The sequence below is a fragment of the Phodopus roborovskii genome, unplaced genomic scaffold (assembly GCF_943737965.1).
Source record: "Phodopus roborovskii unplaced genomic scaffold, PHOROB, whole genome shotgun sequence".
In the NCBI taxonomy this organism is placed as follows: Eukaryota; Metazoa; Chordata; class Mammalia; order Rodentia; family Cricetidae; genus Phodopus; species Phodopus roborovskii.
In genome coordinates, this window is record NW_026126482.1 from 25,671,512 (window position 1) to 25,959,869 (window position 288,358).

The 288,358-nt window shown below is 42.8% G+C and overlaps 1 protein-coding gene across 2 annotated transcripts; it reads right to left on the reverse strand.

The window, feature by feature from the left end:
• Nucleotides 1–30,829: 30,829 nt before the first annotated feature.
• On the reverse strand, nt 30,830–215,022 carry Cdyl (chromodomain Y like). Of its 2 annotated transcripts, XM_051194444.1 has the most exons (8): nt 214,953–215,022; nt 202,886–202,975; nt 83,898–84,564; nt 47,492–47,748; nt 46,117–46,289; nt 40,831–41,041; nt 32,136–32,279; nt 30,830–31,137 (listed from the first exon to the last, which is right to left on the reverse strand). In XM_051194444.1, the coding sequence occupies exons 1-8, from the start codon at nt 214,953–214,955 to the stop codon at nt 30,979–30,981; spliced, it is 1,704 nt and encodes a 567-aa protein (XP_051050401.1). In that variant the 5' UTR covers nt 214,956–215,022; the 3' UTR covers nt 30,830–30,978. The 2 variants fall into 2 exon arrangements, with proteins under 2 accessions (XP_051050401.1, XP_051050402.1); XM_051194445.1 differs by lacking the exons at nt 202,886–202,975; nt 214,953–215,022 and adding an exon at nt 153,958–154,461.
• Nucleotides 215,023–288,358: the final 73,336 nt, after the last annotated feature.

The window sequence follows — 288,358 nt, forward strand, 5'->3', positions numbered from 1 at the left end:
GTTTACCATGGGCTTCATGGATGAGAGTATATGTCTGAGAAACATCCTTCCTTTCCTCTTAGATTCACCAGTTGCGCTTTCAAATTGAGCTTAGGAATCTTTGCCTAATATTTTCCTTTCCCCTCCAGACAGTCTCATGTCTCCTACCCAGGCTGACCTTGAGTTTCCTATGTAGCTGAGTATGACCTTGAGCTTCTGATCCTCTTGCCTCCACCTCCTGAGGGCTGGGACTATATGTTCCACCATGCTGGTTTTATGCAGTGCTGGTGATTGAAGCCAGAACTTCCTGCATGATAGATGAACATTTGATCAACATCTCCAGGTCCTGCATATATAATATTTGAAAGTTTGGTGACATTCAGAATGCTGAACTGATCAGTAAGTGGCTTGCTCGTTTGTAAAATTAATATTCTCTACTTTCAGTTTAATAAGAAAGATGGATAGCTGTCCTGGTTAATCTCAACAGCCTAGAGTCATCTGGAGGAGTCTCAATTGAGAAATTGCCTAGATCAGATTGATGTATGGCCATGTCTGCGAGGGATTGTCGTGACTGATTTCTGATGTCAGAGGGCCCAGCTCACTGTTTACAGCATCATCCCTAGGCAGATGGGCTTAGACTGTGTGGTCGTTTAAATAGGTAAAGTCTCATAGACTCATGTGCTTTAATGTTTGGCCCATAGGGAGTGGCACTATTAGAAAGTATGGCCTTGTTGGAGAAAGTGAGTCCCTGTGCAACTTGGCTTTGAGGTCTCATATATGCTCAAGCTATGCCCAGTGTGGTACTCGGTTCACTTGCTGTTGCCTGCAGATCAAGATGTAGAACTCCCAGGTCCTTCTCCAGCACCATGTCTGCCTGCACACTGCCATGCTTCTCACCATGATGATAATGGACTAAACCTGTGAAACTGTAAGCCAGCCCCAATTAAATGCTTTCCTTTATAAGAGTTGATGTGGTCATGGTGTCTTCACAGCAACAGAGCACTAAGATGTTGTCTTAAGTTGCTTTATGTCAGAGTGTTTTATCACAGCAGCAGAATGAAACTAGAATAGTGACTATCCACTGAAGTTAGCCAGCTGGAGAGAAGGACAATCAGAATGTCAGCATGCCCTTGAGATTTCCATCCCATCATCAGGCTAAAAGGTCTGTCTCTCTGTGGCCTCTTCTTCATGCCCTGTCATGTCATTGACTCCAAACAAAGAAGCAACTTAAAGGTCTCTCTCAGACATTTGCTGTCCTTCCTGGTGACAAATATCCTGCTCTCCTTCCACAGCCTGCAGGCAGCACATACACTTGACCTTGGCCATTCTTTGGGCATCATCACTAGGGACTCTTCTCAGGGGCCCTCGATAAGGTAGGTGCCTCCATGGTGGGGTCTGTGCTCCACACATCCTCAGGTCTCCATGTTGCACATCTCCCACACTGCATGAAATGGTCAGTTCTAAGTCTGCATCCTCCCCACTCTGGAGTAAGACTTCCCCACAGACTGGAGCCACAGTTTGACAATCTTTTTTCCTCTATTTTTTCTTGTTTAATTGTGGTAAACTTATAAAATGGGACACAATAACTTTATTGATCATAGAACCCAGTGGTATTATTCACATTTACAGTTGTACAACCATTGCCACTTATCCACTTCTAGAAGTTTTCAAATCCCAGTCAGAAAGTCCATTCCTAGTACATAGTATCTCTGTGTTTTGCCTTGTCCCCAGGTTCCCAGGTTCTGGATACCTCTATTCTATTTCCTGTATCTATGAGTCTGCTTGTTCTATAAGTGAGATGATGTCCTCAAAGTTTATGTTTATGTTTATTTTTCAGCCTATATCAGAATCTCCTTCATTTTAAAGAAATATATACTAATACATTCCACCTTACAGACTTTCTTCTTGCCAATCTTTGTATTCCCAGGCCCTGGAAAGTGCTCAGTCACTGTTTGATGTATGTCGTGGTTCAAATGTGAAATGTCCCCCATAGGCACCTTCATTTGAACACTTGGTCCTTAGCTGGTGATGCTATTTTGGGAAGGTGTGGAACTTTAGGACACAGAGCCTCTTACAACCTGTCCCCATTTCCTGTTCACTCTGGGTGTCTTCAATGCAGATACAGTGTGACCAGCCAGACTCCTCCCACACCAGTGCCTTCCCTGTCATGGTAGAATGTGTCTCCTAGAACCATAAGCCAGAAGAACCCCTCCTGCCCTTAAACTATTTCTTGTCACATATTTTGTCACAGCAATGAGAAAAGTTAATAAGATGGATAGATGAAGGAATGAGTGGGCGATGTACAGAAGCTGTGAGGGCTTGAACTAGGTGAGGTCAACTATTATTTATGATTTATTGAAGCCACTGGAGATCAGAATAGCAAAGCAGCCACGCTAGTTAGCTACAGAAGCTAGGCAGTGGTCATACACACCTTTAAGCCCACCACTTGGGAGGTAGAGGTAGATGGATCTCTGTTAGTTCCAGGACAACTGACTACTACAATCCTAAAAGGACAGCTAAAAGAAGCAGCTCACACAGAGGTAATCTCAGCACCTGGGATCACATGCCTTTAATCTCAGCATTAGGGAGGTATATAAGACAGGAGCAGGGTCTCAGATCTGGCATTCAGTCTGAGAGTTGGTCTCTAACCACACTGAGGAGAGCATAGCAGTCTGAGTGAATCTGAGGAACAGTGAAGTCGGAACAGTTTGAGGATCGCCCCTTTGGTCAGAGCTGAGGTAGAGGTAAGAGGTGTGTTGCTTTTCTGATCTTCAGCTTGAAGCTTGAACCCCAACCCCTGCTGTCTCTGGGCCTATTATTTATCATGCTACAGTCGATCCAGTTGCCTGAATTACCAACATAAATGCTCAGGGACCCATGTTCAGTTTTCATTTTTCACAAGTGAGAATAATCAACATTTCTCCTCCAATGTTATCAGAAGCATAAACAAATTCCCCATAGTGGAATATGATATCCAAACCTAAACAAAATGTCTGAGTTTCCCCAATGGCTTTGCTTCAGTCCACTTCAGAGAAGCTGGGTAAAAGATGCACCTAGTAACTCATTGCATGTTTTCCTCAGTGGGCTTAATTTGCATTCCTCAGATGGTTGGGGATCTTGAACTTTTTTTCCCCACATACTTGTTGGCCTTTTGCATGTTTTTTTGTTGTTGTTGTTGTTTGTTTTTGTTTTTTTTATTTTTTTTTTTTTTACAAATGTCTCTGCAGGTTCTTTGCCAGAGTTGTAAACAGTTTATTATAGAGACAGAAATGCCAAAAATAAAAGGCTCAAAGTAAGAATCAAAACCAGTGTTAAACAAGCTGTGTCCTGCTCTAAGCTACTCCGCTGTGTGTGAAATAATGGTGTTTTTCAGGCTGTGCTTTGCCTTGAGAGACTATTTTACAAGGAGCCTTTTTACTCCGTTGAGGAAAAGGAATGGGAATAAGCCCTGGGTAGAGCCACGCATTGCGCCATCAGCCACAAATTTTACTAGTGTAGCACAGACTGATAATTCCGTTCTTGGAAGCAGAAAAGGAATTGCCTTATACATTTATTAGGGTGAATGGAGATTGTAGGGGCACATGGATGTCAAAATCCTATCAGAGAAACCAAGCCCAAGAACTTAACAGACACAGGAAGGGTGACAGACACCTGATTGTGGTAGGGATGCTCCCGTCAATCTATCACGTGACACAGGATGGAGCATAGGACTGTCCCTGGAGTTTCCGTTTATCTTCTTTCTCCTATTGTTGGTGCAGTTTGGGACTACCTGCCTGCCTGTCTAACTTTTCACCTGTCTCAACTTGGGTCTGACTAACCTTGCCATTTCTTGCTCTTGGAGCCCAGTTCAACTTTTCGAAAACCTTGAAGCTTCATTGCACAGCGGTGCTCTCAAACTCTGACTGCAGCAAGTTCAGTGGCAGCTGTTCCCTGAACTAGTCTCCTTGTTATCTCACCAGGGCAGATCTCTTAGCCCCCTTCTGAAACCTCTTCACCTCTGCAACAGTCTCTCTAATTTGCATTTGTCCTGTTAAGCACATATATGCACAGAGATACACCTACTCTGTGCTGTGAGAGTTAATAATTGAGACTGGAATGAAAGAACCTGAGTTTACCTCAGCCAGACAACCAGGGTAGGTGTGATTATCTGCTGCATTTCTGCCAGTGCCACTGAGGGCCACTAAATGCTGGCACTGTGAAAACACACACATGTGTCTATATTTCTGCATACAGCCTTACCACACTCTCTAACAATCAGACCCTTCGCTGTGTGGAGCCTGACACAGTGACTTGTGCTGTCCTATAGAGATCATTAAAGCCTAACTTTATGGGCCCTGGTGTCTCCATTGGCCATTCTTAGGAGAGGTACGGGGTGCCTAAAATCTACCTTCTGACCCAACACAAAACTCAGGAAGCAAGGCCAAGGAGCTTCTATTTTGTTTTTTCTTTTTAGTTTTGGATTTTGTTTGTTGTTTGTTTTGTTTTTCAAGACTGGGTTTCTCTGAAGCTTTGGAGACTGTCCTGAAACTCACTCTGTAGACCAGGCTAGCCTCAAACTCAAAGATCCACCTGCCTCTGCCTCCCGAGTGCTGGGATTACAGGCGTGTGCCACCTCTGCCCACCCAGGAACGTCTCTTAACTGCTATAAAAGATTCCCTTTCTCAATTAGAGATACTACAAGTCTTTGTGTGAGAATTCACTTGCTGTGTTTCTGTCCTTTATAAAAACCCCAATCCTAGTTTGGGGTGAACACTTCTGTTTCTTGGATTCATCATTCCTAGTGTAACAGGTGTTGCTATTCTTTCTTCTGTTTAGGTTTGAGTTTCTCGGTACTTTATACTAACCACACATCAGCTGGGATGTTCACAAATAGCCTCTCTGGATTTGTAGGGTGTCTCTTCTTTGCTGCACAGAAGTTTTTGAGTTTGGTGTCTTAGCTTCTGCCTGTGCTTTGAGATCATAAACAAGAAATCATTCTCAAGACCCCTGTCACTGAATGTGTCCCTGTGTTTTTTCTATACTTTTATAACCTGGACCTCACATCAATGCCTTCAATCCACTTGAACTGATTTTTCTATATGGTATGATGTTTGGATTTCATCCTTTTACATGTGGATATCCAGTTTTCCCAGAACACTTGGCTGGGGGATACCTTTCCCTGTTGTGTGTCTCAACATCATTGTGAAGAGTCAATGGATTAAAATTGCTTTGGTTTATTCTTGACCCTGTTCCATGTCATTAATCTGCAAACTGTCTTATGTTAGTAATGTGACATTCTCATTACTGGAGGCTTATGACAGATTTGGAAATCAAAGAGTGTGATCCACTGGATGGTGGTGCACATTTTTAATCCCAGCCCTTGGGAGGAGGAGGCAGGTGGACCTCTGAGTTCAAAGCCAGCCTGGTCTACAGAGTGTGTTCCAGGACAGCCAGGGCTACACTGAGAAACCTTGTCTCAAGCAACAAGAACAAAATCAAAACAAAAGTGTGATCCTTCTGGCTTCATTCTTTGACTGTTTGGGTTTTTGGTGTGTGTGCGTGTGCGTGTGCATGTATGTGGTTTCTTTAAAATGAGAGGATTATTTTCTCTTTTCTTGTGGGATTGGATTTGTGTTTGGATTGAGATTATATCAATTTGTAGATAGTTTTGGATTCTAAGAACATTTTATCAATATAGATTCTTCCAGTCTATGTACATAGGGTATTTTTCCATTTGTTTGTGTCTCCTTCAATTCTCCCTCTACCCTTAAAAAAGAAACAAAACAGGTTGATTGTGCTTACTTCAAAGGGCAGTGTGCACTACTGTGCATGTTCCTCTTCGCTTCCTTTTGTCAATACCTTCTTTTCCTCGAGTGGTTCTTTCACCTCCTTAGTTAATTTATTACTAAATATTTTAATTTTGTAGTTATTGTGAAAAACTAAAAAATAGTCTTCACTTTCGGGGGGATAGTTTACTGCTCATATATAGAAATGCAATGCTATATTTCCATGCTAATTTTATATCCTGCAGCTTTCCTGAATTTTCTTATTAGTTGCAACAGTTCTAATGTGTTTCAGGTGTTCCATATGTCAGGCCATGTTTGCAGACAGAGGCTCTTGGCATCTTCCCTTGTGGTTTGTACACTTGTGCTTCTTTTTCTTGCCTGGTTACTCTGCTTAGGGCTTCCATTGCCTCACTGGGCAGAAAGTGGGGGAGAGGAGCACCCTGATTATAGAGAAAAGTTCAATCTTTCACCATCAGGTATGATTTTGGTAATGGATTTGTACCATTATTAGGGTTAAGCCAGGAGCTGCTGGGGTCCCACTCACCTCTCTCTCTCTCTCTCTCTCTCCATCTCCCCCCACCCCCATAGCTGCTGTGAGGGAATGGCTGACACAACACTGTGACGTGAGTCTGTAGTCTTCACTTCGACAGAGGGAGTCTGTCAGATACAGACTAGAGGCCATCAGTGGCATATTCTGTGTGATGGTCACATGCTAACTAAAGGACTGACACTTTCCCTCTCCTCTGCCCCCTGGGAATCAAATACAACCTGGCTGGAAGCTACTCATCAACTACATGACATGAAACACCCACCTCTGGAACCACGGAGGGCCCTCCTAACCTGTGTGCTTGAGCTGTCCACAGGAACCCACATACTATCTTATTCCCCACAGCTGTCTCCTTTGATATCACGAATCCTGGAGCTGATGTCACTACTAGACTCCTGGGTGCACTGGGAAATTTGACATTTTGCTTAGTGAACAACTGTTAGTCGTTTCTCTACTGTGAGATTTCGAAGAGATTATTTTTCACACACCACATTTGCTTTCAGTCTAAAGGTTGTGGATTTCTTATAGGGGCTGATTGGGGACACTGCTGTCCCCTGGGCCAGAGAGAAACATGCAACAGTGGCAGGCAGCCCTGATTCTAGTTCTGCACAGAGCCCTCAGACTTTTAAACTCCTCAATCTGGAATCCCCCTCTCAAGCTGGGCAGGGTAGCATGCCTTTAATCCCAGCACTCAGGAGGTGGAGGCAGGTGGATCTCTGAATTTGAGGCAGCCCGGTCTACAGAGAGAATTCCAAGGCTACACAAAGGAAGGCTGTCTTCAAAATTTCTAAAATCAAAACAAGACACAATTCTGTTAGATTAAGGGTAAATACTTTTAACCCCGTGTCCTGGGCTCGTCATTTCTTGTGTATGTAACAGATGCTCCATGTCACTGACTGATGGAGAGGTGGGAAGATGGGAAGAGAAAGGCACTTACAGGAGAGCGCACATCTGGATGAAAGCATGCTGAGGGCAAGCTGAGCTTTTACATACACCCACTGTGGGGCAGTAGCAGAACCACATGGCCTGGCGGACAGAAAGAAGCAAGGACTTTTTTCCTGGATCACATCCTGGTGGAAAAACTGTCCCACCAGCTTTGCCAAGGGACACGGGAAGGTGTCAGCTCCAGAGCTTCCTGGAATCCCACCAGAGTGGGTTGCTGCATCCCTGCACTTCTACAAAGGCTGTTCCAGAAGTTACTAAATGTTCCCTTAGCAACAGGCAGCCAGGGGTTCAGGCTCCAGGGCAGTATGTGAGAAAAGAGCTTCCCATTTCTCCAGGCTTTCTGTAGGAGTGCAGGGAGGAAGCAGGACACATTGGTGCAGATGGGAGGCAGAAGCAGGATGATCAGGAGTTCAAAGTCATTCTCAGATACACAGCAAGTTCCAGGACCATCTAAGTTACATGAGACCTTGTATCAAAATAAATTAAATAAAACAAAATGGATGGAGGAATAGGCGCCTTGTAAAATATCTATGTGTGTCTCAATTTAATTTATGGGTTTTAAAAACCCTTTCACAAAACTCTGCTTCTCAAAAGGAAGCAAGATTACTTGCTCCACAGTGAACATCTCAGAGGGCTTCTTCTTTTTCCCATTTAGCCCAGGAGCCAAAAAAGAAGTGAGTGAATTTGCCTGGTTTCTTCTTTTTGAAGGATAGCAGATACAAGTTGCTGCTTGGCATAAACCCCAAACCTAGTGATAAAATAACAAAATTATGTGCAGCTGACAGATAAATGAATCGGTTTCCTCACAATCACTCTTCAGCCAGAAAGGTGAGCTGGGATGACCTGTTCCCTCTCTAGAGCCTGGCAATAACCTGTGAACTCTTGGGCACAGCCACTTGGTCCGAGGTATCATCAAGAAGGAGATCACACTTTAAAAGAAGTCCAGAGCTCATATGAAAAGAAACGGGAGGCTATGCTGAACGGGGGCCCTGCCAGAGAAAGAAAGCAATTCATTCAAATATCTGATTTGTATCCAAATTCATTCCATCAAAGACTCGACTCCCGCAAGAGTTTGCCAACCCGCTGAAGCAACAGTATAGACATTTCTGGTGTGCCTGTCAAGTGGCCTCAACTTCCCGTGCCTCCGGAGCCAAAAGCCCTGGCTCTGAGGCTTGGGTGTCAGGTTACCGGTCCCAGGCTAACACGTGGTCCAGTTCCGCTGAAACTGGAGCTGCCCTAAGGCTGCTTTCTGCTGGCTCTGAGCCTGCACTTCCTTAGTCACAGCCAGATGGGGCCCGAGGCTGTGAACTGGACTGCAGCTGGGGATGCTGGAAGAACTGGGATCCAGTTGCCTGGCTCATCAACACTTCCATCCTCCCTGTCCCTCTCCTGGCTGCTCTTTTTGTATCCTTCAGTGGCAGATTTTCTAGTGTTCCTGCCAGAACCCAAGACAGCCACCGAACAATAAGCTGCCATGAACAAATCCATTCTGGCTTGCAAGTGTTGCTTTCATTCAGAATTTCCTAGAATTTTAACTCCCTTTCAATCTCCACGTTAAGTGGTCTTTGCTAGGTTTTTGGGACTCTGAGGCAAACATGTGGGAATAATCTTAGGCCACTTCCCCACATGGAAACACAAAATAGGGGGAGCTGAACGAGGAAGATGGAGTGTTGGTGACTTCTTCAGGGAAAGGACACACCCAGGATTATATACTGCCCTACCCTTAGCTATGTGTCTGTGGCACAAGATATCATCTGTGAAAAGGCAAAAGTAGGAACATATGCAAAATAGTGACACAAACAAATCCTAGCTGCATGCCTGGCACACCATGGGTCATGCATCAGTTGAATAGAATTGCAGGTTGAAACTATTGCCTCACTGATGTGTAAACTCCTTCACTTTGTTCTGCTTTGAAAAGGTCAAGTTTCTTGTATTGCAGAGCCTGCTCTGGGCAGGACTCCTCTTTAATGGGTTAAACACACATACACACAAACACACACACACACCATACACAATTTTGTTGATCAAGAACATTAGAAACATTTTGTCTCCAGGATTAAAAAAAAAAAAAACCCACATCAAACAGGGTAAACATTCTATGAAAGCTTTTCTTCTTTCTATTTGTTTATATATCTAGTTTGAGATATGATCTCTCTATTACATAGCTTTGCTGTCCTGGAACTCACTGTGTAGATCAGGGTGGCCCTGAACTCAACAGAGATCCACCTGCCTTTGCCTTTGATTAAAGGTGTGCAATAACCTTAAAAAAAAAACTATTTGCTTATGTTTCAAGGTAAAACACACAGCATGAAATTTATAATCTTACCAGCTTTAAGCATGTAGTTTGCAGGATTAGATATAGCCACAGAGCTGGAGATGGAGTTCAGGGGTAGAGCACTTGTCTGGTATGTTCAAGGCCCTAGGTTCATCCTTAGAACCACAGAGCTGCACAGAGAAGTCTGTGAAATACAAAAAAACCCAAACAAGTATATATTTGTATGTATGTATGTATGTATGTATGTATGTATGTATGTATGTGTGTGCACATGTTTCCAAGGTTGTACAGACATTGTCACCACCTCTAGAACTTTCTAATCTTCCCAACCTAACCACTGAATCTATTAACATTGGCACCAGGTCCCCAAACCCTCATATGCAAATCCTGGCAATGACGGAACAGTCCTAGTCTCTTGAACATGACTCTTTCAGGCCTCAAATAGTGGAAGGAAAAAAAAATTATTTAGAAAATATTTTATGACTAAAGAAGTATTTTTTTGGTTTACAGAATTGACACTTTGGTTAATGGAATCATGCACACAACAGCCCTGGTGCCTCCCCATTACCACGTTCAGCTTTTTGGGGGAGGAGTTCTGATCAAGTTACCATCCCTGGAAGAAAGGTGGAAGATTCCAGCCAACAGAGGCTCCCCATTGGCTTGGGGCAGACAGGGGCTCTGGCCCTGACTTCCTCACCTTCCTCCCCTCTGGCCTTGCTTTTCTCACCTGTTAGAAACATTTTGTGTTTGTGTTTGTTTTTGTTTTTTGTTTGTTTCTATCAGAGGTAGCTGGTCTGGTGAGGACTCGTATTTTCTGATTCTTCCCTTCGCACCAGTTAGCCAACAGCATCAGATTGTGAGTCTGAGTTCCCACCAGTGGGATGAGGTGTACTCATTACCTGTGTCCTGGGTGAAAAAGCAAAGCAATCTTGGCCAAGTGTGCTTCCTGGCCAGGCTTGGGTCTTGGTACGGCTTTTTCCCCCCAACATATTGCCATGCCAAGCTACTTTCACTTTGTTCTCGTGTTCCATTGTGTGACACTGAGACTTTTTCTTTGTTTCTTTGTTCTTTGTTTTGACTTGTTCAACTCTCGAAGTTGTCTGGAGGTATCTTCCCCACCCAGCTCTTGCCCATCACCCAGCCCTCCTCCCTCCTTCTTCCCTCCCTTTACCTCTCTGTAATAACATCTACAGGCCAGTTACTGATTAAGACTAGCACACTCTTCAATTAGGATTCATAAAGCTCATTGCATTTTTTAAAATTTATTTATTTTATATAACCAAGTCCATTTAAATGAAAACAAACATTTATAGACAATATTTGGGAATTTGGGTGTTGTTCTTTCCAAACTACTTCCTGCTAGTAAGGGGTGCTGTCATGGGGGATTCAAAGAAGATTCTGAAATCCTGGCTGTAGTCTGTAAGGCTGCTTTGTCCAGCTGGTTTGAATGTAGGATCACCTGGTACTCTGTTTCAGGTGGTCTGGCTTGATCAAACCACATTAGTCTGGAAGGAATCCACATCATTTCATTTTCTGTGGAAACAAAAATAGAAATCCTTTTCCCCAGTAACTTGTCCTTGAACTTAAATTTTGGAGTCAAAGCATTGTTTTTCAATTTAATTTATTATTTTACATGTTGATCCCAGTTCCCCCTCCCTTCCTCCCTTCTTTCCTCCCTCCCTCCTTCCCTCCCTTTTACCCTCTCTGCCCTCTCACATGCATTCTAACCACCCTCCCCTCCCATCCCCCCACCCCAATTCCATATGTAGGGGAATGCCATCCAGTAGGGGTCATGTATGTCTGACAGGTCATGTGAAGTAGGGACTAGGGCTTCTCTCCTGTCTCTAGATTAAAGCAGTTATCCCTCCATGGGGGATGTGTTCGCAAAGTCCTTTTGTGCACCAGGGATAAATCCTGGCTCCACTGTCTGAGGTCCTTTAGACTGCTCAGTCCTTCTGCTGAGACCCATATTCAGGGGGGCCTGAGTCAGTCCCATGCTGGCTTCCCAGCTATCAGTCTGGTGGCCTGTTAGCTCCTCCTTGTTCAGGTAAGCTGTCTCTATGTGTTTCTGCCGCCTGGTCTTGTCCTCTCCCTCTGCATCTGAGTTCTACTTCGACTCAGTGTTTATGTATGGGTGTTTGATCCTGTTTTCAACAGGCATTAGATGAGGGCTCCATGGATAAGTTAGTTGTTGATCTCACTCTCCGGGAAGGGAATTTATGATAGCCTTTCCATGGAAGCTCAAATTGTTAGTTGGCAGCAGTCTTGCAGTTCTCTAGACCTTCCTTTGTGTTCAATTTTATCTTCAAACCAATATTGGCTCCCTCTTTTATGTTTTCTCTCTCTCTCTCTCGTATCTCTCTCTCTTTCCTGTCTTCTATTCCTAACCAGTCTCAATCTTCCTGGTCGCACATGTTTTCCTTTCCTTCCCCTCGTTTTCTCCTACTTCTCTCTCCACTTCCCCTGAGCTCTGGGGGACTTGTCCCTTACCAGTTCTGTGAGGGACTTTATATGAATCTCTTAGAATACACCTTGTATCCTAGTCCCTCTGGTGGTGTGAATCATAGGCTGGTGACCATTTGATCTAGGTCTAAAATCCATATATGAGTGAGTACATACTGTGTTCCTTTTTGTGACTGGGTTACCTCATTCAGGATGGTTTCTTCAAGTGCCATCCACTTGCCTGCGAATTTCAAGATACCATTATTTTTTTCTGCAGAGTAGTATTCCATTGTGTAGATGTACCACATCTTCGTTACCCATTCTTCAGTTGAGGGGCATCTAGGTTGCTTCCAGGTTCTTGCTATTACATAGTACTATTATGAACATAGTCGAACAGATGTCTTTGTTGCATGGATGTGAATCCTTTGGGTATATGCCTAAGAGGGGGATTGCCGGGTCCTGTGGTAAACTAATTCCCATTTTCCTGAGGAACCTCCATACTGATCTCCAAAATAGCTGTATGAGTTTGCACTCCCACCAGCAGTGGAGGAGTGTTCCCCTTTCTCCACATCTTTTCCAACATGAGTCATTGGTGTTTCTAATTTTAGCCATTCTGGCAGGAGTTTTGATTTGCATTTCCCTGATAGCTAAGGATGTGGAGCATTTTCTTAAGTGTCTTTCAGCCTTTTTGATTTCCTCTATTTCTTCAGTTCTGTACCCCATTTTTTAGTAGGGTTGTTTGGTGTTTTGTTGGCTAGTTTCTTGAGTTCTTTGTATATTTTGGAGATCAGCCCTTTGTCGGATATAGGATTGGTGAAAAATCTTTTCCCAGTCTGTGGGCTGCTGTTTGGTCTTGTCTACTGTGTCCTTTGCCTTACAGAAGCTTCTAAGTTTGAAGAGGTCCCATTTATTAATTGTTTCTCTCAGTGTCTGTGCCCCTGGAGTTATGTTCAGGAAGCGGTCTCCTATACCAATTTGTTCAAGGGTACTTCCTACTTTCTCTTCTAAGAGGTTCAATGTGGCAGGATTGATGTTGAGGTCTTTGATCCATTTGGACTTGAGTTTTGTGCATGGCAACAGACATGGGTCTATCTGCAGTCTTCTACACACCCTTATCCAATTGTGCCAGCACCATTTGTTGAAGATGCTGTTCTTGCCCCATTGTATAATTTTAGTTGTTTTGTCGAAAATCAGGTGTTCATAGGTGTGTGGGTTAATAGCAGGATTTTCAATTCGATTCCATTGGTCTACCTGTCTATTTTTATGCCAATACCAGGCTGTTTTCAGAACTATAGCTCTGTAGTAGAGCTTAAAGTCAGGAATGGTGATGCCTCCTGAAGTTCTTTTATTGTATAGGGTTGTTTTGGATATCCTGGGTCTTTTGATTTTTCCATATAAAGTTGATTATTATCCTTTCAAGGTCGGTGAAGAATTGTGGTGGGATTTTAATGGGAATTGCATTGAATTTGTAGATTGCTTTTGGCAAGATTGCCATTTTTACTATGTTTATCTTACCTATCCAAGAGCATGGGAGATCTTTCCATTTTCTGGTATCTTTTTTAATTTCTTTCTTTAGAGCCACAAAGTTTTTTATTATATAGGTCTTTTACTCGTTTGGTAAGCGTTACATCAAGATACTTTATGTTGCTTGTGGCTATTGTAAAGGGTGATGTTTCTCTTATTTCTTTCTCTGTCTCTTTATCGTCTGAAAAAAGTAGGGCTACTGATTTTTTTGAGTTTATCTTGTATCCTGCTAGTTTGCTGAAGGTGTTTATCAGCTGTAGGAGTTCCCTGGTAGAGTTTATTGGGTCGCTTATGTAAACTATCATATCATCTGCAAATAGAGACAGTTTGACTTCTTCCTTTCCAATTTGGATCCCCTTGATCTCCTTTTGTTGTCTTATAGCATTAGCTAGAAATTCTAGTACGATATTGAAGAGATATGGGGAGAGAGGGCAGCCTTGTCTTGTTCCTGATTTTAGAGGAATTGGCTTAAGTTTATCTCCATTCAGTTTGATGTTGGCAGTTGGTTTGCTGTATAGTGCTCTTGTTATGTTTAGGTATGTTCCTGTTATCCCTGACCTCTCCAAGACCTTTATCATGAAAGGGCGTTGAATTTTGTCGAAGGTTTTTTCTGCATCTAGGGAGATAATCATATGGTTTTTCTTTTTCTGTTTGTTTATATGGTGGATCATGTTGATAGATTTTCGTATGTTAAACCATCCCTGCATTCCAGGGGTGAAGCCTACTTGGTCATGGTGGATGATTTCTCTGATGTATTCATGAATTCGGTTTGCCAGTATTTTATTGAGTATTTTTGCATCGATGTTCATCAGAGATATTTGTCTGTAGTTTTCTTTCTTAGTTGTGTCTTTGTGAGGCTTGGGTACCAAGGTTATTGTGGCCTCATAAAAAGAGTTTGGCAATGAACCTTCTGTTTCTATCTTGTGGAACAGTTTGAGGAGTAGTGGTATTAGTTCTTCCTTGAATGTCTGGTAGAATTCTGCATTGAATCCATCTGGCCCTGGACTTTTTTTGGTTGGAAGGCTTTCGATGACTGCTTCTATTTCATTGCGGGTTATAGATCTATTTAAGTTGTTTGTCTGTTCTTGATTTAATTTTGGTAAGTGATAGTTATCCAGAAATTTGTCCATTTCCTTTGAATTTTCAATTTTTATGGAATACAGATTTTCAAAGTATAACCTGAAAATTGTCTGGATTTTCTCTGTGTCTGTTGTTATGTTCCCCTTTTTGTTTCTGATCTTGTTAATTTGCATGTTCTCTCTCTGCTTTTTCGTTAATTTGGATAAAGGTTTGTCTATCTTGTTGATTTTCTCAAAAAACCAACACTTCGTTGCACTGATTTTTTTTGTATTGTTTTCCTGGTTTCTATTTTGTTGATTTCAGACCTCAAGTTGATTATTTCCTGGTGTCTACTCCTACGGGGTGAATTCGCTTCTCTCTGTTCTAAGGCTTTCAGTTGTGCTGTTAATTCTCTTATGTGACTATCCTCTATTTTCTTCATATGGGCACTTAATGCAATGAACTTCCCTCATAGCACTGCTTTCAAGGTGTCCCATAAGTTTGGGAATGTTGTATCCTCATTCTTGTTGAATATTAGAAAGTTCTTAATTTCTTTCTTTATTTCTTCTTTGACCCAGGAGTGGTGCAATTGCACATTGTTCAGTTTCCATGAGTTTGCAGGTTTTCTGCTATTTGTATTGTTGTTGAATTCCAATTTTAAAGCATGGTGGTGCGATAAGATACAGGGGAGTATTCCTATTCTCTTGTATCTGTTGAGGTTTGTTATGCCACCTAGTATGTGGTCGATTTTAGAGAAGCTTCCATGTGGAGCTGTGTTTTTGGATGGAATGTTCTATAGATGTCTATAAACCCCAGTTGAGACATAACTTCTGTTAGTTCTTTTGTTTCTTTGTTGAGTTTCTGATTTGTGGTCCTGTCTAGTGTTGAGAGTGGTGTATTGAAGTCTCCCACTATAAGTGTGTGAGGTTTTATATGAGCTTTGAGTTTTAGTAGTGTTTCTTTTACGAATGTGGGTGACTTTGTATTGGGGGCATAGATGTTCAGAACTGAGACTTTGGTTGATGGATTTCTCCTGCGATGGATTTGAAATGACCGTCTTCATCTCTTTTGATTAATTTTGGTTTGAAGTCTAACTTGTTAGATATTAGGATACCTACGCCTGCTTGCTTCTTATTTCCATTTGATTGGAAAATCTTTTCCCAACCCTTTACCCTGAGGTAATGTCTATCTTTGAAGCTTAGATGTGTTTCTTGTATGCAGCAGAAGGATGGATTCTGTCTTCGTATCCATTCTGTTAGCCTGTGTCTTTTTATAGGTGAGTTAAGGCCATTAATGTTGAGGGTGAGTAAGGACAATTAATTGTTGATGCTTGTTTGATTTAGGTTTGTTGTTGGCAGTGGTATTGTGAATATATTAGTTCTGCTTTACCCTTGGTTTCTGGTGTAGTTGGATTATCTGTTGCCTACATTTTTGTGGGCATAGTTACCTTCCTTGGGTTGGAGTTTTCCTTCCAATTCTTTCTGTAGGGCTGGATTTGTAGATACGTATTGGGAAAATCTGGTTTTGTCATTAAATATCTTGTTTTCTCCATCTATAGTGATTGAAAGTTTTGCTGGATATAGTAGCCTAGGCTGGCATCCGTGTTCTCTTAATACTTTTAGAACATCTATCCAGGACCTTCAGGCCTTGAGGGTTTTCTTGGAGAAGTCGGGTGTAATTTTGATAGGTCTGCCTTTATATGTTACCTGTCCTTTTTCCTTTGCTGCTCTTAATATTCTTTCTTTATTCTGTATGCTAGGTGTTTTGATTATTATATGTCGAGGGGTCTTTTTTCTTTGGTGCAGCCTATTTGGGGTTTGGTATGCTTCTTGTACTTTCATGGGCATGTCCTTCTTCAGATTTGGAAAGTTTTCCACAATGATTTTGTTGAATATGTTTTCAGCACCTTTGAGCTGGGCTTCCTCACCTTCCTCTATGCCTATTATTCTTAGGTTTGGCCTTTTCATGGTGTCCCACATTTCCTGGATGTTTTGTGTTAAGGATTTGTTGGATTTATGATTTTCTTTGGTCGATGAATCTTATCTCTTCTAGTTTATCTTCTGTGCCTGAGATTCTCTCTTCCATCTCTTGAATTCTGTTGCTTATGCTTGTGTCTGTAGTTCCCGATTTTTTGCCCAGTTTTAATATTTCCAGCATTCCTTCGGTTTGCGTTGCCTTTATTTTCTCTATTTCAGTTTTCAAGTCTTGAACTGTTTCCTTCACCTGCTTAATTGTTTTTTTCTTGGCTTTCTGTACTTTCCTTAAGGAATTTGTTCATTTCTTCCACTTTTTTGTTTGTTTTTTTCCCTCCATTTCTTTAATCGATTTTCTTACATCTTCTTTGAGGATCTCTATCATTTTTATGATGGTAATTTTTAAGTCGTTCCCTTCTGCTTCCTCTGCTTTGTTGTTGTGTTCCGTTCTATTTGGTGTAGATTCCCTAGATTCTGGTGGTGTCATGCTTGTCTTTCTGTTGTTTGGTGTATTCTTGTATTGCCTTCTTCTCATAGCTTCTTCTAGTAAGTGTTGGTGGAGTCTCCCCCTCTCTCTATGGTACTTCCCTGGTGGGCTTATGTAGGTCAGAGATTCAGTATCTGTAGCTCTGTGTGGTCCAAGCTCTCTAGGAGGTCTCTCCACAGACAGGGACCCAGGGATGGGGTTAAGGATGAGGATCCAGTAGAAGATGCCAGCAGGAACTCACAGTGGACCCGCAGAGATAGGCGGATCTCTGGGAGGGGCCTGGGACTCCAGCAGAGGACTGGAGGTGGGGTCAGAGACCAAGCAGGTGGAAATTATGGGTAGTCCCGCGTGGATAGGCATGTGTCCTTTGTTCAGAGTTGCTACGAGAAGTCTCTGAAGTAGGGTGGACTGTTGGCTCCACCCTCTGTCCCAGTGCTCAAGCAGAGCAGCAGGACTGGTAGGGTACGGCACAGGGTAGGGGGGCAGGCTTGTGGTGGGGATGGGTAGGGTGTATCAGAGCTCCAAGGGTGCTCTCAATGGGGACAGGAGACAGGAGCAGCAGGATCAGGGGCCAACCCAGGGAGTTCGGGGGAGGGGGAGAGGTTGTAGAGGACAGGCAGCCCCGATTTGGCCCAGACTCACCTCTCGCTCATTGCGTTTTTATGGTCATAACACAAGTGCCACTAAGAAACATGCAGGAGTTTATTCATTGCATGGGAACCAGTCTGCTGGGAGCTTTGAACTCTAATTCAGGAAAACTCTCATCTTCCTCCCTCCCCTCTTTTCTCTCTCCTATTGTGAGATTCTCATCAGAGATGGGGTACCAAGGCTTTTCAGGAAAACAAATACCATCCCACTGCCCTGCTCCTTAGGTTTTTTGAGACAGGGTTTCTCTGTGAAGCCCTGGGCATCCTGGAACTCACTCTCTATACCAGGTTGGCCTTGAATTCAGAGATCTGCTGGTGGCACAGCAAGGGACACTGAGGTTGATAGAAAGGGAGTTGTTATAAATAAAACACTGACATTGCTTGGCTTAGGCTGGGGTTATATCCAACTAACCAGTCACAAGCCATCAATGTATTTAAGACACCTGACTTTCCAACTCTCTAAGTTAGCAGCACAGCCTGTGGACACTGGTGTTTCCTTTTGGTTTTCCTAGTCCAAGGGACAGAACTAATACAAGTAAGGTTTCTACTGGATGCGCATTCCCTTCCCAACATAGTAAACTTCACACCACCACAAATCAGAGCACCAACTGCTTAGCTTCTTACTAAGTAGGAGGGTTCTAAAACTTGCTGTACAGATAACAAATAAGGGGAGAGAGTCAGCTCTGTGGTTAAGAGCACTTACGCTCTTGCAGTGACTCCTGATTTGGTAGCCAGCACCCATGTGGTGGCTCACAATCACCTTTTTTTTCCAGTTCCTGGAGATTTGACTCCCTCTTCTGGCCTGTGTGGGCTCGCTCCTGCATGCCTGTGGTGCCGACACACACAAAGAAACATACAGACACAGAAACTAGATAAATAAGTTCACCTAAGAAACTGACTTGAGCCGGGAATGGTGGCACAGGACTTTCATCTCAGCACTTGGAGGCACTGTGAAAGTTTCCAGGCCAGCTTGATTTATATAACAAATCCCAGGTTAGTCAGGGATACACAGTGAGACCCTGTCCCAAAAACAGAATAATAATATACACATGTCACGGTGTGCTTGCATGTTTTCCTGCCAATGGGTGCATAGAGTTCTTACGCAGTGCCACAATAGGCCTGATGGACACAGGAGTGGGAGCTGCCAGTCTCCTTGGAAGGCTGAGCTAGGCCATGTCATCACCAGCAGCTAGACACTCAGAGCCTGGGGCCCACTCCTCTCCAGCAGCCACTGCTGGCAGGGCCTTTGCTTTTGGTCACCTTGTCATGAAGGCCTTCTCACCAGCTTGGCTTTTTTACCAAAGTCTGATGAAACCGAGGAACTTTTAAGTTTGGATGCCACCATGCCCCCCAATCTCTTTCCTTCTTCTCTTCCTCCCTTTTCCCATCTCCTGCCTTCATACCCCCTTCCTCTCATCTTCCTCCCTCCCCTCTTTTCTCTCTCCTATTGTGAGATTCTCATTAGAGACGGGGTCCCAAGGCTTTTTCAGGAAAACAAATACCATCCCATTGCCCTGCTCCTTTGTTTTTTTGAGACAGGGTTTCTCTGTGAAGCCCTGGGCATCCTGGAACTCACTCTCTATACCAGGTTGGCTTTGAACTCAGAGATCTGCTGGCCTCTTCCTCCTGAGTGCTGGGATTAAAGGTATGCATCACCACCTCCCGGAGTGGCAACTCTAATTTTATTGCATACTGTGAAACCCTAAGATGGAATTATAAAGATGATCCAGGTGTGGAGGAAGGGAGGGCCACTTGGAGGACCACTCAGAGAACACTGGGAAGATGTATCCAGGGAAGCAGTTTGGAAGCATTAAATGGTGGTCTTTTTGTCCTTTCAAGGACATCAGTTGACCTGCAAGTATGGCTATTTTTTCTTTTTTCTGGCTCTTGGGAGGGGAGTGTGGCACTGCATATTTGTTTCCTCCTTTACTCCCCCCTTCCTTCCTCCCTGTCTCCCTCCCTCTCTCTCCTTCCTCCCTTCCCCTTTTCCTTTTCTCTCTCTCCTTCCTTCTCCCTCCTCCCTTCTTTTGCATTCCCTTGTTTTCTTTTCTCTCCTCCTTCTCCTTTCTCTGCTTTTGTAAAGAACTTATTCTTTTTTGTGCCTTAATTTCTTTTACTATGTATCATGATAAAATATGTATCACAAGTCTATCACTTGGACTGCATTCATGCTCACAGTCAGTGGCATGGGTGATCTTGTGTTGTTTTGTAGCTCACATCCATACTGGCTTCAGTCCATAGATTTCTTTGGCCCATCTGCTGGTTTTTTATTTTCGTTTGTCGTTTGTTTGGTTTTTTTTTTTTTTTTCTTAGTAACTTATAACAATTCTTCATTCATTACAGATTGGAATCTTTGCCTAGTACATAAATTATAAACACACTTTCCCATTTGAGACAACCATTTTTGGCTAATGTCCCCCAAAGGCTCATATGTTAAAGGCTTGGTGCTATTGTGAGCTAAGGTAAGGGGGGGCATGAGGTCTTTAGGTTGTAGCGGGCATCCCTTGGAGGAGATTGTGGGCCTTGACTCCTCTCCCTCTTCCTCTCCCTGGCTGTGGAGTCAGCTGTTCTGCTCTGCTATCTTATGTTGCCTCACCATAGGCCCACAGCAACAGGCCAGTCAGCATGGACAGGGTCTTGTGAACTCAAACTAACCTTTCCCTCTTTACAAGATGATTTACCTGAGGTGTTGCTCCCAATGATGATGGGGATTTCATAGTTTCACTATCATCTAATTTATAAAACTTTTCTTTGGTGTCTTCCAAGTTTGCATCTTCCTCCTGTGGAGTTTTTATTTATTTATTTAAAAAATTTATACTGGGGATTGAATTTAGGGCCTTACATTGCTAGGCAGGTTCATTAGAGCAATACTTGTACCTTTACATTTTACAACTTTTTTGTTTTGCTTTTACTTTTATTAGCATATAGCAATTTACAGAGTAATTAGTTACCTTGCAGCATTTACATACATATGGAATAAGGTCCTTTGATCGGATTTACATTCTCTGTACATTTTATTTTGAGATACAATCTTTCTAAATTGTACAGTTTGAACTCAGTGGATAGCACAGCTAGGACTTGAACTTGTGATCCTCATGAGTCAGCATGATGTAATAATCACATGTCAGCCTATGAGTATCTGGGACAACAGCTCCGCCCTCCCAGGGGGCCAAGGAGCCAATTTGCATGTTAAATCAGACCTGGATGCCAGGTTCTCCCAGCATTCCTCAGTCCCTACCTGTTTCAGAGGGAGTGTAACAGGCTGGCATACCCTGTCCTTTTACCCTGACTTCTCTAGCCCAGTGACTGGACTGCCCTTCCCCAGAGGCTCTTCCTTATATAATCCAGACATTTTGATTACCCCTCTCTTCTTGTATCTTTGGCCTCCTGGCTGCTGCACCTGATCCCCTCTCTCTCATCTCCTTTACATTTCCCCTCTTTCCACATGGCCTGGGTCAGTCTGGTCATGTCCACTCTGGACTCTCCCAATGTCCCTGCCTGTGAATATGTTCTCCCACATACCTATAATAAACTTTTTCCTCTACCATGCCTAGGAACAGTCATGTCCTTCTCTGGCCTATGAAAAGTTCCAAAAGCCCCCATATACCAAGAAGCACTGCTGTTCTGATGCCAATTTTGAGACACAAAATGAAGCCGGCAAATTCACAGACTCTGTCTTCCATTCTGTGTTAGCCTATACTGTTCATGTCATTTCCCCAGGATGAACATGGGATGAGTTCCATGGCTTCCTGGAATTTGAACATCAGTACCGCATTGGAATTAATGTGTCTGAGGCAGGCATGGGGGCCATTTCCAGTGCTTTTAGCATCACAGTGGTGTGGGACCTGAAGAGTGGAGGGGTGGCATCTTTGGAAAGAGCCAGCTCAGATTGGTGGCGATGAGAACAGATGAGAGTATGGAAGAGTCTGCAGCTCCCGTTGCACTACGGGATGCAGGACAGCGCTCATGAGGAGGAAGACTCCAGGAGCACCCCAGACTGAGGGAGAAGTAGCTCTGGCATGGAGCCCTGAAGCCCTCTGATTTTGTAGTTCTACGGCACATGGAAGGGAGGCAAGGGTGTGGCAAATGGTTTCATGTGCCACACCCCTGGCACCCAGTGTTTAGTGCTGACCACAGGCTGTACAGAGCAGACAAGATATGTAAAGATGGGTACCACAGAACTTGTGCGGGGCAGAGTAAGTGCTGGCATGTGGGGGCTAGGATTCCAAGGCACTCAAGTTTAGGGCAAGGTGTCCCAAGAAGGAATGGTACCTACTCTCCCTTCCTATCTGAGTTGAGAATGTCTCTACCTGTTCTGTTTGGATTGTGATTTGGAGCCCTCCTCTGCATTGCTTGGGGTAGGAAATGGTATAGAAGGTTCAAAGAGAAGGGTGTTCAAGAGGCACAGGAAAGCCTTTGGGGGTGACAGACACTCAGAGTGTCTTGACTATTGGTTATTTCATGGAGTCCATATCAGTTGAAACTTGTGTGTGATGCTATCCTTCAGTGAGGCTGGGTGCTCTTGAATTGATTCAGATTATAATTAGTGTGTCACTCTCCAAACCTGCCTGATGAAGGTAGGCTGCAGACATTGCTTCAAGTTCAATGTTTTTGGATCCACAATTTTCCCAAGTGAGGGCAGAATCTTTCAGGTGTAGAGTAGCAGAATTTCTGCTTGATCATGAAGGGTATGTTTCATGTGTGATGGTCCTTAGGACAGAGTTGAGGATTTTATTTCAGTTACATCCTTTTGTGGCATGGAGATTTGTGGTACCAGGTGAGTGGAAAAACTGTTCATAACAAAATGGCACTGCAACGTGGACCCAATAACTTCACTTAAAACCTAACAAAAGCTTTAAAAAGGGTTTTAAAATCAAAAGAACAGAGACAAGCAAGGCTTCTTGGTAGCACTATTAAATATTTCTTGGTTGGACTCTGTTTTGCTAGATCAAACAGAGACTTGCACGGCTCCTTAAGGGAGGTTTCCTAATATTTTCTTTAAACCTTGCTAAATATTAATGGACTCAACATTGTTAACTGTGGCTATTATGTGATAACTGTTTTGTTATATATTTTACTATGTTAAAGTTAAAACCCTTTTTTTTTTTATTTTAGACAGAAAAAAGGAGATGATGGGAGATGTCTTTCTGTAAATATGTTTCTTGTATTGGTTAATGAATAAAGCACTCTTGGCCAATAGAAAAGCAAGATAGGTGTGACTAGGAGGCAAGGAGTTTTTGGGAAGAGGTAGGAAGAGATTCAACATGTAGGACCAGAGAGCAGAACTCTGGGCCCTCTCTTTGGTAAGATAAGGCCACGTGGAGATACTTAGATTAATAGGAATGAGTTAATATTTAAGACAGAGCTAGCCAGTAACAAATGCTAGTAACAGGCCAACAACAATATATCTAATACAATCTAATACAATGTCTCTGTTATTTGGTGCTGGCATGGCTGTGGGACCAGGCCGGTGAGAAAACCTGCTTGTAACAAAGATTACAGATTTTTTTCCCCCTCTAAACAGTATATTTGTGCAAATTTCTTATTGAAGGAGAGTTTAAAGCTGCATAGAATATCCCTAGTATTAAAAAGGAACAACAAAACAATTAATGGTGACTGTCACAACAGGTTGCTATTAGCAAAATTTACAATGAGATAGATATAAAGGCAACAGTCTTCTATTTTCTCTCTCTCTCTTTTATTAACATCCAAATGATGCCTGGTGAGAGTAGCAGTATTCAGCAGTCTAAGTATGGCCATCCATTGCAGGGTGTGCCCAGCCTTTCTGGGAGGTGACTGGAGCCTGTGGCATTAAGAGACCTCTTTCTAATTCTCTGCTGATTGGTTCTTTGGAGTCACTCAGATGCTGGGGGTCTTTGGTGAGGATCAGAGGCTGCAAACAGGTCTCCATGCCAGCACCACACCTTCCTGGCTCAGCAATTCAGCAATTAGAACCACCTGTCTGGCCAGGCTAGGAAAGTTCAGCTGAGCTTGAAGCAGATCATTACCAGCCTCCTCCCAGTGGAAACAGGAGCTTCATGGTAATATCTAAAGAGTTCACTTGATCTCTGTTGTGGCAAACACCTGTAATTCCAGCATGCAGGAGGTGCATGCAGGAGGACTGAGCGTTCCAGGACAGCCTAAGCTACACAGCATGAGCATGGATGTCCCTTTAACCACAGACCATCCTGTGAAATGACACAGTGAAGCTGTAAATCTTCACATGGAATCAGATTTTAAGTGGTGGCATCAAACCCCACTCACTCAAGCAAGTTACTCTTTGAGAATCTGATTTATGCTTTCTGAGAAAAGGAGAGGCCAGAGACACCCCATCAAAAGATACATGTGATAACAATTACTTAAACAGTGAGGTTTAAAACACTACAGTAGTTTATTTCCAAAGTAAAGGTTTCCTGTAGTCAATGAAACTTACTAGAGATAAGCAGTGATAATGGAGGCCAGGGCTTGATGTGTATTCTCTGTACATGGAATGGCCTGTCACTCCCCAGCCAACTGTTGGCTTCTGCTTTAGATACTGGAAGTCAGCTCAGGATACTTGGGAGCGAGGCATGTGCATCAGATGACTTCCATCCCTTAGCCTAAGGCACTGAGTGCAAAAGTTCATGTGAGAAGGAAAAAGCTATTTTATTGTACTGGAGCCTGGAGCTTGGTTGTAAAAGTTGGGCTAGTGAGAGGGCTCAATGTGGGAGTGAACTTGCAGCACATGCCTGGCAACCTGAGTTCAATTCCTGGAACCCATGAAAAGGTGGAAGAAGAAATCTGACTCTACAAAATTGTACTCTGATTCCCACATACACATCATGGTAAGCATGATCCTTATCACAATTTCACACACATAGGGCACACACACACCCACACGCACGCACACCCCCCCCCACACACGTTGTCATACTAATAAACAAACAAAGGTGTTGTTTTGTTTCTCCACCTTTGAACTTACAACTTCTCAGTTTTAGGTGTATTTTTGGAAACAGCATGTATTGCAGATCATGTATTGCAGATATCTATAAATGTATTTTTGCCCTCATATTTTATTTTCATGTGAATGAGTGCTTTGCCTGTATGTGTGTTTATGCACCATGTATATGCAGGGCCTTGGAGGTCAGAAGACGGCATCAGATCCCCTGACTGGAGGTATGGATGATTGTGAGCCACCACATGGATGCTGGGAACTGAACTTTGGTTCTTTGCAAGAACAGGTACACTTAGCCATCAGTCCAGCCATCTACATATTGTAAAGGCAGCCAGAAAAGTTTTGTACTTTCATATAAGAACTCCCCTTTTCAAAATCTGTAGTCTTTGTGTGTTTTCCCTCCTTATAGCATATGGCAAGGTTTAGCTTTGTTGCAGTACACATATGTGCTTCATCTTTATGGCCCACATGACAACATTCCATTGGATTCACCATTGTTCATGCAGTCATCACTTGATGTCTATTGGATTGTTTCTGCTTTGAGGCCACAATAAAAATGTTGTCACACACACTCATATGCGGGAACTTATTTGAATGAATGCTTGTTTTCAACTCTTGTGGATATTTAACAATGGGTAAAATTACAGGGTAATAAAATGACCATCGTTTCAGAACCTGTCAACCTGTTTTCCACAGCAGTGTGGGGGTTCTGATTGCCCATGCCTGTATTAATCTTTTATTTTCTACTTTTCCTTCTAGCCATCCTATTGGGATAAAGTGATGTCTCATATTTTGATTTGCAACTCCCCCATGATGATAATACTGAGCATATTTTTGTGTTTCATGTCCACTTGTAAAACTTCTCTGAAGTAATCTGTTCATTCTGCCTATTGAAAATATAAGATTGTGGGGCTGGAGAGAGGATTCAGAAGTTAAGAGCAGTGGCTGCTCTTCCAGAGGACATGGGTTTAATCCCAGCACCTACTTGGTGTTTTACAAGCATCTGTAACTCCAGTCACAGGGGATCTGATGCTTCTTCTGACCTCTGAGGGCTCCTGCACACAATGCAGTAGTGCACACACATGCAAACACACACAAGTGAAAAAATAATGGTTGTCTTTTTTGTTGATAAGTTGCAAGACCTCTTTACAGGGGCTGGGATACAGCTCAATGGTGGAAAGTTTGCTAAGCATGCCCAAGGCCCTGGTCTCAATCACCATCTGCACTGTAAGGAAAATCCCAAATAACCTTATGTGGGTGTTTAATGTATTCTAGACACTGGCCCTTATCATGTATGAAATTTGCAAATTCCTTCTCTATTGAGTTGCTTTTTGATTTACTTTGTAGTGTTGTCAGAAGCACAAGACCCAACACTTTGGATAAAACCCACTTTGTTTTTTGTTTGCTTGTATTTTAACATAATACTGAATCTGAGATTATGTAGTTACATAGTAGTTACATTAGTCTTTGTGGACAAATCCCTTAGATTCAGCTGGTTTTTTTTTTTTTTTTTTTTTTTTTTTTTTTGTTTTTAAATCCACTTAACGATAATCCTTGTAGATAGCATGAGGTAAGGGTCCAAGTTTATTTTTTCCCACATGGGCATCCAGTTGTTGAAGGCAACTCTTTGATGAATGGCGTCAGCAGACTTATTGAAGATGAATTACAAGTGAACACTTATTTCTGGACTCTCAACTTTAGCCCATTGCTTAAGTAAAAGCAATAAACCAGTAAACCAGTAAAACCAGTCTTGTAGAAAGTGTGAAGAGTTTGTATTATTCCTTTTAAAATTTTTGACAAGATTTATAAGTGAAGCTATTTGGTCCCGGACAGGTGCTTTTTTAATTTTACTGTTTACAGATTTCATCTTTTAATCTATTAGGTTTCTCTTAAGTTGGTTTCTGTAGCCTTCCCAGGAACTTATTGATTTCATTAGCTTTTTTTTGCTGTCTTAGTACTTAGCCCATGAACTCATGATTGCCCTGCCTTCCTCTCACAAGAACTGGGATTAGAGGTATGGGACCCTATGCCAGCTTCTTTGCTGTGATGGATTGAATATGAGTGCTCACCATGAATGCATAAGGAGTGGCACTACTTGAAAGGATTAGGTGTGGCCTTGTTGGAGGAAGTGTGTCACTCGGGGTGAGCTCTGCTCTGCTGCTGTCTGTTAATCTGTATGTAGAACTCCTCCAGCACCATGTCTACCTGCATGCCACCACATTTCCCGCCATGCTGACAATGGACTAAACCTTTGAAATGGTAAGTCAGCCCCAATTAAGTGCTTTTCTTCATAAGAGTTGCCAATGGTCATGGTGTGTCTTCACGGCAATGGAACACTGAAACACATGCTTACTATTATGTATTTATATTTTTCTGCATTCCTGATTTTAGTAATTTGAATATTCTTTATTTCCTCAGTCAGTATGATGTAGGCTTGTCTATTTTGTTGATTTTTAACTTTGGTTTCATTGTTTTTTAATTATTTAAAAAAATAATTTGTTTCTGTTTTAGTATTGTTTCCTTCTGTTTCCTATGAGTTTACTGTTTTCTAGTTTAATTGCAAGGTTAGGTTACTGACTTGGTATCTTTAAAACTTTTTTTTTTAAACAAAGTTACTGAGCCAGAGACATGGCTCAGTGGCTGCTTGCTGTTCTTCCAGAATACACATCACTACCACCGCACTTTACAAAATATCTAGTTTACATCATTTACTGTGCTGATTGTTTCCATTTTATACTATTTCTTTATTAGTTTTTATGCTTTAAAAGGAATTTATTTTTATGTGCATTGATGTTTTGCCTGTATGTATGTCTGTGTGAGGCTGTCAGATACTCTGAAACTAGAGCTATACTGTTGAGTTACCATGAGGATGCTGGGAATTTGAACCAAGGTCCTCTGGAAGAGTGGCCTGCTGAGCCATCTTTCCAGCCCCGGATTTCATACTATTTTCTAATTACTCTTGTGGCTCCTCCTTTGGCTAAGTTAGGGAGGTGTTGTTGAATTTGCAATGTTTTGGTAATTGATCCCCTTTCATTCTACTGTGAAGAGCACATGGTCTTTGCAATGTCTTTGGTTGGGGATTGCTCAAATGTGCTAAGTCTGTTTTAGAATGTGCTAGTCCCCACCCTTGTTATTTCCTGTCCTAGCTAACATGTTTAATGCAAGAGATGAGTATATTTTTGTCCAGTTCTAGAATGTAGTGTGAACTTTACAAAAATAGGACTGTTATATATATATATATATATATATATATATATATATATATATATATGATTTTATTTCTATGCCACCCAAATTATGTAGTCTTTGCTGGTCTGGACTTGTAGACCCAGGGTCCTTGAACCTAGATATGATCCTTTCTGGGACCATAGAATAGTGCTCCCTCAGGCCCAGCTTGCCTGAGTTTGTGCAGTAGTTTCTGTAACAGCTGGGATTCATGTTTGCTCTGCCCTAAAACTGAAGACAGACATTAAGTGCCTGGTAAATGAAGGGTGAGGGGCATAAAAAACTGCTGAGCACTGTCCCATGCCTAATTGGTGGAGGATTTCCTTGGTGATCTGGGAGTAGCTTTCAACAGCCCTCACATGGAGACAGGGCACACCTTCCCTTTGGTAGTGACTCCTGCATCTTGTGGGCTGAAACTGAAGGACACAGGAACTGGTGTATCTCTAGAAACAGGAATCACCATTTTTGTTATGCTTTTTTTTTCCTCTTAGGTTAGATCCCTGAATCACAGATTAAGTTTTAAGTCCATATTAAAATCATCTGCCTTTTTACCAAGGCAGACACTTGCTAGATCTTTTAGAGTCACTGTTTAGAACACTGTCTAGAAACAGGGACAGGCTTCCTGGTGGAAATGGTTAAGTAACATAGTGAGGGTCATTTCTAAATGCTTGATTGGTATAGCTCCCAGTGATGTAGAAACAGCCTGTGGACAGACAACCATGATTTTCTTATTCAGCTCAATGCTTTTACGTTTTTAAATTTGAACCCAACTAGGCCTCAATCCACTCATGGGGTTGTATGCTCATGTTGGAGTACAGACAAGTGGAATGTATTGGGTCATTCTTCCCCAATGCCTAGTTTGCTAGCCTTGTGTGGGTAGGGTTCCAGTTTTGCTTTTTAAAGCCACTCAGACAATTCAAATATACAATCAGAGCAGAACCCACATTCATTCTGACGGACCATCTCAGGTCAAGGGGTAGTCAGCTAGGTGTGAAGTGTACTTTTTCTGGGGCCTGGCCACCAACAGGCTGAGAAATGATGCAGCCCAGTGTCCCTAGGTTCCATTTTCTTACAAGGACTTGGATGACAAACAAGTACGTGTGGTCACTGTCTGCTTTGCTTTCTCAGGTCCTGGGTAGCACCCCAGGATGGCAATGTCCGACTGCCCCAGGCCTCTCCCTTCCTCTTCTGGACTCACCCTGGCATGTTATGTCATGTGAGAAGTCTGTTCAGGCGCACCTTCCCACACACCTGCTAGGACACAAACCCGGGGCTGTCGCATAAGCTTCAGGTAATTCACACTCAGGGCTAGAGCAAGTTGGCTCTGAAAGAATACATCAAGAGACGCCATCAGGAGAGGCAGGAACAGACAGGCATACCCAGAGGGGCCCAGGACCATTTCAAGGCTCACTATTTTGTAGGTGCCAATTTGGTGACACACACCCTCCTTCCTTTGGGGAAGTCATACCATGCTATCCATCCATGGGGACTTGAGAAGTAGCAGTGGACAGAGGGGCTGCAGCCCCGAGCCAAACACCACCGCGTAAGCACATTTGTGAAACTCGCGGAAAACCCCAAAGAAAATGCCCTCACAGGAAACCTGGCCAGGGAAGGACTCATGGAGGAATACTCCTATGTGTTAAGAAATATTAGTTTTTATTTAACCAGTTTTCACAGCTGAATATTTATCCTATAAAAACTTTACAGATTGTACAGTTTATATATAGTTCAAACTACTGAACAAAAGAGTAGGTCCCACAGATGCAAAAATACTGTACCAATCCATCCACGGTAAAGGCAGATTTACACACTGCACAGCGCTCCACACGCTGGGGAGGCGTCAGTTCTGAGTATAAACTTCAAAACTGTACAAAAATAAGGTTTCGATTTTATTTCAATCTTCATACATTCAATATGATTGCAAGCCCAGAAGCCTAAGTAGTAATAGGCACCTGTAGTCAGGAATCAGTCCCCACTCCATGGGGTACTCGTGAACACGATACTGTGCACAGTATACGGCAGACATAAAAGCAGAGACTGCAAACAGTAAGTGTCAAATATAAGGTAGTTCTTTTCTGTTTGGAAAGGAATTTCTGTATTTAATAGTGTGCCAAGAGAATTTTAAATTAAATAAAATATATTCTACGTGAACCTAAACATTACACTTTATAAACATAAAAATACTTTTTTTTTGGTGTAATACATCAATCAAATCTGCACATAGGCAAACAAAACTATGCAAAGTAGTATTTCTCACCCAGCCACAAGAAGCACTTACGTAGTTATTTTTTCAAAAAGGTCAGAAAAACTGTTTAAACTCACTAAAGCTAATTCATAACTTAGCAAGTAGCGCTCAGGTTATGGAGTGACTCACGGACACTGCACCATCCGTTTTCCTCTGCAGACACGATTTCTTCATGTTAGCTGGGTAAGAACAGGACGCATTAAAAAGGGGAGAATTGGTGGGCATGACAGCATGAACCCATAGTTCATGTGGGATTTTGCATCAATGATGCTTTTCCTACAAAGTTGGTTTTCATTTTGATTAGAACCTTTTCAGCATTGTGGTACTTGCACCTCCCTTATCTCCCTAGATGCAGGAACATGTTTCAGACATTTCCGCACCTCTTTAGGTCGAGGGAGGAGGCTGGCTAGCATTCTTTAGGGTCTGTAATCAAGATAAAAAAAAAAAAAAAAAACAAAAGAAACAAAAAAACAAAACAAAAAAAGAAAACAAAAAAAAAACAACAAAAAACCCCCAAAAACAAAAACAAAACAACAACAACAACAACAACAAAAAAAAACCAAAAAAAAAAAGGAAACAAACCAAATGAATAAAACATTATTGCAAATTTTTCTGTCACCCCAAATGAAAACATAATCCCTTAAAAAACAAAAACAAAAACCCACAACAAAAACCCCACAACTAGCTTACAAGAAAATTAGAGCTTCTAAGAGCAGCCTGGTGCTCAATTACATTTTTATACTGTGTATACATGAGTATAAAATAAAGACGCTTGGACAAAGAAGCTTTGTAGTTATTTTAAAGTTACAGTACTTAAAAACTCCTTGGTAATAAATAGCTTGGATGTTTCCAGTCCTGCTTCCAAGCACGAGCTACTGTTGAGGATGGCCGTGGCAAGTGGGAGCCACTGATGTCCTGCTCAGCCTGCCACTCAAAACTCGTCGATTTTCCTCTGTAAGTACTTTAACATGGAGTCCATGCCCTGGACCGAGCCCCAGATTCTCTTCAGCACCTCACATTCTCTCTCGTTGGCCTGCTCCAGCTCCACCTTCATGTTACAGCGTACCAGGGCTTTGGATTCCTCCAGGACCTGCGGCAGTGACAGACGAGAAGAGAGAGGTTAGTCGTCCGTAGGTACTAAACCTTTCTCCACAAGCACGATAGAAACCATCAAACCTTTACCCGCCAGCTCTCTCATAGTTTAACACAGCTAGCCATGCACACTTGGGAATGTGAGTTCCACATCCCTGGGACTCAATCAATCTTGGGCAGAAATATGCAGGAAAAAAAATGTTTACATCGAATATGCAGACTTTCTCAAACAGGCCCTGCATGGCATCTACAGAGACGACCTGTAGTACATACAGAGCTCCATGCAGTGTAAGGGGTTTCAGCACTCGGGGATTCTGGCATCCACGGAGGAGGGAAAGATCATGGCACAGAATGCCAGGATATTTAACATTAGATACGGAAACTTGAAATGGCTCAAGCTATTTCAAGACAGATGGTTTATTATGCTGACGCACACCTACCAACAGACCAGCGTGGACACACCACCACTGCTGTGGGATGGGAGGGCCCTGAGTGTATATGAGGCTTAATGAAATTTCCCAGAGTGACTGTAGATGGAATTTTCTAAATAAAACATAGCTTAATTTTAACTATGGACAGCAGCTTTTATTAGTGCATGGGATTAGATGAGAGTTGGATGGATCACTTGAAACATTTCACACACTGCACCACTAAATGCAATGTTAGGAGACTCACTCATCATTCAGCACATTTACTAAACAAAAATCCCCAGGCCTATATATATGTTTACTTAAAGCATAATTAAATGAAAGGACTTCACAGAAGGTAAGACATGGTTAACACTGGATGGGGTAGCCCAACACAGGATATGCGAAGTACTAAGTGTCTTGCCGGTATCCATTTGTATAAGGAAGAACAGGCAAACAGACCTGGAAAATGGCACAAGTCTAATTTAATCTCTGTGGAGGAAAAGGTTTACTTTATTTAAAAGCAAAACAAAGAAAAAACAAGTAAAAAAAAAAAAAAAAAAAAAAAAAAAAAACCATTCTGACGTACAACTGGGTTACATGAGGCCAGCTCCTTGATGCGAACCATGACTTCCTGGGTGAAGGTCCCTGGCCAAAACACCTGGGAAACCAGGCCCTTGCCACATGCCTCCTGTGCCGTCAGCTTGCGCCCACTGAGCAGCATTTCATTTGCCTGAAAGGAAAAAGAGTTGACACGATGTGAAACACAAGGGGAGGAGAGTGGAGAAGAGGTCTTGGAAATTCAACCCTCAGAAATCCAAGCTGAGGATGGATTTTTTGAAGATGTCAGAAGCTGCCTCATATCCTCTAGTGGTCACTAAGAACAGACCACAAACAAAGCATGACCAAGTGGGTAGATGGAAAAGTAATATCCTGGGCCAGTTACAAAAACAAAACAAAACAAACAAATAAAAAACAAAACAAACAAACAAAAAACCAAAATAAATGACAAAAAGGCTTGCTTCATGATGTAATTCAGATCCACATGGATGTGGACGAAATCCAAGTTGGGGGCGATTTTGTGGTAAATTTGAGATTGTTGGTGTAGGTTCCTCTTTTATACAAGTTTCTCCTCTGTTAGCCCTTCCCACACAAGTGAACACATTTAAAATGCAACCTGGGTACATGAGTTGGTAATTCGTGCTCTAAAGGAACTGAACCCAACATAAAACTACATTTTCCCTTTTTATAGACAATGTTTCATGGCAGTGGCACGTCATTACTAAAGGGGTCACACCTCAGAAGCCACATTGTTGTCATACAGACACTATCCAGGAGGGACCGAGTGTACTTCAGTTACTGTCATCCATCTGAAGAGGTTCTGAATTACTTTACAAGACTGACTGGTGAAAACTAAAGGAGCTTCGCTTTTAAAAACGAGAGGTTCAAGGCCACTGTTCATATCCTGGCACAAGGTGTAAGGACCCCACATCACTAAGGACAGGCTCACAGTTGCTGTGGCTGGCTAAGAATGAGAAGGTTTGCTCAGCAGACTGCACAGCAGCTGATGAGACCATGCCCAGCCTGAGGTTTGTCTTGCACAGATAATCTTGCTGAGACTCCAATGGTCCCAAAGAGACCAGGGAAATACACTTCTAGATGGATGCTCGTTTCTTCAGAGGCAAAACTCACACAGTGACCAAATGTAACCCCTGGATCCCATGGAATATTTGAACCTTGCAATCCAGAGCACACAACACACAATGGAGATCAAGTGTACAGCTGACTTACTACACTTCCAACAGGTCAGACACCGTAAACAAACTGTGTGCGTCTCCTATGTGCAAACTCCCCACATGGGTCTGGGAGGTCTTGAGAGCATCATACAAAGTGTAGATGCCCTCCAAAGCCTTGAGCTCAGCTATGAACAAGCTCACAGCCTGGTATGTTCTCTGAACGAACAGTCCCCCTCAGTGAAGAGATGATCCATAAACATCTATAAGACCCTGATTTGACCTTATTTTGGTAGTTTAGAGAGGGTGAGGGGAGGGCCCCTGATTCATATCCAGCTCTGGAGCACTCAGGATGTTCTCTCTTTGGAGATGACAACACCAGTCGTGCAAGTTAAGTGTGTCCTCAACACAGCAGATATTAATGAACTTGCCAGGCCCAGGAAGTCCATCTAGAGCACTTCTTCCCAGACTTTCCCTTTGGTCCCATCTGTCCTTAGTCATTCCCTCTTTCCCATCTGTGAAACACAGTCCAGACCAGCCTTGAACTCATCTGGCTCCAGCCTCGGAACACACCCTACTTTATACACACCACTTGCTGCCTCTGGAAGACAACTCACAGCTCTGGGGACTGCCTGCTGCCCGTGTCTATCTCTTTTCCTTGTGTTGCCTATTTGGGCCAGTCACAACTGCCTTTGGTCTGGCCTACACATTGTCTTGGCATCTCATCCCCCTTCTCTTGGCTTGCCTGGCTCTACATCCATTTGTTACCAGACAGTCTTTTATGGTCTGTTGCCCCTCCCTTCCCCCCTGCCCAATTTTACATGGTTAGGATGTGCAGGACAATGGGAGAATTTTAAATTTTATTCAAGAGTATAAGACAGAACTGATTCAAGGCTGTGAATGTACTCCATGTAAACAGGTAGCAAGTCATTTTAAAATAGAGGCATGAAGAACCAGCAAATTGCAATACCCCACAACCCACATCCAACCACTACCAACAAACAAGGACCCATTAAGGAAAACCATTTCCTTGGTCAGACTAAATAGGCTGAACCACACCCTGCTACTCTGCAGTAGTCTTAAAATAGGAAGTCAGCTGTAAGTATGGGGAGGAAGGATGGCAGCTAGGACTGCTTCAAGATGTTAAGAGGATAATCAAGAAAGCTCTGGTTGAGCTAGAGGTTAGGAAACCAGTCCTTAGCTTGATACATCTATTATACACGTGAGCAGGACCTCGTAGTAACAGGTACATAGATGGGGGCCTTTGTCTGAGCCTAGACCATCCTTCCCATTCTCCTTGGCAAAGACTACCCAAAGTGTCAAATACTGTACTTGTCCTGAATATTTTTTAACATAAAGGGGTGGGGTTCTTAAGATAGAACTGTGAAAGGTGTACAGTGCACAGCACTTACTCTATGATATCTGCTGGGGTGGCGGCAGTAGACTGCAGAGCAACAGACTCCTAAGCTAAAGCCACACCCAAAGCAGTTAGGCAGGCAAGTGTCTTACCCCCATGGGACACATTGAGGATGGCTCACAGAACTGGTCTCATTCATCTGACAGTGGTATTCCTTTGATTTAACTATCCTGGCAGAATTTGTATACGACTCAGCAGGGAAAGCCCAACATGTCCCAGGCTCCACTCGGCTGCTGAAAATTCAAGTGCAGCAAAATGCCACGAAAGAAAGTGTAACCTTTTAGGAGTCACCTTCAACTAGGGCTCTCACCAACACAAATCACCCCAATAATACTTGGCCACTTGTTGCATGGGCTTTAGTCAAACATGGTGCTTACAAGATGGGAATTTACACTGTATGGTGTAGGCTCTCTGCTGCTCAGAAAAGGTTTTCACCCGGCTCTGGGAGACAACCTGGACTCCAGTGGGTGGGTGAGTGGGGTAGAGTCCTGTTTTAGAGGATACGGAGTGGCACCATTGACTTCTAATGACCAGCATCTCTTCAGTTGTGGAATCATGAAATGGCTCTAGCCATGGCTATGCTATATGTAACAACAGTGGAGAATAGCTGTACCATCAGATTACAAAAAATGGCGGCATTCATATGGGCTGATTTTCAAGCCGTCCTTCGGGAAACTTTCCCAAGGCCAGTGAATTCTTTAAATTTTAAAATTATTTATTGTGTGTGTGTGTGTGTGTGTGAGAGAGAGAGAGAGAGAGAGAGACACACACACAGAGAGAGAGAATGTATGCTGCTACACATTCGTGGAGAGCAGAGGACAACTTGTAGGAGTTAGTTGGCTTTCTCCTTCCATTATGTGGATCCCAAGGATGGAACTCAGGCACACCTGCTGAGCCATCTCATTGGCCCAAAGCCAGTGAACTTTTGAAGTCTCCACACTGACAGCATTTGGTTCAAGGGCCCCAATTCGAAAAAATGTACCTGCTCAATGGTATACGCATATCCAAGACTGTTCAGTATCTCTTTCAGATTGGCCCTTTGTGTGCCCCTTTACCCATCACACATCTATAAAGAGCCTCTAATACAGGGGGAACAAACACACTGCCTGATTTAATTTAGCTTTGACAATGGTTCTCAACCTTCCTAACACAGTTCCTCATGTTGGGGTGATCCTCAACTATAAAGCTGTTTTCATTGCTGCCTCATAACTGTAATTTTGTGACTGCAAAGACTCAGAATGCAAAAATCTGTGCTTTCTGATGGTCTTAGGTGACCTTTGTGAGTCATTTGACCCCCAAGAGGCCAGGACCCACAGATTGAGAACTGCTGGCTTAGTAGGTGATAAACATTCTTTATTGCCAGAATTGGAAATAACTGTTGTCAAATGATCTACTTTAGCAAGAGCTCACAACGAAAGCTAAAACTGATTATACTGGCAATGGCCAAAGGTTATTAATCTTGACTGTCAACCTGATGGGACTGAGAATCACCTTGGAAACAAATGTCTATATTTGCGAGTTTAGGTCAAGTAGGGTCACAAGATCCACCTTAAATGGGGGTGATACTACTGCCTGGTACGACGTCCTGCAGTGAATACAAGTTAGAAGCTGACAGCAGCATTCCTCTCTCTCCTCCCTGACTGCAGATGCAATGTGACTGGCACCTTAAGCTCCCCATGCCATGATGGATTGCATCCCCAACTGTGAACTGAAACAATCCTTCAAGCTGTTTTGTCAGATTACTTTTGTTCAACACAGCGGTATAGAAAATTAACCCTTGGGATCAGGACTGGGTTTGTTACTGAGATAACCCTGATCATACAGTTAGACTTTGGGGCTAGAAAATCCCCAGAATGCTGTAAAAAGGGCTTAATTAGTTATTCTGGTCTAGTTTAGAAGACCAGAGTGCTGAGAGAGAACAGGGACAGTGGAGTCCTGGCTCCTGATGTTGCCTCCAGCAAGAAGGACTCTATAGGGAACTGGGTGAAAGGTCATTCACGTAATATTCTGGCCTATAGCCCGAAGACAGTCCACTCATGGCCTAAAACCTTGAGTGAGGCTGAATACAGAATGGACCCATCTGTTTAGTGGAGGAAACATGAAGACAGGATAGCACTCTGGTGGGTGGTAAAGCCATGCTCTCATTTAGGTCCACAGTAAGAGAGTAGAAACATCATGAAAAATACAGTTTAATGAGGAAAAGGACACAGTGAGTTTACAGACAAGGCAGATGTAGTTGTTAAAAGAGAAACCTGGCACTCTGCCCTGGGATATCTGCCCTGAAGGAAAGACTCCACATGGAAGGCTCTGACTCCCAAGAAGGCAGGTTCACTTGAAAGAAGCCTCAAGTGAGATGCTGGAGAATGGTCTCCGTGCTCAGAAACTATTGCCTGGGAAGTACTCTTTGTGTACACCATACAGCCAAGGCAAAGATGCCGCTAGAGTAGCGGTTCTCAACCTGTGGGGTCAAGGGCACTTTGGCAAACCTGTCTCCAAAAGATGTTTACAGTACTCCTCATAACAGTAGTGAAATTACAGTTATTAACTAGCAGAGAAAAAATTTTTATGGATGGGGTCACCACAACATGAGGAACTGTATTAAAGGGTCACAGCATTAGCAAGGTTGAGAACAACTACTCTTGAGCTTTGGTTCATGGGCACCAGTCTCTATCCACCCAGGGTTGGTAGCAAGAACTTGGTAGCATTGTCCATATGGTACTTAAATGTAAAGATGTAAGGTACAGATGAAAAGAGGCAAGATTTACAGGATCCCAAAGTTTCTTCCACGGTTTCAGAGACAATGTTAGTTAGGCAAGATCCAAGTCCCTGAAAGGTTGCTACATGAATCTGAAGATGAAATCTAAGCTTTAATAGTGATTCCAGGATGCTGGAGATGGAAGGATCTCAGGACTTTATGTGTTGCAGGCAGCAGAGTTTGGGGGTCAGGTAATTCCCCAATCCTTTTGGAGCTCAGACAATTCTAACACCAGTTCGACAGTGTGAGATAGATACAAGATACGGTAGCTGATCTACTAAATTCGGTTCAATCATATGCTTCCATCATTCTCTGTGGATGTGAATATTCTGTACTGTGGTGTATTGGAAATATGTGTTTTTGACTTAATAATGTAAGATTACCTTGACTTTCAGATTACACTTGGACTTTTAAAGTACTGGGACTATAAAAAAAATCAAAACAAAAAACAAAACCTATGAAGACCTACAGTTAGAGTGAATGGCGTGGAAGGGTATAGTTTAAAAGTGATGCTTGTCAAGTGGGCAAGGAATAGGCTTATGATGGCTAATGTTAACTGTCAATGGGACATAGAATCACCATGAGAAAACTCCTGGTTAAGTCTGTGAGGGATAGTCTAGATTAGGTCAATCAGGGCTAAATGCTACCTTAAATGTGGGCTGCATCATTCCAAATTGGGGAAGGGGTGTCCGGGTGTCCTTAGAGAGGAAGTGAGCAGCTGCATTCATTTTCTTTCTATTCTCTTACAGCAGGTGCAATATATGACCCCAACCCCTGCTGCAAATTGCTTTTGTCAGTTATTTGGTAACTCATAACTATAGGTGTGTGGAAGCTGCAGGAAGACTTGTGGCACCACTGAAAGTTGGTGGCCTGGAAAGTTCTCCAGGCAATAGCCTTCTACTACTCTTTGCATGTCTTTAAGGAGGGGGAAAGTGGGCCCTGGATGAACGTAGGTGGCAGGCCAAGACTGTTATTGGTGACAACAGAAGGGACAAGATGCCACGCAGGCTTATGGTGAAAGCCAGGAAGGTTGTATTTCAGCTCTGGTGATCTGGACAAGAACGGGTCATTCTTAGCAGTAAAGGGTGCATCCAGTGTCTGGGGATATCAATTGATTATAGTGGAAATGTCCTCTAGGCCCATATAAGAAATGGCCCCAAACATGGTGTGTGCCTGGTCATCTAAGTGGCGTAGAAAACAAGTCTAGGTTAGGGTAACACAGACCTGTAGCAGATACGTGGCCTTGGTGAATGGACAGGGACCTGAAAATTGGGGACAGGGGTATGTGGGGTAGGGGTGTATAGAGGAAAGGAGGGAGGAATGGAACCTGCTGTGTCATGTCCATATTCAATAAGGAACTCAGTCTTGGAATGGATACTGAATTGGGCGTAACTACTAACACCAGCCAGTCTTGGTTCTTGACCAGGGTGGTCCTGGCACTATGGTCATATAATCCGAGGGATGGAGTGTCTCACCAGTGACTCTAAAATATCATGTGACTTTGCTATTGTTGCATGACTGTCTTGCCAGTGGGGTACACCAAAGCTGAGATACTTGCATGGAATCATTCCCAAGGATACCAGCCTGTCAGTTCCTGACATTACAGTGAGAACTGATGTTTGGCTTATCTCAGCCCATAGGTCCTCAGGCTTTAACAGACTTGTGAGTCTGGAGTACCAGGAGACCCCCTCACAGCAGAGGATACAGAGAAGTGATAAGACCATGGGCTTCTGACGAGTGCATGTATGTGTCCTAGGTACAGTGAATAGGTGTTATTTTCTCACTGGTAGTTCATACTCAAACACCTTTCAGTTGCATCTTATCTTCAACAGGAACAAGGCATGGCTAGGGACTGGAGTGAGGCAGGAGACTCTTGCTTTTCTCTTGTTCAATGGCAGTTGTTATGTTTTAAGAAGGATGGTGCATGGGTTGCAGCCCTTGGAAGCAAAGGGTTAGCTGTGGGAAGGCATGTGCACTGAGACTAGACAGGCTGGAGACTGGCTTGTGCCACTAGCTTTTGTTTCCCACTATTCACTGAAAATATTTTAGTACTTGAAATTAAGTTTAGACTTATTGGAAAGTCTCGAAAAATTTAGATAAGAGTTCCCACCCCCACATCTTCCTAGGTTGCATTCTTGACAGACTGCATCTTAAAATTATAAAACCTAGAAAAATTACTACTGATTTCCCATTATTTAGTAGACTACAAATGGTACTGATCTTGCCAACATCCTCACTGATGACTTTTTTTCTACAACCCAGGAGCTCACTTGGGGCTGTCACATTCTTTCACCATGGTCTACATCCTGCTGCTTCTGAGGGACACGGTCCAACAAATACAACATGATGTTCGTGAGGTTTTCTTGTGGCAGAGGGTCCTCAGTGTGGAAGCTGCAGTGTCTCTGCATCTTCTGGAGGTGTTCTAAGGCCCACGTGCCTTCACTGCAACCAACAAGCGAAGGCAAGTAGCCTTTCCCTTCTTTGTAATTCTTGGGTGGTTTTGATAGAAACTTCTCATTGTCTAATGTTCTTCTTCAAAGTTTCTCCCAGGGAGAGGCACTTGGGGATTAGATGCCACCTCCTGGAATGTGCAAAAGGAGTGTCTTCAGTGGAATGGGACTGCAGTATGGTGGTCAGAGAAAAGTGGTTGTGGTCCCTTCCAAGAGAGATCTGTTGCCTCATTTGGGAGTGGCGCAGTTGGCAAATGGCTATCAGCTCTTCAGGAAAGGCATTAGTTCCATCACCGTGTTAATGGACAACACTTTTCTTGTGAGGTGTACACCCGGTACTGATGGACATGAAGCTGTGATGCGAGTCCATGGGAGAGGATATATTTCAGAGCTAATGTTTGGCCAAGGCTGTGTAATAGCCTGACATCCCATCCCCACTGTCCAGTGCGACTGTCTTATCAGTTCTTCAAAAGGTATTCACAGCCTGACTCTTCCTGCCGAAGTCTCTTGAGTTCTGCCTTTGGAGAACCCCATGTCATTACTTTTTGCTTCAGTTCAAGGACTAAGGAATGAGGTGTCTGTAGTGGTTTGTCAAAACACAAGCTACAATAAAGCATGAACTATTACAGATAAATTTGTTTAAATGTTTCTGAAAAAACAAAACCACGGAAGCAAATGGGAAACCCTTTCTTTTCCTGTGCACACTGCCCTTTTTAGTAAAGGATTAGAGTGTCAATAAGGAGAGTGGATACCAGTGTTAACTATGCAAATCCTTACATAGTTCATAGCATTCCATGACCAAACCAAACTGTATAGCTGGTATGGGAAGTCCCCACAGAATGACACACTACACACACTTAGTATAACAACAACAAGCTAGATCTCCTCAGGATGTCTTCTAGAATGATTTTGTTTTAAATGGTACTCACAGACGCTCCTCCCATAATCTTGGGAAACATAACGGTAGAGCAGCCATCTGGACTCTGTCCGAAGGTGGTATAGGGTGTTTGAAACCAAGCCTTTTCGTTAGCCCAAACCACATCACAAAGAGGCAATATGGATGCTCCTAGTCCAATGGCTGGGCCATTAACTGCTACAATAATAGGCTTCTTAAACTGAATGAAAGTATTCACGAAGTTTCTAAAATGAAAAATAAATGGGGAATTACTAAAAACATTGCATATTTGAGCAGATGAAAAAAGTCTATCATGGAATTCAATTTATCAAGATGTAAACTCTATGGAAATCATTAAGAGATGAGATTTGCTTAAGGTGTTCTCTCTGAAGCTGTGGACTGTATGTTGTATGGAAGGCTTAAAGACAGCCTGGCTATCTATCACACAGGGAAGGGAGTTGCCACAAGTTCTATGGCTGGTGCTTGGCCTTTCTAGCCTGTGAAGATCCAGGAGACCACTCACATTACAGGAATCATGACCAATCGTTGAGTAATCCTGACTAGGCTTGGCTTGTGACAAACCAAGAATGTCTGGAGCTGAGTGAACAAGAGTGCGTTAGGTATCAGAAAGCACAGGGTCAGATCTAACCTTGCATGTGACTTCTGACAGCTGTCACCTGGGGATAGTCTGAATTTATGGTGAACTAGACTTAATGAGTTCCAAGAGATAGAGACAGGCTGGCTTGAGACACTGGACTGGCAAGCAAGCCAGTAAGTACTCAAGGCTTATGCCTAGAGTCTCCAAGTGCTGCAGGATCCCACTGTAGCAGGAACTCCAAAGACATCAATGTGAGGGTCAGGGCAGCCCTCACAGGGATAGCCAATGCCATCTAGGGGCTTGTTCTGGGGTCAGGCTGACAAAGAGATCACTTTTTGGGCTGGGGCCGCTGTCATACCACATTCGGGATCTTTCTCCCACACCTGGAAGCCAGGTATGTATTCAGAGATGGCTCTGTGTTATGATTTAACATGGTGGTGCAAAGATCCAAAATATAGAATGGAATCTCTCATAGGCAGAATGAGCCCCACGTCAGAATGGGGGTAACTAGAGTTTTTCACGACTGGTTTCTAAATCTGGGCCCACCCTTTGCACTACTTGCTTCCTATAACTCACCAATTTAAAATGCTGAAGTGATGAGCACACATCTCTAAAATTACAACCCAGCAGTTTAGGTTGTTCCTGTTACCTGGACACCTGCAGAATGGGCCACATTGACTTTTGGGAGGGGACAGCTTAGTGAGGTGACCAATGAGGACTGCCCAGCTCTACAGCTTTTTGGCCAGGCTGAGTAGAAGGCCTCCAAAGTTTGTAGGATCTGTGACTAGATAACAATGAACTCATTTAAACGAGTGATGTGCACTAGAACTTTCTAAACGAGAGAGCCTGAGGCATTATTACATCACACTGGGGTCTACTGTACAAAGAGAGCCAGGCTTTGGAAGACAGTCCTACTGCCTTCTGAGGATTAAGGATCAATAACTTGGGATGGTACTAACATATCCTATGCTTATTCTTGACACCTCTTGGAAAGGTGACCGCTAAAGTGATAGTCTCCATGGCAGGAGAGGATATTCCCAAAGAATGAGCTCCAGGTACCCAGAGTGGTTGGCCCAGTGCTGAGATCTAGAAACCACAATGGGATGGCAAATTGGTGTGAAAAGAATATACTGAGAAATAATAAAATGATTTATAATTTATGGAATACTGCTAAACCAGGTATATGTTTGTATAAAACAAAAATCTGTTTCAAAACCTGAACTTTATTGTTGCTCTGAGTAACTTTAGCTGAACTGGTGGCTCTTTCTAGAAAGGGTCAGAATTCCAGGTTGGAACAAAGATCTCCCCCTTTCAAGCAGAAACTGACCATTCTGATGTGTGAATTTAGATAACAGATAAAGATAAGGGCCACACAGAAAATCCCCAAACGCTCACAGCATCTTGTCTATTAGGAAGCATCCAGCCCAGACACATTATGTTCCCTGGGGTGGAGCTAGAGACTGTCCCCTCGCCTTAGCCTGGAGCCCCGAAGAGCCAGCATCAGGAAAAGGAGCTGCCTATTGCTTTTTTTGAGAAAGGATTGGTATTAAGCAAAATTCCTGATGGAGAACACTAACTTAGACATCAAAATGTTAGATATTCACATAAAAGGCTAGGGATTGTTTGCAGAAAATGAGGCAATTATGATCCAGAGCTGTTAGCAGCCAGTTGGCTGCTCTTTCTCAGCTGAGTTAAATAGGACTGAGTGGAAGAGGTGCCTGTTGGGAAGAGACCTGCACCTTCCACACAGGCCAGTCTAGGTAATTGCTCTAGTCCTGGTCCACAGACATTAGAAGCCAAATGCTGTGTACATTCCCGGTTCTTATGTCTTACCATCAATGTCCTGGACATTTTATTATGTCTTGGATCTTCAAAGTGGGTCTCAAAATGGAACAATCTAGTGTTTAACTCTACCTTCCTTTCTGACTTTTAGGAATGAAGTGCCTTCAACTCAAAGTTCTAAGGGATTTGAGATGAGGGTTGCCACAGAAACAAACACAACGAGCAAGAGAAAGGCTAATTGAATTTGGTATGACTTACTGTTTACCTATCCACAAGAATACTTTTGCTTAAATAAACAGGCAGGTTTTGCTGAAGAAAGATCTGGCTGTTCCCAGCTTTATGTCAGATGTGGGGAGATGTGAAAAGAAATGAAGGAAATAAACATTTAAAATATCCCAAAAGGTCAACAAATCAGACACGGACTACTTAAACCTTTTTTTTTTTTTGGGGAGGAGGGAGGGGGTGTGCTGACAGGGGTCTCTTCTGTTCTCCTAACCCTAACACTGCTAGTCTCTGCTGTCATCTAGAGTAACCCATTTCAGGAGGGAAGAAGAGGGCAACCCATCACTGGAGGAAGGAGGCAATCCATCAGCGGGGGGCTGGGGAGAGGTGAGCCTCAGGAAGATTCACAAGTAGAGCTCCAGGGAAGCAGACCTGGAAAAAGGAGCCAAACTTTTGATACATTGGCCAGTAAGCCTTATTTTTTTAAATGAGTTCTGTTTATTTTTTACTAGGCCAGGGCGATCTCAGAACATGTGCAAAGCTGCAAAGAGGCAGGATGATTTGGATAAAAATGAATCTCAAGTTTCTGCCTATCCATCTTGAATGGGGGCAGACTATGAGGAATGTCTAAGGTTGTCTTGGATTGGAGCCCTGGTGGCACTATTGGTTACGTGTGTAATGCTGCTATAAAGTCTGCCAGGAACTTAGGCATGTTCACCAAGCAATTTAAATTTCAATTATAGAAGAAGACTGTGCCATCTACTACTTTACCTACCACAAATCTGAAATTATTTAGGAGACCAGAGGTAACAATTCTGAATAATATTTAGTAAGACCACATAACTTCAAAAATCTTGGATTAAAAAAAAAAAAACACTATCAAGTATGATAGGCACAGTCCAACTTTTGAACATGATATTGTGATGTACAAGCTTCATACCTCAGAACTATACAATCAAGTTACCAAAACAAAACAACAAAAAACCAAACCAAACCCTCCAAAACAAATATGTTTTAGTAATTTTGTGTTGGATTGCATTCATAGTTATCCTTGGCCATGTGTGGCCCATGGATTGGGATGCTTGGAACAGACAAAGGATAACCTCCTAAACTCAAGTGTCTATTAATTTAAAAAATGATTAAATATGTTGTGTAAGGCCAAGGCAATGGCTCACAACTCCAAGGTGTGGGGTTTTAGGACCTGTAGGCAGCATCCAGGAGAGACACCTGGGGGAATCTATCAAAGACATGATCTGCCACACCTCAGACCCACCAACACAGAAAAACAAACATAAGCCCATCCCTGTCCTGCTGTGTGCCTCCAGATAGCTTATAGGCGAGCAGGTAGCCCAGTGACATAGTGACAATACTTAGTCCTACCATTTGGAGCCCATTAACTCTCAGAATCACAACTCTAGCTCTACAGGGACCTAGCAGTTTGGGAGAAGATCCAAACTACTACATTGCACTTGCAAACCTTCAAGTCTTTGGATTTTCAGTCTGCTACAAATTAGAAAGTAAAGCAAAAGGGTCCAAAGGGGTCACTGGAGGATAATGTCCTCATAGAGAGGTGGGCAGGGAAATAAAGATCTTCCTGGTAGGTGACTGGCTCACTCACTTTAACTAAAATTCACCTCTGAAAAATGAAGACACTTTTAATTATACCTGCAGTGACTAACGCAGTAACTGAGACACCCTTACAGTGGGATCTGGAGGTTCTAAGGAAGGTGTCTCAACATTAGGCCACAGCAGTTGAAAAAAAACCAACCAGAGGGGAAATGGCTGTGTTTCCAGGCTGGCAATGTTACACGGAGAAGGCAAACTGCCAGTAATAGTATAATTTACCTACTTAACGGAACCAAAACTAAATTTTTATTATACACACACACACATATATATTTTAAAATGCTTACATTGAGAAGGGCATCTTGATAATAACTAAAAAACATACCGTAGACTTGAAAATTGTTAAGAAAGTAGTTTTCAAGCTGGGCATGGTAGTGGCCTGGATATAATCCCAGGACTTGGAAAGCCTAGGTAGGAGGACTATAAGATCAAGGTCAGATTGTCTACGCAGCAAGGCCCCGTCTCAAGGGGGGAGGGGGGGAAGAAAAGGAAAGAAAAAAGGGAGGGGGTAGGTATGCTTCCAACGTTCTCACCACAGATGGGAAGGGTGATTTAGCCACTTTACAATATACATGTCTCACAATATAGTTTTTAATCATCTCAAAAATTTATTTAGAAAAGACTGGGAAGACATACAAATAAACAGTACGTTCTCTGGGCTGAGTGGGACTTTTAACAGCATTATTTATTTTTCTGTGTAGTTAGAAGGAAGGAAGTTGGAGCAAACAAACAAGAATGTACAGTACTAACATTTACAAAAAGAGAAAGACCGAGAGCCACACCCATTTGTGACCTTATGGAGCTGTCACAAAGCTTGAACAACTTTGTGAAGAGAGGGATGAGAATGTGCAGCACAAATATACAGTAGGCTGACACAGCACAAAGCTCCCAGAATGCCCCGAGCTTAAGCCAACCCTGAAATTAGTGATCTGCCCAAGGCAAGCGGTAATTTACGCTGGGCCCTTAGAGAAGGCAGAGGAGTTAATTAATCTTGCTACCAGTGCCTTTCAGAGGAAGATGTACACTTTACTCCCCAGACTGGTACCCTGCAAAACCCCAGGGGCTCGGTTGAAAACCCCCGCCTGTACTTACCTGATAGCATCTGCCATCTTAGTGCTTTCTCTCTTTCTGTCGTCCGTGAGACGCCGTATAAAATAAATAAAGTCCAGACCACAACAGAAGACACTGCCCACAGCGCTGAGCAGCACCAGCTTGCTGTCGTCGGCCGCAGCGGTGCTCAGGGCACTCTGAACTTCTTTCATCACCTGGAAGTCACCACAAGTGCAAGTGGTCAAGAGCACTTTGGGTACAGAATACTACAAAGCACCTTTTAATGGGGCAACTTAGGGCTGAAAAGGCTTCCTGAGTCTGATGCAGTTCTCTTCGCCCACCTTTACTGTAAATACACAGCATGCTTTGTATTTTCTATAACCAGAGATTAGAGAGCTGGGGATGGAGCTGAAACGCAGCTACAAACATTGGTGGGGAGGCACGTGAATCTATGTCACCTGGCTCTTCTATAACCATTGTGGCTCTCAGCAGACTGGGCATGTCACACAGACACCTACGGGAATGTCTAGTGTGCACAGCAGGTGGCACATTCAGCCAGTTTCAAGAAATGAGTTAAGTTCTAGGAGTTTGGGCTGTGTAGCAACCTAATACATCGAGGAGAGAAGCCTAAATCATTGGTTGCATGACAGCACTGAGTACGGGTGTGCCAGTGAGGGAGGGCACACGCCACCTGAAATAATCTCTGTGAATCATCTGAAAGTAACTAATAAAGGCACCCTGCTGTCTGAAAGTGGAACAAAGACCAGCCCTGTTTTGTGACCCTGGACAGATAGCCACGTGCTCAAGACGTGCACAATGGAGGAAGGACAAGCAACTACCAGAACTCAAAATTCTGGTGAGGTACAAGTTCCAACACACTGGATTCTAGAGCCTTCATGGAACTGGTTTCCAAACTTTGCAAGCACACTGCCCCGGGACACTGAAAGGTCCTTTCAACTAAGTACATGTGCTGCTATGATGCTAATGGCATCTGTACAGCAGGATGACAGTCATATTCTTTAAAGGGACTAAGACCCGGGTAACTTTTATCTTGTCTGGACAAGAACCCAACAAGATTCCGATGAACACTAAGGTAAAGCCTGTGTATACACATTTCCACATGACTTCAGGGAGGTCACGGGATCACTGAGCCCTATGCTCTACATGTAACTGGGGAGCGAAGAGGGGAAGGATGCAGCTACCACCCCTACTTCAAAGCCATAGTTCCCACAGCAGAGAATGGAGTGGCTGCTTAGCACCCTCCTCCTGTGAGGTCACTGCAGCCAAAAGCATCATGAGAAGACAGGCTGTCACCTCTCCATAGAAAGGTCACAAAGAGTGCACTCAGCAAAGCAGGCCACTTCGACCCCGGGGCATGGAGAAGCATGGGAGTCACAGCCTGGGGCGTGTCTCTCACCTCTGGGTTTAGTGAGTTATTCTCTGATGACTTTGTGGATAACAAGATGTGGGTGAAGCCATCCTGCTTCCTGACGACAATATCTCTGTATCTGTAGGCACTCTCTGTCTGCCTCACACTGAAACGCAACCGCTTGTCAAAAGGCTGGTCTCTTCTGTCGTCAATAAATTTCCTTTTCCCGGCTGTCACTCCTGTAACAGATGTCTGTATGGTGGCTGTTCCATTGGCTGTTAGGGCATCCATGAACGGAGATGTACCTGCCAAGAGTTTGAAATCATAGTGGTCTGGGATGTCCTATCAATCAGTTCCCAGTGTCGCCTCTGAAGATGCCCACTGGAAACCCAGGACTTGGTTATTAAAGAACACCACAAATGAGAAGCTTGCCCAAGTTTAATTTTACTTTTAAAGAAATCACCTTCTTGCCTATGTAGTGTTCAAACAGAAAAACACTGACCAGGTACCCACTGAATGAAGTGCCTTGCAAAGAATGGGACTAGGTCTCAAGGAGAACACAGGCTCTACATTTGAGAATTTAAAAAGAAAAATGAGACTGACTGACGAAGATTGAAGAGTCAAGGACAACTCCCATCTAAATTCAAGAGAGACCAAGAGACACACAGAGATGAAGCCACATGTCTTGGCAGGCCAATATTGAAATGTCCACTGTTCCAGAAGATACCTATGAGGTCTGTCTATTGGACCCATAATATTTTACCACATCCTTTTAAAAAAAAAAATGAGACAAGGGTTTACTATATAGCTCTGTCCTAAAACTCACTATGTAGACCAAGGTGGCCTTGAACTCAGAGATCCCCTGCCTCTGCCTCCCGAGTGCTGGAATTAAAGGCATGTGCCACTACTGCCAGCTTCCATGTCATTCTTTAAATTAGCATAGGTTTTGAGCACAGGTGAAGGAGGATCTGTTTGAGACAGCTCTCCTTTCCCCCAGCAGCGTCCCATCATGCATCACTTCTCCTCAGTATCAAGCTGTGTACCATTTTCAACCAGTCTTGGCACATGATTCCTAAACTTTTCTTTCTCAGTGGGAGAAAAGTCATGATATCCAGCAAGCAACCTGAGGCTGACAGAGTAGAAAAACAAGACTGATGGCCAAGATTAAATCACTGAATAGGAAGTGATGAGATGAACAAAAAAAGACATTTCAAAACTAATAATCATCCATATGTAAAGTCTTATGAGTAGAACAATGACCTCTAAGGGGGAAAACACAGGTATGCTAAGTTGATGGCCCATGGAATGCTAGTCAGTCCCTAAGCACCCCAGGCAGACAATACTAACAGACTACAACCTAATTACCCCCAAGGGGAAAGAGGCAGCAGAAGCCTTGCTCAGCACAGCACTCCAGGACTAATCAACAAGGGCCCATACAGAAACAAGTCAAAATGTTTTTGCTTCTAAATCCTAGACATGCCACAGTTGGTTCAGCTGTCAACTTGACATACCTGGGAAGAAGGAATCTCACTTGAGGCAATGCCTACACTGGCCAGGCCTGTGGTATGTTGGGGGTGGGGAGTCTGATTTTTTTGACTTCTGGTTTACTATACCAGGGCTCTAGCTGTATAAGAAAGGCAGAAGGAGGCTAATAAGTGGCATTTCTCTGTGGTCTCTGCTTCAGCCCCTGCCTCCAGATTCCTCTGCCTTGGATGCTGATGTTGGCTTTCCTTGATGGTGTGAGCTATAAACCAAACACACCCACACCCTTTTTTCTCCAAGATGTTTTTGGTTATGGGACTCATCACAATGACGGACACCAAACTAGGACAATGTAGTTGTCAAAATTTGCTTCTTATTATGCCTATTTCTTACAGAAGTACATCTAAAAGAGGAAAGTACTGTGTTTTCAAAAGAAGATCGGAAAATTTTCTTTCTTTTCTTTTTTTTTTTTTAAAAAAAAAAAAAAAATCACACCTCTGAGGCTCAGGACAGAGGTAAATATATGATGTTTTAGAAAGAATAGCTCATGTTTGCTGTATGTCAAGAAAGCCAGAATGAAGCCCCTGGGCCCTGGATGTTTAACAAAGGTTAGCCAGGATACATGTACATCACTCGTGCATGTAGACACAGGCAAATCATAAATGTGAAGACCTGGGGGTGGGCATTCACCGCACAGAGAACAACTTTGTCTTTAGAAGTCTAGGAGACAAAACAGGAATGGTGCCTTTAACTAAAGCAGAAAATAGTAACCACTTGGACTCATCACAAGAAAAAAAAAGTCCATCTTCCCCTTACTTTCATATCAGCACAAACATGAATAAAAATCATTTAGAATATACTGGAAGTAAGAATAGCTTCAAAAGGTGTAATGTTTGGAAAAAAAGACCATTTGTCAAGGCAGATATTTTTATGTGAACAGGTTAGTTAGTAAAGGCAGCCTTGAGGCATTACTATTTACTTTATAATAATACAAACAAGTTCCAATTACAGGGGTCTGAGTTTCCCAGTGATAAATGTTCCTCAGTCATCTGTTGGTACAGTTGGTACAACTCCAGACAGTTGAGAGCATTCACGAATGAAAGCACCCAGCTGAACCTTAGCTCCTTGGAACTAAGATCAAGTTTGCTAAATAAACCCACTCCCTGCCACCGCCTATTCCCAGAGCTTGGCTGTAAGTGTAGATGACCCCTTCTGCTCCAACCAAGCACTCCAGGCACTCAGGGTTCTGGATACATACCAACAACAAAGGGACAGCACAGAGAGTGGGGGGGAGGGACGGACTGACGGACGGACCGACCAGACTGACTGTGGTGCACATCACTACACAGCTGCTAGGCAGGATACTGAAGACTGGAATACTCTTCTTGCTCTACCTGGGAGTTGCTAGTTTTCATACCGGGGACAAGGCTAGGAGGAATACTTTTAAGCCATCACTGCAGTGTAGCTACCAGGTAAGAGACACAATGCATTCCCCCCCACCAGGAGGTCACCCCCTTGCTCCACTCATCAGTACCTTTAAAACTTTGGAATACAAAGGCAGTTTCATGGCCAGGTAGTATTTGTTTGAGACAGGACTGTTAGAAACTAGAGAACACAGCACATCCATGCAGTGGTGTGTCCTTCACGGTGGGCTGTGCTGGGGATGTCTGAGCATGCTGCCCCAATACCAGCACCCATGTACTTCATTCATCTCTCAAGAGGCTCCAGTGTATTCCTAGACAGCACCACCCAAACAGTCTGGGCCCTGAGGACGGATCTTCTACCAATAGGTAGAAGATCTCTTGCCTATCAGATCACTTACATTACAATTCATTAGCACTAGCTATGGTTGGGAGTCAACACAACAGGAGGAATTGTCACAGCATTAGGAAGCTTGAGAACCACGTCTCTGATACACTTGACAGACTTACAGTCCAGAGTTTCAAGCTTACCAATCTGGCCCATGTGTCTGGTTCCTGAATAGTGGTGGCTTGAATGAGGATGGCTCCCAGAGGTGCATGTACTTGAATGTTTAGTCCTTAGCTGGTGAACTGTTTGAGAAGGGTTAGGGGGTTAGGGGGTGCTTCCACACTGGAGTAGGTGTGAACTTCTTGGAGGAAGTATGCCACTATGGGCTTTGAGGTTTCAAAAGCCCACAGCAGGCCCAGTGCCCTGCTACCTGTGGATCTGGATGGGCCTCTCAGCCATTTTCTCCAGCACTATGGCTGCCTGCACACCACCATGTACACCCATCAAGACGATAATGGACCAGACCCTCTGGAACTGTAAGTAAGCCCACAGTTAAAGGCATTGTTTTACAAGTGTTCCCTTGGTCATGATGTTTTCTCACAGCAACAGAACAGTGATTAAGACAGCCTTCCCGCCCCTTTCCCACTGGCTCACTGCCATCCTGGAAGACAGGTGGTTGGCTGGGCAGGATGCCAAGTCTCTGTTCTGACTACTATTAACAATGGGGACGGGAGGGGGCACAGGCCTTTGCTGTGGAAAGAGATGGGCACAGCACCAGCCTCTGCTGTCACACATGCAATCAATTCCAGCCCCCTCCTTTGCCCTGCTTGCCTTGTCCTGATCTACTTGACTCTCAGGCATCACTCTTTGAACCACTTTTATCCAATGGCACAATGACATCATCAAGTTCCCTTGGCCAATGAAACTCCCCAAATCTTACTTTCTTAAAAATATTATTACTTGTGTGTGTGTGCACGTGCACACACATGTGCTTCTGTTTGAGAAATCCAGAAGGGGTGTAGATCCCCCGGAGCTGGAGTCACAGGCAGTTGTGAATTCTGGGGTTGGGACTTGGGTCCTCTGCAACTAGCTACCTCCTTAAACTTTCATTCTGCAATTTTCTCTACAAATTAAGAACCAATAAATAAACATTACTAAACTTAATTGACCTGTACAAGATTTCCATAACATGAGTCTCTTTCATACCTCAGACTGTTGTGATAATGACTCAGTTTCCAGCCCTGAGCACACATGTACCCAGCTAGCTCTCCAAGGAGAACTGGGGCTGTCCTACAGCCAGGGAAAGGGCCAAGACACCTTGTGCCAATCAATTACAGTATGGCGCTAGCAGTTGCCATAATAAAGACACATGCTTTACAGAGCAAAGGGAACCTACAAGTGGCAAATGTTTAAGCATCATTTTAGTCCACAAAACACCCAAATAATTCATTACAACTGCAAAATAACTCAGGAATGTCAGAAATAGACAAAAAGCAGATGAATGGAAGATTGTGAATGAAAACATTAAACACTCAACAGCACACAGCTTAGGAACCATAAAAGCTGTGGTTTCTTCGATTAAAGTGAATTGCTTTAATAGCTAACTTTTCAGTGAGAACTAATCTAAAAATATTAAGTATGCAAAGCAGTAAGGAGAGTTGTTGAAAAATACTATGTTGAGACAAAAAGAACTACCAATTAATGAGAGATTATCTAACTTTAAATCAACTCCAAATAGTTAATTATACCTTCCTAAACCCAAACAAGACCAGTCTAATTAAATGGAGGGATACACAATAATGATGTATTTGACATGCTGGGTGTGGTGTGCTGCTCCCAGCAGCAGGGTGTCTCACCCTGATTCACCAGACTGCCAGGGAGCTAGCTCTTTGAAAGTGCTTTAGGTCCACCCTGACAGCCACCCACAGTTCCTGGGGTAGAACACAGACTCTTACAAAGTTGACATAGAAAAGCACCACTCAAGAGCTGATGCATCTGATACCTGCCAGCGATGGAGCATATTCAAGGTGTGAAACAGCCCCAAATGTAAAATACACAGGGCAGAAGGGAGGTTGCAGCAGCCATGACTTTTTCGTCACACCAGAGGAAGAATCCTAAACTCCAACAATTAAAGTAACAGCAAACAGGGAGACAGCTGCCCAGGGTCTTAGAAACCAGCAGGAGTGTGCTTCCCTCATTCCCTGAGCAGACAAATGACTGGTTGTGTTGGCTCCCAGTGCAGAGACAGCAGATTGGTTGGTTGTGGCATGGTTTCACATTTAGGCAATGAAATGTTCATGTTTTGATCTTCCCTCTAAGGGACTACTCATTCAGTCATAACTACAGCTCTTTCCAACTTATGTCACCAAATCCAATGGAAAGTACAGTTCCTTGGAGTAAAATGAAGACAGGTGGCTCTGCAGAGAGCAAAGGCTGGCTCCTAAGGCGGAGTGATGGCCCTGTCAATGCTCACTGGGGGATACCCGGCACCTCACTAAGACTATACAACAGGAAAACCTAAGGTCTATTGTGCTTACTTTGCCACCAGAGATCATCTGTGGGTATGAAGTTTATGTCACACCTAGAAGTCTCCTACAGTGGCAAACATACATGCACAAGAAAAGCAAAATGTAAATGCTGAGAAAAGAATTAATGGCTGAGAAATATTCAAAGTCAGGAACATCTCCAAATAGTTTTGGGTTGAGACTTGATGGGATTGAGATTTCAATGGATCCTGGGTGCTTTGCATACTGTAGGTACTCATCTACTGATGGCAAGTGACAACAAACAGAATCTGGTACATTAGGATACTGTGCCAATTAGCAAAGAAATGGAATGTCTGAGTATGCCAGGTTCAGGGGACACAAAGAGTTTACTACAAATATTCAGGATGGAAAAGAACAGATTGGAGCCAGACTTCTGAGGGTTAAACAGCACATTAAATAATTATAGGCATAACAGTGGAGGGATTAAATGATCAACAACTCACCCACCTGCCAGCAACAACTGACAACCGAGACTGGAATGCTTGAGATCCAGGGAACGGGAAATATGTTCTAGCCAGTTAGAAAAACCCCGAGGGCTGATGTAACTCCCGACACATGTCTCATAGCTTATTAAAATTTAAGGGCTCCATACCAGGGTTGTTATTACCTCTGGCATTGACCTGAGTGAAGAGCCAAGGGGACTGCTTTTTACAAATGGGGGAAAACCACTGTTGGGCTGTGTATCCAGTGAGATGGGAAGAAATGACTGATTGTCAGGCATGCTCTGATTTCTCTTCCGTGGTTGACAGTTTGAGAGGAAACACACTAAGGCCACATGGTAGCATTCTCTCCTTGTGCTTAAAACACTCACCTCCAGGCTCCGCCTGTCCCAAATAAAGGACTATTATTCATCAGCAGGGCCTGCATACAACAAGCAGGACCACTGCTGTTCAGAGAACAGCTTATGCTAGGAGATTACTGGAAATAAAACACACATACAGAATCCTAACGGGAGTTAGGGAGATGCTTCAGTGGGTAAAGTAACTGCCATGCAAGCCTGAGAACCCGAGTTTCAATCCCCAGTACCCATTTAAACGACGGTTATGGTGGCCCAGCTGTAATCATAGCACTTAGAAAGCAGAGACAGGATCCCCAGGCAAGCAGGCTAGTTGGATTAGCTTGCTGATGAGCCCTGGATTTAAACGAGGACATGCTTCAATACTGTACCTCAACAATACCTCAAATGTAAGGTGGAAGTAACCTAGAAAGACACTTAGCCCTTTACACAAACACCTGCACAAATACGTGTGCCCACACAAGCGCAAGCATGCATACACACGCAGGCATATACTGCCTCATTCACACCACAGACAAACATGTTAGTTAATATGCTGTTCTGACTGTCACCCTCATAGTTCCCAACTTTGTTCTCTCACATTGCACGGAGCTTCTGCTGTGCCATGAAAAACTCCCCTGCAGTGTATACCAGTGTTTGCAGGGACACCCATGATCAAGTAGTGGTGCCCATGCTTAACAATCTATAGATTCTGTCCTTGGTGTAAAGACAGACCAGAGAGATGGAGTTCCCAATAATGATTAGCAAACAGCTGGGCTATACTACATCATTAGAGTTTGCTGGCCGTTTCTAAGTACACAGTAGTTCAGTGGCATCAAGTACATTTACAGTGGCATGCACCATCCCAGACAAACACTAACTTCTTTCTCCCAGGTTTTTTTGTGCTTGTGGATTTGGCTACTTTGGGGACTCCTTCTGTAAGGAGAACTGCATATATGTCCTGTGCAACAGGCTTGCTTACTCAGAATAATGTCCTCAAGGCACAGCTCCGACATAGCACAGAAAGGACTTCTTTTTTTTTTAAGGCTGTGTGGACAGACCACAGTTCATGTATCTGTCCACCAGCCAATGGGCTGCTGGTGCTTTCCACCTTTTGGCTTTTATTGTCACTCTTTTCCAGAGTGCTTTTCATCCTCTAAACATACTCCTAGAAATGAAATTGTTGGGTCTTACAGTAAATCTATGTTGAAGTCTTTAAAGTTACACTTAATATTTATTTCTCTGTTATCCCAGGATGTGTTTAATTAGTAGCTACATCCCAGTTCCTGGGGAACAGTTAAATTTTGGGCTGTGCTCACTTCCATTTCCTTGCTAAACACCTTCACTTTAGAGTACCCTTGGGATGGGCAAGTAGGGGAGACAAGGCTGCAAAGGTCAAGGGAATGAAGGGTAGCAGTAACTAAAATACACAAGAAGCCGTGCAATTCTGAGGCTGTCCCTGTCTACAGACGAGGGAGCTCTCTGTTTATCTGTTTCTGGCCAGGTGCTGCTCTCTCCTGAGCTAGTTCTGGGGTGCTGACACACACGTAGGCAGTGTACACACCTCAGTATTGGGCCTCACTAAGTGTGGGCCTCTGGTCCTGAGCCAGTTTCAAGACATTCAAGAGCTTGCGGAATGGCCGTTAACCATATGATTTCACCGTGCAAAGTTCTTAGCACAAGGACAGCCAAGAGCCCTTGCCTCTGTGTTTTGTGGCACAGGTCAGTGCTCTGTGGATTACCCTGTGCCTAAGAACCCTCTGCCAGCTTTTGTCTTCACGGAGTTTGCTGAGCTCCTCAGAGAGCATTAATCCTTAAGGGGATTTAGATCCCTAAATCTAGAAATGGAATCTTTAGTAGCTAGCACAAAGGAAGTTTGAAATCCCACATTTACTGAATCCTTTCATAACAAACACTCCATGGGGCAAATACAAAGCTGGCGGCTATAATCGACAGTCTGGAGTCAAAGTATACAGCATTAAGGGAACCAGAAGCCTTACATGGGAATCATATTTAAGAAAGGGAACAATTCAAGCCAGAATGGTCTTTAATGACAAATGCAAAATCCATAGAGGAAGTTCAGTTTTGTTCTAGGAAAATGGAATCAAGAAGACAGACCATCACTAATAACAGACCCTCCAGTCCAAGTGGACCTATGCCGGTTTCTATAGCAAATCCCGTAAGGTAGGTGTGACTATGAATGTATTTTATTTCACTCTTGGTAGCGTTACAACAGTTCCATATTGGAAGTGGGGAAAGGGCACGGATTGCTGTGCATTGCAATGTCACCCTAAAGCACTGTAGAATGAGCAGAACACCAAAAGACAAAGGCTCCCTTCAGTGTGGAGAACAAATGAAAACCTAAGAATGGTAGCAGAGAGCCGGGGTGTAGCTCAGTGTGTAGTGGTTTGAATAGGGACGGCCCCTAGCCCCATGCATTTGACTGCCTGGTCATCACTGAGGGGGACTACTTGACAGGGACTAGGAAGGATGCTTGCCCTGTTGGAAGAAATGTGTCACTGGGAGCTTTGGGGCTTTAAAATGCTCAAGCCAGGCCTATGCCTCTCTCTCCCTCTTTCTCTCCAGCACCGTATCTGCCTGTGTGCCGCCATGCGCCCTACCATGCTGACTGACAATGGACTAAACCTCTGAACCTGTAAGGCAGCCCCAATTAAATGCTTTTGCTGACAAGAGTTGCTGAGGTCACCGTGTCTCTTCACAGCCCAGGTGCAGTGCAATGTCAGGAGCACTGTGGTGGGGTGGGGACAGGGATGAAATGGTGTGCTTCTGCAGTAGTAAGGTCTTGTGACTGATCATATCTACAAAAGACTTATTCCTGCACAATGATTCTACTTGCCCATGAGATCCACTTTTCAACACTTCACATTCATTTGACTTTTAAAATTAACCAGCTTTTGCCACTACAGTTTTAGTCTGGTAACCGATGAACAGCAATCCCATTTCCCTAGTTCATTAGTAGCACAGCCCATTAATTTCAATTCCTACCTATTACAGGGAGGCACTGTCTTCTGCTTCAAAGACAGCTAATTCATAATATACACTTCCTGAATCCAGTCTATTCTAGGCTAACACATTCAGAACTCATTTTCCACCTGTACTGCAGAGACAACCTTATAGAGCTAAAACTTCAAACTCCTTTGGAAAGCATATGATTATCCAGTCACACCAGCCATGCCGCTTGCTGATACTCACACTGAAGTTTATCAGCCTTCTACCTACAACGGCAATGGTAGCAGGCTGAGTGAAAACTGTCATCTTTTCTAGTAGTCAAACAGAGCACACCACAGGACAGCATTAGCCTTTCCCTCCGAACCCATCGCCTCTCTAAATCAGAAATATTTAAACTGGAATAGTGTCTGTATTAATCTTGACTGTGTTCTCAAATGCTGTCCTACTTAGCTTAGCTCTGTAATAGCATTTTATAAATTTAGAAAATTATAAATGGTGAAAGACGCCATTAAAGCCACAAAGGCTTCAAAACAGCCTTGCTTCGGCGGTATGTACACCAACTCCAGTTTTTTTTTTTTTCCTTTAAAGACTTGAGATAAAAAGAAATCCATGACTTCAGACAAGGTGGTACTTCTAAAATCTAAGAAAAGCTTCTCCCTAAGGTTCCTGAAAGCCAAAAATCAACATACTTAGCCACCATTCAAGTTTAAAAAAAAAAAAAAAAAAAAAAAGTAAAAAAACTAGTCAAATGCAACAGATACCCCAAGGTAGCAGCTTCCTTAGTATTTCCCAAACTCACAGGAATAGTCATGAGTTGTGTCATGTCCTACCCACCCCAAAACAATCAGAACCTCAAATACAAAGTGCTCTGGTGATGGGTCCCTGCTAGTTCCAGGGCTGGCCTGCTGGAAAGGGAAAGGGATACTGAGCTGTGTTAGTGGCTGAGCAACTCCCCTTGAATAACAGAGAAACCAAATTCTTTGCATTTGTGAAGTAAGACTTGCATTTAGCATGAAACAGGCTGTGAGGGGAGGAGAGAGTCCTCATTGGACCCAGTTAAATCTCCAGAGTTGATGAAGGGGTCAGCAGGCCTGGAGAACACCTTCAGGGTATCCTACGACCTTTCAAGCAGCTTCCAGACCACAGGCCTAGTCCATCTGATCCACAAGGAGCTGTCTAAGAATGGTTTCATAGCATTTGTGCCATTCAGTCCATCTTTAATTTTAGTGTTTCTAGTCAGTATTTCTCCTCATGACTGCTTAGAAGGAAATCGCTCACAGGAATACAGATTATATATTAAAAAAAAAAAAAAAATCTGGTGTGAAAACCAACACCCATGATCACGGCTAGCTTGGAAACAGGCAGGAGATCTGCAAGTTTGAGGCCTACTTAGCACTTACAAAGACCCTACCTCACACCAAAACTAAAAGGCCTAGAGAAGTAGCTCAGTGGTAAAGCATTTGCCTAGCCCTGGGATTAAATCCTAGAATGGGGGCGAGGAGAGGAATTGATTGGCATGAAGCATTCTCTTCTCAGAAAGGCAGAAGTGTAGACAGTCTGTATCCAAAAGATGGTCACTTGAGACGTATCTGCAGCATTATTTGCTTAATACTATATACGGTTCATTTCTGCCCATTGAAAATACAAAGCAAACTAATCATTGTAACATTCAAAGGATCAAGCAAGTTTAGCAAACCTTTGACACGAGGCCATCTAACACCAGAACCTTTAAAAGTGTGCACATCCAAAAGCAGAGTGGCCAAATGCTCTTGGAGGGTAGACAGAGAACCTGTGTCAGATATCCAACAAAAACCACCACAAACCCCATCATCTAGGATTTATCCTGAAGATTTCCATTAAGATGTAACAGAAGGATGTGCTCTGTGATGTGTGTCTGAGCAGAGGAGCATCTGCTGTAATTAAAGACTATGCAGTTATGCCTAATGAAACAGAAGCCACTTGTGCTCAGGAGCCCCAAGTGTGTGATGGGGTTCTCCGACAGCACAAGGAGATCAGCAGGACGACAATGAAGACCAGGGCCAGACCTCCCAGACTTTCCACAGCTAAAGCTAGTGGTCATGTTCTCTCATCCATTCTCATCTGCAGATCCATTCTTGACCTATGATACAGTCTACCTATTGCCTGCCTGCCTGTCTACCAACCCACTCACCCATCCAACACGTATTATCCACTTAACATCCAACTGTGTGTTTGCACATGCATGTAGACTATGGTGTATGTGTGGAGTTCAGAACAGAACTGTATGGGACTGGTTCTCTCCTTCTGTCTTCATGTGGAATCTGGGGATCAAACTCAGGTCTTTAGGTTTGCTTTGGTGTTGGGTAGCAAGTCCAATTCTTGCATACTGTGGTAACTTAGGGTAGCTACAAGGCTTTTTTTCCTAAGTACTGACACTCATGGCCCTGGACACAAGTGTACTATGCAAAAGAGTTTGAGGGTCATTGGCCAAGGTGGTACAAGCCACCAGGATCCAGAGCTGGCATCAAGGTGATGTCATTCAGGACTCTGTTAGGAGAAACCTCCAGTTCCAGACTGGATCTGCAAATGTTATACTTATTACAAAAGAGATGGACAATTCAGAATGAGCAGCAGACCTGCCATGGCAGAAGCACTGGATAAATTACAAAATATAGCAGGACATCTACACGAGCAGATGGTGAATTCTAGGTCAATAAATGTAAGAAGGGGTCAAATGCTAAGGGCAGAAAACCATCTAGGGCTGGGCAGTGGTGGCAAACACCTTCAATCTTAGCACTTGGGAGGCAGAGGCAGGTGGATCTCTGTGAGTTCGAGGACAGCCTGATACACAGAGCTAGTTCCAGAACAGCCAGGGCTATTACACAGAGAAAACCTGTCTTAGAATGGGGTGTGTGTATGGGGGGGGGTGGCGGGGAAAGGGAGACTGACCACCACCACCAACAACAACACATATGGGGGCGAAAATGTATAAGTGATCATATTCAGCAGAGAATACTACAAACTACATAACCCAGCAGGCAAGATGAAGCCACTGGTGCAATAGTGGCATGACTGTAATGCTGTGATGGGTGCAATCTATTCTATAAAAATCTGTATTTCATACTGTAAATCTGGTTAAAAACCCATGGCTGAGGAGAGAACTCTGACACTAGGGGGTAGGTAACTCATTATTGTTGTTTAGCTAAACTAACAGAGCACCAACTGCTTCTAAAGACTTGTATTTGTGCCCACAGACAAATGCTGCTCAGTCTCAATCAGAGAAACTTTGCAATGGAATGCAGTAAATGCAGAGTCGTGGCTGTTCAAAACACCGAACATAAGCGATGGCTGACTGCTCAGCCCTCAAGAGGACATTCATGCCCCAACCCCAAGGCCCGGAGAAAGACATGGGAGGAGGAAGAGTAGAAAGAATGCAAGAGCCAGAAGACAGAGAGGCTGTGAATGCTCTCTTGTGGGCATCACATTGCCAATGCAACCAGTTGGACACAGGCAGTTAAAGTGGTTAAGCTCAGTAGGTCAGAAACAAAAGGGCATGAATGTGGAAATGGGACCTGTGTACCTGCATGCGAGGCAGGAGGGGATAAGGGAAGGCACTATATACACGTATCACAGTATTGAAAGAGCAGTGAAAACAACAACAAAAAACCATAGTGTCAGATTAAGGAGGCATCCATAGGCTCATCAATAAACAATTCCACAAGCTGAGTAAAGACCTAAGCTCCTCTGCTCTCCAACTGCAAAAAACAAAACCAGAAATAGAAAACAAGAACAGAGGATATAACTTGAGAAACACTTAAGAATCTAAAAAAAATTTACTTAAACAATTCATTTTAGATTTTTTAAAAATCCAGACTAGGCCAAAACAGAAAACATACATTACATAGAGATTGTCTACCAAATTTCTCCTCAGAAACAACTCAGAAGATGGAGTAGCATCTTAAAATAATGAGAACTGTCATTTGAATAATCTGCAGCTAGTAAATATGGATTTCAAACACAAAGACACAATTAAGACGTCTTCAGAGGCGAAGGACTTTGAGAATCCACTCAGCAAAGACATAAAAGATCTGAGTGACTAGGTATTGACTCAAGTCTTAACTGATTATGGAAACAATGCTGCTGTAACAAGTGCAGCCAGCTAAATGTTCAGAAATGCAACATACCTACGGGAAAAAAATGCAGAGCAAAACATGGAGGACCAAAGCTTTGCTATAGGGGAAATCCACAGCATGAAATGCATATTTTAAAAGGGCTATCACATGGAGTCACAGAACTTGGGAGACAAAGGCAGTGATCTAGGGCCAGCCTGGGCTACATGACATCCTATCTCAAAATAAAAACTAAAAACTGTTAAAACTCAAAGATAGAAACAGCCATCACAGTAAGCCAGTGTGGTGTTTTTTGAATAAGATAAGGCCCTTGCTCACTTGCTCATATATTTGAATGCTTAGTCACCAAGGAGTAGGCATGGCCCCGCTGTCACCGGGGATGGATCTGAGATTTCAGAAGCCCAGTTCCCTCTCTTCTGAGGCCTGTGGGTCAGGGTGTTCAGCTACTGTTCCAGCTCCATGCCTGCAGTCATGCCCCCACCATGAAGCTAACACCAACCTCCGAGACTGTATGCCAGCCCCAATTAAACATTTTTCATAAGAGCAGCGGTGGTCATGGTGTCTCTTCCCAGCAACACAACACTAAGACAACTGGAATCAGAGTGAAGTCTCAGTAAAATGCAGGAAATAAACTTGCAGATAACAATGATATTAAGGAACCCTGCAAAAATCAACGACAGAAAGTATCTTAGAAAATCTGACAAAAAAAGTAGGTAACTCCCAGAAAAAGGTGGATGAAAGAGAGGAATGTGAAAAGTAAACAGAACCTACAGAGACAGACAAATATGAACAACAGTAGGCCAACAAACTGGAATGGAAAACAATTTCTAGGAACCCCACACCAACACATGCATCACAGGAATTCCATAACAGGGAGGAGGAGACAGGAGTAACATCTAAAGAGAAAATGGCCTCAACTTCCAAAATCAGGTGAAAAATATTAAATATATATCTAAGAAACTTAAAACTCTAAGCAAAATAAACCCAGAGATTCTCTGGAGACATGCCAACTTGTTAAAAGCCAGAGACGAAACCTTCAAAGCAGCAAGAAAGAGGTAAAAGTGACTCCTGGGTCAAGGGTCCTCCAGAGATCGCAGCTCCCTTCTCAACAGAAACCAGAGGAGTATAGGACTGGTAAAGCGCTACAGGAGAACTGTGAACCACAAGTTTCACATTGAGTAGAATCATCTTTCAACAACGTGGAGGAAAATTAAATCATTCCTAGAAATATACAAACAAGGTAATTCACCATGAACTGAAATGCTCTGCAACTGCGAACTGAAGAGACAAATTTTGGGGGTTGAAATGTGGACATTGGATAGCACCTCAAGTCCCCAGGAAGAAATGAGGAACCCTGACAAAGGAGAACCACTCAGGAAACTGTAAAATATGAAGGGCAAATGTATTCTGGCTTGCAGTTCCTCTAAGATCTGATTTAAGAGACACCTAATGCAAAACAATAATTATACATCTGGACCAGGCATATAATTTGTATGACAGTAGCTGTAAAAGGAGGAAGGACAGAATGGAGCTATATAGGAACAAAGCTATTTTTAAAAGTATTATTGAATGTAAATTGGTGCTAATTCAAACTATACTTTCACCAATTAGCATTTAACTAAAACCTCCAAGAATTAAATGAAAACTGCTGAAACTATACAGTACATTCAGTACAGAAAAAAATAAAGAGAATAAAAGTGATAACACCATAAGATATTTAACACAAAAGAAAGTAATGGAAAGATGGGGTGGGATTTAGATATAGAAACAGCTTTCCATAAATGCAAGGTGGACCAGCCTACTCTTTCTAGGCTGCAAAGATCAACAGCATGTTACTGTGAGTAACATGTATCTCCAAAGGCATCCATGGACCCGGAGTATGGCTCAGTAGTGAACTCTTGACTGACATATGAAGCTCTGGGTTGCTCTTTAAGATCACAAACAAACAACAAACATGTCCAAAACCACTTAAAAGGCTCAGTCGAGCAAAGGTAAAAACAAACAAACAAACAAACAAAAAACTCCAAAAACAAAAACACAAAACCTGGCCCACTTCCTTAGGGCATTTAAGCATGAATGGAGCAGCGAGACTAGAAGTTGGTCCAGGTAACTTAGAGAGTGAATGGTGAGTGATACAAAGGCTTGGATATTCAAGCTCTTATACTCTAGTGGACTCCACACACTGTACAGCCAGGCTACACTACACTTATAAAACAATCTTTAAACTATACATTAATCTTTAGCTTATTACCAACATGTTCTTAAATATTTCTATGTTTAGGTTAAAATGAAACCTATTTATAATGACCCTGTCTAGTCAGCCAACTAGTAAACTGTCAACTTGTCTAAACCGAGAGATTGCCTACACCACACTGGCTGATGGGGTATCTGTTGGGAGGATTATCTCAATTATTGATTACGTGGGAGACTGGGCAGCCCCATCCCTAATCAAGTGGTTCTGGTCTGGAGAAGAAAGCTAAATGTGCCTAGGTCTGCAAGTGGTCTTGGCTGTTGTGTTGGCCTGTGGTTGTACTGTTTGGAGTTTCCTGACTGAAGTAGCAATGTTGTGCAGAATGGCAAGCAGGGCTGCTTGAGTCCCTGGCCTGAATCATTCCTTCAACAATGCACTCTAACTTGTGAGCCATTCCTCCCTCATGTAGCTTTTTGGTCATAGTGTTTGTCACAGCAACAAAATGATCTCTATCTTAAAACACAAATTCATAATAAGCAATGGGAATTTTTTGACCTATTATAATTGATGGGGCCATTGTTACTGATGTTGGCTTATCAGTGACTCAACACTGTCACATGTCTACAAAATGAACCTACTTTTGGTGTAATGAAATAGTAGACACTCCATTTAAATGTCAAGAGATTGATAAAAGGAATGAAAAAAGCATGACACTAGTATAGTGTAAACAGAACAATGAAAAAAGATATAGAGTGCAGTTGGGATTGCTAAATCAGTGTCAGACAGAATAAAACAAAAGGCCGGGGAGGAGGCTCAGCAGGGAAAATGCTCTCTGATGTACCAGGTCAGCAGTGCAGATCCCAGGAGAATGTGGTAGGCAGCCGCTTACAAGTCCAAGGCAGGGATGGTATTATCTTGGGAGAAAGCTGGCTAGACCGACAGCGGAAATGGTAAGCTCTGGGTCCAGAGACCCTACCAAGGACAACACTGACATCAGTCTCAGGCCTCCATATACCCCGTGTGTGCAAAAATAGAAGTACAAGAAAAATTGTTTCCAGGGGGAGAAAAGAGCAACGGGACAGGGGAGAACTTAGTTAGAACACTTGCCTAGTAATACATGATGCTTTGGGTTTAATTCCCAGAACTTAAAAATATAGGTAGGCAGGGGAGGAAAGCAGGGCATTTTATAATCAAAGGTTAATAAACAAAGAAGTGACAACAAAATTACATGTCCAAGTAACTACAGAGTCCAAAAAAATGGAGTAACAGCAGACGAAGGAGAGGAGGAAACAGATAACCTAATTCTAGTAATTGCAGATTTCAACATGGACATATCAGATGGACAGAACAGAGCCAGACAGAAGATATAACGAGGGCCAAGGAGATCTAGCAGAGCACTAGAGAGCAATGCAGCCCAAACAACAGGACACTCCTCCCATCCCAGGGCACGAGAAAGACTGTGGGGCAGAGAACGAATAAGGCCATAGTGTGACAAGACTTCAGAGGGACCGAAAAGACACGAAGTATGAATTCTGAACAGTGAATGAAATCAGAATCAGTTAACAAAAGGAAATACGGAAACCACACTATTGTTTTGGAGACAGGGTCTCGCTCTGCAGCCTTGGCTGGCCTGGAACTTAACTACTAACCTCTGCTTCCCCAGTGCTGAGATGAGGTGTGCGCCCCCACACCAGTCTACCTGAAATTGTTTCTTTATAACTTCTGGCCTAGGTATCTAAGAAGTATAACAAAGATGGTTCTTTAGAAAGCGCAACAAAGTCGACAATCTTTTATCTGGACTTGACCAAGAGAAAAAGAGCACTCATAAATATTAGAATAGGGAGTGAGGGAGGGGCGCCATCAGCAACCTCACAGAATAAAGGCACCACTGTGAGGAGACTGTTCTTCTGAATAAGGCAACTTGACACAATGGGACAGTCCTAGGAAGATACAAACCACCAACACTGAGTACAGAACAAACAGTAATGTGAGCACCCCATGACAAGAGATTACATTAGTAATCAAAAAACTTCCCACCGAGAAAAGCCAGGATTACATGGATTCCCAAACATTAAAGACAGCACCAGCCCTTCAAACACTCTCAGGAGAAACAGAAAAGGAAACACTTCTACATTCATCCCATGGGCCAAAATCAAAGCATTTCATAAACCACAGTCCATTACAAACATCACTCTTTATGGACACAGATCTAAAATCCTCCACAAACCATAGCAAACTGAATGCAGCACCAAGCAGAAATGATTATATATCTTCAACAATTTAATCTGTCTTAGGAATGCAAGACTGGCTTAACAAACACTAATCAATGAAGCAGTATTTGTGACCAGCAACTAAAACCACACACTTATACTAATATTTAATTAATAGAAAAGTAATTGTGGTTTTCACATTGCTGAAATCTTCCATTTGTGATTGGATTAAGTTCCTAATAAATATGCTTATGCTGTGCTTCGTTTGAATTCGTACTTGCTGCTTTAAGATCTTTGCTAGTGACTTATTACTTGTTTATTTTTCACGATGGAGATGTTAGGCAAAAAGCAAATTGGAGAAGTTTTCTTATCTGAGTTCAAAATGGGTCCCGAAGCAGCAGAGACAAGCGCAACTCGAAGGACGGATTGGCCCGGGGACGGCTGATGAGACAGCGCAGTGTGGCGTGGCGCCAAGGGCTTTACTAAGGGGTGGAGAGCCTGGAGGATGGGGAGCAGTCATCAGGGCCAGTCCTCTTACTACTACACAGGAAGCTGCCAAAGCATGACTCAACAGTCATTCTGCACTTAGTAGCAAATTAAAAGGGTGAAAGGCTTGATAAGCGAGTGTCTCCTAAGAGGATTGGAAAAAAACAAAACAAACAAAAAAAAAGAGTAACTCTGAAACTCTGAATCGTCTTCCTTTCATTGGAAGAAAAAAATATGAACTACTTCTTAGACTATGATTAGTCTCATTTACTTTATTTCTGAATCCTGGTACAACCATTACACCTGAAGAGTATGCTCAACCAAGCGATAGAACGCAACAAAACCCACATCACCGCAGCAGGCCCTGCATCCCCCTCCTTTGGAGTTATGGGTAGTTGTGAACCACCATATGGGTCCTGGGAACCAAACTTGAGTCCTGCACAAGGGGAGCCTGTGCTTTTAACTCCTGAGCCAGCTCAGGCTGGCTGGGGGAGCACCCCCTCATCTTACCTGGGCTTCATAGGTGTGGAGACCATGGGTGTGTACCAATGCACAAAGCTCCACATATGTTCAATAGTTTTTGCAGTGTTAGGAAATCTCTCTATGCCATCAAGGGACCACACAGAGGAGCTTACAGCATTGAAGTTTATGTGAGAAGCCCTAGAATGTTTGCACAATGGTAAGTTGCCTATGTACTTCTCAGGACATACCTGCTCGTGATGCTTGCCTGTATTACTACTGTTTTTCAGTTCAGCAGGTAACTCACTCATAGGTAAGCTGACATGATAGTGTATGTGTACATTGCACACGTGTCGTAGGGCTGGGTACAGAGTCCTTACTACAGACATACCTCAGTCCCTTTCACTTTTCAACCAACAGTTTTAAAACTGTTTTATTTTTCATTCATCTACACAATCACTACCTCAGCCCAGGCTCCTGCTCGCTATACTTTCTATTCCATCTGGTACTTTAAAATTTAGAGTATGAGGGGAAACATGATACGATGATGATTTTAGATGGAAAAAAAATGCACTGTGAACACTATGTAACATAGACTCTGATCTCATCAACACGAATGTTGCATATGGCAGTTTTTTTTTTTTTTTTTTTTTTTACAGACTTAGATAACAAAGCCCCATGGTTCACAGGGCAGGGCCGCACAGGCAATTTTCTGAGCTGAATGTGTTCTCCTGTGACCTCCCACCCTGCCCCGCTGTCTGCCAGGAACTGAACATTTCTGTACTCTCAGGACAATGAGGACCACAACCTTCACTCCCCAATGTGTTTGTAAACTTGCCCTTTTCTTACATTGTATCTGTCCTCAGAGTTTTTGTACACACAGAGATGTAATACAAACCAAACCAGCACTTGCCATTGCTTCCATGTAACAGGCATCTCCTCTTCTGTGAAGGTAAAGAGAAAACCCCAAGTGTCTGATGCCCAGGGATCTAACAGAGGCTTGTCCACAAAGACACAGCAAAGTAACTCACTGGGGCAGCACAAGCCCTTTGATTAACTTTTTTTTTTTTTTTAAAGCAACAATTCTCAGGCATTTCTATCTTTGAGTGTAAGATATAAGAAGCCGACATAAGATATAAATTTTCATAGAAGATATTTTCATCAAAAGCACAATCTGAACAATTCTGGACAGCCTATCTTTCAGCCCACTACCTTTCGGCCCCAAAGCAGATTTGGCAGTCAGCAAACACTTCTTTCTGTTCCAACGGCTCGCTCCCAGCTTCCCCTCCCATTTTCTGTCACCTAAAAATAATACACACACACACACACACACACACACACACACACACACACACACACACACACACACACGAACACAGGGGCTTACACACACCAGGCACTGGACAGGACGCAGAAAGGTCTGGTAATTAGAATATCAAGACTAGGCTTAGCTGCCCCCAGCCTGCTTCCCATTCATACAGGATCAGGGCCTGGTTGTACTGATCATCTCAGATCTTTGCTGGCATCTACTTAGTTGTACATCTGGTGTGGTTCTTTTCTTTTTGTTTGTTTTTTTTTTTTAACCCATTGGCTCTTGCTGACCCTGGGAAGCCCTAGCCTCTGGCCCCTCAATCTTGTCCCATGATAGCACGATAATGTCGGCTGTTCCTCTCCTGGGTAAAAGGCTCCAGTAATTTTTCTAGGGACTGGCAGACGCTGTCTCAGGGAAGACCGATACCCATCTGCCCTTTCTCCAAGGTTGTTCCTTCCATGTGTCTACCTTTCCCCATCTCAGGCAGACACATGGTGGTCCCTCTTCTCCATCTAGGGGGTGTGGCTGCTACAGGCAGTGTTCTGCCAATAATACTTTCTTCCAGGGAGCAGCTGCCAATAGCCCTATAATCAGAAGAGCTCCACGCAGCCAGCCCCTTCCCACTCCCTACAAACACAATGAAATTGCTTTGGAAATGTTCTCTGAACACTGACCAAGCACACTATCTAATCAAATCACCTTTCTAAACAGGGTTCTATGAACAGTCTAAGTCGAAAGTGGCCACTGCATGTAGCCCATCCATATACTCTTCATTCACTCATTAACTTCTGGCCAGGAACACAGAAGTGGAACCATAAAGTTTGGTAAGTGGCAGGAAAATCAGCACCATAGTTTATTTGTCCCTGCCACTAATCACGTCTGTCACTGTCCAAATGCTGACCCTAGTCAGGGCTGAATTAACATAAGGTTCCCAGTGCCCCACAACATAGACAAATAAACAGAGATCTGCGAAGTTGCATAGTTTAGATGGTAGAGGACAGGAGGCTGGTGCCAGGAGACTAGAGGAGGCTTCCAGAAGCGCCAGCAGGCTGAGATCAGCAGTATATGGAGTCACCTAGATTACAAAGGAAGGAAGAAAAAGGGACCACATGCATAAATCCACTAAGAGAGAAACGGGCCAGTTTCAGAGGCAGTATGCAACTGCAGCAAGCTTCACCAAGTCAGGAGCCTACAGCAAGACAGCAATTCGAGAGTCACACCTTCCAGAGGCCAGATGAAACACCGTTTGAATGTCAACGGCTTGGCCTGGGTGGTGACGATGGTGAGAGGCAAGATGGTGACAGATTGGATGCTAAGGATGTAGGGGGAGGGAAGGGTGGCTCTTGGCCTAAGCTAAACAGAGGAAAGCAGCACCTACTGAAGAGCAAAGGCTGGATCTGCCTTCTACCTGACAGAGAGGCTCAGTAATTAGCATTCTCTATTGTGTTCACAGTGCCTACGGTGAAATATGTTAGAGACGTTAGAACAACTTTTCTCCTAACCCTGCCACTGTCACTGATATTCACAGATGCAGTGAAGAGCACATGTCTTAAGCGCATAACCACCTGCTTGTGTAGACACTGGCTTAACTTCATGAGAGAGCACAGCAATTCTCAAGCCCTGTCTACCTATACACAAAACATGTAGTGTACATGCAAAGATCTGGGTCGAACTACATACATGCTACAAGTTCGCCCAATGAGAAGGAAAGTTATGATGGGAGATGTCATTCTGTATATGTTTCTCATACTGGTTAATAAATAAAGCACTGTTGGCCAATAGGAAAGGAAGATAGAAGGAACTAGGAGACAAGGAGGAAATAGGAAGTAGTAAGGAGGAGTCAAGATGGAGAGTCTGGAGAGAGCTGGACGCCAGCCGCCTCCCTGGTAAGAGAAGGCCATGTGAAAATACATAGATCAGCAGAAATGGGTTAATACTTAAGACAGAGCTAGCTGATAAGAAAGTAGTAACTGGCCAACAGTATAATATCTAATACAGGGTCTCTGTGTATTATCTGGGGCTGGCGCGGTGGCAGGACAAGACCAGCAGCAGCGGGTGGAAAAAACGTACTCGTTACAAAGTTATGTGCTCTGTTTACACTGACTACAAGAGAAACCTCTGCAGCTGTATAATGGTGTCCTCCAGGAAAGGACTTGTGATGGCTTGGCTTCTGGAAGCCACCAGAAAGGGGGTCCTCACAACACTACCCTAAGAGCCAGCTTACTCTGCAAGGCTAAAGTCTGAAATGAAATATTTCTTGTGCCCCTCCCCCCTTTTAAAAAAGTACACACTGAGCTTAGTGCACTTAATGTTTCTCATTTAGGGTCCCTAATCATGCCACATAAATCCATTGCTTAAACTGCACCCATACCCTGGTCACCTCTGCAAAGACTGCCCAGCCCTCCACCCCCCTGCTGCTCAGGCTCTTTTCCCATCACCACACTGGAAGTTGCCAAGAACCTGCAGCTGTGACCCTTAGCCAGCATCACTGGCAACTGCTGAGGAGGGATCAACAGACTGCCTCACTAAGGACAAAAGAAACTCAGAAACCAAGACAGAAAACAGATTCCTGCATCAGACACAGAACATAAAAACCTGAAAGCCACCCTCACCAGACCTCACACACACAACCAAGAGCAGCAAACACATTTCAGAAATCCAGTTTTGAGATTAATTTTCACCACTTAAGAACTGTGCCAGAGCCAAGTGCCAATAGTCAGCTTTTCTTTCTTCTGCCTTTTTGACAGTTCCTCCGTTTATTTTAAAATGCCAGCCCTTGCAGAAATTAGTTCTTATCTTGGTTTCTTTTCCAGTTACTGTGACAAGATGTCCATGACAAAAGCACTTTAGAGAAAGGTTCATTTGGCACAATTCCAGATAAGTCTATCGAATCAGAGAAGTCAACACAGCCATACCACCCTGAATGCATCCAATCTTGCTGGCTTTTCTTTTGACCCTTTCATGGACCAAGGAAATGCTAAGCAGCAGCAGAATGGCTCTCACCCATCTCCCCTGCTCTGCAGAAGACACCCAGTGCTTGCACTGACCCAGCCCTCCAGCCTTCCCAACACACTCACCTGGCTTCAAAGATGAGTGGTTCTAACATGGTTGTTTTTAACAGCGACACTGAGACTGTGGAAAAGGGCCTGTCCAGGCTGTCACAGCAGCCCAAAGACTACATAAGCAGGAAAACCCAATGTGTAACTGCTTATTAAGTGCACCCGAGGACCCCTTTGTGAAAACTGGGGGGGGGGGGGGGTGGATTGCAAGAATTAGGTTCCTCCAAATGGCCAGAACTGTCTTCTGAAAGACTATCATGAAGTGTGTTTAGAGCATCTGGCGGGAAATTCACCAAAAAGGCACGGAAAATCCCTTCCCCTAGATAAACCAAACCAAACCAGAAACTCAAAAGTCTATTTTAAGTTCCTCTTCTTCCTTGTTACAAGGCTTACAGGCAAGCCTGAGAATAGCTTCCCCTAACTATGAAGCCTTTCATTCCAGTTAAAAAGTCTAGTTTAAGACAGGCAAAAGGAGGAAACTGTTTTCTACTTTACCTTCGGGTCTACAAAATACAGGCTCAAATCTTGGAGCTACAGACAGATGTCCAGTTTTGCACTCTGTGCAAAGCATCGCTGTGCAGCTGTCACACTGCATTGTCACAAGACAAAGAGGCTGCCCATGGAACACAGGTGATTAAACAGCTTGATCTTCCTTATCAAGTGGAGACTATTCACATTACATTTTCATAGCACTGCTACAAAACGAAAACGGCATTTAACTTCTGGAGTTCCAAGTATGGAAGTAACTACCATGCTTTGCTGAAGTGTCATCCAAAGAAGAAAACACTCCAGTTAGTGCTATCAAGGGATACATCATTCAAGCACCAGCAAGAAGAAAAATAATCTCTACCTAATTCATTATGAGTTTCAGGCAATAATGCATGTTACAGCCAATAAAAGTCACAGCAGCCATCCTTGGAATATGCACGTCTTCACCAGACAAAACACACTCCCCCCCATTACTAATACAATACTTAATTAAAATCATGGGCACCTGCCTCTTAAGTCACACCGTCTTACTATAGAATTTTAAGATTTTGCTAGGACTAAGTCATTTTCTTTCAAGGCTCCAATTGCTATAGCAACCCAGGAGTTTCCACTGGACTAGAGCCAACAATGGGATTGGACTATAAAAATGGACTCTAGGGGCTGCATAGATGGCTCAGTGGTAAAGAGCACTTACTTTTCTTCTAGAGATGTCACACTGGTCCCCTGCACCCCATCTAAGGTGGCTCAAAACCACCATCTCCAGGGGATCTAATATCCACATTTGGCTTCCCCAGGCAACTTCACATAGACACATGAATAAACAAACAAACAAACAAACAAACAAAAACCCTAATAGCCCAATTTCTGTTACTCTACCAAATGCCTGAAGGCAGAGTAACTTTGTAATGAGGGTCCCTCTGTTCACAGTTCTGCAAGTTCAAGTGCCTGATGCCCTGGTGAGGACCCATGGCAGGAGCATGAAGGAGAGATGGATACTCCCTCCTTTTCCCCATGGTCTTGCTGCGGTACCCCAAGTACTATGCTCATCTTTCAGGGGTGGCCCCCATACCTAATCACCTTCCACATCACCACTCTGAAGGCTAAGCTTCTAGCAGACCTAGTCTTTAGGGCACAGACAAATTGTATCTAAACCACAACACAAAGACAAGATCTAAATTGTGCCGGGCAGTGGTGGCATACACCTTTAATCCCAGCACTCAGAGGCAGGGAAAACTCTTGTGAGTTTAAGACCAGCCTGGTCAGAGCTAGTTCCAGGACAGGCTCCAAAGCTACACAGAGAAACCCTGTCTCAAAAAACCAGGGGAGGGGGGGAGAATCTAAACTGCAAGGTATCTGATGCATAAGCAGCAGTTCTGGGGATTTCTACATGAATTTTTTGATTCTAACTCATATGGAAGAGACCAATTACCCGGTGAGGAGTCTAACTCACACAGAACAGACTGCTTGGCTGGCATAATACTCCAAAGCAAACTTTACAGTGGTCTCTCCTTTCATTACTACAAAATAGCACAGCTTCTCACACATTGTTTCTCACACATTTCTTCTGAACACGTCAATTGATCCTCTAAAGTATTAATCATACCACTTCAGAAAAATGTGGCCTCTCTGGTAATAGTGTTTTCTGAAACTGGAAGCAGTCTGTACTACATACAATGCAGGTATGTCACGGGAACAGTGGCCAGCTCTCTAAGAATGGTGTCTATCTGAATGTTCAAGTTTGTTCAAGCTTGACCCTGCCAGGTGGGCTAACTGAGCTGTCCTTCTAGTTCAGCATGGTCTGCTCTGGGGATCTAATACTCTTACTAGTGTAGAGTGGGTGGCTAAGAGCACTTGCCAGCTTATTTGGCAGCAACTTATTATTTGCTGGGTTCACCGAGTCTGTAATATACAGTATACAATCATTTCAATCCCATGCTACTACTTACTGTATCAGTCAGGATTTTATAGTTCAGAACATGCTGGGTAAGGGGAACAACCAGGTTGGTCATTTTACAGAGGCCACAGGAGGGACTCACAACACCTTATCTCCATCTCCAGGGGACCTAATGTCTCCTTCTGGCCTCTACAGTCACCCATACACATGGCCCACATGTGTGTAAAAATTACACATAATAATTTACAGTGGTGGGGGGGTGGTCCAGATAATAAACAAACCTGATTATTACAGAGGACTGCCTTCCCAGAGGGAGGAGAGGAAGATGAGGCATGATAAATGGAAGATGGGATGTAATCCCATGTGCAAACTCAGGGAGAAAAAAAACCCAACAAAACTAAGATAACAAATTCATTGGAGGTAACCTTACAATGTTTCTAAATGTCTATTCTGAATGAATCATGGAGTCTATTTATGGTCTTAAAGGGGTTAGTCAGACCTGTGTCACTGGGAAAAACAGGCACTTACTCCATCTGGGTAGTTTTTTCTTTATAGAGCTAGTTTATCTCACCAGACGTCACCACTCAGGCAAACACTGATCTGTGCAAGGTTCATTCATCTCTTTAACAATGGTCCAACATGCTGCTCACAACTCTTGCCCACATCTGCAGAATTTTACTTTCAGTACCACTGAAGAGGTGGCTTCTAGTCAGCACAGTGTGGATGTGTCACCTACACAGCCACTGAATGGGGGCCCTTCATGCACAAGATATTGCCTGTGTGCTGAACACCAGGAACTCCTAGGAGCTGGGGTGTGGCTCCCAAGCTATGAATTCAGCACACAGCAGAGTGGGCACATGGTGGCTAGTGTGTACACTGGAGGAACTCAGAACTTCTGGAAACTCTATCACTGTCTGGCATGCAGCACAATCAATTTGAAAATTACAAGCCACGAAAAAATGGCTAATAGGAGCCTAAAAATGAGCTAAACCCAAGCACACGGCCAGAGCCACCATGAGCAAGAAGAAGAGGCTGGTGCTCTGCTAGGACCTCCTCAGGGAGGAAACAGAAATTTCCCCTCAAGGTCATAAATGGCAGATGCATGAGAAGTAAATAAAGGCTCATGGTCAGATGGGTGACTCTACATAATTCTATTTGTTTAAATTCAATGAATTTTTTACCTAGATTTTACCCACACAAAATACAGTATTAACTTTAAAAAACAGAGCTAAAAAAAAAAAAAAAAAAACCACACACACACAAAAAAAAAAAACAAAAAAAAAAACCCAAAACAAAACAAAACAAAAAAATCTTTGAAGGTGAACCATGAAAGAAAACACTTCCCTCACTTCATACATGTGTGGTTCCTGGCCCCTGGCAAGGAATAGAATGACAGCAATCCTGGTTATTCCTGACAGCAAGTCCCTGGCACACTGGGGACAGCTGTAAGAGGAGTATTTTAACTTCATTTAAAAGACACATGTAAGTGTGGGAGGGCATGGCTGCAGTCCCAACATACCAGAGGCAAAGGCAGGAGGACTTCAAGTCCAAGGCCAGCCTCAGTTATGTAGTAAGTGTGTGCTCTCCCCATCCCAGTAATAAGGGATGTATAATTAGAAAGAGGTTTCCCAATATTTAAGGCAAGGTTGTGGGTGCCCTAGGGCAAAAAGAACCCTACATGGATGGCCTGGCTCCCAAAGGATACTGTTAGTGTCTTTTTCAAGATCCAACGCACCCAACAGCCCACTTTCTGTCTACAGATGTCATAACAAACAGTGTTAAGCTAACAGGTAGCAGGAGAGCTCACAAGCCAGGGGAGGAGAAATAGCTAGGGAGGTAAAAGATGAAGAGTTGGTGAGGATGTGGAGACATGGGAGCCCCTCTGATGGTACAGCTGGTTAGGAAACTAGGAGGGAGAGGACCCTAAACTTCCATAAAACCAGCTATTCTACTTCTGCTATTTATCCAACAGAAGCAAAAGCAGGGGCACCCGCAACAGCTGGAAAGCAGAAACAACTTAAGAACTATGGGTGCCCAAGGCAGGACTGTACAGTGGGCACTTAGCTACCAAGAAAGGAAACAGACACACGCTGTGATATGGAGGAGCCTTGAGGACACTGCGCTGAGTGAAATAAGCCAGTTTTAAAGGACACCTACTAGGGATTAAAGGGTTGAACTTAGACAAAGAAAGTCAAAGGGGGCCTCCAGAGGTTGTGTGCAGTGGGGGACAGACAGGACTTTACCATGTACCAGAGACAGAACTTCTCCTTTGTGATAGAAGAGTCCAAGGCACTATGTAAAACCACATGACTACATGTAACACCACTGAACTGTGAATTTAGTAGTGCATAACACAAAGCTAATGCTGTGTTTGGTAAGGCAGCTGATAACTGCAAAACAGTAGCAACGATGTGGAGAAGCATGGTAAGTGTGGCTGGGGATAAAGGGTCAGATGGGACCTAGGCTGAAAGATTCAACATCTTGGTGCTGAGCATCTGCAGAGCAGTTAGACTGAAGAATGACCAAGGTAAAGAGCCAGCAATGGTGGTTGGGTTTCCAGAAGTGGAGAGAATTACAGGTAGAAAATCGAAAAAAAAAAAAAAAAAAGGGGGGGGGGGTGCTGAGGGAACAAGAAGCTTGATAATGGGGACAGGAGCAGGGACTAGTGAAGGGACATTCATCTTAAAACCTGGTTCTTACTTCTGAAATAAGAAAACACTGTCATTTTTTTTTTCTGTTTTTCGAGGCAGGGTCTCTCTGTGGTTTTGGAGCCTGTCCTGGAACTAGCTCTTGTAGACCAGGATAGTCTTGAACTCACAGAGATCCTCTTGCATCTGCCTCCCGACTGCTAGGATTAAAGGTGTGCACCACCACTGCCTGGCTGACACTGAAACTTTTTAGGGTGATGTCAGAGCCTTGGAAGGAGGATGCAGACACAAACAGTAAAACCTTCAGCTGTGGCACTGGTGTCTTTCAGCCTGGGGTTTGTCCTCAGTAAGAGGACAACCAATGCAGTAAGGGCAGGTCTTGCTGTCACGAGCCTAGCACACTCCAAGTGCACCATGCACACAGTGGGAGAAGAGGTTGCCTTCCCTTAGAGGCCACATCTTAGGTGATAGACAGAGGTGAGTGAGAATAAAGGCTGTGACTTGAGAGCCTGTAACTCTGAGTAATGTTGGAATAGGAGACCAAAAAGCTGGCTCAAGCTAACAGTAATGAGGAGGAGGCAGGTACCACAACCCAGGCTTTGGTCAGAGAGTGACATCCTTGGAGCACTGTGGGACAAGTACTCTGCCCCAGAAGGCCAAGAAAGGAGCAGGTAGAAGGTTTGGGGGAGAACAGGAGAGTGTGAGAATACTTCCAAGGGTTAGCATTAGGACACTAGATGCAAGCTTAACAGTCACATGCACAGAGCATGGTCTACCAAGAACAGAGCCTAGAACACAGCTATACTGAGAGGACTAGGCTCTATGAGTCAGATGGCTAAACACTGAAATATGACATAACTTGAAAGCAGTACTCAAATGATTTAATTCTTAACCACATGATAATCTCAGCCCTTGGAAAATACCATATTTAAATGTACTCTGTGATTTTAATTATGTCAAGACTATTCACTATTATAGGTCAGGTATGCCCTATAGGTCTGGACTCCCTTGGAAACCACCCTAGCCCTCTGCTAGGTAAGACAATTTCAGTGAAGTTAGTTGTTCCCTTGGAGCTCTTTTTCCTGGCTTGTCTACTGTGAGGTCAGGGCACCAACCACTGTATTCTGGTGGCTTCTTTCTTGTGGGAGGACAGGGTATTTCTGAATGAGGCAAACAGAGTGCAGAGAGGCGAGCTGAGGCCTGGCAGCTCTTCTGGCCCTGGTCCAGCTGTGGCAGATCTGACTACATGTTTTGAGTAGTTACATGTATTTGAGACAGGCAAGAAAAAAAAGTCTTGAGTAATATACTATCTACTGGTAGCATGAATTAGGCTTATAAATTCTTGCCTGTCACTCACTTGACAGAACAGGGAGTGGAAGACAGAGCAGGCTCTGATGGAGACCCCACTTTCCTACCAACTCTGGGGAGTCACTTCAAGTCGCCTTTCCCACATTCAGTCCCACCCGTAACAGGAAGACAATATGAGCTAGGAAGCACGATGCTGGAGGAATAAGCAGAAGAATGGCGAGAGTAGCATGCTGGACAGCTGGGACAGTCATCATCCCTACCCCGGGACTGAATGCCACTGGAGGAGTGCTGCAGATGGCAGACAAAAATGGGAAGATCCAAGTGGAATTGAGGACAGGTCTTCAGCTGGCATGTTCTAAGAGCAAGTAATAAAGCATCAAGAAAATACTACAGACAAGGGAACTTGAAAACATACCCTGCCCTCTTTCCCCGTGCCATCCCAAATTCAAAAGGCAAAAAGAAAAAAAAAAAAAAAAAAAAAAAAAAAAAGCAAGAGACAAGAGAATAAAACAAGGCAGGGTATGAACTGGGCAATCTGGATAAAGGGTACTCAGTCATTTCCTACACTGGTCTAGCAACTATGACATTTAATTTACATAATTTAAAACTTCTGAATGCAGAAAGTGCTTCATTACACATGTTACTAATGCTTATAGTAAACGGATATGCAATTCAGCAGTTAAGAGCATTGGCTGTTATTTTACAGAACCCATGGTTGACTCCCAGCATCCACATGGCAGCTCATAGCTATCTGTAACTTCTCGTTCCAGGGGTCTTCTGGCCTTGGAGGGTACCGGCACATGTACAAATACATAATGCAGGCAGATACCCATACACACAAATATATTAAACTAAAAATGTAAAAAAGCTCAGACAGGCAACATGAGTCCTGAAGTTGGATCACTGGGAATACACTGCCCAGTGTTCTAAGGATCCCTGAAGATACTAGAATACAATCATAAGGCAGGAGGAGACACCACCACAGAGCCTGCTTCTCTGAGCAAGAGGGGTGGGCAGTCAGGCCTGACATGCCATCTAAGGCTGGGGAGTGCCCGAAAGGGACCAGAATATCGCCCTGCCCTCAACTGTGAGTCCACACACGGCATAGTCCTACATGCTCTGCCCTTTAGGCACCAAGAAGCAACAGTTATTATGGCAGAGAAGGAACCCACACCAAGTGTGCCCCAACAAACCTTACCACAGCAGCCTCACTCTGCACATGTGCCTGTCTATCTCCTCACACCTCTGCACCACCCCTAGAAGCTCATCTTTTCCTTGTGTCACCTTCTCCACAATTTACTGTCCTCTGCTAAAACGGCACATATGTTCTTACAACTAATTCTTTCTCGGGCTACTTCCTTGTTTCTGTGGCACGTGCATAAAATTAGTTCATGCCCTACATACCTTTTCCTTCAGTTCACTTGTCTCATTGGCTCAACTAGAGAGACTAGGAGTATATAGGGACACATACCTAGTTCAGTTAGCCCAACACTCATAGGAAAGAAAAAAAAAAGACTTCAAAAATATTATTTAATACTTCAAAACTACAGCGCATGCTTTGGGAAGACTAAGCTAAATATACCTGTCTAACTAGATGTGAGGAAATGAGAATATAAAGAAAAAACAAGCAAACCAAAGCCTAGGAACATGCTAATGTATGTTCTTGGCTTACTATGAAGAAATCCAAACTAGATGAAATAGTGATACAATATAGTGTGCTTTTCAAGAAATAGCCCTCCATTCACACTCAAAGGCTTTCACTCCCCCAAGTAGTTAATGGAATTAATTCTTCTCTTATCTGTGTATGCATACATGCATAGTATGGACCAAGCCCAGTCAGTGGCTTGCTCAAGCAAGGTAAATGTTCTGCCAGTGAGATATTCAAGCACCCTCACTGATTGGCAAATATCTGCATATTTGTGAGTTCTAAAACAAAGTGATTCTGCTTCACACTCTGAAGACTTCTTGGGGATAACCAATTTTTTTGTAATGGCTATAGCTGGTCTTAGAATTCTAAAGCACATTAGCCTAGAGACATGGGGGAGGGCCTAGGTCCTAACCTAAAGAACTTGACTGATTTTGATGATCCCTCCTGGAAGGCCTCCCTCTCCTTGGGGAGTGAATGGGGGGTAGGATGGGGGGGGGGTTGTGGGATGCATGGGAGGATGGGAGGCAGAGGGAACTGGGACTGACATGTAAAATAAAAAATATTAAATAAAAAATTATAAAAAAAAACCCCAAAGAATTCTAAAGCACATTAAACTCATCCCAAGGAACAAAGGACCCACCCCATCTGTTACTGAGCATCTCATGTCTTAAGGTTGTAAGCTGTTCAAGTACTTGCTGCAAATGTCTGCTTGCTGGGTTCTAACTTCTGTAACCCATCTCCGTGTTAAGTAGCTTTATACAGGAGGCTAAAAATGTCCACCTGGTGTGTACACACACACACACACACACACACACACACACACACACACACACACGCATGTGTAAAGGTCAGAGACCAATCTTGGACGTTGGTCCTGGCCTCTACGTTGTCTGAGACAGGATCTCTGCAGTTGCTTGTTTGCTGTGTATGAGGGGTTAACTGGCCCACAGGCAATGTAGGTCTTCAGGTAACATCCACTTGCACTATATAGTGCCTGGCTTTTACACGAGTTCAGGGGATTCAAACTCAGGTTCTCACACTGGTGTAATAGGCATTTTAGCCTACAGAACTCTTTTAACCAATAAATCATCTCCCCAGCCCTCAACCTGATTTTATGAGGCAGGCTTCCACCGAATCTGGCACTCACTGATTGTTGCTTTTGCCTCCCTAGCATTGAGATTTCGGGTAGGTGGGTGCTGAGCTACACTATAATGCATGTCTAGCAAGCAAATTATTGATTGAGCCATCTCTCCGGCCCCTACAAATAATCTTTTCTTAAAAATCCAATTTACTGTAATTTTATATATGTGTTTGTCTGCTTGTCTTTATGAATACCATGTGCATTCAGGCGCCCGCAGGTTACAAAAGGGTGTCTGAACCTGTGGAACTGGAATTACAATTGTAAGCCATCCAGCCCCCCAATCAATCAAACGTTTACACATACACTTTCACTTGTATGTTTCTTTTCTGTTTTACTCTGTAACACTCCATGCCCCTGAACTTACTATGTAGGCCAGGCTAGCCTCAAGTTCACAGTAATCCCCCACCTCAGCCTCTTGGGAGCTAGGACTATGGGCATGTACCACTATACCCTGCAGCTCCAGGTGTTACTGCTAGGCACCAGTCTTCTGACTTCATCTTCCCTGAGTCATTAGCCCTGTGTGACTGGAGAGGAGCTGTTCACAAGGCACTTAACACTTTCCTGAAAGTAAGAAGAAGGCAAGCCAAGCCACAAGTTCACATCCTTGGGGAGATGAATGCAGGCAAGATAAGGCGTTCCAGTCACTCTCCCAGGACAGTGGTTGGCTTCGACCTGCGTAATAGCCAGCTCCATATGCCAACAATCACAAGGTCTATTTGTTTTTGTTTTTTTTTTTTTTTCTTTTTTGAGGGGGTATTAGTTTCCTGACAATATTGTTCCATATTCCCTACTTGTGGAATTATGGAACAATTACATATTTGAAATTTGAACATAAAAAGTTATAACAGCTTTTAAAAGCAATTGTTTCTTTTATAAAATTAATTCACTAGGTAATTAGAGTAAGGAATGACTTCTGACCTCCTAGTGGAGGAGTAGGAAAACACCTTTCCTACATTAATGAGAAGCTATAATCTACCTTCTAAATCTTTATCTTTAAAATAGTTAAAAACCAAATGTGCCTATGGTTATTTATAAAAGCATTTGGTATTAAAAATGGCCCAAAGCCTTCGTTCTGAGTCAGACACTCTAAGCTGTTTGCAGTGGTAAATACATCCCTTGAACACATGATTAGTGTTCAGAACAGAAAGATGGTTCATTTCCCGACGACTCAACCAGTGTCTGCTTCAATTGGTTTAAGAAAAACAGAATCCATTTTCTAACACAGCTCTAAAATTAATCTGTGAAGTAAAAACAAACAACTGCTTTAAAAGATCTATGCATGGACCAATAGTTGAGCAGAGCTTCATTCAGTCTCATGACTCATCACTGTGGAGAGAGAATGCATGGCTTTCTGGAAGGTTTATCCCATTCTCTCCTGGGCCAGAAGGGCCACAAGTAGCCATCTTCTGTGTTCTACTGTAGCCCAGCCACAAGCTTTTCTCAAGAACTAGCCCCAGGGCAGACCCTGCTCTGACCAGTGTCACCCCTGTACCCACTGGCCTCCATGCTAGTGTAGTGGACAGGACAAACATCTCTCTGCCCCAGGAGGAGGGTGTACTGGTCCACCTGGGTCTTGTCTAGCACTCTGGCATCTCAGAAAGTGACATGCAATGGGGTGGAGGCCCTAGGTGGGGAGGCACTCATTTTTATCAATCTACAAGTCTAGACTCCACACAGGCTGGAAGAGATTGGTCCTAACTGTCCTAAAATCGTTCCCCAAGTGGCTTCTGTTTATCCCCTCAGTGGAGACTATGTTCTTAGCAGTATTCCAGCACAGTGCTCTACCTGATCAACAAGCAGAAAGGTGAGCATGCACTGTAAAGGGAACAAGGGCTGAGAAATAAGTCTCAGGGTGTTACTCTCACATCAATACACCGAGCTCCACAGCAAGATTGAAAACTGAAGATCTGAGGCTCACATGACCTTTGCAGCCAGAGGTATTAGCTGAGGGTGGGTTTTTGCAGATTGTGTAAACTTAAGAGGGGCGCAGTCCACGTTGGATCACACGAGGAAGCAAGAAGACAGTGTTGAACCACCAGAGCTGGCCTTCTGGGTTTACAGTAGCTTGCTGGTATTCTCAGTCTTGCTGAGTCCAAGGTCTGAATACCATAAATTCCCTTCCACTAATGATACAGAGAAAGGATTATAGGTCTTCTGAAGCCTTTATGTTCTGCTCAAAGGCCTTAAAAAAAAAAAAAAAAAAAAGACGATTTCCTGATGCAGGGACCAGTAAACTTTAAGCCATAGGGCACAAAAATGGATAGTCCATACACAGATGAACTCAACTGTGTTCTGGTCAGATTTTACACACAGACACACAAAGTTACTCTGTTGTATTTTCACATGAAAAGTCCTCTTGGTTTCTAAGTCATTAGGAAAAGTGAAGCCCATTCTTAGTTTGCATGCCATATAAAACCAGGCGGTGCCTCACATGCCATATAAAACCAGGTCTGCCTCACAGGCCATCACTTCGCCAACCACCGTGCTTGTCCTTGTCTGTGTCCAGAGCTGAGCACAGTGCGTGGCCTGGAGTCTTAAATAAACAACATATGCCCCAGACTAGTAGAGGCACCATGGGGACAACACAGGAGATAAACTGAGACATTTGATTCCTTCCGTGTCTAGGGCTTTTTCTATGAACTTTTTAACTTTCTCTGGACTTGAATTCCCTGCATGGGAATCAGAGTAATTGATAAGTCTCCTCCACCCATGAATGTCTGTGACCTTACCTATAAAATGTCACCATGTTCATCACCCATCCCATGTGAGGCTGATGTGCAGCCAGCAGAGCAGGACCCTGGGTCTGGTATATATCTGCAAAATTCTGGAGTACCACCCAAGGGCCATGGCCAGGAGAAAAACTTGTTGCACACACCATGACAGGCTTGACAGTAACACTCATGTGATTCTTACCTACAGACCTGAGGAGATCCCCTAGAATCCCCACACCACCATGTGGTATAGGAGTCTATGAAACTGGAGTTGGGTACACAGAGACCACTGTAAGAAGGCCAGGAGAAGGGGTCCAGGAAGTGGGAGCCTGCAACCCAAGAGCTCAGGAGGCAGACGAGAAAGATAGGTCAGGGTGTGCTGTCATGGTGCCTGCACGGGTTGGGGCAGTGGACCAGGCACATTCAGAAGTGTTCTTGCTACTTAGTAAGTGAGAAGACTCATGAGCTTGCTCTGAGGGCATCATTTTGCACAATTATGTGAAACGGATGGGAGGTGTCAAAAGGCAAGAAACATGGAAAGCTATGGTGCAGATGGGATTCTGAATCGACACTACAGCAGCATCTGCACGGTTAGCATGAAGCTCTGGGCTTCACTGGCAATCCCTCATATCAATCAATTCTGAGAAAGCTGTGGCAAGAAGACAGGGTTAAGACCTAACGGCCAGAATGGCCAGTGGAGTCTGGATGAGCAACCCTGGAAAAATAAATGGGCAGCATTAAGGCGTGGATTATCCCGGGGGAAGGGTGCCCTGGAAGACTCTCTTAGGAAATGGGCAGGTTATAGCTGAGTGGAAGCAAGGAGATGGTAACATGGCGGAGAAGAGTTCCTATTCCCAAACAAGAGCCAAGAGCATCTGACCACTGTACATCTATGGTGGCTGCATGAGAAAATGCAGGCAGAGAGTCTTAACAAAACTATGTATAGAGATGTAGGAAGGCAGGCAGCTTCATAAAGCTTGCTATAAAAACCAACCAACCAAACGAACAAACCAATCAGAGACTGTCTAGGGATGATACAGCTGTGGGCAGTAAAGGGTGAGTCAGTGCTGATTTGAGATGAACGCCAAAGGCTTTGGGAAAAGAAAAGAGAAGTTGTCAAAATCTTCCAAAGGACTGGGAGCTAGCTGTGTGACACCCCCCCCCCCCAGGAGGACATGAGAGCGATCCTTCTAGAGAAGGCACATGCCTGCTAGGGTCAATGCCCAGCACGTGAGCAAAGCCTGTGCCAGCTCACCCAGACACTCACCTTTTCCATTAACAGCTAAGCCCGTGGCCATGGCAGCAGTCACGGGGCCAGCAACCTGAGGCACTAGTGGATGTATTCGGGGCCTGCTCCCCATCCTGGCTCGTTCTGCACCAGGGCCCAGCAAAGCTCCAATGGGCTTCTCTGCAGTCACCTCTGGTGCTGTGGTGTCCTCGGGACCCTGCTCCACAGGGTCCAGCTTCTCAGGACTCTCCGCCTGGAAGCTGTCCACCGAGGTCCTGCCCTTTACAGGGCTCTTAGGCACGAGAATCTTGATCCCTGACTTGGCAAGGTCCATGTTCTTGCGGTTTGCAAGAGATGGGGCTGTGTTTTTCCTGAACTTCTGGCTGGTAGCCAACAGCTGGCTGTTTTTGGATTCATGGTCTTTGCCTACCACAAGTGCTTTGGGGGCAGTCTTGGAGAGGTTACTGTGGGTGGACCTGGAGATCTGCTTCCGGGCGTTGCTGGGGGAGGCTCTGTTGGCACGGGCCAGGCTACCTTCCTTCTGCCTGTCACTGTGGCGCCGATTGAAGTCATGGATATATTCCTCACAGTTCACCAGGTGCTGCTCCGGCTCCCACGTGTCATCTTCACTCTCATAGCCTTTCCAACGCACCAGATACTCTGTTTTTCCTTTCTTGTTTTTCCTTTTGTCGACAATTCTTTCCACCTAGGTATGGGAGAAAGGTTAAAGAACAAACCTCATTACTTGAGTAACCTACAAGTGTAACAAGGAAACATTTCTGATTACTATAACCATGACCACTACACTACAATCACCACTACCACAGGCCACAAAGTTAATCTTTTTGTTCCTGGCCAACCTGAGATGGGGGAATGAGGGGGAGGGGAACGGGACAGAACAGCAACATCCTTGCCATGAGCTCAAACTACATGCTTATATTTTATACTCAAATGTATGGGTAGTATACACAAATCAAAATGTTATGTGACACCCCATTTATTTATTTTAACAGCTTTATGATGTTAAGAGCAGTTAAATTATTTTTCTTTAAAAAAAAATACATACAACAAAACTAAAACAAAACTGATATAGCCTTCTAAAAGTCAGGGCTAAGGCAGAAGAGCTGTTGCCATTTCAAGGCCAGTCAGGGATACACAAGAGAACCCTGTCTTAAAACACCAGTTGTGTTTTAACCACAAGAACTATTGGTAATTTCAGAAATGTATCTTTGTTTTAAGTATAAAATGAAAATATATTTATAGCTATCAAAATAAAAATATATCCACAAATGTGCACAAGGGAGTTTCTTCATGATTCAAAGGGGCTTTTAATTTTGACACTCAGCCCTACCACATGAGTTGGAGCTCCTAATCACAGCTAGGGCAGATGAGCCACCCGCACGCAGGAAGCTATGAACAGCAAGGGCTTTCTGTGGCGTGCAGCTGATGCAAGCAATGAGTCTGATGAATGTGACTTTGAAGTGCTCACTGACCACCAACAGGGCCGTTCCTCTAATGAGATGCTCTAGGACAGTCAGGCTATTTCCCCTCACATCATGGCTTTAGTTTTTATGCTAACATCTTTAAAAGAAAGTGATGCTAATCTTTTAGTGGTGATATGTTGTGTATTGTTTTGTATGCATCTATTATTGTACTGGATTCTATTACTTTGACTTTCTAAGTGTAAAAGGCAGACATATAATTCAGATGAAGGAAAATATGACATTAATGTCCACATGTTATTGCAGAAATACCCATAACCTGTTACGACACCGACGCTTAATGTAAATGTTCCACGGAGGCCAGGTGTGATTTTGTGTCATGTCTGGCAGACAGAGGCCCACATCAGCTAACCGCTTTTTAATTGAGGCCACAAAGGAGCCCATCAATTCTCAAACCATCAGTGTGTTTCTTGCAAAGTTAGAAGACCCAGTGAATGCCAAGTTCTCTAATATTCCAAATTAGTGCCTGTTGACTGACTGAAGCTCTAAAAAACAAAAAACAAAACAACAACAACAAAAAAAAACATTCTCCAATGTATCTATTTAAGATGCAGAGAGAATTAAAGCCCTTAACTCCCTTAACTGTAGGACAGCTTCAATTTAAACATTCATTGTTGCTTCTGTGTGAGGAGGATAAAGAACAGAAAGACTTGTTTCAACAGGAGGCAGATTGCACACCAACAACAGGTCTTCTGAGTGAAGAATTGCTGTCGGGACGATGTGAGCTGGTCTGCACATCTGGTGACACAGAAATTAAAGGCTCTGCGAGGCTCATTCGTGCTCCTTGATGTGAGCCTTTCAATGGAAGGCAAAGGCGCATTTCTAGAAAATGCCACAAATATCAATTTCACGGTAGCTGTAGTTCCAAAGTTTTAAATGTGCATAGGAAAGAGATTATGTCTTAAAGGGAAATTATTTTTATGCTGTTTTAGAGATTACGTCTTAAAGGGAAATTATTTTTTATGCTGTTTTTGTTCCCCTAAATCCATTTCCACCCCAGAAGTATGCACTCAAGCAAAGTGCCACCTTTCCCCCCACTTCCATGCTCTGAAAGCTGAGAAGGACATGGGGACACAGAATGGTTTCTTTCTCTCCTTTATCCCAAATGCTGGGTCCTCTCTGCTGGGCCCCCATGATCTTGCACCTATCTCTGCCAAAGGAGATGCAGCATGGGGACCAGCCTCGGCAGTTAACCTGGGTACACACATGTTCTCAAATGCTCAGGACTGACCTGTTCAGAAATGCCAAAAGAAGGCAGTACTAAGCCAGTGGGCACCTTATGGCCACTGCTAAAGGGTCACATGCTCTCCCAAATACTCAATTCTTCTCAGAGGCAAGGAAGCAGAAGAAAAATCAGTGACGTAGCAAGAGCTAAAAATGGAGAATCTTGTAGTTTCCTGTGCTATAAAAATTCCTTTATTAGGTTATTTAAAAATACAGAACCCATTGTTTGAGTCTACCATAATCTGTAGTTGCTAGCCCCTCAGACTACAGGGAACAATCTGACACTTGGGTATATACTTGCAACTAAATCTTGCAATGGAGTCACCATACAAGTTGACACAACCTAGTGACCAGGACACAATAAACCTGGAGTTGGAGAGGTCGAGTTACAAACTGCACACAAGGTACCAAACACAAACTTCAAAAACTGGGGACCTGAGTATGTTTTTGCCACCACTAGCAAACATTGTCTCCTTTGACACTGGAAACTGCTGTGGGCTGACTATGTATCTGAGCAGCTAACATTAATTTACCTACAAACAGGCATCACTTACATTTAAGAGTGTTGGAACAATAAACAGGAAAATTATTTTCCGAGTCCTTTCACAGTGGCAACGGAAAACAATTATCAGATGAGCACAAAAACTTCTTTCTTCAAACCTCAAACACTTTCTGAGAGTCTACAACCCCAGATGAATGTTTCTGAAATTTCTCAGGACGTGCCTTCCTCATGGTGTGCCTAAAGGCACAGGTCTAGTGACATAAGGTCAATGCCAAGAATTTCATACAATATAATTGTCTGTGGAAGGAGCTAATGTTCAGGCAGGCCCACAGAATAGCTTGAAGGTTATTAATGCCAGAACTCAGTGAAAGAAAAGGGCAGGAAGATCCCACCCAAATCACTATCTTTAATAGTGTTACCCAGAGTCACACGTGAAATGAAAATTTAAACATGAAATTCAAACCCTGTGCCCTTATTTGTCTATACAGTAAGTCAACTGAAATTCTGAATTAGGATTTTCTTCTCAAACTCCATCTAAAAGCCAAAATGTGAGACAAGTAAAACCCAACCTTCTATAATATTAGACCCCTCCGATAACTTGCAAAGCTATGGAATTAATTGCCATGGAGCAGTTAACACCCAAGCCATCTCTTCACAATCACGGTCTAGGGTCCCTAGGTCCAGTAATGTGTACCAAGGTTCTTGGGACTGCAGAAGTCAGAATGGAAAACATGGCAGATTTGTAGGGATGCAAGCGCAGAAGGCTAACTCCGTTACTGCTGCAGTTTAAAGAAAAAACCTGCCTAAAGCATGCAAAATATCATTACCAGCTGCAAAGCCAAGATTGCAGAACTCTGGCACATCAGAGTCCACACCACCCTGGTAGCAGCATGTTTGCCAGGAGCATGAGGAGGTTCCTTGGACCAGTATGAAGCCACGAACAATGCTGAGTGGAGAGAATAGTGTATTAAAGCCCTACTTGTAGCAAAAGAACTTTGGGAACCTGTAAGATGCAAAAGATGAAGATAACAAATCTGTCATGAATGTGAGGAACAAGAAAAGCCACCTCACCTTTTAAGGATAGTTTTTTATCCCGGCATGAAAGCAATATGGATTCCATAGAAACTGTACTTCAAACTCAGAATCTTGACCTTCTAGGCTAGTGGGAACACAGCTGGACCCCGCTGTGCTGCACAGCTGCAGCTCCTGTCACCAGGGGAAACAGCTGGCTGGCTGACTCTATTGGGTGAGGAACCGCTGAGTGCTCCTTTGGTACTTAAAACTATGTGAAGTGTGTGTGTGTGTGTGTGTGTGTGTGTGTGTGTGTGTGTGTGTGTGTGTGTGTGTGAGAGAGAGAGAGAGAGAGAGAGAGAGAGAGAGAGAGAGAGAGAGAGATTTTCAACTTCTAGCAGGTTTTCTGAGAGGTAATCCCATCAGAAGTGGAGCATCTATATTACATCTATATTACTATTCCACAGCCAAAAGAATTTAAACACAACTATCTGAAGCCACTACAAAGAAACCCCAAAAGAAAACGGGAACAGGGAAACACGCCGCTTCATGCTTTAGCTGGCAGGACTCTGACAGAAAACACAGACAGAGGACAAGCCTGGGTTGTAAGTAAAGGAGAACTCTTGGAAGGAGGCAGACAGGACCCATCACAGAAGCATGAGGACCAACCAAACCAACTTATTAGCCCCTCCAAACCCCAGGCACATTCCTGAGCGTGTCCCAGGGCCCCTGAAATCACAGTCAGTGACTTACCAACGGCTATGGTTTGTTACAGAGGAAGGACACTGTGACAATCAGCAAAATGGGTGATGTATGCATGGCACTGAGCAGGTGTAAGTTCAAAAGATAACCCACCCTGTGGAGCCACACAGGACATACACTTGCATAACCCTAAGCAAAGAGCTGCCATCTCAGGGCCTGGATCTGAAAATGCCTCAAAAGCAAAGGAGCTTCCCTTCTGGGGTGGTGAGCAAAGGGCCCAGTAGACACCCCCCCCCCCCAAAGCGGTTTTGTTTGCTTGTTTTTGAAGACTCCATGATTAATAAAGCAAGAATGTGATTTCCCTGATGAGAAGGAGGGGAAAATTAAGGGATTCCTCCAGCCAGCCCAGTACACAGGGGCTCTAGTCCATAAAGGTGCCCTTGAAAACAAGAACAAAAGGCTGTCAGAAGACACCTTGGTCATCAGAGTGAACCAGTGGGGGGAAATGACTGAGCATGCCCCTTATGGGTGGGTTAAGTATAAATGTTGAAGACTGGTTTCAAACACCACCCCAGCTTAGATTTAATGGGATCAGACTTGTGAGCAATTTACACAGCAGGCACTGTCAAAATCAATGGTGTAGACAGCCTGTATATAAAGTATGTAATGAGCTTAACACCAATGGAAACAGCTTATCAGAATGCAGTCAAAGAGACAGCCTTTCAAAACACTGTCACTGGCCCCAGCCTGGGAGCTGTTACTCCAGCCCCCCCCCCCCCACTGTAAGAGCAATGGGATTGTGGTGTGTTCTACATCCAGATTTATGCGAGTTTTGCATACTCAAACTCAAGGTCTCACCCTTGTGTAACAAGTACTCGGTTCACTTCCTAGTCCAGTTTCTTTATGGGTAGCACATGCAACCAGACGACGTTACAAATTACAAGTGGGATGATTCCACAGATACATCCAAGTTCTAATACCACAAATAAAGGCAAAGAAACGACTCCTGTAGACAGAGCTCCAGTAAGACACACAACTGACTCCTCATCAGGAGTAATGGACAGAGAAAAAGTGGTACAGCACATTGAAGGTACTGGTTTTAAACCTGTCAGTCTTTCAGACAGCGAACAATACATCTTCTCTATTAATACCCTAGTAGGGTCCTCTGGCGACACTGGTGGTGTCGCGTTTCCTGCCATGTTTTGTTGTTGCTTTGTGTGTGTGGGGTGGGTGTTATTGTGGGCTTCACACATTACACTGCTCTATTTATGAACACACTGACTGTAACATGCTACATTTCTGTGCTATAGACTATATTTATTGTATGAGTCAGAAACACAAAGTTCTATAATAGGTAGAGCTACAGAAATAGGGGAAAGGCCAGTGTATGTCAGTATCTGGGGAGGGGGTGAGGTGGGGGGGAGCAGAGTAGGGCAGAGCGGGCATAAACTAGTACAGAACCTCAGAAACTGCTCTGTATGACACCATATACTGTGAGACAGAATGCTGCCCCTCAGCTATGCGCCATCTGAATGCACACCTGTCACTTTCAACAACATAACCACTTTGGAGCAGTCTGTTGTTAGAGGCTGAAGGTCCCTTTCCAAGCCCTGTATGGAACATCCTTTCTCTCTCCTCAAAACAACTGTCTGTGCTTCTTATAAACATAAGCTTGTGCTAAGTATTTCCAGATAAAGACAAGAGTGTTGATGGGGATCTTCTCTACAAGAAACATTGAGGGAGTTTCTTCAGACTGGAAGAATTCAAATGAAGATCTCACTCCACCCCCAAAACACACTTTTTAATTGTGCCTGATGGGCTGCAAAAAAAGATGGCAAATAGCAGGAAAATGGAATTTATTCACCCAGCTGACATCTTTCCTTGGCTGAGGCCACAAACATAAGTGTAACCGGCTGATTTAGCTCACTCAGCAAGGACCCTGTTGGGGCCTGAATGAGGAAATAGAGAGCGTTTTGTCATTCATAAAACTCTGAAACCCTGAGTTTGATGGAGTATCTTCCAGGGCCAATGTAATTTTAAAAGGAGTACAAGATGAAGATCCAGCCACTCTGTCTATGGCTCATGGAAGGCAAGGACCCATTGGGGGAGGGGGGGCAAACGCACAGCCAATGATCCTTCCAGAGCTGATCCAATCATCGATGGAATTTCATTTTGGAGAGATTTCCACTGTATCATGAAGGCTACATGATCTTCTGATAACTTCTCTGTGAGCACCCGAGGCTCTAGTCTCAACCATAAGATGCAAATCATCACATTTCTGGGAGGGAAATGAGATAACACCTGGCCTTCACCCAAGATACAGCGCCAACTGTACACAGCGGCTCTGGAAGGCACTGATTGTGTCACTGAGACCCAGGCTGCCTGCCCCCAACAGTGCTTCTGCACAGCTTATGTTTAAGATAAATGGTTCAGTTCAAGTTATGGAAACTTGTCTCCTTTTTTGCAGAGCTGGTCTGGAACAGTTCAGGATTAGCCAGGTGACACCATCCTTTCTCCTGGCTGACTAAATGCTAGTTGTAAATGGAGGGTATTTCCAGGTGTTCACGATCAGTTCTTTGTAGTGGGGGCAGAATCAGAGAACTGTGAGGATTCTGGCCTTTTGCCCAAGGGCAGAACAGCCATGTTCCATCTGTATTCGGTGGTTGTGATGGCTGTTCTTGCTTGTCAACTTGACTATATCTGGAATGAACTACAATCCAGAAATGGAGGCCACACCTGTGATCTGGATCTTGAGGCAGGAAGACACACCTTTAATCTGGGCTATACCTTCTATGGAAGCCTAAGGACAGGGAAGAAGGAAAGTTTTAGTCTTTGTTTGCCCTTGGCTTGCCAGCACATACATTCCTTCATTGGCATTGATTCCAGTGTATACAGAAGACTGGCTGAGACATCCAGCCTCATGGCACTGATCAACTACTAGATTCTTAAGACTTTGCATTCAAAGCTATAGCTATCCAATGTTGGATTAGTTGGACTGCAGCCTATAAATCATTCCAGTAAATTCATATACTCTCTCCCTCTCTCTCTCTCTCTCTCTCTCTCTCTCGTAAGCTGCATTCCATAAGTTCTGTAACTGTAGAGAATCTTGACTAATACAATGACTATGAGGCTGCAGAGAAGCAGCTAGGGAACGCCAGATGGCAGCTTATCTAAACCACCGGCAACCCAGGCCAGGCAGGACACTGTGGATTGAGCCACACCCTCCCCTGCCACACACCAGCAGCTCTGCTTAGGCGTGCCACTTTGTCACATAAAGCCAGGATGCTACTAGGACCAGCCACCCAGGTCTTCAGTTTTGACACTTCCAAAGAGCCTCGGAGGCTTCCTTACACTCTTTCCACCTGAGTCATCCATTCCAAACCAGCTACTCCAAACAGGGAAGAGCAGGTCTGAGGATCACAATACCTGGGATGTTTGGGATAAAGAGACAGGAATATCATGCGGGTAATAACGAACATCCTGCCAAAGGAGTGTGGGGATATCAGCAATGGTCAGTGAAATGCGAGGGAATATCTAGAAAGACACCCACCCATGCAGACACACACTGACCCTGTTTGTTTTAAAGGCCTCCATAACCCACTTGATCAAGTTTTTGTGATAAGTGATACCGGGAAACCAGGAACAAGCTTACTTGATACAGTGCTTGCTAGCATGAGTGGAGCCCAGGATCTGATCCTCAACCAGCCTGTAATCCCGGAACCCAGGAGAAAGAGGCAAGAGAGTCAGAAGTTCAACTTTGTCTTCAGTTACATATATTTTTTTACACCTCCAAGGCCAGTCTGGGCTATATGAGACCCTGTCACCAAAAACTAAAGATACCAAAATACTGGACATCTGTTTGCTAAAAAATAAAATGGAACCACAAACCTTGTTATCAAGTTAATTCAAAATGAAATCAAAACATATTATAGGCCAGTAATAAAACCTAAAACCATGAACCATTTGTTTAAAGAAAACATGAGACATTGTCCTTATGGTGTGGGAAGAGTCACAAAAAGCATAGTCATGAAAGAAAGAAGAAAACGGGAAGACCAGACTTCATCAAAATTTCAAAATCTCCCCCCAAGTCACGAGGTGGGAGAACAGATATAAAACAATGAGCTCCATGCCAATCGGTGTCTGCCTGTTGGGGCTGCTTACACCATTTATGAACACTAGAAAGCTACTGCTCGCAGTCAAGGTGCCAGCAGGCTAAAGTGTCCAATGGGGAGCAATCTTTCCAGATGGTAATGTTTGTGTGATCTCACACAGTAGAAGAACCAGAGAACTCTGAGGCCTTTGATAAAGTCACCAGTCACCTGGTAGAGCCCTCATGGCCTCCAATACCACCTAACACTACTGCAATGGGGATTGTATTTCAATGTTTGAGATGGAGGGGGCATGGGGTGCACACACAGAACCCAGATATAAACACAGTGGACCCCTCTGAGAAATGTCAGTGTTAAACAAGACAAAGTTCTGTCTTTGTAGAGAAATTTGTAAAGGCAACATTTGGTGATCCGCTCCCCCCATTCCCCCCAGCATCTGGCTAAGATCAGAGTTCATGCTTGAGGTTCTCTGTGCTCAAAGCTGCTCCCTACAGGCTCGGTCACCTCCTACTGGGAGGAAGTTAAGTCACTGAGAGTGTGTCCTTGAAAAAAAAGGGCACACTTTAGCATCTTTAGCCAGGTGGTAATGGTGCTCGCCTTGAATCCCAGGACTTGGGAGTTCGAAGCTAGCCTGATCTACAAATTGAATTCCAGGATAGGATCCAAAGCTACAGAAAAACCCTGTTTCGAAAAACCAAGGGGGGGGGCAGGGGAGCACACTGGGAACCCCAGCCTGTTCCTATCCCCTTCCAGGGTGCAATGAGCTAAGCAGCCCTCTTTACTACCTGCTCCCTCAATGATAGGCTGCCTACCTCCACCACAGGCTCAAAGTCAACAGAGTTAAGCAACATGGGTTTAAAGCTCTGAAACCTTTAACCAAAACAAATCTTCCTTGTAAGTTGACTTATCGTGGGTATTTGCTAGAGCAAAGGACTACTACTACTGATTCATGTGCCAAGAATGAAACTCAAAACTTGTATGTTCATCAGCAGTAGAATGCTAGACAAAGTTTGTGTGTGGCAGAGACAATGGAAGGGACACAACTGAATTTTATGGGTTTAAGATGGTCTCTGTGTCTAGCAGATAATAGTTATGCAAGTGCCTACATCTGTAAGATTCTATACATCTAAGATACATGCACTTTCAACTATCTGACACAGCAGAAGTCACCTACCTACATGGTTCTTGGCATGAGAAGAGCTTCTGGACAGCAATATCTGAAATGACCACCGGGGGAGCGGCAGCCCACATCTATACAATAGGGCTTCCCATGAGGAAGGAAGCCAGCATATCAGTCCTGAAGGCCTAAGTGGTGGAGAAACAGGTTCGATCGATCCCAAGTCAACACTGAACATGTATACACATACACAAACAAGAGCCACCACAAAACCAGAAGAATCCATGCTGCATGATTTACTTTCCACATCAATAAGGCCAATGCTACAAACTGGGGGGGGGGGGCAGATTCTAAGCAATTTGTAAAAGAAAACAAGCCACCAGTAAGCACATTTAATGTCACCCAGCATAGGGTGTGAAGGATCATCTTTGACAGCAGGGGCTGTCTGAGCACCACAATCTTAAAGTGAGCGCAGAAGGCTTTAAAGCAGCACTCTGGTTGGGGGTAACTCATCTAAGGAAGTAACTGGAGACATGCGTACAGACTCAGACAGGTGGGAGAGCAGCAGAGTGAGCGAGCAGCCTAGGGGAGGGCTCTAATGGCTGTGCAATATGTGACTGCATGCCCGTTTGTGCTCCCATTCAACTGTCTCGAACCAGATCCTTATGGACAGGGCACAAGCCCCTCATCCGACACTTCCTTCAACAACACAATTCTGCACTGCTGTATCCGCCCAGTTTATTCTTACAGAGGGTTGGCAGAATTAAGGCAGGAGTTTAATCGCCATATTTTCTAAAGGGTTAAATATTAAGTTGGCTTTCAAAACAAAGACAAAGGAGAAAAGTTATAGCTTAAGTTGGTAGCACATGTGGCTTTCCATCCGCTCCCAGAAACTGCACATAACAGTGCTGTCCTAACCATACGTTTCCCCCATCTCATCACGCTGACACTGGATGCACAGCAATAAAATGACACTCAGAATATACAGAGGAGGGTATGAGGACAATTACATATAATATTATTCTCTCCACCTCAATAAGATCAAGAATTCTCTATGAATAAAAATATTAAATGGATCCTTCTTCCTAAAGTTCTGACATTTGTTATATTATCTACCCATTTTAAAAACAAACGGCTGTCAGAGTTGGCAGCAAATGAATTTACCCACTGAGATATCTCGGCAGCCCTATTCACTTTTTTCTTAAGAGGCTTTGCCCAAATCAAAATGAATTTTAAAATGTTTAAGGGTGATGTTGCTAAAAAGAAGTTGCTAATAAGCTATTTTTTCCCCAGGGATTTTTGTTCTGAATACATGCAGAATGGTACAAATAAACGTCTTTGTGCTTGTATACTCAACACTGCACCAACTGAATCAAATCTGTATGTGTGTATTGTATACACAGGGTAAAAGAGAACTTCTCCACAGAGTGCCACAACCGCAAGAACAATTCTGCCAAGTCATGTCACAACTGTATTCCTCTTCAGATGTCTCAGAGCAGAATAAAGAGAGCATTTGCTATTTCTCACAGGCCACAAACATAGGACGCTAAATGGGAAGCTTGGAGAAGTCAAATAAAGGAATTCCTGTTGTGACACTGGATGGCTGGTACTATGTAGTACAGCTTGGCTTCATTAAATGGACAGAGAGAGATGGAACTGTGGGGTTGCTAAAAATAGACAGCCAGGAATTCTGAGGCTGGGAATTTTCTGTTTAGTTCTATTTCTCATAAGACCACAGATAAGTTAGGAACTACAGTTTATCTGTTGTTTCCATGAGCAAAACTTCCAGCCCCATAAGGACTTGGACATAAAGTGTTTGAACCAGCTGGTGGCACTGTATGGAGGAGGCCTTGGAACCTTCAGAGGGACTTAGCTGGAGAAGCTGGTGGCTGAGGGGGTCAGTTCTGAGGTTTATACCCGACCCCTACTTCCCGAACCGAAGGGCAGTGAGCAGGCTCCCTCTGCCCCAACAGTAAGAAGCTCCCAGCTCTGTCTCCTGTCCTGACTGTTGGTCTGTGTTCTATTAAGCTGTGAGCCCCAACAAACCTCCTCCTCTAAGCTGTTGTAGCCATGTATTTTACATCAATTAAAAACACATACCAAAGAATATAATGCAAATCCCCAAGCATATCCAAACTAAACCAAGTACAGAATGTACTTCACAGCAGTAACATTAGTAGATCTCACCCACTGGGTTTAATTAAACATGTTCTCATAAATTATAAGCTGTTGCTAAAAATCCAATCTTCTGCTAACATGAACGAGCATGTCCACCAAAGGAATAAAACTCACTCCTGTGTGAAATGCAGCAAGGCTGTCCCACAGTCCACAAAACACAAATGGACGCTACTTGCACATATAAGACTAATGACAGACAAGGCCATCGAGGAGACAGAATGAATGACTACACTGGCAGAAATAAAAATTCCACAACTTCTGCACAAATGTTCCAGTATCAGCATCACAAGGTCGACTCCTGTCCTGCTGCCTCAACTCTGCTCACAGGCTCTGTGTGCTCACTCAGTGGCAGACTCTCCTTGTACTTCTTCTGCGTGCTCTTCTGGTCAGCTACTGCCCGTTTCCAATGTTCTTTCCTAAGTTTTTACAAAACATATTCCTTTATCATCATCTACTCAACTTTACACAGCCTGGAAATGGCTGTTTTTGTTAATTTTGTCCTTTCATATTCTTCCCAAAAAAATAAGTACAAAGGATTTGTCAACTTACTCTGCCATACACCTAAGTCCTGCCCTTCCAATGCTTTAATGTGGTCTGGTATTTATGTATGTCCCTTCTTGAAGTCACTTGGTTGGTGGATGCCATGTCTCGTTCTCCATGACCACTCATTCCTTCTCTGTATCCCCTTTTTTCTTTTTTTTCCCCCTCTTATTCCCCCCCCCCCCCCCGAGACAGGGTTTCCTCTGTATTGCTTTGGAGCCTGTCCTGGAACTAGCTCTGTAGACCAGGCTGGGCTGGCCTCGAACTCAGAGATCTGCCTGCCTCTGCTGGGATTAAAGGCATGCACCACCAATGCTCAGCTCGGAATCACCCTTCTTGTTTCCTTTAAATGTGTGAATTTGGTACAACCAGCCTTCAGCTGTTATCACCTGATTTCGTTTTGCTTTGGTGGTGAGCCACAACTTCCAGCCAGCAAGGTGACAGTAAAAAGCAAGCAGGAAGGTAGATGGCTGGTTCTCTATCACACATTTACAGAGCTTGGTGGGTGGTACCCAGGGGTGGTAGCTGCTCTTGACTTTAGGATATTTTCAAGTTACAATAGGTTAGTCAAAGCTCTATCATAAGCTTAAAAAAAAAAATCATTGGAAGAACTAACAGATTTTGTTTAAAAAACATAAGCCACACAACAAATTAAACTACCAAGAAAAGCTGTGAGATCACAGATGAAATACAAATGACTAAGTATGCAATTGTTAGCATGAGATGACTATGTTGATGTGAGAAAGTCCATTTATTGTTCAATTTGTGATACAAACTTTTTATTAATCTGAAAATGGGAGAGAAATCAAAGCCAAGGTGAAATCTGGGTGATTCACTCTTTTGAATGAGGGGAAGACACCAGTGAACCCTGTGAGTCTGGAGCACGGTGTGTAGGTTGGGGGTCCTGTCCATGAACTAGCTCCATGATCCCCTGCTTGCCTTCCTCTAGAACCAGTCTGGGCAAGCATTGCAACGTCCACTTTGATAGAACTCCTTTTCATTCCCAATGTTTAGCCCAACCCTTTTGCCCTTAACTTCTTTTTTAAAGGGGCAAGTTTTAGTTTGTATCTTTTCAACTAAATCCATGATTTTACTTTCTGATGGGAGATGCCATTATGTATATGTTTCTCATACAGGTTAATAATAAAGCACTGTTGGTCAATAGGAAAGGAAGAGAGAGAGGAGGGACTAGGAGACAAGGAGGAAATGGGAAGTAATAAGGAGGAGTCAAGATGGAGACACTGGGAAGACCAGATGCCTGCCTGTCCCACTCCCCGGTAAGGAGACCATGTGAAAATACATAGATCAACAGAAATGGGTTAATAATTAAGACAGAGCTAGCCGATAAAAAACTAGTAACTGGCCAACAGCTTAATATCAAATACAGAGTCTCGGTATGTTATTTGTGGCTGGCGCGGCGGCGGGACAAGACCAGCAGCAGCAGGCGAAAAACCCATACTTCTTACAACTTTCTATTATTATTTTCTGTTACTTTTAGCATCCATTTTTCCCTTTGACTTTCCTAATGTTCTTCCTCTAATTTGTAATTCAAAAACAAGGCTAACAACGATTCAGTTCTAGGTGTTCTCTTAATTCCCCTGTGAGTTCCTCAACAGCTCACGAGATAATTTAAATTCTCAAAATGCTTAATTAAACATTCAGTTTCTAATCTAGGAACTAACAGTCAGAGAACATGGTATGAGTTTAGTCTTTCTAGGTGTTTGCTGCTTTATGGCTTAGTACAAAGACAAATTGGACAAATTAAGAATGCATTTGTCAGTCATGGGGCCACACTCCTTTGATTCCAGCACTTAAGAGGAAGAGGCAGGTGTTCTCTGTGAGTTCAAGGCCAGGCATAAGCATTTGCCACTCTTTGCTTCTTAATTATGGGTGCAACGTGAACAGGCGTTTCCAGCTCCTACTGCCTGGATATCCCTGCCATGATGGACTGTACCCTGAGTCTGAGCCACAATAAACCCTCTCATTACCAAGTTGGTTTCTGTGGGGGTATTTTGGATCTGCAACAGAAAAGAAACAAAGACAATGCTGGTCTGTTAATTATATCTAAACGTACTTCCTCCTATCCAAATAAGAGGAAAGGAAGATTATTCTTGAGACTCTTCCTGATACTACAAAACTTACTTTCATTTAATTTTTACTTGCCCCAAATCTGCAACATTAATGTTGGCTGTTTTGTTGTTGTTAAGAGTGTCTAAATACTCTTGTTGCCTCTTCCTTGGCCGGCCCACCAGTCACCCTTTACATTTCGCCATCTTTCTGACTCTGGCTTCTTCTTTTGCCTTTGTTTCTCTCTCAAATATCCTCTGATGATCTGGTTTTCAGTATGCATCTATCATTAGCAAAGATTTCCAGCACTTGTTTGGAGGGTCTGTTCTACCTGGATCCCAGCAGCTCTCAGCTAACTCTTCCACCAGGAAAGCTATCCATCAGAACAGCTATTTTCTCAGTGCCACTGTTGTTCCTTCTCAGGGGGTTCTCCTCCTGGGCTGCCAAGATCTTCTAGCTTGGCTTTGTTATTCTGTGCCTTGTAGTAACAGTATTTGAGTCCAGATTAAATTGGTTTGGGATTCAGTATACTTCAATTTGAGACTAGTGAAACAAAACAAAACAAAATGCAAATGCACTCAGACACTGTCATTTCCAGATCTTTTCACTGGGCCCTGTCTTCTCCAGAAATACACAAGCAAGCTATCCTTTCTTGTTGTGCCTTAGCAAATGGTCTGGAATACCACAAGAGGCAGCACTGAGGAGGGTCAGTTTCTGTCCTGAGTACCCATTTTACAGATCTACAAAAATCTCGAGAAGGTGGCTTCTTTTCTCGATTTCCTTTGTTACGTTTGTGGAAAGCAGTTGCTTTCTTGGAGAAACTTTACATCACACAGCCTCACGGGAAACACCATGCTGCACTAGGAACCAAGTGCATCAAAGTGGGGCTAAACGCAAATGACGAGGAAGCCTCCGGGCTAGTGGGTGGGTGAGAAGTCCTATGCTTGAGCATAAAAGGACCGCATTTCTGCTCCAAAGAACAAGAAACCATGCACTGCTTTTCTATTTTAATCATGAAGTAGGCAGATGTGCCTCCTGCAAGGACATGGCCTGCTTCATCAACCGAGGAGTAGCCAGGAAGGAGCTACCAGGTCTTCAGAACCAAGGTAAACTGATAAGACCATGTCCTGCACAAGCTCAAGAATAAATGCTATCTCTTTAGGGTATCTTATGAGGAAATGGCTTTGGAGTTAGATGAACAAGTTACAGAGCTATCATGATATTTTATCTATCATCACAGACGTAGCTCTCACTGCTATTCACAGCAGGCCTTTACATTTATTAAACAAGCTGCCCCAAAGTTGGAAGTCTGAGGTCGACTTGTTTCCTTGTTAAATCATGTGTAGTCATTTCATGGGGCTGCTGTAAAGAACACTGTTTCATATAATACTAAGGGTTTTAAGTACAGGCAAGCATGGCTTTTAGAAGGGGAAGAAAAAAAGCTGGAGGAGCCATTTGTCATCAGCTGGTTATTATGCAGGGACATAAAGCCCATTTCATAGCCTCAAATCAGACAGTAAGCTCATCTACCTCCTGACAAAAACAAAACTGCAGAACTAAAACCTTTATTCAGGCTGTGTGCCCAGTGGGGGGGCCTCTCAGTTTGCATCCTGAAGAGTTCTGTTTGTCCATACGAACTATTAGAAAAATAAAGCTAGTGCCCACAAAGGCAGCCACAGTAACTCAAGGAAACCAAAACTCTTGATAGCTATCTTGTTCCTGGATCCTCTTTAAATTCATGACCAAGGCTACTCATGTACACAGGTGGGCAACCGTGATTTAATAGAAAATGCATAGTTTGTGTTGGAAGCTGGGTTTTAAGGATCCAGGTATACTGAGTAAAACTGCAGAGACAAATCAATCTGTACCCAGCTGCATTAATGGCATAGGTTGCAACAGTACTAGGGTGAGGGTAGTTTCCAGGGTCACCAATACTCGAATCTTTAATTCTCTCCTCTAAAGAGCAATCTCCTCATAAAGGTAACACACCTTCACACAGTTGGCACAGTGACAGCTTTACCATGGAAACAGATCCTCAGACATCATATAATGCACCAGGAGGTGTGGCAACTTTCTAAGAAGCCCAGGCTAGCCTGGAACTCTCAACCCCCATGGCCTCAGCATCCCAAGTGTTAGGATTACACAGGTCTCTGCCACTAGGGCTGATACATGCTAAGCTTCTAAGAGGTGATCGTCATTTTAAGTGCTGTTTTCCCTACCTCCACAGACGGCAGGCATCGCTTACTGCTCACAAGATCTGACAGAGGCAGAGTGCAAACCTGGTCATCGCTGTGTATCTCCTCCAGCCTGGCTATTTACATGACCACAGCTCTACCAACACACAGCCCACCAGAGGCTGTACTTTGTTATCTTTCAGGCCCAAGTGGCTATTCCAGAGGGCTAATCTAGGTGTCACCAAATGAACCATAAATATACACAGGTGGAAAAAAGCACTTTCAGAACAAATTTTGAGAACAAGTAACTTTTCACTGCCATTTTGATTGTGCTACATCAGTAAGCCTTCTCTGCATGAGAGAAATAATGATCTCTAATTAATTAACATTCCTACTGGTACTAAACTCCTAGTCTGAGAGTTACCATCCAAATGCTAACATCATGGTGGTTGTTACAGCATCATGATCACTAACAGGGAAACTCCAGGACTGGGCTGGTGGGTGGATGGAGTGAGGAGGGTGCAGCTGGCAAGCACTAGTGATAGATAACTTTACGAGTATACATGTGGAATGCAACACTCAAGTCACAATTCAAAACAGTTGAAAACATAACCTTGACCTTATGACAGTGTGTTCACAAAAGTTAAAACCATTGGCCCAACCACACAACCACTACACAGGTGACCCAAAAGTGCTCCTTGACACACTAATACCCAGGATTGCCAAACATGTCCTGTAATGGTAAACTGTAAACATAATTATCTAATGCTGAAGCTCATGGCAAAGATGTTCTTTTGTGAAGTATAAAGTTCCAGGAACCAACCTGGTATCTTCTAGGGGAAAACACACCGCCATTTCCCCATCTGTAAAGCAAGGATAATCAGCTCAAGGCGGAAGAAGCTGAATGAAAAATCCAATATTGAACAATGTACCCAGGCATAATCTATCTGCTAAAGGCAGTAGCAAGTAGGACATAATGGGTAGTAACTGGTGCTAGGGGAAAAAGAAAAAACCGAGGAGTCACACATAGCTCACAAGCAGGAGCTCCCCTTAAATTCAAATCCCTGCTGTTGTAATCAAAGGACAGATTTGTCCACAGAACACAGAAGTCACATGTTTCACTGCAAACCTCACAGAACAGAAACTATTCCAGAAAGCTTGCTAGGGACTGCCAGCTTCAAACCAAGAGAAAAACCTTACAGTGAACAAAAACAAATGGGTGGAAAATGTGCACAAGTCTGATTCCAGCACTAACTAAATGAATCAGTCACAAGCAGGCCCCAAATGAACAAAGGACACAGCAGGTACCTGACATTTAACACGGCTGATGAACACTTTGAGAGCTCATTTGGCGATCACTTGTTTTGAGTTCTTTATGTATTAACTCATTTTAATTCCTGCAAAACCCTTGGTGACAAATCTTATCTGTCCTTCCTTTTCTAAAGAGGAGGAGTCAGATAGGGAAGGTTAAGGCCTTTGACAAAGGACACAGCACTGGAAGGGCTAGAATTCCAACCTGGCAATTCTAATTTTAAAAGTCCACTCTTTCCTGTGTTGACAGCCTTCAATCCTAACACACATGAAGACATGGAAAATTGGAAAACAAAAGACAAAGGCAGATAACAAAAAAAAAAAAAAAAAAAAAAAAAAAAAGTGTGCGATGAGGTTGGGAGTATGAAGGCTAAGTATTGCCTGAATCCACACCTGCCTGGTTTTGATGGGGCTCCACAAAGTCTGGGTTGTTCATCTGTGTAACTAGGCAACACTGGTACATGGTAAATAACCTTTACTGAAAGGCTTGGGGACCAGAGGTGCATAAGGCAAACAGCCCGGGGGCTTGGCACTCAGTATGGATGCATTTGTGTTAACCACTATGACACATGAAGGAGATAACACCAAAAATGACTGCTTAGACTTCACAGGAGTTTCCAAAGCCCTCATGTAATTCACATTACAGCTTGACTTCTTTTTTTTCTAGGTACAATTGGATTGCTTACATATAGAGCTATTTTCACTTGAGGGAGGATGGAGAGATAAAATCATTACTTGGATAAAAAGCATACTGAGACTAGAAAGTAAATGAATGAGTCTTCAATGTGGAACCCTTGTCTTCAGAGATAAACCAGATTTGAAGGATAAGGGAATTACGAAGAAGAGAAGGACCTAGAGCTAGTGCAATAGATACACAAGGAGATGATTTGTGAGGTTAAAAAACCCATAGACTGAATGGCAGAACTGTCTCTGAATCAGGCTCCTTCAGCAGAGGGTGCTTTCTCCTAGCTGGGAATGATGGGAAACAGGGAATTTTGGAGAAATCAAGAGAAGTATCAAATGTGAGGCAATTCCCTGTAAAGCTCGATGAGGCCTCAGGACTAGATTTACTTGGTCAGGACTGCTGAGACAGGGTCTCCAGTAGCCCAGGCAAGCCTCAAACTGGCTATGCAGTCAAGGCTGACTTCCTCCCAAGGCCTTTACCTCCCAAGTGCAGGCCCAGCTCTGTAAGGACACTGGAATATGGGAAAGGGATCAGTAAAGAGGTGACACTGTGAGCACTGGTCACTCCAGGATTCATGGCTTAGGAGACTTAGACACAAGGCAACAGAATTTGCTAAGCAACCTACCCTATTTTGAAAAGGCCTTTAGTTTGCAGCAGGAGGAGTTAGTTAGTAGGAAAAGGTAGGGTCTAGTCAGACCTTTTTGTTCCGGTATGTCTGGTCCCATCTCCACCAGAACAGCAAGCCCAACCTCTTTAAAGGCAATACAAACTTTTTATGGGAAGTTGGGTAACTGCAAGCTACTTCAGAGAAGTATGAGAATGTGTGAAATTTCATTTTTTAACAGTTCTGGGGCTGCTTGGTTGTGGTTGTAGATCACACGGCTGTTCTCAACGGCACCAGATTGTGCCCTTGAAATCAGTTTTCCGATGTGATTTGCAAGTGTAAATGCTACCACTAGGTTTACACCCCCTTACACGTCTCTAACTGGAAATGGTCACAAGGAACCTGTGTCTCCACACAGCAACCCCCATGGCTGGTCCAGACAGCGGCTGCCAAGCCCAATCCACTTTGTTTGCCTGCTTTCTTCCTCATCTGGGTTCCAGTGGTGGCACTCTAGGCTCTCATTTTTCTCTTCTGCCCAAGGTCTGTTGCCCTAGCCACCACCACAACTGCTGCCTCTGGCCTCGTGGGATTAGGGCATCGCAGCTGCACAGTCTGTTTCCATACTACTGCCCTTCATGTTTCCAGACAAACTTCTGGGGTTCTGAGAACATGTGTGTTAGATCACACACTATATATCTTCTGTGACTGTGGCACCACACCTCCCAAAGCCCAGCAGGGCCTGGGGACTTGTCTCTGGAACCCGTCCGTCTGCTGTCTCAGGCTGAGGCTTCTACACCTCCTGCTTCCTCTGCGTGCAGCCGTTGCCCCTCCTCTACAACCCTGCAGCCAACTCCCTCCCTCCCTTCAGGTTTTATCCAAAGGCCTTTCCCAGGCGGTCCAACACCCCAGGACCTCACCCAAGACATCAAGCATTCTGGCACTTCAGGTCCCTTCCACTTTTCCTCCTGAGCACTATAGACATCTCACATGTCATCCTGCTTGTTGCCTTTTCCACTACTACATGCTAAAGTGCTTTACACAGCTATGTGCTGGAACCAATGCTTACTAAGCAGGTAAAGGTCCTTGTGGTAGTTTGAATGTAATCAGCCCCCACAATAAGCTCAAAGGGAGTGGCCTATGGAGGTGTGGCCTTGTTGGAGGAAGTGTACCACTGTATGGGTGGGCTTTGAGGTCACATATATGCTCAAGTCACGCCTATTGTCTCAGTTCACTTCCTGTTGCCTGTGGATCGAAGATGTAGAATTCTTACCTCCTTCTCCAGCACTATGACTGCCTGCATGTTGCCATGTCCCACAATGATAATGGACTGAACCTCCGAACTATAAGTCACCCCAATTAGAAGTTTTCCTTTATGAGAGCTAACATGGTCATGGTGTTTCTTTACAGCAATAGAAGCCCTGACAAGACAGCCCTCTATAGCACACGAACAGTGTCAGTCAGTTCTCAGTAGTTTCATGCGCCAGAGATTAAATCAAGTCTCCCCGATTGCCGGAGGTTGAGCATACAGCCAGTTCTAAGCTTGCTCCTCTTAGCAACAAACCTAAGAATCATGTATGGACATCAGATACTGTATGACCATGATAAAAGCAAGGTTAAAAAACCTGGCTCCTTTGCACTGTTAACTTCACATACAGATCCTTAAGTGCTTTCATAATAGAATCACAACAGAGAATTCTGCACAGCAAGGCTGGTACTCATGGACCCTTCATGATGCACACTAATAGTTTTGTACAGTGGGGCTGAGACATTTACAGTTCAACTTCAATGTTTTAAAGTCTGCCTCCCCTCTCCTTTAAAAGCAGATCCCACAAAGGACTCAAGGTATAAACTGGTTAAAAACTGCTAATACAAACGACCAATCCTTTCAAGTCAGAGTCCAACCCGGGGCATTCACTCAAAACTACAACAGATGTGTCAATTCCCATAAACCACCATTTGATATAGACAATCATTCTAAAACCCCATAGCCACTTTCTGTGGAACAGCTCTTTCCTTTTATCTTTCAGCAGCTTTGGATAGACAGAGACAGGTCTAGGGCTGCAGCAACTGATGACTAAGTTCATATGTACCTTATTCACACACCTCATCAAACGGCAGCTAGATCTGATGGAGCCTGGCCTTCACCTTGACTCTCACTACAGTCCTAGCCAGCAGGCACCAGGGAGACATTATCTCAGCTAATGTAACAGCTCTGCTCACTCTAAGGCAAATGGTCACAAGTGCTGGCCAATCCAAAGTTGTTTTGGGGCAATTTAGGGCCCCTGGCCACATCCATGGGATGGGTAGAACTAAGTGTCTCCTAAACTGCCACAGTCAGCTGGCACTTGCCTGTGAGGCACAACGTGGCTGTCTTGGAAACATGCTTCTAGGCCACAAGGGTCATTTCAGTATTTCGTCCACTTGCTGTACCAGAAGATATGGCACAGAACACTTCTAAAAACACACACAGACACAGACAGGTAGACAGAAACAGATACACACAACTACCAGGTGACCAAGATCATGCCACTTAACCCCCAAAACGACTCACTAGAGCCTTTATGGTATGTAGGTTTTTGGTAATGGATTAATCCCAAACTCTAACTTTCACCTGCTGGGAACAAACCCATAACTAAATGTCAATTGTTTTTTGTCATTGTATACTGGCTCATTTAATGACTTAACTTCAGAAACCTGGGCTGAGGAAGAATGTCCTTAAGATGAGCTGGGCCTCCTTGTAAGATGCTCACTGACATCTGAACTCAAGTGGCAGGCACTGGCCTGCCCAAGTGCATCCTGATGGCTAATAATCCACACCTGTGTAGAACGAAAGCCTCCCCCCCCCACCAGCAAAGCTAGGTGAATGTCCACATACGCTGTGTACTCTTCTCCAAGAGACACATGCACGTGGACTCTGCATTCCTGTAGGCTCACTAAGAATGGGAACACTTTTGCCTGGAGAGCCAGACAAAACAATCCCCTGAGATGCCAGAAGCCTGAGTGCTGGAGAACCTGAAATGTGAACAGTGGAGAGACAGAAGCAGACAAGAAGGTATGTGAGGAACGGGAGACATGCAAGCTATCCTGGACTGCGGGGCAGGTGGGAGAAGCCTGGAGTAAGCTTGAAGACATTGTCACACGGGGCTGGCTCCATCCTGTGCACAGAAGTAGTAGCTGCTCTTTGATTAAAAAAGAAAGAAAAGATCCTTCTGGCTAGAGTGTTCATAGGGAAAGGACAAGAGGGAGAGTCCTAATCTACTGGAGGGGCCAGCAGGTCAGGCAAGAAGGCGGTGCTGCTGTAAGAGGATTTTGCGCTATCCTTGGTACTAAACAAGAGATGGAGCGAGCATGGGGCAGGGAGACTGTGAACTATATGATCAGCACCCCAGGGAGCTTGTGAGCTTTGACTGAACTATTTCTGAGTTCAAGAATCTTCCTACCTCTATTCCCCATCCCCAAAATGCATTTAACAGCTTGGCTTTCTCCTTTCCCCCCAAGCTTTGTCAGCTTTGTTTTACACCAGAAAACTCAAGTTCCCATTCTCAGGGTTAGGGTGAGGGCTGTCCTAGTTTGTTTCTGTTGCTGTGATCAACATCCTGACCAAAACCAACCCGGGGAGGAAGGGCTCATTTTATCTTATAGTTTATAGATCACCCCAGGACCACCTGCCCAGGGCTGCCACTGCTTAAGGTAAGCTGGGCCCTTCCACACGAATCATCAATTGAGAAAATGCCCCCACAGATTCCCTGCCAACCTGACAGTGCGATCTTCTCAACTGAAGTTTCCTTTTCCAGAGGACTCCAGCTTGTTGAAAGAAACCCAAGTGTTGTAAGGACCACAGGAGGTAAACACCATCTGTGGACCATTCACCCTCATTAAGCACAAACCGGTATCTACACGCTTACACACTCAGCGATTGCCAGGCAGATACTACCTTTATCAGCTGCGCAGGGAAGCCCTCTCTTAAACGAGGGCGGGGTGGTGTCAGAAGGATAAAAGAACCCACAGAATGGGCAGCTAAATGCTCGGTGACAACAAAGAGTGTACCTGCCTAGGTGTCACTCAGTGTTACTCAGGGGGAACACAACCCTTCACCACAGACTGCACCTGGCAGTAAAGTAATCTGCCTCTGGGTCTGGTGGCAGCGTCACCTCATGCTGAAAGGTCATCGGGAGTCAAGCCTTTAAACCCAATTCTCAGGAACACAAAAGACAGAATAAATTTCACAACACCAATAATTGGGAAACAATCGGATGAGCCCAGGTGATGAGCACAGGCCTAAGAACTGACCCAGGCAGGGAAAATCCCTGAGAATGAATGAATGAAGCAAGTACTGTAGAAAAGGGAATGAGATGCTGCAGTGACCAGCACACTGCTACACTGTCTGAATCTGATCCCTTAGCGTTCCACATGCCACAGTTCACTATTCACCTGAAGCCACCGGAAGGAAGCCATGTACTTCCAGTGACATAAGGCCGGTAGAGCCTGAATGCATGGCTGAGGCATGCGTGGCTTCAATGATTCCGGCTATCCAGACCAGGTGGGTGCAACCTACCAGCAGACTTACAGGGAAAGTGACACTGAGCTCTGTTTCCAGCTCATCTGCCTGGATCCATTTGGCAGCTCCCCCATGCAAGAGAAGGAGAGATGGGGACAGGCTGATTTCCCTCCTGAAAGCACTTTTAACTGTAGACAATGCCCAGGCTCCACTTCCGGCTCATCCAGGGACAGCTAGATAAACATTCCTGACATGAAATCTCTCTAGTACAGCAAGAGGTGCTCACATGTCTGTGAGAACAGCCCTCGATGATCTGTCTGGGCACATCACAGATTGATTCTCACCACCTTGGTCGCCATCCACTTCACAGACAGAAAACTAAGTCATTAGCCTAAGGTTGCAGAATGAGCTTGGCAACTCAAACAGGGCTCAGGCTGTTTCTAACCAAATGAGTCTCTGGCTTTGAAGGTCTACCTGTAAAGACTAGTCTGTCTCACCAAGAAGGTGCTGATGTCACACCCACAGCTGTTACCACAAAATAAATGATGACTCAATCAGTGGCCAGTGCTAGCTAGCTGTCTCAAGATACACCAGGCTTGATGCTCAATGCTCAGCCATTGTGGTCCTCTGGATATCTGCCCTTCCAAATCAGAAGCTTTTTTTTAAAAAACAATTTTTTCCACTTGTCAGTTAAAGTATTGGCTTTATCAGTTAATAACGTCGAACATACCCTCCCTTAATACTTTAATTCCTTAACAGTTTAGAAAGAGCTTTATAAATTGTGTGGCAGGGAGAAGTGGTGAGTGAAGGTCAGAGGATGAGTCTGAGGAGTTGAAATCAGGCCATCAGGTTTGCAAAGCACGACTGAGCCATCTTGCCAGCCCTCTTACTCTAAGTAGAGAAAATTTATCCCATCGTTCATTCAGCACCACTGTTAAGTTAGCTAAATTCCAGCATGTGGTTTTCACTACTCTACTCAATGACCGCAAAGGCATATTTTCTTCCTCTCTCCTAATGTACACTAACATCACAAAGTTCATTAGACTCTGTGTTCTTGGTGAGAGCACCATTAGAAATGTGCTACAATTCTTAGTAGGAAAGAACTCCACCGTTTTAAATTTAAGACACTTATGGAATGAAAAGGGTTGCTCTTTTAAGTAGTTCTGAGAGTAAGGAGTGGGAAAACCACAGTCTGCCATTACAAGCTTTAATAAAATATAAACCTTTCTAGCTAACTGCCAAAGCCACAAAATCGAACCATTTAACCAAATACATAAAAATGTGAATGATATGGATCACAGCTCCATCGGAGTGAAGACAGAGATGCCCATCTATCTATAACCTTGTTGTAACCCTAGAGACTAGCACCTCTGCTTAATATTTGCTAACTTTGCCAAGGAATGACCTGCACATCTGGCCCTCAGCTTGGAGCTTTATGGTGGAGTTTCAGCAAATTAACCCAGGGTAAAGATGAGCTGTTAGCATTATCTGCGTGTGTAACAACTTTTTACCAACTCTCTCTCTCTCTCCTCCCTCTCTCTCTCTCACTCTCACACGCCCATTTCAATTTTTACCCATGTATTCAGGAGACAACGGATCCTAATGCGGAATGACTGACCTGAAGTCATTCAGCTAACACGCCCAGTGCAGTTGCATACAGGGATGGCCTCTTCCATCCCTTGCCTAAGTTACTTCTGTTTTGACTCTATCATCTTTTATGGTTGTGGTCATTAAGCTTCATTGTCAATTTGACTGGGTTTGGAATCACCTGGTAGAGATACCCATGAGCAAGTCTGTGAGGGTTTTCCTAGAGGTTTGTCAGAGGACAGAAGACCCGCCCTGCATGTGGCTGGCACCAGGACTCCGGGGGGCTGAATAACAGAAAGAGAAAGTGAACAAGAGCAGCATTCCTCTACCTGGTACTAGACTGTATCCCCTTCAAATTGGTTAGACCCTATCCTCTCAAATTGTCACACACTTGTCACAAAAAAGTAACTAATGCAATAGTTTCCAGCTGGGTGGTGGCACATACCTTTAATCCCAGTACTCAGGAAGCAGAGGCAGGGATCATTATGAGTTTGAGGCCAGCCTCCTCTGCAGAGCAAGTTCCAGGACAGCCAAGGCTACCCAGAGACACCAAGTCTCGAAAAAGAAAAACAAAACAACAACAAAGCCAATAGTTTCCATATATTATGAGGCCCATGAGTGCAGGCTCTGCTTTCTTCCCATCTACTGAACCTGGGTCTAGCAGATAACAGGGACTGTGGAGATGAATATTGGCTTAATCGGTTTTACAGTCTGGGAGATTTTGTTAAAGATGAGAATGACAACGTTCTTCAAACAGTGATGTTTAAGCACAAAAGCAGCAGACAAAGACAATTAAGAACAGCTTTAAATAACAATCCCCAATTAATTCCTAACAAAGCACACAGAATAGAACGCTTCAGATTATTAGGAATCTTGGAAGAAAGCACACCACATAAACACATTGTTCACTACTGACAATCGTGGCTGCAGCTCATAATTCCTTTAACCTCAAAAGCACTTGTACTTGGCAGGTAGTTGCTGATGTATGCTGCCACAAAGGCGTACTGTGCCAAATCAGTATTATCTGTTTTTGCAACTGGCTTTTCACTCTATAGTTTCAATAGCCTTCAACATTATGAAATCCCTATGCCATAGAATGGTGCTTCACAATCCTAATGTGATTATTTTATAACCCTTGCCTTCAAGAGCTTAGACGGCAAGAAGATGGAGTAAGACAAGAGTTTCATGGCGAGGCCCCCACATAATCAGAATGCTCTCCAACAGGCCACCATTAACGCAAACAGGATTAATCCTACACTTGATCAATAATAACAGTATCAGTGCTGACAATTAGTACCTGATGTATTAAAGAACTGTCTCTCCTTCTCTCTTTTGGTTTCTTGAGACAGGGTTTCTCTGTGACTTGGGAGGCTGTCCTGGAACTCAGAGATCCCCCTACCTCTGCCTCCCAAGTGCTGGGATTAAAACTTTTAAAACTTGCTTTGTTACTCAATGGTGGATGTTTAAGGAAACTGATAAAGTCTTCAACAGGGTAAAGAGAAGCTTCGAATAGGTGGGACATACATTGAAAGCCTTCAACCCCGACTCTCAGCCTCATAGAGCCCAAGGTGGCCACTGCCAAGAGTCTCAGCTGGCTGTAGAGAGACCACGGACAGCTACCACAGGCAGTTAAGTGGAGCTTTCCACACGACTTGGGTGTAAGACCCTCAAAACACTCAGTGGGTCCTAAACCCATATAGGGGGTAAGCACAGGCAGAGCAGTCAGGTCCCTAAAACAAGTTCCTCTCCTGGCCAACCAGCTTGCTTTTCACTGCACTAGACATTTAGGGCAGCTGGTCACAATGCAATGTGACTCTTGCCTGGGCAGAACTTTGCTGCTGACACTCCAAATAAGCTGTGTGGTGTTCTCATATGACTGCTCGTTTGTGCATTTGTCAACAAAGGGCATCCCCACTGTGAAAAGAGGCACGGCTGACCCTGGTACAAGCCGACTAGCCCGAGAGGTGCTATTGTCAGCAATCCTGACTATTTTTTAAGTGTCATAACAGGATCCTCCAATTTCTGTGAAATTTTGTTTAGGAAAAAAACAACTTAAATCACTAAAAGGTAGAATTGCTGTCCTGGAAGCTTTGCCATATTTGATCATTTGTTCTTCTGATGAGCAGGGTCAGTTCATATTTATGAGGCACTGTTGGAGAGTTCAGGATAGGAAGCAAGAAATAACCCCCCACCCCACCCTACCCCTCAAAGACTCTGCCTCAGAGCCAACCTTAAAAAGTTCCCGAATGTGTGTCTACCCTGATGTGCTGGAGGATTGATTTGGGATACTCTACCCTCTCCTTGGAGACCAAGAGGTCCTTGCTTGGTTTTAAAACACAACTGCTGTACCGTTAGTATTTAAGGCAATTTAGAGGACCTTTCTCCAGCTGCTCAGATGCAAATTTGAAATGAAAGCCTCCATATCAGCAGCCTCCGGACACCTCATGTTCCCGAGGCAGAGCTAGAGCTGTCCAGTGAGCCATACAGACTCAGATAACCTGGCACAAGTTCTCGCTAGTGAGCCGAGGAGCAATGGGAAGACTTCTGCCTCGAGCGCCACAGATGATCCTCGATCAACACTCAATCAACACCAAAAGTTTCAGGGAGAGTGTAAAGAACACAGACATGATCTGAGAATAGACCCTGCTGTATCACATGAACCCCGGAACAGAGAGGAAACAGAATTAAAATTTCAACAGGACAGTGCAGAGTAACATGGAGTACGCTGAAGGGCAGATATGATGAAAACTCACTCGAGTAACAGTGGGGACCACAGCAGGGACATAGGGGACACGGAAGAAGAACGGTGGGCAATCAGACAGAGACAGGAGCGGTGTGGAGCAATGGCGCAGGGGTTGAGAATGCTTGCTGCTCTTCCAGGGAACCTAGCTCAACTTCCAACACCTCTATTGGGTGGCTCACAACTGCCTCTAACTCTAGCGACCTCCAGGGGGGTCCATCTGATGCTATCTTCTGGCCTCCTGCACGTGGGATATATACATGCACGCGTGCACGCACATGCACACTTTTAAAAATAAATGGGCTGAATTTCTGATGTGCCAGCATTTACTGAACCTAAGTCTGAGACAGGAACCAGGAACTTACAGCTCCTCTCACATGCCAAGGATACAGTGCAGCCTGCAGGTGAAAAACCCTTACTGACACCCATGGGCAGTCCATGCTGGGTTTTAAACAGGGAAGACTCAATTGTACCTGTGTCTTCTTTCTTAAACTGCAAGGTGTCACAGGTGTACTATGTGCACCATACTAGGGAGACTATGCTATTGGGACCCATGACTGTTGCAGGAACCAGATTATTTTGTTGACCAAACAAACAATAGAAGAAACCATTCAAGCTACAGGAGAGCTTGGTTTTATGGATTTAAATAGGCTAACCATATGTCTTGGTTTGCTGAGAATAGTCTTGGCTTACACCTATTGTCTCATCCAAACTGGTTTGGCCTTTGTATTTTTCCATTTTAAATTACATATTACGATTCATTGATGCAGTAATGTAAAGTAGTGTGGATTTAGTCCATGCCTAGTTTGTCTTGCTTCTATCACAATCTCATGTGTGGCATGTTTCACATATCCAGTGAACAGAGCTTCAACATGCTGCTGCAGTCTATTAGCAACAAACCACCTATTTCTGGGCATTTCCAGGCCCCATGTGACGCAGGCATGTGGGCACTCACTTTCCAATGCAAAGGGAGCATGTGACAACAGACTCTTGTTCAGGGACCACTGGGGAATCAATCACAGAGACTGGACTCTCATGTCTCCTGTTTATACTGTAAATCCATTCTTTGTTTTCATTACTTTTATTTTGTAATGGACTACTGTAGTAGCAATGAACTAAAAAATTAAATATAGGCATAGGGAATAAGAGTTATACTTTCATCAAGCAAATTAACGATGACTATGTAATGTGCACATCTGTCCATATGTGCCATAGTGGACCCAGGAGAGCCAGACTAGCATCAACAGCATATTGCATTCTTGTGAAACCCAACTTTCCATTTATTCCGATGAGTGTTCTTACTGTGTCTGTTTTCTCCAGAAATGTTCTGCCATTAAATGATGGTTCTTACACCCGTAGAAGACATCAGTTAGATCGTTCCAGTTTTCTAAGAGATAATCAACTACACTGAGTCCACAATTTTCACCTAACTCACAGGACAAGTGTCAATAAATGTAACGTGTGACTCTTGTGATTCACCTGACTCCTGCTTTCCCACAGCACACTGGGTAAGACTGCTTTATACCAGCTTTCAGTGGCTGGAAAAGGACAAAAATTAGAAATTATAATTTGTTATGCATGAAGATTATTTAAAAAATCACATCTTGGTGCTAGTAAAGGAATGTTTACCATTCCTCAGTGCATAGTCACGTGCTTATTTGCATAGAACAGCTACTTTTGGGCTACAATAGGTAGCATACATACTGTGTCAGGATGAGTACATGTGACACAGAGCGTAACATATATATCACTGACCCTTGGAAGGCTTGTTGAATCCCGCCTTGCAAGGTAAAATTCTCACAGTATTAAACATTCACTCAGAGAGGCAGAGGCAAGTGGGTATCTGTGAGTTCAAGGCCAACCAGGACTACACAGAGAGACAGGGCTACACAGAGAAACCCTATCTTGAAAAACAAAAGTTTAATGTGTCAATGTAGAATATCATTGCTTTTGTGGTTTTTACACTAACATAAATTTTCTCAAATGTACATAAATAGGTAGACAGAGGTGTGTGTGTGAATAAGAATTAAGGACAACTTTATCAAAGTTAGAAGTACTACATCTTAACAGTATGTAGTCTCTTCATGCTGCATACTCAGGTAGGCCCAGAAGATTGCCATGAAAAATCAATTCAAGTATCATAAAATGACTTGGACCCTTTCAAATTAGATGTTTAAAAACTGGGCTGTTTTTTATTCAAAACAATGAGAAATCCATCAATATTTCCAACAAAAATTTTCAAAAAGTCAATCCCTAGAATGCATGTGCATGCGTGCACACACACACAGACACACACCCCATTTGTATTTTTTTTTTTTTTGAAGCTTTTGCAAATGGACAATTACTGAAATCAAAGTTTAGAAGTAACTTCAGGCACAAATTAACAGAAAACCAAATGATGAACTGAAGAAATGAGTTTTAAAGCTCCGGAAAGCCAGAGTGTGCTTTGAAACACTGCAAGCTGTGGAAAGAACTCTTTTTGAGCTCCTATTTTTAATTGGAGAAAGGCTAAGTTTTACAGCATCTAAATATAGCCAAACATTCAAAAAGATGAAAGAGGCAATTTATTTGACAACGTTTTGTCTTGTTAAATTATCTGTTGAACAAAGGTATTCTAAATGGAGGTTTAAAAAAACAGTTCTTGTGAAAATATTTGCACTAAAACAGGCCATATTGCAATTAGGACAAAAAAATATAGCAAAAATATTTTCCCTTTGTTAGAAATTCCTCAGAACATACTACTTATCAAGAAAATATTTTTTTTCAAGAGGACAGTATGAAGTGTAGAGAAGAAATTCAAAATGTCAACAACCTCATGTACATCTACTGGAAGAACTTTAGAGACTCACAGAGACAACTAAGGGGGACGTCAGGCACAAAGCCACATTCTCTAGAGCAATCTGGTGTCACAAGACACACAATAAAGCAGTGGAGTGAGAATAACCAGACTCATAGACGTTTCTTGGTTATTAGACAGTAATTTCCCAAATGGACTCAGTTTATGCCTAGCAATGCTATAAAAGCAAGCAAACACTGGTCAAAATGCATTCTGGAGACCATGTAACCATCCTGAGTACTCCTGCTCTCACATGCTTCTATCTAAATGATAAAATAAGCTGCCAGCTTATAGTAGTTTGACCTGTAATGTTCTCCATGGTATTATGATACATTTATTAGGTATTAAATGATTTTTAACCTGGGGAATGCAACACCACTGTGAAGCTCAGATGAAGGGCACAGAGCCACTAAAAGCTGTGCCTATGAGGTCATACCCTCATAGGCACATACATTGCATGTAATACCTCTAATTCATTTACAACATAGTTAGCTTCATCTGCTTAAATGCAGTAGTACCTGTCCTTGATTGAGCAAAACCACAAAGTCTACTGTATTAAGTTCTGAACATGCCGCTGCCTTACTGAATACAGAATAGTGTATAGTACTGGTCATTAGCCCTTATGACCACAGCTTCAGATCACTAATTTAGGGAGAGAAAGGAAAAACAAAATTCAATATTCTAAGTATGATTTCTACCAACAATGAATTACTCTCATGCCATCATGAAGTCATTAGAGACTATTTGTAGTTTCAAGACCTAATGAAGAATTTGTGTTGATTCAAATTGGAAAATAAAAACTAACTGCTTATTTATATCCCACTTACTCAGTTCTGTGTCTCCAAGAATGGCATCCTATCTTATCTTAATTTTACTCAGTCAGTGAGGGAGTGTATCTGCTACTTACTTACACAGCCTTAGAACTGGGGAACACAGAAGAGAATGAACACTATAGACTACAGAGACTATCCAACCTGATTGTAATTCAAACTCTGCCCCCCTTACCCCCCTCTCTCATGCGCGCACACACACACACACACACACACACACACACACACACACACACACACACACAAGCTTCCTTTTAAAATTCTGGGTTGTGGAGTCCTACAAGTGTGGCTGTTACAGTGGCCTGGTCTGAAAGAAGAACCAGGAAAGGCAAAGTGGGCCTGAAGGAAGCTAAAGGATGGAGAAAAGACAAAAGTGGGTTCCCAAATCTGGGAACTTGTAATGGAGGAAATCAACAAAGCCAAGAGTTGGTTCTTTCAAAAACTCATTAAAATAAATAAACTTTTAGCTAACCAATAAAGTAAAACAAATAATACAAGTAGCTAAAACCAGAAGTAAAAATAAAAACATTACTATCAACCTTGCACATAAAAGTGATTTTAAGAAATTGCCATGGATGTACACCAATGGGTTTAATAGCTTAGATGGAATGGATCAATTTCTAGAAACCCATAAAAAACCTAAATTCAAGAGACAAGAAAAAAAAATAATCAACCAATTTGTGATTATTAGATTACCTTCCTCTCCAATTCAAAGACCATGTGGTTTCACCAAATTCTACCAAATATTTGTCAGGATGAACACCTAATCATCTCAAACACTTTAAGAAAAACAGAAGGATAAAGATTTCCAATGCATTCTCTATGGCCAGCATCATGCTGAGGATGTAGGGAGAAGAGGAAGTTAATGGGATTTTGTTTGGTTTGGTTCTTGTTAAAACAGGGTCTGGACAGTCTGAAGCTTTCTATGTAGACCAGGTTGACCTCAGATTCAAAGAGAACCACCTGCCTGTCTTTTCAAGTGCTGGGATTAAGGACATGTACCATCCCACCTTACTGGGAAATTAATATTAAATTAACTGTGTTTAACTGAATTATTAAAACATTAATTCTGAAGCCAATTCTTGATATTTACATTTATGAAGTCACTAATGACATTGAGTTAATAAATACTAAACCACGAATGGTACATGAAACAAAAATATAAATTTAAAGTCCTGGAGTCAACCAATCTTGAAATACTCTATTCATTTTACAAAATGGTCTCAGAATTCTAAGTGCCTTGTCTGAGACTACCCCACCAACAAATGTCAAAGTTGGAATCCAGATTCATAAATGGACCCTGATCCTATAGTACCTTCCTACAGCTCTACTCTATGATCCTTGTATGAAAAAACTGAATGAGGCAATGTGTTGCTACAATCTACGTCAGTCAGAAAATACCTGTCAGGTGGCTAAAACTCCCTCACCTAAGCATATCACAAATGACCACAGAGCACCAGTATTTGTTCAGGCAGTTCATACATACTTTAGCAGACAGCTAAGTTTTCACCCATAGAATCAGAAAACATAATGACCAATCGTATTAACAGGATTAATATAACACAGGGTACTGACAATATTATACTCCATGACCAAACAGAATTTATTCCAACAACAGAAAGCTGGTTTGATGCCTTAAAAAGAGAGAGAGAGAGGAGAGAGAGAGAGAGAGAGAGAGAGAGAGAGAGAGAGAGAGAGAGAGAGAGAGCTGGGAGGTGGTGGCATGCAGAGGCAAGTGGATCTCTGAGTTGGAGGCCACCTTGATTTACAGAGTGAATTCCAAGGCAGCCAGGACAACACAGAGAAAGCCTAGCTCAAAAAAGTCAGAACAAGAAAGCAACATATTATATATAAATAATGTATTAAGAGAATGAAGAGAAAAATCTTATGATCACATCAATTAATGTAGGAAAGTGGTAATGCCAATTATGGTTGTCCATACCTTTTAATCTTAGCACTAGGGAGGCAGACACAGATAGATCTCTTCAGAGTTTGAGGCAAACTTGGTCTGTATGTAGAGTTCCTGGTCAGTCAAACCCTAACTCAAGGCCAGTCTGACCTAGATAGCAAGTTCCATCCCAGACAAGGCTACACAGTGAGGCCCTGTCTCAATCTCCCTTTCACATCGATATAATCCAATACTAAACAAAATACCACCCATTCAAACAAAGAGGAACTTAATAACAAAAGGATTATTTGTGAAATTCCTCTAACTCGCATTTTAACTTTGGAAACTTATATTTTCAAGGATGCCTGCTTTCAGCACTGTAACATTGTACTGGGAGTTATGGCCAAAGCAATTAGGCAAGAAAAATAAAAGGAATTCAAATTACAAAGGAAGTAAAGCTGTCATTTTTTATTCACATGACAGGATCTTATATATACAAGATTCTAAATAATTGACAGGAAAGCTATTAGGGCTAATGAATTCAGTGAGGTTATAGGACAATTAACACACAAAAGTAAGTACTCTTCTTAAACTGGTCATGAACACTACTGAAAATGATATGCAAATTCGGTGCAATAACTATTACAATTGAAATAGCCTTTCTGCATAAACAGAAGTGCCTGTTCTTAAATGCACACCAACATCACAATAATTTATCATTTTACACTGATTAGAACAACTATTATAATAAAAAAATGAAAGTGCTGATGTTTACTACTACTGCAAATGCAGAATGGTATCCACTAAGTAAAATAGTTAAGTAATTCTGCATAAAGTCTTCTTATTACAGCATTCAGTCCATTGTGGGCATCTCACTCCTACTGCATTTGTAGGGTTGAAGGACTGTTTCTACCCATTCAAGTAGGATCTCTTCAGACACCTGTGGACATTGTTTTCAATTACTTCCCAATGTGCTCACCCAACACACTGACCCCCATCTCCTTTTACATAGTTCTGCAAAATGTCTGTATCTATCATGTCTCAAATACATGAAGAAACAGAACAGATTGGGACCCATTTCCCCTCAGAGAAGTTACATATTGTTAAAAAACCAAATATTAACAAATTCTTATTGTAAGCACTCCTTGTGATGTTTACCTCCCTGTGTATATATAAGCATAGCATGTCAGAGGATGGGGCAACTGGGCTCTCTGATAGCTGTAAGACACTTTCATGGTGTTCTGGCGTCCTTGGCTGTCAGTCAAGAAGCATCTTCTATTTTGACTATCCCAAAGACACCTTGAGGAAACTGCAGCCACTTGCTCTAACTCCTGCAAGTGCAGCTCCAGCCTCAACTGCTTCCAGCTGTTTGCACCAGCCTTTGTGCCCTGACCCTTCAGCTATGTCCACCCAAGTCAGAGGGGGAGCATACTCCTGCTGGCCTAGCAGACTGCTGTGACTGGTGCAAAAACGACAATGACACGATAAAGACAAGCATCCCTTCTCTGGCTGTGTAAGCAGGCTGTTCTGTTTCAACATCAGGACCAACACAAAGGATTCTCTCCGGTGGCCTCTTACTCTAATGAAGCAGAGCAGTAGCAAGAGTAGAGCTGAGCAACAGCCAGCTATTGAAAGCTGAACGAGGCAAGAGCTGGGGCCAGTAGTGGCAGCTCAGAGGATGAGCTAGGATGGATGGCAGCTCTGATGGATGGCAGACAGACGGACGGCAGTGACGATCAGGACAGTGGTAGAAAGGACCTTAAGGGCTGATATTTAAATATGCACCACTAGAGGGTGCCACCTGCTGTTCCTGCCTGGCATCCAAAGTTCAGGCATACAGAGGTACTGGAGATTCTCCTTTGCCATCCACAACTTAAGTTTGTGCAGACAGAGGAAGGGAACACTGCTTATTGGGTCCAGTGTAGTGAGCAGGGGCTACTCTATTTACCAAAGACACCAAACAAGGTCTCCTGGGACCCTGAAGAACTTGATACACAAAGAACAGAATCGCACTACAGGGGACTCATGGCGTAATAACTAAGCCTGATGAACAGCACACACAAACAGCACCTAAGCGCGGAAGTTAAAACCAAACCAGACACCCACTTTTGGTGGAACTATTTTTAATTTTTAAGAAGCTTTATTTTTAACATCTTTTGTTTGGCCCTGCAAGAGTAAATAAGGTGTACGGATATTTTCAGTAACCACTTTCAAGTCACAGAAGTGTACTCAGAGCCTTGAAACAGAGAAATGCTACACAGATAAGATGCAGCTGCTGAGACCACACATGTCTACCTGCCTACTGGCACACTTGCTTGTTCTCTCCTGGAAAATCCAGATCTCTCCATGGTTAGCTGCGGTTAGAGATGATCTGTTTATGTGCATGGGCTCATGACCAATCACCATTGATAACACAGAAGAAAGAAAGGTGTGCGGTCAGTCTATAATCTGTATCACCATTCTAGGATGGTGTATGTGTGTATACACACACACACACACACACACACACACAGAGAGAGAGAGAGAGAGAGAGAGAGAGAGACAGACAGACTTTGGAACGGAGGAAGAAAGCAAACTCCAAGTCACAGGCAGACAAATAAGAACAATGAACAATGCTGTATGTGATACATGGTCCAAGAAAGAGATGCTGCCAAAGGAATACTCAGTACACTATTACCCTCACTCCACCTGGCTTTGGCGAACAGGAAATCCCACAGCGAAGCCCCTTCTCTTGATCTGACTTTACACAGACACAGTAGCAGCAGGATGGTAAACCCCACTCAGCTTCAGCCTCTAATAGGTGCCAGTGAGCGACGTACAGAAGCCTTTCCAGGACTGGAGAAATGGATCGGTGCGGAAAGCACTTGGTGTTCTTGCAGAAGACTGGGGTTTACTTCCTCATTCCCACATGGTGGCTCACAACCATCCATAACTCTAGTTCCAGTGGATCCAACACCCCTTTCTGACCTTCAAAGGTACCAAGTGCAGACAAATGTGCAGGCAAGCACACACACAAATAAAACAAACAAGTCTTTTTAAAAATCAACTAAATCTAAAAATAGCTGTTTATAAAATGTTCCATTAAAAAGTCACTCCAATATTTTTAGGAACCATTTTTTCCTCTATAGTTTGCTAGAATGTAGAAGTTAAAAATAACTGGAATGTACAGTTTTATTTGAAACACAAAATACGTCAACAAATCTATTTACTATGAGTATGAGGAAGAAATGGAAAAATTCTACCAAGAACATCAAGAAACAAGCAATAAGACTCTAATAACCACCAACCAAACAAAACCAGAAATACACACACACAAACACATGGGTCAATCTCCTAACAGCACAAAGTTGAACTTCCTGAACAAACAGTGTAGCAAACTGAATTCATTGGTGACCAAAACAGTGAAATGTGCCTTAGTATACAAAGCATCCCAGGCACACGAGAGAGATGCAGTCCTAGGAAATATATCACTACCTTAATGTCAGATATTTACATGACCTAACCCAGTAGGGAGCCACAAACGCGTACCTTCTGAGTCAAACCTACCCATCCCTCTCCAGGCAGTAATGGCCTCTTTACCAGCAAGTGTGGACAGAAGAATATCTGCCAGGCATTTGAAGGATACTTAATTGTGAAACATTGGAACACTACCAGTACCATGTGAAGGCTGCAATGTTACCTACCAAACCTATCTCAATAGTCATTCCTGGAAACCCCCAGCCTAGCAGACAGGATGCAGTGAACTTAAACATCCAAAGAAGAATGTGTTAACAGAAAGTAGATTAAAGTACAACACAACATACACAGGTGCAAACATTATGTCCATATGTACCTAGCTACAAAATGTCACCAAAGGGCTTAACAACTAGTCCAGAGACAGACCATCTGTGTTTGGGAAGAGTATGAGGAACCCAGTAGTCAAACAAGACTGTTCATTCAAAATGAATCAGAAATTCAACACAATCTCCTGCCATGAAAACCCCAGAAGGTTCCACAGAACCAGCAGGGTGAGCTCACAGCATTCCTATACAATAACACACTTCCTGAAAAGCCAAAAGAACTTTTATAGAAAAGAGAGTTAAGACAATTGGAGATGAAAACTTATAAAGCTGCACTAAGCCCATGTCACACACAATAAAGAACACATAATCATAATCACTGAAAACAACCACAACACTTAAACTGATCCCACACGTGGGCAGGCCCTTTAATGCACATCCTTCCATCTGACTACTTCCTGGTACTGGTCTATCTGATACACCCTGGGAGTTTAATGCACACTGAACCTCTAAGAGGGGAGAGGAAGGAAGGGCGACACAGAGGAAGCTAGGGAACAATAAGGAAAGGATGAGACATGTCTTCCCACAGCAACATGAAGAACATCTAGCTGATGAAAAAAGTTGCAGCATTAGGCCCCTCGTGTGAAGTTTAAACACAGTTCACGTGTGTGAGTGCATGTGAAAAAACACATTCGCGTATGTTGTAGCCAAAGAACCACCTTGGCTATTGGTTGTGAACACCCCCACACCCCATACTCCCTGACATTGCCCTTCTCCAAATAACCCAATCACATCATCTTGTGAAGTGAAGCTCCCACCAACCGGATGAGGCAAACTCATCACCTATATCAGCAGTGAAAGAAGGAAGTCATGTTGGCCCTGGAGTGCAGCTAGAATGGTCTGGGATCTGGGACATTGTTTATACAAAAATAATTACCTTGCCTAGATACTTTTACCTTGTTGGTATTTCTTTGTTCAACACCAAAATGGTTATTCTTTGTTTGTAGTAGTTTTTAAGGGTCTACCTACTTTTCCTTTTGTTGCAGACAGAGTCTCCCAGTGGCTTCGAACTCAAGAAGGCTAGGCTGGCTTACACTGAATCCCAGGGACCACCAGCAACATAATCACAGGCATGCTCCAAATACTTTGCCTTTTTTTTTTTAAATATGAATTCTTGGAATGGGGCACACACAGGTTCTTGCACTTTACTGAGCACTTTCTATGTATAAATGATTTGTCTACCAAGCATGCTAACATGAATCTTGCTAACACAGACATTCCAATTAATAGGTCTGGGTGATGCCTGAGACTCTGCCCAGCACCTTGTCACCTCCATGGATCACCCTACACAGCACAAACGCTGTATGTGTTCATGAAAACACTGCAGAAGACCAACAGCAAGAGTAACTCAAAGTGAAGTCACAGGCAGGTGCCAAAAGTGGTGTTAGACTTATTTTTATTTTCCAAGACTACTATAGTGAAAAGATCATCTTTAAAATCTCAGAAAACTTAAGAATATAGTTACTAAAGTCTAAGACTTTCATACTACTGAGAAGTACAAAGAGAGGGTCAATTAATGCTGGCCTCAATGCTCCTCAACCAAGAATCAGCCATTGGAGCAGAAAACGGTGGTGGTGGGGAGTCAATCCACTGCTTGTGGTAACCAACCACAACTATTGCAGAGCTACTTACAAACAACAAGCCTACCAACTTAAGCCAAATCCCTATTTTTATTCAAATTGATTGAGTCAGTCCAGTTTTTATATTTGTTTTACCTATTATTTCTACCACAGTAGAGTGTGTACAGTAGAGTGTGTAACAGTTAATCTTGATTGTCAACTTGATGGAATTTAGAAAAGACCAAGGAAACACACTCACACCCCAGTAGGTGTCCTGAGGGTGTTTCCACAAAGGCTTAACTGAGAGGAAACACTCTTTCTGAATGTGAGCATCACCATCCATGGAGCTGGGGTCCAGGGCTAAAAAGGAGACTGCAGGGTCTGCAGAGACAGTTCAATCATTAAGAACACTTGCTCTTCTAAAGGACCCGAGTTCCAGTACCCAAATCAGGTGGGTCACAACTGTCTGTAAATCCAACTCCAGATCTGACACCCTCTTCTGGCCTCCATGATTGTGTACATACAAACATGCAATCACCCCTACACACACACACACACGAATCAGAATAAATCTGAGAGAATCCCTATGTAAGTTGAGCACCAGCATGCATCGCTCTTCTCCACTTCCTGCCTGTGGACTCCTGCCACCATGCTTTCCCCTGCCTGGACTCTATGCCCTTTGAAATACGAGCCAGACCAACCCTTTCCTCCTCCCTTATGCTGCTTCTCATTTACTTGATCATAGCAAGTTGGCCAAAGCTAGGAGAAAAGTAATGCATTTTGCAACAGGAATGCTTTTTGTTTTTTTTTAACATATCTTCTGTTTTATTCCCTTCATACTCTTAAATTACTCTTTCTAGAAGAAATCCAGGCCTCAGAAGCTTTCAGGAGTGTCTCTTGGATGATGCCAACTACTAAAAAGTCTCCAGGGCTGACCCTTGAGTGAAGGCACCTGAACTTAAAGGCAGTATCAGCCTCCGTTGTGCAGGTCTCCCTATAAGTGGCTAGCCATAACTGAATGCACTTGTTCCCACTGTGTTTCACTAAGTACAAAGGGGCTCCAGCAGCAACTGAATGGTCTTGAATGGCCACTTACTGTGGTCGGAATGTTGCTTACCAAATTCCACACAATGAAACTTAATCTCGAATATGATAGCATTAGAAGGTAAGGCCTTTCAAAACTAATTAGAGCAGGAAGCTCCACCCTCATGAAAGAGACTCCTGCCATCATTATGGAAACCCCCTGAGAGCTGGCAGGCCCTGTGAGAGAAGGCACTAACAGACACCAAGCCCGCTGGTGCCAGGAACTTAGAACTCTAGTCCCTAGTTCTATGAGGCAATAAACTTCTGCTATTTATAAGCCACTCAGCCAATGCCATTTTTATTATTACAGTCCACACGAACTAGGATACCACTCAGGTTAGCACTGGAATTTATAGGCTTTATTCATATGCTGGGTGAAATGGATTCATGAAATCCAAGTCTCAGGTCCAACAGTGCATACAGACACCGGAAGTGACGAAATCTGAAACTCATTATCAAATGGTACAAGCCATACTATCACAGGTAGTCATTACAGGGTACATGCATATCAAACAACTTTTAAAAGTAGCACCTTCTAAGAACTTAATTAGAGGCATTTACTTCTGCCTAGTTGGGAAATCATTTGGGAACCTTGCTCAGTGGGAGCTGGAAGGCACAATGCACACAGAAAGAGAGTGTGTAAGCAGCCTGCAGTAAAGAAATACAGCTTGGGGCATGTGCATGGAGGCAGGGGGAGGTGGCTGCAAGGCAAATTTAACACAATTACAATCAAACAGGGCACTTGCCAGGCAGGAGGGTAAGGAGTTCAGGTATCTACTACTACCTGAAAAAAAAAATAAATAAAGTCATTGTCGAAAAACTATGTGCAAGAAATATCACCAAGAAGTTGAAGAGCGTAAAGGCTGACAGTGAATGAGAAAAGTGTGAAGTTAACATCCAAAAGAAATAATAACAAAAATTATAGACTAGCAAATATATGAAAACCTACTGAATCTTACTACTAAAAAAATTACCAGTTAAGGACATGAAGAAAAAATTATGGTGACATGTGTTACTAAGACTAGGGCAACAGACTCATGAGCACTTGGTGACAAGGCAGACGCCAGTGGCCCACTGTGTGTGACAACACACAATTACACTTGCTTCTCCCAGCAATCCCACAAAAGACAGATTCTGGAGACATGCCCAACAGTATAACACTGCACACACACACACAAGGTTTTTCATGGCAGCACCGTTTATAGCCATGGAACATGACAGACTTTCTGAATGCTGGATCTAGGAAGGAAGCTGAACAAATTGTGGAGATGCCACAAGGATGTTCACTAAGAGCTGAGTGACACACTGCTACAGGACAAAAGCAAAGTGCAAAAGAGGACAGTCTGCAATGCTGCTCCTTACAGTGACACCTAGCAGCTCTCCACACATGCATTTGCTAACCTGTCCAAGACACAAGGAGATGACAGGAACGAGTGGGAAGGTGAGAGCTTATTAGAACGGGAAGAGGGAGGGGCAGGAGCAGGGGGCACTAAACCCAGTATGCCTTTTTATATGGTTCTACCCCCGGAACCAAAATACTGTTTCACAGACCTCCATAATACGAGCATACGTTGCGGGGAAGCCCTACAAGGGAATACAAGAAATAGGGAGTGTGCCCAATTGTACAAATGAGTAAAATTACCACTGAAGGAAACAGAACAAAAAGTAAACTGGAAACTTCATAGGACTCAGTAAAGCTAAAGACAGATTTCATATAAAATCTATCTCTGGAAGAGCTGGGAGCAAGCTCGCTCTGTGAAGGAGACTCTTCAGTTTTCCAGGCCATCCATTCTCTGCAAGAACTTGTCTTGCTCATCTAGTACTAAAAGCAACCATAGACAAAACATACACAGATGGACAGGCTCTGTTCCAAAAAACTGTCTACAAAACTAGGAAGCAGACTGGACTTGGTCCATGGGCTATCATTCATTAAAACTTGATCTAGTTAATAAGGTTGCCCCTCATAAGAATATGGATTGACAAACTTGAAGTAAGCACTGGGCAAATGATAACTCAGAGTCTAGCTAGTGGGGATCAAGTGTCTCGCTGTGAAAGACAGCCCAACCAAGTGAAGAGAAGTTGGATAAACGCTGTGTTGGGCTGGAATATATCAATATGATTGATTTGTGGAGTCGAATAGGATCCACATATGTACATACGCGCACACCCCATAGCTCTGTCCCATGGGTGACTGAGCAGCAATGACACCTCAGCAGCATCAAGCACACCCTCTGTCCTAAACTGGGTTCTAAATACCATTCTCCAATATAACAGAACAAGGATTCACAGAGAATCGTTGGCTCCAAGGCAGGGAGGTCCAAGATGAGCCCTGGGTACTCTGAAGGGCTGTAAACAGGGGTGGGAATGGAGAAGCATACAGGAACCAAACTGAAGGGAGGAGGCAGTACCCAAATTTGGAATCAAATAACAGAGGAACTTTAGGTTGTAATACAAATAGTTAAAATCATTTATATTCACACACACATACATATTGGATGGATGGACAACAGACCAGTATACTCAAGGAAGGGTCAGAACACCACGTAACAAATGAAGAAACAGAGAATAGATAATCAACAGAAATGACCGCTGCAGGCAAAATCTGCCAATGGAGCATTAAGTTACTGCCCACAAGTTTAAGGAGAAACATTGTATGACACTTGAGGAAGGCCAAGAGCCTATCGTTGATGGCTCTGAGACCCACTGTCTCCTATGATCCCCACTTATTCAGGGAGGAAGAATTCAACCAGTTAAGCCCTTCTGCCCTAAACAGACCCTCAAGAGAGAACAATGCTACCCACAGCTGTGAGAATGATTTTGCCTGATGTCTGCTCACCTCTACTGCTAATCTCTTTCTGGGGTGGACGATTTTAAAAACACACCCACAAATATCCTTTCCCAAAGGTCTGGGCATCCCGTGGCCCCATCAAGTTAACAGGAAAAATTAACTATCACTGTGGGCAAGAAAAGTGGTAATGTACCCATGAGTGGCAATGGCAGGAGGTAAGTGATAAAGAAAGTTGGAGGAGGGAAGCCTGCCCAAAGCTGTGACTGCAGCCTTGAAGAAAAAGGTGTGGGGGGAAGGGGATATGCCAAGAAACCCAAGACCTACTGCAGTGAGATGAACAGCAGCTGCGCACATGGACCTGCTGGCTGGCACCTACACCACCACACAGCAAAGGAAAGGAAAAGGGACACTTCCATGCAGTGTCCCTTCAAGAGTCTCTGCTGTAAAGTCAGGCGAGCTGTCAATGTGTAAATGTCATGGGACTGGGCAGAAACTGGAACGGAGAAAGTTAACCCATCTCCTTCATGCCAGGTCCAAGAATGTTTCTACATTGAGAAAAAGGAAGAAAAGCAATCTTTGCATTTCCTATCAAAATATTTTAATGGATTTCAACATTTAAAAAGACAAAACAAAATGAATGTTTCACAGGCTGAGAGACAGCACAAGAGTCTAATACTTGCTCTTCTTTCATTGGATGCAGACTGAGTTCCCAGCACCCACACCAGGCAGCTCACAACTGCCCAGAATTTAGTTCTAGGGGATCCGATGCCTTCTTCTGGCCCATGTGCACACCAAGCACTCACGTGGTACACACACATATACACACACATACATACATACATACCACTCACATAAAGTTAAAACACAATCTTTCATTTTAAAGTCCTATTTTAGAACTTAACTAATTTTATTTTAAATTTTTTAATAAATATTCTTTTAAAAACTTGCAAATAGCTGGGCAGTGATGGCGTACACATTTAATTCCAATACTTGAGAGGCAGAGGCAGACAGTTCATGGCCAGTCTGTTCTACTGAGTGAGTTCCAGGACAGCCTGGGCTATATAGAAAAACCCCGTCTTGAAAGAACAAAACAAACAACAAGAACAAACTTGCAAATAAAAAAGTTCATTTTTTTTTTAACCCCTCAAAACCAATTTCCTGAATTTTAACATCACCCATAGTCATGGCAGTCACCAAACCTGGAACTTCACTGGAGTGCATTATGTAGACTTTACTCAAATTTCACCATTTGCCCTCAATGTCCCTTTTCTGTTCTGGGAGCTGTGTTTTGTTAATTTCATTTCTTTTCACTCTCTGTAGCAATTCCGTCTTTTTTATCATGACCCCCCCATTTTTGAGAAATGTTTTCAACTTATTTTGTAGACTGTCCCCTAAGTTTGGGTCTACAATATTCTTTAGCATGAACTGGCATTCTACAGGGGTTTGCCAGGGGCACTGTAATGAAACAGGCTGGAGGCCTAAGCAACACACAGATATGCTTTCTCAGAGCTCTGAGGACAGATGTCCAATGCTGAGGTGACTTTGTGGGGGAACTTTTCTCCCTCAGGCTGTCCTTCACATGGGTCCTTCCTCAAGGGGCATGGCCCTCAGACTCTCTCTTTCTGCCATGTAGCTTAAACTGGACTTAAAATACGATCTTCCTGCCTCAGTGCACACATGCATACAAGATAAATGATAATGTAATAAAGCCATACATTTAAAAAGATTAACACTAGTGATGTTTGTTTTTTAAAGTTTCTAAAAGTAAAGCACATTTTATGCTTGGGGGAAGAAACTAATTATCGGTTAGCACATTTTTAGTGTGCTTAAGATCATAACAGTTCCAATATATCATTATTATTCAGATACAATGTTTAGTTCTCTGTTGGGGGAGGGATGTGAATTTTGACTGAAACCTTTATGTAACAAAACTTGTTAACTACTGGCTCTATATTTTTGCGTATCTGAAACAAATATAACCTTGAACACAGACCAACGCAGAGAAATAGGACAGATACCAGTGTTAAATGGAGCCAATGGTTCCACACAATTGACCAATTTTGTGTTTGCATTTTAAGAGGTGAGTTTACACAAGTTTAACTATTCCTCTGGCAGTGTACCATAGACAGACATTTTCTCAAAGACCTTCATGTGTCTATCACCAGCTATGGGGTAGATTATGTGTGTGTGTGGGGGGGGGTGCGTATTCTAATCAGCAGTTCGTATACTAGTCAAGTATGAGGAACTGTCTTAATATAGAACCCAGGGAAGGCTACACTTTATTGTTTAGAGCAGCCGGGACAAGAGGGCTCTGGGATGCTTTTAGACAGAAGTGAAGGCTCCTCCTCTTCAGCTCTGAAGGAGGGGACTAACACCTGCCTTACCAGGAGTGCAGTATTAGATCTTGTGTTTGGCCATGTTTGTGGTCATTCCATTCTCTTGCTCTCAGTGGGTCCTAAGCATCCTCGGACGTGTGGAGCTGAAGGGTGGTGATTAAGCAGGGTTGCTGCTGAGAGTCTTCCCTCTGTGCCCTCCCTCCAGTCTGTGCAGTGTGGGCAGAACCTGGACCACTGTAGCCTACTAACGCAGGTGGTGCACCTTTTTACTGTCTACAATGATCAAGCCCGGAAGCCTAAACCTAGCAAAACGAACAGCCTTGTGCTGGTGCCCTAAGGGACAGGGAGCACGCACTGAGCCTTGAGAAAGGTGAAGTCACAGTGGGGAGTGAGGGGAGCAATTTTCAAGAATGAGAAATGAAGTTTTCATCTCCTCCAATGTGGTAAACAGGACATCTTTTAGAACAATAATACACCCATAGTGGAATAAAATGCCTTTTAAAACCAGGTGTGTTGGCATACGCCTTGTCCAGCACTCAGGAGCCAAGGCAGGTGGATCTCTGTGAGTCTGAGGCCAGTGTTGTTTATATGGCAAGTTCTAGACCACTGGGCCCTCCTCAGACAAACAAACAATAAGAAGACCTTTTAAATACTGCACGAAAACCATCATTCTCAAGCTGGCCAGAAGGGGTATTTTCAGAAATATAAAGATGAAAAAGTTAAAAAAAAAAAAAAAAAAAAAAAATCAAGGCAGCTAACCCCCCCTCCCCAAAAGCTGTTAGTACCTGTGATGGAAAGCTGGGACAGAGGACTGTGAGCCTGGTGAGGGGTGACGTGGGAGGTCAGATCAAAGTCTCCTCAGGCAGACAAGGTCAAAGGTCAAATGGGGAATGGACAGGAAGCGAACTGACCTCCCAGCCTTGGTTCTATGGCAGAGCCTGGCCTCATTCCAGCCTTCAAAGCCAGCGCCAGCCTGCCTGACCTCCAGGAGGCAGAAGTGGGAGAGAATGGGGAGAGCAAAGGCAGGTTTCATCTCCCTGCCCTCCTTAGTAAGAGTACAACCTTCAGACAACAGCCACATGCAAGCCAGAGGCAGGAATAATGAGCAGAGGCTACAGCACAGATGCAGTGGGCCTGTGCAGGCAGAAGGGGGTCACAACTATTTGACTGAGGGGACAGAAGTACCAGAGCATGATGGATGGGTAACTGCACAGCAAATGGAGCCTGCACGGGAACAGTAGTGTAGACCTCAAGGGGTTTCTGTGCATTAACAACCACCTGCAGGCGAGCTTGTACAAGGGACTCATGCAGGTGGACAGGCTACAGCAGCCTGTGGCTTTGGGCTCTGGGAGAACTGGCCATTATGGAGCACTGCTGGGGATAGCAAGCAGCCAGGGACTGAAGGAACGGGAGCAGGGAATGGGGAAGAATGAAAGACAGTCTGGGGCTCAACAATCTGGGGCACTTTTCAAGTGGCAGCTGTGGACAGAAGAGGGCGCTCTAGAGCTGTGGCTTCAGAAAACCTCACTGACCCCTCCCCTGGAGAAAGGCAGGAAGAGGAATTTCAAATGAACAGAAAGGAACTAGCAGTTGAGTACCACACAAAATCATCTCAATTTAAACATGAACAGAATAATGACCACAGGAGCAATGACAGCTCAACAGGGAGCCGTGCTTATGAAACAAACTACCCTGTTATTTCCAGAAAAAAAAAAAAAAAACAAACCAAAACAAAATAAAAAACAAAACCCTTAAACAATCCACTTTTTCTAACAGCAGAATACTGAAGAGGCTACTTACTCGAACACCCACAAACATCATGTGCGAAAAATCAAACTAAAAAGAAACCTAAAGCCTGTCACAAAAAACCAGGAAAGAGTTAAAACTACATAAGACAAAACATGAATAAGTAAGAAAGGCTTGTGTTTTCTGGTTTAAGGTTCCACCTGATCCCGGCTGTAAACCAGAGGTCGTAGATTTCCCGACAGTGCAGTGGTTCTCAGCCTTCCTAATGCTGTGACCCGTTAACACTGTTTCTCACATTGTGGTGGATCCCAAGCATAAAGATGTTTGTTGCTGCTTCACAAGTGTAATTTTGCTACTGTTATGAATTGTAATGCTGATATTTGTGCTTTCTGATGGTCTTAAGCAACTCCTGTGGAAGGGCCATGACCCACAGGTTGAGAACTGTGGTGGTAATGGTTTCCTGAACCACAACACCTGACTAGAAACTCAGGCTATTCTGACATCACTGACTGAAGGCATAACCAGAACTGAACACAAAATGCTCCGCCTTAGCCTCCTTTGCACCGGGCAGACCACAAGCATTGGGACAAGAAGGAAATCAGGACCGGAAGGAAGTTCAAGGGCAACACAGAAGCAAATCTACGAGTCCACTTTCCCAAGCATGCCCAGCTAGGGCAGCAGGAGGTTCAGGTGTGGGCTGTGCAGAGCTCGAGCTGGCAGAGAAAGAAACCAAGGTAGCAAGAACATCTCAGATCCCAGCACATTTCCAGCACAGCAGGAATACAAGACCCAGGGGAGAGGACCACAGACCACAAAGAGCTACAAAGCATAGGGAGAGCAATCCTTAGTCTCCCCATAACAACTCTACTGTCTGCTATAATAAAACCCAGGAATCCTCATAAGAACTTAAAAAGGACTGAATCCCTACAGCACACATCACATTTCAAGAGAAAAGCATCACAGTGCAGCCAATACACAAGAAAAAAAAATGCAAAACCTGATGCCAAGGAATTGCTAAATTGTATTTCAAATATTTTTTCAATGTTCAAGAACTTAATGAAAAACATGCTAACAATGATAAAGCAATCCCAAAAGAAAAGTGAGTTCAGAAAAATGCAAATTCTAGAGCTAAACAAAGTTTTTTTTTTTTTTTTAAATTAAACTTGGGGGAGATCAGAGGACAACTCCAGGTTTGTCTTCAGGTACCTTCCACGTTTTGTCTGAGAGTCTCTTACTGGCCTGGAAGCTTCTATGGATCTACCTGCCTATCCTTCCTATTCCATCACTGCTGGGAGTAGACAAGCACCACCAGCTTCCATTTGCTTCCATCTGCTTAAGAGTCTCTCTATGTGTCTGTCCTTGTTTGGAGCTCAGGCAGGTACAGCATCTGCCTTCCAAGTGCTGCTTCTAAAGTAGGTGAACACACCCAGCTCACCACCAGGCTTTTTACACCTTTCTTTTTGTGTGGCTTCAGGGAATACAAACACAGGTCCTCACACTTACAAGGCAAGTAACTTACCATCTCCTCCACCCCAAACAAAACATTTATCAAAACTATGCCAACAAGCAAGTAAACCCAACAAAATAAAAAGTATAGAGCAACAATAACAAAAAGCAGAAAGGGATGGGTTGAAAAAGATGAGAATTCAAAGACTTGCATGAGAACAGGAAACAACAGTACACTATTGAGGAAACTAGGAGTGAACAGGAGGCGGGAAAGCTCAGAGATGTAACATCTGAAAACCTCTGCCACAACAGCTCAGGGAACCTCAAACACACACAAAAGGTCCCCGATAGAGCTTAACAGAGCCACTGAAAGTTAGGGGAAGAACACCTTGAAGGTAAGCAGAGAAACATATGTGGTGGGCAGGGAGGCAATGGTAACATAAGAGCAAGGGGTAACCTCTCCCTAGAAACTACTGGCACATTCAGCCTTTCAGCAAAGAATTCTAGCACCTAGCAAAACCATCACTTCAAAAAAAAAAAAAATCCTTGCTATAATAAAATACTAGGTCCTACACTCTAAATGGGAACTGCACAAGATGGCAACTTGGATCTGCAGGAAGAAATACAGTTAGAAACAGTATTTGTGTGGCTACATTACTAAGCACTTTCTATCTTGTCTTTTTTTTTTTTTTAAGAGATTAGTTAAAAGCAATGCTACTAATAAAGGTACAGAATATACAGAGGCTCTAACTCATGACTATGGGTGGTGAGAGGAACATGAGAACACACCACAGGAAAACAGTTTCCTCCAGGTTTGATAGCCATGCTAAGTGGATTAAGATAAAGCCTACAACCATATTGTATTCCTTGAGTCAACTATCCTCTTTCTCAAAAAAAAAAAAAAAAAAAAAAAAGCAATGAAGTACAGCTAGAAAAGAATTGGTGGGATAATTAAAAAAGCAAACAAAGTCCTCTCCACCAATTAAGCGAAATATGAGAAATCTAAATATAATCAGATTAATAATGATTTTAAAACTAAATGGCAGGATGGGAAATATGGCTTGGTGAACAGAAAACCTACCAGGCATGCAAGAGATCTTGCTTTGATCAGAGGCAAAACAGTGGGGTATTGGGGGAGGGGGGAGATGACAAGTGTTTTAAATGTAAATCAGAGGCTGGAAAGATGGCTAAGCCACAAAGAGCACACACTGCAATTCCCAGCACCCACATGGGGCAGCTCGCCTGTGTAACTCCAGCTCCTAGGGGATCTGATACAGTTGGCTTCCGCCAGCACTTGCCTCTCACCTCCCTACATCACCTACCCATACATACACATAACAAAAAACAAAAATAAATGTAAATGGTACAAATTCTGTTCAAAAGCAAGAAATAGAATCTTTAAAAAAAAAAAAAGGAAAAACCACAAAAACTAAACCTACTATTTTTTTTAAAGAGTTACTTTAAATATGAAACTAAATATACTAGGATGGACAAAGAAACACCAAGACTAGAATTGGCTTGTACAAAATGAAGTCAACAAAGGGTTTTATTAGAAAGAGAATCCAGTGATTTTAAAGTCAGCCTATATATCAATGTTAAAAATGCATATTCATCTAATGACAGCTTCAAAATACATGAAACAAAAGAAGGGAATGTTGGAGACTCTAACACTGTGCAATAATAAAAATGGACAAAACCCAGAGCTGACATGGGAGATAAATGACAGCACCAACCTAAAGTCAGCAGATAGCTAGGAGACCCCAAGAATGAAAAAAAATCTACAATCTTTCCAAATATACAAATAAAGATCATGAAGGCAGACACATAGAAGTGTTTGAAAAATGTTTTTCAGCTGTAATGGAATGAAAAAAAAAAAATCTGGAATAAATTCAAGTATCTAAAGACAGCACAAGCAATGTGTGAGGTCTGCTAGTGCCCTAGCTACTTGGGAGGCTGAAGTAAACAGGACAGTTTGAGTCTAGTAGTTCAAGACCAGCCCAGGAAATGTATCAAGACTGTCTAAATACATTGATCAAAATTTAACTTTGGATGAAAGTAAATTCCTTTAAAAACACAACTCAGACAAAAGTTGAAAGTCTACATAGGCTTACATATTTAAAACCAGATCTACAATCAAAAACTAATCACAAAGGAATTCTTAGGTTTCACTAATGAGTTCTAATAAACATGTAAGAGAACAAAAATCAATGTTAACACAACCAATTTCACAAAAGAGAAGGCTGCCTTTCATGAGGCCAATGTTCACTCTACTACGAATACTACAAATCAAGGGAAAGACATTAGGAACCTAAATAACTCCTCAAACACATCAACGTCCTCATCCCTTACATTCAGACCAAAAGATATCTACTTAAAACCATTGCAATAAAATGACACAACTACTAAGAAGAAGAACTAAGGCAGAGAGAGGCAGAAGTTGTCTCTAACTGTGAGGCTAACCAGAACTGTAAACCCAGAAATTTATACCCGGCTAAACAGTCACTAACAGTATTGTTCACAGTGAAGTTGTCAGTTGACACACAAATAGCAATTTCATTACCCATAATCTTCTTCTCCTCTATAAAAAAATTCAGCCTAACTAAGTATAAACTCACATGTTCACACAAATCTTCTACCTTGAATATTCAAAATAGCACTAATAAACAACTCAAATACCCAAATAAAGAATGGAGTACTGAAGAATTTTATAACATGACTGCATATTAAGTAAAAGAAGCTGGAAATGAAGTGCTGAGTATTGCATGGTTCTATTATACAGAATACCCAGAACAGACAAATTCAGAGATAAAACAGACTACTGGTTGCCAATGTTGGGGGAAGGATGGGATACAGAGTTCACTCAGTAGTGACAATGTCCTGGAATTAGATAGGAGTGATGGTTACAAAAAGGTTGTGAAATAAGCCTGGCATTCGTTGGTGGTGCACGCCTTTAATCCCAGCACTCGGGAGGCAGAGGCAGAAGCAGGCAGGTATCTGTGAGGCCAGCCTGGCCTAAAGAGCTAGTTCCAGAACAGGCTCCAAAGCAATACAGAGAAACCCTGTCTCTAAAAAGCAAAAGCAAAAACAAAGAAACAACAAAAAAAAAACTTTGTGAAAATATGACAAAAATGTCAACTGTACACTTTAAAAGGGACAATTCTATTTTATTTAAATTGTGATTTCAAGAAAAAGTTCAAGGAGAAAATTAGCATACAGAGAAGAAAACAGGTAGGAGAAAACAATGAACACTCAAATGTAATTCTGCAAAATTAATCTAATTCAGCAAAAAGTAATGAACCAAATGAAATGTATTCTTTAAAATGGCACAGATGTAACACTGAGCTTGGTGATACACACTCAGAACTTGGGAGGCAAGACAATCAGACCAAGGCAATCCTCAGCTACAGAGGTAGTCAAAGGCAGCCAGATTACAGACACTGCCTCAAAACACCCAAAACTGCATAAAAGTTTGCAGAGATCTCCGAGTCAGGGAAAAGCTAGAGGTGGAGAGCAATGAACAAGTCTCTTTGCCATCCTTTCTGTGAAGCTAAGACAGAGCAAACTTGCTAAACACACACTTAATAGTTGGTATGCTGAAAAGAATACAAAACTCTGGATGAATATAAGATAAAAGGGAGATGATGCATGCAAACAGTGAAGAATTCTCACATCCTCTAAGATTCCAAAAAGATCACTGAAAGACCTGGTCATCCGCGAGTGAGTAAGCAGAATGTAAAGAAACTACAGGCAACCACAGAGTCAGAAATACAGTTTTATCTTCCCAAGCCTGCATCAAAGCACCTCAGATTAAAAAAAAAAAAAAAAAAGCTGAATGGGTAGTTCCATTCAGCATTAAGTGTACCAGTGTAGGATACTCACTTTCCATGCACAGGGTTCTGGGTTGGGTTCCCAGTGTGCCTTAAAATTCCCCAAAGAAAAAACAACAAATAAATGTGGTAATGGGAAACACTAAGAACCATTTCAATAATGACAATAAATATTAAATTCAGAAATAACACTGTATTCACAAGAAATAAATTATAGTTTATTTTCAGTAGGAAGTGCTCCAGAGCTCAGCAAATCATCACACATAAGTAGGAAGCACTGGGCCCCTCTCTTTCCTAACAGTGGTTTGTCTTGGAATTCTGAGAGCTGGAAAGCTGCCTGCAGTCTGCCCAGGGTCAGCAAAAGGCAATCTCACATCCCAGGAATTCCTAAGATAAGAATTGCATACTGTACCAATAGAATGGGGGATTTGGACAGGGGACTATGCTAGAAGAGGACAAAGTTTGTAACTCTCTAGAGTACCAGTCAATGGGAAGAGAAGGCAGAGAACTTTAAAACCTACAGCATGGGTCTATGAAGGTAGCTCAGAAGTTCAGCTGCTTTTGGAGAAGTGCAGGGATTCTATTCCCTGCACCCACATGGCACCTCACCTTGGCTCCAGGATATCAGATGCCCTCTTCTGGTGCCTGCAGGCATACTGCCTAGAAACAAATAAGCACACCAACATCCTTTCCTGTAGAATCAAATACTAAAATTGTTTTGCCTTCACCAGTCTCTTAAATTTGTTGTTACAGACTGGAGAGATGGATCAGAAGTTGAGGAGCACTGGCTGCTGCTCTTCCAATGGTCCTGAATTCAATTCCCAGCAACCACATGATGGCTCACAAACATCCATAATGAGACCTGATGTCTTTTGGCATACAGGTATTCATACAGGCATTCATGCAGGCAGAACACTGCATATACAATACATAAATGTTTTTTTTTAAATCTGTTGTTACAGAGTGAAGGACACTTCTTATATTTAAGGTTGTTTACTTGTTTGTTTTTGTTTGAATTATAGCCGTATGCTGCTTGTAGTTCTGAACCAGGGTTAATCAGGCTTCCTTTCCTGCCCATGTCTTTTACTTTGAGGTATGAACTCACTGTGCTGCTCAGAACCTTGAATTTAAGGGCTCAACAGATCATATACTTCTGCCTGAGCTCCCCAGGTCATAGGAAATGCAGGTGTGCATTCTTGCCTAAAGACAGACCTTTTATTTTTTCTTTTTAATACAAAGGAAGGAAAAAAATATGACCAGCAAATGTTGCCCAAAGCTAGCTGGCACAGCCACATAAACAATATATATCTTCTATGGAAAAATACAATAAGCAATTTTGATTAGATCTAAAGCATGGGCTCAATATGCCCAAAACACACACACACACACACACACACACACACACACACACACACACACACACACACACACACACACCAAATATAGAATCTTGAGAAATTAGCTCATCTGGGTCAGCTTATTAAAAGATCAGGTATGAGAAAATGAAAGACTAGTCAACGGATGATGAAAATTCTGATGTGTATATTCTTGTTGCTATGACAAAAGACCCAATCAAAGCTGCATAAGCTACTCTCTACTTGGTCCAGTTTAAAGGGATACAGAGGGGAAGGCATGGAAGCAGAAGTGTCAAGCAAACTGGTGACAGAATCCAGTCACTCACAGTTAGGAAGTACACAGAGAGATGAATAAACAAATGCCAGTGCTCACGGGCTTTTGTCTTTCTATTCAGCTGCCGGCCCTAGCACATGGAACAGTACTGTCCAGTTAAGGTGCATCTCCTACCTCAATTAACCCAATCTAGAAACACCCTCAGACACTCCCGAATCATTGTTTAGTTGAGGGAGTCCAGATACTGACCAACTCATAATCCATCTCAACTACTGCAATACATGTCTAAGTAATAGTTGAACCCTGATCAGAACAAATGCAAACTCTAATTCCCAAGTAAAATGCTTATAAGATCACAAGAAACCTCCAAGAATAACTTTTAGGAAAAGATTGTAGCAATGCAAGGATGGCTTCACATCAGAAAACACACTACACATTAAAAAACTAAAATGCCTGGGGCTAAAAGGATCATCTCTATTAATTGCAGAAAAATATCCAATATAATTCAATAGCCATGATTAAATAATTCCAGATTAAAAGAGATCTAGATTCCCACATCGTCCCCTAGTATTGACAGAATGAGTCCCTTTCAGAATCAGAAACAAAGCAGGAACACTTGCAACAACTCAGTCAATGCAGTCAAGATAGTCTACATCCAAAAAAAAAAAAAAAAACCCTGCAGATTCCAAGTGACATGGTAATTTGAAAAGCTCGTAAGATAAGAGGAGAATACCCTTTCAAAGTACCAGTAACAGCCAAGTGCTCTTTTCTTCCACGCCCAAGAGGAGTCTCTAGGAATCAGGCTATGCAAAACCTTCGAGATCACAGAGAGATGAGAAAGGGAGATGCTGCTAAGTATTGGCTCTCCTACTTCTCAGCATCTTCCACCTTTATGGTCATCTCCCCTGAGCTCCGCACAGCGAGTGTGGCCAGGACACCCCAAGGCACCCCAGTCTCCTCTACATTTGATCCTACTCTTGTGTGGCTGACAGTATCCAAAGCTTTAACCAAGCCCATACACAGATAACCTGTGTGGCTCATTATTGCTCAATGCAACCCCAAACCCCACAAACCCCAAACCCAGCTCCTCATATCCCTCTACCCTCATCAGCTTTCCCCGGGAATAAGATCAAAGCTGTTTCCTCCCTAAGCACTGGTCCTACTCAGCCAAACCTAAAAACATGACTTCTTTCCATGCCTCCTACCCCCTCAAAAGGTTAAACCAAGCTCAGCTTCACATCCCATATGGTAGACAGTAACTGCTTGCAACTTCACTAGTGTTTGCTACATCCTTCCCCTGTGCCCAGTCTACGCTGTTGTGCCAGCTGCCTTGGCTCTTCACAGAATCCTTGTAGTTGGTTCCACAGAGCATCCCTACAGGACCTCATAAAATATAATGTCAGTACATCATTCTTTCATGGCTGCCCGTGCCATGACACTGAAACTCAAGCACAACTATCTATAAGTCCTAAAGGTGTTCCTTTATACTCTAACCCCACCTGTAGTTCTCTGCCTATCTCGCGAGACACACTGACCCATGCTGATCTTGAATCCACAGATCCACTGTGTCTGCCTCCCACATGTTGGGATTAAAGGTTATTAAAAGTATGTGCTATATGCTACCTACCATAACTTGTAAAAAGGGTTTCTTTTCTTTTGATTTTTCAAAAGAAGGTTTCTCTGCATTGCTTTGGAACCTGTCCTGAAACTTACTCTATAGACCAGGTTGGCCTGGAACTCACAGAGATCCGCCTGCCTCTCCCAAGTGCTGGGATTAAAGGTGTATACATACATACATACATACATACATACATACATACATATATATGGGAAAATTGGTGGCCCACATCTTTAATCCTAGCACACAAGAACCAGAGGCAGGCCAGTATCTGTGAGTTCAAGGCCAGCCTGGTTTATGTATTAAGTCCCAGGACAACCTGGTAAAATCTACAACTCACCATGGCAGCACACTTATCCCAGCATGAGGAGGGCAAAGGAGAAATTTGAGTTCAGGCCAGCCTGGTCTACACAGCTAAACTAGCCAGGGCTGCTTTTAAGATGTAACCGATTTCACACATGCACTCCTCCACCTGCATTTACGAAGAAAAATGTAGAATAATGTACTTAGCGTTCAGTCCTGGGCGAGTGGACAAGGAAGTTCTCGCCCATCCTTTCCTGAACAGGCATACATAGAACCTTTGCCACAAACCACAACTAAGGGGATGAGATTCAATCTGCGTGTTGGGTTTCAGCCGGCTTACACAGTGACTGAAGTCAGACAAATCATATTTCAGAGACACTATAGACAACAAAACATCTCAGAACTTTCTCCTCTCCCACATCTATCCTCAGAAAGTCTTTTGAACACCCTCCATAGTGCCCAATCTTCCCCCTGTATATAAAAAACAGATTTTAGAGTAAGCAAAAGCAACTGATAAATGTGTCATGAGTTAGGCTGATGGTTGTGCAAATCCAAGGCAGTTTTCCCTACAACAGCAATGAGGAAAGCCATCACCGGTCCTCAGATGTATTCCTCTGCATCTCCATGACTGCTCAAGCTCCCTGATCTCCACACACTAAATACACAACCTACAGAACCATTTTATAACCAACAATAGTCATTTATATTTTCTTTAAAAATAATAATTTTATGGGCTGTAGAGATGGTTCAGGGGTGAGAGGCACTTGCTGCTCTTGCAAAGAACCTGGGTTCCTGTCGCCCATTTCCAGGGGCCTCACAAACACCTGTTTCAGTAGTCTGGCTTCCTCTTCAGGCAGCGACACTCATGTGTCCACACAGGCAAAAAAGGCACACACGTGAAAAAGCACAACAAAATCTTTTCAAAACTTAAAATACTTATGTTCATGTGTGCACATATCCTCATGTGTACTTGTGCCCATGGAAGCCAGAAGAGGGCACTGGACCCCTGGAAGCTCGAGTAGAAAGCAGCTATGAGCCAGCCCACATGTGGGCTGAGAACTGAACTTGGATTATCCAAAAAAAAAAAAAAAAAAAAAAAAAAAAAAAAAGGAAGGAAGGAAGGAAGGAAGGAAGGAAAGAAAGAAAGAAAGAAAGAAAGAAAGAAAGAAAGAAAGAAAGAAAGAAATGGGGTACGAACTCTTACCAGCTGAACCATTGCTCCAGTCCCATCAATCAGTCTGTGATGTTGGTACCAAAGAGGTCTTCTGCAAGTTTTCAAACCCTTGTTGCTCTAGTTGTTTAAAACAGCATCTCATATAGGGCTAAACTAAAGTCTAACAAAAACAAACACCCCCCCCCCAAACACACACACACACACACCAAAAGCACCCCTGGCCTGGAGAAATGGCTCAGTCAGTAGCAAAAGCACGATATAGCAGCAAGCATGAGGACAGGAGACCAGGAATCTGCAGGGTGCATGGCAAGCTCATCTAGGCTTATTACCAAACTCTGGTTCAACTGTGAGACCATGCCTCAATTAGTACTGTGGGGAGTACAAATGAGGAGGACTCTGTCCTCCATCGCACTCAGACACACCATAAACATTTATATCTATAAATACAAAATGTCACCACACATTTCAAACCATGGCTTAACATCCATTATCTTTGTAGACACTTAAAAATTTATTTAAAAAAATTTAATTAAAAATTTATTTAAAAAAAATCTTAGACAAAATTTTCAATCAACTTGCCTGAACAAACCCAACCTCTTGTTTTTTTTTTTTTTTTTTTTTTTGTATTCAATGATGCTTTAGGCATCTTTCTAGACATCTTAAATTTAAGTCAAAGACTATTCTCCAAGATGATTCATTGAGTTCATTTTCCTTGCAGATTGCCTTCATCTTATATAAAGTTTATTAATTTTCTACCCCATCATTAGTCACTCCTTTTTGTCCACACAAAAGATTTCCATGGTGCAATGTACAGGCTGTGTGTGAAATAACTGGGAATCAGTCAAGCCTTATTTAGCTTCCACAGCACTGTTAGAGAATGTCTTCCTTTAGTCAGGCCCATTGTGCATTTTACTTGGAGAGCCCCAGAGATGGTCACAATGAAAGACAGGGAGAGATAGCAGCAAAAGTTCAAGGTCATCATAGAAAGCTTTAAAACCAGACAAATGCCAGGCTGGAGAAGGCAAAGGAGTCCAAAGTCCCATCCCTAACAAGAAGCTATGTGCACTTGACAACTAGTGGGGGGGGGGGGGTTGATGGTTTTCATGAAAGAGTGACACACACAGTTATATTAACTACACACCCCAAAGGCAGTCTGAATGGGCAGGAAGGAATAGTTGGCCAACATGAAATGGACTCTGTGATTTTGTGTGTGTGCGTGTGTGTGTGTCTCAAAGTTTTTGAGAACCCGACCATGAGTTGTGGCGGTGAAAGGAATCTGAGAGAAGATGAAGGAGGGGGAAGAATTATGACCAATATATGTCGTATGAAACTTTATTAAAAACAAAGAAGTTCAGGAATCAGAGCGCCTTTCTGCCCACGCTCAGGGCTCAAGTGGCTGCTACCTTCAGGGCTGGGCGATGCCAACCAGCAGCTACCTTCTCTCTAAGAAGATATCAAGAGTGCTGGGGGTATATTGCAGAACTTTGGGAACAACTCTAGGCTCCAGAGTGGATCCTTCAAGGACAGCAGATTTCTTTTTTTAATAATTTATTTTTGTTTTCTGTACACTGGTGTTTTGTATACATGAATGTCCGTATAAGGGTGCCAGATCTCTCGGAACAGGAGTTAGAGACAGTTGTGAGCTGCCATGTGGGTACTGAGAATTGAACACTGGTCCTCTGGAAGAGCAGTTGGTGTCACCTCTCCAGTCCCCCAGCACATTCTTAACACACACTGGTACACTGGCCCTCTAAAACTCATGGTGCATCCAGACCTCTTTTCTTTTGAAACAGATCTCCCTATTCCTGGAAGGACATACCCCCAATGACCTAAAGACATCCCATTAGACTCCAGTCTCAGAGGCTGTAATGTCTCCCAATAGCACCAACAACCTTTAAACATATGGGCCTTTAGGAGTCATTGTAGAGCCAAACAGCATGGATAGGAAAAAGCACAGTACCAAGAAGAATCAAAACTATCCATTGTTTAAAGAATCAAACTACACATGCTTTTGGTGTATATTCCCTGTGTCCTATTTTGAGGAAAAGCACAACAAACCATATGCTAATGACCATATCAGAGAGTGCACACACATGTACACCTCTTCTTTAATATCTGCACATCCATCAGAGGGGAGCACATATGGACAGTTGGAAGACTAAGGCAGTTTGAGCTCAGAGTTCTTACACTCTACTTCAAGTGCCTGAAGTATAAGATAAGAAAACCAATCTCCTAAGCACACAGATAAAAACTTAGCTAAATAAAGTAGGCAACCAGGCCCCTGTGCCCTGGTCCAGAGCTTGGCAACTATGCTATCCCCCACCCCACACCCCATTCTAAAGGGCCCAGCACTTTCCAATAATGCCACAGGTTCATGAGCTAGCAAGCCTTTACAGCAGGCCTCTGGAGGACACTCCTCACCCAAACTACAGCACTCTGGACAGGGCACAACAGCAGCCCTCTTAAACAGGAGGCTGAGCTGAGACACACTGCACCTTCTGAGTGGCCAGCAGCAATTCCTTTACACTTCCCTGAAAAAGTTACTGAAAAGAAGATGGTTTGACCATCACAAATCTCATCTACACATCACCAAATCAGCCTATACTTTCATTTAAGGATTGTTCTAGAAGATAACACACAAGTTCCTGCTTCTTCAAATGAGCTTGAACACACCCACACAGCAGGAGACCACAGACTCCACAAAGCTGCTATCATAGCTCATCTCCCTGGACATTTTAAAATGTCTCATAGAGCCCTCCCTAGGTCTATGGAGTACGCAACAATAATCTCTTCACAGTTCTAGGGTAACATAAGACGTAAACAGGTCAGGCCAGCTGAAGCCACTCACCCCTCCACTCCACCTCAGTTTCCTAGGAGAATGTTTGCTCACTTTGCCACCATCAGAACAGGCGGTGTGGGTGAAGACTTTACAACACATACCATGAAAAATGACCTTAACTTTACCTCTTATATGCCAAAGTCTTTTTAAAAAAAGTTCTTCTAGATAGTTCTAACACATAACTTTGCCTAAGCACACATCACACCTTATGATCTCTCCAGGACTCATGACCTCCAAAACTATTTTCCCTAGACCAAGAAGTCCCACTGCTTTAGTTCATTCCACAAGCTAACCTGACCGTCATTTACCTGCCTTAGTGGATCTGTGTTCCTTCCTGACTGCACTTGAGCGCCAGTGAACAAGTATACCATGCCTAATATCAACTTAAGCAGTAACCATGGAGTCCCAGAATTGACCAATGCACATGTTGCTACTTGTACAAAGAATGGGAAGAGGTGTCCCCTAGTTCTCTCAGGTGCTAAATAATAAATAAGCTGAACCCTTCAGATTAGTTACATGATAAATCAGGAAATTCTAACCACAAATTACTGACAAACATAAAGGTACAATCTAACTAAAGAATGTCAGTAGCCTGCATTCAACAGTGCTGGGCTCTACCTAACAAATGGTGAGAAAGCACCATCTTCTAGAAAACCGCAGGCAGCAGACTATCATGGATGGAAGGCATACACAAACTAAGGCACTCTGCAGACACTTGGGCTGACCAGCTATGTGACTTCAGTGCTAGGAGAAAGCCTTCCCTCCCACACGTCACTTTCACAAATGAAAAACATAAAATCCATTCTAAAGATTTTTTTTTGTCTATTTTATGTGTGTCTGAGTGTATGTATGTATGTATGTGCACTACATTCGTGCAGGTACCCACTAAGGCCAGAAGAGGGCGTGGGGTTACCTGGAAATAGAGTTACAGGCAGTTTGAGCATTGGCTCAAAACCTCCACCTCGTCATGGTGACTACAATTTCTAAATGGGGGTGGGGGAGCTTCTTCAAATGCAGGAGCCCCACTACCACAAATAACCAGATCTTTGATAAGATGTAATTCTTCAGGAAGCAAGGAAAACCTCAGGCACGCCTCCAATTCCAATTCCAGAGAATGAGTAAATCATAAAAATAGATCAACACCGCGGCAGCTGATACTGATCCAAACCGACAGAAAGACACCTCCGAGAAAGGGCATTTCTAGATTCAGTTAGCTCAAGAGGGAAAAGCCTAGTCAGCTGTTGGTGGCAATACTCCTTGGGCTGGAGTTCTAGATGAACAAACAGGAGAAAGCCAACTGGGTAGCAGTATTTATTCCCCGATAGTCTTGTTTATAGACACAATGTGACAGCTGCCTCACTCCTGAGTGACTCCTGTTGCAGGAGTCACCTCTACCACCCCACCAATCTAAATCTAAAACATTCCTTATTAGATAAACTGTGAGCCAAAGCAAGGCCTTTCACAAGCTACCTCTGCCAGGCATTTGTCACACCAAGGAGTAAATGACTACTGCCACACCAAAATGGGGAGTGGGGCAGGGGGAGACACAACAACAGCACTAACAGTCACCCAGAATATTTAGAAGCAGAAACACTGCCAAAATACTAAATGGGCAAAATATATGTAAAATGTATAATATATATGTATAATATAAGTATACATATGATTTAACCATTTACTAAAGATGAGAGCAAATTTAACACTCTTCTTTTACATAAAAAAATGACACACATCACCCTCAGCACCTGTCAGTTAAACCATCACTTGACTGTTTAACACTTCACCTAAATGCATAGACAAACTTTTCCGTAATGAAACCATTGTGCTTCTAAAAGACCAGAAAACTTGTATGTATAGTACAAACACTGCAGCTCTAATACCACTGCAATCCATGATATGCAGGTCTCAGTTCTGAGCCAGCATTCCAGGCAGCAACAGCTGGCACTGTGTGTGGTGACAGCATCCAGTGCAAAGTGGATGTTGTATATTAAGAGCAGGCTTGTCTGGTGGTGGTGGAACATGACTTTAATTTCAGTACTCAGGAGGCAGAGGCAGGAGGATCTCTGTGAGTTCAAGGCCAGCCTGGTCTACTGAATGAGTTCCAGGACAGCCAATGCTACACAGAGAAAACCTGTTTTGAACCCTGACCCCCCCCCCAAAAAAAAATCAGGCTGTAGCTACAGTGAAGTCACCCAAAGCAACACAGGTGTGCACTGCCACCAACACCTTAAGTTCATTATGTGTTTGCTTTTGATTCCTGTACATTCAAAAGCCGTTTACTGTTGCCAAATTTGTCACGACACTCCCCATTCAGTTAGGTGAACTGGAATTACCAAGTTAAACTCAGTTCAAATGAACTAGAAGCTAGGGTCAAGAAAGTATAAGGTATAAGGTGATTAAAAGAAGAAGAGGAGGAGAAGGAGGAGAAGAAAAAGAAATTCCATAAATGAAGAGAAAAGGGAAGTTAAAGAATGCAACAAAACCACAGAGATGGGAATGAAAAGCTAATCAATAAAAAGACACTAAAGTGACACAGTAGATAACTATGTGAAATCCCAGGAGAGAGGAAGTTTCCTGATGCACACCAGCACTGAGGAGGCTGGGGGCTAAAGGATTCCAGTGCAAAGAGAGACAGGGCTACACAACAAGAACTCATCAAAGGAAAAGAAGAGTGGATAGAGATACAGAGAAAAAACAATATTTGCAGACAGAATGGCCAGATAAGATACAAACTCACAAAAGCAGCATAACATACACCAAGCTTATTTGTAATAGAGGTATCTTACAACATACAAGGTAGCAGAACTCCAAAGAAGCAAAGTCAAAGACATGATCTCCAAGGCAACCAGAAAGAGCCTGATCTCCCATAATGGAACTAGATCCAGACACTAACAAGCACCTCAAGAATGCTGAGAAAGCAGATGATGGAATCGCATCTTGTTAATACTGCAAGAAAACAGCCTATTTAAAAGAGAAAAAGAATCAATAAACTCCTTCTCTTTTAAGTCACCCTCCCCACCAACACACACACACACACACACACACACACACACACACACACACACACACACACACACACACGCTGCCCTGGGCTCTGGGACCTTAACATGGCCAAAGAGAGGGTGAAAAAAATCCTAAGAGGCTGAAGTTCAGAAGGACCAGAGCAAAACCTCATCCTCTAACCGTGACAGATGCACTCAACTCACAACAGCTGTTGTTGCCTGCACAAGACCTGCACAATAACATTCCAACCAAGCTTCCAGCATGGAGTTTCCAGATGTTCAAGAGGCCCCACCCACAGCTGGAGTTATGGACAGCTGATGGCTTCTGCGTGTGGGATAGTCAGTTTTCTTTAAGGGTGTGGCCCCTGATGGGTCAACTATGCTCCGGTCGGTGGTCCTACAACTATGAATGAGTGTGTATGTACCCATGTGGGCAGCAAAAAATTGGATTCAGTGGGTTGTTTAAAATAAAATAGAGGAATGGGTAAGAAAGTAGGGAGTGAAAGAGTTAGGGGGAGGGAGGTGAATGTGTTCAAAACACTGCATGAAATTTTTAAAGAATTTCTATATTTAGTATATAAACAATATACTAAAATATGTATGTTATTAGCAGAGAATAACCTGCTATTATTAGCAGAGAATAATCTGCTATATAACTACAGCATGTTTGTTTATGGGGAAAACCCAACCGTATTTATTTATTTATGTATTTATTTATTGGGGTAAATCCAATGGTAACCACAAGTAAAGCATACAAAATTAGCATTAAGAAGAAAATGCATGTCCTAGTTTGTTTTCTATTGCTCTGATAAACACCATTACTAAAACCAACTTGGAAGGCCCAGAGGCCGGAGCAGGATCTGACCTGACAGCCTCCTCCTTTCATGATACAAGAACCAAGCAAGCTTCCAAAGGAGGAAAACAACTAATAGTCCCACCCTATGACATCTACAACTCACAGCAACAATCAGCATGGCACAATTACCCTATCTGGGCACTAGTGGCATGCATTCCTTGGAAGTACGCAACAGTTCTCTATTTGGGCTTAAAACTCAACAAAAGGAAACTCATGCCTGTTACTGGAAACTTAGCAACCACCCAGAGCTAGCTAAGTCATAGACTTTAGAAGAGAATCTACAACTACCACTTTACTAAACCAGCATCATCTCTAACTACATTCTAAATATTTCATTCCTCATCAAGGAAACTTACCTTTGCACAAGCCAGAGACATTACAGAAAACCACAACCAATCAAAATGCAGAGTTGTGGAGCCCAGTCCCACCCAACTGATACATCTACAAAATGACTCCCAAACATAAGGCTCATAACTGGGGTGTGGGGGTACGAACCAGAGGACCAGGGAGCATGCTCTGAGGTTTTGTCTTCTAGAAATGTCAGAAGCTACACCCATAAAGCCTCACCAGTAGGACTGCCTAAAACATGAGCTGAACAACGACAACAAGACACGATAAAGCAGACAGGGAAAGCTCACCAGGCATCAAACCTACACAGAAAACTACAAGCAACTAAGGTTACCTGCTTATCAATGATTAGCCCTAAAACATACATAGAAGTAATAGCATACAAACTAAACAAGTTGTATTTAAAAGGAGGTCGTGGATTTGAAAATGACCAAGGAGGAGTAAATGGAAAGGGAGAGGAGAGGGAGGGAGAGGAAGAGAGAGAGAGAAAGAAAATACTAATCTACCAGGGTAAAAAGTGTGATTCACAATAGCATGCAAGGCCGGTTGAACAATACAAATACACATTAACAGAATAGAGAACAGAAACTATATGATCATTCAACAGATGCTGAAAAAGTGGTTGATAAAACAGCATCCCCCAGGATAAAAACCCTCAAATCAGGCAGTGATCCCAATAAAGGGTATTGAGGACAATATCATGGATAGCATTGTATTGGACAGGTAAAAAGTTTCATACTTTTCCTTCAAGATCTGTAGTAAAACACAGATTCTCACTCTCTATTAAATTCTCACTTCTATTAAAACATCCTGAATGTCCTAGGCAAGGCAGAAGAAACACATTGAAAAGAAATTCATCCATCCCTGTCTGCATACAGTAACACTTCATATACTGAAAACTCCAATGATTCCACTAAAAAACCTTTTGTGGAAAACAAAACCAACATAAAAAATCAGCAGTGTTTTTATACACTAACAGCAGTATCTAGAAAAAGACAAACAAGTAATTTATAATTTACAGCTATAACAAAATAAAGTGAAAGACTCAGGAATGAACTAAGCTATATCAGGGCAGGAGGTGTAGCTCATTGTTAGGATACCTGCCTATCAAGCACAGGACCCTAGGCTGGATTCTAGCAACACACACACACACACACACACACACACACACACACACACACACACACACGACTGCAAACAATGATGAAAAACACAAAGGTAAAGATATACCATGTTCATGGATCCGAGTCAACAATATGGTTAAAATGTCCATAATACACAAAGTGATCTGAAGATAAATATGATTGCCATCAAATACCAGTGACACTTCTTCCTTACAAGATCAGGACAAAGTCTAAAATTCAACACAAAAATAAAAGATTCCCAGACAGATACATTTTGAGTAAGAACAAATTATCATAAATAAAAGTGCACAGTCTGACATAAAATCAGGCTCAAAGAATATGGGCAATGGTGCTACATACCTAATCTCATCACCTGGAGGCAGAAGCAGGCAGATCTCTGAGTTTGAGGCCAGCCTGGCTGGTCTACATAGGGAATTCCATGCCAGCCAGAATGACACAGAGAAACCTTGTCTTGAATAAAAACAGACACAAATGGCCAACTGGTACATTAAAAATATTCAAAACTGATAATGAGAAGAAAAAAAAACAAAGCAAAACCAATCAGGACCAGCAAAATGAGTCAGTGGGTAAATACACTCCTATAAAGGCATAGTGATATGAATTCAATCACCGGAAGAAGAGGCTCGATGACACTGAGTTATCTGTCCTCTGACCTACACACACACACACACACACACACACACACACACACCATATACAGAATAATAAAGCCTTAAAAACTACAACCAAGTACCTTCTGTCAGAATGACTTTCTGAAAAACACAAAAGATAACCACTAGTAAGAGCACAGAGGAAAAGCAAATGCTGCACACTGATGGTGGGAATGTGAATAGGTGCAAGCACTGTAATAAAACTATACAGGGTCCTCAAAATGAGAATGAGACCTTCCAGATGATCCAAAGGAAACAAAGCCAGTACATTGAGGAGACATCTGCACTCTGTTTCCTGCAGAACAGTTCACAATCCACCAGGTATGGAGAGGGTTTGAGCTCATCAAGAGATGAATAAATAGAATATGTTATATGTACACAGTAGAATACCACTGTACCAATAAAAATAAGTTTCCATTGTTTGTGACACTGGAAAACAAAAAGGAAGATATTATGCTAAGTGAAATAAGCGAAGGACAGAAAGATAGACACACCATGAACTTACTTGGAGTTAACCTCCCAGGAGATCAAAGTAGAATACAGGTTAGTTGAGGGAGAACAGGCTGGGGAAATGTTGGTACAATAAAACAGAAGGAATACACTCAGAGTCTTCTGTATAGCAATGGTGCCTTGTGAAATAAGGACATACTGTGTTACTGAAAATGTTCATTGTGTACTGTTTTCATCACAAAGATAACTATGTGAGGTACTGCGTGTCAACTAGGCACATTTAAGGGAATCTACAACATACACATACTTTAACACAATAGGTTATACATGATAAATGCACTGAACTATATAATAATGTTTTAAACCTTTAAAACAAAAAAAAAATGTTTGGTCTTTTATAAAACCTGCATTCTTATTTATACCTAATCAAATACATGCTTTAGGTGCACCTGAGTTTGATGTCAGAAACCTTTGGCTAGAATGATGAGACTCCACAGTTGTTCTCTAACTCCTGTACCTGCAGCATAGGGTGTGCAACTGCACAGGGGCACATGCATGCGTGCACACATAAGCATGCTTTCACTCAGCCCTAGCTGCTGGAGATTCAGAGAGTAAGTATGTCTATTCTATCCCGCAACTAGCAGAAGCTCTTTGGATTCTGGAAGACTAATGTTCTACCCTTCTGCAGACTGTTCTTTTGTTTTCCATTCACAAAACAGGTCCAACAGTTACTTACAAGGTTCCATGTTAAGTGTTAAGAGACATAAATGAAGTAAGCAGTAAGACAACTCACTACTGTTCATGAAGCTCTAAAACCCACCCTCCTATCAAGGCAGATACGTAAGGGCAAGACTTTTCAGCGCTCTCATCTGTAGAGCCTCAGACCAAAATCAGAGCATTTCAATTCAGGAAAAAAAATGACAAAACTATTATCCCTTGACCTGGCCTTTGAAGTGCATGCTGTTCTGCCCAGCCAGCCAGACGATAGTGCTCATCTACAGTTGGTCATCACTCCTGCTGCACAAATAATGCCTCTATGAGCAAACTATCTTTTAAAACAAAAACGGGACTAGGGCATTTTAGTTCAGTTCTAGGACAGCACTGAGTACTCCTTTCTACATGCCTGTTGTAGGGGTGTGCTTTGTGTCAGGAGCTCAACAAGAGATGCATTGATCCCAACTTCACAGATGAGGAAACAGCTTTCAAGGCTAATTTACTTGACATGACAGCTGGAACTCAGTAACAAGCTATTTGACTGCACACCCGGACTCTCCTCCACCACACAACAAAACTACAAATATCAATTCCCCCTCCCCTTTTTTAATGGACTTATTTTATGTGTGAGGGTTTATGTGAGCACCGAGTGACAATCTGTAGGAGTCACAGTTCTCTCTCATAGATGACACTGACCAAACACTGCTAGTGAGGTCTGGTAGCATGAGCCTTCACCTGTTGACCCCTCTCACTGATTGGTCCCTTTGTTTGAGAGTTTGCAATCCCAGACTGTCCTGATCCTCCTGCTTCCTGGGTCCTGAGATTTCAAGTATACTACTTCAACATCAACTTTTCATTGTAATACAATCACAATGTTTCCACCCACTAAAGTTAGAAGGAAGCCTAAATGATACTAACCAGGACACACCTACATTGACTTTCCTCACTTCAAATCATATGTCTATGTTACCTTTTTCCTCAAAACAACTAATGAAAATCCCAGAGTCACCCCTGTGCACAGGTGGATGCCTCTATTCCCCAAGAGGTGCTTTTTCAGAGCACTGCCCATCACATACTTCCATATCTCCCTATGAAACCTCCATACCAAGTCACTCAAAAACAACCTGAATGAACACAAACCTTAGTATAAAGTACTATTTATAAACGACATCTGTCAGGAAAATGGTGAGAAGAAAAAAAGGAGGCTACAGGATAAACACTGAAAGTAACTTTACTAATTCATAACACAACAGTGATCCATGTGTCATCATCCCCTTTACCCACAAAGGATACAACTTATGTATAATGTGCGCCTCTTGCCCGAACACTCACTCAACAGTGAACAAGCAAGGCTAAGCCACTAAAGCAATGATCTAATGTGGAAAGTAAACCCCCCATGTTGTTCACACTCAGGACTTTCTGTACTTTCCACGTCTGGGCCAGTAAGACATCATGCCTACCTCTTAGCCTCTACTGTGCCGGTTCCCAACTGAGGCACATTCATTCCTGGAAGCAAAGCTTCTTGGGAATCGGGAGTTTTCTCTTTATATCCCCCGTGACCTAAGTGAGCATCTTGAATACACCGGGGTGATGCTAATATGTAAAATGGTTGAAAGGTAGAGGTAATTTTCAGTGATAGGTACAACATACTGAAGAACAAATCAAGGGCAGAAAACAACCTTCCCTTAAGTCTACAGAAGGTAGCCTCTTTCTAAGGACTTTTTGTAAAGGCAACAAAAACAAAAAAACAAAAAAAAAAAAAAACTTGCTACAAGGTTCTCATTGCTGTCAACAAAACTTCAGGCCATGCCAAAAGCAGTAATACACACAGAAGGAGGAACACCTTGGAAGGCTCACATAGGGCTGTAGTTACAGATGCTTATTTCAATCCCTAACCACCCAGGTCCCTAAAGGCATCATAAAGGTTGAGTCTGGATAGAATCCGGAAAGTTTTAAGTCTCTTACAAAGATGTATTTATACATATGTGAAATCAGAGACCCACTTAGTCCAAAGGCACACAACACAGCCTTTACTCTTCTGTACTCCCAGGAAGTCTACTTTGAAATACGTCAAGAAGTTACGTGGAGACATTCAGAATTCGTTCAAGATCCAAACCGGTAACTCTCAAACTTGAAGTTAAAGCTGGCAGACCCGTCACCCATAACTCATCGTCTCGACTCTCGAGTACCCTTTCCTACTCCCAAGGCTGCGACGACAGCGCATCGGCGTTCAAGTTTGATTTCCTGGCTCCGGCCACAATGCTAACCTAATTAAAGCATGTGGTCAACGTTCAGCATTTTCGGTGCGATATTTTGCATCCCTCTGGCTAGTAAGGGAGTGGAGACAGTCTCACCGACCCCCCGCGAGGCGACACCCTATCCACCAGGTTCTAGCAAACCGGCAGGAAAAGCACCCCCGCGCCGCCCACGGACCCTGCCCCGCGCGGGCACCGGCTCCCCTCGCCAGCAGCACTTTGGGCTGAGTCTGAGCAAGTAGCTCGTGTCAGCGCCACTTCCCCCCGGCCCGGCAACTCCGGCGCCCCCGCCCGCCGCTCGCTCAGGGGGCCGGCGCACGCTTCCCGTCCAGCAAGCGGGGCACCGAGGCCCGCGGGCCGGGGGCGCCGCCGGGGGGAGGGGAGTACCTCGTACAGCTCCTCGGAGGCCATGGTGGGCGGCGCAGGGGCGCGGCGGGGTCGGGGCGCGGCACCCGGCGGCAGACACTTTGTTCCAGTTGGGTCCCTGCGTGGCCTGCGCTTCCTGCTCCGCGGCCGGCGCCGGGCGCAGTGCACGGACCAGCCTCTCGCTCCGGGCGGCCGGTGCGGGCCGGCGGCAGCGGGGTTGTGCGCAGGAGCAGCTGCGCAACGCGCCCTGGGCGCCCGCGCTCAGTGCCCGGAGGGCCGGCTGAGGCTCAGGCGCGGGCTCATCACGCCCGCCAGGGGCCGGACGGGCTGGGGAGGGCGCGGCGGCGGTGCGGGCGCGGCGGCGGGATCCGTGGCTCCCGGTCTCCGGTGTAGTGCAAAAAGCTTCCTACTTGCGACCGAAAAACCTGCCCCGGCTACTGAGCATGCCCAGTGCTGCCGCCCGGCCCGGCGGAGCAGTACTCCCGCGCTCCGGGTTTTCGGGCCGCCCTCGCGGGAGGGGCAGGAGGCGGCGGGGCGGGGCGGCCGAGGGGAGCACCGACTCCGTTCCGGGCCTGGGCGCCGGCGGCGGGCGGCAGGGAGCAAGCCAGCAGGAAGGGGAGGAGTTGGGTGGGGTGGGCGGGGCCGTGGAGGGTGGTGGGCGGGGCCAGCCGTTGTGGGCGGGGCTCCGAGTTGCCCAAGTCCCGCTCCCCGGGGTCCTCTTGACCACGGCACCGCCCACCGGCTCTGCCTGGACGTGGGCGCTAGTTGCCCGGCAGAGGGCGGGACCGGGCGGTGCAATAGGGTCGCGAAGAGGTTGACTGTGCGGGCTAGGGCAGGTAACCCAACCCGAAGTTGAGCCAAAAGGGACCTGGCGGGCTGGTGAGCTCGGGTCTGGAGTCGCGACCCGACGGCGGCAGCGGCGGTGCTGTTAGCGCCTGTGGCCAGGAGAGCGCAGTGGCTGCCTCCGTGCGCCCGCAGCGAGCGCCGGACACGGGGACAGCGCCAGCAAGCTAGGGGCCAGCGGTGTGGCCAGGTGGAGTCTCCCGCCCTGCCACGTGCCCGCCGCCCCCGCGGCCGCAGCCAAGACCCGGAGCCGGGACCGCGCGCCCTGCCGCGTGTCGCCAGCTGGGCCTCCTACTGGGGTGGTATCTGGGCGCGGGGGAAGGCGGCGCGAGGGCGCGGCCGTCTAGCTCTGCCCACAGCTTCCCCACGCCAGGCCTCGGGTTCCTGCTGAAGTGTCCACCTTCCCTTAAGGGGAGTGGAAAGGAGTGCTCCGAATGTGGACTCTGGGAGGTCTGCGGTGAAAGAGGACCAAAGCTGTCAATGGTGACGCGTCTTGGGACCGGGTAGACAACACTCCCTCTCCGCCTGCTGCAATAGGCTGACCTTTCCTCACGTTATAGGTGAGATGGACATGGTGGGCCAGGCCCTTAGAGTTCATCTACCTGGAAACTGGACGTTTTTCTGTCGTTGGCGAAAGAGGCTACCGGACCAGCTTTCCCAAACAGCCAGCAACACAATGGAACGTCCCCTCGGGACACTACAGATTTTCTCCCCCCAAGCTGTACTGGAAGTCACCTTCACTTCCTTCAACTCCCAATGCTTCCTCTCGGGTGTCACCCCAGACCTAAAAGATCCATCCTAACCAACCTTCCAGACAGTGGGCTCACCATACTAGTTTTCTTCTTAAAACCCAACTGGTTTGTGTACAATAGCATTCTAACAGCCATAGACGTCGGTAAATTCCCTGCCTTACCCCATACCCAGGTTAAAAAACGTCAACACGCTAGCTAGAGTGCCTGGCATTACAATCCCCAGGTCTTCAGGAAGATGCCCGTGCTTGTGACTGCCAGGCCTGCAAAGCCCCCTTAGACTCCTAGCACCATCACCTCGAAAACCTGGTGTTGGACTCCCAAGGCAGTGCGCGCTCCAAGACAGCGCTATCTCAGGGTATTTTAGTATTTATCCACTCATCTTCAAATTTGAGTTTCCTGCCCCAAGCACTACCCTATACATGTGAAATAAGATGCCATTCGATGAGCAGGGATTCTAGTGGCCAAAGAAGAAAAAGCAAATTCCTAAACAATAACCACAAACACTAAGGAGTCTCACTCATCAACTATTTAAGGCGCCCCAAGCTCCACCTTTCCCAGGTGGCTCAGCCAATGCTGTTCCCACCTCCAAAAAGGCCTCCTCAGTTAGCAGTTCCTTTGTCTGCTACACTGCAAGGTCACCTCAAGTACTACTAATTCATCAGCATAATTGTTAAACTACTCGAAGATAAGAATTAGGACTTTATACAAAAGCATCTCAAAGCCGTTGGCGCACTAACACCATGCTAAGTGCTCAAGTGATGACCAAACACCAGACAAACAAATTGGGGGGTGGGGGGAGAAACAAGGATCGAAGTACAATGAGCAGATTAACATCTCACATTCAAACCCACCGTACAAGAGTGGATACCAAAATAAGTATAAACATTTCTATTTCCACCATGCTCACACTCACCACTGCTACTTTCTGGGCAGAATGTATTAACTATTCTCAAGGTGTTGCTCCGTGTATTATCTCTAAAGAGCCTTCAATGCTATTCCTGTTGCCCCAGAAGGAGGCAAGAGGCTAGAGATACAGATACAGCGACCACAATCAGACGCTGGGTTAGTACAAAGAGAGTAATCCTTTCCCGTGGTGGTGGTGGTGGTGGTGGGGGAACAGGCTGGGGATGGGGGTGGGAGGGATAAGAACCTTAGCAGTCACCCAGAAAAGTTCACATTTGACAACATGGAAGACCTAAATTATGACTAAGCACAATTAGTCCTCTATGTTGAAGGTGTAGTTCCTAAGTAGACTCTGCCCAAGCATTAACAAGCCATTCTTCTAGAAACCCAGCACCAATTGCCTCTCCTCCAATGAGATGGCTTCCATAGCAGGACACCTCTACTCAGTTTCTCAACTAGTGATGGAAAATCTGACCACATTTTCAGCTGTCCATTTTACTCCCTCTTTCCTGACCTCCTTGCTTCCCTTCATTTAAAACAACCACTGGATTATCAAATGCTATTTTGCATATATATTTTACATCATCCGATGAATTTACCTTACTTTCAAATGCTGCTTTCCTCTTTCACTTTTTAATGTAAACATTTTATGCTTTCCTCCTTCTGTTTTAATATAAACATTTTATCAGTGCTTATAACAAAAGTAAATACGCTCAAGATCACTCTGTGGCTTTAAATTCATACCATCTTTATGGAATAGTACAGTTTTTAACCAGAGTTACCAAGACCACGTGTGTGGGTGTGCAAGTACTTTGTGGATTAAGAAATCAATTTCCCAAACACTTCAGGAAGACTGCAACAAAAAATGCACACCACACAGTAGTATCTTACAAGGTACACAGTACACATAGTACAGATCTTAAAAGGTTATGGAGGTGGTCGACACCAGACAATGGACACACGTGACTACAACACTCATCTGTGACACGAAGCTTCAGCTCTTACCTGACTGGAAGCCGTGGGGGAGATTCAGTCCATTTTACTCCTCCAGAAGCACACAAGCCAATACTACTCAAATACAACTCTTCGACCGGGCACCATAGCTATATTCCACCTCTGGAGAACAACGACTTCATGAAAACAAAATTTGAGATAGCCTCTTTCTCCCTTCCTTCTCCCACAACAGCCAACGCAGCCAACGGCTGGTCCTATTCTCCCAATAATCTGCATGCCATCTACATTTGAATCCCAAGGCATGCTGGAGGAGATGGGGGATGGGACTTTAAAGACAAAAGAAGCCAAAATCAAGCACCAAAGGCTGTCTGAGCCAAAGGCATTTTCAGGACGGGTAGCTGTGAAAGGCTGCAGATCGAGCAATTCTGTACCCCAAAAGCATACTCCATCTTGGCTACTGCCTCTAAAGCTCAGAATTTAATTATGGATCTTATGAAGAAGGGATCTAGAGCTGATTTGTTTAAACATAATGAGGCTAAAAGGAAATTAAATACCATTCTTGTTATAGGCTATCCATTCCACAAAACTAAGTGGAATTTCCATCTCTATCACCTGCAGGGAGAGAGGAAAAACTTAAAATTAGGAAGAAAGCAAAAGCAAGAGGAATGGTACTGTGTTCTCTGCACTAGAAGCAACCACTCTTTCCTGAAAGCTTAAATCATATATTCTAGTGCCTCTTCAAGTCAGCTAGTATCTGATTGCTAGTTTCACCCCCATTTCCTTCCCTGGCTAAATGGTCAATCTCCCATTTCAGCCTCTCCTTCCCTCTCAAGCCAGGACCTACCTAGCTGACATCTTTCCCAAGCCACCATACTCTTGCTTCCTGTCCAAGCACTACCATTTCTTTTCTTTTCTTTTTTTTTTTTTTTTTTTTTTTTTTTTTTCTTTTTCTTTTTTCTTTTTTTTGGCTCTAGAGAGGCCAGCTCTGCTCAGGTAGGCAGTTTGCAATTAAGGGTCCCTCACTCACTCCCTCTCTTCCTCCCTTCCTTCCTCCTTCTTTCCTTCCTTGCAGTACTAGGGACTGAAATACTTTAGGCAAGCATTGAACAGCTGAGCTACATCCCCAGCAAGGCTCATTTTCTTTTCCAACTAATACGCTGCTTTCAACTACTTTCCCCTGTTTTGTTTTTTTAGTTTGGGTTTTGGGTTTCCAGACAAGGTTTCTCCGTGTAGCCCTGACTGTCCTGGAAGTCACTCTGTAGACCAGGCTGGACAGAGATCCACCTCTCTCTGCCTCCCAAGTACAGATTAAAGACGTGTGCCACCACCAGCCAGCTACTTTCCCTTTTTTATTTAGTTCATGGTGATTCACCAAAATAACCTCTATCTTTTATTAAATTATTCTAATCAAACAGGAGCAAGGAAGGGTATTTTTACCCTAAGACCAAAACTTAGAGAGAGCAAATAGCCACAGGTATCCCCATGGTTGATTTTATGCCAGAGTTAACTCATTTTAGATCTTTGAAGAAGCAGCAAGTAACTTCCTCTTGAATTACTGTGAAAATTAATTACATTTATCACTCAACTGAGACCATTCAGCAATCTCTAATCCTAGGAGAGGAGATGACAGAGGACATTTCAGCTAGTAAGGAAATTAAGAACAACAAGGTGGCCAAAAGTAACCAGAACCCATACTTAGCCCAGGATCTGGGTGGAAATCAAAGAAAATGGAATCTAATGAAAAGAGTACGTGTATTTGGAGGAAAAGCTGGAACCAGGCAGGAATATGAAAACACAAGATAGTACGAGGTTTGTTTGCTTCCTATCATTCCTATTCTCAAAGAGTGTCTCCAGATGACCAGCAGCAGCAACAACAGAAGCACCTTTGAGCTTTAGTTCCATAGTAAATCACTTGCCTAGTAAGTGCAGGGCCATGGGTTCAGTTTCTAGACCCTCATACCAAGAGAAAAGTATAAATGCATTTACCCAGCAATCTGTTCAGCTCAGAAAGCCCATCTAATGCATACTAATGTGTGAGATGCAATGGTTTAGACCAATGTAAAATATACATGTATATATAAAACCAAGCTACAGGCTTTAAACCATTAGTGGATAATTAAATCATTTTAGATCTTGAGTAGCATCTTTTAAATGGCAGGATGGAATGCACAGAACGGAATACACCTGGAGAAAGAACCAAGTGCATCTGTCACTTTCCTGAGAGTCACTATTACGTAGTAAACTTCTGTTTCTATATACACATATACATTTATTCATGCTATATATGTGTGTATATACATATATACCCATGTGCATTTGTATTCACTTGTACTAAATCATAACATGTGTATATATGTATATGTGTGTGTGTGTGTGTATGTGTGTGTGTTGCTTTGATTTCATTTTTGTTTTTGATACAGGAACTTACTATGTAGAACTGGAAGGCCTCAAATTCATAGATATCTGCCTGCCTTTTTGCTGAGTGCTGGGATGAAAGGTGAGAGTCACCACACCTGGCTACAAAAATATATTTTCACATTTTGAGCTATATCAAAATTTTTGAAAATATTTGAAAAGATCAGTAATACTTGCAAAATTAGGTGGTCAGTTATGATTTGTATTGTTGTAGTGTTTTAAAAGTAATTTTCTTAAATGATTGAATAATCCTTTCAAATAAGGTAATTTACCAACATGGTGGTGCATGCCTTTAGTCCTAGCACTCAGATACCAAAGGGAGGTAGATCTCTGAGTTCAAGGTCAGCCTGGTCTATATAGAGAGCTCCAGGCCAACTAAGACTAAATAATGGAACGTCATATCAATACATCAATTTCTTATTTATTATGCATGTGAGCATGGGGTTCATGTCTGGGCATCCATGCCACAGCACACATGTGGAGATTAGAGGACAACTTTGTAAAGTCTGTTCTCTCCTTCTACCTTTACATAGGTTCCAGAAATAGAACTCAGATCATCAGATTTGATTGGCAAATGCCTTTACCCCATGTACTATCTCACTACTATCTTTCATTTTTCAAGTTAACACCCAGAGTTTTTCTTACTCTTAACATGCATTTACTTATTGTGTGTATGTGTCCACTCATACCACAGGGCATGAATGAAGGTCAGAGGACAATACACAGGAGTTAGTTCTCTCTTTCTACCACACAGGATCTGGGAACCAAACATAGGCTATCAGATTCGGCAGCCCTGAATGATCCTTTTTTGTGCATAGTACACATTGATTTTTTTTTTTAAATGATCAGATTATGTTCCCTTCTGAATTACCTCATACTTTATCATATTTTATTGAACAAATGAGATTGTATGTATAACATAATGAGTATATTCATATGGGTGAGCATGAGCATGTGCACACATGTGATGGAAGCTGACATTGATATCTTCAGTCTCTCTCCACCTTGTTTATTTGTTTACTCAAGGCATGCTCTTTTCCCAAACCTGGAGTTCGTTTCTTTAGTTAGGCTGGCCATCTAGTGAGCTTTCAGGGTATCCTCCTATCTTCCCTACCAGTCACTGTCCTTCTAAGCACTAGGGTTACAGTTGTGGGCCACCACACCCAGCTCTTGACACTGGTTCTGGGGATCCAAACTCAGATCCTCAGTATTTTACCAACAGAGCCAATTCTCCAGTCCAAATTTATGTTTTAATCCTTTCCTTCTAACAAATTAAACAAAAATGGATGAAATTTAATTTGGTCAATAGAAATACTGAGACTACTGAGAGAGAGAGAGAGAGAGAGAGAGAGAGAGAGAGAGAGAGAGAGAGAGGAGGAAGAAGAAGAAAAAGAAGGGGAGGAGGAGAAGAAGAAGAGGGAGGAGGAAAAAACGAGCACAAAAGCCCTTGGCCTGTACTGGGAACTGTTCTAAAATCCTTACAAATATTAAGCTCTTTAATTCAACAAGCACCTAATAAAATTATAGCTAACATTTACAGAGATCTATAAGCAAGCACATCCATCCACAGAGCACCTTTAGGGACACACACTGCTATTGCCTGTATGCCAGTTCATGAGGAAAGTTCAATCCAAGCTCAGGTCCACTAAGCTTGTAGCACAAATTCTAATAGGTCTTAATAATAAAAACCTGGAGTCAGATATCAGGGTAAAGGCTGAAAGGTCAGAGAAGTAAGGAACCAGCCACAAGAGAAACTTTTTACCTCTACTGAATCCTCAGTCCAAAGACAGGATTCTGTCCCTAAGATTCCTCAGACTGACTGCTTCAGACTGACTGCTGTTCAGACTGCCTTGCACTCCTATCTCTTCCTGCCTTATATTCCTCTCTGCCCAGTCATATCATTCCTGTTCCATCTCCCTAGTGCTGGGATTAAAAGCATTTGATGCTAAATGTTGAGATCACCTTTGTGTGAGTTCTATTTTTCTTTTAGACAGATTCAATCTTGTGTAGCCCAGGGTGGCTATGAACTAACAGAGATTCACCTGCCTCTGTCTCCCGAGTGCTGGGATTTAAGGTGTGTGCCACCACTGGCTGGCCTCTATGGCTAACTAGTATGGCTAGCTTTGTACTCTGGTCTTCAGACAAGCTTTATTTGTTAGGTCAAAATACCTCTATACTAAGTCATTCACTCATCCAATGAAACTTTATTGACCCTTCGTGAACAGGCCTCCTGCTAATCAAAATTAATTAGACATACATGTGTATGTGTATGTGCACCACACACACACACACACACACACACACACACACACACACACACACACACACAATCATTCCTGCTCCCTGACAGCTAATAATTTATTGAGATAAACAGACATGAAACAGGCTCAGGTACCAATCAAGAACAATATCAGGAAGCTGTGAGCCTGGGCAGCCTAAGATGACTAAGTTCTGCCATTTCTTAGAGACTATAGCTCATCTCTCTGCAGCATGCAAAGGTGCTTGGGAGCCAACAGAGAAGCATCACTGCATTCATAATCTGGTACCTCAAAACAACATCCCAGGAGAAAGAAACACTTTTACTTCTATACGATTCTTTGATAGTGTCCTTAAAGCTTTAAATACTGGGGCTGGTGAATTGGCTCAGTGGATAAAAATTGATGTTCAAGCCTGATGTGAGTTCAGTCCCTAAAACCCATGGAGAGGAGTGGACTGCAAGATGTCTTCTGAGCTGCCCATATGCACTGTGGCATGTGCACACTTGAACTTCAACTCACATCACACACATGCACACACACACACACACACACACACAAGGGAATGATATTCCATACTCAAGTCAGTACTTGGAAGACTTTTAGATAACCAGTGGAAAGTAGGAAACAGCTCATCCTGTGTTCAGCATTTAGGGCATATTTAGTAATTTATGTTTTTTTTGTAAACTTTGGGGGTTTGTTTTGTTTTTTTTTTTGAGACAGCCTCTCTACATAGCTCTGACTGACCTGGAACTCACTCTGTAGACCAGGCTTGCCTCAAACCTCAAACTTCTCAAGTGCTGGAATGGAAGGCTTGAGCCACAATGCCCAGCCTATTAACCTTTTTCTTATTTAATGGATTTAGAAAAATTCCCCACATGCTCTATATCCAAGTTCCCCCATGATTAATGTCTTCTGCTACTCTATTGTATTTGTCATAACCAATGAAGCAAGACTGATACTTTTTGTGTATGTGGTGATAGAAATTCACCTCAAGGCTACATGCCTGCTAGGTGTCTACCCTTGGGTCAACCTCTGACCTAGCACATTAACTGAAGTCTGTATTTTATTCAGAAACCCTTAGTGTTTTTCTTTTTTCCTTTCTTTCTTTCTTTCTTTCTTTCTTTCTTTCTTTCTTTTTGTTTGTTTTTTTGGGGGGGGGTTGATGGGAGATGTCATTCTGTATATATGATTCTCATACTGGTTAATGAATAAAGCACTGTTGGCCAATAGGAAAGGAAGATAGGAGGGACTAGGAGACAAGGAGGAAAAAAGGAGTAGTAAGGAGGAGTCAACATGGAAAGGTTGGGGAGACCAGATGCCGGCCCCATTCCCCAGTAAGATGAAAGCACGTGGAAATATTAGATTAACAGAAATGGGTTAATACTTAAGACAGAGCTAGCTGATAAGAAACAAGTAACTGGCCAACAGCATTATATCAAATACAGAGTCTCAGTGTGTTATTTGGGGCTGGCAGCGGTGGGAAAAAGACCAGCAGTGGGAGGAAAAAAACTTACTCCTTACAGGGGTTGGTTGAGTTTTTTGAGGGGTATTTTTTTTGAGGGGTTAGTTTTGGTTTTTAGTTTGATTTGGTTTGGTTTGGTGGGGGTGGGGGGTTGAGACAAGGTTTATTGTGTTAACAGTCCTGGCTGTCCTGGAACTCGATTTGTAAACCAGGCTGGTCTCTAACTCATAGAGATCCTCTTGCCTCTGCCTCCCAACTGCTGGTATTAAAGGTGTGTGCCACTACCGCCCAGCTGAAACCCTTTGTTTTTACCTGTTTCCCTTTCCTAAGCCAGTGTGCCAGGCGGTACCAACTGCTTGCTTTGGCTGATCATGGCTGTGATGATTTCTTCAACTTCCCTTCTATTTAATGGCCTTCACAATTTGAAGCGTGGGTTGCTCCTTTGCTCCAGGAGGCCATTTGCAGACTCCACGTGCTGCAGTGTGTCTGATGGTGGACTCTTCATTAGACTAGGGTTTGTGTGTGGAGAGAGTAACATCTCATCCTACTAAGGGTACACACACCCAGCATTGCTTGTTGATGTTTATTATCACTTGACTTGTTCGTTACTTACCCCATCTTGCCCTCCTTTCCCCTTATGCTGTACTCTTTGGAAGATAGTCAATATATGTAGCCCTTCTTGGGGAGCAGGACATTTAGAAAGGTAATTGGAATTCATGTTAATAAGAATTTGCTTCTCCTCCTCCACTCATTAATTCATTAATCATTAGTTTCCATCACTTCAGCCTCCTGGATGTTGGTCATATACTTTGGATAGTAGTCCAACTGCTTTGCCTCTGGATGGCAGGGTTTTCTGGTTGCTCTTTGACTCACTCTCCCCAGCACAGGGCGTGTGTGTTTTGAGCATTTCCATTCTGGCTGGCACTATAAGATGTTCCAAGATCATCTTGAATATTTTCCTAGAATCAGCCACTAGAAAAACATACTAGGAAGCAAGATCTGGGTACTGAGTGTGTGCAACTGCTAGTGATGACTTTGAGGATTTGGATTAGATTATACCTAAACTGCTGAGTTTAAAAACTAAAAGAATAATGAACTCAGAAGGCAACAGAGATGGTTCAAGGTTTGGGAAAGACCCAGTATAATGACCTAGATGTGAAACATGACACCTCTGAAGATCCAAAGAAGCTGGAATGCAGAGACCAGGGAGAGAAACTTAAGATGGAGTGTAGAGGCAGATGAGGCTAGTGGTCATAGCAATGTCCTGGTCTCCTAAACAATAATCTGGCATTACATTTTTTTTAAAAAAGATTTGCTTATACTAATTCATTTAAGGGTACCTCCCACTTTCTCATCTAAGAGGTTCAGGGTGGCTGGATTTATGTTGAGGTCTTTGATTCATTTGGACTTAAGTTTTGTACATAGTGATAGATATGGATCTATCTGCAGTCTTCTACAGGTCAGCATCTAGTTATGCTAACTCCATTTGTAGAAGATGCTTTTTTTTCCCATTGTATAATGTTAGCTTCTTTGTCAAAAATCAGGTGTTCATAGGGGTGTAGGCTAATATCAGGTTTTTCAATTAGATTCCATTGGCCTACCTGTCTTTTTTCCCCCCCAATACCAAGCTGTTTACAGGACTATAGCTCTATAATACAGCTTAAAGTCAGGGACAGTGATGCTTCCAAAAGTTCCTTTATTGTACAGGGTTGTTTTGGCTATCCTGGATTTTTTTTCCATATAAAGTTAAATATTGTTCTTTAAATGTCTGTAAAGAATTGTGGTGGGATTTTGATGGGGATTGCATTGAATCTGTAGATTGCTTTTTAGCAAGATTGCCATTTTTAATATGTTGATCCTACCTATCCAAGAATATGGGAGATCTTTCCATTTTCTGGTATCTTCTTTAATTTCTTTAATGACTGAAGTTCTTGTTGTACAGGTCTTTCACTTGTTTGGTTAGTGTTATCCCAAGATATTTTATGTTGTTTGTAGCTATTGGAAAGGGTGATGTTTCTCTGATTTCTTTCTCAGCCCACACTGCATGAACATAACTCCAGTATCACAGACGCTGAGATTGAAAATTAATGGGACCTCCTGAAACTGAGAAGCTTCTGTAAGGCAAAGGATAGTCAACAAGACAAGCCAGCAGCCCACAGAATGGGAAAAGGTCTTCACCAACCCCACATCTGACAGAGGGCTGATCTCTAAATTATGCAAAGAAGTCAAGAAGCTAGTTAACAAAACACCAAATAATCCAATTAAAAAGTGGGGTACAGAACTAAATAGAGAATTCTCATTAGAGGAATTCAAAATGGCTGAAAGATACTTAAAGTGCTAAACATCCTTAGCCATCTGGGAAATGCAAATCAAAACACCTCTGAGATACCATCTTGCTCCTGTCAAAATGGCTAAAATCAAAAACACTAATGACAGTCTATGCTGGAGAGGATGTGGAGAAAGGGGAACACTCCTCCATTGCTGGTGGGAGTGCAAACTTGTGCAGTCTTTTTGGAAATCAGTATGGGGGTTTCTCAGGAAAATGGGAATCAATCTACCTTAAGATCCAGCAATTCCACTCTTTGACATATACCCAAAGGATGCACATACAACAAGAACATCTGTTCAACTATGTTCACAACAGTGTTGTTTGTAATAACCAGAACCCGGAAGCAACCTAGATGCTCCTCATCTGAAGAATGAATGGAGAAAATGTGATACATTTACACAATGGAGTATTACTCAATTGGGAAAAACAAAAACAAACAAACAAATAAAAAAAATGGAATCTTGAAATTTGCAGGCAAAAGGGTGGAACTAGAAGAAACCATCCTGAGTGAAGTAACCCAGTCACAGAAAGACAAGCATGGTATGTATGTACTCACTTGTATGTGGATATTAGACATAGAGCAAAGGGTTACTAGCCTATAATCCACACCTCTAGAGAAACTAAGAAACAAGGAGGACCCTAAGAGAGAAATACATGGACCCCCCCAAAGAAGGGGAAAGGGACAAGAACTCCTGAGCAAATTGGGAGCATGGGGGGAGAGGGGAGGGAGGTAAGAAAAAGAAAAGGGGAAAAGAGGAGGAAGGAGAACAAGAGGGATCAGGAAGACTGGATCAGGAGAGGAATAGAGGAGAGCAAGAAAAGAGATAGCTTCTTAGAGGGAACCAGTATAGGTTTAAAGAGAAATCTGACACTAGGGATCCACAAAGATGACCCCAACTAAGAATCTGTAGGCAGTAGTGGAGAGGCCGCCTTTGATGCCCTTCCCCTATAATGAGATTGATGACTACCGTAATGGCCATCCTAGAGCCTTCCATCCAGTAGCTGATGGAAGCAGAAGCAGACACCTTCAGCTAAGCACTAAACTGCATTCCTGGAATCCAGTTGTTGAGAGGGATGGGGGATGAGCAAAGCAGTTAAGATCATTCTGGAAAAACCTACAAAAATAGCTGACCTGACCTAGTGAGAGCACACGGACCCTGGTGGTAAAGCTGGGGAGCCACCATTGGACAGAAACAAACCTCTGATTGTGGGGGGCCAGTCAGGTGGCCTGGGCAGTCTATAGGACCTCTAACAGTGGAACCAGTATTTATCCCTAGCACACAAACGGACATTGGGATCCTGCTCCCTATGAAGGGATACTATTTCAGCCTAGATACATGGAGGATGGCCTAGGCCCTCCCGCAAATGATGTGACAGACTTTGATGATCCCCCATGGAGGGCCTCACTATCCTTGGGGAGTGGGTAGGGGGTATATTTGGGGGGTTGGTGGGGGACATGGGAGGATGGGAGGGAGAGGGAACGGGGGATTGATATGTAAAATAAGATTGCTTCTAAATAAAAAAAAAATTTAAAGATTTGCTTATGTGTATGTGTGTATATATCTGTTAGTACATGTCATTCATTCTTGGGTCCCCATGGAGGCCAGAAGAGGTATTGGATGCCCTAGAGCTGGAGTTATAGACAGTTGTGAACTGCCTGATGTGGGTGCAGGGAAGTGAACTATGGTCCTCTTAAAGAGTATCAAGTGCTTCAACTGTAGAATAATTTTTCCAGCCCATGGATCCATACTCTTAAAAAGCTTGGCTTTTACAGGGTATGGTGACTCATGCTTGTAATGCCAGCAAATGGGATGGGAGAGACGGAAAGAACTATAATTCAGTCATCCTTGGCTGTGTACTGTTTGAGGCTAGCCTACATAACACCATGTGTCAACAAACAGAACTGGGTGTGGTGGCTCACACCTTTAATCCAAGGAGTCACGCTGGGATGAGACAAGTAGACAGTTATCTATGAATTCAAGGCCAGCTTGGTCTACAAAGTGTTCCAGACTAACCAGTAAGACCCTTTCTCAAACAAATATCCACCAACCAAACAAATAAAATCTTGAATCTAAGATATAGAATTAGCCTATATATCCATAAATAACTTACTGGATAAAAATTGTGAGATATTATACACACACACACACACACACACACACCCTAATTAAAAATAAAATGATCCTTAAAAAAAAAAAAGTCACTTGCAGGAAAATGGATGGAACTGAAGCTCATTATGTTAAATGAAATAAGCCAGACTAAGAAAGACAAATACCAGAATTCTCTCACACATACAGACTCCAGAATACATATGGCATGAATGAAAAAGAGGGACTTTTTGAGGGGAGGAAGTTAGGAAGTGGACAATAAGAGTAATGGGGTGAATATGTATGTGAGAAGATGACATAATAGAACCCATTATTCTGTATGCTACTTTTTAAAAAACCAAGTCAATAAAAAAAAAGGGGGGAGCTAAAAATGGCTCTACAAAGAGTGGGCAATTAAAAAAGAGTAGTTTATTTTGATTATTCTACTAAATTTGATGTGTTGTACTTATTTTAGTGTGTGTGTGTGATTGTCTATTTAAAATACCTAATTACTTCAACATAAATTTTCAATGCCCTTCATTTGCTGATGCCCACAGTAACCAAGCATCACACTGAGGTCATCCCATGCAACAGTACATAAAAGTGGCAATGCTGGACATCTAGTTTCACTTTTTATTACAAGTGAAAAACTTTCACCACTAGGAACAGTGCCTGCTAAGGAGATTTTGTAGGCATCTTCAGTCAGTACAACACAGTTGCTTTCTCTTTCTTCTTCCTTCCTTTCTTTTCTTTTCCTTCCTTCTTTTCCTTCTTTCTTTCATTTTTAAGATTTATTTATTTTATGTATATGAGTGCTTCATCTGCATGTATGCCTGAATGCCAGAAGAGGACATCAAATCCCATTATAGATGGTTGTGAGCCACCATGTGGTTGCTGGGAATTGAATTCATGACCTTTGGAAGAGCAGCAGTGCTCTTAACTGCTGAGTCATATTTCTAGCCCCATAGTTGTTTTCTAAAACTATTTTGAAGAAAGTTTTTCAGGGAATAGTGATCCATAACTTTATTACCAGCACTATGGAGACTGAAACCAGCAGATCTCTGAGTTCAAGGCCAATCTATAGTGATTTCAATATCAGCTAGGACTACATAGGGAGACCCTCTCTCAGAAACAAAGCAACTATAGAGATAGAAATTTTAGAAACTAAATCATGAGTGTATATCAGATTTTGACATCTGATAAAACAATCATGATATTTTATTTTCAATTTCTTTTTTCTTTTCTTTTCTTTCTTTCTTTCTTTCTTTTTTTTTTTTTTTTTTTTTTTTTTTTTGAGACAAGGTTTCTCTATGTAATAGTTCTGGATGTTTTAGAACTCACTCTGTAGACCAGGCTGACCTCAAACTCACACAGATCCACCTGCCTCTGCCTCTCAAGTGCTGAGATTAAAGGCTTGTGCTACCACTGGTCAACTTATTTTCATTATTTAAATGTATTAACATACAAAAAAAAAAGTTTCCACTTTTGGTGTGGGGTAATGAGGACAGAACTAGGGCATTGCTTTTCAAATGTAAACAAATTTTACTTTTCTAAAATTTTCTTAGTAAGATCTTGGTATATTTAGCATTTTATTAATTACTTTATTTTGGATGTTAATGGTGTATTTAGGGTTATGAATCTATGTTCATGAGTAAAGTTGGCCTGAAATTTTTCTTTCTTATGTCCTTGTCAGGCTCTAATATCACAGTTGCACAGGTCCTCGGAGGCTGGAGTCTTATCCATTAGGCTGCTGGTCACAGTGACTGTAAAGATCTCATAGAAGGTGGCACATGCTTCCTTTTCCAATTTTTAGTCTGTGTATGAATGCCACTATTTCTTCAGTGATTGTGTGCATTTGCTTTTTAAAATTCTCAGGTGTTAGAGCATTTTTCTTGTAAATTTCCAAGGTAAATACTCAAACACTTTCTTAAAGATTTTATTTATTTTCTTTATTTTTATATATATTTTATTTAGTTAAAATAAATTAAAATTATTTTTAATACAATTTTGTATTATTTTATTTACAAATAATTTTTACATAATATTATTTATATAATATTATTGTATTGATCATATAGCTTTATATTATATCTTAGGTGTTTTGCCTGAAATATGTCTGTGTACTATGTGCATGTAGTGCCTGAAGAGACCAGAAAAAGGCATCAGAGCCACTGGAAGTGGAATTATAGACAGTTGTGAGCGTTTTATGGATGTTAGGACTTAAACCTTGGTTCTCTTCAAGTGTAGCCAGTGCTCTTAACTGCTGCTCTCCAACCCCCAAGATTCAAATTATTTAATAAGGACTCAAATATCTTGCTTATTCCTGTTTCCAACCCATTTCATGTAAAAATTCAAGTTCAGTAACAAGAATTCCCACCAAAACCTAAGATTGTAGGATCTGTAATAATGTCTCATTCTAATTCATCCTTTTCTTTTAATGTGAATTAGTGTCATACCTGCATATCTGCATGTACACCACATGCATTCTTGATGCCCAAGCTGGTCAGGAGAGGACATTGGATCCCTTAGAACTGAAATTATAGATGGTTATAAGCCACCATGTGAGTGTTGAGAGGCAAACCCAAGTCTTCTGAAAGAGCAGTGGATGGATGGCTCTTAACTGTAGCCCCGTAAATTTCAACTTTTTTGAAATTTATAAGTTCTCACGTCACAAATTTCCACAAATTTTATAAATACTTCACAATACATTAAAAAAAACCCTACATATTCTGCTGCTGTACACAATGTTCTCTGTCTGTCTGTCTAGGTTGATAGATATGTGTACAATTACTATTTATATTGATCAAGTCTTTCAATTACTGGGACAGGTATATTAAACCTTGCCAATATGTTTATGAATTTGTCTATGTCTTTGGTTCAGGTTTTGCTTTATATACTTGTTTAAGCTATGTTTTTTTGGCCCATACATTTACAATTGTCATATTTGGCTGGTAACAGAAAAACTTTTTTAGTGTAACAACACCAATAAGGCTCTTGACTTTAAGTCTACATTTTGAAATCAAGGTATCTACAACCAGAACCAGTGATATGACTTAGTAAGTAAAAGTACATGTGTCTAAGCCTGACAATCTGAGTTTAATTCTCAAGACCCATGCACTATAAGAAAGTCAACTCCTGCAAATTGTTGACTGACTACCATACATGTGTCATATCACATGTATAAATGCATATATACACACAAATATGAAGATGATGGATATGGTGGTACGTGCAGGTGGATCTCTGTACATTCAAGCCAGCCTGGTCTACAAAGCAAGTTCCGGTCCATTCAGAGATACATGGTAAAATCCTGTCTCAAACAAACAAACAAACAAACAACCCCCCCCAAATCCCCAATCAATAAATAATAAAATAAAATTAAAAATTGTGAAAAACATCCAACAACTAGATTTCCTTTGATTTGTGTTTAGATGACAGAAATGTCTCCATCTTGACATTTTCAGTGTGCTGTATCCTGATGTTTTACCTATTGTCCTTATCACTAAACATTTCACTTTTTAACTTTTTAATTCACCTTGACAAGCTTTGCTCATTCATTGGCTTATTTACACTAAGGGAAATTATTAATCTGTGCAATTTTGATTCCATCTGTCTTAGTTGGGGTTACTTTAGCTATAATGAAACACCATAGCCAAAGATACTTGGGAAGGAAAAGGTTTTTTTCAGCTTTGTTTCCCCATGGTAGTTCATCATCACATCATGTTAGAACAGGAACTTAAGCTGAGAAGGGACCTGAGGCCAGGAGTGATGCAGAGGCCATGGACGAGTTCTGGAGTGCTGCTTGCTGGTTTGCTCCCCATGGCTTGCTCAACCTTCTTTTTTGTGGAACCCAGGGTCACCAGCCAAGGGATAGCACCACCCACCATGGGCTGGGCCCTCCCCTATCAATCACTAATAAAATGCCTTACAGCTGGATCTTATTGAGGCATTTCCTCAATTGAGGTTCCTTCCTTTCAGATGACTTTAGCTTGTGTCAAGTTGACACAAAAGTAGTCAGGACATCGTCCTTTTTTTTTTTTTTTTTTTTTCTTCTTCTTCTTCTTCCATTTATCTTTTCATTGTGCAAGCTTGTGGAAGTCAGAGGACAACTTGTGAAAGTCTTTTGACCATGTGGGTTCTGGTGATTAAACTCTGCATCAGGACTGCAAGGCAAGTACCTTTATTCACTATAAACCATCTCACTGGCCCCGATTTCATCGTGCCGTTTTTCAACATACATCTATCTGAAATCATTTTCCATCTGCTTGTTGGACAATTAGTATTCCTTTTAGTGTAGATCGATGACAATGTTTGTGTGAAAAGGTCTCTGTTTTACCTTTGTTATGTAAGGCTATTCCACTCGGTATAGAATTCCTGGTTAGCAATTTTCTCTTGATATGTTCAACAAAGGTTATTGTAGTCTAATTTATTTTCATTGTTTCTTCTGAGAAATACTAAAATTTCTTCTCTTTCTCCTTGTTTTTCATAAAAAAAACATTGTGGGTAGTGTGTGTGTGTGTGTGTGTGTGTGTGTGTGTGTGTGTGTGAAGACTGAAGAACAATTTTTTGGGACTCTCTTCTCCCCTTCTACCATGTGGGGCTTGATCAAGGACTGGATGTTGGCCATAAATCTTAGTGGGAAGCTCCTTTACCACTAAGCAATCTCACCAGCCCAGTTTGCACACCCCAACCCCCCACCCCCGTTCTAAGGTTTTTCTCTTAGTCTTTGTTTTTTTTGCTTATTCTGCTTAGTGATTTTGAAGTTCATATTTCAAGCTCCCACATCTGGAGTATTTGTGGGTCTGTTTCTAATGTCTTCTATTTCCATTGATTTCATTCAAATTGTTTTAATTTGTGTATTGTGTCCTTTGGTTCCTATGCATCAGATTATATTATGTGCCTGACACTGTATTTGTAACATTGTTGAAATGTTTGGGTTCTGAGTTGATATCTTTCTCCAAAGAGGATTAAATTTCCTTCTGCCAGCTTTCGAGATGCTCATATATTCAAAGGTCATTGAAGACTAAGGTTGTGGATTGAAATAATCAGAGCTTAGTGTCAGTCTCTGGAAATACTTCCTTCTGATTTTAATCTGTGTGAGAAAAGTTTATTCACCACAGCTGCCACCCCAGGATGGGCCTTGGACAATAATCTCTGACACCTTAGTCCTTTATGATCTTCAGAACCACATTTGGCCTTTTGGACTCTGGCTCTTTGAGTTTCTCATGAAGGAAAACCATATCAAAATCAGAGGCTCACCTCCTAGGGCCCCCACACTTTCCCCCTCAAGTTCAGTTTTTCATTGTTTGATTGGTTTTCCTGTGAACCAGATTCTTACAAATGTTACCCCCACAAGCTTTTCTATTCATCTGAAGTAGGAAAGTTAGCTTGGCTTATTTTTATCTGCCATTCCCAGAAGCCATATCTAACCTTTACCACCACTCTGTAGAACAGGGATGATCATTTGCATATTACAGAGAGGAAACCGGGTCAAAGATGACTAAAGAATGGGACTAGCCCTAGATACAATAAAAATACTGCTTACTGTGCATACAGAGTAGGGCCTGGAGACTCTCAGCTGAGGCCATATAAGCAGTCCCCTTGAAAACCACAAGGGAAGTGCTTTTGCATCAGAACCAGGTCTGCAACACAGCCACTTGGGGAACTTTCAAGCTCATGCATTGAATTATTTCTTGAGTTACAACTTTGAAAAGATCTATCTAACAAGTGTAACTGAGGAGTGCTAGTCTGGGTTGCCACCTGCCCTTAAGAGCACATCTCAAATTAGCAGTGAAGTTGTAGAAAGAGTTTAAGGACATGCATAAAATGGCTTCTTCTCATAGTTACTTTGAACATTTCTATGAAAGAATCTTCACTTAATATGATAATGTAGTTGGAAAGACAGCGAGAAGCTGCACTGGGTTATGTAACACTAACAATACATCTCACAATAAAAACATGTTGAATTTCCATAGCCAGAAACGAAAGGAAGCCAGTAGAGGTTCTAAGAGGCAGGGTGGGGCTGGGAGTTGAGTTAGGGTATGTCTTACTCATCTGTTTCCTGAAAGTTAAAGTTCTCCTCTCTCCCACAGTTCCATCTACACCCTGCTAATGTTTCTCACTCTTTTTCTGTAGATTTTTTCAACCAAGAACTGTCCTTCCTTGTTAGGATTCTTCTTTGCCCCTTTTGTGGGGACTTCCTTATAGCTTTGGCCCAGATTTCTCCCTTGGAACAGCTCAAGTTTCACATCTACCTTCCTCTGACTTAGAAATAGACTCTCTCCTACTTTGCTGAAATTTTTGCTCCTCACTGTTCACTGCTAACCCCATAAATATTCTTGTCAGTGAGGCAAATTTTCCCCCACCAATCTAGAGAACTGAAGCCTTTAGCATTCCACACTCTGCCAGTCAACACCGTATAGCCCTCTGAAAGCCACACACACATTTATTTGTTCTGTAGCATGTTTTCTACTTGGACTGTCATTACTTTTTTCTTTTGGCTTTGTACATGTTTGAATACTTCAGAGGGTGGCTTCCTGGTGAGTCTTATGTCATAATACTTTGAACCCACCAGCTCCCAGGACACAAGAGAATCCTCAACAATTAGGAGGCCAAATGCCATCCTCTCTGCCCCACATTCCCACAATAAGTGCTTATGGAACACGAAGCAGGGATGCTCTTTCTTGTGGATGAGAGGATGTGACTGTATCCAATTGAGGTCAGATCATGGAAGGAAAGACTGTTTCCACCCAAGGTTGGCTGTTTAGCTTCAGCAGAACAATAGACTTGCTTTAGGAGCAGGCATGAAAAGAAGGAATGGCTATCTGTTCAAAGACAGCTGTTGAGAATGTCCTAAACTTTCCCCAAATAAAATGATGAAGGTGTTCTTTTAGAGCGCAGAATATGTGATATTACTAAAAATGAAAAAAATATAAACAGTTTAAAGATCTGATAGATATACACTACTGAACAATAATATACCTATTTAATAAAATATTGTGGAGCCCTTAGGTGGTTTTAAGAATGTTTTAAAGATGGGGAAATGGATGTGCTTTGCAAAATGAGCCACAAAGCCTGGACGGATATGTAAAGTATCTATTGAAGGATGTAATATGATAAAAAATGTAAATTGGAAATAATCATTTTAATTATGGATGAATGGTGGTGCCTTGAGGCAGAAGGTCAGAAGGGGCTGTTCCTGCTATACCTGTTAGTCCTTTCTGAGTTTCCAAATATTTAAATTTAACTTCTTATTTAATACTCAGGTACATAATGAAAAATAAGGAAATACAAAGGTACATCAGTATATTTTCAACTATGCAAAAATATACTTAGTAAAAATGAACTTAAAATATCAGTAGCTATTCTTTTCCAGAGATATTAGGTTTTTATTCCTTCTTGGATTTCTGTATTTTGCAGAGGATTTACATATTCAAATATTCTCCCCACTTCCTCATTTTTAAAAAACTGGGTCCAAGGTCTTCAGCTCAGATGGGCTTCTAACTCCCTGTGTTTTGAACTTCTGAGCCTCTCGGATCAACACACTCAGTTTATATGGTGCTGAAGATCAAATCTCAGGCTTTGGGAATGCTACACTGCTACACAAGCATTCTACCAAATGAGCCACACCCCTTCCTCCAAAGAATTTGTTTTGTTTGTTTTTTTTCCAGACAGAGTTTCTCTGTATTGCTTTGGAGCCTGTCTTGGAACTAGCTCTGTAGACTAGGCTGGCCTGGAACTCAGAGATCTGCCTGCCTCTGCCTCCCGGGTGCTGGGATTAAAGGCATGTGTCATCACTACCTGTCCTACTTTTATTTTATTTTATTTTTTTAATTATTGCCAGGAGGTGGTGAGGTACACCTTTAATCCCAGCACGTGGGAGGCAGAGGCAGGTAGATGGATCTCTGTGTGTTTGAGGCCAGGCTGGTCTACAGAGCAAGTTCCAGGCTTTCCAGGGCTGTTACACAGAGAAGCTCAGTCTCAAAAAAAAAATTATAATAGAGTACTTTTATTATTTTATTTATTTTGTTTCTTGAGAAAGGATTCACTGTGTAACCCTGGTTGTCCTGGAACTCACTCTGAAGAGTAGGCTGGTCTTGAACTCACAGATATCCCGCCTCTGCCTTCCCAGAGCTGGGATTAAAGATGCATGATACCACCACTGAGCTAGAGTTTTTATTTTTGTGTAAACATGTGTTTGGGAATCATTAATTTAGATTACATTGTTCAATATTAAATATAAATACATACATGCATATCTATATCTAGGTACCTTTTTGAGATGAGGTTTCACTATGTAGCCCATGCTGGCCTCAATTTTGTGATATTCCTGTTTCATTCAGCCTACTGAAAGCTGGAATTATAGACTGGTGTCACCATGCCCAGTTGTAATTACATATATTTGAATTCATAATCTGTACATTTATTTACACCAATCAATTGTGATATAATGTTGGCCCACACTTTATACTTACACTGGATCAAAAGAGAGAATAACACCCTTTAGTAAATAATCATAGAATTGCTAATAGTTGCAGTTTTCAGTGGTCATGGGAGCCAGGAGGGATCAAATGTTCTAACAACTCATGAACCTCACAATAAGCCACCAGGTGATAAAAATATCCATGTATAATGTAAAGGTTAAAATTGTCTGAATCCACACAGTGAGTGGAGTTGAATTCAATTGTTCTAGGCCTGGGTTCAGTCTCCATAAATCTGTGGTAGAAGTGGTGGTAGAAGTATGAGAAACTGAAGTTTTTGCTTTTTTTTTTTTTTTTTTTTTTTTTGAGACAGGGTTTCTTTCTCTATAAACAGTCCTGGCTGTCCTAGAACTCATTTTGTAGACCAGGTTGGTCTCGAACTGGCTGAGATCTACCTGACTCTGACTCCTGAGTCCTGTGACCAAAGGCATGCACTACCACTGCCTGGCTTGAGAAACATAAGTGTTAAGGCCAGCCTGGGCTATATTGTAAGTTTGAAGCTAGAATGGGATACAGAATAGCCTATCAGAAAAAGAGGTGAGGAGGAGGTGGGGAGTAGAAAGACAAGAAAGAAATTGGAGGGATATGGGAGGTGTTAGAAAATCTGATCAATGGCAGGAAAGGGTAAGAGCACTTACTACGCACTTACTACCCAAGCATGAGGACCTGCATTTGGATCCCAGTATCCATGTAAAAAGTCGGGTATGGCTGCAGAGGCACCTGTGACCCCAATGATGTTGGGGATAAAGATAAGATGATCAAGGGCTCTTGCTCAGAAAAAGCCTCTATCTCAAAGGAATATGAATGGAAAGTGGTAAAACAGGACACCTGGTATCTTCCTCTAGCTTCTACAAGTGTATGCACAGAGGTATACACACATGTACACATGCACCTCTCTCTCTCTCTCTCTCTCTCTCTCTCTCTCTCTCACACACACACACACACACACACGCACACATGAGAATTTTGAAGTAGTTATTGGGTGTGTAACCAAGGATTGTACACAAACTACAAATTATGCAAGCACTCTGGCACTGAACTATATTCTCCCATACATCCAAGAGTTTTAAATACATAGCAGAGCAACATGTGATTGTGTTGATTAATGCAAAATAGTAAACAGATATGAACTTTGGGAGAAAGTAGAGAACAAAGAATCAACTTAATACAGTTGGACATTTTAAAGGTCAGAGGTAGGAGAGAGAGGAAAGATAATATGAACAGAAAATAAAATGGAGTGAAGTACATGGGCTATCATAGCTGATCACATGGAGATAGGAGGTTGGAAGCCCGTACATGCAAAGGACCCGAGGCTCTGGTTACTAAAGGGATCTGGTCCCTTCACTCTGAGGGCAAGCACTACCCTCCGGTCATTGGGGGAGGAGGCTGTACACAGGAGAAGAGGCAGAGAGACAAAGGAGGCTCACTAGGTGGCTTAAGTGTGTAAATGAGAGATAAAAAATTAAGAAGGAGCAACATTACAGTATTTAGTAATGGATCTGATATGAAGGTAAATAGGGAGGAGGGAAAAACCGAAGTTTTCTAAGTTTTTAATTAGCATATATTAATTATTCATAATACATAATTTTCATAATCTTCTCCTCCTGTCCCCTACTACTTGGTCCTATCTATCCATCACCCTCTCCTCTTGTCTCCTCTCACCCCTGCTAACCCTCTCCCCAGCTAGTTCTACCTTTTTGTCTTTTTATAAGAGAAATATCTAACATTCAAGCTACTATACTTGGTTGGCAAAAAAGTAGGGACATAAAAAAATATTTGTTACTGAGAAAATAAAAATTTCATTTTATGTATCGGAGGCAGATAATACACACATTCAAATTTTATTTTTGTGATGTATTCACTGGTGTATTAGGATAGTGTTTTCCCCCACTCTTCAAAACCAACTGCTTAGCAAGTGCTAAGTGGTAGCAAGTGCTTTTGCCTACGGAGTCAGCTCAATGGCTCATAGCATTTGTTTATTTTGTATGTTTGGGGTACACAAAAAAGAAATGAAAGAATGCAACAGTACAGAATTCAAGAGAGAGATGACTTCAGGTAAGAAACAGGTAAACAATATTTCAAAATGTTCCAGACAAGGCATGTGAGGAATTGCTTAAATTTCAGAGAAGTTTAAATAATTTGGAATGATTTTTAAGACATGTGAGTAAATGATTTAATTAATAGATATTTTCCTGGTGTACATATTTGTCTCCATCAAAGACTGACTTCCTTAGAAACGAGTAATCAAATGTGAAGTTAAAAGATGGGGCTTTTAGTAAACACATTGAGGTACCCATCTGATAAAATAGTTTGAAGAGATAAAGAAGACACTACAAACCAATGAAGGAAGCAATCCCTCAGTTGTAAATATTGTGTTGAGTGTTGGGGCACCTGGTTTCATAAAACAGTTATAGGCACAACAGTTCACACAGCTCCTGTTACAGTAATGGTAGTGGTTTCAATACCTCATCTTTAGACAGCTTATCCAAATAAGCCTCTTGAAAGACACTTCAGAGGTAGTCTGCATCAAAGATGAGATGGACTTAGTAGATATCTATAGAATATTCCATGGAGCCTTCTCTAAAATAGACCACATTCTAGGTCATAAAGTCTTAATAAATATAAAAGAATTTAAATAATTTCTTGCACCTTATCAGATAAAAGCAAAACAATACAAATGCCTGGAGACTGGCTAATCCATTCTTTAAAAAAACAAGTCAAACTCAAAAGCCCTAGAGAACAAGGTAGAAATTAATATATGGAGGTTAAAGAATGGTACATATACTCAGCCAAACCAAGTGGTTCTTTGAGAAGATAAACAAGACGAAAAACCCTGACAAAGAACCAAAAGAAGAAGAGAAGATCCAAATTAATAAAATTAAACATGCAAAAAGTGAGGTTTACAGCAGCCTGCACTGGAACCCAGAAGGTCACAAGGAAATAATTTGAAAATGCATATTTCCCCCAAAATGGAAAATCTAGAAGAAATGGACAAGTGTCTAGAGACGTGACCTACTGTGAAGGTTTGAATGAGATGTCCCTCATAGTATCAGACATTTGAATACTTGGTAACCCAGTCGCTGATGCTATTTGGGGAGGCTTAGGTTGTATTGCCTTGCTGGAGGAAGTATGTCATTGGTGTCAGGCTTTGAGGTTCCTAGCCTCAGTTTACTTTCTCTGTTTCTCACTTGTGAACTGTGATGTGAACTCTCAGATGGTCCTGCAGCTATGCATGGTGTTTGCTGTCACCCATCCTCGGCATCCTCCACCCCTAGCCCCATGATAGTGATGGAATTGTATCCGTGTGGAACCCTAAGCCCCAAATAAGTCCTTCCTAAGTTGTCTTGCTTATGGTGTTTTATCACAGCAATAGAAAAATAACTTATAGCAGCTACTGAAATAATGTCAGGAAGATATAAACAAGTAGATTTATAACAAGGATCAAAGGAATGTGCCTCAACATGACAAAGGCTATATACTACAGATTTTGTACTAAATAAGGGAAAGCTGAAAGCATTTCCTCAAAAATCAAGAATGAGGCAAAGGTGACTAGATTTATTGCTTTATGTCTTAGCTAGGGTGTAAGACAAGAGAATAAAAGAAAAAGGACAAAACAGGACAGCAGGAAGCCACAGCATTCCTGTTTACAGCTGATGTGATCCTGTACTTATGAGATCTTAATGGGCTAGAATGATGGCTCTGTGGTGCTTTTGCAGATGAGCAGGCTTGCATTCCCAGCACCTGAATGGCAGCTCACAACTATATGTAACCCCAATTCCAGGGGATCTGATACCTTCTTTTGGCTTCCTAGGACACTGTGGACGCATGTGGTTCACATACATACATGCAAGCAAAACAAAATCTTTTCTAAAAAGAACTTACTAACTTGACCAGAAAACTTTGATCTGATAAGTACTTTGGGGAAAATAGGAAAATATCAGGAGACAAAAGCAACATAGAGAAATCAGTAGGTTTTCTATAGACCAATAACAAACTTCCCGAGAAAGAAATCAGGAAAAAGACTCTCATTCACAGTTTCTAAAAAAAAAAGTAGACCTAACCAAGGAGGTAAAATACCACTACAATGGAAACTTTGATACTGAACCAATAAATGGAAAAAGACACCAGAAGATTGAAAGACAACCCACATTTAAAGATTGCCAGAATCAGTGTTGTAAAAGTGTCTATATTACCAAAATGATAGACAATTCTAAAATGCATATGAAAGCACACAAAAGGTCCTGAAAGGCCAAAACAAAGTAAGTCAAAAAGATAAGCAAGCATCACAGTATGCGATCTCAGAGCATACTACACAACCAGTGCAGCAGGGGTGGAGCACAAAAACAGACATGTTGTAATTTAAGAAAAGTGGCATGTGAAAGGAAGATGCCATGTGACAGGGTTCAAGCAGAGGGTTTTTTTTTTTAATTAGGAAAAATGGATCATAAAAAGGGGAAAAAGAAGAGGGAAGACTGGCCTCCAGAGACAGGAGCAGTAGGAGAAATGAGAAAGGAAAGATGGTGGGGGATTGGAGGGGGAAGCAGACAGAGAGAGGGAGAGAAAGATGGGAGGCGGGTAGGACCCTTTAAAAGGGAACATAGTGAATATGCACAGGCAGTGCTCTTAATGGCTGCAGCTGAGGGCAGATCCTGTCAGAACCCCAAGGACAGGCCAGTACAGATGCCTGAATACTAATAATGAGAACCAATGGAATAGGATTGATAAATAGATTCCCATAGCTACAGCCATTTAATCATAGACAAAAACAGATGTTTAAGGAAAGACAATCTTTAAGGAAAGGTCCTGAGAAGAATGAGATATAATCCACATATCTCAGTTCACCAAAAATGTTAATTCAAAGTGGACCAACAGCATGAAATTTTGGAATCCTAGAGGAAAGCACAGACACAACACTTCAAGATGTAAGCACTGACAAGGGCTTTTTGAAAAATACTCCAAAATTGCAGAAAGGAATTCCAAAAATTGACGAATGGAATTAATTAAAACTAAAAATCCCCTGTACAGCAAATGAAAGTATCAGCGGATTGAAGGGATGGTTTGCAGAATGGGAACAATTTTGCCAACTACACATCAGATATGGTATTCATTTTGTTGTACTATAAAACTTAAGCACTAAAGCCTCTAAACAAACAAATCAACAATTGGACTAATGAACTAGTTAGACAGCTCTGAAAAGAAGAAATACAAATGGTCAATAAATACTGGAAAATGTCAGAGCTGTAGAGATGGCTCAGCAGATAAATGTGTGTACTGCTTTTACAGAGGACCCGCAGTTCAGTTCCAGCACACACATCCAGCAGCTTACAAACCACCTATAACTCCAGCTCCAGAACATTCAGTACCCTTTTCTGGCTTCTGTGGGCACCTGTGCTTAGATACACACACTCCCACACAGACACACATAGACATTTAATTAAAAATAAAATTGCTCAACATCTTTAGCCATCAGGGAAATGCAAATTAAGACTGCTTTAAGATGACATCTTGAGGATGTCTACCATGAAGAAGATGACAAAGCACATTGCCTTTAAGTACTTGGGAGCAGAGGCAGGCAGAGCTCTGAGTTTTAGGACAGCTGCATCTACATAGCTAGGCCCAGGCTAATCAAAGTTACAGGTCCTGTTTCAAAATACAAGAAAGTAAGTGATATCTAATTCTGGATTCTAAGTCTACATATCATAGAGACACTACCCTTCATGGTTTCTTGTTTTGTTTTTTGAGACAGGGTTTCTCTGTGTAATCCTAGTTGTCCTGGAACTATCTCTATATCCCAGGCTGGCCTCGAACTAACAGAGATCCACCTGCCCCTGACTCCTGAGTGCTGGGATTAAAGGTGTGCGACACCACCACCCAGCTGCACTTCGTGTTTTTGGTTGGATTACTCACAGTAGGTGAGAAATGGAGCAGATTACTTATTCATCTACAGATAGTAGATGAGGGCAGCGTGCTACATACACACAGTGAAATTTCATTCAGCCTTAAGGAAAATGAAGCTGGGCCGGTAGCATTTTCTGTATAGGTCCGATGACCTGAATTTGATTCCAGAATCCATGTAAAAAGCCAGGTGTGATGGCTTGTGCCTGTAGTCTTAGCACTCCTATGGTGAGATGGGAGACAGAGAGATAAGAATCATCTGGAATCTGTGTAAGCAGGTGCACTGGCAGAAACAAGAGAGACCCTGCTTCAAAAACAAGGTAGAAGGAGACAACGGACTTCAGGAAAATTATTTCTGACCTCCTCATGCATGCTGTGGCACATGTGTGCTCCTCCCCGACAAGTGTGTGCATGTACTCACAAACACACCAAACAAGTAAATCTTTAAAAACAAAAAAGTAAAATCATGACTTGGTAGGAAAATGGATGGAACTGGAGATCATTATGTTAAGCCAGGCTCAGAAAGACCAGAACCAAGGTAGGTATTGAATACAACATGAACCTTAGTTGGGGTTGCTTCTACCTTCTTGGCTTCTGGGAAAGTCTGTGGGGGTATTTTCTTGACTAATAATTGATGTTGGAGGATTCGGCTTACTGCAGGTAGTACTCTCTGGGCAGGAGTTCCTGGGCACTATAAGGAAGCAGGTTGAGCAAGCCAGAGGAGCAAGCTAATAAGCAGTGTTCCTACTTGGCTTCTGCTTCAATTCCTGTCTCCAGGTTCCTTGGCTTGAATTCTGCTCTGAATTCCCTTCATGATGAGCTTCAAGCTATGCAATGAACCCTTTCCTTCCCAAGTTGCTTTTGGCAATGGTCTTCCTCATAGCAAAAGAGAAGTAAGGCATAGTGTGCAAAGAGTAAAAAGTTGTGGGAAAGGCGTGCTTTAGTATTCAACTATTTTTTTTCTTTACACTCTAAGTTGTTTATCATGCTCAGAGAGAAAGAGTAAGCTTCACCACTTTTTTTTGTTCAAAATGTCACAAAAATCTAAATGATGTAAGTCTCCTGTTACTGTTTTGCATCGATCGTGATGACACCAAGAAGTAAAAACTGAAAGGTCAAATGCTAATGTCTGTGAGTTTAAGAAAATTAAAAATTCCTTGTTTCTTTCTGGTTTGGTTTTTCAAGACAGGGTTTCCTCTGTGTAGTCCTGGCTATCCTGGAACTAACTCTGTAGACCAGGCTGTCCTTAACTCACAGAGATCCACCTGCCTCTGCCTCCCAAGTGCTGGGACCAAAGGTGTGCACCACCCCCATTTTTTTCTTTAAATAGAGTTTCATTGTGTAGCCTAGGCTGGTCTTGAATTTGTGATTCCTTATTTTAATCTCCAAAGCTCTGGGATTACTTCTTATGTGCCACTGTGGTGATTAGTAATATGAGTAATCACCTAGGAGACAAGCCCCTGGATTTTCTAGATCACATTAATTGAGGTGGGGAGACCCACCTTAATTTCCTCAGATGGAATACTGGCAGCAATAAAGAGAACACTATTGAAATACCAGCATCCCTCCCTTTCTGCTTCCTGGCTTTGGATGCAAGGTGACCAGCTGCCTCACATTCCTGCCACCACAGTATCCCCACCATGAGAGACTGTACTGTCAAGCTGTGAGCTAAAACACCACCACCCCCTTATTTATTTATGTATTTATTTATTTATCTATTTATTTATTGAGACAGGGTTTTTCTGTGTAGCACTGTCTGTCTGTCCTGGAACTCACTCTACAGACCAGGCTGTTCTTGAGCTCAGAGAAAATCCTTCCTTTTCTAAATTGCTTTTGTCATGTATCTTTTCCACCGCAAGGAGAAAAGTGACCAATACATAAACTAAAGCTGAGAATAAGATTCCTACAGACTAATGGAATCCAGATAAAATTGCTTCTATGTTTCCTACTGGCCACGGCAAACAAGAAAGTGCTCTCAATGTCTCCAACGGCTGCCCTACAGCTGCTTCTCCAGCTTACTGTCACTGCAAGGTGGTGGAAACTTTAAGGGGTGGGGCCTGGAGATGGGTCTGCAGTTCCTCATTCTCTTTCATTTCCTGGCTAATATGAGGGGAGCAGCTTTCCCGGTACATGCTCTTTGTCGTGATGTACTTCCTCATCCTAGACTCAAAAGCAAAGGAGCCAAATGTCCACAGCCAGAAACAGGAGCCCAAATGAACCTAACCTCTTTAAACTGCCTTGTGTATTTTGTGGAGGTAATGGAGAGCTAATATCCCAGTTAGATTAATGCTGCTTGTAAGATAAAAAGTTATGGAGAGAAGCCAATGCTTTCCTGAAGCTGCAACCCCAAGGGCATATCTCCAGTGTGTGCTCATGGGGAAGGAGCTGACATCCTAGCAGATTGGGCTAGCAAAGAAAATCCCCATGTTTAGAATGAGAGGCATTCCTTTGAGTGGAGTATGATTAAACTCCCTTCTCATAAGCACAATTCAACCAAATCAGTTCTATGTGAAGCAAACACCTGCAATCTAAATACACATGACTCTGCTGATCCAGCTTGATCCAAAGGCAAATTTTAGGATAACCAACAGAACGGAGAATTTGCAAACCCTTCCATCAACATTATTTCTCAAAAGAAAAAAAAAAAAGTGTTTTGCTAAGGGATTAGAGAGCAAGGAGTTCAAGATTGGATCGTCTGGAGTGCAGGTGTTGTGAATTAACAGTGTATGCCTTGACCACTGATGACTTGAGGGTAAAGGACAAAGTGTTCTCAAAATATTTTTTGTGGTGTGGGTGAGCATCCCCAAAGACCCATGTGTTAAAGACTTAGTTGCTAGCTTGTGATGCTACTGGGAGTTGGCACAGCCTGTAAGAAGTGGGGCCTAGTGAGAAGGTTTTTGATCATTGAATACCCTTGAAGGGGATATAGAGAACACAGCCCTTTCCTTCCTTTATTTGCTTTCTGCCTCCTAGTAGGTGAGAAGCTTCCTGCATTAAGTAATCCTACCATAATGTGCCATGTTATCACAGGCCCAAAGGCAAAGAGGGCAATCAATCAAACATGGACTGAAAACCTTCAAAACCCTGAGCACAAACAAGCCTTTACTCTTTTCAAGTTGAAGATGTGAGGTATTTAGTCACAGTGAAGAAAGCTGGAAACAATTGTCCAGTTTCCCACACAGGTAGGCGAACCCCTCTCGGCAAACCTGGACTTGTTTGAACTGTTTCTCTCGGCTTAAGGTGATAATAAAAACCATTAGTAATATATGCATCATTTTGATTTAATGATGTGAAAAAGGCATTTTGACTTGTGTTTGTGGAACTCAAGGCAGCAGGCATGCTGGGTAAGTAAGTGCCCACTGATCTACATCCCCTTCCAAATAGTTCTTTAACAAGCTCCCATTTTGTCTATTCCACTGAGGTCAGGCAGGGCAGGTAAAGTACTCATTTAATACCCAGAGGCCAAGATAGGGGGAGTGGGCTCTAATCCATATCTAGGGATAACATTTTACAACTTTTGCCCTGAAATAAATACCTTGCCTCTGGCCTTTCAGGACAACAGCTGAGATTGTTTTAGCATGCACCTATCAATCCTTTGTGGGATATGAACTCTTAGGAGGTAGGGAAAGCCATTGTGTTAGAGAGTCCCAGAGAGTGTGTTTAGATTTTGGCCCAGATTATGCAGTAAAATCTTCCCTGAAGTGAAAAAATGTTAAGGTCAGAAATGTAAATTAAAAAGGCCCCCCATGCCACTGGATGGCTTGCAGCTTTAAGTAGCCATAAACAACCTTTATTTGGAGGTGCTAACAGCCCCTTTGGTATCTACAATAGTTGTCTTGTTGAGTGTTGCTGGAAGCTGCAATGCCTCCTTTCTCTTCCCAGTTCCAGAGATGGTTAACAGTGGAATACTCAGGAGCCCCCATCCAGGCTGCACTGTGCATATTAACACAGGAAAAAGCCTTCTGGGAAACTCCACTGTCCCTGAGCTAATTGCCCAAAGTCATTATTGTCGCTGCTTTCTTCGGGGGATTGATTCATCGGGTCACATGTACAGCAACACATGTTGGAGACTGAAGAAGCTATTTAATGGCTGCAAAAATAAAGAGGCAACTCAGGCTGGCATGCAGCTGTGGCATTGCCTGGTTCTTACCAAGTTCCATGGAAGGCTCAGAGCCAGCTGAACGGGCATAGGCAAGATGAACAGGGCTCTTCAGAGCATGTCAATATCCCTTCAAGTCAATTCTTGTTCAATAAAGATGTTCAGTATTGACAATGAGCAAAAATGCAGATTTCTTGCAATGTTTGGCATTTCTAAGTGTTTTTGTAACTACCTACCCCCTGCCCCCTGAAAGTTTTAAAAACAGAATGAGGTCAGATAAAGTTAAAAGCTGGCCAGGTCCAGAATGGAACAGTTGTCATCTGAATTTGAGTTTATTTTCTATCTTTATTCCAGAATATAGAGTTCATTTGGCAAATACAGGGTGTTCCTACCATCTTGACTGTTCTGTGTAGATAACTCATTATCATCATTGAAGTTCTGGACACTTAGAAGTGAAAGGGATTGTACTTTGAATCCATTTTATAAAGGAGATGAGGACAAAAGTCAGGAGAACATATTTAAATGTTAAAGTAAAATGTACTCTCAGGGAAGAATTAAAATGTATGTAACATTGCTTCTCAAATGTCAATGTATCTACAATTCACTCTCATTAAAAGGTTGTTAGGGTAAAGGGGCCAGCTGAGAATTTGCATATTTGACAGAATTCAGGCATTGCTGGCACTGCTCATTCTTAAACTAGATGCATAGAAACATACATTTCCTAGCAACATTTCCATTGACAAAAGAATTCTGAAATAATCTTGACTAATCATTAGAAAGAATAATTTTAAAAATATTTTATTTTATATATTTGAGTACTTTGCCTGCATGTATGTGTGTGTAAGAGTGCCTGCAAAAGTCAGAAGACACTATCTGATCCCCTGAAACTGGGGTTACAGATGGTTGAGAGATGCCATGTGGGTGCTGGGAATTGAACATGGATCCTTTGTTAGAACAAGTGTTCTTAACCATGGAGCCATCTTTCTAGTACACATCACACACACACACACACACACACACACACACACACACACACACACACGTATGTTTTGGTTTTTTGGAGACAAGAGTTTTCTGGATAACAGCCCTTGGCAACCTGGAACTAGCTCTGTAGACCAGGCTGGCCTGGAATTCACAGAGATCTGTCTGCTTCTGCCTCCCAAGTGCTGGGATTAAAGGTGTGAGCTACCACTGCTCTGCTCAAGGACAGTTTCTTCAAACTAAATATCTAGAATTAAGAATTCTGTAAAGACATGTCTGACTTTTTTTCATGAGATAAACTCATGTGTACAAACTACATCTACAGAACCTCTCATTATTATTTTACTGTCCTTTATTATTCATTCATACTTTGGCCCTAATTTTAACATATCTATTGATTAATTTTAAGAAGACTAAATGGTAATTAATAATAAGTGTTCAGGTTATGGGAACAACATGTGTGCAGACCCAGTGGCTACCAGAGCACATAGACATTTTGCCCTTTCATTTGAGCTCTTATACCTTACTTGACCATATGACCCAGTTGACTCTTGTGCTCTTGGTGTAATTATTTATAAGGTACATTTTACTACCAAAGGGGACTCAGTCTAGAAAATAAACTATAATCACCCTAATCATAGCTCATGCAGAGTTTAAATTGAATATCATTAGCACATAGTTTTCCTGTATTATTAATATTTTCTACTTATGCCTTACCTTTCTGATGAGATTACAACTTATTTGAGGACATCACTAGCCTTGTTTATTCACTAGATCAATATTTACTGAGTAGTCTTTAAAAAAAAATCTGGGGTCATTGACCATTTGCAGATGCAAGTTGGATGTAAATAACTCTTAATGTCAGAAACCATCATAAAACCGAGTAGTGCTTGCAACTCTAATGTAGTTTCTGTCTGTCTATCCATCCATCCATCCATCCATCCATCCATCCATCCATCCATCCATCCATCCATCCAAAACTCTACTGAAGACTGCTTTGTGCCAGGTCTCAGGGAATCCTGGCACAACTGTCAAATCACAGTCCTTACTCCTAGACATAATCTTATTTCTCCACATGGATCAGTTTATCTATCTACCTATCCACCTACCTACTATCTATCGTCTATCTGTCTGTCTGATTTTTTATTTCGGTGCTAATGGTAGTAATTGGTTAGAGAGTTGGAAACAGGAAAGGGGACTGATTTTGGCTCTGGGAAGTGACCCTGTCTTCTGGCCTTTAGTTTCATCGTGTGTAAAACACAACTTGGTGACAGTTAATGGTTCTTTGTAGTACTATAGGTCTATTGTAGAAATTAAGGTATTTTCTTCTGGTCTGGGGAGGTGGCTCAGTGATATAGCACTTGCAGTGATATAATACTTGTCTAACATGTGGATACCCCAGGCTCTATCCCTAGGGCTAAAAATTAGAAGAAGCGGAGGAGGAGCAGTGCTTCCTCCTCTGTGGCTAAATGCTTCTAGAAGAGAAGCATTCTAGAAAAGCTTTGACTTACAAAAGAGTTGAGATTACAGAAAGATTTAGGGAGCTTAGTTACAAAGAGAATTTTAATTTTTTGTACATTTGCTTCTATTTCTTTCTTTTGTGTTTTTGTTTGTTTTTCTCTGTATAGCCTTGGCTGTCTTGGAACTTGCTATGTAGACAGGTTGGTCTTGAACTCAGAGAGATCTGCTTGTCTCTGCCTCCTGAGTGCTGGGATTAAAGGCGTGTGCCACCATGCCATGCCTGGCTTTCTTCTCCTCCTCCTTTTCCTTCTTTTCCTCCTCTTCCTTCTTTTTTAATGTAAGGTCTCACCATATAACTCTGGTTGGCTTGGAACTCACTATGTAGACCAGGCTGGCCATGAACTCATGACTATCTACCTGCTTCTGCCCCTCAAGCACTGGGTTTAAAGGGGTGTATGCCATGCCTGGCGTATTTTGCTTTCTGATCTCTTTTATTTTCAGTTTTCAGTCATGGCCTTCCATCTTTCCTTTTTCTTTAAAATTAAAAAAAAAAGTGAGTGTGTGCATTTGTGCATGGAGGCCAGAGGCATAGGATTGTCCTGGGGCTAGAGTTACAGGTGGTTATGAGCCATCCTATGTGGGCTGGGAGCTAAATTTGAGCAAGAGCAATAGCTATTTTTAACTACCAAGACATCTGTCTAGCTGTCTCCTTTACTTTTCATTACAATTTACATATTTTTCACTAAGCACACATGCCTTCTTTTCTGATCCTCCACCCCCATCCCCATTCACCATCATAGCTCCTGTTGACCTCCCCAAAACCCCTTAATTTCACTGGACTCATATATGCCCCAGGTCTCAGTATCAGTTTCCATTTTTATTTCTTCCATGTTCTCTCCCCAGAAGCCAATTTCACAATTGCCACACACTACGTATGTCTTTCTTAGGTAATTGGCAGGAATGTTATATGTCTTTACAACTCTACTTTGGAGCTGTAGAGATATCTCAGTGGCTAAGAGCATTGGCTGTTCTTCCAAAGTTTGGTTCCTAGCACCCACATGGTGGCTAACAACCATCTGTAACTCCAGTTGCTGGAGATCCAACACCATCCTCTGGCCTCTGTGGGAACTGAGCAGAGGTGGTGCACAAACATACACACAGGCAACATACCCAAACACATAACAAACAAACAAAAAACCTTGTGTGATTCAATGTATCAACAACTCTGACCTACTCTATGAATGGCATTATCTAGAGTCATGCATGCATTCATTTAATCATTCATCCATGCAACTGATACTTGTTAAACAGCTACTATGTACATGCTGTGTGGATGACATCTATCCCTGTAGATCCATTCATTCATCTACTCAACAACTATTTTGTAATCTACTCTGTACACAGCGTTATGTTCAGCACAGGGATAAAGTATAGAAGGATGGGTAAGGTATGGTATTTCTCTTCTTGGAACTTAGGGTTTTGAAGTAAAGGCAAATCTATAAACAAAAGAATCACAACACGGTTAGACAAACACCACACTGCCATGGAAACAAGGTGAAGGAGCCATCCGCAATTCCTATGGGAAAGCGTCCCTGGGGTACTGGCATTTGACTTCCAAAGCACAGTTGTTTCTTCTCTGCCACCCATTGCCAGGCAGCTCTAACTCAGAGGTCTTACCATGATGAGAAGCAGACACATGGCCCAGTTATGGTTTGCCTATGGCTGGCACTAAAGTGGCCCCAATCTAAGCTTCCCATTTCTATGGAGGAATAAAGGCACTCAGTGATTACCAGGTTCTTTAGAACTACAGGTTCAGGACTCGGAAAGACCACTGTGTATTCATGTTTTCATGGCAAAGCCACAAACATTTGGCTTTAGGAATTGAAGAGATAGGGTTTATAATGGCAAAGAAGGGGGCTTGAGGGCAGCTTACAGAAATAACCACTTATTCAAAAATAAACTGGTAAAAATAAAGTGAAATGTTTGCCAAGTATGGTGACTCATGCCTGTAATCCAGCACTTGGGGGACTGAGGCAGGTGGATTTCTGTGGGTTAGGGGCCAGTCAGGACTACAGAGTGAAGATACACACACACACACACACACACACACACACACACACACACACACACACACACCAAACCAACAAAACAAAGAAAAAACTGAAACTTTCAAAAAATGGATAAAATCCTATTGATTATTTTCTAATAAAATTCTGACATGGGGCTGGGATGAATAAAAACCAGTTGTGGTACACAGCTGTAATCCTGCCACTCAGGAGGAAGAGTCGGGAGGACCAGAGCTCAAGACCAGCCTCAATTACGTAGCAAGTATTCTCCTCCCCTTCTTTTCTTTTGTGTTTGAGACAAGATCTCATATATGCTGAACTGACTTCAAGCTCCCAATATACTTCAAACTTCCTTGAATTTCTGATTGTCTTGCCTCCACTTCCCAAATATAGGGCTTGCCACCATGTCCAGTTTATATAGTGTTGAACATTGAACTCACGGTCTATGTATGGTTATGGAACGTTCTATCAGCTGAGCCACATTCCCCATTGACATTGCAAGCCTGAGACTAGCCTGTGCTGCGTGAGATCCTATCTCAAAGAAAAGAAATCAGACATGATTTAGGTAACAGCCTACTACTCATAATTATAAACTTTTAGCAGTAGACCACTTTCCAGAAATGGCTAGAAGAGCAGCCACAGAGAAAGGGATACATAAGCAATTTTGGATGGGAATCAGTGTGACTGTCTGAAGCCTGAGGCAAGGCCCCAAAGAGAAGGCTGGGTGGAGAGTCATCAGAGCCAGAAGCTGCACGGGTATAGAAGAAGGCAGGAAGGGGAGCTGACTAGCCCTTCCGGGTCCAAGCTCTTCCATCTCCTGCTGTAGTTACTGTGTGTGCAAACCTCCATTTCATCTGTGAACCCTGAACTGTTATACCTCGATTTGATGTGAACCAGTTCCCAGATCTGCTTCTCTTTTCCCTGATTCTGGTTCCACTTACCCATGTGAAGTTAGAAGTGAGAAGCCTAAGTGTTGGACTTAACTCATCTTTCTCCTTCAAGAAATAGAATATTTTTAAAGAGCGCGTGTGTGTGTATGTGTGTGTGTGTGTGTCTGTGTGTGTGTGTGAGAGAGAGAGAGAGAGAGAGAGGGAGAGAGAGAGAGCCTGGGTACACACACATGAATGCAGGTGCCCTCAAAGGCCAGGGGAGCACAGCATCCTCTGGAGCGAGACTTACAAGCAGCTGTATGGATGCTGAGAACAGAACTCAGGTACTCTGCAAGAGCAGTGCATATTCTTAACCACTGAGCTGTGACTCCAGTTCTTTCTCTCCTCTCTCTCTCTCCTCTCTCTCCCCCTCTCTCTTCTCTCTCTCCTCTCTCTCCTCTTTCTTCTCTGTTCCCTCTCTCCTCTCTCTCCCCCTCTCCTCTCTCTTTCCTCTCTCCTCTTTCTCTCCTTTCCCCTCTCTCTCCCCTCTCTCCCCTCTCTCCCCTCTCTCTCCGCTCTCTCCCCTCATACCACGCCTACCTGCACATCAGTCTCTCTTCTGCCCTCTGTAGCATCAGTCTCTTCTCTCTGTCCTACTGTCAATCAATAATCCCACCCTGCTGCTGGAACAGACATCGAGTGTTACCTTGTGTTTAGCGTTCCAGTGTCCTTAGGATCAAGTCTATTTTGATTCACATGGCATATGAAGACTTTTGTGATTTGCCCTTCACGCTGACTCTTGTTATAGGCTTGTCAGTGATGTCCAGGACCAGTTATACCACACAGTTCTCGAACATGTGCTTTCTGTCACTTCAGAGTCTAGAACACATCACCCCTCCTGCTGGGTCTGCCATCCTGCCATCCCGCAACCTCCACCTCCTTTTAGGTTTGGGCTTGGGCATGGCCTGTAGAAACCTTTTCTGTCTCTATTTCCTGCCAGACTGGAGAGCAGCATGGTGTACATGCACAGTACTCAAGCTCACTGGTGCCAGGACCTGCCATCCTGATCTGTGAACGCAGAGCTGGGCAGAGCTGGGCGTCATGGGGTTTATGGTTGTACATGCTAAGCATGAGGGGCCACTCTGTGTTTGGCTAAAAGAGAAAGGAAGATGGCAAGGTTCCCCCCCCCCATGGGGACAAAAGGGCTATACATCAAACATCAAACTTGTTCTCCCCCCCCCATTTCCCTGAACAATAGCTTCTGCTTTCTCTGCACAGAGACCATAACACATGCTTGAAAACACCAATTGTGATTGTGCAGCTAAAGTGACTGTCCTCCTGAAGAAATGAGACTGATTATGCTAATGGTTAGTGATTGTGTAGCACTGAATAATTAGCACAAGAGACATTTCTCAGAGGAAAGAACAAAAACTCCAGGTGCCTGAGATTAGCTTGAGTTTCTGGGAGACCTGAGTTCCAGTCTTGATGCTACCTACCACTTGCTTTGACCTTGGGTAAACTGTTTAATCTCCTTAAACCTGTGTTCTTAAAACAAAATAGTATCTCTTCCTCCCTCCCTAGGTATATCCCTCCCTCCCTCTCTCCTCCTCCACCCTGTGTGCATTAGTTTCCATGCACATCTGTGCATGTGTGCATGAGGAAGCCAGAGGACAGCCTCTGGTAGCATTCTCAGGAACACTGGCCACCTCCTTGGAGACAGTCTTTCACTGGCCTCGAGAGTTCACCAATTGTCTGGACTGGCTGACCAGAATCCTTCTGTCTCCATTGTCCCAGCACTGGGATTATAAACACTTGCCACAACATCCAGGAATTTTCATTTTAAATTACATATTTTTCTTTTATGTGTATGAGTGTTTTGCCTGAATGTATGTCTGCATACCACATGGGTGTAATGCCTGTGAAGGCCAAAGAGGGTGTAGGACTTCCTGGAACCAAAGTTACAGGTGGTTGTTAATACAAAGTCTCAAATTAGCAAAGTTGTGTACATTTACCATAGTTGATTTTCTCAGGTATTTGTTATAGTAATGGTAAGCTGGCCAACAAATTTTTTGTTTCTGATAATGCTGCTGGAATAACGTTATACATTTGGCAGGTACATCTCTGTTAGCACCTTGTTCTGTGTTTAAACCACTGTTATTTGGCCCTCTGTATCTGCAAATCCCATGTCTGTAGATTCAACCAACGTGGACAAATGATACTGGGGGACCTGCATCTGAGCCAAACATGTAACAAAGTCTATGCCATTATTCTTCAAACAATCTAACATAAAAACTGTTTATATGGCATTTACAATATATTAGGCATAAGCAATCTAGAGACTGGATGTATACAGGAAGATGTGTGAAGGTTCTATGCAAACACAATGTTATTTGTATATATGTGTAATAGGTGCATATGTTCATATATGTATATGTATACACACACACACATATATATATATATACACATATATACTATATATAACAGTTGTGTAGCTTGGTCTATCTGTGGGACTCCTAACAGTGGGAGCAGGGGCTGTCCCTAACACTTGGGCTGGCTTTTGGGAGCCTACTCTTCATATGGGGTTGCCTTGCCTTAATACAAGGGGATGTGTTTAGTCTTACTGAAACTTGGTACCCATGGAGGCCTGCCCCTTTCTGAACAAAAACAGAGGAAAAGTAGATTGGAGTGGGCAGTGGGGGAAGGGAGTAAAGGAGGGAGGGAAAATTGTGATCATGACGTAAAATAAATGAATAAATTAAGAATCTTTCAGAAAACTTCTTACCATACACACATTTTCTCTTGTAGTCAGCCTTCAGAAACCACACAAGTTTGGGTAGTAAGGGGCCCTTGTTATAACACAGCACAGGGACTAGGGAGATAGCTTAATTGGTAAAGTGCTTTCCATCTAAGCTTAAGGACCTGAGTTTAATCCCTAGCACCCACAAAAGTCAGGCATGGATGGAGACAGCTAATGCTGGACTTGCTATTCAACCAGTCTAACCTAGCCTACTAAACAAGTCCCAAGTTCCAGTGAGAAGTGTGTGTGTGTGTGTGTGTGTGTGTGTGTGTGTGTGTGTGTGCATGGCCCAGGTCTGTCCCATGTAGGCTTCCTAGTTATTTGTTCAGATTCTGTGAATTTCTATGAGCCAGGTTAGTTGTTCCTATAGGTTTTCTTTTGATGTCCTTGACCCTTCTGGCTCTTACAATCCTTCCTTCCTCTCTTCAGGAGGATTCCCTGAGCTTGTACAATGTTTGACTGTGGGTCTCTGCATCTGTTTACCTCAGGTACTGGATGAAGGCTTTCTGATGACAACTGGGATAGTCATCAATCTGATCACAGGAGATGGCCAGTTTAGGCTACATATCCACTATTGCTAGGAGTCTTGGTCTTCCTCATTTCCTTCTCATCAGGTTTCTACATGACCCTGAAATATCTCCCCCTTTCCAGTCTTATCTCTCAGCATTCTCCCTCTCACCCACTCACCAACTGGGTCCCTTGAGTTCCCGTCCCTACTCATCCCTAGTCCACCCAGGACATCTCTTCTATTTCCCCTTCCCAGGAGATACACAGTCCCTCCCTTGAGCCCTCTTTGTTACCTAACCTCTCTGGGTCTGTGGATTATAGATGGTTATCCTTCCCAGCTAATATCCAGTTATGAAGAGTACATACCATGTTTTTCTTTCTCAGTCTGTGTTACCTCATTCAGGATGATTTTTATTTCTAGTACCATCCATTTTCCTTCAAATTTCCTGATGTCATTATTTTTAACAGCTGAGTAATACTCCATTGTGTAAATACACTACATTTTCTTTATCCATTATTTAGTTAAGGGGCATCTAGGTTGTTTCCAGGTTCTGTCTGTTACAAATAAAGTGGCTATGAACATAATTAGTTGAGCAAGTGTCTTTGTGGTATGACTGAGCATCCTTTGGGTATATGCCCAACAGTGGTATAGCTGGGTCTTGAGGTAGATTTATTCCCAGTTTTCTGAGAAACCACCATATTAATTTCCAAAGTGGTTATACAAGTTTGCACTCTCTCCAGCAATAGAGGAGTGTTCCCCTTGCTCCATAACCTGTTCAACATCAGTTGTCATTTGTGTTTTTGATCTTAGCCCTTTTGACACGTGTAAGATGGAATCTCAGTCATTTTGATGTTCATTTCCCTGCTGGCTAAGGATGCTGAACAATTCTTTAAGTGTTTCTTGGACATTTGAGATTTTTCTGTTGAGAATTCTCTGTCTAGGTCTGTACCCTTTTTTTAAATTGGATTATTTTATTTATTTTTTTTTTAATGTCTAGTTTCTTGTTTTTTTGATGTCTAGCTTCTTGAGTTCTTTATGTTTTGGAGATCAGCCCTCTGTCAGATGTGGGGTTGTTGAAGATCTTTTCCCATTCTATAGGCTGCTGTTTTGTCCTATTGACAGTGTCCTTTGCTTTACAGAAACTTTTCAGTTTCATGACGTCCTATTTATTGTCGAACTTAGTGTCTGTGCTACTGGTGTTCTATTCAGAAAGTAGTTTCCTGTGCCAGTTCATTCAAGGCTATTACCCACTGTTTTATCAGTGTAACTGAATTTATGTTGAGGTCTTTCATCTGCTTGAACTTGAGTTTTGTGCAGGGTGATAGACATGGATCTATTTGCATTCTTCTACATGCTGACATCCAGTTATGCCATGACCATTTGTTGAAGGCACTTTCTTTTTTTCCATTGTATAATTTTGGCTTTTTATTTTAAATAAAAAAAAATCAGTTGTCCATAGGTGTGCATATTTATGTCTGGGTCTTTGAGTTTCATTGACACACCTGTCAGTTTTTATGCTGATACCATGCTGTTTGTATTGCTATAGCTCTGTAGTAGAGTTTGAAATCAGGGATGGCAAACAGCTCTGGCAGTTCTTTTATTGTACCGAATTGTTTTAGCTATCCTGCCTTTTTTGTTTTTCCATATAAAGTTGAATATTGTTCTTGAAGAATTGTGCTATAATTTTGATGGGGATTAAGTTGAATCTGTAGATTGCTTTTGGTAAAATGGCCACTTTTACTATGTTAATCCTACCAGTCTGTGAGCATGGGAGATCTTCCAATTTTCTGATATCTTTTGGAAGACTTAACAGAAAAGAGGCATGTCCTCTACTCTCTACTCTGCCATTTTGACATGGGGATTCAGCGAGATCTTCATGCACCATCTTTGACTGTGAGAATGAGGGTCATACCAAAGAAGTGGCAAAGAGTCATGATGATGTCATGGAATTTCTGAACCAGTCCTGAATTGCCTATATATTTCATTTAACTGACAGTGTGATAAACTTTAATTTTACTTAGGCCAATGTATTTGAGAGTTCTGGTAGAAGCTGAATCTGAGTATTGACACCTTCTTTCTGCATGATATGGTCAAATGGCCTTTAAGAACATGGAGCAGGATGTGCCTGCCTTCAAGCCTGATGATCTAAGTTTGATTCCTCACATGATGGGAGGAAAAAACAGACTTCTTTAAGTTGTCCTCTACCCTCCACATGTGTGTCAAATCACATGCATGGTCCCCCCCCCCCAGCAAACACACAAAAATAAAAATAATGGGTCATGGTGGCACACATATTTGGGAGGCAGAGGTATGTAGGGTACTGTGAGTTTGTCTGCATACTGATTTCTAAACAAGCCAGAACTACAATGTAAGACCCTGTCTAAAAAAAATTTTTTTTTAATGTGATTAAATATTTTTAAGAACCACACAGAGCAGATAGCGTAATAGTGATATGGATTTGAGATTTGATATATGGAGCAGCTGAATTATATTTCAGGAAGACAAAAAGAAATAGCCCATCTTTTTTCCTTTAGCTTTCAACTATCTGGGGTTAAACCAAATTAGGATGCAAGTCCAACACATTTTAAGAATTAGGAAAAGCCCATAACATTTTTATAAATTAAATTTGTGTGTGTGTGTGTGTGTGTGTGTGTGTGTGTGTGTGTGATATTGTATAGAGGTCAGAGGACAATTTGGAGGAGTCAATTCTCTCTAGTATATGAGCTCTGAGGATTTTACTAAAGGCATCAGGCTTGGCAGCAAGCGCTGTTGCCTGTTGAGATAGGTTGCCACTCCTATTTTCCCCGAATAAAATGATTGAGTGTATTCCCCTGCAGCAAAGCCTGCCGTAGATTTTGAAAGGGAACCAGTAGGCTTGGTGTCAGCAGGAGCAGCTTCACAGGTCTAGCCAGGGTCCTGGGTAATGAAGGAGTGGCTTCACTCACTAATAATTAGGAAATGGTCTTGTTAGAAAACAATCACAGGTTATCACATTCAATTTAAGGGTCATGTATTTAATTCTCCATTGACTTAGAATTAGGATTCTCAACCTCAGCACTGTTGAGTATTTCTGAGTTATCGGAGAAGGGAACGGATCCAGAGCATTGTACATGGTAGGTGTCCCAGGTTTCTATTTCTGTGATTAAACATTAGAGCCAAAATAAACGTGACTTACAGGAACGCAGAGCAGAAACCTGAAGGCAGGAACTGAAGCAGAAGCCACAGAGGATGCTGCTTAGCACACTGACTTACTCTTCATGGCTTACTCAGACTGCTCTCTTACACATCCCAGGACCACCTGCCAAGGCGTGGCACTGCCCATAGTGGACTGGGCCCTCCTATCTCAATCACCAATTAAGAAAATGCCCCTTATGCATTCCTACAGGCTACTTACTGATGGGCCTATTTTGTTTTTAGATTATTAACAAACAAAAAGCAACCAACACACTAGGCAAATGCTCTATGGTGGAGCCACACCCTCAGTCCTTACTTTTTTTTTTTTAACCACCTAATTTTCTGAGTTGGCAGCCATTACAGGTTGTTTGGCAGATCTCTGGACTCTACCTTCTATATCCCAGTAGAAATACCCTCCCAGCACTAGGGAGACAGAGGCAGGTGGGTTTCTGAGTTCCAGGCCAGCCTGTTTTACAAGCAAGCTTCAGTACAGCAAGGGCTGTACTGTGTATAGAGAAACCTTGTCTTGAAGAACTGAAACCAAAACAAACCAATAAACTAAAACAAATCTCTCTCTTTTCTCTCTCTCTCTCTCTCTCTCTCTCTCTCTCTCTCTCTCTCTCTCACACACACACACACACACACACCTACCTATACATGTATCACTTTGTCAACTTGACACAGCCTAGAGTTACCTGAGAAGAGAGTCTGTATGAGGGACTGTCTGTTTGGGGCTGGCCTGAGGGCAGGCCTTAACTGATTCAATTGGGACAGGAAGACACAACCTGAATATGGATGACACCACTTCGTAGGCTGAGCCCCAAACTATATAAGAATAGAGAAAACTAGATGTAAGTAAGCAAGCCAGTGTGTGTGTGTTTCTTGCTCTTTGCTCTTGGCAAGAGGCAAAGACGTGATCAATTGTTTGAAGTTCCTGCAACCCTGGCTCCCCTGCTATCACACAACTACATACTAACTAAATCCTTCTCCCTTAAGTTACTCATTGTCAGTGTGTTTTATCAGAGCAAGAGAGATAAAATTATGGTACACATTCTGTCTTAATTATTCGTATCTTCTACTCTAAGGAGATAAACACAGTATCCCACATGTCTAAAAGTTTTAATGTTTTATTGAAATATCTGTTTTTAATCCTACAGAAGTCCCTTTTCTTGTTTTTCTCAGTGGGGTCTTGTTCTTTTCAGGCTGGCCTGGAAATCACAATTCTCCTATATCTCTAGTCCTAGAATTTAAGGAGTGAGCCACCGTGCTTGGATCCATCTGGAGTTTCCCCCTGTGTGCAGTGTAAGGTAAGGACCACCTATGTCTCTCAACCTCTCTACAACCCTATGGGGTAGATGTTATTCTTCACAGGTTGACTAGACAGAGCTTAGATAAGAGAGTTCCAGGCCAGCCTGGTCACACAGCCTCTCTCTCCTCTCTTTCTCACCCTGCTCCTTCTGTCTTGCATCCTTACTGTTAGGTCTCATGTGACTCTGCGCTCAGGAGGGAATGGAGAAATGTGCACTTAACTCACTTTTGTTTAGTGTAAAGTTGAGGTCCACTTTGCACAGGTGAGCAGAGTTGAACATGAAAACGTATTCCTTTTGCTTTCCTACAACCCATTTATCCTCTCTGGAGGCAATCACTGCTGGCAGTTTCTTGGATATAAATTTTGGAATATTGTTGTGGATATGGCGCCTAAGACAGAATTCACAGTGATTGGTCATTTTGTAGATATCTGTAGTCTTTTGAGTTATAACTTCCGAAGATGAGGACTATTGTCCTTGATTTCTTTCCATTCCCAAAGAAGTTGCTAGGTGACCCTGCCAACCTCACCAGCAGGCCACCAAACCAGCCCTGCAGCCACCTCCCCTCCTCCCACACTGACCTATATATATAAGTAGACACCAGAAAAGATGTGGGAGGATCCCCTGGAGCAGGTAGCCTTCTAGGATAATGCTTCTTCTGTACCCAGGGGCTTAAGGGTAGGATGGGAGGGTTTGTGAACAGGGATAGGAACCAGTCCATTCTTGTTTTCAGCATCCATTGGGTGGAATTCAGCATTCTCTTTCAATTATGAATTCAGTCAACCAGTTGTAGTAGCATTAGCAACAGCTGCTGCAACTTTGCTACCAATAGAAACTGCAGGTGTTTTCCCATCACACACAGTTGTGGAGGGGGGGTCTTAAAATAGCCCCTAAATTCACTCTTAGAATTACTGCTATAACTTGTTACATTGGGTGATAACAAAGCAGCAGCACATGAGTGACATAAGCTAGACAGAGAAGGACAAACAGGGTTGAACCTAAATAGACAAACTCAGGAAGCAGAGAATGGGAGATGGGGGCTGCTGATGGGTAGGGGGCTGAGGAGAGGACAGGGGTGGGGGGGGGGAAATGTGAGGTCCCGGGAGAACCTGGCAGTACTGATCCATGAGTACAAAGGTTCAGTTACATAAGTTTAATATGCTGTATAACACGTTAACAAATGTTAACAACACTCCATTGCTCCTTAGGACATTGCTAAGTTGTTAGCCCTATTGTCGAGTGTCCTCATAATAAAGGAAGAAATGAATGAAAGAATGAAAAGCCGAATAAGGTGATGAATACATTTATGACATAGATTCTAAGGGTGTTTCATGGGTAGACACTCTAAAACATTTATATAGCATATATGTTTTATACATATTAAAGATACATAGATTTTTTACAAGCCAACTTCTCCTCACTAAAAGTTAATGAAACACACCATTATTAAAATACACATTTTTGTAGTTGTGTCTTGGAAATAGTCGTGTCCTTGGTGGCCATGCACACTTTGTTTTGTAAATTTTAGAAATATTTTTCTGAGAAGGATCCATAAATGTCACTTGACTGCTAAAGGCATCTAACTACAAAAGACTTCACAAGGAGGGATCTGTGGGATGGCTGCTTCCCTTATAGATGGCCCTTGATCTGTAATGGCTCAGTGTGTGTGTGTGTGTGTGTGTGTGTGTGTGTGTGTGTGTGTGTGTTTCCATAATGGTGGTATGAGTGTCTTGGAAGTATGATTTTTGGATCTTCTTTCTGGCTAGTAATATGCAGGCTGATGATGTCTGGCAATGCTGGGCCATAGTTTCCTGTTAGCATTGCAGTCACGAGGAGAGTAACTGAAATTCTACCATGTACCATGGAATATGTTAGATGAATTACCTTCACTGACTACTCATGGTACCTTCAAGTAATGATGATATGTGGTTGGGGAGCCATAAACCATATCCAGTAGAGCAACACCATGGCTCAAACCAAGCCCACTACAGATAGGGACACTGTGGTCCTTTTGTCTAGATGGCTAAGACACAGGGACTTGGATGTTTATTGTGTCACAGCCCCTGTTAGAGCAGCCACATGTTCCTAGAGAAGCAGGTTTGTACCCTCTGCATCCATAGTTCAGGGGTTTGTGTAAGCCCATAAGATGGTCTCTACTTTTAATCTGGAGAACACAGAAAGCCAAAGCTTTGCTAGGATAGCCCACCCCAGCAGGTGAAAAAGAGGCAGTTCCCATCGTCACCGTCTGCAGTGTCCAGATGACCAATGCACTGCTAGTGTGAATCCTGCAAAGGTGCCATTGTTGGTGTGGACACCCTGAGTCTGGGACTCCCATGGGTGAGCAGGATCCTAAGAGTGGATGTCACAGGGAAGATCCAGACAGCTGTTTTCCCCCAATGGACCTTCATTAGAAGACCCACCTAGAAACAGACCCAGCTGTTGAAGCTGTAGCTATACTCCTTAAGGATTCTTCTAATCCTTCTACCTTCCTTTCCTGACTCAACCCAAGAGGGACCAACAGGCTACACACACACACACACACACACACACACACACACACACACACACACACACACAGAGAGAGAGAGAGAGAGAGAGAGAGACAGAGAGAGAGAGAGAGAGAAGAGAGAAGCATTAAAAAAGCAAGGGAAGAAAAAGGAACATAAAATCTCTTGGTCACAGGTAGGACTTGAGATTGTGGATAGGGGAGACTCAGAAGAAATGTAAAATTAATCTTTGACTTAGCATACTGGATATTTAAACACCTGAAATGGGATCTAAATGCCCTGAATGCAGGTGGTTTTAAAACAGTCTCTAGAGAGCTATCTGTTCAGCACAAGGAGATAAAATGTGGAGATCTGGATGCAGGGGTTGAAAAACAAAAAACAAAGCCATTTGAGACGTTCACATAACAGTTTGGATAGTTCATTTGTTCATTGCTCTGGTTGCCTGTTTTGCTTTATGACTTAGTTTTTAAATAAAATTATTTTTTTTCACCCAAGTCACATTTTTGTTTGTTTGTTTGTTTGTTTGTTTTACGAGACAGGGTTTCTCTGTATTGCTTTGGAGCTTGTCCTGGAATTCCCTCTGTAGACCAGGGTGGCCTCAAACTCACAGAGATCCATTCACCTGCCTCTGCCTCCTGAGTGCTGGGATTAAAGGCCTGGGCCACCAAGGCCAGGCTACATATATTTTTATAGTTGCATTTTTTTTTTTTTATAAAAAAGAAACAATTTGCCATGCCCTGTCAGGCAGACATCTACCCCGAGGTCAGGCTTGCCCACGTGGCCAGGAGAGCACACTTACCTGGCGGGTGTCATCAGGCAGACGTTCCTGATTCTCTTGAAGTGTGCAGGGCTCGGGGGGCGTGGAACTAGGCTGGCTACTGCTCAGGCCCTGTGGGAGGAGAAGGGAAGAGTGCATCTGAGTCTTTGTGACATGTCATGCGCCGGGAATCTGTATATGTAGGCGGCCTCCCAAGCTGAACAAAACGGTGGAGGCTTAGTGTCTGCAATCCGTGGTTCTTCTAGTCTACAGTCTGGACAGCAGCGAAAGGCTGACATCCATCCTTAGGTGGCTGCAACCTGCGGCCCAGGGGTAGGGTGAATTTGAGTATGCTTCTTGGAGGATCTGAGGTAGCTTTCCATCGCTCTTACCTACCTGTCTCTCCGTCACTCTGCAGTGTGAGGGGAATTCGCTGCGCCAGTGTGTCTTAATTGGCTACCACCACTCTTCCTGTCTGACCGCTGAGTCCTCCAACACTGTTCTTTCTGCCTGTCTTCCAGGTCCACTGCCTTTTCTTCTCTTTCCCCCCACCTCCTTGTTAGATGCTTTTTCCTTCCTTATATTCTCCCAGTGCTCCTTCTGTCCTCAGTTTGTCTCAGTAACTTTTCACTTTGTTCAAAACTTAAGGTGATGCTGAGAATTTTTCCCACTTCAAATCACCCCTAGATATTTATTGTTATAACATTCTGACATTTAAAATTATTGCCATTTAGTAGCTCACACATCCAAGAGGCTATGAAAGGACCCTTTATAGTTGATCGACATTCCTCAAAGGTAAAACAATTACTTCCTTGCTGCTTATATAGGGTGGCACTACCTTGAATGCTTTTCTGTACTGATTTTTGCTGGAGGTAGTATTCCAGTGACTATTTTGTTGGCCCACGGTAGAAGGATGGAAGACAGACGGGACCCCTGGCCCAGCTCTCACCATGAAAATTTGATCTTTTTCAAAGGCATGCTAGTCACTTAGGCTGTTTAATACACTAGCATCCTTTGATACTGTGAGAAGGATTTATATGTGAGTACTCATAAAGATGAAAATAAGGCAGAAGCCCAATGATTTATGTGAACACTTCATGTGCAAAAGGACCTGGAGGCTTTAGTTAACTACAAGATTTATGTAAGCTGAAAGTGTTAAGCAGCTTTGAAAAGACAAATATAGACATTGAATGAATTACCAGAAGTGGAACATTCCAAACACAGGCAACATCAGCAAGGCAGTAGTCCCACTACAGCCAAAGAGCACATTTAATGACAGTTAGCACGAAGCAGAGAAACCCGAGTTCCATGACCACATGTGGGCACACAGTGGAAGAAAATATCAGCCTCATGCATAATTTCATGACTCTGTCTTCTGTGCACTGGTGGCGCACACCTTTGATCCCAGCACTGGGGAGGCAGAGGCAGGTGGATCTCTGAGTTGGAGGCCAGCTTGGTCTACAGAGTAAGTTTCAGGACAGCTAGAACTCTTATATAGAGAAAACCTGTGTAAAAAACAAAAACAAAACAAAACAAAACAAACAAACAAACAAAAAAAAAAACAAAACCAAAATACCAACATTCCCCCCCCCCCAAAAAAAAAAAAAAAGCCCAGAGTGCCATGGTTAACATTTTTTTGGGAAGTGGGGGAGGGAGATGACATTCTAGTGTGTTTGCTAAAAACAAGGGGAAAATAGGCACACTGACCGAATGAAGCTCAGGCATCAGGTTAGTATGGGTTGTGACAGGTTTGGGACCCCACTGTGGAAGAGGCTGTCAGGATTCAGAGGAGTCCCCTATTTATCCCAATCCTTCAGACAGTGGAGATTTTTTCCCTAGACTATGTCCTCAAGAGAGATGACCCTCCATTGTCTCTAGGATGCCTACTAAAGTTCTAAAGTTAGTATAACATATCATTCATTCCTGCATGATCTGCTACTATAATCCATTTGATTTCTGTTTTTTTTTTTTTTTTTTTGAGATTGGGTTATTTGGTATGTAGCTGCAGATGACCTTGAATTTCTGATTCTCTTGTTCTTATCTCCAGAATGGACCCTTTAGCTTTGTGTATACAAGCACTCTACTAACCTGAGCCAGATCCCTAGCAAACAACTAATCTTTCATTTCTAGTCCCATCTCCAGCCATATGGCCTATGACATGTCATGTTTACAGAGGGCCACATCAGAGAGCCCATTCTTCTCCCTCTCTGCACAATGTGCGCTTCAGAACTCCTCCCTCTTCCAGTACCCCAGACTACACAAACTGTCCTCGCCTTCAGTAGCTATTGATTTTCATCTTTAATTCTTCACTCCTTCCCAGGGTGGCTCAGCAAGGACACTCTTTGCACTGTCACAGCAGTCTGCATCGGGCTGAAGCTCTGCCTGGACCTTAAACTCCTTAAATCAAGAGCTTTGCCATTTTTCTCATTTGTTTTGCTTCGGGAGACACTGTCCTCCATCCCAGCACAGACAAACTATTACAAATTGTGCTAGCAATTTGACTATTTATTATAAGGAAGTGCAAGTAGGAAATGTACAGCCCATGTGTTTCCTTGACTCTTTGCTTTGGACAAGCAGTAGAAGGCAGCTTAGCTTATGAGTGATGCTTCAGGATAGACTAAGCAAGAAGACTTTTGGTGCCAGCAGTGAAAACATTACGCTTTGCCCTTCCAAAGATGTTTTTCCTCCCTGCTTTGGAGGCTTCTAAATCATATTGCCTAGTTACAGAATCTTAGGGAAACATGGAGTCCACCTCTTTGGTCAGTTCTCTAGTTTACCTTCAGCAATGCTTTTCATCTAAAGCTAGCTTCCCCGTGGCACCCCAAGTCTGCCTTGCTCAAGTAACATTGCTCAGTAGTTAAGACCACTGCCTGTTGTTCTAGAGGTTTGATTTCCCAGGACCTACATGGTGGTTTGCAACTGTCTGTTGCTCCAGTTCCAGGGGATCTAACTTCCTCTTCTAGCCTCCTAGGACACTGGGTATGCACACAACACACATATATGCAGGCAAAACACCTATACACATAAAACAAAAGAAAAATTTAAATTGCATTTGTTAGGATAAAATAACTGGATGCTTTCAAAATAGAGAATCTGAGACTTTTGCCCATTTCAGGTTCTCTGCATTCCTGTATTAATTCTTTAACCCAATAGTTCAAGGGTTATTAGGGCTGGGAATGTAGCTTCGTGGTAGAGCATTTCCTTATCATGTGCCAGAGGCCTGAGTGGGTCCTTTAATAACAAACAAAAACCAAAGGTGATTGAATTACTCTGACTTCTTGAGGGCTAGACTTCTAGTATTTGGATATATGAGAAGACTTGTTAGATTCCATGTCTAAGCAGACAAATATTCATTTCCTTCTATTAAAGTGAAGAATCAAGGTGGTGATATAACCTAATCTGTCTGAACTTTAGATGTAGCAGAGGTCTGGGGAGGTGGCAGGATCTGGAAATGCGTGGATGTGAGTTTTGTACTACTGTTAGGTAAACAGTTTAGCTATTAACAGGCTTGAAAGTCATGGAAGACAGACACCTCCTCCTCCCCAATCAGCAGCTTGTAAAATCAGGAACTGCAAGTGTTGGACTCTCATCACTGCTCAGAGGAATGGGATCTGAACTGTGGCTAGTGGCTCTGGTTCTAGGTGGACATTCTCAACTGCCTGGAAGATGATGAGATTAGCTATCTAGCTAGAGGCTATCTGTCCAAATGGCTCTGTCAATCGCCTGCACAAGAAAGCACCACTCAGGGAAAGCTCTGTTCTAGAGACTTAATAGTGTAGAGCCTGCCTAAAAATATGGGGTCAATGCCATGGTCTTCCTGGCCATCGGCTACTCTTACCCTGTGTGTTCTTTTCACTCTTGATAAAACTCTGCCTCGGACACTCTATTGCGTGATTTTGTGTTTTGTCTGAATTCTTTCAGGAGACGTTGATGGCCCAAGAGGAGCAGAGCCAGCTTGATTGAGATCCAGGTGACACTCTCAGTGACCCATGTTGTCTTTACTGTCTGTCCATGACTGTGAGCCTTAGAGGAACGCTGAGAGAGACCAGGCCGCAAGAATTTTCTTTAGGACCTTTAACCCAGGCTGTGCCTCAGCACCGAGGAGAGCCTGTCCCAGGAAATTCTCAGTTCATCAACCAAGATGCTATGGAAGGGGCATCTGTGTTCTGGGGATTTTAAGTCACTCCCGTTATTCTGCTTATTCTGTCGTGTCATTTAAGGGTCTGCGTGTCTGACTAGTGTGTGGGAGTGAGGAGGCATACAAGAGTCATTAAAAGAGTGTATCTTGAATTGAATTGCCCTAAGAGGAGATGGAGAGGAGGGAGAAAAGTAGTGGCTTGGGTGGGGACCAGGCTGGGTATGTGTATGTTTGTACTAAACTAAAAGATTTTAATAGCGCACCTTAAGATCAATTTGTAGGAAACTCATCTTTGTATTTCAAATGGTTGCTTTACCCTAAGCCCTGAGATGCACAGAAGAGACTCTGATCCATATCTCTTTGAAGAAAGAATGTTCCCAGGCCTCTTCACAAGGGAAGTAAAGAGCTTCCCTGTCAGCCACAGGCTTTCTGGTGTTCCTTGACAAGCCTTCAGAGACAGTGAGCTTCTCTTTAATGAGATTTCTGGTCAGGAGTGAACAGGAAACTCCTGTTTGGGGACCTTGAGATTGTTTTGTTACATGCTTCCCAGTGCCTGGCAATTACCATCTCTATCCATGATTCAGTTCAGCCAATAGTCTGAACTCAGAACCTTGAAGCACACAACGTTGTATAGTGCTTTCCTCCTTATTCAAATGTTCTCTTGTGGAGGGAGGAGAGACATTTGGGTAATGTACAAGATTCAGAAGGCTCAGAGAGTCCCATGGTCAGATACCATATAGGCAGTAGGAGCTGCTGTGGGAAGAGGAGACTGTCCAGTGGCCTGAGCTGTTCAAGTTGTGCAGGAAGCCCTAGGCATGCCTCTTCAGTGATTCATCACCTGAGCTGGGCTGGACTTTCCGGCGATGCAGCTGCCTTTGCATCATCCATTCCCTCGTAAGTAACCTTGACAAGCTCCCTGGTTCACCCCGTAGTAGACTTGGAGCAGTCATTTCTTTGGTCTGTTGTTGGTGTGCTATCTAGGATGAACAGCTGTTGTTCATGTCTCCCCAGGAAGACACACAAGAAGCAACTGGAAATGTTTTAGAACTGGGAAGGATGGAGGAGAAAGGCTGGGCATGAGGAAGGAGGTAACAGACTTCATGAGTCATGTTCAAGAGGGGGCTTCTGAGAGAGCCCAGGGTCAAGGACAAGGTGGTGGACCAAAGGGCTGAGCTTGAGGCAAAGCCCAGCTGAGCAGAGAAGCTAGGGGTGTGTTTGGCTGGGCAGTGGATCAGACTATGTGTAATCATATACAAACAAGCCTCATTTTACTGGGTGTGTCCAGAGATGAGGGAGGTAACACACTCTTGGTTACTTTGTGTGTGTGAAGTGATAACACTCCGAGAAGAAGCTGTTTAATTAAAAAAGAAAGGATTCTGTCGTCCTCTCTCTCTCTCTCTCTCTCTCTCTCTCTCTCTCTCTCTCTCTCTCTCACACACACACACACACACACACATACACACATTCTAAAGCATAGAATAACTATAAAATCCATATTTATTAGCCATCTCAAGTATGACCTATCTAAGCAAAAAATTGGCTTCTGTCACACAAAAACTGGCCGCCAGAAGCCTAGAAGGGGGTGGGGGTGGGGGTGAACAGGCTGTAAATGTGGACAGGGCTGGTAACACAGAAGAGAGAACCAGAGGGACTAAAAGCAACCCATCCTAAAACCACAGACACAGGAAAAAGCCAACATACCATTTGTCACTGGTTCACCGCTGGCTCTGCTAAATAGCATTCACTGAGTACATTGAACCCCCCAGGTGGCAGCTGAAATCCTCAGCAAACACTGTGTTTTATTGTGGTGGTGACCCGCCCTGGAGGGCAGCTGGAAGCAGTTTGTCAGTGAAAATTCAAAAAGCAATCCATGTCTACTCAGAGCTCATGTTAAAACACACATCTCAAATGGAGTTACTTGAAATTTTCCATTTCATTTGAGCTGAAGGGAGGGGGATGGGATAGAAATGGGCGGTGGTGGGGGAAGCACATGGATTGGGAAAAAGCAGTGACATTTGGTTAGAGTGGTGTCAAGTGGGATGATTTGGTTGCTGTCCTCAGGGTGTGGGCTCATTCACACTCCCTACAGCAGGTGGCTCAAGCATGGGAAGGGGTTTTTATTGCAAATCTGCTCAGCACAGACAGACAAGGAGTTTCATTCATGGAGGCCACAAGGAACTGGTGGCCATGTTCTCCAAGTAAAATCCCCCAGTTCCCTCACCTCAGAACAGGTCACTTACAGATTTGGATTCATGACAAATGATTGGAAAGAAAGACAAAACCAGGCTTCATAGCAAGTCCACTGTAGAAAACTCTAGTTTGTGCCCACTCATCCCAGAGTTGCAAACGGTGCCTGTGTGTCAGGGAGGCAGAGATGCACGGATGTATGTGCAAGTTGTATGGTATTGTATGGAAAACCCATTTTCTCCAGACAGTGTCTTACTAGATGGCTCACTCACTTAGTAACCTGGTTGGCCTTGAACTCAGAGATCCCACCTGCTTCTTCCTCCTGAGTGCTGGAATTAAGGTATGTGTCAATCACACCCTTTAGAAACACATTTCTTTCTTTCCTTTTTCTTTCTCCTTCCTTCCTTCTTTTCCTTCTCTTTCATTCTCTTTTCTTTTTTTCTTTCCTTCTTTTTCTTTTTTTCCCCTGTCCCCTCCCTGCCTCCCTCCCTCTTTCCTCTCCCTCTCTTTTTCCTTTCCTTCTTTTCTTGCCCAGACTCAGGCCTTTCTACTGCAGCATAAACTTTCTTTTAAACTTTTCATTGGATTTTAGGGCCATTATGTAGTTTTAAAATAGATTTCTACATTTGTATTTAAGCTAAAGTCATCTTATTATACAATAACACAATCTTCTGATCTATAATGAAATCTGTGTCTGAATGTCTTAAAGTAAGTTCCTGTGAAGCCAACAGAGCACGTATTGCTGTGCTCAGTCTGTGTCTGTTGTCTCTCTGGGGAAGTCACCCAGGGAACACGCATTGCAGCAAAATGAAATGGATAAATACTTATTAGGACATTTTGAATGTAGAGTGGCAAGAGCTTCACTATGACAAACAGCTGTTGAAATATGGTCTCTAGTGTAAAAACCAAACAGCAAACAACCCCCCAAAATAGCCTTTAGCCATAGTGTTATCCCAAGAATAGAAGAAGATATTTACACTCTATGATGTGCATACTATATTTGCCTTGTGTTGCTAACTCCATTTGTTGATATATTTTAATCCCTATGAGATAGATCACTTAGAAAGAGAAGGGAACAGTCCTCAGTAAAACTAATATTTTGAGAAGCAATCCTTATTTGCACTGTGTTAACAGTTGGAATACAGCGTGTTTTATTTTTTGTTATTATAAATGTTTATTAAATGACAATATTAATGTTTATCATAGTGCATTGTCAATAGGCTGCCTGGAAGGAGGAAACCTAATTAGGGTGGAAAACCACCAGAATCTGAATGGTTTCCAGTGCAGTGAAGTGTTTCCAGTAGGAGAGCTTTTGGATGGATGCATACTCTTGGAAGGCAAGATTTAAAATGTCCCCATATCTTCTACCATTTAATATCAGTTTTCCTGATCAACTTCAAATTATTTCCTGACCAAAATTTGGACAAATTATTAATAATATTTATGATCATAGAAGACAACATAGTCCTTGCTGTCCTGGAACTCACAGAGATCCACCTGCCTCTTTGCCTCATCACCAAGCACTCATCACCAAGCTTGGGTGTAACTGGTCCCCATAGGGAGTGGTACTATTTGGAGGTGTGGCCTTGTTAAAGTTGGTACAACCTTGTTGGAGGAAGTATCACTGTAGGGGTGGGCTTTAAGGTCTCATATATGCTCAAGCCACACCCAGGGCCTCAGTTCACTTCCTGTTGCCTTCAGATCAAGATGTAAGAACTTCAATTTCTTTTGCAGCACCTTCTCTGCCTGCAAACTGCTTCCCACCATGATGATGATGGACTAAACCTTTGAAACTGTAAGGGAGCCCCAACTAAACGTTTTCCTATAAGAGTTGTTGTGGTTCTGGTGTCTCTTCACTGCAATGGGAACCCTAATTAAGACAAACAACTTTTTATTTTTAGTTGAAGATTTGATGACTTCAAGCTTCTCAGGGAAGTTCTTCTTCACATTATTTTCCATTCTTTAGGCAACAAAACACTATGAAAATAGTTATTGTTAGCATTACTTTTCAACTGTAAAATATTGTAAAGATGTGTTATTTAGGTGCAACGGCATAAGCCTGTAATCTAGCACCCTGGCAGGTAAAGGCAGGAGGATCAGAAATTCAAGGCCAGCTTAGGTGTGGTGGTTAGAATAATTTGGGAGACTAAGGCTTTGGGCAATGCCAATGATTATCTAGATTATGTTAATGGAGACAGGAAGATCCACCCACTGTAGGTGGTATCATCCCCCTGGCTGAGATCCTAGACTCTATAAATGGGGAAAGCGACTCCAGTAGCAGCATGCACTCATTGCTGTCTTTTGACCACATACCTGATGTGTCTAGCTACTTCAAACTTCTGCTGCCTTGATTTCCCACCAGGATAGACTATACCTTGAATTGGATGCTGAAACAAGCCCTTTCTCCCATAAGTTGTTCATTCAGAGTGTTCTATAGCAGCAACAGAAGACTAAGACATCAGGCTACATTAGACCTTGTCTCTAAAACCAAAAAGTAAATGAAGGACATGGTGGAAAATAGATTCAGATAATTTTGACAAACATCTTTTGAATGACTACTATGTGTAATGGGGAATCACAATGAGAAGGCATTTGTTTGCACATCATACTATTGGAAAAAAAAAAAAAAGAATAGCATGCATAGAGATAGAAGGATTGCTATGGATTTGAGGTCAGTCTGGCCTATGTAGTGAGTACTAGGCCAGCTGCATCTATCTAGTAACAAGGCTCATTTTAAAATACAGCCTGCTGGGTGCTGGTGGTGCTTACCCTTAACCCCAGAACTTGTGAGGCAGAGGCAAGTGGATCTTTGTGAGTTTGAGTGGGAGGTTTTCTTGACTGGTAACTGATGTGGGCAGCACCATTTCCTGGGCACATGGTCTTGGGCTGTGTAAGAAAGTTAAGTTTGAGTCTGTAAATGAGCCAGCAAGCAGTGTTTGTTTGTTTGCTTCGGGCTTCTGCTTGAGTTCTTTCCCTGACTTCCTTCGATAGTGGACTGTGGCTTGGACATCTAAGCTGAATAAATTCCTTACTTCATGCTTTTGGTCATTTTAAAAAATTACAGCAACAGAGAAGAAACTAGTACATCCAGAGGTGTGAGAGCATGCAATATGATGCCAGGGCCCCTCAGGAAGCTCTCTTTGGCTTCTGTGGCTTGCTGTCATGAGTGCTTTGCCAGCTTAGTTTGCAATGGCAATGATGAAGATGATGGTATGATTGGGTCTAACATGAGTAGACTAAGGTAATCATTGGGATATATATATATATATATATATATATATATATATATATATATTAACCATGGAAATGGATCACAGAAAGGAATGTCAGTCACTATGGGGGAGAATTTGGTTCAAACCAGAGTTTGCTTTAGCAGCACAGGCAATTTATGTTGGAAATGAAAGTCCTGGTGACCATTTAAATGAAAGATGGACTATCAATGGTCCATATCTTCCACGCAGATGGACAGATTTTAACTCACAAGTCTCCTTGGCAGCAATGGTCTGATTTGAAGTGCATTAGTTAAAGACCACTCCAACTTCTGGTCTTGCCTTCTTCATTGAGCCATTATTCCTGTATAAATAATTTTCATCTTCATATGGATCATGAATTTATAGAATCATGACTATAAAGGAAAACATCCTGATGACTAAATGTGACCAGGTGATGGTCACTCAGGCATTTGTGAGTTGGAGGTGGAGTCAAGATAGGGAGATGTGTGAGAAGTATTTCATTGGAGATGTAGTCAAAGTTTAAATGATTTGACTTTTATCTAAGGAGAACACATGCCAACTCAGTCAAATACATCCTTTTGGCCCCATAATCCTACTTCTATAGATTTTGACTAAGGATAGGTGCTGGATGCAAGCACAGAGATACACACGGTGATGCTTATAACATTATCTAAAACCACAGGGATGAGGACCACTTGAGTATGGAGTGGGGTGACCTATAGGCATCTAAACAATGACACAGATGTCAGGATGACTGCGAGCTATCATTTAGTATAAAAGTAATACTGAAAGTTTTATATAGTACAAAATATGGATTTACTTTGCATATATTCTCCTTAGGTAAAAGTCAAATGATTTAAAATTTGACTACATCTCTAATGAAATACTTTTCACAAATTCCCTACCTTTACTACTCTACTCTCACAAAATATAATGTATATTTGTTTTAAAAAACATGTTAGTGAAGACAGAATTGATATGCAGGTATTAATTTGCATTAATTTCATAGAAAGGGCTAGGTAAAATAAACTTTATTATAATCTGGGTAGTAGAAATATGGATTTACTTTATTTTACTTATTTTTTGTGGGGATACAGAGTTTCAAAGTTGTTAAATGAGGCAGAGGCAGAGGACCAGGTGTTCAGAGTCCTCCCTGTCTAAATCCTTGGACTACTTAAGATGCTGCCTCCACACAAACAAACAAAGAGAACCACCACCAAACAACAACACAAAAACAAAAACTCTTAACAAACCTGGGCATGGTGTTACTTTAGCTTTTAGTCTCAGCACTAGGAAGACAGAGGTAGGTGGATCTCTGCCAGTTCAAGGCTAGCCTGTTTTACATAAAGAGTTCCAGGCCAGCTAGGACAACATAGAGACCCAGTCTCAACAAACAAGTGAAAATGCAAACAAAACCAATAAAACTTCTCAAATACCAACAGAAAAGTTTAAGAATTTTAAGATGAAAGAAGCTGCAAATATTGCCTTTAAAACGAGAGCAATAACAACACTAAAAGCTTTTTCATTTTAAACACTGAAATACAACTTTGCCTAAGCAGCGATCTCTGCTTTAATGCGTCTAGAGTGGCTATGCTGCAGCAACAAGTGTCTTTGCTGAGGAATTAAAAAGCTCTGGAAGCAGCAGCAATCAAAATATGAATGAGGAATGAGGGATGTGAAGACAGGCCCTCTCAAATGTGGTGTCAACACCCTTCTACTAACCCTTTCTTCTTGGCTTCTGTCTTAGGCTCCTAAATCCTGCCTTTGCCTGTTCTTGAGAACATGCTTTACTTCACATTCATCATCCTCATGTCTGGCCTGGTGGATTATATCTCACCATGTTTTGTCCCTCTCAAGGGGTGGCTATTTTATGTCATCCATAGAACATTGATTGGACCATGTAATTGTGTCTGCAGAAGAAAAACTCAGCCTGGAGTTTGTACCTTCTCCATTGTCTATCCATGAGAACCCCAAGTTCTAAGTTTCTGATGTGCAACAAATGCAAAAGAATTGAGAAGCATTTCTAGACTGCTGGCTCCTGTGTCACCCTGGCTTGTTAGGTATTTCTCATCCATGAAGAAAACCCATTTTTCATTCTATCCTGCTCTGCCAGGAATCCAGATGTCCCCTTAGTGAAGCTTAGCTGAACGAATTAGGGAAGCCTTTTCTGGCACTTAGAAACACAGGGTGCAGGATGCGCTACCTTTCACCGAGGAAGTGGAAAATGGAACCCAGCCAAGTATTTCTCGGGTCATCAAAAGTTATTTTAAAAAGCAATGGAAGAGATGGACGAAAGGAACCACTGGGCTGAAACGGAAGTTCTGGCAAAAAATTAAGTTCGATTAGCCAGGTGGGAGGAGACAGAAGATGGAAGGAGAGACATGTTTTCCGGGGAGCGGCTCTGTGAATAGAATATGCTACGGTGCTGTGGCTGTGGACTGCCTCCGTGCTTGTGTCGCCCAGGGTCTGAATACCCAGGATACAACCACTCTATGGGGGAAAGCTGGTTATTCTTCCCTACCCTCCAAGAGCTGGGTCTTTTTGGTCTTACCATTGTGTCTCTTCAGGGATAAGTTTCTGGCAGGGCTATGTATTTCCAGATTGTATTCTTGCTTTCTCCCCAGGCTGGTTCGTGATCTGCTCGGAATGCCATAAAAATCCTTTGGGGGTCTTTGTTCTCTAGGGTCTCTGATCACCACCTGCAATGACAATTCCAATAGGAGGAATTTAGTACAGTAGATGGGAAACCGAGGCTCACAGAAGCTCACCAAATACATGCAGGCGCTTTTTAAGGTCCTTACAGAATCTAAGCGCCAGCCAGCATTCTGTGCTTTGCTTAGATAGAAGCAGTAAATATCATTTAACACCAAGTCAAAGCAACAGCACATTAAAAATGATAGAGTAAAAAGCAATGGTTACAGTTGTCAAACTTGCTCTTTTTCACCACAATAGAAGCTGAATTCTTGGCTCCTTGCAGTTTATTAACATCTATTTTAATATATGAAAGAGTGAGCCACGGTGGTTGGGAGGCTAGCAGTTGTAGGCACTTGTGTCACTCAAGAATGATCCCAGCTCCTCCTCTCTCCCAGAAAGCACTCTACAATTGAGCTACCCTTGGTCCTCTGTTCCCCTCTTTATCTTCTGTGACAGATGGGAGGATACAGATGGACAAGATGTTCCTGTCCTCAAGTGCTCTATACATTAGCAGAGAGATAGACACATAACCAACGTCTTGTTCAAAAGGAATAGAAAATACAGAAGGAATGAGGTACTCAGAGACAGGAAGTGATGCATTGCTCAGGAGCTGGGAGGAAGAAGCAGGGGCTGTTTGCAGAGTAGTGGGTGGTTTGGCATCAGAGTTGGTGTTGCAGTCTATGTCCTTCAGGATTTATTTTGGGAAAATAAAACTGAGACCATTCCCCCTTGCTTTAAGATACAGAAATGAAAAGTGAGCCCAGCACATGAAGGGCCTTCTACATCAGTTTGATTTAATATCAATTACATTTTTCCCAGAATCTGAGAGAATGCCCAAGGGATCTGAAAGCTGAGGAAGCTGGCAGCTGGCAGACAACTTTGCTGAGGCCTCCAAGGTGTCAGGGGTCTTTGATGTTCTAGACCACAATTTCTTTTCACATTTATTGATTGATTGATTATTTGTGTGTGCACTTATGCTGGCAGTTCTTTTCAGGAATAACTTTCGGGGATCATGGACAAACAGGAGGATTACCACATCTTCAGAGTCACATCACACCCCTCAAGCAAACCTCAGGTGAGGCCTGCAAAAACAGTTCTACTCACTGGCTGTGATGGCTGCTCTTGGTTGTCAATTTGACTACTCCTGGAATGAACTACAACCCAGAAATGGAGGGCACAAGAGATTTTTTTTTTTTTGCTTGATTTGAAGTGGGTGAATCTATTTCTGGTCTGGACCTTTCTTCTGAATCTTGAGGTGGGAAGAATACACCTTTAATACAGATCTTGAGGCAAGAGGACATATGCCTTTAATTCTGGATCTTGAGGCAGGAGACATGCCTTTTTTTTTTTTTTTAAAATCTGGGCCATACCTTCTGCTGGAAGTCTATATAAGGACATAGAAGGAAGCTTTTGCTCTTTGCCTGCTTACCTTTACCTTGCTAGCATATCTATTCCTTCACTGGCATGGAGCCTACTTCTTTGGGATTCCAGCATATACATAAAACCAGCTGAGACAACCAGCTGGACTGAACAACCACTGGATTCTTGAACTTTCCATTCAAAGCCATCCATTGTTAAACCAGCTGGACAGAGCCTTTAAGTTATTCCAATAAATCCCCTTTATGTATATATAAAAAGGTGGAGAGGGAGAGAGAGGTGAATGGAGAGAAAGGGAGAGGGAGGGAGGAAAGGAGAGAGAGAGAGTCAGTCTATAAGTTCCAATACACTAGAGATCCCTGAGTAACTCACTGACTAATTCAGAAAGATCTCAGTTTCTCCAGCTGCCTGTGTTGATAAGAACCATCTTGATCTACTATCTCAGTTGAGGCTCTGCCTTCACTGTGTATAACAAGTTAAATCCACTTCAGAAATGAGAGACGTTTTCACCGTTGTGTCATTAAAAGCAAAGGAAATGGCCTGTTTTATTTTTCCAAAATAAATTCCCAATGGCATAGACAGCAACACCATCTCTGATGCCAAGCCACCCACTGCTCTGCAAACAGCTCCTGCTAGTTCCCAATTCCCTGGAAATGCTCTGTATTTCCAGGTCGGATTCTTGCTTTCCTCCCAGGCCAGCCCGTGCTCTGCCTAGAATGTCATAACATCCTTCCGGGGGCTCTGTGCTCTGCCCACCTTCACTGACAATCCTGAAGGGAAGATTTTACTGCAGCAGAGCAGATGGGAATTCACTGTAGTGTCAGTCCTTCAGGGTTTGATTCTCTGCTTCAGTAATGAGTACTCCCGGGATCAAACTCAGGTTGTCAGGCTTGGCAGCAAGCACCCTTACCCAACAAGCCATTGTGATAGCCCTGAACCACAATGTTAATATCTTAGATCTATGAGCGTGCAGTTCATAACAGACAGTATACTGAGCACTGCATATAGATTCTAGAATTTCATAACAACCTTGTGAACAATTTTTTTTCTTAGCTAAGACCAAGTTTTATTTGAAATCTTAGTGTTCTCATATTATTGCTCAATGTTAAGGTCAGGTTTTCCCTTCATTAATTTATATACTCACCTGTATTCAACCCTGGATTGAATCCATCTAATGTGAAATTTATTAGTAAATATAATTATGTATGTTTCTCTGGCTTTTTAGTGAATGCTACCCCTTCTCTTCCCACAATTTTAAAATTTATTCTGTGTCTTTCACATCATGCATTTTGATCCCATTCATTTCCCTGTCTCTGCATCTGCCCTCTGCCACCGAAATTCTCTTCACAACATAAAAATAAAACAAAACAAAATTTAAGAGAAAAAAATGAAAAACCTCATCATGGATGTGGTGGTGTAACACAGTGAGTCACGCAGTAAATCCCTTTGTCCATATATCTTCACTTGCAAGTGTTCATTGCAAAGAGTCATTGGTCTGGTTCAAGGCCTCTGGTGTCTACAACACTATCAATACTGGGCCCTTACTAGGGCTCCTCCTGGGTCTGTTGCTGCCCTGTGTTATAGAGATGCTGCAGCTTTGTGTCTGTGGGTCAGGTCCCTTCATGTGCTCCAGCAGATCACAGGTGGGGTGGATGTTGGGGCAGGCCATGTTATAACCCTGGTTCTGGGCCTGGGCACCTGCACAGTTGGTCTGCCCACTAGGTCAACACTGTTCTTTAATGATTCTTTATAGATGAAATGCTTAGCTCAGAGACTTTCCTCATGCAGTAGTGGTAGAGCTGGGACTTGAACTCAGACACACTGCTATTATCCTCTGCACACCATTGAAAACTGTTTGGAGAAATTGCATTAGAGATATATTAGTGCCTGGTTTAAATATTCTGAAGCAGGTAAGTATAGAGTGTCAAGGATGTAGACCCTGCAGTTATTCCAACATGAGCCTGAGTATTAGCTTCATGCATATCTCCTTTGTCCAGATAACTGACCCCACTCTCTGACCTGAGATTGCTGTTGTCCTCACAAGCAACTAGGGAAACTGAGGTTTTCTAAATCATGACAGTGAGTGGAATCCTCTTGCAGGTCTTGCCCGAGGTTTGCTGGTGGAGTGTGATATGACCCTGAAGACATAACATCAACTCCTTGTTTGTCCATGAGCCCATTGTGTGCTTCACATGAATGGCAACTGTTCATCCACATCAGTTTAATCTTCTACATCAGTGTCTGTAATGTCTAGTCACAGCCACACATGCCCTAAGCATGTGTGAAAGGACACACAACACAGTACAGTTAGCAAATGCAAAGCCAGAGAGTTACATGGGAGCATTTCATTGGTGGGATACTTGTGCTTCGTCAAGCATAATTTAAGCAAAACAAAATGAAACAACCAAACAAGTTGTAGAATTTTTCATCTGCACTCAATTTTTCCCCCACTTAGTTTTAAAATTAACTAATTGTGGGATTCTTATTCAATTGCTTGAAGTTCAGTTGACCCATCAAAAGCCTTTAATCACTCCTTGTCAGATGTTGGTCAGAGATGACAAAGGAACAAATTGTCCCTTGGTGCTTGGAAATTACCTATGCATCTTTTCATCTTGGAGAGGCAATCTTTCCCCTGGTCTTGAAGGTCAAGAACCCTCCTCTGGGTGCTCCTTGTCAAAGGATGACTGGGAATCATGAGTGCAAGGACTTAGGCACTTGCAGAAAGAAACACCAGGTTTCTGGAGGGAGTTTCCAGTTCTCTTCTCCCTATGGGCTCAGTGACCTTATTCCCACTTCCTGATTGTAAATGAGACTTGTCATGTTCAAGGGGCCATTTTGCTTGGACCTCTCCTGACCTCACTTGATAGATGTGAAATGAATCATAGTTACAGAACTCAGGGTCACACACTCAGTGCATGACAGAACTAGGAAGAGAGATGCCCTCACCATTTAGTTCTCACGGCTTGGCTTGCTGTAGCCCAGGAGCTACAATGACTTTGTTCTCTTGTCCCATTTCTTACGAACTCAAGCCATTTGCAATTCTAAATCCTTTACTACAACTCTAACACTTGTTCTCTTGGGGACATGAAGAGTCAGTGGTTCCAGGTGGCAGGATATGTAAACAAGGTGAATCCCAATGTGACAGGATGGAGAGCATGAGACTCTAGTCGGAAACCGTCCTGGTCACAAGTGTCCTTCAGCTATGCCTGGGGAAAATGCTGAACCTACTGCACATGGCTGCCCTAGGCTACTGCCTGCTTCAGATGGGGACATCAGAAACCTGTGTGACACATCTCTTTCTGTCTTCCTCACATCCCCTTATCTTCTCCAAGGACTCTGCAAGCAGTCTGGTCCAGAGAGAGATTGAGGGGAATTCCTGACACCTCCGTATTATGCCACCATGGGAGATGAGACAGCTGAGCCACAATGACAGGAGTTTAGGGTTCTAATCCTCACATTCTATGCCATGATTCCCAGGACCATTGCTCGGAGCAGATCCACCAGGAGCAGAGACCAAGCCTCTCCTGGAACATCTTCCTGCCTTTTGCACATATTGGTGGCTTCAGGGCCTGCTTATACTGATCTTATGTTTTTAGCTTTCTTTATATTTCCCTGGCTTCCTGGGCCTCCACTGCCCTCCCTGGCCAGTTTAAGTGTCCAAACTAGAGGCAAGCTTATACGTCAATCGTAGATGTATACGTCAGTTTCAAGTCCAAATAGTTTCCCACCCATATGCACAAAGGATATTCTTTGTGGAAAGATTTTTAGAAAACAGTCCCTGCATCTGAATTTCTCTGTGTAATGGGTTCTATACCATTCATCAGGCTCTGTCACCACACACTTCCAGTGAGTGATCCATTACTGGGAAGTACTCAGTTTATAGAGTACAAAGTGAGAAACGAGATCTTCTGTGTCCCTTGAAGTAGAGTCTGAGGAGGGAAGACAGCTGGTCACAGCTAACCCTTTCCAGAGACAGTTATCTCCTTCCACTATGTGGGTCCCAGGGATCAAACTTAGGTCATCATGCTTGGTGGCAAATACCTTCATTCACAGAGCCATCTTGCTGGCCCTGGGAGCTGAATCCCTTCCACCTTCCTTCCGTCAGTCACTAGGTGTGTGACCTCTGGTAAGTCACAGGTTTCCTCTTTATGTCATTTCCTCATCTGCCACGAGAGGGTGGGGTCAAAGGGCCTTTTCTAGGGAAATATTTGGTTAGCATCCACTTCCTTCATAGAGAGGCTAAGGGGCCAGTGGGGGAAGAAGGGGAGAGAATTTTCAATCAGTAGGGATTCTGTGATCTTGGGAAGAGAAGCATGCAGACCGATGTTGATTAAGATCATTGGCGTCCTTGTGTCAATGAAAACAGATGACTTCATTTTTGTTTTGTTTTTGTTTTTCTCATTTTATAGTAAGTATTATTGCCTTCTTTTCATTTTGTAGCAAATATTTATTTTGTAACTAGAAAGATTTTTAAGCATATTTTTTATTTGTATGTGGCATGTGTGAGTGCATGATGGTTCCAGAGCAGGCAAGAAGAAGATATCATATCCTCTGGAGCTGAAGTTATAGGCAGTTTGTGAACCACTTAACATTCTTGTTGGGAAGGCAGTTCAGTTCCTCTGGAAGAGCAGCAAATGCTTTGAAGTACTGATCCATCTCTCCAGCCCCTAGTAATTTTATTTTTTAAAAAGTCTTATGCATTCCCTGTTGGCCTCCAAATTACTATGTAGCCTAGGCTGGCTTTGAACTTCTGATCCTCTTGCTTCCACCATGCCAATACTGAGACTGTAGACACACATCACTACACCTGGTTTATGTGCTGCTGTTGATTGAACCCAGCGCTTTGTGTGTGTTAGGCAATGGTTAAAGTCTGGCAGTCAATTTGACTGGGTTGAGAGATGCTGAGGAGATTAACAAAACACACCTATTTCAAGAGATGCTTACCCCAAGAAGACTCTGGCCTACATACTCCATTGATGGAGGAAAAACCTAATATAGTATTAGGAGGTAGTGAAAGCATGGAAGGTGGGGTATAGTTGGAGGAAGTAAATCCTGGGGGTTAGTTTCACGAGGAGGTCTAAGCATCATCCCTTCTACTCTCTCTATGCCTTTCTTCTTTCTATTCACCCCTCTGTCTTCTTTTGTAGCTATTTGTATTTGATAAGGGGATAAAATAAAATAGTATATTTCATAGCTTCAAATGTCCAAATAACAGCTGGTGTGGTGGCCCGTACTTTACCACCAGCTCTCTGGAGACAGAGGTAGGCAGAGATCTGTGAATTCGAGGGTAGAGAGTTCCAGGACAGCCAGGACTCCATAGAGAGACTCTGTCTTAAAAACCAAAACAGGAAACATATAAAGAACAGTAGAAAACAATATAATCTTGAACTATGTCAAATAATTAAGAAAATATATTAATTAACTATTAACTATTATTATTAGAAGTAGCTTAATAAACATCTCTAAGAATTAAAGGTCAATGAGAAATAAAAATAGCATGGATATTTGTAGTGATATATTGTTTATGATTTATTAAAGTCACTGGAGTTCAAAATAGCAAAGCAGTCATACTAGTTAGCCATAGAAACCAGGCACACACCTTTAATTCCAGGACTCGGAATTAAGAGGTAGATGGATCTCTGAGTCCAAGAGCATTCTGGTCTATTGGAGAGTAAAACAGAGCTCATGCCTTTAATCCCTTTAATCCCAGGATTTGAGAGGTATAAAAGGTAGAGGTATTCAGTTTGAGGATTAGTCTCTAGCCAGGTTGAGGAGAGCATAACAGTCTGAGTGAATCTGAGAAGCAGTGAAGTCGGGAGAAGTTTGAGGATTGTTCCTTTGGTCTGAGCTGAGATAGAGGTAAGAGCTAGTGGCTAGCTGCTTTGTTTTTCTGATCTTCAGCTTAAAAGGTGAACCCCAGTATCTGTCTCTGGGTCTTTATTTTTTGTGCTACAGATACTTGCTGAACATATAACAAAATATATTTACATCCAAAATAAAAATGGACTCCTTGCCCAACATTTACAACAGCCACTTATTAAGTCATAAAAGGAGCTCCAATAAAGAAAGTTCAAAGATGCAATCTTATTTCACAGGGTTTTTCGATTACAATGATATGGAATTAACATTTTTGAAAAGATGCCTGAAAGAAAATCCTATTTATTCAGAAGCTAGATAACATATTGTTAAATAACGTCCAGTCTAAAAGATGCTCAGAATTAAAATACTCATATTAGAATTTGTGTAACATAACTGAAGCAGTACTTAAAGACAAACTGTAATTTTAATTCACTAATGAGTGACAACAGTTAAGAATTGGGGCTGGAGATGCCTCAACGGTTAAGAGTACTGGATGCTCTTGTAGAAGATTTGGGTTAGGTTCCCGAATCCACATGGTGGCTCACAACCATCTGTAGCCCCAGTCCCAGGGCACTTGATACCCTCTTTAAGCCTCTAAGTACTGCATGTAACTGGTGCATATATATATATATATGTATGTATGTATGTATGTATGTATGTATGTATGTATGTATTTGTAAGAACACCCATATGCATACAATAAAAGTAACTTTTATGAAAAGAAAAGTTAAACATGAATGAGCTCCCATAGTCAGAAATTACCTTATATTCATTAGGGTCACTACTATTAGAAAACCTATTACAAGGCTCAATTTAGCTTTTAAATTCAAGTACTATTTTCACATAATAAAAGAAGTCTGATATCTATCTATCTATTATCTATCTATCTATCTATTTATCTATCTTCTATTTGCTTATTTGACACCAGATTTTACTTTGTTGTCCTGACTGGCCTGAAACTTGCTATGTCGATTAGGTTGGCTTCAAACTCATAGAGATACACTTGTCTCGGTATCTTAAGTTCTGGAATCAGGCGTGTGTGCGACCTCTCCTGTCTTTTTACTTTTATTGCTACCCCTCCCTCTTTCTGTTGGGCTACATTGTGAGCACATTCATGTGTATGTGTTCACATGGGTGAGTGCAGGTGCCGTGAGGTCAAAGGACAACCTTGGGTGTCGGTCCTTTGTGTCTGAGGACCTTGTTTTGCTGGCTGGCTGACCCACAAGCTTTTTGGCATTCTCTGGCTCTGTATCTGGCCATGGGAGTCCTGGGAGCACAGAAGTTACTGTTCCTGGCTTTATGTGGATTCTGAGTACCCAAACTTAAGTCCTTATAATTGTGTGGCAAGCTCTTCATTCTCTGTGCCATCTCTTCAGCTCGTTTGTTTTAAATTTTATTTCATTTATTTAGTGTGTGTGTATTTACGCTATGGTGTGTGTGTGTGTGTGTGTGTGTGTGTGTGTGTGTGTGTGTGTGTGTGTGTGGTTAGGACGACTTTCAGAACTCAGTTCTCTTCTTCAATCCTGGGTCTCAGGATCAACCTTAGGTCATCAGGCAAGCACTTTTACCTGCTGAGCCATCCAGCTTGCCTAAGTCCCATTTGTTAAAGGTCTTCAATGCCCAGGTGATGGATTTGGATGGTCAGAGGTTATATTACACAGTAAAACATTTAACAGTCTTGGCACTTAATTAATGGTTCTATCACCTCCTTACTATACCATCTTAGGCAAATTATTCGAGTCTCAGAGTCTCATTTCCTCATCTGTAATGGAGATGGAAGAATTATGGAAAGAATAAAATAAAGCATCGCATAAAGAATAGATATGACTAGTGACAACCATGATGGAGAGTCTTAAGCTTGGGAAGGAAGTGAGCCACACAGAAGAGATTATTGATGTCAGAGTGGGAGGAAAACTAGAAGCTAAGTAGGGGTGGCAGCCTCAGAGGTTGCAGGTATCGGGGTGTATGGAGACCCTGATTAACAAAGACCAGAGTTTGGAACACTTCAAAGCATAACACTGCAAGGTAGAGCTAGAGCTACATACACTAGGATAGGACTAAGGCCATGTAACTATGGTGACTCCATCTTTATCTTAATATCAATGTCATATGTTTTTTCTTTTAAACCCTTTTTATATTAGGGAAATAGATAAGGTTTTCCTTGTGAAAAGCTGTGTTTGCTTTGTAAGAAGAAGATTAGAGAGTAATTAGAGTGGTTTTGAGACAGTTTAGGTGACATGATGCTAGCTTGGTGATTGTGAAGGACCAAAGATGGAAATAAACCAAAAGGCAGAGAGATTTGGAAAGCATATTGGTTTTTGGTGATAAGTAGTCATGACTGCTGAGAGAGAGAGAATTGGTTCTCCCAAGGATGAGCCCCTTAATTGGTTATCCAGTACCAAGTGGTTAATCTAAAGAATATGCATAGTAGCATCATTAAATGGACCCAGCAGATTTTATTTATATATTTACATGTAATAATGAAGAAAATGAGATAAAAGAGGGGGTGAGGAGATGCTGATGGAAATTCTGAAAGCAAAGAAATATTACTTCAGAAAAGGGAATGGCAGTGAGAATCAATGGAAGGTATTCAAGCTGGCTCGTAGGGTTTTAAATGAGAGTGTGATCTATTGCATTAAGGAAGCTAGAAGGCGACCAGGCTAGCAGGGAAGGTGATGAGGTAAATTTTGGTTATCTGGCATTTGAGATGCCTTAGAGATATCTTCCTGGAGATACAAAGTAGCTGACTGGATAAATTTGCCAATGATTGGATGACTGATTAGGCTGAACATTTAGTTTCATGTCACCATCTACCTATATGTGGTGACAATGTATCCTGATGCTACTTCAACTCCATTGTCCCCAACTGGGATATGTCATCTGTTCTCCACACACTATCTGGCTCATAATTTTTTTTTTTGCAGAGTGGAAAGATTTATTTTATGTAAGGAAAGAATGAGAACACAACAGTGATGGTAGAAATGATTATAAATCAAAATCCCACAGGGAAAACACCAAAGCTGTAGTAATGCATCAGGTATCTGGATCTCTTGACTGAATAAACTGGGTTCTAAAGGCTAAGGTAACCATAACCCCACATCTAGACAAGATGCTGTACAAATAGTCTCTGTTTCACCACTTCCACGGGGCACCTAAAGCATTCTTCTGTGATTGTTCTATAATGCTACCATCTTCATTGTATTTTGGCTTCCATTTAAAGCTTCACACAGTTGTCTTTCCAGAACCCTTTTTAGGGATTCAAATCCTACAATACACTGATTTGCCTCCGGGGCTTTTGAGAACTTCAAGGGACCATGACATCCCCAATCTTATGTCATGAAATCTTCACAACCAGTACAAAGCAGACAACTGAACCCCGAGATCGGGATATAGCCTCCCTCACATCTTTTGACTACAGATATATTAAAATGTGTGTTCTAACTACAATCCTAGGGAAGCGACTTCTTCTGCTCTTTATCTTCAAACTATGTGAGTAAATACTGGCTCATAATTTTTAATGGCACAGGCACTCTGCTTGTCATTCATTCTAAAATCTGGGTATCATGTTTGGGACTTTTCCCTTTGTTTTGTCCCTAAATTTAATTAGTCACAAACTTCATTTCCCCTATTTTAAAATACTATTTGCATTCCTTTTTAACATCTTTTTCTTTCAAAACTCTGTGTGTGTTGCCCATGAGTATGTGTACCATTTGTGTGCCTGGTACCCATGCATGACTCAAGAGGGTGTCCGATCCCCTGGAACTGGAGTTATTGATTATTGTGAACCACCATGTGGGTACTGGGAAACAAACCTGGGTCCATTGTAAGAGGAACAATGAACCATCTTTTCAGCCCTCTCACCCCCCTCCCCTTTTGAGACAGATCTCCTTGGCTGGTCTGGAAATTGCTATAGAGATCAGGCTGGACTTGAATTAATAGAGATATGCCTGTCTCTACCTTTCAATCTCTGGAACTAAAGGCATATGCCAGCAGATGTTGCCTCTTCAATTATTAAAACAATGTTTAAGTTAGCATGCAATATGATAGGACTCATTACAGCATTTCCCTCTTTTTGTCATTATACTTTGCTCTTAAGTCATCCTCCGTTTTCACTGCCCTAACCCAGTCCAAGAATCAGCCTCATCCTTGTAATCTAATTCAAACCTTTATTATATAAAATATCGGACCCCAAGTGTCCACATTTTGTCTCTTCTGTCTGTCCTCTACCCAGAACATGATAATTAAAGTTAGTTTCTTAACGCATGTTTCCCCAGTCTATTCCTCCCATACACCTTTCGGTGGCTCCCCATTGGCCCGAGATGAAAATCTACTGGCTTTGGTTTAGAGTTCAAGGCCTTCTGACTTTACCACTGTGTGCTTTCCCCCCAGTGCTGGCTGTCAGACCATGTGTCTCCTGCACACAAAACATGTGCTGGGTCATAGAGGTATTCTCAGATCTCATACTTTAACACCTCTTGGGGGTGGGAAGATGACTCTTTGGGTAAAGTGCTTCACATTCCTAGTACCCATGCAATGGCCTGATGCTGCCTATCACCCCCTACATCTAAGATCAGGGACACACTGGCTGGCCAGTCCATTTGAACCTCAAGCTTTCAGCTCAATGAGAGAGAAGGAAAAGAAGGAAGACGAAGAAGAAATATAGGTACATGTCCCCATGCCAGCCTTTCCCATACCCACATGGGTGAGTGCACCTTCCTTGTCTAGATCTACTCCCTCTCCTAATTACAAAAGCCTTTGTGGAGAATATCTGCTCCAAATCATGGTCACTCCTTAAACAGATCATGTAAGAGTGGCCCCATGGATTGGAACATGGATGAGGTTCTGGATGGATCTCCTCTGCCTTTGTTTCCTTTTCCTGTTCCTACCTGCTTTGTCACCCGAGAAGAGTCACCTCTGGACAGTTGAGCATCTCCTTCAGGTGAGTGCTCTTAGGTAGGAACAGATATCCTCAAGGAAAAAGAGGGTCACTAAACCAACCCAAAGCAAGTCCGTCCACTGTGCCTGGAGGCTATGTCAGTCCTGGTTTTCTCCTCACAGACAGAGACTGCCTCATAAAAGGTCCCCTTTGTGATGTAAGACTAACATACCCACCCTTCAGTAGGAAGAGAACAGCAGTCCTGAGCCTTGCAGCTTCACAACAAATAACTGAGTTTTACGGGGGACAAGTGTGGCCTTGGGCTGATTTCATCTGGAAAATGTCATCTAAAAAGCAGTGATACAGTCACTGAGGTGGAGCAAGGGTGAAGTGCTTGTTCACAATCCTGATGACCCAAGTTGGATCTCCAGAACTTACAAAGATGGAAGGAGAGGGCAGAGTTGTCCTTGAATCACCACACATACAATGTACTCTCACACATGAAATGCGCACGTGCGCGCGCGCGCATATACACACACACACACACACACACAGAAAGAGAGAGAGAGAGAGAGAAAGAGAGAGAGAGAGAGAACAAAGCAACAGTGATTTCCAAACCTGGCTGGCATAGGAACTATATCCTGTGTTTACTGATACAGTATCTCAGAGTTCCAGATCAGTAAAATGAAGGGTGTTGAGAGTCTGGTGACACTCATGGTAAGATGTACAGTGTTCTCTGAGGATGTCACACAGGAAGAGACAGGAGCTGGAGATATAGAAGTTCCTAGGGAGTTGTCTTGCTTTCTATTCTGAGCAGATGGGATTTAAAACACCTGTGGGATGATAAGGTGCCTGTTTGCAGCAGGTAGTTGACATTTAGGTGCGGGATTCAAGAATGAGGATAAAGTAAGGCTGATGTAAGCTGGATCACATGTAGAAATGGAGAGCTGGAACTGTGGAAGGGGCTGAACTATTTTAGGAAGAGAGGAGAGTGAGGTTTGTGAAATTCCCATGTTTAGTATACAGAAAAGGAAGCAGGAGATGTGTCTACAGAGAGGAAATCCAGGTGCCCAGGGAGGGAGGACTTTAGGAAGGATGGAGTGGTTAGTGGCTGAATGTTCTGAACTGTAGTTCCTGGACAGAAAGGGGAAGCCAGTGACTCTGGATTCAGGATTACCTTTCATGGTGCGTGTGCGTGCGTGCGTGCATGCGTGCGTGTGTGTGTGTGTGTGTGTGTGTGTGTGCACGCGCGCGCGAGCGTGCGTGAGTATGTGTGTTTGGGATGGGCAGAGAACTGGTTCCCAGAATCCAATGTGCTGAGAATGATCTGACCTTTTCAGGGTGCCACAAAACATTTGACTAGTTTTTTTTCTTGCTTTAGAAAGGAAAAAAAATAGTTATTTTTAAGGACTACAATTATCCAATAAAGATTGACTAAATCCAGAAATATTGGTTATCTTAATTCTGAAAGTTGTCCCTCACAGATGAGCTTTAATTATTATACTTTTTGGGAGTAGGTATTTGCCTTGAAGAAGTCATTCTTCAGCCTTTTGAGCCTTTACATGTTTGAAGCAGCCATTGTGAAATTCCTGGGGTGGATTTATTTCCGAATCTGTGAACAGGGGTCTTTGAAGCTGCCTGTGCTTGTTGGTGAGGGGAGGTCCATTTCCAGGGAAACCTGACTCCAGTCACCCCTTCCAAACAACCTAGTACAGCCATAGATAGTGAAATTCCAGGGGAGATGATTTCTGAAACAGGATAGCAAAATGGGGCTGGTTAGTAGTCAGTGACATTCTTTAAGCCGCCCTTACCTCTCTCTTTACTCAGAGCATATACTCTGTCCTAAGAACTCTTTTTCTAGCATTGTTCTAATTTTCTCCCTTTTCTTTGCACCTGTGCTTGTGTTTGTGTGAATAAGGTCAGTGTGTGGAAGTGTGAATACGGCAGTGTGGAAGTGTGAATACAGCAGTGTGGGGAAGTGTGAATACGGCAGTGTGGAAGTGTGAATACGGCAGTGTGGAAGTGTGAATACGGCAGTGTGGAAGTGTGAATACGGCAGTGTGGAAGTGTGAATACAGCAGTGTGGAAGTGTGAATACAACAGTGTGGGAAAGTGTGAATACGGCAGTGTGGAAGTGTGAATACAGCAGTGTGGAAGTGTGAATACGGCAGTGTGGAAGTGTGAATACGGCAGTGTGGAAGTGTGAATACGGCAGTGTGGAAGTGTGAATACAGCAGTGTGGAAGTGTGAATACGGCAGTGTGGAAGTGTGAATACAGCAGTGTGGAAGTCACAGGATGGCCTCCATTACTGGTCCTTATCCTCTATCTTGATGCAGGGTCTCTTGTCTGTCACTGCGTACACCAGGCTAGACTACTTCCAGGGTGTCTCCTGTCTTTGCTCCCCATCTCACTGTAGATGTGCTGGGATTACAGATTGTGTTACCACATCTGGCTTTATGCGGGGTGTGGGGATCTGGATTTCTGCTCTCAAGCTTGTGGAGCAAGCAGTTTATCCATTGAGCACCTTTTCTGGTTCATTATACATTATCTATATTTATATTTATATATGAACAAATATTTGTGGAATTAGACAATTTGGTTGCATTATTTAGTATGTTCATTTTTGTATTCTTTTTTTAGTGAGTGTGTGTGTGTTTGGGTGTGTTTGTGCATGCATATTTATGTGTGTATGCACTTGGGCAACCCAGCAGAAGACATCAGGTGCTCAGGTTTATCATTCTCTGCCTTGGCCCTTAGACAGAGTCTCTCACTAAACTTGGAGCTAGTCTGCAGCAATAAATTCCCAGTAATCCTCCTGTCTCCACCCTCCACAGTGCTGGTGTTACAGGCAAACGTGGTCATGACCAACTGTTTGCATAGGTGCTGAGGTTCAAACTGCTTGCACAGCAAGTGCTTTTACCTACCGAGCCATCTTACTAACCCCACCTTCCATTTTGTATTTTATACTTCATTTTAAATTTGCAAAAAGGAGCAAAAAGGAGAATACAAAGGATCTGTGTAAATTTTACACTCAATATTTTGCCATATTTATTTCTCATGTAAATATATATATGCAATTGTTTTTTGGAATCTGACAGTTTGGCTGCCGGGTCCTCTTAGATGACAAGAATCTATTGCTGCTCAAATTTCTTGCGTAATGTGGCATAGTACTCACACACAATCTTGACACAGCCTCTTGTGTACTTTAAATATTCTCTGGAGTATTGATGATATCAAATCCACTACAAATGCTGTGTGAATCACTTTTAGACTTCATTGTTCAGAGAATAATAGCCTGAGATGGTATGTGAATGTTCATTATAGGGGCCTTGAAATCTGTTTTTTGATTCATGTTCACTTGAATCTACAGAAGTAAATCTGTTTACTGAAGGTCAAATATATATATATATATATATATATATATATATATATATATGTTGAAAGTATTTAGAAGTTACACTTATCTTCTATAAGTTCTAAAGCCAGGCATGGTGATACATACCCATAATCTCAACACTTGGGATGTTTAGGTAGCAGATTTGTGAATTTGGAGCCAGCCTAGGCTATACAGTGAGATCCTGTCTTTAAAACAAACCAAAATTACAAGCCAAAACATACAGTTTTCATTTCTAAGAGTTTTACCACACCCTCAAGTGGCACGATCATAGTGTCATGCCTGCCTCAACTATAATTGTCTAGTCTAGGTCTTCTCAGTCATCCTGTAAACATCTTGTTTCTCTTGTCTAAAATCAGTTCTGGTTAAGAGCATCTTCTTCATGTAGACAAGCATTCCCCACATCCCTTCTTCATGAGAAAACTTTTGCCCTGATCTGTAAGAATGAGCCTCAGTTTGGATCTATCTGGTTATCTTGGTTGGCTTGCTCGTCTGTGTTTCTTGTATTTCATAAGGGCTCATAAAGGACTAAGATTTGCCTAGGAAAGTAACCCTATCTGAGGAGGGCATCTATGGGCTACCATGTCATTTCATATCCTGCCACAAGGGAGGCACGTGCTGCCTGGTACCTGCTGTGCTAAACCCATGTGTAGTCACCTCTTTAAGGTGGCAAAGCCAGGCCCTTACAAGTAGAGGTTACATTTCCCTTGGGGACCAGAGAGACATCTGTGGATTGACCCTGAGCCAGCTGTGAATCATCGACGATGATTCTATTGTATTCAGGGTACCTGTGAATGTTGTACTTCCACACTTGTGTACATCATGGACTGACAAAAGCAAGCACACCTGCGTCTTCCAACTTGTCTTTTTATGGTAAGAACATAAAAATCATTCCTTGATTAATTTGAAGTGTACACCACATTGTTAGTGACCAAGGTCACTGCTTTGTGACAGCACCAGACAGAACTTCTCCTCATCTGTGACTTTGTGCTTGAGATCAAGTACCCCTCCCTCTCCCATTCTGTGCCCTATCATCTATCTTTTTTAAAAAATGCTTTCAGCATCCATTAATTATTCTTTGTAATAATATTTCACGGGGAAACAGAAAGTAGCAATTTTGTAATTTTACCATTTTTCTGTATTACTAGATGGTATTTTTCTTGTAAATATAGGGCAAATGTTTACTTATTCCTCCCGCCCCTCTCTCTTTAGGTTCTTGAGAATTAACTCAGTGTCCTATGTATACTAGGTAAGTGCTTGCATTAGTTTGCTTTCTGTTGCTTGATAAAATGATAACCACAACTAACTTGGAGAGTGAAGGGTTTATTTCATTTTACAATTCTAATAGGTCATCATTCATCACTAAAAGAAGTTAGGGCAGGAATGCAAAGCAGGGGCTTGAAGCAGAAACTACAGAGGGACTGCTTATTGGCTTGCTCTCACTGTGGCTTCTGTCTGACTAGCTTTCTTATACCCTCCAAGACTACTAGGTGTTGGAGAAACTTCTGGCCAGACTATCCTAGCCGCAGTTGCCCTGTCCAACCCAGCCTACTTGAGCATGCGTAGGAGGCACTTCCTTCTTGAGCCAACCTAAGGTCTCCTACTGCACCGAGAAACTGCTCAGACAGAGACACCTGCCTGGAGACACCAAAGAGGAAAGGACAACACAGCAGAGTCAGCCATCTGAGCCAATGGGACCGTGGGAAGCGGTATATAGGCAAGTCTGATTTCCTCAATAAAGGAATTGGCTTTTGCTACTTCCGGGGTGTGTGTGTTCAGGGTTACCTGCAACAACTAGAAACACAGTAGGCCGGGCCCTCCTACATCAATTAGCAATCAAATACTGTTCCAGAGATTAACCTAACCCACCTAACCAATTTTAACCATCTCAACACTCAGCAACATCACTGAGCAATACCCCTGGCTCTAACCTTCCTCTCAATTTCAAATTTCAGAATCAAAAGTAAGGAAGTCAGGTTTCATTTAGTGAATCATTATGGCTTCCTGGATAAATATATGCTCTCTCCAGCCCCCAAAAGATTGTACATTTCTCCTAGTATTTCCAAATTTACCAACAGAAGATTGTGTTGGTTTTTCCAAATTTTCAAATTTAATATGGACTTTTAAAATTTAACCCCTTTGATTATATTCCTGCACATCTTTTCTTTCTATATGGTTATTTTAGTTTGTGATAGTTGCTCTGTACTGTATTATCTTATGGTAGTCATAATTTCAAAACAACATTCCAGTATTTCTTCTAGCAATGGAACAGTTGAATAAAATCTAAGACTTCTCTGTGGGAATTTCCCTCAAACACGGTTGGCCAAAGTGTTGACCACAAAATCTGGCAAAGACCTCTTTCTTCTGTGGGGTTGTTTCCAAAATTACTAATTTATTTTAGCTTGTTTTCAACTCTAGGGTTTTCTTTCTTCTTTTACTTTAGAATTAGCTATGATTTGGATATGTAAAAATAATTGCACAATTCAAAAGTTAAAACTGTATAATTAGAAGAGCTTGTGCTCCGTCTCTGTTTTGCATTTCTTTTTTAAAATTAAATATTTATTCGTTTGTGTGTGTGTGTGTGTGTCTGTGTGAGCACATGCCATGCCTATGTGGGTATCTGAAGAAGGCCTCAGATCATGTGGAGTTAGAGTTACATGCTACCTGACAAGGTGCTGGGAACTGCACTTGGGTCCTTTGGAAGAATAACAAGTGCTCTTGCCTGTGACACATCTCTCTAGCCCCTTTTATTAGTTTATTTTCTTTTTATGTGTCTGTGGTGTATGTATGTACATGTTCATGTATGAATGTGTGTATGTGTGTGTCTGTGTATGGAAGGCCCGAGGCTGTGTTAGGAGTCTCTTTTCATCATTTTCTACCTTATTCATTGAGGCAGGGTCTCTAAACTAAACCAAGAGCTTGACAATATCTAGCTCTAGGAATCCTTTTTCTCTGGCTTTGGAGCGCTGGCATTGCAGATAGGCTGGTATTTATGTGGGTGCTAGGATTCAAACTCTGATCCTCATATTTGCACAGCAAGCTCTTTACTTGTCGAGCCATCTCCTAGTCCTTATTTTTTTCCTTAAATGCTTCCATTTTGCAAATAAATGCCATTCATAAATTCATATAAGTACTATACTATGTTATGTCAGTAACATTCTATATTTTCTCTTTTAATACAAAAGGCTTTTCTCAATTTTGTTCATCATGAGTTTGTATGCCTAAATCCAGGTTTTTATGGATGTTAAACATATGTTCTATCATTGAGGTATATCCTCCAGGGCATTCATGTATATGTATATGTATGTATATGTATATGTATATGTATATATGTCTACACACATATATTTAATATACACACATATTATAGAACATATACTGGAGCTTTCATATACATACATAGAACTCTTTCATACACTTCACAGGTGAATCCTGCTTCAAAATGCCAAATGCATCATTGTTTGCAACTTACATCTGTTAGTATTATTTCTAAGATTTTGTCATTTTAAATAGTGCCCGACAACATTCCACTTCTGTTATCTCTCTTTTGTGCTGGTATGCCTTCACAACAGGATTTACATGGTTGAATGTGCTAACACCTGCTCCTTTTTTCTTGCCTTCTTAATCCCCTTTCTGTAACATTTAGATAATGAAGCTAATTATGTACAGTAGTTGGACGAGTCTGTAACAGTATCCCAAGTTCCCACATATTGCCAGTGCCCTGAAAATCATCTCTGTCTCCCTTCCTTCCTTTCCTTGTTCTCACTCTGTGTGTGTGTGTGTGTGTGTGCTCATATCATACACATGTGCATGCATGTATGTGTTTTATTTGCTTGCTTTTGAGACAGAGTTAAATGTAGCTCAGGCTAGCCTATACTTTTCTGTGTAGTACAGAAGGGCTTTCACCTTCTGGTCTTCACAGGTGCTGGGATTATGGACCCACACCAGCACATTCAGCTTCACATTCCCTTCTAACAATACCCTCATTGCCCTCACAAATTGTAGTGATTTTCTTAATGTCTATGTTGACCACTTCCTGTGGTTTCTTTTTCTTTCTTTATATCTTCTATTTATTTATATATTTGTATTTTTGAGACAGTCTCACTATGTAGTTCTGTATATCCTGAAATTCACTGTGTGTAGATGAGACTAACTTTGAATTCAGAGATCCACCTGCCTCTGCCTTCCGAGTGCTGGTATTAAAGGCACATGCAATCATGCCTGGCTCTTTACTTAAAAAAAATCACATTACTTATGTACATATTTTTTTGTTTATGTGTGTGTGTCAAGGCAAGTATGACAGCTAACTGGAGTTGGATCTCCTACCATATGGGTCATGGGGATTGAATTCAAGTTGTCAGTCTTGGGGACAAATGTTTTTATCTTCTGAGACATTTCACCAGTTACTTTTTTTGGTGTTTCATATAGGGTATCACTCTAGCCCAGGCTGTCCTGGTACCTCCATGTATTCCTTTCTGGCCTTGAACCCATGATAATTTTCTTGCCTCAAGCTCATGAGGGCTAAGATCATAGGTGTGAGCCACCATTCCTATGTATTCTTGTGATTCCTTTATAGTCTTATCACATACTTATGTATTTTCAAATAATATACTATTTTAGTATGCAGATACAATTGTTTAATGATACAGTTTCAGTGCATATCCCTGTTAAATGACATAGGACCATGAATAAAGTTGTTATGCCCACACACTTTTAAAAATGTTGCTTTTAAAATATTTTATTTTCTTCTTGAGAATTCTACACACTAGAACTGTACTACAACATTTAAGTTTCTCCTTCTTTAATTCCTCCCATAATCTTGCCATTTTTCTCAAATTCATGACATCTTCTACAATTTTGCACACACACACACACACACACACACACACACACACACACAGAGCCATTGATTGTTTACGTTTTCTTCATCCAGGGACAAGGTCTTATGAAATTTCCCTATCTACATTGGCACGTTCACAGGGATTGTCATCATGAAGGTCTTGTTTAGGTGACCATATCATTGACTTTTCATGGGTGCACTGTCTCTGTCATTCTGGAAGACACTGTCCTAATGATGCCCTGGTCCTTTGCCTCTTACCATCTTTCTGCCAGAAATCAAATGAGGGTCTTGCAATATTTGCTAGGCAAATATTGTATATATTCTGTTGTGAGTTTTCCATTGTACATTAATTTTGCAATCTAGTCATGCTAAGAGACAATGATACAGTTATTCATTTTCATCTTTGTGTAATGTTTGTTCTCTTGATTATAACCGTCTAGTCTCAATAGACATTGGGCTGTTGCTAGTTTAAAACATCCCTTAAAATGAGATGCATTTACTTGATGTGAGTGTGTGTGTGTGCATGCAAATGCACACATGGCGCTGAGTATGTGTGGTCAGAGCACATGTAGGAGTGGGGACTTCACCATATGAGTCCTTGAAAATGAAGTCCAGCTGTCAAGTTTGACAGTAAGTGCCCTTAACTACTGAGCTGCCTCACTAGCCCAAGGCTTTCCAAATGTTATTTATATTTATTTATTTATTCTTATTTTTGAAATGGACAACTATGCTTCAATGCTTCAACTATGCTTCCTTGTGTTGACTTATACATGAAGAGTTTCTTTAGACTATATATCTGGGATTGTGCTTGCTGGGTTATAGAGGATGTGCGAGTTCAACTTTGCTAGTGTGTACTGATTAAGGTGCACTTACAAAGTTACGGTGAATGTTCATTAATGCAGAAAGAGATATTTTTTAATAGGCTATTGATCATTTACTGAATTGTTGGTAGGGCTGACGAAATAGACTCCAGACAGTTTGTAGGAATGATTCCCAATGCCACACCAAAGGAAGGGCCACCAGGGAAGCCCTCACTTTCTCTTTCAAGAGGAAGCTGTTCTTTGACTTAGAATGCGGCCAGTTCAATCTGGCTCCAAAGCCACAGGGCTTTAGGTACAATTAGGGAACCACTTTAGCTAAATCAAGAAGTCATGGTTAGACCTGCTGGCTCCAGAACCAAGCCTGTGCTCTGAAACCACCTTCTCAAATTGGGAAGTCACTATTATAATCCTTGCCCACTAAATGAATACCCTCAGCCCTGTCTGGCTTCCCACTTGACTCGGTTCAGTCTCAGGGGGAATGCTGGATGAGTGAAACCTTAATTACAACAGAGTGCTACTGGTGTCTTGGAAATGCTTTTGAGTTTTTTTTTTTTGTCTTTGAAATCTAGGAAGCCCTACTAGAAGGAGGTTGGAATGAAAGTCGAGGGAACCAGTTTCCAATATCTGCCACATGAAGCAATGCCAGTTTCTTTCTTTGCTACTTGGGCCAATTTGCATTCCTGGCAGCAATGCATGAGGATATCTGTGGCTCAGTGTCCTTGACGGAGCATAGTTTTGGGGTTTTTGCTTTTGAAAGGTTATTTTGGTATGATATTAATCTGTGTTCCATGACTAATAATGAGTTGGTATGTGTCTTACATATATATTTTGGCTACTAATGCTTCTTCTTCACAGTAGACCTACAATAGTTTTACCTGTTCTTTCTCTTTCTTTTTCTCTGAGATTCTCTAGCCTTCCAGGTAAGGAATCTTTGCTGGGTATGTCATAGGTATCTTCACTGGTTCAGGCTTCTCTTCTGACTTTCTCCTACCCATGCAAAAGCCTTCATATTACTCCACTTTAATAATATTTTCTTTGTAGTTTGTATTTTTCTTGCTTGTTTTAAAATAAATCTTGTCCCATCTATTAATTATTAGGATGGGTTTGTTTGTTTGTTTGTTTTTGAGACAGTGTTTCACTGTGTATCCCTGGCTAACCTGGACTTCACTCTGTAAACCAGGCTGGCCTCAAACTCACAAAGATCTGCCTGCCTCTGCCTCCTGAATGCTAGGATTGAAGGTGTGAGCCACCACTACTTGGATCATTAGGATGTTTTAAAGTCCCAATTTTATTATCAGTTCCTGACTCATCAGAGTTGATTTTATTAATATATTAGATGGGACTTTGCTGCATTGTTAGGACTGGTCTTGAATTCCTAGCCTCAGAGATACTTCTGCTTCTACAATAGCTGGAACTACACCAGCTAGAATTGGTTTTTAGGTATGTGTGGGAAAGAAATCCATGTTCATTTTTTGTTTGTTTGTTTTTGTTTTTGCATGGATATCTTCCTGTTCTGTAATACCAGGTCCATTTGAGTGTGTGTCTTATTTTCACAATCCCTTTTTGTTACATAGGTCTGTTTTTCATCCATTGTGTATTTTGAAACACACAATCCTAATTGCTTCTAATGCATCTGGCAGAATACTTTATTTGCCTAAGCCCTTTGCATTGACTTTATATACATTCTAGAATTACTCGAAGTCTTGAAAATGCCTTATTAAGATTTTTATTAGAATTATATTGAATTTGGAGAACAATTTGTGTAGAATTTGATATCCTTAACATAATCCACCTTCTATGTACAATGATGCAATTCTGTATATTTAGGTCCTTTATTGTGGTAATGATTGAACCCAGGGCTTTATGAATACTAGGCAAGCAGTATACCACTGTGATGCCCTCAGCTTTATTTAGATTTTATTTTAACATTTTTCATGAAAGTTTCATGTTGTTTAACTTTCTTCCCAAAGGTCTTGCATATATATCATCTGTCCAACTTATTCTGATACTGTTGTAAATGACTAAGAAAGATACTCACTGTGTTGACTCTGCTGGCCTCAAATTTCTGGGCTCCAGCAATCCTCCTGCCTTAGCCTTCTGAGTGCTAGGATTATAGGTGTACACAACTGCGCAGACTATTGTAAAGAGCTATGTTTGTATCTCATAATTGAATTCATTTTTATTTCACTCCTGTGAGTTGGGAGGTGCTCTTTGATGCATTATATACATTCCTTTCTCTCACCAGTTTGCTTTTTTTTTTCTGCTTCATGAATGCTGGTTTGAATTTTATTAACTGCTCTGCCAAATTAGTTCAGATAACAATTTGATTTTTCCCACTAATGAGATAGACTATGTTCCTATGTATTCTACTATTGACCAAAGCTTTCATTCTTGGAAGAGACCCAGCTCGGTCATGGTGTTGTTCTATTTTGCTAAGTTGCCAGATTCACTTTGCCAAGACTTTGTTCAGGATTTTTACATCTATGTTCATGCATGAGATTGACCTTCAGTTTTCCTTTCAAAAGCTGCCCTTGCTTAAATTTTTTATACATGCTTAGAAGTTGCATATAAAATGAGTTTGGACAGTATTAAATTAGACACTTTTGAGGACACTTAAGATGTTTAGCACATTGCAAGCACACAAAGCAGTGTTGTTGCTATGCTGCATATTAGATCATGAGAATGCAAGCATCCTGCCTCACGTAAACCCTACACCTTTTCATGCCCCTAGTCCCTGGCAAGAAACAGTTGACTTTTTGTTTCCATGAGCTTACCTAGGTTAGTTTCTTCATGTGAGGAAGCTAATGCAGCAGCTGTTTGTCTGTGGCTCTCTTATTCTACTTAGCACAATGTTCTCCAGTTTCATCCATGTTGTCATAAATGGGAAGGCTTCCTTCTCTTTAAAAGCCAGGTGATGTTTCATTGTGTATATGCATCACATTTTCTTTACCCATTTGTTCTGTTGATGGACACTGGGGCTGATTTTGTCCCTTGGCAACTGTGATATGCATAACACTACAATGCAGATAGGAATGCAAATATTTCTTCGAGATCTTGCTTTCATTTCCTTTGGAAATATATTCAGAAGTCAGATTGCTGGATCATATGGTAATTCTATTTTTAATATTTTGGGGCTCTTTCCAAACTTTTCCATAATGACTGCACCAATTTACATTCCTGCTAACAGTGTGCAAGGGTTCCCTTTGCCCCAGTTTCCTGCCCATCAATGCTTGTTATCTTTTGTTGTTTTTGTTCTTTTTTCTTTTGTTCTTGTTGACAATAGCTAAGTCTGAGGTGATGTTATTGTGGCTTTGATTTTAATTTTCCTGATAATTAATTTTTAAGATACCGTTTTAGATTTTGAAGGTTGTTTGAAGCCATCTGTTTAGCTAGAGTCCACTCCCTCTGATCTTTATCATTTAGTTGCTGGGAGCTCACGGGAGGATAACTTACAGAATTGAGACCTGATGTCCTCCCAAGTCAGATGGGTGTAGTAGAGCACCCTGTCCTTGCTCTGGAGACTGGTTGTATTAGTCCGAGCATTTCACAGTCTGCTTTATTTAGGCTTTCATCATAAATCTTTCAGGAAAACTAATCTCAAAAGCTGGCTTGAGAGAAGATACTGTCCAGGGGGTCGTTTCCAAGTAGACATTCCCCTTGGTGTGAATTAGGTAAAGAGGACAGACATGCATATGGAGACTATCTCTGCTTATAAGGATGAGATCAGAAGTATTGGCAATGTACTTCTAAAGTCCAATCCCAAGACACTGAATCATAGACTTTTAGCTCTGGAAGGAGCTCACAGGATTATCCTGTCAATAATAATGTTAGCCAAGAAGGTCTTAGTTGTTTAGACGTTAATCATCTCCATTTTAGATTTCATGTGAATTTTTGTATGTAAATTTTAATTTTTGAACAAGACTGCTTTTTCACAGTAACATCTTGAGTGATATGACAGACAGAAATGAAAAGTCAGTTTCTCTTCTCCAGCCACCTCTGCTCTTTTTTTCTTCATGGAGGTGTGTAAAACAAACTTTCATCCCCAAGGATGTAACTTTCAAAACTTCTATTTTGAGTCCTTTGGTATCAAGTTCCTGCCAGAATTCTAAATAATATGACTTTACTTTTATTCCTCGACTTGTAAGTTTCTAAATGGTAGCTATGACAATGGTGAGTATGTCTTTCCTTTTTGTTTGTCATGTTTTATTTTTAGTTTCTTTCTTGCTTACTAGTACAAGTTTAAACAGATTTTTTTTGAGACAGCCTCACTATGTAGACTGGGCTGGCCTGGAACTCACAGAGATCTACCTCTTTCTGTTGACCCCCAATGCTGGGATCAATGCTGTGCACCACCATACCCAGCAAAATATAGTCTTGAACTGTTATATTTTGACCCAGAACTCGAGTTTTCCCTGGCTTCTCACTGCATACAGCAAGAACATCAGTTCCTCCAGATTTGCCTCCCTTGTCCTGGCTCCAGCCATATGTATTAGCCCCTGGCATCCATATTGAAACATTTCAATGTCTGTTAATCCAAGGCTTCTTGAATGAGAGTCAATGAAGCCCTCAACTCCTGGTCTCCACAGCTCTCTTCCACAACATTCCCTTACTTTTTGTCTTTGGGTGGATTCTGAATATTGAAAGCTAATATAGAATAGAACATTAGGATTACATGAACACGTGCTCAATGGATAGTTTCATTATGTGACTACATCAGCAGAGAAAGAATGAGATCCTATGTTAATAGACCTGGGAACTTGATGGAGAAAACATTTTTCAAAATCAGCAGAAGAGCTACTTCTATGAAAGGGGAGGAAGGTTGGCATATTGTAACTAAATCATCCTTGGGTATCTATAGAGATGGGTTCCAGAAACTCAGTCAAAAGTCCATGGATGCTTAAGTCTGTTGTAACATCATGTTTAGCTTAAGTCCATTCTCCCATGCTTTTTAAGTCATATACGTTCAATATCTAAGACAAGATCAATGTTATAGAATAGTTGTACACTGCATTGTATAAGGCAGTAGTTCTCAACCATCCTAATGCTGTGATCCTTTAATATAGTTTCTCATGTTGTAGTGACCCCCAGCCATAAAGTTATTTCACTGCTATTTTGTAACCAATGAATTGTGAATTGTAATGTACCTATCTGATATACAGCCACTGTAAAATGGTGGTTCAACCCCCAAAGGGGTAGTGACCCATAGGTTGAGAACCACTGGTTTAGGAAATAATGACAAGGAAAAAACTGTCCACACATGCAGTTTTTTTTTCCTGTTTTACCCATGTTGGCTGAATCCAGGGATGGTGGTGGACCCTTGGGTATGGAGGGCAGCTATGATTGCTTTTGTCATTGTGATATATATATATATATATATATATATATATATTAAATGATGCAACTATTAAATTATATATTTCTTGTGGGGATCCATTTTCTTTATGAATATACTTATTTGAGAACTGGTTGACCTTTTCTAAGTTTTCAGGATTCTAATTTGAACTGTTTTCTGGGTCTGCTGTATTGCTATGGTGTGGGGTGGGGTGGAATCTTTTCATTTTCTCAGGGATTAAGACTACTGAGTCTGTAACTTTGTATGCATGTTCAGTGAACATGTATGTGGTGCACTTGCACACACATGGCATGTGCCCTCCCATATGGAGGCCAACGTGGGGGCTGGGTGTCCTGCTTTTTCACTCTGCACTATTCCTGAAGACAAGGTGACTCACTGAACCTGGAGCTTGTCATTTACTACCATCACACTAGTCTGGTTGCAAACAAGTCCCAGAAATCCTCCTATCTTCCTTCCTTCTCCACTCCAATGCTGGGCTTTGTAGTTATGGTTGGTTTTTTCTATGGGTGCTGGAAATCTGAACTTAGGTTTTCATGCTTACCTGGAAAATGCTCTTACCCACTGAGCCATCTCTCCAGTCCCTCTCTGTAACTTCTTTGTATTAGTTACGTTTCTCATTGATGAGACAAAAGCAATTTAATGAAGGGAGTTAACTTTGCTTCCTGGTTTAAGTGGATGTGGAGAAGTCACTGCAGCAGGATTGTGAGGTGCTGGTCCCATGGTATCTGTAGTCAGGAAGTCGAGAGATGATGGGTGGAGCTCAGCTGGCTTCTGCCTTTCCCTTTCTATTTAGTTTAGGACTTCAGCACATCTCCTGCCTACACCCAGGGTGGGTCTTCCATCCTCTTCCTAAACACCCTCACAGTGTTTCCTAGAGACTTCCAAATACAGTTAACTTGACAATGAAGTTCTATTACCCCTCACTCCTTTCTTGTTTGCTGAGCTATGACTGAACAATGCTTGCAGAAAAGATCAATATGTGATAAGATTAGTCCCAATTTAGAAATTTTATTCTTATTCTTGATAACTTTGGAAAGCATCAAATTTTATGCTTGAAATAAAACTTCCTTGAAACTTAAAGCCCAAATCCCATTGTCTTATGGCCTTGACTTGTTGTTAAGAGCCTCATTGCTAGGCTAGAGATAAAATTCAGTGGTAGAGAACTTACTTAGCATTTGCCATGTCCTGAGTTCAAGTCTCAGTATAAAGTAGGATAATTCAGTGTTGGGGCTGGAAGTGTAGCTCAGTGATAGAAATGTCCTGAGTTCATTCCCAAGTACTTAAAAAATTCTATAACCAATATGATTCTGGTTTCTTTGTAGGTGTGGTGGTTTGAATGAGAATTTCCCTCAAAGGATTATATGTTTGGATATGTGGTTTCCAGTTGGTAGGTAGAACAATTTGGGAAGTCCCAGGAGGTATGGCCTTGTTGGAGGAGGTATGTCACTGGTCAGGGAGGCTTTGAGGCTTCAAAAGACTCATGCTGTCTCCATGTGCTCTTGCTCTCTGCCTTCTACTTGTGGATCAAGATGTGAGCTCTCAAGCTGTTCCTGCTGCCATGATTTTTGTTTCACCATCATGGATTCTAACCCTCTGAAACTGTAAGCCCAATTAAACTTTCTTTTATAAGTTTCTAGGTCATGGTGGTTTGTCACAGCAATAGAAAAGTAACTAAGACAGACATTGATATCCGAGAGTGAACTATTGCTGTGACGGGCCTGAGCATGCTGTTTCATGGAGGAATGTGGAAGAATTTGGGGCTTTGGATTAAAAAGTAGTTACACACTGTAAGAGGGGCTTAATGGGCCATCCTAGTGGGAGCTTGGAAGAGAGTAATGCTAAGAGCAGTGTAGCCTGTGGAGGCCCAGCTCAAGAGGTTTCAGAGGAGAACAATATTAGTAACTGAGGTAGAGGCCATACCTGTGATGTTTTGATAAAGAATGTGGCTGCTTTTGTCTTTGTCCTAAGAATTTCCCCGAGGTTAAATTCAAAAGCAAAGAGCTAGCCCAATATGACTCTGTCCTGTTGTTGTTAGTAGTCAGGCTTATGTAAGTCTGAAATGAAAACGAGGAAGTAGGGCAACAAGATATACAAGATGTACAGTTTGAAGAGAAAAAGTGCATCAGGACATTTAATATTGGAGCCAAGACTTGTGCAGAAAGAGACAAATGAGATCAAGATGAGGTTTGATGTGCATTGGGATAAAAGGAGTTGTGACCTCGGGACAAGGCTCCACTCAGGTAGGCTTCCAACTTGTAGAAACTAACCTAACAAGCAACAACAAAGGAAAGCTGATGCAAATATGATTCTAGGGTGCCAGGCTCCACCCCACAATGGCAGTCAAACTTATCACTGTAGTACATGAGGTTCTCTGGCTTTAGAGCCATGGAGGATCTGTGAGTTAAGGGATTGTGGAATCTTCCTTGACAGCCAAGGATCGCTGCTGAAGCCAGGCATGTGTAGAGGAGTCCCTTCATGGATGCCTGAGAGTTCAATCTGTAAAGTTGTGAAGGTTTGTGAAGTTGAATTGAATTGGAGACTACAAGATATTAGAGGTGCTAGAGCTGTGGACACACACACACACACACACACACACACACACACACACACACACACACACACACACTGCAGGCAGCAACGTTGGAAAGCCAGAGCCATCTAAGCCCTTGTCATCAGGTGGGGCTGCAGGATTTGGAGTTTGCCCTGGTAGATTTTGACCTTTCCTTGACCCAGTATTTCCCCCACTATGCCCCATTTCCTTCCTTTTGGAATGACAATGTGTATTCTGTGCCATTGTATATTGGAAGTATATAATTTTATTTTTGACTTTATAGGGGTTACAATTAAGAGAACTTTTTGAGTCTCAGAAGAAAGACATTGTGAACATTTAAACTGTGTCGAGGCTGAAAGACTATGGGAACTTTTGAAGTTGGATCAAACGCATTTTGCATTACGATATGATCACAAGTCTTTGGGGAGGGGGGAGCGGGGAGTGAAATGTAGTGGTTTAATGAAAATGACCCCTACAGGCTCATGTAGTTGAACTGTTTGGGAAGGATTAAGAAGTATGGCTTTGTTAAAGGAGGTGTGTCATGGAGTTGATGCTGGTGGTGAGGATGGGGACAAAGCCTTGATTCCGAAGAATCACACCATTCCCGGTGTGCGCTCTCTGTTTCCTACGTGTAGATCAGCATGTGAGCGCTCAGCTGTTCCCACCACCACCACACCCTTTCTCTATATCATGTATCCCAATTCTCTGAAACAACAACCCAATTAGACACTTTCTTTTATAGATTTCCTTGACCACAATGCTTGGTCATAGCAATAGAAAAGTGACAAAGATGGTAGGCACTTACTCTTTCTGTAATCTTTAAGTTTGACATTGTAATCTTTCATAATGAGGTGTACATAGGCATTTAACCCCCTTTTCCAGCTTGATAATGCTCAGAAATGTAATTTTCTTTTTTTCTGTGAAACTTTTTAAAAATACTTTTTTATTTTAATTTTTAAATGTTGTGTGTACATTTGTCTGTGTGAGATGGTGGATCCCCTGGAACTGGAGTGACAGACAGTTGTGAGCTACCATGTAGGTGCTGGGAGTTGAACCTGGGTCCTCTGGAAGAGTAGCTAGTGCTCTTAACTACTGAGCCATCTCTCCAGCTCACTATGTAAACCTCGTAATCATTTTCTGTCTTGTGTTTTCTCTTTTTTACATAGGCGCTACTAGGGCAGTATGCTTCATAAATGATCTTACTTATTCTCCAACCTAATTAAATGTCTGCTTTTAAGTTTGTAAATGATCTCTTTTGTCAATCAGATTTTTAAACCATTTTCAAGACATTTTTCTTGTGGTAGAATTCTTGTGGCTTTTTAAAAAGTGGTTACAGATATTATAAGAAAAAAGAATCGTACTTAGCTCCCAGTTTTGGAGACTAGACAGCTGCACTGATATGGCCTCTGGTAAGGGCTAAGGGGCAGGCGTTGTTACCATAGGAGCATGTATAAGAGGATTAGATGACATGGAGGGATAGAAGGCTGGAGAGGGACCAGTCTCTTGTTTATGCTCTGTGAGACTGAGTCTCATTGCATAGCTCCAGCTGGCCTGGAACTTGAGACCCTCTAGCCTTAGCTTCCAAGTGCTGGGATCTGAGATTCAGGTGCATACCACCCAGCTAACTTCTGTCTGTCTGTCCCTCTGTCTGTCTCTGTCTCCATCTCTCTGACTCCCTCATCCCCCCCCCCACTCACTCAGCCTCAAGGAAAACTCATTCAGTGAGACCAGCATTAATTCCTTTCAAAAGTTATGCCCTCAGTAACCTAATTATCACCCATTAGGCACAGCCTCTCCCCCCTACCACTCTGTGGACTAAACGTTCAACACACAGAAATGAGTTCTAACATTCATCTGAGAAACAAAGCAGAAAACATTGACATTTTCTGTTATTGCTTGTGTTTTATTTTCTCTAGGGTCTTTTGTTTATTCCTCTCTCTCCTGGGTTATTATACGCCTTCCCAATTATTACCTAATTGATTAAAATGAATACTCCTTAGTTTTTACTCTGAGCTAACACTGAGCAAGACAGACGAGGTTTCTAACCTCCTGGAGCTGTGTAAGGAAGAATTTGCAATCATGAAAATCAACAAGTAAGCAAAACCTCCAGTGTGTAGTGTCGTGAAGAAAATGAGCAGGGTGATGTGACTGTGGGTGACAGGGAGGTGTTCATTAGAGCCAGTGGCCAGGAAGGCAGAAGTTAGTATGGTACATGGGCCCTGACACCTGGAAGACAGGGTGGCCAGTGAGATAACAACAGCTGGACAGCTATTACAGAGTGTTAGATCATAGGCTCCTAGGAAGGCCCTGGGTGAGGAGTTAGGCTTTAACATAATTGCAGGCATGGGAGCATTTTAAGAGAGCTGTGACGGTCTGGTTTATATTCTTAAACATCAGCTAGCTGCTGAGTGGAGACCGCTCAGAGAACAGCAAGAACAATGGTACGCTGTGAGGAGACACTGCTGTTGTCTTAAGCAAAGAGAAAGCTGCAGGTGACTGGTTATAGAGGGTGGATGTCAAGAAATGGTCATCAGGACAGCATGTTGCATTCATGTCCTTCTCAAGGACCTCTGTCATATTCATAAAGACTATTTGAAGGTATTTCTCAAACTTCAGCTATATTGCAATACTCAGGGTCTACTGTGGTGGTGTTGCTGGGCTCTAGTGGAGACATATTGTCCTGGTTCTTTCTGATTGTGTTTTTACATTGACATACAGGCACTGGGCTTTGGGAAAATTGTAGTTCTAGGTGCTGATATCTGGCAGTGTCTTTATCTGGTGGGTTTCTGTGACCCTCTTTGGTTCTTAAGAGACTGTGGTAGCTGTGTATTGCCTGGTAGGAAATTCTTCTGGGATCCTGATAGGTGTTATAACTGGGGCTTCAGGGTAAATTGTATTCCAGGGTGTTGAGATCTGACACTTAGGGACAGGGATGAGCTGGAGTGGGGAACTGGGGGGGGAGGAATGTAGGGTGTTCCATCAGGATCTGCTCAGTCCCCTGAGAATACAGACAGAGTAAAGATAGCCCACAGTAGGAACTGGATATGGAGGAGAGGTGGGAGAGTGAAGATCTAAAGCTCCGTACATATTCTGTTGGCCTACTTGCTTGGCTGGTGGGTCTCCAGAGAATACCTGTTGGAATTGGGGATTGGGATCATAGGATGAGTGGGGAGGAAGGGTGGAGGGGGAAATCTGTGTGATCACCTGGAGATAGGGGCAAGATGGGAGGGGAGGCCACAGCAGGTAGTCTGTTACAGCGCCAGGCATGAGACTGGAGCTTAGATTTGGAGCAGAGGAGGAGGAGGTAAAGATCTGCAGTTAGGCCGGGTATTGGTGGCACATGCCTTTAATCCCAGCACTCAGGAGGCAGAGGCAGGTGAATGGATCTCTGTGAGTTTGAGGGCACCCTGGTCTACAGAGTAAGTGCTAGGACAGGCTCCAAAACAATACAGAGAAACCCTGTCTCAAAAAAATCCCAAAAAAAAAAAAAAAGATCTGCAGTTAGTCTAGCTGCTCATTTGGCCAGAGTGGCCTGGGGGTTCCCAGGCAATGCCTGCAGCAGTTGGGGGCTGCAATAAAGTGATGAACGGGGTGGAGGGGCATGGAGGAGGAGATCTACATGATCTGTTAGAGATGGGAGCAAAGAGGAAGGGAAGGCTGCAGCAGGAGGTCTGCTGCAGAGCTCGAGATGCCACTGGGGGGTTGGACTTGGAGGAATGGAAGGAGATGGGAAAGTCTGCAGTTAGCTTACCTGCTTTCCTGGCTTGTGAGGCTGGTATGTTCCCAGGGAATGCCTGCTGGTGTTGGGGGCTGGGTTAATGGGATAAGGGAGGCGGAGTTCTATGTGATTTGAACTATTGTAGATGGGGGTCAGAGAGGAAGGGGAGACCATGGCAGGTGTCTTCTACAGAGATAGGGAAGAGATAGGAGCAGAGGAGGGACAGGTGAAGGTTTTCAGTCACCCTACCTGCTTCCCTGGCTGGAGCGACTTGCTGTTTTTTAAAGATGATCTCTGATTTCTCTGCTTGGAAGAAAAAGGCCTGGTAGAGGCCTTCTGAGGGACAAGGGGGTGGTAGATGATCATCTAGATAGTCAGTGTAGACACTTCCACAAGGTCCTGTCCCTTCAAACACGGCTTGCTGTTTCTAATCCAGAGGCATTTGGTGGTAACATATTCCCTGCTTCCAGCCTTGGGGGCCATGGGGAAGCTACTGGGGTCTAACTGCTTTTACTTTTCAAGCACCCTTTCAACCAAACCCTGTTTTCAGGCCCATCGTTTCCCATTTGTAAAGGAATATGGCACAGGCAGCTCTTGAGCCTGATGGGACCAGGTTGTGTTGCCTTTCCCTGTTGTTGGCTCTCATTTGCAAGGTCAGTGACTCTTTGCTTTCAAGTCATCAAAATGTTCTTTTCCCATTCTCTTGACATGGTGATCATAGGCCTTAAAAAAATCACTTTTTTGTTTGGTTTTGGGGAAATGGAAGTAAATGTTAATGCACCTGGAAGTCCTCATTTACTTTTTAATCACAAATGGAAAGGCGAAGTTCACAGCACTTGAGAAAAAATTAGAAGTACAAAGAAAAAGCTGTAATTCATCATGAGAAATGACTGAGGTTCACATCTTTGCTTAGCTTCATTGCTCTCTTGGGATCTGTTCCGTGGAAATGGAGAAGAAACTCTCATACATCCTATAAGGGCTTTGACATCTATTGTCAAGTGGACTTATAAAAAAGCCATTTCCATAGACAATTCTACCATCAGCAAGAACCAACTATCTTTCTTTTTTTTTTTTTTTAAAGCATTGTCATCAGTGTGGTTAATATTCTCTCAATATTTTTTCCAGCCTTGAAGACAAGAAAAGGTAATCATTTTATAATTTGTCTTTCTTATATCCCAATCACTCTGAGTCCTGTAATACATACTATCCTGTAAAATCCAATATGTATTGTCAATTTGTATTTTTTTCCTTTATGAATTACCTTTTTCATTTCCCCTGCCTCGTTTCAATTAGTGCCTTTATCTTATTGATCCCCAAGACCTCTATATAAAAGCTATTGATTCACTGCTTCAGAAATATTTTTTCCATTTGCCTTTCATTTTATGGGAGCCTTTTTCATTTTGTGCTGCCAATCAATTGGGTCCTTCCTTTTATATCTGTATTTTTGTTATTCTGGTCTTAGTGCAAAACTGGCTGTCTTTATGAGGCTATAGTTGCATGTGGTTTCATACTTTGTGGAATGGGACCCTAACTTTGGGACTTTCCTTGTCTGTCAGTCATCTAAGATGGCTTTATTTCCACATTGCTCTGGGGTGCCACTTATATTTGGATCTGCTATGCAGCAAAGATGATGACCCCTCTGAACTCCCATGCTTCCTGTAGGAGTGAACAAAGACCTTTCTGCCTCTCTTTACCTGTGTGTGACATCAGGGACCTGCATTGTTTTTCCTGAGACGGAGAGATGCAGTTGTGCATGCTCTTCATCATTAACTTTCACACCTGGGTCCTCTCCAGTGCCTGTGTTGGTGGTATGGATGGGAAATAAAAAAGAAGCCTGTCTAGAAATGCATTAGTCACTTTTCTTGTCATCATGACCAGGTACTTGACAAAAGCAACCCAGGAGAGGAGAGGTTTATTTAACTCACAGCTTCAGAGGGCTTAGACCACCATGGAAGAGGGGACAGTGGGGAAGCGGCCTCTCTCAGAGCACACAGATATCATAAAGGGAATACAGGAAGGAACCAGGGCAAGACACAGCCCCCAAGGACACACTCACCCCATTCCCTACTTCCTCTGCCTAGCCCCACCCTTTCCATCCCTGTAAGCTTAAATCATATTAAAAATCTATCAAGGGATGAACCTGATGATTAGGTCAGAGCCTTCTTGATTGAATCATCTCTGGAAACAGCATCACAGACACCCCCAGAACATTTTACTAGTTTCCTGGCTATTTCTCAATCCAGTCAAGATGAACATTAAGATTAATCATAACGAAAAATAATTCCATTGTCCTAGGACAGGTATCTTCTATATGGAATTACAGAGACTCTGGAAGACACGGCAGTAAATATTAATAGTAATTTTTTTAAAAAGATGGGATCTTAGTTGAATTATAGTATTCAATTTCAATTCCCTTCAGTATTTTCTTCAAACATGCATATTATTATATTTTGCTTTTTGAATGTCTCTGTGTGTGGTAAACACACACACACACACACACACACACACATACACACACACATATATAGTTTGTAAATATGTGGGTGCCAAGTTTAATGTCAATTTTATTCAACTAGAGCTCAATGATACTAGAACTCAATGATATGGATAGTCTAGCTAGTTGTCTTGGTCTTGGGGCTCCCTATCTTCATTTTCTGAGCAATGGAATTACAGAATGAACCACCACACTTATGTGGCACTGATATGGCTTCTGGAGACCAAATTCTACTCCTCACGAATATAAGGCAAACACTTTCCCTGCTGAGCCACCTCCTCAGTTCCTGTACAGTGTTTTAAAATCTTTTCCCCTTCAAACAGATCTCATCTTCACAGAATCAGCTTAATTGTACTTTGGATCATAACATTCTTAGGGATTCCACATTATCTTTATGAAAAGAAAACAAGAAATGTGCAAAGGCTAGTTCCGACTCAGGGGAGAAGTCCAAGAGAATGAGAGGGGAGGGTGTTTGTTGTGTGGACAGAATGAAACATCAAAGCAGACAGGATTTGGTGTGAGGGTCCAAGATGCGGGGATCTGCAACAATGTGTCCTTGGGGAATCAGGAGCAATTCATCTTGTGAGAAGCAAGGGTTATAAACGGGAGTGACCATTTGTTATCTGTTGTAAGCAGAGTGCATTAGGATGAGTAATTTCCAGGCTGCAAGGATTTACACGTTTAAGAATTTCATATACCCAATTAAGCCAACCCTTTGGGCATTTCCTCACAATTGGAAGATTAGCGATTCTTTTTATTAGACAGTGTAACTTTATGTTAATACCATAGAAATAAAGACTCTGTAAGCCAGAATCCCCAAGTGAGGAGAGTATAAATAAATGCATGCAGACAGAAATTACAACAAAATGAGAACATTTGCAATGACCACTTTCCCTTAGCATCAACAGTTTGCCTCCCTGCTACACTGTCCCTGTGGGCACATGGACTTTTCCTCCATTATGCCAATGTAGTTGTTCCTCCACTTTCCTCCCAGAAAGAGGACAACATGTTCTTCACTCTGTTTTTCTATCTTTCTTTCTCACCAGAGTCTTCTTCAGTCAGGCATTGGTGTCCACAAAACTGTCTACACCAAGGTCATCAAAAACTCCCTATACTGCATTCTGTAGCCTGCCTGTCCTCCTCTTCAACACGACACAGTTAGCCAGTCCTTCCCATTGGCAATGTTTCTTGGACTTGTACGCCATTCTGTTCAGTTCCATTCCATTCTGATCTGTTCCATCCTATTCATTCCACCCCCTTCCATCTGCTCCAGCCACCCCATTTCACTGCACCCCAGGCTCTCACATGCCCTCTGGCTTTCCTTCTAAGCACTTCACTAGATGCTCTTCCCCAGTGTCCACCCGTGTCGCAACCTCCAAATGTTGTTGTGTTTTAGGACTTAGGTCTGGATCCCCTTTCTGTTTCCTGTTTCTTTGTTGCATGATTCATACAGCCTCTATGCTTAAGACTTCCAAAAGCACAATTTCTCCCGAGTCTCCAGACCCCTAAACTCACCCATCCCCTAAAAACCTCAATCTAGATGGGTATCAGTCATTCCCCTGCTCACTTGGCCAAAACTGCACTCTGTTTCTTCCCTTCCTCAAGACTGCACCTTCAATTTCTTCTTCAGTAATTGTCCTACCACCTCCTCATACTCTGGGGCCTCGATCACAGAGCCACCCCTGGTTAAAGTGGGCCTTCCTGGGCCAAATGAAAACCCAACCATCTCACCATGCTCTTGTTCTGTTATGTGTTGTATGTAAAGTGAGTAAAAAAACCTGTAATTTCATTTGTTTTGATAATTATGAATAGCCAGAAATGGTACAGGCTATCATAAACTTTGAGCCTAATCCCATGGACAAATTAGAATTGTGGTCATCTCTTACAGATAAAGTGCAAACATATTTTACATAGGGAGTGAATAGTAAAACATGACCAGGAAGGCAGGTTGTGTACCTGTCTAGAATGTTTGTGCCCTTCCCTATGGACACTGCCCATCTCTCCCCTTTTTATATGACTTTCTGTGGTTAACAAAATGAAGACAAAGTGATATGTCCCACGTCCCCGCAGAGCCTTTAAGGAGCATTAATCCTCTTGACATAGTGCTAGGACAAGTGAGAACTTGATGCTCATCTCCATGAAGATCAATAGCAGATATGTGATGGGAATAAGAAATAAACTTTCACTGTACAAAGTAGGACTTGGGGAAGAGGATTTTTGTTTCCACAGCATTACTTAGCTTAAGCTTGCCATTGGTATTTATTTATTTATTTATTTATTATTTAGGCTTGGTTTTGTGTTTGAGGCCAGGTCTCATGTAGCACAAGTTAGCCTCAAACTCAATATGTAGTTGAGGAAGATCCTGAATAGAAGTTAGAAGACCATGTTGCCTCTACCTCTTGAGTGCTAGTCTTACAGGCATGAACAGTCACTGCTGATGCCTTCTCTTTTCTTTTCCTCCTTCTACTTATATGATAAGCCCCAGTATGTTTATTCTCATAGTAGATCCCACACACCACCTTTTCTCCTCATCTGTGATGCTCATGTCCTGTTCTAAGTCTCTGTCTTCTCTCATTGGGACTACTCTGTCAGTCTCCTGACCAGGTCTGTTGTCTCTTTTCTTACCATTCTGTAATAATTTTCCTGTAAACTGGTGACATTTTGAAATGCTACTCTAAGTCTGATGGCTTCAGAGGATCATTAGAATGACCTGAAACTTTGGAAGTCCCAGGAGACTCATACTTAGACCCTACCTACCTCACTATTACAGCCTGCACTTTTCCCTCCTTCACCTTCTGCCTCAAAGGTGGCACACTTTTCTTGGTCATCAGCTTGCTGTTCTCATAGCGTGGCTGTCTCCTCATTACCGGGGTGTCTGCTGAATCACCACCTTCTTGAAAAGCACACTCTGGAGTCACTGAGATCCTGTTATTCAGGGTTCTCAAAATTTCTCTGCATAGAATTTATTCTTATGTTTCTGTTTCTCTTGAATATATATATATATATATATATATATATATATATATATATATATATATATATTCTTTTTTTTTTCCAGCCAGATCAGAAGATCCAAGAGAGCAAGAGCCCTGTCTAACTTGTTTATGGCAATCAGTCTGATGCCTCAACATCAGAACTCACAAACTTGACTTGTCTCTCCCCTTCATTGTGACATATCATGGAGATTCTTACTCTCCATTTATAAGAAGAAAAACAACATCCGAAGATGTCATTAGTTTAACTATGATCAAATAATGATTCAGCGCTATGAGTTGGTATCTGGATCTGGAATTTTTTTCCAGACAGGGTTTCTCTGTGTTGCTTTGGAACCTGTCCTGGATCTAGCTCTTGTAGACCAGGCTGGCCTCAAACTCACAGAGATCTACCTGCCTCTGCTCCCAAGTGCTGGCATTAAAGGTGTGCTACACCAATGCCCAACGAATCTTTGATTTTTATTAGTCCCCAATAGAACTACCTTCTGAATATATCCCCCTGAAATTGAGAAAGCATTATGTAAAAATGAGGAGAGATTCTTAAATTATCTATAAACAAATCAGTTGACTTCTGTTTTAACCTTGGGAATAAACCTATGCTGGAAACAGTTGTATAAAAGGCATTAAAGTACTTTCATCAGCAGAACTTGAGGGGTTTAAGCAAAGTATGTCATCATCACCACCACCATCATCATCCCCAGCTTTCTGGTTCTGTCCCTTTAACATGTATAAGCATGATGTATGTGAATGGTTTTGTGTGTATGAAGCTGACTCAACTTTTGAGAGTAAAGGAATTACTCATTTATAAATATAAATAACTAGGTATGCATCTTCCCCTCAGCCTTCCAAATCCAAGTGCTTTAGGGGGTCTATCCTATGTGAGTTGGGAGACACAAAATCCTTGCATCCCACAATCATTATCACCTAGAAGCTCTTGCTGGTCTGGTTAATGGGTTGTGCATCCTAGACTCTTGGTGCCATTTTGGAAGTGGCAGCTTTTCTGATGAGAAAGCAGTTTTCCCAGACAGAGGAAGCTGGTGTCGTTAACATACCCCTCCTGAGTTTCAACTCCAGTACAAGCCTTTCTAAATAGAGCCTATTTCCCTTTTTCTTTTTCGAACATAAAAGAATAGAAGTCAAATATCCAAACTGAAACTTGGTCAGATGATCTGTGGATCTGCCAGGGCTGTTGGAAAGGTGGTCTAGAGACCCAGGAAGACAGAAGTCTAAGGGGCACCAAGACCAAGTATTTAGCCAGTAGCTGGTCCTGGCGAGCATATCCTGGCAGCTTCACTCTGAGGTGCCAGACAAGATCAGTTATTTTTCTCTCTGCTATGACAAAATACCTTACAAAGACACATAAAGGCAAGGAGAGTTTGTTTGGGCTCATGGTTTTGAGGTGATGCGGTTCATCGTGACTGGAAAGTGAGCTGGTCACCTTATGTTGTGGTCAGAAAGCAGTACTGGATGCTCATATTCAGTTTGTTTGCTCCAGTTCATGGAATGATGCCACCAACATTCAGAGTGGGGCTTCCCTGTTCATTTAAACCCTTTGGAGACATTCTCATAGACATGCCTAGAGGTATATCTCCTAGGTGATTCCAAATCTAGCCAACCTGGCGATGAAGACTAGCCATAATGCCATTTAAGGATGACTTTGGGAGTGCCTTTTCCTCTACAGTGTAGACATTAGTGGCTGCTTCAGGACAGAAGCAGAAGAGCACAGACTTTCCCTGTATGTGCAGGATTTCCCACATAAGAGAAAGGTAAGTAGACCACATTCTCCTAGAGGAATGACAGTTTTCAAAACTGTCTGCAGGTAAGGTCTGCAGGTATGAAAAGGGGAATGGAGCTCCAGGCCCCTCATGTACAAGGCCTGCTGTGCACATGAGAAGGCCAGCTAATGTGTAAATGCAGCTCTATATCTTTGTCATTGCTGACTTTCTTGGTCAACCATTCTGTGGTAAGGGTGGCTTGTGTACCAGGAGATGTTTATCCCCACCCCCACTTCCACCACTAGATGCCAGGAGCAGCCCTTGTCTGGCATGACAGTCAAAAAATGTTCAGAGCAAAATGGTCTCTGGGTATTGTTAAATATTTTCCAGGAAGAAAAATTGCTCCTTGGTGAGGCCATCATGTTATCAGAAAAGTCCCCCCATCCCCACCAAGGCCTTCTATGGAAGGAGGGATCCTCTCCTACAAAGAATCCAATGACCCCTTGTAAGAGTTCAGGCTCAGGCCCAAGGTAGGGAAACAGAGACCCCCAAACCCATATGAGACTTCCCCAATGCAATTTCTGCCCAGGTAGGTTGTGTGTTATTCCAGTCACCTTCAAGATGCTGGGGACCACCTATGGAGCCCTATATGTCCCCTGTTGTTATGCAACTATAGAATTACTTCTGTCATTCCACAGTGATACAGCTTTGACCCATTTGTCAAGAGGAGGAGCAAATGGTATACTGGAACAGATGAGCCAGGTTGGATTCTCCTGGCCAATTTCACAATGGGTTTCAGCATGTGGGAGCTCCTGACACTGGAAGGGAATGTTCTCAGAGGGAAGGCTGACCTTGTGTTATTAGCTGTGTGTATGGGTGTCCTTGAGTCAGGAACTAAGGGGATGAACAGAGAGCCATCTTTGGAATCTGAAGTGGGACAGCATGATACCTCAATTACAGAACCCTATTTAGCCAATCAAACAATTTGTTGTCAGTTTGTATGTGTACTGGGAGACAAGAATTATCTTTAAAAATACAGAAAGAGTAAGATATAATGTTGGCTTCCCTGAGCCAGTCAGTGATGGCTCATGCCTTTAATTCTAGTACTTGGGAGGCAGATGCAGGCAGATCTCTGTGAGTTCAAGGCCAGCCTGGCCTACAGAGTTCCAGGACAGGCTCCAAAGCTACAGAAAAACTCTATCTGGAAAAAGAAAAAGATGGGTTCTCTGGCTGCGATTTGGTCTTTCTGAGACCAATGTCAATGCTGGGAAGTGTCCGTGCATTGACCATTCTGGGTGCCTGAGCTTGATGGCTAGCAGATTGACTTTTATTTTTTTTCATGATGAAGTTGAAGCTTTCAAACAAGCTGTTTCTTCAGGTTCTAGCTCAGAGTCCCTGGAGCCTGGTGACAAGTTCTCTCTGCCCCAGCTTCTGGAGTGATCTGCTTTTCAGGTCACAGCAGGCTGTCATCATCACTTCCTTAGACTGCACAGTCCAGTGTGCCTTGGAGATGGTATGCAGGTCACTGAGCCCGTTCTCCCTGCCCATGTGCTTGTTTGGCTGATGTAATTTCACAGGCAAATAGTGTTCCTGTGTGCAGTTTTCTAATGATGGGGCTTTTGATTGCACAAGGGTCCCCTGGCTGTGAAAGCTTAATCAAATATTGGTGAGGAGGTAGAGTGGTGTTAGGAGTTTGGAAACAAAGTCAGGGGAACCAGCCCATGTTGGGGTGTTGGGAGGCAGTGTTTGAAAGTATTTCCTCAGGGTCTTAGGCATGTCTTTATTAAAAGGTGGGCTCTATTTCCACTGCTTGAATATGGGCCAGCTCTAATGACTCATTTTGAACAAGAGGATGTGGCAGAAGTGACACTGTATAACCTTTGAAAGAAAGCTAGGCATCGCTTGACTTACTTTCTCTCTTCTCTACCTTTTTGTCTGTCTGTCTGTCTGCCTATTTTCCTGCTGTCGCTGGCTCTCTCTTCTGACTTGTTCTACCATTGATAGGCCCATGTGATGTTCAATCATAGCTCTGGATGAAGCTCTAGACAACAGCCAGCCTCAGCCAGCCTCTGTCAGCCTCAGTCACGCGGCAGAAGGGGTGAATTTGTCAGCGTTTGCAATGATTGACCTTCTAACCATTCCAGCTGGCATTTAAGGGAATTGAGAGTAATGTCAGTACCACTGTTGTAAGCCACTTGGCTTTGGGTTAGTTTGTTGTGCATCAGTAGACCATTGGGAAAGATAGTGATAACATTAGTAAGATCAACAGCTGCTATGTATTGAGCAAGCACTTATACCCAGACCTTCTATAATTTCATAGATTATCTAATATTATCTCCACATCATGTAAGGTAGGCTTAATACTACTTGTTATTAATGACATCAAAACATTAGGTCTAGGGGCTAGGGAGATGACTCCATGGGTAAAAGGCCCTAAAGTGCAAGGATGAGGACCAGCACTTAGACCCCCAGAACTCACATAAAAGCTAGATGTACCTGTAACCCCTGTCATCTACAAAGAGAAGGGAGGAGGATACAGGAGAGTGCAGGACAGCTAGCTGGGAATCGTGGTGGTGAACAAGAGACTACCTCCAACAAAGTTAAAGGAAAGGAAGGACACCTGAGCTTTTCCTCTGGTCTTCATGCAGCTGTATTCAAACACACATACATGAATAGCACACATGAACATACATACACCCAACTACTACTATTACACACACACACATGCACACACACTGCTACCATTACACACACAATACACAAATACACTACTGCAACTATTACACGCACTACTACTATTACACATTACTACTACTACTACTATTACACACACACACACACACACACACACACACACACACACACACACACCAAGGTCTGATGGTTCTTGAGATTCAAACCCAGGGCCTTTGTTGTCCTTGGTACAGAGCCTCTAGTCCATTGTGTTGGGTCAGGGAGCTCTGCATGGCTCCAGGGATTGACTTAATTGGGGTGGTGAGGGAATGAAGAAATAAGAAACAAATGGAAACCAGAAAGCTGGGCTTGAGTGTTGGGCTCTCAGATAGAGAAGCCTCAGTGTCTCAGAAGCTCAGCCTGTTTGCTATACACAGTTGGAAGGGAGGCAGGGCTATTGAATATAGACGAACAAGGATGTGGGGTATACGGGATACAGTAGAGCAGCATCTGGAGAGGAGCAGTCTTCAGGGATATAAACATTTGGGGAGAGAAAGCTGCAGTGGGCATTTTCTGCACACACGTAACATTCACATGAGGAGTAGAGACAGGCTTTGCTAGCCCTCTGAGACTCACCCAGGAAAGGTTTTTGCCACTGTCATGGGACTCGAGGATGGGGGTCCTTGATATGGCTATGCAATGTCAGCAACACACATACATTGAGGACTTAACTTGTTCCCTACAAGAGCCAGTGCCAGTGTCCTAAGGGAGGATTGTCTACTGACTGAAGAACACCAAGAAATGTGTGATGAGAGTTTCAGGCTGTCTAGTAGCATGTGCTGTCTTTTAAGCTAAGCCATCCCATCTCACCTTTTATTGCTGCCTTCCTGGGACACTCTGGGTGGCTTATCTAAGTGTCTTTCCCCCCAATTCATCTCCATCACACTGATTCTTGGCCCAAGGTGATGCTCATGTGTAAACACGCAGACTGAAAGATCTGTCCTCAGGCTCACTGAAGGAACATCTTTGGAGGGACCCACTTCCTATAAAATTCTCCTGCAAAGGTCTTGAGACATAAGGATTTAGGTACAAATGGCAAACCCCTAGGGAATCCAAAGGGAATCTGTTATCCTCTGGATCCTATTCCATTCCCCTATGGGGTGTAGAGAGGTATCTACAGAAGGCCAAGGCTTGTGGTCAGTTCCTTACATGTTCTTGGAACAGAAACACTAGAATTCGCTGGAGTGTTGGCTTCTGATGTGAAGTCACCCTCATGGATTTCACTGGGTAAGTAAGTGTTCAGAGCATGGGGATTTGTTTTCTTGATGCCAGCATCATTGTCACCACATACCTGACTTTACAGGGCCTTCAAGACACAGATAAATGGACCCTAACACTACTTTATCCCTAGGAATTTAGACAGATCAGTTGCTGCAGCTGTGAATCCAGATGACAAGTAATTGAAAGGCCTTTGATGGCCACAGACTGTCATCTCAATTCCCAAGGGGCACAGACAAGGACAACTGTGCCAGCTGTGATTTCTTTGGTCCAGATAGCATAGAGGACATTGTATGCTTCACCTCTCCTCTGCCACCTCCTTTAATCATGATGTGTCAGGGGTATAGCCCTCCTGTAATTCAAGACATCAGTACAGTGGGGATTCACTATCAGCACCCGAGGGAATGTGGTAGTGACTTGCCAGACATACAAAGAAAGAAACAACCACACCAAACCCTTTTCATCAGCACACAGCCAATGCAGGAGACGTGAAAAGGTTGCAGCATTGGGAGAGAACTCTTATGAGAGGTGTTGGCAGCATGCTGGGAGAGATAAGGCATTCCTAAACAGTCAGAAAAAGGGCAAAACTGGAGCGAGTCATGCAGCTGCTGTAAGCAAAAGGCCACTGGGTCTTGAAGAATGGGATGTGAGGCCGCTGGGTCCTCAGGGAAGGTCCCATTGCAGCAGGTAGGGCTGGTCTAGACTTTGGAGGACAGATGGATAGTTGTCCGGTGGGATGGTTGTGGGGAATTCTGCACCAGCAAAAGCATACTGACTTAAAACTCACACCACACTGTGAACGATGCTTCCCTGTTTATTGCAACCTAGTATCTCTTGCCTCACTCCATTTTAAGCCCTGCCGGAGCCATCAGTTTATGTGGAGAACTGGACAAATGGTGGTGGTAGTATCCCTGTTTATTGGGTGGAGGGTATATTCCAAGATTCTCAGTGGATGCCAACTGCTGACCATATATTGACATACATGCACTCATGGGGGGTCATTCTCATTGAAACTGTCACAGTGTCCAAAATGAAGCCAAGTTTCAATTTTTGCCCTTTGGGTAAGAGGGACCTCGCTGGATATCTCTTCCTGGGGACATTTATGCCCCTGCCATTTCTACTTGCAGATATGGCATTGCTAAACACCTGCATCCTCTTGCAACCAAGGCACATTTTGTGGAGCTGGATCCCTGGCTTCAGAAAGCCAGTGAACATTTATTTAGCCCCACACAAACCTATCCTGATTTCAGCATCTTCCCCGAATCCTGTGGTGGTGCTTCCCACTTTCCTTCCCAGAAGGCGACCCATCAGCTGTCTTTAGAGCTGATGGACAGGTGCTAAGGAAACAGCTATGTCAGGAGCATGGCCACTCATGGTTAGGCATCTGTGTGAGTCTCTCGGGCCTTCTCTGCGAATATAACTGACCAGGTCCCTAGCTATAGCACTCAGTCCTTTGCCCACAACAAAGCAGCTCACTGTCAATGAACATTTAAAGTGGCCTGGGCTCAAGGACTACCTAGTGGGTTTGCAGAAACTTCCTCGGACTATGATGCACTTGGAGGCATCTACACAAACCCTCTTTCACAGTGCCCTTCCCTCACAGTTGAATTTGTGTTGATGGTTCACAGCCTTCATTATCCCTCCCCCCCCCCTTTTTTTTTTGAGACCAGATTTCTCTGTGTAGCTTTGGCGTTCCTGGAACTTTCTCTGTAGGCCAGACTGGCCTTGAACACACAGAGATCCCCCTGCCTTTGCTTCCCAAGTGCTAGGATTAAAGGTGTACACTACCACTGCCCAACTTCCCTTCTCATTTTCTTTATTCATGCATTTTTAAAAATTCATATGGATTTCATTCCACCCTGCTACTACCTTTTGGAAGATCTGACTGACAGACTTTGAAATCAAATCTTGCAAAGCCGGTAAGGACTTGTTAATGTCTGCTCAGATGGAGCTGGTGACAGGGGACCCCAGACAAGAACTTTGAGGTGGCTGGAAGGGCAATGAGGGTAGCCACAGACTTCTCAGCAGCTTTAGGTGAAACAGAACCTTATGTCAGATGTAGGAGTATTTCTGGTTTCCAAGATGCCTAGACAAAGCTGAGCAGAGCCTGGGGCTGTGACAGATCAATGTACCTGCCCACTCTAGAGCTGTTTGGAAGAGCCAAGCTCCTTTCATCTCTGTCCTTGTCTCCAGTGTAATGGAGCTGGTCAGTGAATCAGGGGTCAGACCTGTGAACATTAGCCCAGATGAATGAGGGGGTCAGTCTACTTTGTTGGGTCACCAATGAAGCAGGGGCCTATCCTAGCTACTTGCCATTTTGACCTTCTATGGCTCCTAGAGCTGCTGTGTGGAAGTGTTTGGACTGCTCTGTGGATGGCCAAACACTATGATTGGCTGAGTTATAGACAGTGCTTTCCTACACCCTTCCTTTATATCCCTCCTTCCGCACCTCTGCTTTCTTCCCTCTCTCTTGCTTGCACGTTTTCTGTTGTGTAACCCTCAAGGGAATACATGGAAGAAAACCTACTCTTATGCCTCTCTTCTCCAGGAGGCATGAAAGGATGCCCCACTGAGATCCAGGGGACATTTCTGACCTGTAGACAGTGAGCACTGAGTTCCAACTTTCAGTGACAAAACAACGAAGAGATGTGAAAGCAAGCTACAAAGAGTCTTGATGGCTTGGTGACATCATCATGCTTGGGAGAATTGTGTCAATAATTGGCTACAGATGGAGTGAGGGGCTGGGAGTTGAGGGTCAGGTTATGGAAGATGCATCTCTCTTTGTCAGTTTGAGACTATTAAAACACCATCTGGGTGCCGAGTTCCAAACACACTGCTGGCACAAGGCAGGTTTTGCGCGCCTGAGACTCCTGCTTCTTCATGTGACTGTTTGAAATTGCAAGTGAACCCCATAGGCTCATATATTTGAATGCTTGGTCTCCAGGCAGTGGAACTGTTTGGGAAGAATTTGGAAGAGTGGCCTTGTTAAAGGAGATGTGTTACTGGGGGGTGGGCTTTGAAGTTTCAAAAGCCCCCACCAGGCCCAATCTCCCTTCCTTTCTTCCTACAATTTGTGGATCATATGAGCTCTCAGCTATGGCTTTAGAGCCTACCTGCCTGCTGCCACCCTCCTGGCTGTAATGATCATAAACTAACGCTTTCAAACTGTAAGCAAGCCTCCAATTAAATGCTTTCATTTATAAGTTGCCTTTGCCATGGTGTCTCTACATAGCAGCAGAAGAGAAAGCAAAACACCAAGCATGAGTGTCTAGACCCCAGAGCTCCTGGGTTGAGAAAGGACCTTTCACAGGGTATATTTTGATATAGTGGCTGCAAGCTAGAAAGAAGCATGGACAGAAATAAGAAGGGTGGGCGAGGGAGTGTTTTATAACTCATGGCACAAACCGAAATTACAAAATCTCTTTGCAAAAGGAGGTGGGGGTGGGAGGGAAATGCTTTTGAAAAGAACACTACCTCTAAGAGCAGAAGAGAAGGTAAAAGCAAAATAGACAAAACCGCAGGGAATCTGGGGTGGCATTGCTAGTATGGCATCCCTCCCATTTTCCTCATTTTTTTCCTCCATTGGAGGATTTTCCACCCATCAGAGGATTTCTTTATTCCTCTCCACTCCTCCTTCTTCTCTGCCCTCAGAAGTCTTTGCCTCCTCCGCAGTGATTTATTTTAGTAACTAGACTACTGTTAACACACTCCCTGGTCCTTATGTCTTCCCATTAGTTGCTGATAAGTTTTAGGAGAAGACACAGAGGCAGTCCTGGTGGGACACCCCCCTCCACACCTCCTGACAAAGACTGTTCCATTGATTCAGAGCCTGGTGAGGTCAAAGCCAATGAGTGTTTGTATTTCATTCCAAGAGAAACATTTGCTGAGGAGTGTAGGGCACACGGTGGCCTTGACCTTGTTATCTGCCCAGGCCTCTTGGGAAGGTGGAGTTCAGGGAGGCTACTCTTGGGGCCTGAGTGTAGAACCATATCTTCAAGGAAAACTTGCCACACTCTGGCAGAGTGCCCAGGAGCTCCTGAGGGATGCTGGTTGGCACCTCTTTGAAAATGTAGAATTTGGGACTACATGCTTGGATTCTGATGCAGGCTTGCCGCATCAGCTGTCTTAGTTAGGGTTCTGTGACCAGGATAAACACCATACCAATGGCAACCTGGAGAAGAAAGGGGTTGTTTCAGCTTATAGCTGTAGTCCACTGTGAAGGGATGTCAGGAGAGGAACTCAAGCCAGGAGGTAGAAACTAAAGCAGAGACCACCTAGGAAGGTTGCTGTCTTGTTCCCCATGGCTTGCTTAGCCTGTTTTCCTATCCTACTCAGGACCACCTGCCTGGGAGTGTGCTACCCACAGTGGGCTGGGCCCTCCCACATCAGTCATCAGTCAAGAAAATGCCCCACAAACCTACCCAGAGGCCAATCTTATGAAGGATTTTTTGACCCCAGCTTTTGTCAAGTTGACACACACACACACACTCTCTCTCTGAATGTGTGTGTGTACATGCGGATGTTTGCGTGTGTGGAACCCAGAGATCAACTTTCAGGAGTTGGTTCTCTCCTGTGTAGGGTAGAAATCAGGCCATTAGGTTTTTGTGGCAATTATCCTCTGAGCATCCCTTTGGCCCTTTGATTGTCATCTTTAAAGGAAAGCTTCATGCAGTAGAGAGGGCCAAGTTGGAGTCAGAATCACCTGCAAACACACTTCCACAGGAGATAATTCACAAACCCAGCCTTTAATTCATTCACTTTTGGACTGTCTTTGTGTTGATCTCACTGAAGACACTTCATAAACATTCTTGCCAACCCTTATAACAGCCACACATGTGGACCTGATTATCCCTATCCATAAACATAGACACTGGGCCTCAGGCAGCCAAGAGTCTTGCCTGAGGTCACCCACCAGGCAGTGGGGGAGAAAGAACTGGAATAAAAGTTCCTTCCCCATGTCGTATGGTGTTTTGCCCCAGTTCTCAACTCAGGCCTGGCCATCTACAGCTACATTTGTGGGTCCTAGGGGCACATTTACCTCTGCATAGGCAAAACCAGCTAGGGATACACAGGGCCTCTGTTTGGAGAGAACCTTAAACTTGTTATGCACAATACCTGTAAGAATGAATTTCCCAACAAATGAGGTGTGCTCTCCAAGGCAATGCAGCCTGGCTTAATAACCCATAACCACAGCACACACAAGCCTGCAGCAATGGGATGGTGGTGAGCAGGTTAGGGTTGAGAGTATGCTATTTTTCCAGAAATTGAAATTAACATCCCAGGGGTGCTAGAAACAAATGTGCTCTTTGAGAAGTCTGGAGGACCTCCCTGGGAGCTAGGTGAGCATCTTGTCTTTCTACTGTTGAGCAGCTCTCATCTCTCGGTAGCCAGTACTGCAGCCCTGTGACTGTCTCCCCATCTTCTTCGTGTTTTCCCAGGTGACTCCTCCCATCTCAGGGTCATTGGGGTTCTTAGTGTTGGGCTTCCCTGTGCACTGTGGGAGGGTGTCTGCCTGCCAGTGTGTGTGTGTGTGTGTGTGTGTGTGTGTGTGTGTGTGTGTGCATGTTTTTACACCAATATGGAGCCATTTGGAGGCAAATGTAGCCAGGAGCCAAACAGGTTTTGTGACTGTCTCTGAGAAGGGGCTGAGCAGAGACATGTGTTGAACGAGCCACTATTGTCTCTTAGTAATCCTTACCACCTTGTCATCCTAGATTGCTTTTTTTTAATGAGTAAAATGTTGAATTAAATTAAATGTTTAATAACTATTGAATATGTTCTTTGATGATTTCATACATGTTTGAAGGGCATTCTGATTCCTATGTCCTCTTTTCCTAATTTTCCTCCACTTCTTTTAAGCTGCCCTCCTTCCTACATTTTCCTTTCAAAATCCTCCTTGGCTACCGATAGATTCTGGAGGAGGTACAGCCACTGTCTGAAGTTGTATACTCACTGAGGTGTCTGCAAGACTCTAAAGGATATTTCCAAACCCATGGTCACACAGACCATCCTAGCCTTTTATTCTCAGCTGGAGGCCATCACTACCTCTTGACTTGATAACGATACAGTCCTCAAATGTCCTTTAAGAAAAACCCAGACATTAGTGTTAGGCTTCTGTCATCTCTCATGAGTATCCAAAGGAGACCTGGCAGTGCAAAATGGGACACCAGAGAGCAAACAATAAGTCAAAATTAGACAACTGTCCTCTGCATAAGCACCAACCGTTTCTGATTTTTATGCCAGAAATTGTTTTGGTCCATTGCTCAAAACAACTATAGGGTAGGTTCCAGAAAACTGAGCCCCGGGAGGTTAAGGAACTGAGGGAAGTCTTAAGCTGAGAAGAAACAAAGTGAAGGCTAGACTGCAGGCTGGCTCCCCGAGCCCAGCTATCAATCACTCAGCTATTTTAACAGTAGGGATGTTTAGTCTGTCCTTGGTGCACGTTGGAGACTTCATGATGTAACCAGGTCTGCCCAGGACCAGGCAACTGGAGAGAGTGATAGAGTCCAAGCAGACTCAGGTCCTTAGCTTTGGAACTCTTGCTGCTTTATCACATACCTCTGTCTCCCCTTTAAGCAATAGAGTGAAAGCTGCCATTATTGCTGTGGTTTTAGTCAGCGATGGAGGTGCCCATCATGCAGGCAGAAGCTTGGCAAATGGGGATATGTCAGAGTGAAAGCTCAAAAACAACCAGCGAGGAAGGGAACCAATGGCACTCTGGGTTTGATGGTGGTAGCTGAGACGCTGGTGGCCAGAACAAGAGGAGTGTGGACTAGTGTAGTGGGTACCAAAGGAAGCATTGCTTAGGATAGGGCTCATAGGACTGTACACTTCCACAAACACTCGTGCCGTCCCCCTGTCGAGATCCTGGGCTTCAAGTTGGTGATAGCCACGGAGCCATAGAGCATGGAATAGACTCCCTCACATCTCAGATCCCTTCTCTCTAGAAGCCCCCTAAGAGGAGGCAATGACCCACTATCCTGAACACAGAGAGACTAGCACATGTCTCAAGGGACATGCAATTGTGGAGTGGCCAGCAAGGCAGATGTCCACGCCTTTCCATATGCTTATCACCGTGTCCCCATTTTCCATGCATAACTCTCTTGGCACAAAAAGTGAATATGCAACCCTGGCTAAACTGAGTGATTCAAGAGTATACCTGGACAGAGCCAAGCTGAGCTAAGCAGAATCTCTCCCGGGCTTCTCAAAATTTGAGCCAAGAGGAAAGCACTTCCTACAGAGCTGTTGAAGATATGAGTCAGAGCTGCCATGTCATAAGTTCTTGTGTGATGTCAACCAATGTCTCTTCACTCCAGACAGGGTATGAACAAGAGATCAAAACAACGATTTAACCCAAGTCCAGCTTGGTGAACCTGTGAGTCTACTGGGGTGACTGACAGGAGCATGGGTGACTCAGAAGTGGCCGCATCATCATAAAGCCTACCCCAGTGTTGCTGACAACTTGTGAAAGTTGCATCTCTGGAGCCCCTGTGTTCCAGAGTCTCCTCTCGCCCAGCATAGATTTTTTTTTTAACTGCTTATATAACCCCAGGGAGAGGCCTCATGAGCCTTGGAAGTTTTGTGAGCTTCATGAATTTTATGAGCTTCTTTCTTCCCTCCAAGCTGGGGAAGAGTGCTTCAAGGGGAGAAAATTGTGACACAATAAGGATTCAACCCTATGAAGAAGCTGGGTTGGCTCAGTGATGTGCCCACACAGAAAAGAGCTGGGGACAGAGCAGAGAGGGTGGGCTCTGCAAGTTTCTCCCCACCCCTGTCTACCCCGCCCGTGGTTCCCTCTTGACTTAGCAGGGATTTCTGTTGCTTGTGACAGTAAGGATCTCCATGAATTCAGAGAGAAGTGGAGGGAAATGGAAACAGAATGAAAAAGACCCGGAAGCTGTGTTCTGAGCAGGAAGAGAAGAGGGTCAGCCTATTGCCTGGAGGAAATGGCACCCTGCCATCAGAAGCTGGGAGGAAGAAACAGACCAGATCATTGGTGGCTTTTCTGAGCAAGAATCTTGTTCCCATTGAAAAGGTGGAATTAGACTTGGTCAAAAGGACATCAAAACCCAGGGCAAGTGAAGGAACAGTAAGAAAGGGCCACCACTGTTTCACTGTGCTCTTTGCTAGGCCTGCTGGTGGTGTGAATGGAGTGGCCACCTTTCTGTGGGATTTGGGGATGTGAAGTCGTAGGAACCGTGACATTGGGCAGCACAATGTAAAATGAGGATGAGGACTAGAGCAGTTATCACAGTGCACTGGAGATTCAGAGATAGTATTGAGGCCTCCGAGAGGGAACGCTACACCTCAGTTTCAGCTACACACTACAGAGCCCTTCCTGCATGCTTGCAGTGTGTACCCTGTGCTCTCATACAAACAAACGAGAGGAATGTTGACCGGAGTAGATAGTGAGAGGCAAGAAAAGACTTTGTGTTGGATAAGCTGTGGTTGAGGTGCCTGCAGGATATCTGTGTGGGGCTGTTCAGAGGACAAACTGCAAAATAGAATCTGGAGATCAGAAGGGAAGTCAGGGCTGGGGAAAGGAGTTCTGGGAGGATCAAGAACAGAAGGGGGATAGCCAGATGGTGAATGAGACCCCAAGAATGCCCTAAATATAGAAGAGAAAGGGGCAGGTTCAAAGCTAGACTCTGAAAGGTGATGGATTTACAGTGGAAAGGAGGAGGGAGAGATCATTCAAAGGTGGGAAGGTTCCCAAATAGAGAGACAGGGCAGTGGCTAGCAGAGCCCCAGGCCTCAGGGTGAGAAATCTGAGAAAGGACGATTACCGTTGGTTGTGGATGAGGATCTTTGGGGGATCTTTCTCAAGCACTAGGAAAGTAAAAGTTGAGTAAAGAGAGGAAGTGGGTGGTGAGAAGTCTCTTTTCCTCTTTCTTAGAATCTCCTATTTCCTCCCCATCTCCATCTCCATCTACTCTCTCTCTATGAGTGCACATACACATGTGTGTGGGTATAGATGCATCTGCCCGTGGAAGCCGGAGACCTATCCTGAGAGTCAGACACAATTTATTTACTCTTTCTTGAGTTGGGACCTCACATTGGCAGGGTCTCTCCACATAGGCTAGGTTGGCTGGCCAGCAAGCTACAGGTGTTTCCACCTTCCCTGCTTTTTTTTTTTTTTTTTTTTTTTTTACTATGGACGCTGGGGATTGAACTCTCCATTTTTGTAACCAAGCTAGCTACCCAGTCTCTTATCTCTTCTCAATCCTTCAACAGCCTATTAGCACGGAGCTTACCATTGATTTTTCCTATTCCCACTCAGGCTTCCACATGGACGAGGCTTAATTTCTTACAGGCCTAAGGAGGACATGCAGTCCCTGCCTGGTGTCTTAGCTGGAGAAACACTGACTTAAGAATTCATGCTTACGGACTCTGAAACCACAGTGGCTTAGAATCAAGCACATCTGTGACTTTGGAGGTGCCTCAGAGGTGGGGGGAGGCGGTGCTAGCCTCTGACTCACAGAGTCAGTAAGAGTGAGGTTCTGCCACTGCGTGGCTGCAAGCATGTCACTGGTGTTGATAACCAAATCAGGAGAGATGAGAGAGAGAGAGTAAGACAGAGAGAGAGAGAGAGAGAGAGAGAGAGAGAGAGAGAAAGAGAGAGAGAGAGAGAGAGAGAGAGAGAAGAGAGAGGCACACCCAGGCAGAAGGCCCTGGATGAATGCCCAGATGTGGCCTGAGGAGGTGGGACTCCGGCCAGGCCTGGAAGTGGTGTGGGTTATGTCACTTTTACTACAGACTATTGGCTAGAATGTAATCACATGGTCTGACAACAGGAGAAGCTGGAGAATACAGGGTAGCTGAGTTGGAGGAGGGAGGCAAAAACTATGCAGTACTTACAGCAGTTAAGGCCTTGCAGCACTGGACCCTGATCACTTTCCCCAATCCCATCGTTCTATAGTTTGATCCTCTTCCAAGGAGTGGGAGAGCATTGGTGATTATTGTCCTAGGTGCTAAACATGTGCCCACGTTTTTTTCTACAATCAAATGTATGCTGTCTCCTCAGGCCTCCTCAGCACTATTCATGCTATAAGCTCATCAGAGACATTTCTTTCAAGAGTCATTCTCTGTGAGGTAGAGAGTTCCTTTCTTTTGTGATTTGAGTGCGCTGGACCCTGTCTCCTCCTCTTTCTTGGATGACCACTATAGCAGTTGTATGGCTTCCTTCACCCTTCTGGAGACATAGACCTAGACCTCAGTCAGGGCAGCTGAAGTAATGGCTATCTTTGCTCACTCTGTAATTATGCTAACTATAGGGTCTGCCCTCCTAAATCAGGATGTGTGGTCTAAAAAGTCTGAGTGTATGGACACTAGAATCAAGTGGATAAAATGCTGCATATCAGCCATTCTCAAGAATATGATATTGGAGAAATATAGAAACTTGATAATTATTGTTGAACTCGAGTGGAATTATATGGTGTATGTACAAGATAAGAGAGAATAATTTATGGGATCTTAGACTTGTGTGTGTGTGTGTGTGTGTGTGTGTGTGTGTGTGTGTCTACATGTGAGTAAAGATGGAGGCCAAAAGAGGGCATCGGATGCCCTAGAGTTGGAGTTACAGGCAGCGATGAGCCACCTAATGTGATTACTGGGAACTGAACTTGGGTCCAGTACATGTTTTTAAAGCTGAGCCATCTCTTCCACTCCAGAGAGATTTTTCAAATAATGACAGAGCTGGCTGTAAACTCTGAGCACTGGCTTTCCCAGCTCAGTTCCGAACATCCTGAGATTTGATAGCTAAACTGAAATGTCTAGACACGTCATTGAACAAGGACAAACATCCATTCCAGCGGAAGCCCGTAACTTCACACTTGGCATGGGGGGACCCAGTTAGTGACCATTTCAGTTGGGCCGCTTCTGAAGGTATGCTTGTGTCCAGAGACAATGTTCAGATGAACAGTTTAATTTGGTGTCTGTTTTGGTTCATTCTGCAACTGGAAGCCTGTTTACAGCTCTGTGGCTGAGGGCCTGGGAACTGTCTGTAAATTATTTTGTCAACAAGTCAACCAGGGGCAACAGGCTTCAGGCCTTTTTATTGCTTAATTTGATCCTCTGTTTTGAGGCATCAATATAAGAACTGAACTATTTTAATAATAAAAATGTTTGTGCTTGTCTGTTTCCTTCATGGCTGAGATTTACTGGCCTTTGTGGGTTGAAGCAAGAAGGAACAAAAAAGTTTAAAAAAAAATGAACTGGGGCTGAGTGCAAATGGCTATGACTGTGGGTGGGCTGCCTTGAGCTGGGTCCCCAGGGGTCTGGGCTGATATGTTAGGTTTGGGCTTGTGCTGCCTGTTTGGTGGGGCAGGAGAATTCCACTCGAGGCTGAAAGGCTGAGGACTCCTCCATGGAAGAACTATGAGAGTGTAAATGAGGCAGTATGGAGACAGCCCTGTGGCCTGCTGGCAGGTCTTCCTTGTCCAGGTCCACAGAGAACTTGGTATAGGACCCAGCCCAGTGATGGTGAAAGGGGCACCTATTAGCAGCCTCTGTATTGGGTTCAATCACATGGTCTATCTTCTTCCTATGTTTCTGCCCCGTTGGTAAATGTTCTCAAGACAGACTTTTGTCTCCTTTTTCCTGGAATATTTTCCTCCCCACAATCTGCCTGGTTTGGTTGGAAGCCAAAGCATCCTTTAATCCTTTTGACAGGAACGAACATTCCTTCTCATTTTCCTTCTTTTTCTTTGGATAGTTTTGACAAATTACATGCTTTAAGATCTGGGTTGGTTTTTTGGTCTGCAGTAGCCTCTTTGGGTATTCTTTCCAGCCTGGTCCTCTTAGCTTTCTCTGTTCTCAGCATTGTCCAGCCATTGGGCTCTGAGCTTGTCCCTTGTCCCTTGGGCTTGCTTACCATGTGTGAAGCTATGGTTCTTCAGTCATGCCTGGCTTGTGAGAGCTCCCTGAGTTCAGTTGTTGCATAGGAAGACAGAAGCCCTACTTTGTGGGCTTGTTGGGGAACCAGGCAGGGGATTTTGGAAGAATGAATCTCGGGATCTGGTGTCCATAGATGTTTGGTAGCTTGGAACTCAGAACCTAGATAAAATTATATGACTTGGTCTGGGGGACCCAGGGTTTCTGTTGGTCCTTTTCTGGTATCTGGGGGTATCTGGGGGTGTGGGAGAGTTTCTGGGTCTCAGTAAATAGCTCTGAAAAAAATTCCTTGTGGGGCCGGCATTGCAGACACATGCCTTTAATCTCAGCACTCGGGAGGCAGAGGCAGGTTGGCCTCTATGAGGCCAACCTGGTCTACAAAGCGAGTTCCAGGACAGGCTTCAAAACAATACAGAGAAACCCTGTCTCGAAAAACAAACAAACAACAAAAAAGAAAGGAAGGAAGGAAGGAAGGAAGGGAGAAGGAAAGAAAGAAAGATTCCTTGTGGGTACATAGCTAAGACCTGAAGCTTCAGGCTCAGCCTCATAGAAAGATCTCCTTGGTGGAAAAGAGAGGTCCACAGACAAACTGGGATGCCTTAATAGTAGGAGAGCTGGCTCCCATGAGGTTCTCAGTTGAGGCCTGGCAAAGTTGGAAGATTTAATATTTGAAGGGTTTGATACAGATGACATTCAAGAGATCCTGTGAACAGTCATGGTCACTTGGTTTCTCTTGCATGGTGGCTAGAGGGCTCAGTGGTTACATGTGCAGATGTATAAAAATGCAATCTAGGTGTCTTAGTTAGGGTTTCTATTTACTGTGAAGAGACACCAGGACCATGGGAACTCTCAGAAGGAAAACATTTGATCAAGGTGGCTCACTTACAGTTTCACAGGTTCAGTCCATTATCATCATGATGGGGAGCATGGCAGTGTGCAGGCAGATGTGGTGCTGGAGCAGTTGAGAGTCCTGCATCTTGCAAGGACCAGGAAGCTGACTGATAGTCACACTGAGGGAAACTTGAGCAAAAGAGACCTCAAAACCCACAGTGACACACTTCCTTCAACAAGGCCACACCTGTTAATAGTGCCACTCCTTATGGGGGCCATTTTCTTTCAGACTAACACGAGGCAGACAAGTATTGCTTTCCCTGATGGAAATGATGGCCCTCCTCCTTGTTTAGGAGCATGGGTTGGGTACAGGGTGGGGACAGTGAGAAGGTCCTGACTCAAGGAGATGAGGCTACTGCAACTCAGCTGCTTAGAGAAGTATGGTACCAATGAGGAGGCAGAGGCTGCATGGGATGTTTCTAGACTGGGAATCCTCTCTTTGGCCTCTAGAGTTGTCTGGTTGAATTCTTTCTGAACAGTTTTCACTTGGAGTTTTACTTTTAGTGGGGTTTGCTCAACAGTTGGGAGGGCTTGCCCAAGATATTGATAGTGTCCGTATGTTGGCAGTGTTTACCTTGATAGGCTATCATCACACCTGTGCACTGGGCACTTACAGCAACCTACAGTTAGAGAAACAGAGGCGCCAAGGTGAAGTGTGATAGCTGTAGTGTGAGTGGGGTTGGTACAGGGTGGCTGCTGCATGTGCAAAAAGCAGCTGCTAGAAGGAAGCTGGCAGGAACACCACGTGAGGCTCTGCATGTGAAGGGCTGTGTTAGGAAATCCTTGTAGTTTGTTCAGCTTTGTAGGGATCCCTTCCTCCCACAACATCATGTGCCCCAGGGCTCCAGAGAGGGATGACAGACTGATGTGGAGCCTGAGGTCTTTACAGTGAGTCACATGTCTCATAAAAGGACACCAAGGCACCGTGATTACTATGTGGCTGGGCTTACGTTAGACTGTGGGGGTGGGGATTCCTTTCCCATAGTTCATCAAGGACAGCATTCTGAGCAGAGAGATAAGTCGAGAGAGTTGAGAGAGAAGTGCAGAGTAAAGCTTTTTTTTATTGGAAATGAAGTCATAGCTGTTGAAGTTACCCCAGGCTGCTCACAAAAGCTACGCTAAAATAGGTGACTTTTGGAAACCTACAGAACAAATGAGCCAGAGAGTCAGGAAGTGGGGTGCAGAATAAGAGAATTTTGCAGTAAAAACAAACAGACAAACAAACCAAACACTCAGAGTAACTAGGGACCATAGCAGACTGGAGCTTGGGCTGATGGGCTTAGCTCAACGTTTGCCACTTTGTAATGCTGGGTAGGAGTTTGGGCCTCTGTTTCCCTAATTGTAGGTGAGCAGTGTACATGTGTGGTAGTTTATCAAGGTAAACACTGCTAACATGAGGACAACATTGAAATCCAAATCCAAACCTACTTTTTTTTTTCTCCTGGCCCATGCTAGGCTCTGCTGTACTTTCTGTGACTTAGCCTCTTGTGTTTTCCGCATGGTGACCATCTGCCTCAGCAAATTGTTATTGTGGGCTTGCTTCAGGCTGATTTTGGGGTCCTGTGGAGAGAACTGCTTCCTAAGAAGCACCAGCCACAGTTTCCTGGGTTTTAGCTTTCAGCCCCCTCTCTCCCTTTTCCTGTGTGTTTGGAGGCTCATGCTCAGCTGAAGCTCCAAGTTTCCAGGCTCTCAAGCCCAAAGGCCCGGACTTACACATAAGGCATTCTCATCTGCATCCAATCCACCAGCAAAACCTACAGACTCGTCTTCCATGCATGGCCATCCCCTGCATCTCCAGGGTACTAGCTCACTCGGAGTTGCCTCATTCCTGTAGAGACAGCAGGGAAAGCTGCTGACCAGACTGTTCCCACCCAGCCCCACCCAGCAGCTGCTTGTTTTTACCACAGTGGAGTGTCACCAATGCAATGCCCTCTGACTCAGTCTGGGTCCTTATTTTCTACCTTCCTCATCCTTGCCCATCCCAGGCACACTGTCTTCCATCTTTCACCTTGAGCGCAGCAATCTTGTTTTTACTGAGCTTCCTCACTCCCATGATTGCAGTCTTCTTTTCCCAGTCAGTCATCCTTGAACCTCCATCCTCACGCCTGTGCTGACTATCCAATGTTAGATGGCAAAAAACGCTGCCCTCGTTTGTTAGGCTACCCAGTTTTATTTTGTTCCATGGCCCTCGCTGTTGTCTGATGCTCTTTATTCTTCACACTTTGTCATTCATGTCTATCACACCTACCTTAGCAGGTAAATCCTTGAAGGCAAGGTTTTTTTCTTCATTTGGTTCACTGTGCAACCCTCGCTGTCTCCATTTCATAGTGAACTGGATAGCAATGCTTTTTCTTTTGTTTGGAAGAAATTGTATGAGCTTGGCTGACCTGACGAAGCCATCCAGATAATTTCACGTGGACTTCCTACTTCTCAGTGTCTATGTGGAATCAATGTTAAGCATGGTGATAGTTTCTTTGATAATGTATTATTCTTATTTATTTTTGCTTGCTTGAATCAGTTTTTGGAAGTTACATTTTTGTGACTAATGATCTAAGTTCTCAAAGTTGCTGGCCTATCATTTTATCATATTCTCTTCACGTGTTGTTTTCCTGCCCCTGTTTTTGTAATATTGTATATTGTGATGTCTAGCCTCTTGCTACATCTTGACAGGTTTATAGTGTTTCTTTTAGCAAAGAAACAACTTAAGGCTCCTTGATCCTTCTCTGGATCTTTATTCTGTTTTCTGATTTCTGCTTGTATTGTTATTTTCTGAATTAAAAAAAAATTCTTAGGATGTTATACTTTTCCTCACTGTTTAAAAAATAATATGAAGCTTAGTAATTTAGAGATATACTTTTTCTAATGTAACCACTTGTTAGGAGTAGGTTTTCCCTGCCAGCCTGGACCCATTGTGGTGCCAGCCCCAATTAACACACACAGACTCTGTATTTGATAATAATTCTGTTGGCCAGTTACTTGTTTCTTACTGGCTAGCTCTGTCTTAAGTATTAACCCATTTCTATTAATCTAAGTATTTCCACGTGGTCTCATCTTACCGGAGAGAGGGGGCTGGCGGTTCTGCTCTCTCCAGTCTCTCCATGTTGACTCCTCCCTACTATTTCCTCTTTCTTCCTTGTTTCCTAGTCCCTCCAATCTTCCTTTTCTATTGGCCAACAGTGCTCTATTCATCAACCAATAAGAGAAACATATTTACAAAATGACATCTTCCATCAACCACTCTAAATATCACTCCAAGTACACACAGGTTGGAACAAGTTTTCATATACTATATTTTTATTGTTATTCTATTCAAAACATATAAATTTCCATATTTTAATACATTTTCTCTAATATCTGTATTATTTTGTAGTACTGCTAACTGTGTGCTAATTAAACTTTTTTAAAAATTACATTCATTTATTTAGCATTCGTGTTTGTATGTGTGCACATGTGCCATGATGTGCATGTAGAAGTTTGGGGGCAAACTGCACATGAGTCCCAGGAATTAATTCTGGCATTTAGGCTTGGCAGCAAGAACCCTTACCCACTGAGTCATCTATGCAGTCATGTGCTAATTTTAGGTTTCCTTTTAAACTTCCAATTAAATTTCATTGTCCTAGGTAGCTATAGCTCTCAACTTCATATAATCTAAAGTCGTCTGAGTGAGTCGAGACTGAGGGATTGCCCAGAACAGGTTGGTTTGTGGCCATGTCTGTGAGTAATTGGAATGATTGATGTGGGAAGGCCCAGCCCATTGTGGTGCCACCATTCCCTGGGCAGGGTCCTAGAACTAGCTGAATATCAGCCTGATGCACCAGAAAGCAGCATTCCTCCATGGTCTGTGCTTCAGTTCCTGCCCTGACTTCCGTCAATGATGAACTGTAACCTGGATGTGCAAGCCAAATAAACCCTTTCTTCCCCTAAGTTGTTTCTGGTCAGAGTGTTTTATCAACAGAAAAGCATTGTCATCACATTGTCCAAGCTGCTTCATGCCTACATTTGGTGTTGGTTGAGAATTTATAATTAGTGCATGATGAAATGTTTACACATTACATAATGCTTGGAAAAGATACGGATTCTAACATTGAGTTTGTAAGACATGTTTATTCTTCTTGGATGTCAGAACACAACTATGAACCCCGATCTGGTGAAAGGCTATGCTGAATGGACCCTGAACCTGGATACACGGTCTTCTGCCTTGCTTTCATGCTTTCCCAGATAAAATCTGCAGTACATGCCAGGCAATTGTGTTTAAATTGATCTATCCTGACAAAGTTCTGGGAAAGGGCTGCTCCGTTAATATTTAGCATGTATGTGCTCACTGAAGTTTGTTTGTATGTTTTTCTGATCATGTTTTTCTGAACTCAAACAGCCTTCCTTGGATCATTGCTTTCTTTGAAGTAATGTTTTCTCTAGCATCAGGCTGTACTCTACCCCATTCTTTAAGGTCCTCAAATCCCAGGTCTCACAGACACAGATCTACATAGCTCAATGAAAATCAACAGACATGTACTAATTCTACATATTTATGGGCTATCCATGACATTTTAGTATTGTAGACACGTAGAGACAGTGTGAAGTGGTCAGACTGGATTGCTTTTAACCACTGAGCAACCTCTCCATTCCCATTCCAATTTTTTTATTTTTTGTAGGTTGATGGGTGATGTCCTTCTGTATGCTGTGACTATGTTTCTCTTATTGGTTGATGAATAAAGCTGTTTCAGCCAATGGACAGGAAGAATTTAGTGGAATAAAAAAAAGGGGGGGACAGAGAGAAGAAAGACAGAGAGGAGGAGACACCATGTAGTCATTGGGGAGGCAAGATGCAGGGCACCACAGGTAAGCCAAGACTATGTGGTGATACATAGATTAATAGAAATTGGGTTAGTAATTAAGAGAGAGCTAGCCAATAAGAAGCCTAAGCCATTGGCCAAACAAATGTAACTGATACTATGTCTCAGAGTGGTTATTTCCTTAAGTGACTAAGGGGACCCAGTGGGCAGAGAGAAAACCTGCCCAAATGACTCAGACTAGATGGAGAAAAGTCAAGTCTCCTTCTACTGTGTGTGTGTGTGTGTGTGTGTGTGTGTGTGTGTGTGTGTGTGTGTCTTAAAGAGAGAGTTGCTCTCTTTTTGAACCCTATGGGTTTTAGGCATTGAATTCAGGTTGTCAGCTTCATAGCAAGCTGAATCCACTTTATCCACTGAGTCATCTCACTGGCCCAGTGATTTCATTCTTCTCTATTGCTGAATAAAACTCTATTGTGTATATATACCACATTTTATTTATCCCTTTGTGGATGGGTGCCTGAGCCGGCTCCATATCTCAGCTACAGTGAACAGAGCAAAGGAGAATGTGCAAGTGTGTCTGCGGTGTGCTGATTTAGATTTGTTCTGATAGCAGCCGGGAATAGCAATGTTAGGTCAGAGGATGGCTCTATTCTTAGTCTTTGAGGACCCTCCTTACTGATTTCCATAGTGGCTGCACCCGTTTGCGTTCCTTCAGGGGATAAAGGTTCCTGTTTCTCCACAGCCTCCACAGCATTTGCTGTCAGATGATGATAGCCATTCTGACTGGGGTGCGATGGGATCTCATAACAGTTCTCATTTGTATCCCACTGATGGCTGAAGGTGTTGAACATGTGAGTATTTATTGGTCTTTTAGTTCCTATTTTCAACAGTTCATCTTTCAAGTCATTAATTAGGTGATCCTTTCAGTGTCTCAAATTTGAAGTTCTTTACAGAGTGTAGATATTGACTTTTCTGTCAGATGAATAGCTAGCATTTTTTTCTTTCATTTCCTTCCCTTTGTTAATTGTTCCTTTTGCTGGGAAGAAGAGTTAGATCTTCTGCAATCCCAGTTTTTATTTTTTAAAACATTATTTCCATGCTACTGGATTCCTTTACAGAAAGCTCTATTGTATCCACGTTTCCCTTGATCAGTTTTTAAACTAATTGATTAATTTTAAGCAGTTTCCCTTCCCGCCTCTCCTCCCATTCCTACCCTCCCACCTGCCTGCTCTCCTCCTCAATCCACTCCTCTGTTTCCATTGAGAAAGGGTAGGGACTCCCATGGGAGTCCAGTTCCAGTTCTTACACACCCATTTTGAATTGATTTTGTTCAGAGTGAGAGATAAAAACGACTTTCATTTCTCTCTGTGTGGTTTCTAGCTCTCCACCACTCCTTCTTCAAGAGACCATATATATATTTTTTAAACAACAGGTATTTTTGACACTTTTGTCAAAGATTAGGTGGCTATAGCTGTAAGGTTTTATTCACAGGTCTTCTGTTGTAGTCCTATGGTCTACATGTCTGTGTTTATGCCATGTTGTTTTTGTTACTATAACTCCATAGTGTAATTTAAGATCAGGTATTGCAATGACTTCTGCATTGCTTTTTCTGCTTAGAAATGATTTGGCTGTTTGGGGTGGGAGGCTCTTTTTCTTTCTTTTTTAAAACAGTGCTCCAATAAAACTTTATTTACAAACTCAGGAAGCAAGCATGTTTGCTGGGAGCTGTAATTTGTCACCCTTGGATTCAGACCATTACTAAATCTCTTCTTCTTCTTCTTCTTCTTCTTCTTCTTCTTCTTCTTCTTCTTCTTCTTCTTCTTCTTCTTCTTCTTCTTCTTCTTCTTTTTCATCTTCTTCAAACTTAAATTAGGAACAATCTTATTTTATATATCAATCCCAGCTCCCTCTCTCTCCCATCTTCCCATGCCCTCCACTGACCCCCCCATCCCATCCTTCTTCTGCCCTGTAGAAAGGGTGAGGCCTTCCATGGGCGATCATCAAAGTCTGTCACATCATTTGGGGCAGGGCCTAGGCCCTCCCCTGTGTGTCTAGGCTGAGAAAGTGTCCTTCTATGGGGAATGGGCTCCCAATGTCAATTCGTACACTAGGGATGAATAATATTCCATTATCAGAGGCCCCATAGACTGCCAGGTCTCCTAACTGACACCTATGTTCAGTGGGCCTGGTTCTGTCCAATGCTGGTTTCCCAGCTGTCAGCCTGGGGTCCATGAGCTCCCCCTTGTTCAGTTCATTTGTTTCAGTGGGCTTCCCCAGCCTGGTCTTGACCCCTTTGCTCACTACTCCTCCCTCTCTGCAACTGGATTCCAGGAGTTCAGCTGAGTGCTTAGCTGTGGCTGTGTGCTTCTGCATCCATCAGCTACTGGATGAAGGCTCTAGGATGGCATATAAGGTAGTCATCAATCTCATTATAAGGGAAAGGCATTTAGGATAGCCTCTTCACTATTGCTTAGAATCTAGATTGGGATTATCCTTGCAGATCTCTGGACATTTCCCTAGTGCCAGATTTCTCTTTAAACCTATACTGGCTCCCTCTATTATGGTATCTCTTTTCTTGCTCTCCTCTATACTTCCCCCAATTCAATCTTCCTGGTTCATGTCTTCCTCTCTCTTCCTCTTCTCCCTTTCTCTTTCTCCTAACTCCCTCTCCCCTTCCCCCATGCTTCCAATTTGCTCAGGAGATCATGTCCCTTTATCCTTCTCTGGGGGACCATGTGTGTCTCTCTTAGGGTCCTCTATGTTTCCTCCCTTCTTTGGGGGTGTGGATTGTAGGCTAGTGATTCTTTGCTCTATATCTAAAATCCATATATGAGTGGGTACATAACATGTTTGTCTTTTTGTGACTGGGATACTTCACTCAGGATAGTTTCTTCTAGTTCCATCCATTTGCTTGGGAATTTCAAGATTCCTTTTTTTTTCCTCTGCTGAGTAGTACTCCATTGTGTAAATGTACTACATTTTTTCCATTCATTCTTCAGTCGAGGGTATTATGTTGCTTCCATGTTCTGGTTATTTCAAATAATGCTACTATAACATAGTTGAACAGATGTCCTTGTTGTATAAATGTGCATCTTTTGGGTATATGCCAAAGAGTGGAATTGCTGGATCTTGTGGTAGACCAATTCCTATTTGCCTGAGAAACCACCATACTGATTTCCAAAGTGGCTGTATGAGTTTGCACTCCCACCAGCAGTGGAGGAGTGTGCCCCTTTCTCCACATCCTCTCCAGCATAAACTATCATTTGTGTTTTTGATTTTAGCCATTCTGGCAGGATGGTATCTCAGAGTTGTTTTGATTTGCATTTCCCTGATGGCTTAGGATGTTAAGCACTTTCTTAAGTGTCTTTCAGCCATTTTCGATTCCTCTAGTGTAGGACTTTTTTTTTGTTTTTTGTTTATTTTTAGTTCTATGAAGAATGTCATTGAAATTTTGATGAGTATTGTATTGAATCTATAGGATACTTTTAATTAAGTAGCCATTTTTATGTCATTAATTCTACCAAACCATGAGCATTGGGAAGATCTTCTGTCATCTAGTGTCTTCCTCAATTTCTTTTTTAGTGTTTTAAAGTTTTCAGTGTAGCAGTCTTTTATCTCCTTGGTTAGGTTTGTTGCTAGGGGTGTGTGTGTGTGTGTGTGTGTGTGTGTGTGTGTGTGTGTGTGTGTGTGTGTGCGCGCGCGCGTGCATGTGTAGTGAGTGGGATGTGTCATCCTCCTGCCTTCTGATCTCTTCCTGAGCAGATTTGTTATTAATATATAGGAAAGCTAATGATGTTGTGTATGATGATTAAGTTTCCTGATGCTTGGCTGAAAGCCCTTGTCAGATCTAAGAGTTTTCTTGTAGCGTCTTTAGTATCACATGATCTGCAGATAGGGGATGTTTGATTTCTTTTCTGTATAATCCTTTTTGTTACTTTTTTTTTTCTTTTTTTTTTTTTTGTCTCAGTGTTCTCGCGAAGACTACAACATTCATTTCTTCTCAATTTTGGAAGACTGACTTTAAGCTTTTTCCAAATAAAGCCTAATGATTGATTCTCCTATGTTGAGGGTTAACATTTTTTTTTTGAGCTGAGAACATTAAAAACTCTGTCTACCAGATATTATGAAATATAAAATCAATTGTTGTCAATCATACCTAGCCTATTTTACTAAGAATGTTAGAAATTACTGCTTGCTTCCAACTGTACCCAGTATCTGTTAACCAGTCTTTGATCTGGCTCTGTTGTCTGAGGGAGATGTCATTCTGTAAATATGTTTCTCTTATTGGTTAATGAATAAAGCACTGATGGTCAATAGGAAAGCAAGATAGGCAGGACCAAAAGAGAAGGGGAATTCAGGGAGAGGCAGGAAGAGAATCAACATGTAGGACTTGAGAGAGCAGAGGTCCGGATCCTCTATCTGGTAAGATAAACCACATGGTTATACATAGATTAATAGAAATAGGTTAATATTTAAGACAGAGCTAGCCAATAAGAAACACTAGCAACAGGCCAACAGCTTTATATCTAATACAGTGTTGCTGCATGTTCTTTGGGGCTGGGGTGGCTGTGGGACCAGGCTGATGGAAAACCACTCATAACAGTTGTCAGCACATGCCGAAGACCAGGCCTCAGCATGATCTCCTGTGGCAGGATGAACCTCGGCCATCAAGTTGTTTGACCTTCTACACAATGTTACCTAGCACATTTGAGGCTTCATCTTCTTTCTTTTCCCCAACCCCAACCTCTTCTCCTCCTCCTTCTTCCAATACTGGGAATGGAGCCCAGGGCCTTCCTTATTCATGCTAGGGAAAAGCTTTACCATTGCCTTACACCTGTGGCCCCCATTTACAGCTATGTAATTATGTATATTGATGGTTAATGTTTCTCTGTTCTCTGTGGATTAAAATTTGTTATGTACAGCTTGTGCAAGGCCCTGGTTTTATTCCCACCACCACAAAAACAGCAACAATAAGAACACTTTTGTGTTCACTTTTGTGAACAAACAAGTTCTTTCTCAACAAAACCACTTTTGTTATTTTGTAGTGACTCACTGTACCCCTCACAGTGCTTGGTGTCCTTGAGTCTATTTTAATGATACTAACACACTAAATGGCTGCCTGATGGGAGATGTCATTCTGTAAATATGTTTCTCATACTGGTTAATGAATAAAGCACTGTTGGCCAATAGGAAAGCAAGATAGGCAGGACTAGGAGACAAGGAGGAAAGAGGAAGTAGTAAGGAGGAGTCAAGACGGAGAGACCGGGGAGAGCACAACGCCAGCCCATTCCCCGGTAAGACAAGACCACGTGGAAATACATAGATTAACAGAAATGGGTTAATACTTAAGACAGAGCTAGCCGATAAGAAACTAGTACCTGGCCAACAGCATTATATCAAATACAGAGTCTTCTCCGTGTGTTATTTGGGGCTGGCACGGTGGCGGGACAAGACCAGCAGTGGGTGGAAAAAACCTTACTCCTTACAGGCTGCCTTCCTTCCTTCCTTCCTTCCTTCCTTCCTTCCTTCCTTCCTTCCTTGCTTCCTCCCTCTCTCCCTCCTTCTCTCTCTCTCTCTCTCCCTCTCTCTGTCTCTCTCTCTTTCTTTCTCTCTCTCCCTCTCTCCATGGAAATATAAGACACAACTAAATGGCTTTCTTTTGGCTTATTTTGCTAACCTGTTACTTCCTATTGTTTTGCTTTGAAGCTTTTTGTGTCCATATGCTTAATGCATTCTGTTGTAAACAGAACATGGTTGAATTAAAAAATAACTCTATTTTAATGATTTGTATGGTGAGTTTTATCCCTGAACATGGGTGTCAGTTGGGGGGCCTGGGAAGTCTATGTGGCTGCTGACAGTGGAACCAGTATTTATCCCTAGTTCATGAACTGGCTTTTTGCAGCCCATTCCCCATGGAGGGAAACCTTGCTAGGCCTAGATATGGGGGGAGGGATGAGGGCCTCTGTCCTGCCCCAAATGACCTGATAGACTTTGATGATTCTCCATGGGAAGCCTCACCCTCTCTGAGGAGTGGATGGGGGGGTGGGATGGGGAGATGGGGGGAAATGGAAGTTGGTGATGGAGAGGGAACTGAGATTGGTATATAAAATAAGATTGTTTTTAATTTTAAAAATTTAAATAATAAAAAATATTAAAAAGAGTTTTATCTAAATACATTTATTTGATTACGATACATTTGGACCTGCTCTGATTTTCATCATCTCAAGTTTTCTGTTTCTTTATTTCCTTCCTTTCGGAATGAACTTTAGTTTAGCTGTCCCTTCTACCCTTGTCCCTCATTTTCAGATTTCACATTCCTGATTTAACCCCTGAGCTTGCTTTTCTGGAGAACATTGATTGGCTTGTCCTCCGGTTCCAAAATTAAAGAACTTGTTCCAAAGGATTCATGGTGGAGAGTGTGGCCACAGGAAGCTGAGAGCAGAGGGTGTGGCCACATAGAGGTCAGAACAGGGCGTGGCCTCAGAGCATTCCCTACCTTTATCATTCTGTAGTTATTCTGCCCTAAGTCAATGCTCTCGTCTCTCTCAGACACCAGCTGCTACACAGGCATTCCATCCGTTCTGGTGTTTCTTTAGTGTCTTAGTATATATCTTCTTAGTTCCTGGGTTACCTTCAAGGAGAGCCAAGTGTTAGTCTCCTTAATTAAAACCCACACATACTTGATCTGTGTAGACTAATCCATATCACCTCCATCTTCATCTCTGCCCCACAAATATATAACTAGACTTTAAAATTATGTTTATTTTATTTGTATGGTCTTTTGCCTGCATGCATGTTTGTGCGTCACTTTTGTGTCTCTTGCCAGTGAAGGTCAGACAAGTGTGGATGGGGTCATTTGAAACTTTTGAAACTAGAGTTGCATTTGGCTAGGAGCCACAACAGCCCAGTCCTCTGGAGGAGTAGTTAATGCTCTTAACCTGAGCCATTTCTCTAGCCCCTGCCATCCCAATCTTTATCATAGGAAGCTGTGTCCACCTTTTCCTTGATCCCTAGTTTAAAGTTTAGGGGGCAGTGGAGTGAAGATTTAGGAATGGAGTTTGTTAGTCTCCACCTTCCCCCTTATCCATCGTTACCAGGCTGCTCCAGCCCTTTTATTAGTCTCCTTCAGAGATAGCACTCACTTCTTCAAAATCTGGATCTGAGGGACTTCAGACTTGGGGACAAAAGACACACTGACAGCAAGGATTTAAATAGGAGTGACAAGGAACTATTTGACAGAAAACTCATCTTGGGGGAATGCCAAGTCCCCAGAGGAAATGCTCACAGGAATGGACAACTCCTGGAGGAAAAACCAGCTTCCTGCTTGACCGTGATCACGTGCTGGAGCGAATCAGTTTAGAAGCTTTATCTCAGGCTTCTAAGACATCAGTTTTAAGACTCTATAATTAGTTGTGTACAGAATGCTAGCTAAGGATCATCACACATTTGAAGCGGGATTTTGCCTTGAGAGATTGAAGCAAGTATTATCTCTAGGAGGCATACACCAGCAGGAATAAAAAAAAAAAAAAAAAAAAAAAAAAGAATGAGTTACAATAATGTCCTTGGGGAAAGGAACACACTAGGAATTAGAAAGAGTTCTTTGAGGTGGACACTGAAACATGAGCTTCATAGAGGCCTGAAAGGGGAAGACTATCTCCTAGAAGTAAGATGGGAAAACTATGGAATGGAGAAGAAATCACAGGCTGTCCTCAGAGAGGGATTTAAACATAAATCACACATAGAGCTTTCTTAGAAGTATAGGATGTAATTTTCTCATTTGAATAGGACATGATAACTTGGTTTTATGAAAAAAAAAAGTTGGGGGGAAATGTTCTGAAGGCTGAGAATTGAAGCTTCATCAGGTTTCTCAGGAGCAATGTGGACAATTAGATAATGTGGTGGGTTGAATGAGAAGGTGCCCATAGGCTCTTGTATTTGATGCTTGGTCCCTAGTTGGTGGAACTGTTTGGGAAGGATGAGGAGATGTGACCTTGATAGAGGAGGTGTGTCACTGGGATGATTTCTCTCTCTCTTTCTCTTCCTTCCTTCCTCTCTCTTTTTCCTGCCCCATCCTGCTCCCCTGCTGCCTTCTGCTTTCAAATCAGATGTATATTCCAGCATCATGCCTGCCTGCCTGCTGCCATGTTCCCTGACATTATGACCATGGATGGAGTAACCCTCTGAAACTATAAATAAGCCCGGAATTGAATGCTCTTTTTTGTAAGTGGTCTTGGTCAGTTGTGCTAAGCAGAGAAATAGGATACAGAACACAGTCTCTTGAATGAATTTCTTGTGTTCCTTTACAACAGGATTAGTTATTTCTTCATTTTCTGGCAACCCTTGCCTTCTACTACTATAGTTTGCTTTATCTAGAATGTCATTTACACTCTTTTTTTTTTAGTTCAGACAATGTGTTGTTTGTTTTGTGATACAGGGTACCTGCTGCAGGCTAATGTATAAAGAAAAGAGGTTAGTGTGATCCATGATCTTGTTTGTTGCAAAGTCCAAATAGCCAATTCTAGTGCCTGAAAATTTTGAATTACCTGTCCAACCCTCCCCCATATAAAATTATATTGTTTACACGTATGTTATTGAGTTGTAGCTATTCTTTGTGTGTGTGTCGTGTATATACAAATTTGTGTTTTTGTATGTGGGTGAGCCATTCTAATCACCATATCTTCCCTATCTGATGGGGATGTCCTTCTGTGTGCTGTGAATATGTTTCTCGTATGGTTGATAAATAAAGCTGTTTCAGCCAATGGAAAGGCAGGATGAAGCCAGGCAGGAAGTATAGTTAGGGAATCCAGAAAGAGTATGCTGGGAAGAGGAACAGAGAGATCAAGTCTCTAAGGAGAAGCCATGTAGCTGCCAAGGAAGCAAGAGGCCTGGGCATCACCGGTAAGCAAAACCATGTAGAGATACACAGATTATTAGATATGGGCTAAGAATTAAGAGAAAGATAGACAATAAGAAGCCTGAGTAATAGGTCAAACAGTTTATAATTAATATAAATCTCTGTGTGTTTATTCGGGGCTAAACAGCTGTGGGATCCTGGCAACACAGAAAATTATGTTCATATCTATCATGATGAAACAGAACACACCCCAAAATCTGTGACCTAAAATAAGGCCAGAAGAGATGGCTCAGAGGTCAAGTACTTGCTGTGAATGTAGGGAACTTCAGTTCATATCCTCAGCGTTCACTTTGGCATGGTGGCACAGGTAACCACAGGACTGGACTGGAGTTGGTCAGAGACAAATGGATCCCAGAAGCTTTAAGGAGAGCCAGGCTAGTCAAAATGGTGAACTCCATGTTCAATAAAATACCTACCTTCCTTCTTCCTTCCCTCTTCTAGATTGGGAAAGCATGTGGCCAGCTGCCTCACTCTCTTACCATCAGTACTTCCCTGCTTTGATGGACCGTATCCCTTCTTTAAGCAGGAGCCAAACAACCTCTTTATTTTTATCAGTAACGAGCAAATTAAAGAATAGAGTGAATGCCTCAGCATCATTCAATAATCCCAGGGTCTGTGACATCTCCCTTCCTACTTTCGAACTCCTTTCAAAAAAGAGTCTTCCCAGAGTCATTTCTGTTAGTGTTTTGTATTCAAGTGAGTGTTAAAGTTGGAAGTAAAGATGTAAACCAGGGTCCAGACATGACATTAATAAGTCCCCATGGACACAACAGGAGCGACAGCTTCTGACATTTGGTGAGATCAATTCAAACAGCAGTCTGTTTAGGTACATACACAGTGTAGTGCTAAGCACGAGTTCATTTATTTACACTTGTAAGTACCAATCAATACTGGGGATCTAGTGGAGTATCACCTTGGTGGAGCTGGTTCCCTGTTTTGGGAGAATGGTGACATTGTTAGATAGTAATAGCATGAGCTCTAGAAGCATTTGAAACTCTCTCATAGCTGCTGGGCAGAAACTCAGGGCCTGGCAGAGATGAGGCTGCCTGGCAGGATGCAAGAGCACAGGTTGCTGGGGTAGCATAGCTGCTTTCTCCTTAGCTCTACACAGCCTTCCCCACCCCCTCCCAGCGCTGGGAATAACCTGGAGCTCCTGGAAGAAAGGGACGGAGGAAAAACCTGGAGAGAAGGATTTAAGGAAGGGAGCTCTGGATAGCGCCTGGGTGGGCCTGAAAGAGGGGAAGATACAACTGGAGTGCTGGTGCTTTGCTTTCCCAAATGTCCTTAGCAGTGGCTGAAAAGCAAAACTCAATTGTTCTCGTGGGGTGTGAGATAACAGCCACAGTTCCTTCCTCATCCGTGCTTAGAAATGTGTTTCATTTTTAAGTGGTTTTGACACCACGATGGCCAAGGAAAATCATATGAAGGCAGCGAAGAAGCAGCGGATTTCTTCTTGAATGTGAACATGTTTTTCTCTACTCCTGACTTATTTTGACTACCAGGCCCTGACACACCTCCTGCATGGTATCCAGGGCCCACCAGTGTTTACAGAAATTCTGGGATTAAAATACTGCCCCTCAAGAAGGTCTCTGCACATCTGGCCAGGAGTGTTCACTAGGAACCTAAGGAGGCAAACCATGTTGAACATTTTTGACTTTAGGATGGCTTATTTTTTATTTATGTAATTTATGTAATTATTTTTTAATCATACTTCCCCCTATCAAAAAGTATCTAAAAACAAATAAAAAATAGGTCTGTTCCTCCTCCCAGAATAATCCCAATCCTTAGAGATAATTACTGCTGACTACAGCTTCCTGTCTATACTTGTTCCACTTATGTGTTGTTTTATAAAAGCAAGATGTCTATACATGCAGTCTGAGTCTAAGTGTCTGACCTTACTAGAAAGTTCCTTGAAATTTTAAAATTTTAGTTTAGTTTTTCATGTGCAATACCCACTCCCATACTGCTTTTTTGGGGGGCAAAATCTTAATATGTAGACCAGGCTTGGCCTCTAATTCACCTACATCTGTCTCTTGAGTATTCTCATTTTTCACTGGGAATTCCAGTAAAAGGGCCCAGTATTGTCATTCTGATGGATTGGTATTGAAGTTCTATTAGAACTAGGCAATGTGAGCTATTAAATATGCTCATAGTTTTTGTGTCATGAACAGAAACAATTATAATATTAAGCTATTATTAAGTATATACTTAGAGAGTGGAGAAGATTCAGATTGGGTGTCTTTTAGCCTCCCCGTCTTTTTAAAATTGAAAATGGATATTTTTTTTCCCTGTAACAGTGTATTCACCTTATGGTTTCCCCTGTCCTAACTCCTCCCTAACTCCTCCCCCCACCCAAATCCACACCCCTTTTTTCTCCCATTAGAATGCAAGCAGACATCTAAAAATGATAAGATAAAATAAAAACAAACAAATTGGAATAGGATGAAGCAAACAAACTAACAGAAGAACAAGAGCCAGGGAGAAAGCACAAGAAACACATATAGATAGAGACACACACAAGATCCCACACACAGAAGCCCCATAAAAACACAACACTGGGAACTATAACAAATATGCAAAAAGACCTAAGCGGGGAGAGGTAAAAATAATGCCAGACAAAGCGTTGTGAGACAAAGGAACTCACACCCCAAGTAATACTGAATTCATGTTGTGTTGGCTGTCTACCACTGGGCATGGGCCTGGCCTTAAGAGTGGTTGTATGTATACTGGTAGAATTCCATTGGAGAAAACTTTTTCCATTCATCAATCAGAGGTAGCGTTTGAGTTAGGATTGAGGGCTTATGTCCACTTCCCCTCTCAGCATTTGGACCCC

What these genes read in the sequence shown, in the direction of transcription:
- Cdyl (XM_051194444.1), bottom strand. An exon ending in AGATTATGGGAGGAGCGTCT is followed by an intron (nt 32,280 to 40,830) that starts GTGAGTACCATT and finishes TTTTCCTTTCAG; the next exon opens with GCAAATGAAATGCTGCTCAG. An exon ending in TGGCCTCATGTAACCCAGTT is followed by an intron (nt 31,138 to 32,135) that starts GTACGTCAGAAT and finishes TCACTGCCGCAG; the next exon opens with GTCCTGGAGGAATCCAAAGC.